Source organism: Cricetulus griseus (assembly GCF_003668045.3).
Source record: "Cricetulus griseus strain 17A/GY chromosome 1 unlocalized genomic scaffold, alternate assembly CriGri-PICRH-1.0 chr1_0, whole genome shotgun sequence".
Lineage (NCBI taxonomy): Eukaryota > Metazoa > Chordata > Mammalia > Rodentia > Cricetidae > Cricetulus > Cricetulus griseus.
This window is the reverse complement of record NW_023276806.1, coordinates 27,671,088-27,959,445: the sequence shown is the minus strand read 5'-3', so window position 1 is coordinate 27,959,445 and position 288,358 is coordinate 27,671,088. Positions and strand designations below refer to the sequence as shown.

The 288,358-nt window shown below is 44.5% G+C and overlaps 2 protein-coding genes across 7 annotated transcripts in view; one reads left to right on the top strand and one right to left on the bottom strand.

The window, feature by feature from the left end:
- The first annotated feature begins 148,915 nt into the window (after nucleotides 1–148,915).
- Nucleotides 148,916–257,706, top strand: Lef1 (lymphoid enhancer binding factor 1). Of its 6 annotated transcripts, none has more exons than XM_035451038.1 (11): nucleotides 148,916–149,122; nucleotides 151,272–151,338; nucleotides 152,651–152,784; nucleotides 223,576–223,708; nucleotides 228,379–228,469; nucleotides 230,014–230,097; nucleotides 232,168–232,290; nucleotides 233,511–233,673; nucleotides 238,956–239,063; nucleotides 243,022–243,070; nucleotides 257,627–257,706. In XM_035451038.1, the coding sequence occupies exons 1-11, from the start codon at nucleotides 148,916–148,918 to the stop codon at nucleotides 257,704–257,706; spliced, it is 1,239 nt and encodes a 412-aa protein (XP_035306929.1). The 6 variants fall into 6 exon arrangements, with proteins under 6 accessions (XP_035306929.1, XP_035306931.1, XP_035306932.1 ...); XM_035451040.1 differs by lacking the exon at nucleotides 257,627–257,706 and adding an exon at nucleotides 243,707–243,741; XM_035451043.1 differs by lacking the exons at nucleotides 148,916–149,122; nucleotides 257,627–257,706 and adding exons at nucleotides 150,250–150,258; nucleotides 243,707–243,741.
- Nucleotides 257,707–267,173: 9,467 nt separating this feature from the next.
- Nucleotides 267,174–288,358, bottom strand: part of Hadh (hydroxyacyl-CoA dehydrogenase) — a 37,487-nt gene continuing 16,302 nt past the window's right edge. The window contains exons 2-8 of the mRNA XM_027395719.2: nucleotides 288,216–288,344; nucleotides 284,057–284,214; nucleotides 281,424–281,550; nucleotides 277,273–277,362; nucleotides 276,033–276,105; nucleotides 269,168–269,284; nucleotides 267,174–267,902 (exon numbers count right to left, since the gene is read on the bottom strand). Of these exons, the coding sequence (XP_027251520.1) occupies nucleotides 267,784–267,902; nucleotides 269,168–269,284; nucleotides 276,033–276,105; nucleotides 277,273–277,362; nucleotides 281,424–281,550; nucleotides 284,057–284,214; nucleotides 288,216–288,344 (813 nt within the window). The 3' untranslated portion in view covers nucleotides 267,174–267,783. The remainder of the gene's footprint in view (nucleotides 267,903–269,167; nucleotides 269,285–276,032; nucleotides 276,106–277,272; nucleotides 277,363–281,423; nucleotides 281,551–284,056; nucleotides 284,215–288,215; nucleotides 288,345–288,358) is intronic.

Below are 288,358 nucleotides of genomic sequence, written 5' to 3'. Positions count from 1 at the left end.
TTGAAAAGGTGATTTTGCTTTTTTTTTTTTTTTTTTTTTAAGACAAGGAGAAAAGTAGCCATAGCTGTTGAAAAGAACATGATTATTATATAATGAAGGAAGTAAAGTCCCAAGGCAGCTGGAGGGTCAAGAGGCTAGAATCAATGGTACCTTTGAAGATGGACTGATTGGGAGTTATCAGAGTGGCAATTAATAACATTCCAGAATTTATGATTTCAGCTCCAGTCATGCTGCCGTAAAAGATCTCTCCATTGCACATGGGATCCATCGCACAGCTAAAGCCTAATGCATTCTCCCTTTTGCATTCCTTTCAGATTTCCTTGCATCTGTGTCATTACCTACTCCAGCCAGCATCCTCTTTCACCCTCTGGGGGGTAAGAAAGTCACATGTTCACTGAATGTCAGCTCACCCTCACTGCACTCAAATGCCATGTCCTCACTACTTAGCAATGGAAAATGTGCAAGATCTAAGTAAGATTGGTACTGACACAAGTAACAATCATCTCTTTAGTCATGATTTACAAAATCATTTATCTGTTTTTATTAGTTCCAATGCTGTTTGTTTGTTAGGGTTTTTCTGTTTTGTTTTCAGAGGAGGTCTTATTCTGTAGCCCAGCTGGTCTAGAACTCACTATATAGCCCATGCTGGCCAATGAGACAAGCCTCCTGCCTCAGCCATCCAAGTACTAGGATTTCGGGTATTGGTTACCAAACCTGGATCATATTTTATAGATGAAGAAATGACAGTCCAGGGAGGCTAAAAATACAAGTGCCCAAGCTAGTGTATCTTCAATCACATGTGACCCCATATTGGGTCTTTGTCTGACATGGTTCCTTGGCATCTCACCTGTCCCCATAATTCATCTTGTCCCTGGCTACTTCTTTTACCTTTTCCATTTGAACACTATCTCTCTTCATAGCCCTGACTGTCCTGAGACTAGGCTGGCCTCAAACTCACAGATACACCTGTCTCTGCCTCCCAAGTGCTGGAATTAAAGTCACATGTCACTGTGCCTGGCTCTGGATGACCTCTTGACCCAAACACACCCCAACCCTGCTCTTTCTGTCTGGTGTGTGGCACTCTGATGTGACACCCACCTGTTTACAAATGACACTGGGTCATTATGGAAAGCCAACAGAGCACAGAGATGCCTGAGTGGTTCTCCCGTGAAGTAGGGAAGCGTGGCCCAGAACACAGAGACTAAAGAGCCACTGTGAATGCCCTCTGCTTTCCCATCTGTCTTCTGACAGCTCTCTGGGTTTCCAGTAGAAAGGTTCACAAATTGATTTGTGAAAAGAGAAGTCCTGAGGGCTTGGACAGACCAGCGTGAGTTCACGGCAGGTAATACTCCAAGGGAGACTGGCATTTAGGAAATGGGAGTTTCATAGGCGGATAATCTCTCTTGGACCTTTGGATCAGAGGGAAGAAAAGGGCAGGAAGGAGAACAGAATTTTTATAGCTCTCTATATAAAAATCTTCTTGTAAAACCAAACTTCAAAGGGGCAGAGCATATCGCTGCTTTCCAAGGAGTCTCACTAATTATCACAGCATCTCAGCAAGCTACGCACACTAATGGAGAATTCCTCAGATGAAGAAACTGAGTAGAAAATGGCTTGATTACTGGCAAGCAGAAAAATGCAGCACGGTTGTTTCCAGCTTCCTAACATGTCAGCAACCTCCGGTAAGCTCCAAGTGCTTCCAAAAGAAAAGTCTGTTCAGACCATGCAGGATGCCAGGCACTCTGCCAGGGGCCAGGAAATAAGTCCCTGGTCCAGAGGGCTCCCCTGTCACCTGGTCACCAATGAAATTTGCAAGGGGTCTCCGCTGGCATGACATGCTAAGCCTGGAGATGTGCGGGTGAACAAAGAGAAAAGGGGTTACAGAGAGGAGCAGCCACTTGTGCCTAGTAAGATTCAAGAAGACTTGCACTCCATTGTAATCATGACATTTTGAGAGTATCTCTAGCAGAGTCCTGGATTAACACTTTGAAATATCTGCTGGTGGAAGACCAACCCTCATTCCTTGGTGCTATGCTTTCATAATCTTCCAGATTTCATTATCCACACCCACGCCCCACCAGCAAATATGACGAGCTGTGTAGTTGCAACCGTACACACCTGCTCGCTACTTGCCATGCACAATGTTAATGCTGTTCCGTGAAGTATTTCACTTAACCCTGCACAACATAGTACACCACTATAAACACTTATTCCCATTTTACAGATGAAGGTTGGCAGGACGTGTCTCTTGCATATTTGTTCACAGTGAGATCAGGTCCTGACCACTGTGGAGTGTAAGAGTGGCCCCTCTTAAATGAATGAGGGCAATGTGCTTCCCCATTTGTACATAGAGTCATTAGCAGTGATTTCTGAAGCCCTCAAATCAGTTGGTAGCTTTCATTTAAATAAATAAAATCAACATTGGCCTTTTGTGTCTTTATCACCCAAACTGCTCCACTGCACCAAATTTCGGTCCCACAAACAGAAGAATTACATTCTTGCTTGTAATTTTGTGGGCCAATAGACGAGCTGATTGGCAGTGGTGCCACCAGTTCTGAACCGTTTATCTAAACTTTAACAGTGAGTTATCCATGAAGATTAGGTAGCTTTTCTTTTAAAGCTTCATCTCAAAATATTCTTGACTGGCTGTGTTAAGCCAAAGCACCTAATTAGACATGACTTAGAGTAATGCCTTCTTTTGTCACTCAGATCTCCAACCATGGAAATCCTGAGGGTTTTACCTGCGCCACAGAAACCACACTTCCAAGGACATGCTAATCCCCATGGCTTGTAGCCTTCTGAACCCAGACAATGCACGACTCTGAGACTCGTCTCCACTGTTCCCTTAATGGAAAATTCCTGTTACCCCATTCTTCCTAGCAGAGTTAAGTAGAATCTCACAGCAGAGAGCCATTTAGAGGAGTGTTTCTCAAGCTGTGGGTCGTGACCCCCCCTTGGGGTCAACTGACCCTTTCACAAGAGTAGCATATCAGATGTTTATATTATGATTTATAACAGTAGTAAAATTGCAGTTATGAAGCAGCAATAAAAATAATTTTATGGTTGGGGTCACCACATGAGGAACTGTATTAAAGAGTTCTGCATTAGGAAGGCTGAGAATTGCTGATTTAGAGAAAAGTGACTAGTCAAAGAATTAATTCTTCAAAGAGTTAGGGTAAGTACAATTTTTACTTTGTTTCCTCTTTTCTTTCTTTTATTTGTTGTTTGTTTTTGTTTTTGTTTTTGTTTTTGAGTCAGGGTTTCTCTGTATAGCCCTGGGCTGTACTGGAAGTCACTCTGTAGACCAGACTGACCTACAGGCTCTGCCTGCCTCTGCCTCCTGAGTGCTGGAATTATATTCAGTGATCCACAGCATCTGAACCTCAAATTTTAGCTTAAATTGCTTGAGTTTGAATCTCTGCCTCTGCTCATTGAGTAATAGGGCTATTTAAATGTAATTTGTCTTGCTAAAATACAGGTGATAACTGTACAATGTTCTGAGATTTATGATTTCACAAACACCTGAACATAAATAGACAAGGCACCAATAACCATACTCAAACCCTTTTGCTCCATTTTTACAGGGGCTGACCTGCTCACCTGGGTTAGCTTGCAGCCGTGTTGCAATTATCTCCATGAGAATTCAAAGGAAAGCAGGTTGAAGACTTCAAGATCTAGAGGTAAGGACACTAGGAGAGAACCTCTCGTTCTTTTCCCTCTTCCTCCTGCCTAGAAATGGGAACAACTCCTACAATCATGCCAGTGGTATGCTGAGGAACCATTATACTGTCCTGACTCCGTGGCTAATGACATACTGCAGGGAACACATTACTAAAAATCTATACTGGCTGAGTCATTAGATGCTTTGCTATGCATACAGTAACGGTATCTGAGTTATGAACTAGTTATGAGGGTTGAGAAAGAGTTACAAGACCCGAGATCTTAGAAAGTGACAAGGTCAGATCACGGCTCTGCCTCAGCTTCATGGGGGAGGTGAGAATAGAGTTAAACAGGGCTTTGTGCTCACAGCGTGTGTACCAGTTCTGTTCTGTTCTCTTTTGTTTTCCCGAGAAACGCGTTTAAAATGAGTTATCTTTTGTGATGGGGAGAGGAAAGAAATGAGACATTTCCTTCCTGGTCAAGGACTGGCTGAGAGAACCTGAGGGCAGAAGCCGGGACTGTTTTGCATTAGCACCCTGGCTGGTTCTTTTCTGCTGGGGGAACCCGGGTATCTCAGGGCTCTGAGGCTGGTGGCTCTGAACCTTCTTTTTGACTCAGAAAATGTCCAGGCAGATTACAGAAGATGCAAGGTCAAATAGATAAGAATTGAAGAGTCAAGGAGTCAAGTCAAATCTAAGAGTCAAGTGTCTATTTAATGTCAACAACTGCCCTTCCAATCTAAGTGTTGGCCTCTGGCAGGCTGTTGAATTAACTGTCCATTCATTTCCTGGTCTATTTGCAGTTTGGCAAATTAAGAACACTCTTGGTTTAAAGTAGCAAACACTACACAAATAGTTTGATTTAGCTTTGGGGTTATATGCATGTGGCAAGTGCATATATGTGTACATATATAGGGAATGTAACATCTCCTCAAAAACACCATAAACAATTGACCTGAAGCTCTTCTTAGCTGTTCATTTTCTCTGCCTGTAATCAACTTTGCATGGGACTAGAATAAAATTAGTTGCTTCCCTTGCTAGACCCCCGGAAAACACAGGTATCCGGGGTCCCAGGCCACGAATTCAGTCACCCCAATCACCAGGTGGATTCGAGAGCTTGCTGCAAACTGCATGAAGCTTTATTGTAATTTAACGAGCTAACCCTATGTTAGCTCGGGTCTTTCACCCACCCGCCATGGTGGATGGCTCGCAAAAGACAGCTCCTAGGGTCTCCCGAGAGATCTTACAGGACAGCATAAGGGGAGTGTCTAGAGGTACGCACAGGCTCAGGATTGGTGTGCCTCCAGGCTTAGAGGGCTTGCCCTGTGTTGATTGGTCAACTGTTTGTTATGGCCCATAGGCCCTCCCAGGGTGGTTGCTATGTTTTGTGCGTCATTGCTGTGCGCTTGTCCGTAAAGCACACCCAGGGTCATAAAGCATAGCGCCACCAGCTAACTTCTGATTGGTTCTTTGTCACGAGGCAGGCATCTGACTTTCTAGTGTCTAGGACAAGGTCATAGAAGCACGTGTTCGGCCGTTATGGCTGCCAAAAGGGAAGCTGGTCCCTTCACCCTGCTAGCATATCTGTGAGAGTCACTTCTGGGCCTCACCCTCCCTGGGGAGCAGAAAGGGGATGGGATAGGTAGGGTGCCGGGGAGGGGCACAGGAGGAGAGGGAGAGGGAACTGGGATTAACATGTAAAACAAGCTTTTTTTGGGGGGGGGTTTCAAGACAGTTTCTCTGTATAGCTTTGGAGCCTATCCTGGCACTTGCTCTGGAGACCAGGCTGGCCTCGAACTCACAGAGATCCACCTCCCGAGGGCTGGGATTAAAGGCGTGCGCCACCAACGGCCGGCTACAAGCTTGTTTTTAATTTAAATAAAAACGGACAAAAAGAAAGAAAGGAAGGAAGGAAGGAAGGAAGGAAGGAAGGAAGGAAGGAAGGAAGTCACTTCTGGGCTAATATTTTAGTAACACAACTTCCAATATCTCTCAAGGCTTCACATTTGGAAAGTATGAAATGCTCCACTCTGATTGTGACATAAGTGGTGATGGAGATTGGGAATTATCCGTCTACTTCTCTCTGCCTCGCACCTTCTGTACATGTGCCCTGTTGTAAAAGGCAGGTCAGCTAAGGGACCGACTGTCTTTGATGAACCGTTTTCTGCTTGGCTGTTTCCTTTCCGAACTTTTAGTGGCCTCTGAAGAACAGTGTTTAAGGACTCCAGGAGCCTGTTGGTTTCTTAACCTCTTGACTCAAATTGAGCATCTCATTTTCTCCAGGCAAGTTCTGTCACCTACAACAGGGTATACCAAGATCCCAGAAGGGTATAGAAAGAGTAATTAACATGAAGAGGAAAACCACCCCACAATCAATAGCTATGAATAATAAAACAGCAGGAATACCCCATATGTCCTCTCCCAGAAACACAAACAAGTTGGGTCAGGGAGCATTCTTTTTATAGACTCTCGTTTCTACAAATCCTCTCTTGACCACCCAGGATTTCCTCACATCAAAATCAGACAACTTCTAATGAAGATAGATGGACATCCCTAAAGATCTAGTGGTTAGACATATTGATGTATCTGTGATATATATCTATATACAGACAAGTACAACATATACACAGAGCACACACACATATGTATATTTAGTGAAACATTTTTTAAAGCATGAAATATTGGAAATTGTCTAGAAGCCTACCAACAAGAGAATTGAAAAATAAACTCATGCAAGGGTTATGCATATTGCAGCAAAACTTTATGTCTTTTGTTACAAAAATGTATGAACGAACAATGCTAATGGTAGACCTCTGTGTTCAATATAATACCATTTATATAAAAGCCAAGAGATACAGAGTTCAAGTGTTTTGTGTATGGATACAGACAGACTTTGCTGCGGCAATGTATGGGTTTAAATAGCATGCCTGGGTGTAACTAAAGACCAAGTTTAGGGTAGTGGCCATCTCTAAGCACAGCTGGGATGTAAGCATGGGCTCCAGGAAAAGGTACCCAATGGCTCAAACGTCTGTTGACCACAAGAAGATCTGAATAAACCTGGTAAAGGACAGCTGGTCATACCTTTCAGAGCATTGTAGAGATTTGTATTGATTTCTGGACTTCTCTCATGTCTAAAGCATAGGACGTTCTTAAATGTTCTTTGTGTGTGTGGGGGGGGTGCTGGATATTAGATCAAGGGCTCTAAGCACAACAGGCAAGCTCTGTACCATTGAGCTATGGCAGAAGCCTTTTTTTGAAATTTTATTATCACACAGAGTTTCACTGAGTTCCTCAGTATGCTCTTGATCTCACTCTGTTGCCCAGACAGAACTTGGACTCATAATCCTCCTGCCTCAGCCTCTTGAATTGCTGAATAGCTATGCTACAAGACCTAGCTCCCAAATGGCTCCTTAATGGGTGAGTATGTCTAGATGTCATTACTCCATATCCTCCAGGGGGTGCTGACCATTGCTTTCCCAGATAGCACATCTGTGAATAAGACAGCATGAGACGAAGTCCCAGCGACCCTTGTCATGCAGCTGACTACAGCACACAGCAAGGTTCCATACCAAGCGCTTACTACAGGCTACACCGGAAACTTACTGTACTCTTTCAAGTATTTCCAAGGAGAAAATATTATTTTGAGTCCCATTTTATAGATGAGGAAATTGAGTTGTTGAGAGCAATCAGGCCAAGGTCCCTTGGTAAGTTGAAGATGCCAAGAATTGAACCAGTTTCTCTTGCACTCTATTCTATACAGTTTTCTTATGACTGGTGCCCACAGTCTTCACAAAGAGTGATTTTCAGAATGTTTTAGTTCAAACGGTCACGGGTGTTCAAACACTATAGAATGTGTGGAATCACCCACTACACAGCAGCTCTCTGACCCTGGCTTTGGCTCTCCAGGGAAGCATTCCTGCCTGCCCAGCCTAGCTCAGTTGCCCTGCGTGCTCAGGACAACAGCCTGGGGACCTTGAAAGCTGTGCTGCCAATGAGACCTTGACTCTGGAGTCAGGTCAGCTGAGGCCTCTCATCAAGACAGCCCAGGAAGTGGGGACATTCATTCACAGTTTAGATCTATTCAACAGCAGGCCCAAAACAGAGATGTTGCAAATCCCATCAAAATCTCCTCCATTATGTGACACACTTTGTTAGAACAGCATAAGGGGTTCGCCTCTGCTGGACCAAATCAAGTTGGTCTATGTGGAGTATCACATTTTACATTCAAATCCCTGTTAAACCCTCTGCTTAGGCTCGTGGTTAACAGTATTTTTATATCTGTCTTCAGAGATGACAGGCAGCCCAGCTCTCCAGCAAGCCCAGAGGCCTCTGCGCTGCCGCTGCTTGTAGAGTCAGGCTCTATACATGAAAGACAGCAATCCCACCGCCCCAGTGTCTTCTGATTAGCCCAGAGAAAAGCTGAATGACAAACATCTTTCCAATCTGCCTGGCCCATGCAGGGAAATGGGGCAATCTGGCCTGAAAAGGGATTTAGACTTTTGTTGTGTGAGAAGGAGGGGGGATGGAGAAAAAAAAGCTGATTTAAATCCACCCACAATGCATTCCCTCTTGGTGATCTCTGCGATAAGAAACAGCCTGGCTGGGGTTCAGCCCCTGCCAGTCAGCAAATCTTCCCTCTCCCGCCTCACCAATGGGCAGTCTTGGCCCTCAGGCTAAGTCAAATACTACTGAGATGGCTGCACTGGGTTGTTCAGCACGCTTGCTCTTTTAGCTTGAGTCTTACGATGTGTTTATTGATGAATTAAAACGAGCCTGCAACCGGTTTTTCAATAGACTTCTAGGCTGAAATAAACCTCTGTAGTAGGTTATCAGCTATCTGCTTAGCTGCCCAGATGCTTACTCTAATCATACTACTGAGTATTAGTGTCAAAATAGTAAGAGATAATTCATAAAATGATCGAGAGGCTCATGTAGCAAAAACTAAGTACAAATTGTGAAGAGTTTGTCAGAGACATTTCCCTAAAACTGTATGTCTATGTCTTCTCTCCCAATAGAGAGAAGAGCCGGACTGATATGAAATTACACACAGTTGTCATAGTGATTCTTTTAACTGTACAAGTCAACAAAATATTTACTACATTTTATCACATAATTATATGTTCAGGTGGGAGGGTGGGAAGGTTTGGTGTGTGTGTGTGTGTGTGTGTGTGTGTGTGTGTGTGTGTGTGTATTTTAATAATCCAAAACCACATGTGTGGATAGCGTTTATTCTGGTTCCAAGCAAGCCGTCTTTTTTCTTTCTCACTGCATACATTTGAGAGTGGCCACTATTGTGCTGTTACAATAAAGGGTCAGGACCCACAAAAGCCCTTTTCCTAAAGGTAGTTATGAGGCCAGTGTTCCCGGTAAGATGGCCGCCAGCCTCACCCTGGGGGCACCTGGGCCTATCCAGGAGTGTCTTGCTCTGCTGGCTTCAGTACAGTGCTCCTTCAAATGCAATTATCGGGACAAGTCTTCAGCGACCTCTTGTTGCTGCTGTATTTGGGAAAACAGCATTCAGATGCAGATCGGCCTGAGTCCCAGCAACCCATTCAGCCCTATGTGTGCCAGTGCGTGCGCACACGCATTTGTGAATACACATCACCCATGTATTTGCACTTATTTAAGTGCTCCCTAGAGCACTTAGAACCCCACCGTAAGAAGTCCAAATGAGGAGAAACGCTGATATTTTTCCCAGGCAACTTTGTCAATTGCTTTTGTGCTCTTATAAATATTTCATAGCAAATATTTAACATGATTCTTTCACCAGTTGGATCCGCTTTGAAATGCTTCTCAAAGTGAATTCTCCACTAACAATAGCTTGATGCAGCTTTTTTTTTTTTCTTCTCTTAAGCACAGGGTCTGCTGCCATAGCAGCACGAATAGGGTTTTTTGTTTTTTTTTTTTTTTTTTTTAATGGAAAAGAAAAGATACTTTGCATTAATTCAGTAGTCTAGGAAGGTGGGGGCGGGGAAAGGCGCAGCACATGCGCACCTCAGATCAATGGGAGCCACAGTTTACCTTGCCCTCCCCTCCCCCCAGCGCGCCTGCGATTATCACGCAGCCGACATTAGAACCGTAATGGGAAGTGACACGTTTATGTAAATGATCCACAAGCGGATTTTGCTCTTGTAAAACAGAGCAGTTACTTTGGGCTTTCTAATTATTTCATGCCTTGTGGTTCTCTCTGGTGGGGCAGAGCGACTCTTCTTGAAAAGTGGTCTGTGATTGACAGACTTCTGTCCCCCTGGAGCTCATTAGGGCTCCGGCTTTCAAAGATGGGAAATAACCCTAGCAGGCACCAAAAAAGAAAAAAGAAAGAAAATAAGAAGGGGGAGTAAAGAATTCACTCTAGCATCAACAACACTGCAGTAGATTCATTTGTTCATATTTATGTTTTGTTGGAGAATGATGTTGCCAGGAAAGGGCACTATTGCCTTCTTGGTCCAACCAGGCTCTAGTTAGGTGTTTTTGATTTCTAAAACCCATGTATAGAGCACCAGGTACAGTGTAAAACGGAAAGGGTACAAAACGCTGCTAGGATTTTCCACCATGAAAATTGCACCGGCCTCTAGTCCCCATTGTCACCCTGAAGACATAGCGTGACCCATTCCTTAGTCAAATCAGCAGAGAATCAATGAAAGGAGCAAATAAATGGAATGATTGATTAGGACCCTGGTGCGAAGATGTCTGGGATGGGGGTGAAACTGAAAACATGCTTCTCAATTGATGCCTGGAAGACTTTAACACTCATTGATTGTCTGCTTCCTATTGATGGATTGGAAAATGTAGATGGCCGCTGTCCATAAACCTCCAACTAGCCTGGGGCAGAAGAGAAAGAGCAGGAGCTACTGTGGGCATCTTAGGATGTTTTCCAAAAGTGTACGGGTTGAAGACTTGGCCTCCGGGGTGATGCTTTTTGGAAGAACTGGGACCTTTAGGATAAGGGCTCTAATGGAGGACCCTAGGACACATGAAACATTGGGCTGAAAGTCAGCATGCAACCCTAACCCTTCCTCTTCCTCTTCCTCTTCCTCTTCACTTCCTAAATGTAAGGGGGGCATTTTCCTCTGAGGTGTGCACTCCCCTGAGCTTTCACCACAGGCCCAAAGCAATGGGTCCAACCAATCATGTACTTAAACATCAAAAACAGGCCAAAGTAAAGCCTTCATCCTTGTGGGACTCTGAAGTTACATTACACAGTGAGAAGCTTAGTGAAATAGCAGTTGACACAGGGTCTCTAATGAGTGAGGCTGGAGGTGAGGAGGCCACTCGAAGCCTGCTCAAAGGCCATGGGGCCAGAGTCTCAGCCACTCCACTGACATGTATAAAACTGGAGCCTTCTTAGTTTCTACACCTGACTTGACTCTCAGAACACACAGCGCTGCATAGTAAGAGAAACAAGCTCACCTTCTCCTTAGGGTCCATTCATGTTCTTCAGCAGTAAGTGTGTCCTTAAGACTGGCTTTATCTGTCTTCTTTTGGATAAATATTTAGTCAGGTTCTGTGGAATAACTAAGTCCTCAAGGCCAGCCCACCTAGATCGATCCTAACCGATTTTAAGAGCATGCACAGCAAATACTTTCCTGAAAGCCAACCTGGGTCTGCATGAGGGCCTTGACAACAGCAGCTGAGCCACAGCAAGAGATGACAGATCAAGGAAAAGAGGCCATGTCTCATCAGCAGATGCCAGCACAACAGATTCCCCCCACCCCTTGTGCTGGGTGAGGGTATATAAGGCTTGCCCCTTCCTTAATAAACCGAGCTTGTTGCTCTGACCTGCTCCCAGAGTCTGTGCCATTGAGTCCATGTCTATTTACGCCCCCCACACCCTGTCAAGGGAGACCCGTGCCAACCTGTAACAAGGTTCAGTGGCTTTCTCTTCTCAAAGTCCCTGCAGCCCATGCTGGCTTGCCTAGGAAGGCATCTGATAGTACTGTGGGGTCTTTGGCATGACTTGAAGGACAGACTGGTTCAAGGTCCATGTGGGGTTATGTCTGCTCCACCTCCACTGTCAAGCAGCTGTCATTGTGATCTCATCATCATGGACACAAGTTCACTTTCCTTGAACCCATGAAGCCAAATTAGAACTTAGGGAGATTGTTTACTCAAAATTAGACTGTGTTAAACTTGAGGTGACTAGGAAACTTTCACTTTGGGGGTCTTTTTTCTTTGACACAGAGCTTCACACTGTATCCAAAGCTGGTCTGAAGCTCACTATGTATCCTGGGCTGGCCTTTAACTCATAGCAACCCTCCTGCCTCAGCCTTCTGACTAAGATACTTAATTTTTTTAAGGCAGAATATACTGGCGCATGTCCTTAATCCTAGCACTGAGGAGGCAGAGGCAGAGGCAGGCAGATCTCTGTGAGTTCAAGGCCAGCTTGGTCTACAGAGCCAGTTCCAGGACCACCAGAGCTACAAAGTCAGACCCCGCCTGAAAAAACAAACAAACAAACAAAAAATGTATTACCATTTGTATGTTTGTAAGTGTGTAGGCACACATGCCATGCCACACACATGTGTGTTACAGGACAACTTATGAAAGCTGGTGCTGTTCTCTCCTCCCCCCTTGTGGGTCCTGACTCAGGTGGTCAGACTTGGTGGCAAAGATCTTTACCTGACAAGCCATCTCATTGGCCATAAGACACTTTTCATTTTATATTGCAACTTTTTTTTTTTTTTACCACTACATACATACCTTTATATTCTGCCTCCTGTCATGACCAATACATCTTGGGTCTCCAAACCCTGGTTAGGGTCAGTGAGGGAATGAAGACAAGACAGACACAGGCTATTCAGTAAAGCTGAGATCAGGGGGCTCTCTAACCACTACCCACAACCTGGAACTAGAACCTCAGTGCAGGGAAGGGGTTAGGCATGCTTGGTAGGCGGTCTCTGCAGGTAGTGGTCTCGGGCTGTGAACATCCAAGGAAAGAAGCTGCAGTCACTAATGTTTGCACACATTGATCAATCATTTAATACTCAGACTCTGAAGAAAAGCTTTTTCATTTCTCTGGAACCTGGGCTATATGGGTAATGTCTTTTCCAGTTGTCCCATAGGTCCTAGGTCCTGGTTGTCATTGACACAGCCATGCCCACACATTCAATAGGTCTCAGACTCGGGACAAATGGATAACTGAGGTGCCTATCTAATATATCAAAGTGGACTTGGCCCCCAGGTCCTCCCAGCATCCCTCAGTCCCTACTTTTTACAGGGTATGGCTGGCATACCCTACCCCCTACCCAGGACTTCTCTAGCACAGGGATCTAGGCTACCTTCCCCTAGCTGCCTTTCTCTAAATAATCCTGCCATTTTGGCTATGCCAGTCTCTTGGCCCAGGCTGCCCCTCATGGATGGCAGTTTCTCTCCCCTTTCCCCTCCTGCCTTTCCTCACATGTTCCAACTCAGTCTGGTCATGGTCACTCTGGACTCTCCCAGATGTTTCTGCCTCTGACTATGCTTTCTCTCGGATGTACAATAAACCTTCTCCTCTGCCATAGCTAGGAGCAGTCACATTCTTTTCCATTCAACATTCACCCAGGACTTCCCTCTGCTCCCTACAATGTCCCCATGTGTCATTGTCAGTGACTGATTCTAAAATAACTGTAAATGACACAAGAAAAACCATACATCCTGTTTAATTTATTAATATGGATATTAAAATCTTATATACTATTTGATTGAGGTAGTTTGAATGTAATTGGCCCCCATAATCTCATAGGGAGTGGCACTATTTGGAGGTATGGTTTTGTTGAAATGGGTATGGCCTTGTTGGAGGAAGTGTGTCACGCGGTGGTGGGCTTTGAGGTTTTCTGTGCTCAGGATACTGCCCAGTGTCTCAGTTGACTTCCTGTTGCCTGAAAGAGGTAGGACTCTCGGCTACTACTCCAGCATCATGTCAGCCTGCACACTGCCAAGTCCCACCATGTTGATAACAGACTGAACCTCTGAAACTGTAAGCAAGCCATTACGATTAAATGTTTTCATTTATAAGAGTTGCCATGGTCAAAAAAGAAGAAGAAAGAAAGAAAGAAGGAAGGAAGGAAGGAAGGAAAGAAGGAAGGAAGGAAGGAAGGAAGGAAGGAAGGAAGGAAGGAAGAAAGAAAGGAAAGAAGGAGAGTTACTATAGTCATGGTGTTTCTTCGAAGCAATAAAAATCCAAACTAAGACAATGGTCTTTGTAAATTATTAAAAAATTAAAAAACAAACCCAAGTGTGGTTCCTCTTAGCGATGTTACAGTAGTTTAATAATCTGAAAGACAATTCTAGAAAAAGAAAACAAATAAAAGAAGGCAAAAACCTATCGATGCAAAACAGTTTCATAAAGTTTATATTGATTTATGGTAAAATGATAATCATTTCAACAGCCAGGAATGAAAGCAATTTCTTTAATGGAATATAGACTTCATAGCAAAACACTAAGGTCAATGTGGTAGCTAAGGGGTAAACTTTAGAGTTAATCTTTCGAGACCTGGAATGAAACCAAGTTCCTTTCATCCTTGCTAGTGTTTAAACTGCATCGAGATGTCTTTACCAATACCAACTTAAAAAGAGAAGACAGGAAGAAAACTGATGGTGAGAAGTGATTATTTTAAGTCCACATAGTCTTTGAAAGTCCCTTCAAAATATGGACATTGGGCTGTGTAGATGACTCTGCCTTCGGCGTAAGAAGGAGGACTGTGGTGGTTTGAAAGCAAATGGCCCCCAAAGTGAGTGGCATTATTAGGAGGTGTGGCTTTGTTGGTGTAGCCTTGTTGGAGGAAGTGTGCCACTGTGGGGTAGGCTTTTAAGTCTCATATGTGCCCAAGCACATCTCAGTTCCCTTCCTCTTGCCTGTAACATGCAGAACTCTCAGCTACCTCTCCAGCATCATGTTGGCCTGCATGCTGCCATGTTCCACCATGACAATAGCAGACTGAACCTCTGAAACTGTAAACCAGTCCCAATTAAATGCTTTCCTTTATAAGAGTTGCTGTGGTCGTGGTGTCTCTTCAAAACAACAGAAACCTTAACTAAGTTAAGGACCCTTGGGGAAAAACAAACAAAGCCGGGTGTGGTAGCATGTGTCTGTATTGTTAACAATGGGGAAATAGAGGCAGCAGGACCTCTGAGGTTTGCTGGACATTCAGTCTAGCCCAGGAGATGAGCTTCCGTTTCAGTGAGAGAAGCTGTCGCAAACAATAGTGTGGAGAGGGATTGTGATGAAGACCTCATGACTTCTCTCTGTTTCTCTATTTCTGTCTCTTTCTCCCTCTGTGTGTGTGAGTCTGTCTCTCTCTGTCTCTCTCTCTCTGTGTCTGTCTGTCTCTCTCTCCCTCTCTCTCCCTCTCTCTCTGTCTCTCTGTCTCTCTCTGTCTCTCTGTCTCTCTCTGTCTGTCTGTCTGTCTGTCTGTCTGTCTCTCTCTCTCTCTCACACACACACACACACACACACACACAGAGAGAGAGAGAGAGAGAGAGAGAGAGAGAGAGAGAGAGAGATTGATTTATGGAGAATCCCCCTGACTTTGGGCTGAACTTAGTGAATCTTTTTTAACAAACAGAGTATGTTAAAGCAATGCTGAGTGGCTCAGGATATTAGGTCTAATTCTGGGATTCCGATCCTCAAAGACTAATGAAAACAAATGTCTGTTGTTTTGATCTGCTAAATTTGGAACAACTGGTTAGCAGTAATTGACAATACAAGGAAGTGACATGTACCCACTTACCAAGAAAATCTAACAGAATCAGCAAGCTGATTGAGAGAGCGTGGCTTTGGAAAGGTGGTTCTAAAGCAGGAGGCCTTACAAAAAGAAATAGTGTTTTCCTATCTCAGCAAAAAACCAACTAGAAAACAGCACTGTGCACACTGTTCATGCTTCTCTTCCAAGCCACAGGCCCATGTGCTCTGGCTCACTGTGTTATTTGCTGGGCAACAGGGTTCCATTTTGAGTTGGGCAATAAGAAAGAGCAAAATAAGGAATGTAAGGAGGGACATTATGGACCAGTCCACAAATTTAGATTCTCCGAAGACAGTTTCATTCTGAAGCCAAGAGACTGGAAGATGGGAATCTGATTATCCACTTATTTGAATAAACCTCTGGGGCATATTTATTTGCATTAATTAAAACTATTAGAAGTGAAGTTTTTTAGGAATTCATTTATTTTATTGATTAGCATTTGAATTTTTTGAGCACAATTTATTCATTTATTTAACTCATAAAGTCATGAACAATTATGATACATAATACAGTATGTTCACATTGGCATGGTTAAATTAAACCAATTAACATGTTATATCACACATATTCATCATTTTGTTTTGAGAACACTTAAAGTATACTATCTCACAACTTTTAAAATATAGCATATTGTTATCAATCATATTTATCATGCTCTCAGTAGACCTCAAGATATCACAGAGTCCATGCCTCTTGTCCAAGTGCAGTTTTATATCCTTAAACCAATAGTTTCCCTATTGTTAAAAGACCCACATTGAAGCCTAATAGTCACAATTCTGCTCTCTGTTCCCATAAGTTCATCATTTCTAGGTTACACATAAAATTGAAATTGTGTGTCATTTGTAGAAGTGAAGATTTTTATGCAGAGTTTAGAAAACATATTTTTAAAAGGATGCCAGACTGTGTGGTTATATATTTTGCTAGAATAATGCAAACAACAGTTTATTGTCTTCATGAACTAAATAGGAGGTGAAAATGTATGAACTCTTTAGATGTGGGAGAAGAGAGAGACACAAATATGAGTCAGGTCTCTGTCAATGTGGGGTAAACACTGGCCTCTGAACTCAATCTGTATCCCCCACATAGTCACATCTTGTTGCTGCCTTATTCGTTTTAAGTCTGGTGTCAATGAGACCTTGTCTCAGATAATGAGTGATTTTAAATAATGCAGACTACCAAAAACATTCAAAGATATTGTAGGCAAAGAGTGGGGGAAAGGCAAAGAAAGATGTTTCAGAGACCAAAGGCAGACAAGAACACGCAATGAAAAGATGAAGGAGAAGGAAGTCTCCATTGGAAGCGAAGGGAGGCGAGGCATGCTTTGTAGGAGTTAACCACATCTGAGGGCTCTGTGGAGGAAACATGAATGATAAAAGCATGAGGGAAACCTATTACAGGCATATGAGAGACATGCATCCCAGAGAAGAGTCGAACAAGAGCAGTCACAGTTTGTCACCCATTCCCCTGGTCTGCTGTCACCTATTCCTTGGGCCTACTGTGTCTGGTCTTACTTTACCTTCCCGGGAGTAGGTGACATTTTTTAGTGAGCCAGAGAGGTCATGTATTGTGTATATCTTCACAAAGTTTGTGAGTAGCAGAGATGCAACTGCATCTAAATCTTTCAACATCCAAAGCATAGAATCTGAGACAAAAGAAGGGAGAAGTGGACTTTTGGAAGAAGTTCAAATTAAGTGTAACTGTTGTAGCTTACCAAATGCAGGTAATGCATAGCCCCAGGTATCATCCCACGAAGCAGCTAGAAAGAGGCTTCTATGGTATAAGGAGGTAACCTGAAGGGAGGAGAGAGAAGGAGTGCTTCCTGCTGTACAGTTAGAGTCTAAGAGTTCCTTTATAGAAAGAGACTCAAACTCTAAAACTCAAAGAAGATTGTATAGGCTAGAGATGCATTCTTGCATCTTTATGTAGGATGTGTATTTCATAAGATGACGAGTAGCTTTTTCTACATGATTGTGAGGGGATTTAAATGCAAGAGAGGAAAATGCATACAAGAAGAAGACATGAGTGGACAAGAAAGTGGAGATCTTCCATCGGAGAGAGGTGTTTAAAGAGACCATGAAATTCATGGTTGGAATTCATGAAGTGTCTTGTTATAAGGTTGACTTAGAAACTCTTACACGAACTTCAACAAAAGGAACGAGAAATCAATTGTATCATTCTGAATACTGCTGGGTTTCTTACATAAAATGCTGAAGGGGGCCAGGTCAGGATGCTTGTTTTTAGATGGGGTCAGGGCAGCCAGTTTGACAAGAAGACAGCTAAATTTGAAATTATATATATATATATATATATATATATATATATATATCTCATCCGTACATCAAAAGCCATCACATATCAAAGACATCCTATATCAAAAGTATGGAAAACTACAAGTCAAACCTTTTATGTGAAAAACTGTGCTGCCTAGAATCCATCTTGTAGAAATAATAGATGATATTCATGAAGATTTTGCTTGCTAGTATGGCTGGTATTTCAACAGAGGACGAATAAAACAAAAATGAACATCCCAAAGTAACTAATTAACTGAACAATTGAAGATGATCCACCCACAAAAATGTGCATGGTGGAATGATTCATCCATTCAGAAATATCTACTGAGTGCCTTCCATATGGCCAGTTTTGTTTTAGGCTCGGAAACCACAACTGTATATTGCTGTCCTTCTGGAATTAACATTCTAGAAGACGAGAAAGATAATACATAGGTAAAAAGATTCATGCATACATATACACATATACATGTATATATGATTTGAATAGTGGTGACTGCCATGTGGAGTAACAAAGAAAGGGAAATATGACTGACTCGAGTACAAAAGTGATGGCTGTTTTATAATGACTCTCGGGGAATCCAGTGTGGTGGTCTTGGCGCCCGAAAGGCTGAGGTAGAATTGCTGTGAGTTTGAGGCAGACTCCTGTCCTGGAAGCCCAGGGACTTACCGTGTGCTCCTGCTGCACCATTCTGTGAATGTCACATGGTGTCCTCTCTCTCCCATTGTGACTGCTCGAATGCATAGACTCTGTTGTGTCCTATGGTGGCAGTGGTGAGGCTGCTTGCACCACTGCTGGAACAACTTAAGAACTCTTTCCTGGATTCTTTTAAGCCTTTAAAGCCTTTCAGGTCTTCTGCTGGGGGTGTCTGACAAGTGTTTGCGGTATGAAATCTGCTCCTTCCAGTGTCCAGGAAGGCCGTGTGCTTTCTTCTTCACGGCCATCAGCAAAGGTAAAATAGCACACCCTTATGTGGAAGGTTAAGTGGGCAGTCCCTAGTCTCACATCCCTGGATAAAACTTTCCCTAATGTGGGTGTGTCAGGATCTTTACCCTTTAGAGGGCATATATCTCAACCACAGACTCACTGCTCACTTGCCACTGACCCCGTTAGATCTTGCCAGGACAGCATTGGAATGTTGGCAGCATAACCAAGCTCCCCACGACAGAGGACAGGCAGGTTAGTCGATCCCCAGGGCAAGGTTAAAAGCACAATCTATAATTCACTCCAGAGAACCGACAACTCTTAATCCACTTTCCTGAGCGAGATGGAAAAGCAAATACCTGCTGGATCAACAGTCAGTACCACTGCCTTGCCAACCTACCTTGCCAATAAAATGTCACACCTGACAAAGTAGCTGCAGTTATGACGTGTAAACGCCAAGTTTTTGTAATCCACTGTCATCCTCTCTGTCCAGCTTTGAAGGGGCCAGATTAGCAACCCCAAGAGGGGTGATGGGAACACATTGGTACCCTCTAATCTTGAAGAGGGCTGGCAGGTGATTTGATTTCTGGTGTGTTATTTGGCCTGGAAGTGAGGAATGGTTTGCCTGGGTGGGTTCGAACTCCGTACCTTTCTGCTACAGGTGAGGATTCCCGTATGGGGACTGTGTCAAGTATCAAGTATATCTTTTCCTATTACACATTTGCGGACAAGAAGCTGACCACTTATGGAGCCAGACCGTTGGCTGTGAGGGACAAGGTCCTCCCAGTTTACTACTTGTTGTCCAGGGACCTGAGTGATGCTGCCTCAGATCTCCAGGTATTAATTCACTTCAACCCTGTGACTGGATATTTGTCTTCACTTAGTGTAGTGTCACCCAAGAAAATGGTCATAAGTCTCTTTGAGAAAGAGCTGGGGACAGTTACCATGTACATTATAATATTATAAAATTCCTCATTCCTTCGGTGAGGAATTTTTGATGCAGTTCAGTTGGTAGTGTGCTCACCTGAATGCAAGAAGCCCCAGGTTTGACCCCTGGCACCACATAAATCGAGCATGGTGGTGCATGCCTATTGTCTCAGCACCTAGAATGTGAGGGCAGAAGGACCAGAAGTTCAAAGATATTCTCAGCTGTATGGTGAGTTTGTTTGAGGCCATCTTAGGATGTATGAGATTCTATAAAACAAAAAAAGGCACTTTGTTTTTCTTTTTTTTTCTTCCCATGTGTTCCAGGCTGGCCTTGAACTCCTGAGCCTTATGCCTCCACCCTCTGAGCAGTGAGATGACAAGTAAGGCAAAAATCACCAGATCATCTGTTCTTGATTCCCTTTGATGGAACAGCAGCAATAGCAACTAGTGGCTGTCTGTGGTTTGAATGGGAATGACCCCTATATGCTCATCTATTTGAATGTTCGGTCCCCAGTTGATGGAACTGTTTGGGGCTTATCTTAGTTACTTTTCTATGGTTGTGAAGAGTCGTCATGACCAAGGCAGCTTATAGAAGGGCTTGTTGGGGCTCACAGTTGCAGAGGGTTAGAGTCCATGGCCATCATTGTGGGGAGCGTGGCAGCTGGCAGGCAGGCATGGTGCTGGAGCAGTAGCTGAGAGCTCACATCCTTATCCAGACACTAAGACTTTGAAACCATCTTGAGACTGGAAAGACTTTGGGGACTTTGAAGTTGAACTAAATGCACTTTGCATTATGATATTGCCACAAGCCTATGGGGGTCAAGAAATGGAATGTGGTGGTTTGGATGAGAATGATCCCCGTAGGCCCAGATATTGGAATGTTTGGCCCTCACTTGGTGAAACTGGCAAGATTAGGAGGTGTGGCCTTGGTTTCCAAAGCCTACACCATTTTTCCAGTTCTCTCTCTCTCTCTCTCTCTCTCTCTCTCTCTCTCTCTCTCTCTTCCTCCCTTCCTCTCCCTCTCTTTCCCTCCTTTCCCCTCTCCTCCCTCTCTCTCTCTCTCCTTTCTGCCCCCTGCTTGCTGATAAGGATTTAGGTTCTTAACTTTCCACCATGATGATGGTCGTGACTCATCCTCTGAAACTGTAAGTCCCAATGAAGTCCTCTGTACGTTGCATTGGTAATTGTTACAGCCGCCTCACAACACTGCCTCCATGCCTTCCTTGCCATGACAGCCTGTACCCTCGAACTGTGAGCCAAAATAGACCCTACCTTCAACTGTTTTGTCAGGTATTTTGTGGCAGCAAGGAGGAACGTAATTAATACAAGTCAGGGAAAGGGACCTGGCTTTCATAGATCAGCATCTTCCACCCATTGGAAGTTGGCAGCTGATGTCCCATTGGCAAGGCAAATATCTACCTTCATCCAAGACTTCCAAAGGGAACCAAAGCTTCAGGTCTGTGGCCAGCATCAGCCAGATGGACAAGTAAGTCTCCCAGCTTGAAAGAAGAAATGATCTGAGAGATACATCTTAGCATCTACTAGTTACTTTGTTAAACAAGAACACCATCAAAATAGTTTGGACCGTGTTGCCACCAAAGGCCACACTGATGCCCAGGATCTGGGGCTTCTTGGTGTCCAAGAGTTGTGTTGCTGCCAGGCCCATACAGACTTGAGTTACATGCACTGCCACCTGGTATGGGCCTGACCTGCAGTCATGTGGGGATGTCTGTGATGCTGCTGTAGCCAGGATGTGTGCTTATGTCTGAGGCTCCTGTTACCATCAAAAGTCATGTGGATACCTGGGATCTGGACCCACACCTTGGACCATGTGTGGGTTCCAGGGCCACACTGCCATTGGGCTCATGCCATTCTAAGTGACCTGCACTGCCAACTAGTACCAGGGTGATATCCAAGCCCAGGCTGCTGTCAAGGACCATATCTGGGTCCATAGTCCAACCACAGCTGGGGTCTTTATTGATGTCCATGGCCCATCGCATCACTAAGGGCCACGTGGATGTCATGGGCCTGGGCTGCCACCTAGGGCCAGATTAGTGTCTGAGGGTTGAACCACTGCTGGGTCATGCAGATCTGAGTAACCTGTGCTGCCACCAACAACCATGGTGTCATCCAGACATGGGCTGCTGCCAGGGACCATGTCTAGGTCCATGTCCCTTACGCAGCCATGATCAGTGTTGATGTTTGTGGTTCCTATTATCAAAAACAGTAAGGCTAGGGCTGCATAGAAGTGGTCCTTCCCCTCACTGGCTGTAGCACTAAGGAAAACTGGCCCTACCCATCACCAACTACAGAACTCTGGAGAGTGGGCCTTGTTCTTCCCCAGGGCAGCACAATAGAGCTGCCGCTGCTGGCCAGGGTGAAGGTGAGCCGGCCCTGAATTGGAGAGTTAGCCCATGGCCTGTCATACGGTAATGTTGGCAAGGGAGAGATACTCCCGTTGGTGCCCCACCACCACCACCTACTACAGGTGGGAAAAGCTGGTCCTGGGGTCATGAGAGTGGGTGGACTGATCCTGCCCCTCAGTAGCTGTAGCACTTGGAATAGCGGGCATGGGACCTTGCCTGGGCAGCACACTAGAGCTGACCCTGTTGCTGGGGGCACAGGTGAGCTGGGCCTGTCCCTGCCCCCTCCCTCTTATGCAGTGAGGCAGGAAGGGTAAGGGAAATAAGGCTCACCTCCCTGCCACCCACCACTTGCCATCTGCAACAGGCAGGACAGCTGGCCTTGGGGGCATGGGAATAGAAGAGATGCCCCGTCCCTCACCAAGTGCAGTCAGGAGTGTGGGCCCTGCACCTGGCCTGGGCAAAACAGTAGAGCTGGCCCTGGTGGTAGGTGAGCCAAATCTGAGGACCTAGAGCCCAAGAGCAGGAGACCTACCCTGGCTCCTTGCTGTAGGCTGCATTGGGTGAGCTAGTCAGGGCAGTGCTGGAGAGCTTGCCCAAGTGGTGACGATGAGGGAAAGCTGGCAGGCTGACCAATCCATCTACCATCAAGGCCCAGACCCAGGATTATGAGTAGCCCAACACCCACCCCATCTATGAACTGCTGGAGCATGTGAAGGAACCGGACCTGCAGATCCAAAACTCCAGGATCTCCATGACAACAAGGCAATAGGATATCCAAGAGGAGTCCCTGTGAGCGTAGCAGAAGCCAGAGGCCTTGAACCACACCAACTCATTGCAATGAACACTTACACGAAAAGATGTATGAGATGTGTGACTCACTGGGCCACAATACAGCTTCCATGCCAAGATTTTTAAATTTGTTTTTATTGCTGTTTTGTTTTAGTTTCACTTTTAAATTTTGTTATGGGGAAGGTTGACACCACAGAGGGCAGAAGCGATGGAGAGGTAAGTGGGATCAGGATACATGATGTGAAATCCACAAAGAATCAATAAAATAAAAACAAAGAAAAATCAAGTTATAAGAAGATATAGCTACATGATTGCCCTGGTAGAGTAGAAGGATCAGAGAGTGCTCAGACACTCTTCTGCCTCAGCAAGTGCAGCTACAGCATCAGCATCCCCATCAGGAAAGCACACCTGGGGCAACTGATGGGCCTTTGTTCACATGTCATTATCATGTTTGCCTTTTTGTGTGTCTATACTTTCCAACATTCCTTCAACTTATTACTTATGTAATAAATTGGTATTTTGATTTTTTCTAAGAATAAAATGGAAAATATAGGTAAGAAGTTAGAAATAAAGTGTTCTTAATTCTCATTCTTTTAGCTCTTCAATTTAAAAGATTTAAGCTCATGGCTCTCAACCTGTGAGTCTTGACCCCATTAGAGAGTCAAATGACCCTTTCACGGGGGTCAAATATCAGACATTTACACTGCAATTCATAACAAGAGCAAAATTAAAATTATGAAGTACCAATGAAAATAAATTTATAGTTTGTTGTCACAACATGAGGAGCTGTATTAAAGAGTCACAGAATTAGGAAGATTGAGAACCATTGATTTAAGCTGCAGCCTTTATTGATTTAAGTGGGGAAAATTATAAAAGTGAATGAGGAAACTAAGGTAGACTTTATAATTTAAAATATTCATACTTTTTGTTCTTTTAACATTAAAAATTATATTGCTATCTTATTGTAACTTTCGTTCAAGCACCCAAAGTCCCTTGACAAGTAATTGTTATAAATCCTATTTAACTGGTGGATCAAATAACAGGGATCCAGTCAAACTTCTAAATTGCTGGCTGAAAAGATGCCCTTAGAATCTGTTTGTAATCCATTTCCTAAGTCTGCTGCTCAGCTCTCTCTTTTTTCCAAATAAAGTTTAGGTCAAGGGCATTCAATACCCAACTCACCAGCTCTGAGATGGGCCTCTTAATTACTTGTGCTCATTAACTTTATGTGTCATTATTAGAGCAAGGAGGCGAAGAGGCAAGTGGGACAAAGGAAGGAAACAGGAAATAATAAATTAATTTCCAAAGAAGGTCAGCCCTTCTCCATTGTGTGAAGTGCTGGATGGCGGTTTGCTCCAGGGGCTTGTCTTGGCAAACACAGTTATTTTGACAGAGTTCTTAGGGATAGAGAGATGATGCGGTTAATAACCCAAAATGCTTAGGACTCAGAGCTATGTTCCAAAAGAGAGTTGAGTTTTTCCACCGGTTTATTCTGTATGTCAGCTCCATACAGAGTAAGTCAACACTGAAGCTGCTTGTAAAGAACGAAAATGAAATAGTCTACGTAGAGGGAATCTGAGAGGGAGGGAGGGAAGGAGCGAGAAGATCTACACAAGCATACTGTCTGGGTATATGGTGAACATCTGTAACCATAGCACCCAGTAGGCTGAGGCAGGAGGATCACTGTGAGTTCCAGGCCATCCTCAGCTACAGAGTGAAATAGACAAGCAAACAAACAGCAGTGCTTTTATGAGGTGGACTTGATCCTGAACATAATGCACGATGCTGAAGCTCGTTACTTGGTCTGTGTTGATGGCATTTGGCCTATGTCTTTCTTCATAGGGAAACATGCTGATACATCTAGGGGTAACGTAATAACTGCAATTTACTTTAAAGTGGTCAAGACATTAAGAAGGTTCATATAAAGAAAGAAAAGTGTTCATATATAAGCCTACCTACATGTTTATACGTACACATATCTACTATGCAAGCATACACAAAATATATATTAGCTGTCTACAGAACTAGAGTATGATACAATGCAGTTGTAGTGATTAGGGTTATCTGCCAACTTGACAGAACCCAGAATTACCATGAGGATGAACAAGCCCCCTTTAAGTAGCTTTTGCTGGAATATTTCATCCCAAAAACAGGAAAGAAACTGAGCCAGTGACACACGCTAATGACTGGTGACTGAAAACTGTACTGTTCTTTCAACTGTTATTTCCATAGACTTGTTTTTGTTTCTGCAAAATAAAAAACATAAAGAAGGGGGGAAGTAGGGGAAGAAGAAATGAACCCAAAACAGAGATGATTATTCCTGGTGAAAGTGATCTACCTACTTGCCAAAGTAGGTCTCTACAGGCTGGCATTTCCAACCGACTCTGTCAGACTCACATATTTTGAGTGATAGGTTGTGGGGATGGGGAGGGTTCCGAGCCCTCAGCCTGGACTTTGCCAAGTGGTAATTCAATCTTTTAGTTTCCACTCTTTGATAAAATTAACTGATCAGAATCATATTTAGGCCTGTGTGAAATCTTATCATTTCTTTGCTATAATTTCTTTTAATTCTGAAGGAATTACCATTGCTTGGGCTTTGGTGGCTTCTTTTAGGTACTGCCGTATGAACTGAGGTTCCAGGAGGGAAATAAGCCACGCTTACCTTAAAGACTCTACAAGGCTGACTGCCTTGAAGTTCTATTGTAGAAAGCTACAATGTTGCAGGTCCAGAGCCAAATTGTCTTGGACTATCTTTAGCTCCCTATTCCTTGCCCACCTCTGTGTCTGACCCAACATCCTTCTATTAGGTACTTCCTTTTGGAGTTTAACAGACCGTTAGCTTCCACCAACCCAAGTGGTAAGAAGGTCACCAGATAACATCTGAGGCTTATGGCAGGGAGTCTCACTCCACCCCCAGCTTTGCTGGGGCCCTCACCTGCCTGATGTTCCCACCAAGGTATCTGAAAAGTGCCGTGGTTTATATACTTCCTTTTGTTCTTTCTTGTTCACAAAAATTTTTCATGAAACTGTTACCACATTGGAATACGGAGTTGGAGGCATCCTGCTTCTATGTGCCTGGATCATAGTCACTCATTTGGCTCCAGAGTGAACCGCCTCTCATTCCCTTTGGGGTGAGAGCTATATTTTGTCATGGGCACATACAAAGAGATTTTAGAAACACTTGCAGCATTCAGTCAAATGACTGAAACTATGACCTGGCCATGGAAATTTAAGTGTTGAACTATGGAACAAATGTTCAAGACTATCTCTTATATATTTTGGTTGTGAGCCTAGCCTTTAAAAGCTGAGCCATTTTTCCAGCCTGTTCAAGACTATTTCTATGAAAATATATTTGCCTAATTTATGATGTCACAAAAATAAGTGAATAGATTGAATATATGAATTTGACATTTTCATAGGTCAAAACAGATGAATGAAGATAATTTCCTATGGCTCAATTATGTAGGTTTTTACAAATTATAAAATACAACTTTTTATACGTACACATTACAGTATGAAATTTATGAATTAACATGATCTAAAAATTCTAAATAATGGTTCATATTTGTTAGACATTAATTTCCTGAGAAGAGTTTATCCAGGTCATCACAAACCACCCAATAGTGTAAGAAGCACTTTAATTAATTTATTTGGTCAAAATAATATTTTCAGTACCCTTTCCTTTCAGCTAACCTCAACCAATGTCATCTTTTAGGGATTTCTATGATTTCTTGAATGAATCAGTCAAAATTAAAAATAAAAATAATTTAGTATAGATGTAGTGATCATTCCAGAATACTTAATGCTTAAGTTTCATTTTTTATTTACTTAACTATGGTGAGGTACCTGAGCTTGAATTTCTGCCTTGGCTCCCAAGTGACGGTATTAGGTATATGCACCACTCTGTCTGGCTTGAATAATATGTTTTATTTGTTTTAATTGTTGTTTTGAGATAGCATCTCACTCCATAGATTTTTTTCTTTTTTAAAGTGTGTGTGTGTGTGTGTGTACCATGTAGGTGCAAGGGTTTGTGGGGTGGGGGCTTCCTCTATGCAAATGTATATACTGCATGGTGATTAACTGTTGATTGTTAAAGAACTTGATGTTGACTTTGTCTTTGCAGAAACTGACAACTTAAGCTCGTGTTCTGAGCAGGAACCCAGGACAATGTATGTGTGCAGAAGAAGATTTTGTAAATGATGAGATGCAGATTAAAAACAAAAAAGTGTCAAAAGTGAGACGTTCTGCCTCAGACTCAGGACAGGACACAGACTGTGAGAATATTACACATCCAACGTCTCTGCAGAGGCAGCAGTGACTTTGTACAGAAATAGGGGCAAGTCTGGGGCAGAATATCATCACAGGCCACTGGGCAGAAGGCTAATGAATATGGTTCTTTATTCCTTAACAGTTTATTAACTGCTTAAGTGGCAGTAAGGTTGTAGGCTAAAGCTCCTGCGTTTTCTGAACACCAGAAGGTAACACAATGAAATAACTAAGTATATTTTTCAGTTAAAAAAGCAACACTGAAGGGCTGGTGAGATGGCTCAGCAGTTAAGTGCACTGCTTGCTCTTCCAGAGGATCCGGGTTCAATTCCCAGCACTCACATGGCAGCCCACAACTGTCTGTAACTCCAGTTCCAGGGGACCTGACACCTTCCTACAGACATACATGCAAACAGATCACCAATGCACATAAAAATAAGAATAAATAAATCATAAAAATAAATAGAAATGTAAAAACTCCATTTTTTTTTTAAGCAAAACCAAGTACCTGCTATTTACATAAGACAGAGAGAAACAATAGTGCTGAGTGTGGTGATACAGAGAGCCATGAGAATGGTTTTAAAATTATGCATAGTATTCCTCACCATGGACTGCTATCCCCAGTACTGGTACGGAAGCAGCTCATGCTTGGTTAAGGCTCTGCTGTCCTGGCCTTAAAGTTCACCTTCCCACCAGGGAAGACTGAAGTCTTCAAGTGCTAGGCAGCACCCTACTCCAAGCTCCAGCTCCAATTACCACCTTGAAATTCTTAGTAAATTTTAAAACAATGCTCTTTTGCTTTGAGTCTCGAAAACTATGTTGTTATTCCTAATTCCACTTTAAAACTAGTTCAAGCCTATCCTGTATGTCCATGGACCCCCCTTCTCTGGAGCCTTGGCTCTTTAAAACCCTTTCCTGACCTTTTTAGAGTGGACATAATTCCTTTAAGTAGTTTACAGAGCTCCATGTGCTGGACCTCAGCTCACCTCCCTGGATTCACCTTGGACCATTTTCTTTTTCATCCCCGTTCTAGCCTCCTTGAGTCCTTAACGCAACGCACCACTTTCCTCTGGCCTCAGGACCATTGAAAGGGTTTCCTTTTGGTGGGAATTCTCTTTCTGAATCCCGCTTCCCCAGGTCTGTCTATTCCCGCTTGTCCTTAAGTTCTGAGTTCAGACTCACTTCCATTTTGTTCTTTTTCATTTTATGTTATTTTTGGCCTTTGTAGACAGGGTTTCCCTATGCCTATGTAGACCAGCTTGGCTTGGAACTCATGGCAAACCTCTGCTTCCAGAATGCTAGGATTACAGTAGTCCTATGCCTAGCTGGCGATTTGTTTTCAATCTCCTGAGCCATCAGGCTGGCTCACCCTGGGTTACACATTCCCCCAGCACTCTTTGAGTGTTTACCAAAATTCGTAATTAAATCTTCCTAGAATTATCTGATTATACAAATATCTCCATTTTTATTGGCTTAACATTAGTGCAAAGCACTTAGCAGCCACTCAATAAACAGTGAAATTGATAGGTAAGGGTTGTGCAGGCTGTGTGAGAGCATGGGGGGGAGCGAAAGTGAGAAGGCTGGAAGGGACTAGAATGGGGTAACCCCTGACAGAGCTGGGTGCCCTACGGCTGCACTCTCCAGGTTCAGACCCCTGACACCTCCAATCGAAAATCATTTTCCAACTAAACTTTAGTACTGGGAGAAATGAACTCACAGAGCTAAATCACAATAAATTCCATTTCCTGATGGCCAACGTTGGCATCTCCATAACTGGAGCAAAGTGCAGTGTGTCCAACATTAATGTCGCTAAGGATCAGGAACACTACAGTGTGGGGGGTGCTCAATCATTCCAACCATTTGTCTAGAATCTAACCCACTGCCTCCTTTACTTCGAATCACTCTTCCATTTGGTTGTCCCTCCCTTTTGCTAGACATTTAAAACACTTTCTTACAGTTTTCTAACTGGACTGTAGCGCCTCTGATCTGTTTGCTTCCTGGCCTTTTCTTTAGCAGCCGGTTGAAAGCCACACACACTTGTCTTTGATTCCCTTTGGTGGCGATGGCTACTTTATGTACATTCTGTACTTGAGATCTTTGAAACATCCACAGGGTCAAAGTGACTGCTGTGTGTTGTTAGTGAGGGCAAGAGAAAGTCAGCCCTTCCCTGGGCTGCAGGAACCCCACCTGTCCTTCTGTTGCTGCCCCTTCCTCAATGTCTGCCCCTACTTGTTCACTTGGGTCTTGGATGCTTTTTGTTCTGATTCCAAAAATAGACGCTCTGCAGGGCCGTATGTAAGGGAAGCTGGGGCCATCTGAAAACCTCTTTTCTTCTCTAAAAGACAAAGACGCTGGAACTTTTTTTTCCTCAGATTTATTTTTATGTACATTGGTGCTTGCCTGCCTGCATGTCTGTGTGAGGTACCATATCTCCTGGAACTGGAGTTACAGACAGTTGCAAGCTGCCGTGTGGGTGCTGGGAACCGAACCCCAGCTCCTCTAGAAGAGGATTCAGTGCTGTTAGCCACTGAGCCATCTCCCCGGCCCCCAAACTGAAACTTTTCTCGGCAACTATTTAAAGATGGTTTTTACAAATGAAATTTGATGGCTTCTTCGAAGATCCACTCTTCCTAGCCTGGGCATCCATTGGCTGCTGGAGTCCTTGGGTTTTCTGCATGTGACAGGGAATGCTTTCCTTTCTTATTCCTGCCACACCCTGGTGATGTAGCTAGGAATACAGGAAATGGAAGTCACAAAATATATTATAAATCATTCTACATCAGAGGTTATCAACTGTGGATCATGATCCATTTAGGGTCACATATCAGATCTTTACATTACAATTCATAACAGTAGCAGCATTAGAGTTATGAAGTAACAAAAAAATAGTTTGTTTTTTTTTTTTTTTTGGCTGGAGGTCACCACGACATGAAGAAATGTATTAAAGGGTCTCTGCATAAGTAAGGTTAGAATACCACTGTTCTAGATATAAATGTTACATAAATGTCATTTATTATTTAAACAATAATTTAAAATAATTTCAAATGAGTTAGATCTGGATAAAGTGGTGCACTGGAGGATAATAGCTTTTTCCCAGCATTTGGAACACTCAGTCATCCACAGTACTCCCCTTCTTTCAGCTGTGTTCTTCCCATTTTTCTCCTCACTCTGCCCCTCTGGTCTTTCTCTTTTCTTTCTCTTGGGGGGTGGCTCCTCGTGTCCTCCGCTATGAAACCTGTGCTCTCTACTTCCCGGGGCTTTATTCGTTCATCAGCCTCTCCTTCCCTCCCTGCTCACTGCCTCACTCTCTTCCTTCCCATCTTCATCTTTCCTCCTTCCCCTTTTCCCATCATTGCTTTTCCTCCTTTTCCTTCCCTCTTGTCCTCTATCCCTCCCTTCCTCCCTCCCTCCCTTCCTCCTTCCTTCCTTCATTTCTTTGACAGGGTCTCATGTAACCCAGGCTGGCTTCTAACTCACTCTGTAGCAGAGAATAGCCTTGAACTTCCAATGATTTCCTTGCACACTGTCTTCTGAGTGCTGGACTTACAGCCATGAGCCAACACCACACCTGACCTCCCATCCAATTTTCAACCAGTATTTTTTGGATTTCTTCTATGTCCCAGGTGTTACTTGAGGCACTGCCAGAGATAGAGCCACTAAGATCTCCAAATCTTCCTATGGAGCTTACACATGTGTAAGAGTTACAGTGCATGCATACAAAGCACCGTGATGTCCATTGCACCAAGTGCAAGTAAACAGTGCTGTCCCGGGATCAACACCCGTGGGCTCTCCAACTGCTGGGTCATTGGAAGCACAGGTGAGTTTGTGATAGCATTGGTGTTTATATTAGTTAGGCTTTCGTTGAGCTCCATTGAGAATTTTGGTTGGACTTTAAACTACAAAGACAGAAGTTTAATTGAGGTCAACAGAAAAGCCATCAAGCTGACCATAGTGAATACAAATTGATACTAGGGTTGTGGTCTCTTGAACTGGTAAGATGTGAGCTTCTCTTGAGCCTATTGGGTGTCAGTAGGTGAGTGAGCCCAAAGGTGAGGCAAGAACAGCTCTCAGGTTCAAACCTTAGGGAGTCACTTACTCAAAAGGCTACATGAGTGAGGCAAGGTCATCACTAAAGATCAAGAGCCTCCTTAAATTCTATGCCTTGGTCTCTGGTTTTCCTCAACCCAGCTGAAGGCAACTCATCAAAGTCTGAATCTAAAGAACTTTTGTTGCCAGATGCAGTCCAAGCATGGGGGCAGGAGGATCCCAAGTTCAAGTCTAGCCAGCAATATAAAATAAGAAGAGGGAGGGAGGGAGCTAGAGGGAGGGAGAGGAATATACAGGAGAGACTGAGAGGGAGGAAACAGGGAATGAGGGAGAGGGTGTCGTGAGGGACAGATTGTATGAAACAGGCAAGCTACTGGATGAGGAGCTCAAGCTAGGCTGTCTGTCCTCTTGCCAACTTTGGTGAGCAGACCTGAGCCAGGCCGAGCACTCACGTTGCCACAGGGGTACCACACTTGGTACATGAGGATGACTTTCATCAGTTACAAACTGTCCAGCTGACTTACCTGCCTAAGAATTCAGACAGAAAATTCTGACAAGCGCACACACAGACACCAGCTTCCTTTTGTCAGCAACATCAATTTCAATCAAATCTCCACAGCACAGGGCTCTATTTCATATGAAAAGAAGTGACGTGGGAGTTCACCTGACATTATCTCACTTGCTTTTAACATTTTCTTGCCACCTTAGCCCCTCTTTTCTTCTACCCTCCTCTTACTTCTTCTCTTTGTCCTGGATGCCTTCTTTATGCTTCGGGAACCTGAAAAGCATTGAAAAGTGTCTCCCTTGTGAGTAGGTAAAAGCTGAGTCGGGGCCCGTCAGCAAGCAGACACGACCCCAAAGGGCAGCCCCTGTCATCCCATTTCCTCTCTCTTCTGTCTTTCTCTTTGTCCGGGCTGTGGTTCCTCTCGAACATTGAAAGGTTCAATTCTTGCACAGCAACTGATCTTTTTCCTGTTAGAAGACAGAAAGGCCGTTATTAATTTGTCCTCACGTTAATATACTTCATTTCCTTTCATCTTTATTACCCATCTATATCTTCCTCAGAGGTCTTGTTTACATAAAACAGAACTCTTGGATGCAGAAAGTATTTAATGAGTCTTAGCATAACCACTACAGAGTGAACACCCTGCGCTCACCCTGTATAATTATGAATCATTTGACTGTGTTTAAAAACGTCTTCAGCAAGTGGTGCCAAGCAGCTTCTTTCTAGATTTTGTTTTGTTTTGTTTTGTTTTAGTACCAGAAAGATCAGCCATAACCAAATTATGAGCCTGGTCCATAACATTCTGGCACTAACTCTAATAGAAGAAGCATAATATCTCGAATTGGTTTCAGAGTGTAGGCTTAAACCTTTGGCTCTCTCCCTCCCTCCCTGCCTCCCTCCCTCCCTCCCTCCTTGTCCCTCTGTCCTTGTCAAGCTTGTGCATGCAGGTAAAGCATTACAAAGGTAAAGGAGAATCCCGGGGCATCAAGTCTCTCAAAGGCACTCAACATCCAATTTGCTCTGAAGGATGCATCTTACAGGCTGGCCTGAGAGGCTGAGTTGTTGCCCAGTGAGTTTTTAATTCAGGTCATACCATGAACAAAAATCCAGGAAGCTGGTGGTCCCATTTCAATAACCAGTTTGAGGGCCTGGCATTAAGTGTTGACAAAATAACAAGTGTGGGAAGGGTAAATTCTGTCTTGGTGAGATGAGAATGTGTCATCATGTCTGAAATGTGACTAGGAGTTTGCTAGCTAGGTAGAGAGGCAGGACAGGACAGACAGAAGTCCCATGAAAGCAAATACACAGTATTTGTATATAGTATACTATATAGTAAACACCACTGCAGCCTGGTGGAGTTGTTTGAGGAAGATTTGACTGAACTGGAGAACGAAGGTGAAGATGAGCACTGGCGAGTGAGTAAAGGGTCTTATGCACACACAGTGAACACAGTGCTGGGTTTATGGAAGTTATCTCCCTCAGTGTTTGGGAGTCCTAAGTACAGTCCACAAGGAACTTCACTTTTCAAAGAGATGTATTTAATGCTTTCCCTAAGCAGGACACTGAACTAGGTGTCGGAATGGAAGGCAAGACTGTAGCCCCTATTCTGCAGGAGATTACAGTCTATGTAGGAAGACAGAGGTTCATGGCTTACTGCAAATGAAGACAATGAGAGACAGGGGAGGAATACAAAATGTATAAGCCAGGCAGACAGGACAGAGCAATTAATACCATCTGCAAAAACTCCAAGACTGGTTGACTGTTAGAAAATTCTATGTCCAGGGGCCAGGAAGATTGCCCAGTGGTTAGGACCACAGACTGTTCTCACAGAGGACTCAAGGTCAGTTCCCAGTATCTACATTAGGTGGTTCACAGCCAGCTATGACATCATCTCCATGGCATCACCAGATGACTCTGACCTCTATGGGCACCTGCACTCACGTAAAATTAAACATAAAAATAAGGCTTTAAATGACCGAAAGAGAAAGGCGAGAGCCCAGTGACCCAGGCAGCCTCAGTTTTTGATTTCCAACTGGCATGGTGTGAGCTTGTTCTCTCTCCCTCATTCTCCCTCCATGATGGGCTGAACCGTCTGAGACTGGGAGCCAAGTGAAATAACTTCCCTTTTAAACTGTTCCTCTCCTGCACTCTGTCCCAGGGATGAGAAAGCCAAGAATCACAGAGGAATATCATAAAACATTGACAAGCACATGCAAAGCGAAAGGAATGACCCAAACAGGATACCAGTGAGGGTTTGTGTTGAGGAAAAGGTACAGAGTTTGTTTTTGAAATAGAACATGGAGATAGAAAACATGGGATGAGTTTACAGGAGGCTGTGAATCTTATACTAAAAATTCTAGACTCTATCCAGGAGAAAATGGATTATTTTAAAATTTATTTATTTATGTATTTTTTTAGGTATGAGTGTTCTGTCTGCAGGTATGCCTGCATGCTAAAAGAGGCCATCAGATCTCATCGTAGATGGTTGTGAGCCACCATGTGCTTTCTGGGAGTTGAACTCAGAACCTCTGGAAGAGCAGCCAGTGTTCTTAACCACTGAGCCATCTATCCAGTCCTGAATTATTTTAATAATCCATTAATTAAATTATAGATTAATAAAATATTACTTAGAGCTAGATATGTTAACTCAGGTCTGTAATCTAAATCATTGGGAGGCTGAGGCGGAAAGACTCATAATTTTGAAGTCTGCCCATTCTTTTTTTTTTTTTTTTTTTGGAAGTCAGCCTATTCTATATGGATATTTCCAGGCCAATCTGTGCTACAAAGTAAGACCCTATGGAAAGCAAACAAACAAAACAACAGAAAATGCTACAGAGAAATGCTTCATCAAAGTACAGTGGAAGGAACAAGGACTGATGTATTCTGGGTTCAATGGGGAACATAGAGAGACTCATTTATCCATTTATTGATCTGCCATCCCTAGCCCGAAGGAACACAGCTTCTTTTTGAGTGGCAAAGAGGTCCTGGGACAACAATGGGTTAATTGTCCCTGGGTATGTCTCCTTTTTACTCACCTCACTGAGCGCCCAGGAGGGGTGGAGAAGCATTCATCAGAGACTTTTATAAGAAAGTAATCCTACCCTAATCAACTCAATACCAGGTACCATTAGTTAATGAAGCTGGCCAAGTTCTTTGAAGTTCAAAAGAACAATAAACACACTACAAATTGTTAGTAGCCAAATGAGGGAGAGACATCTCTGCAACACCCACACAAAAGGTCTGAGGACTCCTTGGTGGCTCTCCCCACACCTTCTCATTTACTATGAATCCTTGGGACACTGCAGCCGATGCCCTGGGCAGCTCAGCTTTCTTGAGTCTTGGACGAACTGGGAAGATAGGGTTTAGGAAACTCCCCAAGAGTCCAGGGCATAGGTGAAGGTAGGAAGCCCTGCTCCTCTTCACGGCCTCCATGTCCTCTGTGGCCACCCCTTCCTCTCCGGCACACACACAGCTTGTCTCATCCAGACCACACCCACCTCCTCTTTCTGTGCATGGAGCTGACCTTTCCCAGGCACTACCTGGAGGCTGGATCTGTAATACTCAGAGAGCCACATGGTCACTGTTACACAAGATGACCTTTGGTTACCAAGAGCCACCCCCCTTCCGGGCAGCAGAAATTATATCTCACATTTCTTTCCCATGTTTAAATTAAGAATCTAATTTATTAAATTAAATGAAATTAAAATGCTCTACCTCCTGAGAACAGAATCAGAGCATTTTATGTCTCACCGGTTTCATAAAGAGTAAGGTGGCATTGCATTCCGAATGTTTACCAGAAGGATTACCATGCCCTTTCCAGAAAGGTACCTGAACCCAGGGGACCACTTAATTCAGCTCCGTCTCCATCTGCAGGGTCCTCCCCATCCAGCTGGCCTCGTGCTTCTTCCACTAGGTAAAGTCTCACCTAGGAGATATGCCCTGACCTCGGGTACTCTCTCTCTCCTCTCTATGTGTCTAGCTCGTTAGTTAACATACATTAATTTGTTTGCTAATTAGTTGTGTGTTTACTAACCCATGCTTTACAGTATTTTCACAGAAGAGTGTGAACTTGAACATAGTCGAGAAAAAATAGTTTTCTATTCTATGGGAAATGCCTTGATATTGAAAGTGGTGGTGAACACCTTCAATTCCAGCACTTGGGAGGCAGAAGCAGGTGGATCTCTATACGTTTGAGGTCCACCTGACCTACAAAGCCAGTTCCTGGACAGGCAAGATTATTACACAGAAAAACTCGGTCTCAAAAAATGACCCACCCAGTCTATATCACTGTGAGTGTTTTCATGACTGATATTTGTTTATGATTCTTAAGTGTGATAAATGTTTAAGTGTTTGAGCTTGGGATTCAAGTGTGAGAACCCTGGAAGTAGGGCTGTGTTCTCTATTGTTTATACCCTTTTCAATGTGGCCACGCCTTTGTCTCCTCAGGCTGGGCTGTATAGGGAGGGGCAGGAGGTTGTGACTGTATTCTAGTGCCTAGAATGGCACACGTAGGGTAGCACTCCATGAAGACTTGCACAATGAATGACATTTATGGGATACTTACACAAGCTAAGTCAAAGATCGTTAATGTGTCGTGAATGGACCACGGAATTCCATCCAAGTCTGTGTTAAAGAAGAAAATGAAACAAAAAGAAACAGAAACAACTGTGATACCAGTTGGTTAGCAGCAGGGCCAGGACTAGACTCCAGATCTCTAGACTGGTTGATCACCAAATGATTTAAAATTAAAATGGGATTAGAAGCCATAAAGGTTTTTTGCGTGTTTGTAATCTCACAGTACCTGGGAGGCTGAAGGAGGAGGATGTGAGTTCAAGACCAGCCTCAACTCTGATCTATACAGTAAAACCCTTGACTCAAAGAGAAGGGCTCAGGGAAGGGGAAAGGATTAGATTAACAGATACTTCCATCCCCCCAACTTTCTATGTGAAGCTATTTCTAGCCACAAGATGTTGGTGATTGGAGGAACAGGAAACTGTCCTGGTCCCAGTGAGCTGGAAAAGGAGCCTGGGCATTCCTTTGCCTCCAAAACATCTTTAGTGTCACAGTCAGCAAACCACCAAGTGTTTCCTAGCCAGCATCATCATAGTTAATATGGTCTAGTTTTCCCAACTTCTGCTCCCTCCAGCTTCAGCCAGCACGCAGTGAGGTACTCGGTGCCTGTTAGCAGCATGCACAGGACCCCTGCATGCTCAAGCCAGATCTAAGGCCAGCACGGAGAAGAGAGATCAGTAGATAGTTCCATCCAAGCTGAGGAGCTAGAGGCAGTTAAAAGCTGCTGGGAGAGGGAGAGTCAGCTTTCTGTAAGAGTGTTGCCTTTGGCATGTTAAGTTTGCACTAATGGAAAGTCAAACATCCAAGAATACATGGATAGAACAAATTGGACTTGGTAGCTATTAAAAAAGAGCAGGGGGGACACAAAGTTGGGTGGGTTAGTGTGGTGGTTTGAATGCTAATGGTCCCCACAGGCTCATATTTTTGAATACTTGGTCCCCAGTTAATGGAACTGTTTGGTCAGGATTAGGACATGTAGCCTTGTTGGAGGAGCTGTGTCACTGGCAGTGGTCTTTGGGGTCTCAAAAGCCCACACAATCCCCAGTTAGCTCTCCACCTGTGCAATGATGGTTAAGAACTCACGCTCTGAAACTATAAGCCCCAAATAAACTCCTCCTTCGGTAAGTTGCTTTCACCGTAGTGTCTTATCACAACCATAAAAAAGCAAGTAAGACATTTTGGAGAAAGGGAACGGATTTGCAAGAAGTGGGGGAGGTGGTGAATATATCGAAATGCACTGAATGAAAGTAAAAGAATTAATATTACAAAGAAGAGGAGGAGGAGGAGGGAGAAGAAAAAGGAAGAGGAGAAAGAAAAGAGGAGGAAGAGGAAGAGAAGAGGAAGAGGAGGAAGAGAAAGAGGAAGAGGATGGGGAGGAGAGGAGGAAAAGAACTCAAATCCAAATAGTGACCCCACAGTCTTCAAAAGCATCTTAGTGGCAAGCTGGCCGTACAAAAATGCGCATGGTTTACAGTGAACCATCCAACTCAGAGATTAACAGTGTGGAAAGCAAATGTCTGTTGTTCCAAGCCACTGAGAGCGCAACTTCGTCTGTGACTCAGCGCACCCTCACCCAGCCTCTCACTGTGAGGGGGTCCCTAAAGCGGATCGCAATATGGAGTCAGGTCTAGATTATAAAGGTAGTTTACTTAGGAAAATACTACTCACACAGAGCCACCTAGCCAGGCGGCGGGGAGCAAGGGCAGAAGGGGCGCACGCATGCTCCTCCTGAACTCTTTAAACCTTTCCCACACCCAATTGGGCGTGGTCGCCGACACCTGTCTCCAGCCCCAAGCGGGGATGGCCGGCATATCCCTCCCACTACAAGTCCCCGTACCGGAAGCACACGATTCTGGGTTACTCGAGTTCAAGACATGGGGGCTCCACACCCCCTCTCTTCCTCCTCACTTAGCACAGAACCAAATCATACAACCCTCTTGTACTTCCAAACTGCATGGGTAGCTGAAGGAAGCAGTCAGAAGGAAGCCACCTTGTTTATATTTGAAACTACAGCAGCTTTCACAGAAGTTATAGACAAAGTGTCTAAACAGGAGCCTGGGTAAAATGACGCCAGAAACAATGATAAGCTGAAAAAGGGAAATTTAAAAAATAAATAAAAAAAAACGTTCGAAATTATTCATCATTTCTATGGGTGCATTGATCCTCCACCCATCATGTCCTGGATCTAAAACAAAAATACTATAAAAGTAAATTATCCTCTAAGATTACAGAAAAAAAACCTTGAACTTGAGAATGCCTGAGCTACTTCCCAAGACTCCACTGTCTTATAAATGGTAGGGCAATTTGAATATAAATACATCTGCCCCAGAACCTGGCTCTTCACCTCCCCCCCATCTCCATGAAAGAAATGAGCTATTTTCTGAGCTGTCTCAGAGAAAGAACACCTAATTCCTGAGTCACCATTATCATATGCCAACCTTACCACTAATTTGTTGGGCGTCACCTCAGCAAGATGCCTGTAGGTATTTTTTTTACTTGAAAACTGAGAGATTCTGCCAGTTACCACCCAGTTCCCCATGAGCTAGAGTGAAGGGCAGTGTGTAACACTTGAGAAGAAAGGCTGAAAAGTGTTATAAATAGTATGATTACAAGTAGCAATAATTCAGATGGAGAATGTCGGGTACAAGTTCAAACACAAACTGGATTTAAGCTTCATAAATATAAAAGAATGGAAGGCATACAGTTCTTTCCACTTTAACAGTAAACTATGTAATCTAACCTTAGGTTAGCCAGGCATCCCAATAGCGTCCTCAGAAAGGCACGGCCTGAGAGGCGGTGTACACACTCACCACCACAAACATTTTCAGTAGGTGGCTAAACTGAGACACAGCTGTAATAACTGTTAGGACAAATTATAATAGTAAGAGTTGACAGTTTATACCGAGTGTGACTTCCAAGCTCTTTATGTTAGGGCACCCTTTATAACAATCTTAGGAAGCAAGTTCTTTTAATGGTAACTAAGTAACAGTTACTGAGTCACAAAACCATAAATGGCAACACTAGAATAAAAACTAGGCAATCTCAGCTGGGCAAGGTGGTGTACACCTGTAATTCTAATGCTGCTGTGGTTAAGGAAAGACGATAGTAAGTTCAAGACCGACCTTAGCTACTTCATGAGTTCAAAACCAGCCCAGGCTAATGTAAGCCTTTCTCTCAAAAACCAAAAATCACAAAATAAAACAAGAATTTAGATACTTCCGGGAAGTATTGCTACATATTTGTGAGAGCTGAAAAAGTCTGTTTTCTTCTCCCATTGGTTTGTTCCTTCATTACCCCATTTTGTCCTTGTACCATTTCTTTTTAAGTCTCTGGCTTATCACCCAGAAGTCCAGCTGTAGGTTCATGAATGTCACAGTAAATAACATCAAAACCACCACATACACACGGTCGCTTTTTCCTCGTCAAATGCACCCATCCAGACAAGAATGTTAAGCAGGTTTTACGTCAAGCTAACCCAAGCAGGAAGCATTTTGCCCAGATGCACAGTAAACCGAGTTCTTTGTTCTCAGTGATAACGAGGTGAGTTCTTTGTAATCTCACACACTAATTCTTCACTAATTCTCATTTCATTTCTCTTACCTGAAAACTGCCCCATATTGATGTCTCCTGAATAATTTTGTTAATGTAATACCGTTTCCAGGTATTTGGGAATTGACTCTGAGAAATGAAGGTAGGAAAGTTCATGAACAGTGCCCAGGGCCAACCCATGCATTCAGGCCCACCCTAGCCAGCTAAACTATGTTGCATGCACAGCATGCGGGTGGGTGGGGTGGCCTCAGACTGCAGTGGGCCCAAATGCCAGTCCCGGTATGGGCACTTCTCAGGCACACCACCCTAAGACATGATTAGTTGCATATCACTATGAGAAAGAGAATAAATAAACACACTTGGTAGCTGTGGACCCAAATCATTAAATATCCGTGTGTTTTATATGTGCACAAATCCCTTTAAAAACATCTCTAGATTACGTATAACACCTAATACAATGTAAATGTTTTTATCAGTTATTACTATACTCTATTATCTAAAGGAAAATAACAAAACATCTATACTTATTTGTAAATGTGCAAGTCCCCCCCCAAATATTTCTAATTGTATACACAGAGAAGCCAAAGAAATTCACTTAGTGCCTACTTAACGTTCACAATATTGTGTCTTTCCATAACATTCCCATGGGTCAGCAATAACCAATTATACCATTTAATAAGCTTTTTTTTAAAAATAACTACAAAAGTGGAAACAGAGTTAGCAAGAGAAGTGTGTGACTGAGACCAGTGGTTCTCAACCCCACTGGGGTTGCATATCAGATATTTACATTATGATTCATAACAGTAGCAAAATTAAAGTTATGAAGTAGCAGTGAAAACTTTATGGTTGGGGGTCACCACAACCTGAGGAACTGCATTAAAAGCAGCAGCATTAGGAAGGTTGAGAACCACTGCCTTAGCCATCGAAAGATGGCGTATTAGTTTGGTAGAAGAAATCATTTCTTCCCCTAAATAAAAATTTTAGACATATAAATGACATCTGATTCTTCACCAAAATAAAGCATTATTCACCTTGAATATAAAGCCAATCAAAAACCCAGAAGAGTCATTCTAAGGTCCAACAAAATGAAAATACAATTCATCTGAGAAGGCAGGTGGGCTAAACAGTAAGCAGTATTTTGAAAGAGACTATTTGAAAGGAGGCAGCTTCTGTTGGAAAGAAAAATGTAGAATACTGAAAACTCAGCGCAGTGGCCAAGTCACATTCAAGCTGTGGCACATGTGTGTAACACAGTTACCTGAGAGGCTGAGGCAGGAGGATCACAAGTCCAGAGCTAGCTTGGGCTATGGAGTGAGAATTTTATTTAAAGAAAAAAAAAAGACATACGCACTATTCAAATGATATAGAAACTTTGTTGTGTATGAATGTGGTATTTGATAGGGAAATAAAAATATTTTTACAAATTGTATTCCATGATCTGAGTAGAAATTTGAGGGGAGAGATGAACTTCAGTCTCCATCTTACTCAAAATTCAAACAAGTTCCAAATCTGTTCAGAATTGAAGGAAAAAGATGGGGGTTGAGTCCAAGGCCTAACTCATGCTAGGCAAGTGCTCTGCTACTGAGTGGAAAAACCGGGGCAGGGGAGGATCTGATAAGGGAACATCAAGAGGAATAGCAACTTCATTGTTGGAGAAGGAAAATAAAATCACCTAGTAGAAGGGCAGCTCCTTTTTAAAGAAATCTTAAACTATAAACAGGAAAATGAAGAGGGAAGCAGAATGAAATCGACAGACTGTTATCCGTGCCATATCTAGAAAAATATAAAAACCCAGCTCTAATAAATTTTTGCATGATATTGAAATAATACTGAAATGTAAGAAGAGTAAGGAGATATTCAGACCTTAAAATGTGATTAGGCGCCGGGCGTTGGTGGTGCACGCCTTTAATCCCAGCACTCGGGAGGCAGAGGCAGGCGGATCTCTGTGAGTTCAAGACCAGCCTGGTCTACAAGAGCTAGTTCCAGGACAGCCTCCAAAGCCACAGAGAAACCCTGTCTCGAAAAACCAAATAAATAAATAAATAAATAAATAAATAAATAAATAAATAAAATGTGATTAGGCAAAGGAAAAAAAATCATGCACAATCCAAACAATAAGAAAGGCACACTTACAGACACCTGCTTTTTGGCAAAGGGGCCAAGGACACACACTGGAGAAAGGAGAGCATCTTTGACAATTGGTGCCGTGTAGATGAAGTTTCTGTCCCACCAGCCCCGTGCTGCAGCCACCAGGAAGAATCCAAATAAGCCAGACAAAATCCCAGCATGGAGGAGGGGAAGTGGGCACAAAGCCCCACCCCTACCCACAAGACTATTCACAAATGGGTGAGGGAAAATCTGTTGGGTTAGTTCAAGCCGACCATAGAGAAGGCCTATGTTCAGTATTAGCTGGCCAATACAAATCAGCCTCTATGTCTCTGCGGGGCTGTTCTTTTTTGCTTTTGTTTTTGTTTTAAGAGAAAGAAAGAACATGAAGTTGGGCTGGTAGGAAGTGGGGACAGGAATGAATATAAAACTATATCATAGGAAATTTTCAGAGAATAATTTTTCTACTGTAAAATTAATATTCATTTTCAACATAAGTGCTAGGTGTTGGTGAAGTTATAAGGAAGCTGTATGCATAGTGTTTCCAGTAGCTATATAGAAGAATACAAACACCTTAAGCCATAAAAATGGAATCCACCTTGGGTCTTTGTTTTTGTAGCATTAGGGATTGAACCCAAGGCTTAATTCATGCTAGGCAAGTGCTCTGCTACTGGGTCACATTCTAGGCCCACTTCCTACTTTCTGTTTTGAGCTGGGATTTCACTGACTTAATCAGGAGCTTGGGCTTAGCCTGAACTTGCAATCTTCCTGCCTCAGCCTCTGAATAAACGGTATTAGAGGCCTGAGCCACCATGCCTAGCTTTTGCCTTGTATTTTAAAATCTTTGAAGAAAGTATATGAGGACAGTAGACACAAAGGTGTTGGCAGTCATGCTATTGTTTTTAGTAAGGACTTGGGCAACTGCAAATGTCTCTCTACACATGCTTCGCCTTGGAAGGCTTGCTTGGCTCCCCAAGTACTGCTTTCTCCCCTGCAAGCCATTCAGTGTCACTCACTGTCCATCACGGCAGGTCCTTAGCCTGTGGAGAAAGGCCTGGCACATCGTAAGAAGAGTCTTAGGAATTGTATCTTAAATGGATGAATGAATCAAATGAATCCATGCTCAACAGTAGCAGACGTAAACTGGCTCTTAAAGAAAGTATAAACCCATTAACTCACTAATTATGAAAACTGTGGTGCAACTTGGAAAATGCTCCAGGACAGCTGGACACAGTGGGAAAAACAGGGGTCATGACAGCACACACATCTAGGGAATAAGCTGTAGGCACAGGGACAACCCCAGGGATGTATGTGTGTGGAACGTTCTTGTTGTTGCTGTGGCAGTCATGACATTGTGGGCATTTGGAACTTTTCCCATCTTTTAAAAGGCATACTGGCTAAACTCCTTTTATGTTTTCCAAAAAGATGTGGGGAAAACTTCATGGGGTTTAGAGGCAGAGTACTTGGGTACCAGGCCAGGCTCTGCTGTTGACTAGCTTGTGACCTCTTAGCTATGGCTAGAGCTCTTTGAACCTCAGTCTCCTCATCTATTAAATGGCAAAGATAATAGCTACCTCGCAGAGCTGTTGTGAGGGCTGTATGACCTCATGCATGTGAAAAGATTTTATAAACTATAAAGTTCTCTATTAATGCAGGATACCATTATGACTAAAGCAACTTTTGTTTCCTAAGCAAAATAACCCTTTTCATTTCCTCCAAATTGTTGTATTTAGTCCCGTCTGTGCAATGCAAAAGTAAGTGCAAAATCATTGGAACACCATACTAACTGAGCATCCTGTGATAACACTACACAAGCCTGTTGTATAGCTCTCTGAGAAAAGATGGTGTCACAGTAGGTAAGTAGAAGGGACCTCTGAGATGCTAGGAATGATGGGGAAAGAACCCAAGGATAGCCCCAGCAAATCTGTCACTAGCACTTACATGTTAATGATTTAATTTTCAAAACTGAAAAACTATGGAAGGAAAAAGGAGGGAAACATTTCCTGTCATTCCCCGCTAGCCACACAGTACTCTCCCCCACACAACTACTAGTAATTCAGTGTTTGTCTCTCCAGGAGGATTTATGCATACGTAAACAAATATAAATTATTAAACCTTTTTAACACATTGCTCAATACACCTTGGTACTACTCTTTCTTTTACATCTGTGTCTCACCCATTAATTAGATATACCTTTATTTATAAAATACATTTATAAAGGAGCCTCCAGGTTCTTTGCCATTGTTTTCTGTGCCCTCTGAGAGGGACAGTTCCTGCTGCCTTGAGCCACAACGAAGAAGTGGAGAGTTTCAAGCAACCCAGCTTCCAAATCCCAACACGTGCTCTTCTGATCAACGAGACATGCCTTTTGAAATCCTTTCCATCATTTTCTGCACTTTGGTTCAAAACCACACGGCTCAGCGGACCTAGCTCAGGCAGCCATCTTCTTAAACGTTGGTATAATTTTGTGGTTAAGACTCTGAGACCACACTGCCTGGATCTAAAAGCTGGCTCTTCCCACTTACTCTTCAAATCCTCTCCTCCTCAAAATGGGCATGATAATAGTACCCGTCTCACAGGTTTTATAAGGCTTAGTGGTTAGATCCCAATACAGTAACTCTTACGCCCAGCATCTTTCAGAGGGTACTTGGGAAGGAGTAACCAAAGCCATAAAAGTCGTGTTTATCTCAAGAAATTACATCCTAGAACAGCGATTCTCAAAGTGAAGTCTGTGGACCAATGGCATTGCCCGAGAACCTGTGAGATCTGTGACCCTCCTACTCAACCATGCAGAAGGTGGGACCTAGCAAGCTGGGTTTCAAAAAAATCTAAGAAATTCTGGTGCCCATGAGTCATCACTGTGAAACATAGAATATGGCAGAAGATGATTTTAAAGCACACTTATGTTATCAATACCTGAAAATCCCCACCCCTTTTTTTTTTTTTTTTTTTTTTTGGTGGGCACCATGAATTGGTGAGATTTTACTAATGGGAAAATATGTTCATAATACATAGATCTCAAAAATAAAATGTTTTCTTTTAAGCCACATTTCTAAGGTTTTCTTCTTAACTCTTATTTGCTATAAATTTGGTGGCATTGACAAATCCAGCAGCAGCAGGCTTCAACATTCTACTTAAAAAGAAAAATTCAAAATTGCAAAATAAATTCACTCTAGATGCAAAATAGGAATTGACCTCTATGATTTAACCATAGCCATTTTTTCTATTCATTTATTCATTCAGAAAACATTCACTGAATACTAAGCACATTTCAAAAGTATTCGAGGTGCTTGGAATTCTGAGAAGAGTAAGACAGTGGGAGAAAGATCTGCCCCACCTGTGAATCCACTACCTGATGTAGCCACAGATGATAACAATCCGGTTTATACTGCACCTGTGCTTCTAAACCAGTGTTTCTTCCTGTGTTGTTCTGGGCTTCCCTGAGTCTTTATCACTCCCCTCTCCAATCAAGAAAAGCCACAAGGCTGTCATGTGCACTGGGGATGTCAAATAGACCCAAAGGCAAGTCCAGCCCTGGGTGAGGTGTTTGAGAAGTAGCCTGGGTTGTTATCTGCTGTGATGGAGAAGATAATGCATAAGAAAGAAGGTAGCACCATCATAAAGGTCTGTGCAGCGAACCTCCAGAGACTGTTGTCTGCTTTGGGACTCTGGAAGCTACTCTCAACATTTCATGGATGACAAAATCAGGCCTTTGCCTTGCCTTTCCCCCCAGGGCCACCAATACAGCTGGGTTTTGTTTGTTTTTTGTTTGTTTTTTGTTTGTTTGTTTTTTGTACTTTCCTTCCCTACAAAGACACTGGGAATGGCCTGGCAGAGTTCAGAACCAGTGGACAGCAGCTTCTAGTTGACGAACACATCAGCAAGGGAAGAGTCCCTTGGCACCATCTGTGTTGAGGCCCAAGTGCCCTGCCCTGATCCTTTCTCCCACTGGCTTTGAGACACCTGGCTTGCTCCCAAGTGTGAAATAGCAGGACTATCTTCCTGAGTGAGAGAGCACACACTTTGCCCTTTGCTTCTTGGTGGTGTTACACAGATGTGAACAAATGGCCCTTCACCTTGCACATGCATGTCAGCCAAACTCTTGGGGTAAGCAGAGAAGATTCCCACTGCAGACTGTGCAAGAGAACACAAGAGGAGACCAAGGGGCAGCATGGTCCGGGTGCCTTGCTCCTTGTTCGGGTGGCCTCTCCATGGCTCTATCATAACAAAGGTGTGCATGTTGTTTCTAGATTACTCTTTGTTTGTTTATGTGTCGTCCCTTTTGATGACACAGTATGTTCACTGCTCTAGAGGAATCTAATGGGACCAATGGGCTCACACAATGAGCGAGAACCATCGTTTGGAATGTGTCATGCAGAAAACCTATTCCAGGCTCTAAGAAGAGGACTCCGGGACTCTACGCCTGAAAGTTACAGCTTTATTTACAGCCAGTTTCCTTCAAGAAGATTCAATATGGAAAATTTTCCCGAAGGTGTCCCTTGGAAGTAAATGAAGTTTACACCTAACTTGATTTCCTGCAGATGTTAGAATCGACATTCTCCCTGAAAAGCTGGCTCATTTATTTCCCTGATAGTTTGCCTCTTTAGTCAACTACACGAGTTCAACACACTCTGCATTTGATGTTTTCAGGTATTATCTGGATCTCTTTCTTGGCTTTCCTTTCTAAATATTTCTGTCATCTGCACAAGTTACTTTAGGTTCCATAATGCTGGTGTTAAGCTCTTACCACTGACAGAAAAGTGAATATGCTGTGTTAATTCTAAAACACACAATCACATACACACAGGCATGAGTACACACACACACCCCACATGTGCAGACACACACACACACTGCACACAAGCATGCATATGAATGCACACGAGCATATGCCCTCCCCACACATGTTCATACATGCACACACACACATACACACACATGCACACACACACACACACACACACACACACACACACACACACACACACACTTTAGACAAGTTACAAACTGGGAATTAAAACAGTGTTTCCCACAAGAAAAAAACTGTAAAACTATTGGGTTTTACCTGGCTGACTGTCATTTTAGACCACTGAGACATTTGATGAAAAGGTGGCCCACTCCCGGTCATTTTAATAAAAATATTCGGCATGTATGTGACAAAGCAGACATGGCGAGGAGGGCTGCCTGATGGATACTCCCTTTTTCCTGTTCATTTTCTTTTGAGTGGGGAGGTAGGACCAAGATGAAGATGACGAGGATAAAGGAGTGTATAGCAGAGGGAAATGGCTCTGTGGACTCCTTGGGTTGGGATGTCTGGCTTTCAGAAGCGTGACAGAATATTCTGGGAGTGTTTATGTGGGGTGGTCCAGGAGCATAGAGAAATGGGGATCGCCAGGCAGCAACCCTTGTGGCTCCAGTAAGGACTTTTGAGACTGTGGGTATAGCACCCAAGCCAACACCATTCACTGGCTCTCAGCACAGTTTTTACAACAGGTCATAAAAGAGAAAGTAAAGGGTCATTGTGAAACAGTTGGCACACATTTAACCAAGGTTAAGACAGGCTGGCACCAGGGTAAATTCACACCCATTAGAATGGGTCTCAGTAGTGATCCGGTGGTGGAGGGCACAGCTAATAAAGGACTTCAAAAGAAGAAAGAACAAATTACAAAGCGTAGATTCGTGTGTGCAGTTTATATTTCCAGCTATGGGGAAACTAGATTTTACTTGGGAAGATTAGGAAATATCACTATTAGCTCTAGCCTGGCACTCCACACACAAATGAATCTCACACGATGACTTTTGCCATGAGAAAAGTGAAAAATAAAAACACTCTGTTACCTCTATACTTTTTGACTTTCAAAAGAAATGAAATGACAGCCATTGACATCTGTGAGGAAATGGCTAATCTTCCAGATCTACGTTTATAAACATTCCTCTTGTGAAGGCAGAGTCTTCAGACCTTTTTACATGCAGAGACCCTGGTAGTGAGACCTGAGTGTCGCCATAATCACTGTGCTCACAGGTAAGAGGACTCGGTTTCTTCAGCTTTCCCATGAACTCACTCACTCTGCTCTGCATTCTCCCTCCATTCCACATTTCCTCCAAGTAAGAACAGTAGTCAGTCTGACTAAAGACCAGCACAGTTGCCACTTCCTCCCACCCTTGTTTCCTTCTCTCCAGTCTGGAAATTTTAATCTAAAACATTCTTAGATACTTTTGAATTGCTTAATGATCTGAATATAAATCAGAGTTGACAGCCAGCCCCCTCGACATCAATCTCTCCATGAAGAGCATAGAAAGTGCGCAGACCACATGAGCTCACCATGGAAAATGAGTCCTCTGCATGCAAACTAATAGCATGACAATGAGACAAGCTCTCTGCTTCATTTTGCTTCTACCCGGAGAGATTATACCGTTACACACAATGGAGAAGGAAGGGATTGCAAAGTGCTGTGGCTGAGGCACGTAGGCCAGTTGTTTTCAGTGTTTTCTTTGGTTGTGAAAAAAGTTGGATACATCAAACTCTGTGAGACTTCAGAGACGAAAGAACAGGTGTAAGGGAATTGGTGAAAGAATATGAAATGGAGCAACTGCCCTCTTTCTCACCAGAAGTTCTGTGAAGTGTGGGTATTGACACACTTATTTCTGTAATCTTTATGCACATTTCAAATGCCAAGAGAATATGGAGGGAAAAAAGAAGATATTGCAATTTGGAACTTACATGGTCTAGTATTTTGTTTTGGGGATGGCAGACTCCATTATGGTATAAACTAAAGTTGTGAATTGGTCTAATTTCACTAATGCCCCAATAATTACATCAAGCTTCTCCAAGTTATGGAATAAATATACAAACAGTGCAAACCAAAGCACTTTGGATATCAAACCAAAGCAAAGACTCGGTGTTGTTTAACTAGAGAGACAAGATGAGTAGCTGAAAGAAGGGGTGCTGTCAATCAAAACTCGAAGTCCCATTTCTTTGTTTACCCCCACATTCTTTTCAGTACCTTACCAATCAGAGTGTGGTACTCACACCGGCAAGATGAACGTCACCCAGGGAAGCACAAACTCTACCTCACTTCGGCCCCATTAAATTTGCATTTTAACAAGATTCCCCAGAGATCTGTGTGTACATTAAAGTCTGAGGAATTGCTTAATGGATCCCTTCCTGTTTTTATAAGTTAGCTATAAAATTATTTTATCCTCTTAAACTTCCTCACCAGGAAATTAAAAACATGAATTTAACAAAAAGAGCGCACTTACAACTCCCTAGCAGAGTTATCAGTGAAGTGTTCTTTCTGCCTTCGATTCAGGAGGTGGCACAGTTCATCCACAGGCCAGAGCACAGAGAGGAGAGAAGCCAGCACAACTCTGACACAGAGGCGTTCTCTCTGGGCCTTGCCTTGCCCTGTGAGTCCGCTGCTTTATTTTACACATTTTTCCTATATATTCATCTTAATTTTTAAAAAAAGAACAAAGTAATCTAAGATTACTATAATTAATTCACCAAGACGTTTCTGTCACCCAGAAATACTAGAAAGTTTGAACACTCCTGGAAAATCAAGTGTTTAGGGACACTCACTGATGATCAGTCCCTCCCCCAAACACACATACAGCTACTAACAAATTAAAAGAGGGGAGAGGGACCAAATACCCTGTTACTAAATCTTCTTGAAGCCTCTCTTGCCTGTTCAAATTAAAACAAGGAGGGGGGCACTCTGTTTTAAGTAGAATTGCAGGGCCCATCAAACAAACCTATAATTGAGTTTTTTCTTGGTATTGGACACTGGACTAAACATCCATGCATAGAATATTTCAGAGGTGGAAACATGGAAACATTCTGGGAAAGGAAGGGCAGGTATTTAAATACCTTGTTTTAAAGAATATGGGAAACCACCCGTCCAGATTGTGAATTATTTTCTCCAAGGACAAGCACTGGCACTCCCTCTTGTTAGCTCCTCAGCCTACCCCTTTCTAACAAGTACTTAGGTATTTTCAGGCGTTTTAAAGAATCATTTGGAAATGCCTCTTTTGTTTGCTTTATTTTATTTGTTCTCCTATACAAGTACTAACCAGGCCCAACCCTGCTTAGTTTCTGATACCACATAAGATCAGACCCATTTGGAGCAGTCTGGCTATAAACTTCCTTACTTTTTTTTCTGCATACCTATAATGTGTAGTAGTACTTTCAGTGAATAATCTGCATGATAAACACTGTAGATGATTCCTTCCAATAGTGCCTCTTGAACACTGGACAAGAAGTCATCCATTCCAGCATCCCCTGAAGTGCTTGTAAACACGTGTCTCAATCCGGATTCACTGCATCAGCGCACACCACACTGCGTGTGGGACATCCATCCATCTTGGAACTTACGTTCTCAGTGAGTTCCTTTTCCGAAAACGTGTAAACTACCGCCCTTACTTTATAGCTGGTTGAGTTTTGGACTCTGAGCATACTTCAGCCTGCAGAACAAACTCCAGCAAGGTGCCCAACATCTAGATTGAAAGTATGAGTGAACGTGAATGATCTCTCAGTCTCAGAGGCTCCAGACCCAGCTCAGGTCTTTTCTCCACACTGAGGCCTGAGGAAGGTGTTAAAGTCCCTCAGTGGATACCTTGATATGCTGAAAGAGGTCCCTGGGGAATCTAAATGGCAGCACCATGGCTCTCCAATCCAGATGCTCTCTGTCAATTTAAAAGGATTTCCAGAACCAACTAGCTCCCACCCCAGGGAGCAGATCAAACAGGGCAGAAAGAATGTGCATGTCAGCTGGAGGATTGTAGACACCCCTAGGCTTTGCCTGGATGTCCTTAAGCACTGAGCCTTTCTGCTAAGTACCAGGCCTCATCTGTGTTTGTGTTCCTCTGGTCACTGCTAATTATACCTAGGGTGATTTCAGAATCTGTGAGGACAAGAACTGTACTCTGTATTTTTTTTTTTTTTTTTTTTTTGGTTTTTTTTCGAGACAGGGGTGTTCCTCCTGCCTCGCCTCCTGGCCTCGAACTGCCCTGCTCTGCCTCCTGAGTGCTGGGATTAAAAGCGTGCACCACCAACGCCCTGCCCTGTGCTCTGCATTCTTAAACTCTACAATAGGAAATGGCTGGATTGAAGAGTCCCATCAGGATGTAAGTTAAACTGCTCTGGTTGAACATACCTATTTTTAAACTAGTAAATAATTTCTTTAATATAACAAATAATACAAGCAAGAAGAAATGAGGAAGTCCATTACAGGCTGAACTGCACCATAGAATGGCCATATGCTACCTGTAACTACTGTACACTTCAAATGTGCCTTTCTAAATTTAATTGTCATACAAATAAAAAATATACACCATTCAAAGATTTGGTGCAAAAATTAAAATATTTCCTTAGTAATGCAAGTTACACACTAAAATGATGAAAACTTCAGTCTCTAAATTCCTTTTATATTCTTAACATAAGTTGATTTGCCTTTCTCTGGTAGAAAGGGAATATTTATAAAAATAATAGAATCATAGAAAGTGCCCCCCCATAATCTCAACCTTCAATGTTATAAGAGAATATTGGTATGTGCTTTAAGTTAAGCTCCAAAGATGAGTTGTAGATCAACCAACAGAAGCTTTAAGCAGATGTACAGTGAGAGCCCCTTTTCTTTTCTAAGTTCTTCTTTTCTTATCAGTTCTCCATTGAAACCATCAGACTTTGGCAGGCTTTCCCACTAAGCCCTCATCTGGACACCTACATATTATGATCAATAGTCAGTAGTCTTGGGTTTCACTTAATGTGAGACTTCCTCTTTGAGGTCCTGTATTTTTATAAAAATACACAAAGAATTAAGTTTCACTTCAAAGGAGTAATAAAAAGAATGTTATGTTTGGCCCAAGAACTAAATGATTTCCATCCTCCTGAAAAGCAGGCAGCCATAGGAATACAACCAGAGGTTGCTTTTCGACCTCGATGGGTAGCCATTGGGTTTTGTTTTGTTTTGTTTTTACCCTAGAATGAGTGACTTCTGCCCTTATCAATGATTCACAACTAGCTCAAATGAGAATGAGGCAGTATTGTCTCCTCATGGCAGGACGTGAACAAGTCTGAGTTTTGACTGACATGGAGCCGCTCTCACTTGTACTTTAAACCTTTGCTTTTTGAGCTTGAAACATCAGTGAGATATGAAGTAGAGACTAATTCTGACTATCTCCAGAATGTGTCACCCCATGAACAGTTAGTATCTTGTGTTTCTTGTTCTGAAGCCTCCAGATAATTGGTTAGTGAGTTTTGAATATTCTAAAACACCCTTGTCTGATCAAGTGACAGATAAGACGAGGTAAATGGATCTATCAGATATGAGCTTTGCAGAGGATGCTTTCACAGTCAGCTTCGAGTGAAGATGTTGCTGCCTGAGCAGTCAGTACCCTGCATGAAAACAAGATGGGCCATTATTCCACATCATGGTTGCTCCAACGACAGATGTGCAATTATCCTTGAGTATCTACTTATGGAGTTCCAATAGCTTATTCTCCTTAATTTCCTGGAGGGCTAGGTGGGAAATGACAGGTAACCGATCAAAATTTCTTTATTAGAGTGATGCATGGCATGTGTCCTTTCTTCAAAGAGCATAAAATACTTTGTTTCATTCGTCTTTGGTGTAAGAAACTGCCTTAGTCATTGCTATGATTTTAAAAAAGAAAGAGACCATGACCAAAAGCAACTTGAGAAGAAAAGGGTTTATTTCATCTTACAGTTCCATATCACTGACCATCATTGAAAAAAGTCAGGGCCAAAATTCCAGGCAGGAACCTGGAGGCAGCAACTGAAACAAAGTCCACAGAGGAATGTTGCTCACCAACTTGCTCCTCATGGCTTGCCAATCCTGCTTTATTATATTCACAGACTACCCAGGGTGGCACCGCCCATAGTGGGCTGACCTCCTCACATAAATCATTAATGTGCAGGCCAATGTTATGGAGGCATTTTCTAAATTGAGGGTCCTTCCATTCCAGAGAACTGTAGCTTGTGTCAAGCTGAAACACACACACACACACACACACACACACACACACACACACACACCCCACATATATAACATACACAAACTAATCAGGACAGATGCCATTGGATAATGTCAAAAAATTTTTTTAGTACATTTAGGCATTGTAAAACTGAAATCCTTATTTTATAATTTCAGTTTTTAGTTGATATATTCAACAGTTTTCTTTCTTTTTTCTTTTTCTTTTTTTTTTTCTTTCTTATTTGGAGGCACAACCTTTATTCTTAGCACTCAGGCATGTAGATCTCTGAGTTCAAGGTCAAGCTGACTTACACAGGAAGTTCCAGACTAGCTAGGTCTACCCAGTAAGACTCTGTCTCAAAAAAATAAATAAATAAATAAATAAAAATAAAATAAATCAAAAACCACTACCCACCCACCCACCCAAACCTCCAGATAACTTCTCTTCCACTTTGGAGAATTTCATTTCTTGTAGCTCAGCTTTTGAGGGTCTCGGAAGTCATTTACATTTTTATGTCTTGTGTTCCTCCTACACAACCTTACAGTGAAGCCCAGAAAGTACTCTTGTTTCTATTCAACAGTTTCCTAATGAGACACCTGCCTCACAATACAGTTCACAAAAGAATAACTGACGAATGCTTGATTCTTCGAAGCAGCTTTCAAAGCAATGAGTTGGCCCTTGTCTTCATAAGGCAACCAGATAGTTTTATAGGTTTTGTGTGGTGTGAAATACAGTTCTGTGGCTAAGAACTCGGGGTTTAGCCATGTTCCATGAACTTCACTGTGCTTACCATTCACACTCAAACTGCTCTGTCAGGAGCCCTTTCCTGTTGTCTTCTGAAAAGTGACCCTGTAAGGTTTTGATGGTGTCCTTGTTATTTTATACCTTAAGATGTTTGGGTCTCGCCTTATATAATTCCTGACCCAAATTTGAATCTCCCCCCAAGTCTTTGTTTCTTTTAAAGAAAAATTATATTTTGAGACCATATCTAGATCCAAGGAATGTTGTTTCTTGCCCTCTCAGTGAACAGATCTAAGGAATATACACAAATACGTTTAAACTATCATACTTCCTTTCTTGAGCCAGCACTTATTATCAAGATTGATGACCAGAGTTTGAGTCCCAGACCCTACATGATAGGAAAAAAAGAACCCACTCCCCCAAGCTGCCCTCTGATTTCCACACGTACACCATAGCACGTATGTGTATCCCACAAATAAATAATGTAATAAAAATCATATTAAACTTCCTAAGCCCATGATGACATTTCTACTACAAATCTAGGATGACAATTTTAACAGGGATTATGGGACAATAAGTTTCTTTTAACCATCTCAAAATGTAGGTCATTTTCTTGTTTCATAAAGCATCGTTATGGAAAATCTAATTGTGATAAGTTTAGGTTCATGGAACTTTTCTATCTTCACAGAGACTTATCTTTTTTTTTTAATTCTTGAAACAGAAACTAGAAAATACATAGTCAGATCTTTTCAAAACTTTCAATGTAAAGAAAAGTCTAAGACATTGTTCAAGAAAAGCCTAAAGAGACCTGACAACCAAATGTAATGTGATGTCTTACATGGTGAGAGTACAAGAACATTAGATAAAAGCAAAGGACATCAGAATAAAGTGTGGAGAGCTGCATTAATAATGTTTAGAGCCAGTTATATGGCTGAGTGGGTAAAGACACTTGTCATCAACCTGTTGACATAAGTTTGATCCCCAATACCAAAGGTTGTGGAAAGAGAACAAATTGCCACAAGTTGCCCTCTGACTTCCACCTATGTGATATTGTTACACACACACACACACACACACACACACACACACACACACACACACACACACACGTAACGAATAAAAATAGGTAGTTAGTTTTTAAAAATAATTTCTTTTATAAAAGACTTATTTTCTTTTTAATTGTGTATTTATGTGCATGGGGAGGTCGGTATAGGTGCCCAAGGAGTCAAGAAAGGGACATTGGATGCCCTGGAATGAGTTATAGGCAACTGTGACACAAGCCACCTGGGTGCTGGGAAGCAAATTCAGGTCCTCTTCAAGCAGTAAGCACTCAACTGCTGAGCCATTTCTCCAACTCCCCAAAATAATAACTCCTATCTGTCCCCTGACTGAACAACTACACTGTACTAATGCCAAGAAGAAGGAAACTGAGCTTGGTATATGTGGAAACTCCGTAGTAACTTCTTGGATTTTTTTCTATACATATAAAAGTATTCTTTAAAATATTTAAGTCTCGGGCTGGAGAGATGGCTCAGCCGTTAAAGGCTAGGCTCACAACCAAAAATATAAAATATTTAAGTCTCTTTGTATTACACAGTGCTTCTTCATTAAGATTCCCTGGCTCATAACAACAAATGCTGGCACGGACATGGGGAGAGGAAAAGTCTTATTCACTGTTGTAGGAATGCAAACTAGTTCAGCCAGTACAGAAATCAGTATGGAGGTTCCTCAGAAGGCTAAAAATAGATCTACTATATCCTCTAGCAATACCACCATGGTGGTATGAATGAGAATGCCCTATAGGTTCATATCTGAATGTTCATTTCACAAGTGGTGAACTGTTTAAGAAAGACTAGGAAGAGTGGCCTTGTTAGAGGAGGGGTGTTATTGGGGGTGAGCTTTGAGGTTTCAAAAGCCCATGCTGGGGCAAGTCTCACTCCCTCTTTCTGCCTCCTGTTGTGTGGGTCAGATCTAAGTTCTCAGCTACTACTCCAAGCCTATTTGCCTGCTGCCACACTCCCCAACATGACGGTTATAGGTAGACTCGTCATCTGAAACTGCAAGCAAGTCTCCAGTTAAAGGCTTTCTTTCCTAAGTTGCCTTGATCACGGTGTCTCTTCCTAACAATAGAATAGCAGCTAAGACAGTCACTTACAGTCCTATTCCCAGGTGACTCTAGGCCTTGCTACAGAGGTACTTGCTCATCCATGTTCATTGCTGCTCTAGTCACAAAAGCCAGGGGATGGAAACAGCCTAAGGTGAGTGGATAATGGAGATATGGTCCATATACACAATGGAATATTATTTAGCTGTAACAAAAAACAGAATTCTGAAATCCACAGGTAAATGGATGGAACTGGGAATAATCGCTCTGAGTGAGACAGCCCAGATGCAGAAAGAGGAACACTGTGTTCTTGCTCACCTGTGAATAGCAATTCGGACTCGTTAGACAAGTGTGTTTAGAGTACCCAGAGAAGGCAAGAAACCAGTAGAATATTTCCAAAATATTCCCTGGCTCTGTGTTCCCCACTAATCCATTCATATCTCTCTTTTTCTTCTCTTTCCTTTGGTGTGTTTCCTTATTCAGAATACAACCTGCTCATTTTCTGTAAGAGCTATCAGTGGCTATACTGCTGTAATCATTCGAACTTTGCCATGGGCTCTCTGCATCATTGCCACCTGGGTGTACAAATTTGTGATGTCAGCAACTGTCATCAGACCAATCTGCTGTGGTTTCTTCTTCCACTCTCAAATGTGCCCAGCCTCACCACCTGTGCTGTGTGTTCTACAAAGGTGCTGACAGGGTCCAGGTTTCCTGTATTTCAGTACTCATAGGGCTACTTTGTCCCCTGATTTCCTCAAATTCATCACCCATGGACCCTTGTTATTTTTATGTCACTAGAAGTCCAATGCACTAATCTAGTTGCTCTGTTTGGTTTGTTTGACTTTTTCCTTATAGTTTAGGGTTCAAAGTTTTCTGAAGCATGTGTTTGAACACCTTTATTGAGATATAATTAATATGCTATACAACTTGCCTTCTGTGTTTTTGGAGGTAATTCATGAAGAACGAAAAATCATGGTCAACATTCAAAACTCACTCCTTCAGGCTACTGTCATTCCCAGATGGGCTAAGCCAGAATCTTTTTATGATAACAGAGTCAATAGCTAAGTTAACCCAAGACAAACTGGAATGTATGGTATATGGTAAAGATACGAGCCTGTGTTTTTAATAGCCAGGGTTTCTATATATACATACTTAATAGTTATCGGCATCATTATGATGGCATCGCTAGAAAGGCATTGGGAATTCATGCAAATGAAAATCTCATTAACTTCACATTTTGTACTTATTGCTAAACTTTTTTCCAGCTGATCATTCTTTGAGGAGTAAAAAGAAATAGAGAACTTCTGCCATTCAGTGGGTGTGGTTTCAGTTCTGCAAGGAACAAGCTCAAGAGAGCTGCTTACATCACCTATGCTTCAGTGCTATTCAGAAGGCAGAGCAGGAGAGGTGGCTCAGTGGTTAGGATTACTTCCTTCAGGAAACGGGGCCTACTCATATAAGCCTGGAAACAGCTAACTCATTAACTCAATGGATCCACCTTGCCTCCAACCTGTTCTTCCTCAAAACGCAGTGAGTCTCAAATAAGTGTATGCAGATTTTATCTCTTCCATCTGTCCATGGCATTCTTTGGGCAAAGACCTAGAAGTCAAACAAGAAGAATGGTGAGAAAATGCACATCACCCAAAAGTAGGCAATCAATATTAAATAAGGGTGCTGTGCTTCAGAATTTATTCTAAAACTGCCATTAGATCCTGTAAGAATGAAACAGCAGTTCTTTCTCCCCAAAACATTCAAAGGACAAGAGGCCACCCTCAAAATGCCACCCTAACACAAATGGACTCCCATGCACACCACTAGTCATGGTTTGTTTTCTTAAATGGGAAAAGTTTGTTTTATTGCACTGCTCCATCAAAATTATTTATCTCATTTATCACACAGTTCCTGTCTAGTGTGTGTTGCCAGAACTAACATGCATGAAAATTATGTTAATGGGCCCTGGGCTGGTTTTAATATACTTCATATAATCAAGAAACTAAACAAACAGAATGTGTTCTGAAAGGTGTTCATTCTCCCAGGAAGAACCACTTGCTCTCACAAGACACGTTTTTTGAGGAGAGTAATTGCCAAGGCTCAAACCACCAACAGTGCCCTCCCAAAAGACTTGTTTATTCAAAGAAGCAAACAGACTGAGGGGCTTGTCATTGTACCCCGCTTTCCCAAGTGCTGTAGGTTTCCATTAACCAGTTGTGGTTTCATGGAGAGAGACTGGAAAGTGATTTGGAAAAGGCTCAATGTGAAAACTAAACAAGAGAAAAACTGAGTTTCATTTTTTTGAGAAGTTTGCTTGGAAGAACTGCCCACTGCTTAAGGACACCAGTGTGTGGGTACACAGGGGTGTCGCTATGACGCCAACCCGGTGGTCCACTACAGAGCGCACTGACGTAGGGAAAAGCCGTACTATAAAGGGGCCTTTTTTGCTACTTCTGAGAAATGAGTATCTCAAGATTTACTACATGATGGGTCCACATCATCATAAATTTGCTCCACCAGCAGAACTTGTAGAAAATCTCCATTAAACTTGCCTAAGAACTAGAATTTTTAAGGAGCCCCTTTGCAATATTATTTTGAATATTTATATTTATGCTGATGTTCATAAACAACTACCAATGTAGTTTCCAGAGAGCTGCGAATTGGGTGAGGAAAAAAAGGACACCTCATTTGACATGAGCAATGTCAGAGAAAACTAATACCAGAAGAAACACTGATCTGTTTCTTCGTTTTGTTGTCAGCACTTTTGATTGTATTCGATGGACTGAGTGAATATTCAAATCTATGAATCAAACTTAGTAGCCAAAATATGCAATCACCAAAGGATCTGTACACGCAAATGTGTGACGAGCAAATGTGTGACGAGCAAATGTGTGACGACACGATTGTGTCCGTGCCGGTGGCAGAAGGAGGGCGTGGAGTGAATAGTAAATCTATCACTGAAATCTTGAACATGTATGGAATTCAGTGTAATATGGGGAATAGAATAATTGATCCTGTTCTTTAAATTAAGGTTTTTGTGAGCCCTCTTCTTTTACTCCAGAGATGTGCACACTACCTAGACCCAGTGAGAGGGAGAGCGCCATGACCATGGCTACTGAGGTATCGGTCAGCAAAGTCTTCCATATAGCAGTTCTCACTCCGGGTGATGGAATCAGGTGGTCTTCAGAGAAAACAGATGCATGGCTAGGTGACAGCTAATTATGACACCTCTGGTCCTCTTTGAAACGCCGTTTCTCCCCTTAACCAAAGCTATGATAAATGCTGACAAAAGGAACCTTAAAGGGGAAACAGTAAGTTTATCAATGATCTGCCTTCATTTATGGTAAGTTTTCTAAAAGAAGAGGAGGAGGAGGAGGAAGAGGAGGAGGAGGAGGGGGAAATCAGTTTCCACTGTGTGTCAGTGCCATGTGGTAGCTATTTGGGTAGGAGAGAAAGCATGAGGACGTGGTTCCGAAGTCATTCCTTGAGTCATCCTAAAAGTTCTTGGTATCTTCCTCCAAAAATGCCCCAACCTACTCTACCCCAGATACACAATGTTAATCATTTGAAAGGAATTACTCACATGCCTACCTTTTCAATACTGTAAAGCAGAATATAGCTAAATATGTTGCTTGTATATAGAGCTTGCTTGAATTGTAGGAATTGATTTTGTTTTGATTCTTGTATTGCAGTTCCAACTATTTAACTTTTTCTTTTTCAGTGCTGATGGTTAAAACCTAAGGTTTTGAACATGCTAAATAAGTATTGTATCCAGTGAACTGTATCCTCAGCCTATACCAATTGCTGTTGGACTATTAAAAAAAGAAGAGTCAACAATCGTCAATAGAAATCATTGGCCCTATGCAAGCCTTGCCTTGTCCCACATGCTACTGTGTTTTCTGTTACACCAGCGATGTACTCATTCAGCAAACAGCACTGTCCTGAACTATAGGCCTAATAGAAGTAGTCGTTCAAACAGTACATCCTGGAACAGGGTCAACAGCTGACACCAAAGCCCAGAAGTCACAGAATGACAAAAGCAACAAGAGCAGGATATGGTAGCCAGAAAGGGCAGACCCAGAATCTTCACTGACTCTCTGAAGATGCTTGGGTTGAGGGTCTCACAACGTTGCTAGAACAAACAGAGTACCTTTTTTTAAATTAGAAATCAAGATTTTAAAATGGGTGGACTTAAAGACACTCTGCAGGGAAGGGTTTTTTTCCTAAAAAAAATATTTTGTTGTTCTTTATTGACTTTTTAAAAAGACTTACTGATTTTTATTCTAAGTGTTTTGCCTGGAACTCTACTTCCGGGGGATCCAGTGTCCTGTTCTAGCATCCTCAGGCACCAGGCACATGTGCTGCACAGATATACATGGAGGCAGGACACTCATAGACACAAAAAATTAAAATAAATAAATCTTTTTAAAATGGCAGAACTGTTCCTAGGTGATTTATACTGTAATTCATCAAACAGGAAAATGTGAGCTACCTGGGCAAGCCAAAGGATAGCAAATCAGCTTTGGAGACTATTTATGGGCAGAGACAATAGCAAATTCTGAGCCTATTTTGATCTGTGAGTTGCTTGAGTTCCACCAGACTGATCACCCTGGGAAAACCTAGGCTATTCAACCCCAACATGCCACAGTCCGCTTCGGTACCATGGGAGGGGCCCAGGAGGAGAGAGGGGCAGGAGACCACAGAAAGCAAATGTGATGTGACGACAATGGTTTGATTTTCCGGAACAGGGTTCCTCTGTGTAGCCCTGGCTGTGCCAGAACTCGCTCAGCAGGGCTTCAGTGGGGGTGGTAAAATGGTAGCCATGCTTCATAGCATGCCCCAGAAACCCTTCTATATGCCACCCAACCTAACCCAACTCTGCAAGCAAGGTAACACCCACCAGACTCTGGAAGTGATTCTCCTCCAAGAGTCACTTCAAAGTGACAAAAGCTGCCTGTGTTAATGTTTACACCACACATAACAACTTAGACCAAACAGGAAGTGTGAAACTGGGAGCGCCAGGTGGCATTTTAAAACCACCACGCTGAAGCATAACTTACCAGAGTGAACAAGAGAAAGTAACTTTCTTTGAGCAACTGTTGTGTGCAGGCCCTGTGCTAACCATGTAGAACGCCACCCAAATGGACATAACCATTTACACAAAATCAAGTAATGGAACCAGGCAAGGAAGCTGCTAACACAAACACCTTCAGATTCCCAAACGCTGCCAACCTGACATTAAATATCATTTCAAAGTAGTGTTGGCTCAGTTTTAACTTCCAACCTTTGAGGAAGGTTGTTGGATCCCACTTAAAAGGATGACTATCCTCTGAGGGGGAAGACCACAATACCACAAGAAACAAGAAAAAAAATGTAACCATCAATTATCTTACAACATTTAACTAAAGACGGGAGAGGTTTCATAATAGTTCGGCAGCTGGCTGGAGCTGTGCTGTGGCTTTTCCCTTTATCTGTTTATTTGCTTAAGGTACATGGGTTCGTGGTTCCCACCAGCACAGTTCCCTGGGCGACTAAGAGATTTGTAACTAGCATTGTCATGTGTCTGGAGAAGTAAATGATGTCTCCTCCACTGGTCAGGATTTCTGTCTTGCTCTCCTAGTAAAATGTTTCATGGCTTTGGGAGCTTGGGCAAGTTTCTTGTCCCCTGTTTGCCCCTAAACAAAACCCATCTTCTCCTTCAGGAAGCCAGGGAGGCTGAGATGGGCAGAGCAGATTCTGGAACACTCAGAAGAGATAACAACCAAAATGGTTAAATGTTTGGGTAATGGTTTTGATAACCAAAGAAGTAGAATGTGGATAGGCCGTGCCTTAGCAGGCTCAGGGCAGGCACGTGCCCTCATTCAGAAGGGATTGGGATGCCTACGGGCTAGTTGGTGTCAAGGATCCATTACCCATGGACAGACAAGTGAAGCAACAGGACTTTAACAGGAGATGGTTATGTGAGCGTGACCCTGTGAGCCCTTATAGAATGCTGCAGAACTAGAGAGGCAAGGCTGCTAACAGCTCAGACGCAGACTCTGAAGTCAGAGCATAGGACTACCGACTGCATCACCGGCATAAACTAGTGAGAATGATGTCCACCTCATCAAATTTCGGTTAGGATCAAATTGTTGCTGTAGATTCAATTTGTTACCTGCAAAATGGTTGAAGCAGTGTGTGGTGAATAGGATCAACCTCCACAATATGCTACCACTGGGTGAGTTGTCTTACTCGTCTGTGGTTAAGGCACTGTTTTCTGAGTTAATTGTCACTGTCCCTCCTACTGAAAAGGTAGATAACCCACTGCAGTCTGCCCAGGTAGCTCACTTCATATGAACAATGCAACTACACCAGCTCTACAGAGAGAAATTTCCCCCTAAATGCAGCTTGGGGGTGTGGGGGGGAACCTCCTGTGTAGGTCAATGCTGTTCAGCTTGCCTACATATGGCCTACAGACCCTGACATCGGTCTATCAGTCAATAAACATGTGGAGGTAGTGTGTGTGTGTGTGTGTGTGTGTGTGTGTGTGTGTGTGTGTGTGTGTGTGTGTGTGTGTGTGTGTGCATCTCTGTGTGTCTCTGCCATCTGTGCCAGCCAATGAAATTAGACCCTTACAACCCTTACATCTCCTTCTTCTTCAAGGCGTCTAATGAGTTACATATTCATTGTTCTAAGAAGCACACTTGAGCAACAATACAGCTTGTGGGCAGAAAAAAGAACTGCTGGGGCTGGGCTCCGCCGATGCCATAAAAACGTGGTGATAGGATGTAACCTCAAACCCTGGGGAAGCCTTCTGAACAAAGTGGGAGTCGGCCTGCTGAAAGAGCGCAGGGACCCATCTAAGGGAGCCGCTCGCACTGCGCAGACAGATGTGGCTCAGTGGGTGTCTAAACTCTGCAGATCTTTGACATTTGCAGATTCAGCCACTTACTGTAGGGCATTGTGGAGAAGCCTCAATGGCCTGTGCTGTGTCATCATTCATACTTCTGCAGGTCTGGGACTCATGTGAGACCACAGATCTGGTGATGGGATGTGGTAGCCGGCGTAGGAAGTCCAACATGTCAAAATCGGGACCCTTATTTACTGTGCACAGTGGAAAAACTTTAGAGGATAGAATAGAAGGGGCTGCTATTAATAATTTCAACTTAAACTGAATTTGTCCTGAGAAAAAGAAAACATACAGTCCCCTAGCCAATGGCCAGGTTTAGGATCCTCTATTAGCCTTAGCCATAGTTCTAATCTATCTAATCTAATCTAATGATTTCTTGGGCTAGTGGTGTGGTTCAGTGATATTGCCAAGCATACATGAGGCCCTAAGTGGGACCTCAGCACCTAGGTGCACATCTGTGATCCCGGTACTTGGGAGATGGAGTTGGGAAGATCAGGTCACCCCCAGCTACACAGGATTTCAAGGCTAGGCTGGGCTACATGGGATTTAAAGATAGCTCATGCTATCTTTAAAAAAATAATTAAAAATAATAATGAAGTAAGACATAAGATTTTCTTTTTGTTTTGTTTTGTTTTGAAGACAATGTCATGTTATGTAGCCCTGGCTGTCCTGGAACTTTCCATGTAGACCAGCCTGGCCTTGAACTCCTGACAGAGATCCACCTGCTTTTGGCATGTGGATTAAATGCATGTGCCACCACATCTGGCCTGAGACGTGTGTTTTTAATGGTTTGGCTAACTTGTATCAAGTCTCTCTGACAAAATGGGTGTTTATAAGAAAGCCAGGAGACCCGAAAACCATCACTGACCTGTGGATTCATAAAAGTCTTTGTCTACCTTGGTGATTCTCTGAAAATTCCCCTGAATTGTCACAAAAAACAAAATCTGAAGGTTATATGTTCTGAGCCTATGTCTGTCATACAGAACCAGGGCACTTGTATAACAGAGGACCACCTTAGTCCGGCTCCAAGCAGCAGCATCAGGGGTTGCTATGATCTGGTGACTCAAATGGTCACATGGGACGCATGGTGATAGTCATTTCTTATGGTATCAGTTGGTCAGTGAAAATAGTTATTTAATTTGGAAAATGTCAGAAGCTGACTAAGACCTCTGCCTAAGAGGAAACAGAAAAACAATTCACATGTGCCACAAGCTCAGAATATGTTGGGCATTGTGCTGGACTCTTCAAATGTCCACTTTGGCTTCATCCTACAACTCCACACAGGGTATATTATCCTCATTTAGAAGCTTAGGAAATGGGCCACTTGCGTAACTCGCTCCGGAGTCATTTGTATTTTTAGCAAATGTTTTTACACAATCACGGCAGGAAGCATGCTCAAAGTTGGCAGAAGAAAAGCAACTTCCACGTCCTGCCCACCTGGGAGGTGAAGAGGGGTAGCTCTGGCCTGCTCCTGACAAACCACTTCTGTTCAATCCATCACACACACACAAACTTCTGGAGACTGACAATTAGGCTTCTCCTAATCACTGGTTGTGAGTCTGTTGCTCTGTGCAAGAGGCCTGGCGGGATGCTGAAGCAGGAATGGCATAAACAGGATAGTGGTTCACAAATATTTTACTGTCAGTAACAAGGATCGCCCCATCGCCACAACTTTGGGTAATCTCTTTCCTAATCTTTAATGAAACATCCGTGTTTAAATAATCATTAAAATGAAAAGGAAGAAATTGGCAATGAAGGATGACGTGGGGAGAGACAGAAGACAGGCTGCAGCCCAAGGACAGACTGAAGAGCATTTCGCACCACGTGCAATGACGGAGAAGTGGCGAGAACACCAGTCTGTCTAAAACTAGCCGCCATCTGTATGAGTTGCCTTCTAGATGAACTTGCTTTGGGTTAGGAGGTGAACAGACTGAGGTTTCTGCTGTAGTAATTACCTATAATTACCATTTTGGAATTTTTTACATAAAAGGAACTAGGTTATAGTTATGCAGCAATAATCCACTTATGCACAGCTTTCTGCTAATTCTGCCTATGACAGAGGACGGGAGGGGGCTGGCAAGAATCCGACCCAGTCAAAGGCTTCAGAAAACATGCTTCATGTCACTACATGACCATTAGATAAAGTGATTTGCATGTGTTGAACTTTGGAAATTTAACGATGGCAGATTTCAAGGGGGGAAAAACCAACTTGATTACCCTGGGCCATTGTGTTCTCCTGGAGAGTACTCTCAAGGGCCATAAATGACCTGGGCTGACTTTCCTGTGGACACACCTCCGCTCTGGACAAGCCCTTTGTGGAAATGGACTTCCTAGTCCTCTCAGGCCCTTGGACAGACTCTCCGTCGCCCTTCAAGATATAGCTTGAGTGTCACCTCTGACAAAATTTTGGTTTCTGGGCTGGCTCCCTCTCCATAGTTCATTGATCCCATGGTGTGAAAATTCCAGAGTGTTCTGCCTTCAAGGCTATTTCTAGTGAGTTGAAGGACCAGACACAGGAGCCCTTCTTCCTTATTCGCCAGGCAAGAAAAGGGACAGCTTGGGTGGTTTTCCTGAAATGTTAATGTTACTCCCAAACTCCAAAGTTCCAGTGGTTTTTGGTTTTGGTTTTTTTCTGTAGAACAAAACCCACACCCACTCTTAGGGGTCTCCGGAGTTCATTAGTGTCTTGCTCTGGCCACTCCTTGGGTGTCATTCTCCACCCCTCCACCATAGGCAATACACTCACAAGCCTGTACTCTACCAGGAACTTGTGAGGGTTTCCTCCTAGGCCTCTGCATCTGCTTGGCTTTCCAACCAGAATGCACTGCAGCATCCTCTGCCTACAGCTCCTAGTCATTCCACTTTTGCCTAGGCCTTGCCTTGTCGCCTTGTCGCTGCAGTGCACCCCAGGGTGAGCAAGGGCGCCTGCATCTGTTTTCTTTACTCTGGAAAGTGTCTTCTTCTGTCTCCCAGCTAGGGTGCCAACTCCTTGTGGGCGGGGGCCTTCCCTGCTATGCTCACAGCCAAACCTCAGCTCCTTTCACAGGACTGATGATGGCAATGCAGTCACCGCTGCCGCTGAGAACTGCATTTGACTACATCCCCACCCCCACCCCCACCCCCCCCAGACGGCTGTTCAGTGGATACATGACTCTTTTGTCGTCAGCTGCAGGGATAAGTCGGGACTGCACACAAAGAACAATCTAGTGACAAATGTGCATCCGTTTGCTCTGTGACTTCCCTAGTGTGGAGGCTTGTCAGTGTGCTGGAAGAACAGATGTTACCCAAATTGTCTGTGGGGCAGCCCCGCTCTGTCGGACATGTGGCCTGCTCCAGAGATAAAGGGCAGGCCTCTCACCTCACAGAAAGGATCTCGGGACCTAAGATAAATATTGAAAGCCTTTAGGATAGTGGAAGGAAGCTGGAGAATTGTGACTTTATGGATTATAAATCTCCATCCTACCCTGGCCCAAATCTGGGCCACTGTGACAAACTGTGTACCAGTCCAGACATATTTGCCTCTGGTCTCTCCAATTGCCACCTAATAATATGATTCTCACTACCTACTGTTCTGGTGGAAGCTTCACCCCGGCCCCTGACATCCATATACCCAAAGAGTCTGGGGTGTTATGATGGAAGTTCCACCCAATCCCCCTCCCCTATCTCCCTCCAAACCTTGCTGCAACTCAGAAAGCCCGCCAAATGATGACCCCCTCCCCCAGAAATCCTCACAACCACTCCCACAGTGTATTTAAACTGCCCCCCCCCCAGGCAGTAGTGGTTTTTCCAATCTCCCTTTCCCATCTCCTCTCTGGGGGCTGGAAGGCCATCCGGGAGCATTGTATCCATTAAATGTGAGCTTTTTCTAATTCGGTTGGATTTGGATTGCTGCCATTGGTGGAGAGGTTTATTGGGGTGCAGAAACTTTTTGTCTACCCTTCCTCTTCTCCTCCTCCATTTGACACCTTCTAAGGCTGTGTTTATACATCCAAAATAAAACAAATCCATCTCACAATGAATGCCACTATTTGGGGCCTTTATACTGGCCAGTGTAGAACAGAGCACACTCATTGTGGGCGTATGTAGTAACTGTTCGTCAGTGCAAAATTAGCACAACCATCCACATAGCTCCCCATGAGGAGGCCCACAGGGCTCTAACTCCTTCAGGACTCATCCAGCTTTCTCTGTATGCATAGAGCTGGCTGAGAATCTTGAATCTAGAAAATTACACTACCTGCTCTCCCTATTACCACCTGCTTCCTCTAGGATCTCAGACTTTTATTGATTCTTGGAGAATCTGGAGGAGAAATCAGAAGTATTTTTTTCTGCCTCTAGTTTAGGCCTTCTTTCTTTGTGTAAGAAGGAAGCACATGGGCTTTGGAATCGTGTGTGTTTAGCTTTGGAATCCTGTGTGTTTTCCCTCTGAGTAAACTCACTGACACGGACAAGTTAGGGAACCTCTGTGGGCCGTGTTCTCTGGTGTGTGATGTGCCTACCCCAGGTTTGTATGTGGTCGGCAAGTAGCAATTTTACCCTCACCTATGACAAGCAGAGAGGCTGCGGCTCTCAGGGAATGTTCCCACGCTGTTCCTCATGTCCCATGGCATACCTGATCCTGCCAAGTACTATGATGGGAAAACTCCTCCAGGTCTGTGATGAGGTCAGGGGACACAGGGTGTATCTCAGTGGCCCTGGGGGAAATGAAGGCTATCCTCCAGTGCAGGGGTTTGAAATGAAGTAGTCAAGCTCTGGAAGAGAAATAGCAGATTTTGCCTTTAGTGGTTGTTCCAGGTAACAACCTCAGTGTCCAATCTCTGGGATAAAAAAATCATCAGCAGGATGTTGAGAGGATTGCATAAGGCAATACAAAAGAGGGGGTATATGTAGTTCCTGGAGCAGGGTAGGTTTGTCAATAAATCTTAACCTTCACTCTGGCAGGATGGAGAGTGGGTGTTCCCAGGGGCCTTTAAATTAAACCTGACGGTTAAGGAAGTCTTTAGTTAAACCTTTTGTTGGTGACTTTGGAAGGGGATGGGCCAGAATGGCAGCGGGATATTCCTGTATATGAAAAGGGCTGGAAGGCTAGAGTGAGTGGGGGCAAAATTCCATCAAACCAATTACCTAGGAGGCCAACACAGAGGTGCCCTGGCTCAGGCACGGTATGAAGAATATGGAGATGCCACTTTCTCGGGCAATTGTGAGGATACTTTAGGATAATCACTTGAAAATACCTCTCATCTACGAAGTAATTCTTCTGCCTTCTTTGCTTTACAATGGTACGCAGAATGTTTAAGGTTTTTATTTATTAACTTCCAATATTTTTAACCTGAAATCTAAAGAGAGGCTGTTTCTTTCTATGATAAATTCTTGAATGCTATGTGTCTATTAAACTATTTTTTCCTGGTAATCCCCTTTCTTTCCTCGCCCTTTGATCCTTTCTTTCCCTGCCTCCCTGTCTCTCACACGCCTTTAATTTACATTTTGTTGCAGAATCCAGACGCAAGCCCATTATTGTAGCACCAGTGTCGAATGTCTTTTTAATATGGTCGTTTTCTATAGGAAGGAATAGAATCCTAGCAAAATGCATCCTATCACTCTCTGGTAGATGCTCTTTCCCAGATTTTTTTTTTTTTTTTATCAAAAGCTCTTTTGGTATTCTATGCAAATTATCTTGACTGTAAGGTGGGACCAGGCTCAGCTGCATCCTCAAGCTAAGACATCTCTTCAGTGTCAGAATTGTGAAAAGTCCTTGAATAAAACCCACTTCCCTCTAGAGTTATGTGTGATGTATTTTTAATATTGCTATTTTTCTTTATTGTTTCATAGAGCTGCCTTCTAATTTGTTTGTTTGTAGTTTATAATGAAATGAACCAAGGAAAAAAATTAGTAAGGGTCTATTTAAAGAGTTAAATCATTTCCCTACAGCCTCTCTAAGCGGAACTGATAGTCTTAGTCTGACTTAGAGAGCTGGGGTAGAAAGGCTGCCAACATCTGTTTTGGTCAGATCCAGATAAAAGAGACTAATTCATAGCAGGAATAACCCATGTATGGCATTCTGTATTCCATTACCCTTCTCTCTCTCTCTCTCTCTCTCTCTCTCTCTCTCTCTCTCTCTCACACACACACACACACACACACACACACTCAGACTCATACTTGCCTCTGATATAGATGGACAGACAAATTCCACCTAAATTTTCCACAGTGTAAGAAATAGAAATATTATTGATTTGTTTACCTAAGATGACATCAGAGGCACCATCTATCAACATCGCCAGTGCCACACTGCACAGTGTGTGCCTCAGAACTGATACTAAAATAATAAACAGACAAAAGTGAGAATACCCTTCTAAACGCCTGTAGAAACGTGGGTTAGGGGTGCTGGAAATGTCTGAACCACGAGAATATTGTAAAACCCTAGCCTTACCTATTAGCTTTGATCTTCTCTCCATTTAAACTTGCTCAATAACTGCAAATAATATATAAATGAGTTGAGATCCCATCTTTTCATTGTAGGCTCTCACCGGAGAACCGGGGCGCTCTCTGAATAATGGGTGAAATGAATAGACAAAAAGAAATAAGAAGGCCATGACTAGATTAAGAACATGACACCAGAAAGAGTGCTTTATATTTGGCAGGGGTGTGACCTAGTGTGTCAGGGAGGGTTCCTTGGTGGGTCGGTTGTTGCTGTGTGAAGACCATTGGTTTAGCTCCATTGTTTGACAAAGCATGCGCCAAAACATCCTCAACACCTAAGGCCTTCAACAAGATGGTTCAGCCCTGAATTACTAAAGGCAATGGCTCAGACTCAAAACCAATTTTCTTTTTTGACATAAATTTCTGTAAGATCCTGACAGGAAGAGGGTTTATAACACCCTTTCCACAGAGAGAAGACTCTCAAGTCAAAGCAGCACAGAAAGTAAGCATCACCTTATCATTTGGCAGCCTGCACCACCCAGGAGGAGCACTCTGCAAGGCTGGGGTGTGTGCTGGCTTCTCTTGAGGTCAGAATTCTGCTCTCTTACTCACATGCTAAGCACAAGCTCTTCAGACTGACTCTGCTGTGCCACTCCCCTTCTCTTCCTAACCCCCTCCCGCTGACGCTTCTTTTCCTGCCATCTTTCTCACTCTTTTTCATCGCTATTGCCTTGGAAATTAGCCCTGATGACGGTGGGGATAGGTTTCTACCTGAATATAGGAAAGTGAGTTCACCATGGGCTGAGACTATACCACGAGAACACAAAAACAGCACTCAACACATACACACCACACACTCTCATACACACACATGCACAGACTCTCTGTCTCTCTCTCTCTGTCTCTCTCTGTCTCTGTCTCTGTCTCTGTCTCTGTCTCTGTCTCTCTCTCTCTGTCTCTCTCTCTCTCTCTCTCTCTCTCTCTCTCTCTCTCTTCTCTCTCTCTCTCTCACACACACACACACACACACACACACACACACACACACACACCAAAACAAAATGCCACTTTCAATTAAGCAGAATAAAGGGACTGGGGTGATGGCTCAGTCTGCAAAATGACTTCCAGACAAGCATGAGGACCCGAGTTTAGATTCTCCAAGAAGGGCAGGACACATCTGGAGCACCACATCTGGGGGGGTGGGGCTGGAAGATAGATCTCTTGAGCCCATTGGCTAGCCAGTCCATTAGTGAGCTCCAAGATCAGTGAGAGACTGTTTCAAGAAATAAACTATTAGAGCAATTGAGGAACACACCCAAAGTCAACCTCTAGCCTCTACATATGCTCACTCATATAAATATGTGCATTAACACACACATTCACACACTGATATAAACAACAGAAAACAAAAACACAGTCACTTATGGGGCAGTGACTTGGGAAGAAGTTGCTCAGACACAGGGTGGGGCTGGCTGAAGACACTTGCTTCTGAGCAACTGTCTTGAACAACTGCAGTCTTTGACTGTCTGGACACAGGGCAAACGTTCTGTTTCTGAATTCTTTAAACATCTTAGCTTTCATTAGCCAGAGTCTAAGGAAATAGAATATTACCATTGCTCCACAAAAGATATTTGAAACTCGTCTGCCCTTCCAGTATTATGAAAAAGATGCAAATGCTAAGTGGTTCATGGAGACCACAAATAAAATTAACGAGAATCAAATATCTAAGCATACATACCTTACACAGCATACAAACAGTAGAGCAAATGTCACTGGAGGAATAATGGTCACTCCAAATTGGAATCTGAGTCCTGAAGCAGAACGGAGCCATGACAATGGGAGAAATGTTGCCATGTCCTTTGCTTTTACTGAAGCAAGAAAAACTGCTACTTCCCTTCAGAAAGATTTCAACAAGACAGAATATTCTTTTTTACTTTGCACTCCAGATAATTGAATTTCTTTTTTCATCTGCCAAAGAATGTCAGAGCTCTGATCCTTCTAAGAAATCTGGGAGTAGTAGCCTGGAATTATTTATGATTTATGACTACTGTCATAAAGGATTTGAAGCCTGGGATTCAAAGAATTGATATGACCAATATGCTAGACACTGCCCTTGACATTTTTCACTGCAGACATGTGCTTCATTTACCCTAACCATAAAAAGGAAACAAAGAGCCATAGAAGGACCGACTTAGAAGGAACCTTTAGGATGTGGAACTGTATGGTGTTTTGTAGACAACCAAAATGACCTGTCTGTGGTATTTCATCTTCATTGTCAGGTTTACAGAACTTCAAATCACCTAAGAGACTGAGATACACCTTTGGATGTGTCTACTAGAGGAGTGTTTCACAGAGGGCTGATAGAGGCAAAAGACAGACAGGGGCGGTGCAGCCCCATGGCCTGAGGATGAAGTCAAAGAAGAAGGAGACAGACGGCAGAACACCTGCATCCATCTCTCTTCACTTCTCTGCTGGGATGAGAGAAGTCACTGGAACACACTCCTACAACTCTGCCATGCCCTTCCCACCAGGGTGACATGTACATTCCAACCATGAGCCAAAATAGGTCTGTCCTCCCTCAAGCTGCTTCTTGTCTGCTATTTGGTCACGGCAATAACAACAGTAGCTGGTACACCATCTAAGACTGAGGGGTTTGTTAGCAGCAGAAATGAGGGTAGAATTAAGAACCTATTCCAAGTCCTGGCTTCCTCAAACCATCTTCCCTCTGTGTAGCTGAGAGGATACTGCTGAGGCTTAGGCCATCTGGTAAGACTAGGAATGCTTAGACATGCCCTGTGTTGTGGTTGATGTTAATGGCCACTTGTCACAAATTAGAGTCACCTTCGTAGGAATCCTACCTGAAGAACAGCCTATGGCCATAATTGATGAGGGTAGGCCTCTCCCTGACCGTGGGTGGCACCTTCAGGTAGCACTCCAGATAAAAAGGTGTACTTGCTCACTTGGTTTTCCCTCTCTATGCTGAGTCAGTTTACCTTGTTGTTGATGCTGCTGATTCATCTGCTGATACCGGAACCAGCCTTTCCAGGCTTCCAACCTAGACAAAGAGCCAGTGGCTCTCCAGGAACCTTCCAGACTTCCACACCAACAGGGACTGCTGAGGTAGTCAACCTTCTGAACTAAGCAACTTCCGGGTTCTCAACCTCTCCATTGAGATTCAGCTGTTATTATCAAGTTAACATAAACAGACTTAATACATTCACACACACACACACACACACACACACACACACACACACACACACACACACCAATCCCATCTATTCTTTTCCTCTAGAGAACATGACTAATAAGCCTTGGAATTATAAAATACAAATCTTAGTTTTCCTCCCAGGATCATACAAGCCAACATCTCAGCAACCATATTGCCAACACGTTTTTTCCTACCTTCTTTGCCACTATTTCTGGGTCCTGTGCCTAGCGGGGTCACTGATCAAAGAGGGCATTGTGGAGTCTGTGCCTTCACCTTTAGTCAAATTTTCACTATTTGCAGATGATATGATAGTCTACATAAGTGACCCGAAAAACTCTACCAGGGAACTCCTATAGCTGATAAACACCTTCATCAAAGTGGCAGGATACAAGATTAACTCAAAAAAATCAGAAGCTGGGGAAATAATAACCTTTCGTCGAATCACTGTTTTCACTTATATAAAAGCAGCAGCGAATGAATCTATTTTAAAATGATAAGTTACCAGATACTTTATAAAGAAGTTAAGCTGTACTAGTTGGCAGTATAAAGATAACTAAAGGTGCTAGGCACGTTATTGAGGAGACTATTGCCTGGCCAATTTTGGCATGCTCTAGATTGTGAGACTAGAGAGTCTGTAAGGTCTTGTGCCTGTGCCATGTATACATTTAGTACGGATGTATACATGCCTTACTGATTGAAAGCAATTGTTGACATTACTTTAAAAGGTTCTTCTATTGGATAAAAACCCGTTTGTCATTTCAAATTCAATGTCAATTTTTAAATAAGCATTTCTTCTATTGATACCATTAAAACTTAGTAACCCTTGGAGTAAATGATCAAGTTCTAGAATTATTGTCAAATTATATTCAAGAAGTTACAGTACTCTTCTTCTCTTGCTACTTTCCTGACCAGAATTCGTTTCCTTTCCTACCATTACATCATTCTTCATATCTCCTAGCAAGTCATCTCTCCCATGACTCCATGTTGGAGATGATTGCAACTGCAGGCTAGCGTTGGGCATGTCTAACCAAGAGGATTGTCTGTAGACACTGGTTTGAAGACTAGGTATCACCTAATCTAGACCAATTACAAATACTCTCAAGACTTTTCCTGGGAGCATTATGAGAAAGATGATCTCTCTACCAGTGCACCGAGACACGGGGAAGACTAGTGTTGATGATAACCATCGCTAGGGAGGAGAGCTGGACCAAGACTGAGAGCAGTATAGAAAAATGGAGAGTGAGAAATACGAAAGACAGACTCCTGAGGATGGTACCGTCTGCAGGTAATGATACCTTGTCACTCTCTAACAAATAAACCTTGCCTGAAGATAAGAGGGCGGGGTTAGACACTAGCTAACCATTGAGATCCGGAGGTCTGTACAGGCAGACAGGAAGTGATATGGTTGGGCAGAGAGGAAGTGATAAGACTTGAGGAGACAGGAGCTCAGTCTCTTTTTTGACTGGGAAGTTGAGTAAGTAAGGTGGCTGTGGTTTTGCTCCTTCGTCTTTCTGATCTCTCAGCATTTTCCCCTACATCTGACTCTGGGACTTTATTATTAAGACCTATTAAAACTCGTGTTACATCTGCACTGTGATGAAAAGGTGGACTTTGAAATTCATAAGGTTGCAGTGTCATGGGTTTCTGTCATGAACACCCAAATGAGTCTGTTTTAGAAGTTGTCCAGAGATCATAGTAATAACATATTCTCCTTGGTTATCTTTTAAGTCCCAGTGAAAGTATACAGAATGCAGCAATTTAAATCCTGCTAAATATCCCCAACATTTATATGGGGATCACCAGCTTAACTTAAATTCAAAGAACCTATTAATATTTTTTTCTGTTTCCCTTGACAGAAAAGAAGGCAATAATAAGACAAGTATTTTCTGAAAATTCTCAAGTCTTAGAAAACTATAATTCATAGTCCTTTAACTATATAGTACTTTGAACAGTGGGTGAATCCTGTCGATCATTACTGCCAAGGGATGCAGGTCCAAGTAGAGGTAATGCATCAGTATAGCCAAACATACACAAATCCACAAATGAAAACAGAACTTTCTCATGAGGCCCCTCTCTCTAAAGGGAAGCTATGAAAATAAAGAAAAATAGTTGTCAAATAATTTATCCCCTGGTATCAGGAACAATATGGAAGGGAATGGACCATCATGCTGTGGGGTTGTTATCACTTCTACCTCTTGTATTCACCATCTGTGTAATCTACCAAGTCATCTCTCCATTGAGAGGGCAGGGGGGAACCATGCTTTCTTCCTCGTGGTACTCAGTGGAGACAGTCAGGTTCCTCTGGCAAATGAGCTACAAAACTATCATTTTCATTAATATATAATTAATGTAAAGTAATGTGCTTTGCAAAAGTTCACATTTAAAAACTGATAAGATAAATATCTAGTATCCTGGGGATTTTGTTCCTGATCCTGTTACCTAGTCTAAGCGTGTTGTTAGAGGGAGGTAAGAAGTATGGGAACTCCTCTGCCACCAAACTGTATGCACCTTTGCTTGCCAGGGCCAGGCCATGTGCTAACCACCATGAGTTACACTAGTGCAGGAGGCAGTCTCTGCTCTCCACAAATGCACAAGGCAGCTGGTGATTCCTCACCAGGCACAGCATGAGTGTTAGGACAGACAGGCAAGCAAAGGGCCATCTCAGCTGCTAGCAAGAAGCAATTAGGCTCAGTTAACCTTCGTTAAAAAATGGCAGCTTAGCAATGAAAATGAGGTGGTTTTTCATGGGTGCCACAGAAGAAATTCATTATGAAAAAGTACAAAAACGGTGAAGCAAACAAGCAAAAGGCTGGAAAATAATCCATGAGTGGAGGTTTTGTGAGATTAAACATCCATACCAAAGGGTTGTATTTCATCCCCAGGTAATGGCAAATTAGTACAGACCTTTAAATACATGAACTGCAAACACAAAGCAAAAACTTAGGAAGATAACTCAAGTCCCTAAGTGAATAATTTCTTTTTTGTTAACTTGAATATAAAGTACTTGCAAATAGAAACATATCACACAGTGAATTAGCCAGAACTGAAGTCTGTGTGTTTCAACGAACTTACGCACGGTTTCTGTGTGGCTCAGAAAATAATCAGCAGAGCCAATAGACAACCACAGAATGGGAGACAACCTCCACCAGCTATGCTTCAGACAAGGAGACAATACCCAGAATCTCCAAGCAATTGCAGAAATTAAATCCCAGCAAAATAAAACTGCCAATCAATAAATGAACTAATGAATTGGATATGCAGTTAAAAAACCAGCAACTGAAGAAACATAAACAGCCAATCACTGTTTTTTAAAGGCATCAGAAAAATTCTAATTAAAACTCCATTAAGACACCACCTCACACAGTCAGAATGGCTATCATCAAGAATTCTGACAACAAATGTTGGGGAGGATGTGGGGAAGAGGATCCCTTATCCACTGCTGATGGGAGTGCAAATTAATGCAGCCACTATGGGAATCCGTTTGAAGGTTCCTGAAAATGTTTTTAAACAGAACTGCCATATGACCCAGTCATTTCGTTCTTAGACATTGTGGTAGTTTGGATGCAATTGGCCCCATAACCTCACAGAGAGTGGCACTATTAGGAGATGTGGCTTTGCTGGAGTGGGTCTAGCCTTGTTAGAGGAAGGATGTTACTGTTGTGGCAGACTTGGGGTTTCTTATGCCCAGGATACCATCCAGTGTGTCAGTCAACTTCCTGGTGCCTGCAAGATGTAGGACTCTCAGCTACATCTGCCTGCAAGCCGGCATGATAACGGATTGAACCTCTGAAATTGTAAGCAAGCCCCCTCAATTAAAATGTTCCCAAGAGTTGCCAAGGTCATGGTGTCCCTTCACAGCAATAAAAACCCTGAGACAGACACGTACCCAGGCAACTCCACACGCTACCACAGTGATATTTGTACCCCTGTGTTTATTGCCACTCTACTCACTATAGCAAGGAAATGGAAATAACCTAGTTTTCCATCAACAGATGGATGGGTAATGAAAATCTGGTACATGGGACGGAAGGCTATTTAACCCTAAAGAAAAATACAATTTACAAATGTGTAGGGCAAGGGATGATCACAGAATGTGTGTTATGTGAGGTCATATAATCTCAGAAAGAATACACAGCATATTCTCCCCTGTGCGTGGATCCTAGCTTATAGTGCATACATGTTTCTATGTGTACAGGCGATGCATAATAAGGTAAACAGGAAGGGTTTACCTACTGGCTGATGAGGAAGGACAGACTGCAGCTAAAGGCAACGGACTCAAGAGAGACTTTTAACACAGTCCCTGATTTTTCATTTCTTTGTGGCAGATGAGTGCATGGAAATGTAATTGAGAGAGAAAGGGTAAATTAAATCCAATGCAAAGCTCCCTGGCTATGGATCGGCTGCCCTGCCTGAAAATAACTACGAGAACATGTTTGGGTGGAAGAAAAAGTAGGGAGCTACTGTAATTAATTCAGATAAGGGAATGTTCGAGCCCGAATCACAGAGAAGCCAAGGGGCATGAAAACGAAGGAAAGTAGTTTAGGCTCCTCTGAATATAAATTTAAAATACTACCTTAAAAATAGTTGGATATGGGAAATAAAGAGAGCCATCAATACTTCTTTTTTAAAGAAACTTTTTTCTTACTTTTATTTATGGTGTGTGTGTGTGTGTGTGAGAGAGAGAGAGAGAGAGAGAGAGAGAGAGAGAGAGAGAGAGAGAGAGAGAGAGAGAGAGAGAGAGGAGAGAGGTCACATACATGTGCCGGTGTCTACGGAAGCCAGAAGAGAGAGTTGACTCCTTTGGAGCTGGAGTTCCTGGTTGCTGTGACACTGACATGGTTCCTGGGAGCACACTAGATGCTCTGGAAGAGCAGCAAGTGCTATAATTGCTGAGCCATCTCTCTCACCTCCCCATATTTCTTAATAGAATGCCTGGAACTTGGCAGTAGCAGTAATTAGAATATTCGCATAGAGGAACACGGTTGGGAATGAAAGGAATGGTGCAATTGTAAGTGGGAGGCGCTCGTGACATGTGCAAGGCATATTGAAACACAATCCATACTGAAAATGTCCGAGTCAGGAGAGGTTAGAGCAAATTCAAAGTCATGAGAATTCTCAAGGAGCCATAGCAGACGTGTATGGGAAGGGAAGCCAAAGTCTTTTAAAAAGCAGAGCTACGAAGCTGGAGTCCTAAATGAACCATGGAGAGCCTCTCGAAAGGAGTGGTCCTTACTGTAGAAGAAGCAACGAAGAACATCAGCCCATTCAAGGTTCATTTGCTCGCTTGCCTTTAACAAAAAAACATGTAATAAAAAATATCCCATGTGTTAGTCACTAAGGAGACCTGGCAATCTATGGGGACTCTGGCAGTGGGTCAGTATTTATCCCTTGTATATGAATGGACTTTGGGAGCCCATTCCACAAAGAGGGATACTCTCTCAGCCTAGACACACGGGGGAGGGGCAAGGCCCTCCTCCAAATGAGGTGACAGATTTGAAGATCCCCATAGAAGGCCTCACCCTCCCTGGGGAGCAGAAAGGGGATGGGATAGGGGGTCTGTGGGGGGCAGGGGAAGAGGGGAGGGAGGGACAACTTGAAATAACATGTAAAACAAGCTTCTTTATTAATTTAAATTTAAAAAAAAGAAAAATCCTGTGTGTGTGGTGTGTGTGTGTGTGTGTGTGTGAGTGTGTGTGTGTGTGTGTGTGTGTGTGTGTGTGTGTGTGTGTGTGTTTATGGGGGTTTTTATACCCTAGGACCAGGAACAATAAGCCACCAGTAAGCTGTGTATGGTGCCATGTGCCTTTAATCCAGCACTCAGGAGGCAGAGGCAAGGTTCATCTCTCAGTTTGAAGCCTGTCTGGTCTATAGAGTGAGTTCTAGAACAGTCAGAGCTACACAGAGAAACTGTGTCTCAAAAAACTACAACAACAACAACAAAAAGAAGTGAATCTTTCTACTTCAAGTTAAGCAAAAACAAAAACAAAAACTCTAGGAGTAAAACTAAATATAAAAATCAAGTTTGAGGCCTGGCGTTGTTGGCTCACGCCTTTAATCCCAGCACTCGGGAGGCAGGGCAGGCGGATCTCTGTGAGTTCGAGGCCAGCCTGGTCTCCAGAGCGAGTGCCAGGACAGGCTCCAAAGCTACACAGAGAAACCCTGCCTCGAGAAAACCAAAAAAAAAAAAAAAAATCCAGTTTGAAGAAGAGTTATTACTTACATTTCTTTGTGTGTAACTGTGAGCTGTGTTCACGTGTATGTATTTAACATACACAAATGTACACATGTACACGGATATGGGCAAGTGTCTGTCACAGGTCTATGTTTGGTTTCTCTTTCAGTTGCTCATTATGATTTCTAATGCACATGTGTGTGACATGTGAATGCATAAGCATTTGAATGTGTGCAGGCATGTGTACGTGGTGCATGTGCACATGTGTGTACATGGCTGTACAGGCCTGAGGGTGACGTTGCGAATCTTCTGCTATCGTTCTCTACTTTAGTAGCTGATGTTGAATCCCTCAGTTCCACCCAGAGCTCCCTGGTGTAGATGAGGCAGCTTGCTCCTGGTATCCTGCTACCGTGTTCCAAGAACTGTGGCTATAGGCTGGCCCGATGACTCACTGCCTGGCAACTGAGTTCTAGGCATCCTCCTGTTCCTACTCCCCAAGAGCTAGGATTCCAGGAGCCTGCTGTCATGTTCAGCTTTTTTGCATGGTGCTGAGAAGAAGAACTCAGATTTCATGCTTACATAACTCCTATTATTTAAATTTATTAAATCAAAAACCTCTAATATTATTTTTCTTTCTCTTATTTTTTTCCAAAAAAAGTGGCATTCAATATTCAGATTATTTTTGTTTTATACTTCTTTTTCACTTAAAAATAATATTTTAATCAATTTTGGTCATAGAACACTAACCTACGAATATTGATTCTATACCAGCTGTTGCTTGAGAAAGACATAATTGCTTAAACAATGTCAGGTAATTATAAATCACATCAGAAGAGTGATTTTTTTGTTTCTTGCAGTGCTCTGGGGGGAACTGAACAATAGAAGGGAACTCAACCCACGAAGAAGAAATGAGACCTCTCAGTAGATAGATGCTTCTTACTTTGATGGAGAGGATACAGGTGGAGCAGTAACAGGGAAATGTCCTCATGGTCCTTATGAGTCTCTAGGTGAGTAAGAGGTAAGGCTATGCTGTCGGGGATGGTTCCCTTGGATCTTCCATCATCAAGGGGTTGGAACTGAGGGGACAGTGGGGATTAAATCCTGGGCATCAAGGTGCAAATCCAAGAGGAGAAAGAGGAGAGATGGTTGTGCTAACAGGAGAAGCCACCCATGGTATCAAGAGCTTGTTTTTGGTTTTTTTTTTTTTTTTTTTTTTTTTTTTTTTTTTGGTCCTATTGATGTTACTTTTCCAGAAATTTCAGCCTTCAACATACCCTAAGTTGGCTATTTAGGTCTCTTTGTTGGCTCTTCTACTATAAAATCTATTCAAGTCAAAGTCAATGGGAAAGACGATGGTACTGACTCTTGCCAGTCTCCTCATGAGTGGTTCCCAGTCACAATGCAGATCTTTCAAGGGTGGCTTGGTGTTACTAAAGGTTCAAATCAGTGTAGACAACTCAAGAATTTTACAATGTCTTTCAAGTCCTTCAGAGCTGTAGCATTTCTCCCTGCCTCCCTAGGCTGATTTGTAACTGAGGGAAAATATGCTTTAAGCAAAAAGAATTAGCCCAGATCCAAGGATTACTGTCTACATGTTCTCATTTCCCAAGATAGCTACAGCTGCTACTGTCCCTGAAGGATTCCTCAAAATCATAATTGTGGTTTAACATGGGACGTCCCTACAGGATTATGTATTTGACACTTGCTCTCTCTTGGGGATGGGCCTTAAGGTGGGCCATAGCTTAGGGAAGTGGGCTACTGGGGGCGGACCCTACTTCCATCCTCTCTCTGCTTCTTGACATAGATACAATGTGACCAGTCTTGTAACACTCATGCACTATGCCTTCCTGGCCATGACAGGCTGGAACTCTCCATATAGAAGCAATAATAAACCCATCCTATCTTAAGTTACTTCTTACCATGGATTTGATCACAGCAACAAGAAACTTTCTGACCCAAAGCCCAAGGCATGTGTGAGAAACACTGTAGCTCCTCTTCCAGACTCTCAATGGCCAACACAACATTGCTTGCAGTTGCCAGTATCATAGGCTGCAACAAACCAAGCAGAATTCTGCCCAAGCTCAACCTGGACCCCACCCCGTCCCTAACAGATGGCCAAGCCAGCCAGCTGAGGGCACAGATTCACAGCAAAGTGCTCTCCTGCTCCCGCTATCCTTCCCTTCTCCTTTCTTCTTTCTTCCACACCACAAACATGATCAAAGATTAGGTATAAGATAAAATGGCCCAATTTAAGGCATAAAACTTGATGACCTTTGATATAATGTACACACACACACACACACAGGATTCTAAAACCAACACCACAATCAAGATGACTGATATTTCCTTTACCCAGAAGTGTCCCTGTCCCATTGCAACCTGCCCTGCCCTTCCCCTCCTTTCCAATCACTGATCTGCTTTCTGTCTCTGTATATTTGTTTGTATTATCTAGAATTTCACACAAATGGAGTCACCAATTCTACTCCTTGTTCTCTAGTCTTTCCGGTGTAATGGGCCAGAAAATATTCCATATCGGTTGTGTATCGGTACCTCATTCCTTTTGTCAGTGTTCTACTATCTGGATACACCACAGTTTGCTGAACTATTTACCTACTAAAGATCTCATTTGGACAATTAAAACTCCTCTGTTTGTACACAGTACTTGTGCGGAAATCCCCTCTCCTTTCTCTTGAGTAAATTCCTGGAGGAGAAAGGCAAGGTCGAATGCTAGACAGATGTGAAGCAATTGCCACACTGTTTGGATAGACTTGGCATCAGCTGACTCTTAAATGTTTGCTAGGATTTGCAATTACACTCATCTGAATTGGAACTTTTTGTTATTGGAAAAATTTTAACAAGAAATCTAGTATCCTGAGACCCACGTCTGTGGGTTGGGAATGTGGCTAGCACAGTGCTTGTCTGTCATGCACAAGGCTCTGGGTTAGATCCCCAGTGACACAACATGAATGTTTTTAAATATGTAGGACCACTAGCCAGACCTGGTGGCACAGGCCAAGAAGCCTGATTACTCAGGAGGCTGAGACAGGATTATCACAAGTTCAGCCCTTAGCTGGACTGCAAAGGATGTTAAAAGCCAGGCTGGCCAGTTTAGTGAGAGCCTGCCTTAAAATAGAAAAAACAAAGTTAAATTAAATGAAAAGGACTGAGGACATAGCTCAGTAATAGAATACCTTCCCAGCATTCACAAGTCTGTATATCCAATCCACAGTAATGTACAGAGAGACAAACAGACAGACAGATGATGCATGTACTCACTTAAGCTTTCCCAAGACTTAGTGATGTTGTATGTGGTACTTTTTCCTTATTATAGTTTTAATTAGCTAATAAAACAATATGTTTACTTATGTTTTTTTCACACTTTTATGATTTTTTTTAATTTCAGGGGTTTTCTTTGAGTTGTTCTTACTATGCTTTCAAATTCACCAGTCTTTTCTTCAGTGTTTGATCTACAATTGGCCTCATCTAGAGTTTTTTCATTGGAAGTACTTTTTAAAAATCTCTGGATAATTAGCTTTCATCATTGTATACATTTGGTATATAGTCCTACCATGATCATGTTTTCCTTTATTTGCACATATGGAGAGTATATATGATAGTCCTTTAATATTTAGTTACTATTTCTGAATTGTGTTATTTCTGGATCTATTTCTAGTGACTGATTATTGCCATTATATTATGAATTTTCTACTTTGCATGGCTATTATGTATGTGTGTGTATGAAGACCAGAGACTGACATTGGGCGTCTTCCTCAATTGTTCTCCACTTTAGTTTTTGAAACAGAGTCAGAAACCTGAATTAGTAATCCTAAATTTCTAGAAATTGCTCAGTCTGCCCAGAGTTGCAAAAGACATGAGTGAAGACATTGCTCCCAATGTTAAACTTATCTCCATTTCCATGAATTAGGATTCTGAGTATTCATCAGTGTGCACTAATTCATCTTTTTTAGACTCAAGGCCAATGATGTGGTATTTCCCCAACGTTGTGTATGTCTGCATGGGGTGCAAGGGCCCTGTAAATGCATGGATATATATTTTATATCCAGCTGTGTATCTAGATGCAGGATTAAAATAAAATTTATGAGTAAACTTTGTTTAATAGCCATAAACAGGAAATAGCTACTTGTGAATTCATAATTAGAATTCTGTTTATAAAAGTATTGTGAGGGATATCCCTTTTGTTTGGATGAGTGAGATCCTGCTGTCAGTATGAAAAAAATATATCAAGTTGTGTCTTGCTAAGGGCCCACCTTGGATGCTCCCTGCACCATGGGTGCTCCCTGAGCTTTGGGTGCTTCCTGCACCAAGCAGCTCTGGGCAGACTGAGCCATCTGTAGAGACTTAGAATTAGCAATTCAGATTTCTGACTCTGTCATGAAATATAAGGTGGGCAGCGGTTGAGGAAGACACTCATGCAGGCTCATGCAAGAATCCTGAGTACTCCCCGTGTGCTGAGGCTGCTTTACTCTCAGAGATGTTAGGTTCTTGACTGAACCAAACCCTTGCATGAGAATTGTCACCTAGTCCCTGTCCCCCTTCCTCTCACTCTGACCCTAGAGCCATGCTGGCTGCTCACCAGGCTTGACCTTTTATGAAGTTCCGGCCCACCTTGTTTCGCCTCTCACGCTTAGCGACTAACTTAGTTTATCTTCAACTGAAATTTAAGCAGCATATGCATTTTCGGGCCTGCTATAAAATAATTCATTATTCTGACTCTAAATAATAAAACCTAGTTTCTCGGTAGATGGTTGTTAGTCTTGAGTATTAAAAAGTGCGTGTGCTCTAGCTCACAATGGGAAATGGAAAAGGGGCGAAACAAGTTGTGGATTGCTCACTTTATTCAAGTTTCATCTTTAATATACATGTGTGGCAGTTTTGTCTCCGTGTGCGAACAACCTCAGCCAGCCCTGTTGAACTGATGACGTGGGTGTTGACAAGACAGCCTCTAGAACTCGCTTTCAAACAAGAAAAACCCTGCAGACTCCAACAATACTCCCCAATAGTGTCATCTACTGTACCTCTACTTTCAAATACAGGTGCCTGGACCAGCAAAGTTACCTAGCTAATTGTGTGCCTGGACAGATGCAGTATAAAGTAAGGATTTCCATAGCAGTTAAGGAGACACAGCACTGAGGGGCAGTCATGCTCACTCACCCGGTCAGAGCTCTTCTGACTGAATAAAAAGCCAGACACAAACTATTAGAATAAATAAACAAATGATAGGAAAAAAATATGTTGACTTGGTCATATTCAGTGACTAAGACAATGTTGATGACATCAGCTAACAGTCTCTCTCTCTCTCTCTCTGTCTCTCTCTCTCTGTCTCTCTCTCTCTCTCTGTGTGTGTGTGTGTGTGTGTCTGTGTGTGTGTGTGTCTGTGTGTGTGTGTGTGTGGTGCGTGTGTATGTGTGTGTGTGTGTGTGTGTGTGTGTGTGTGTGTGTGTGTGTGTGTGTGTGGTGTGTGTGTGTGTGTGTGTGTGTGTGTGTGTGTGTGTGTGTGTGGTGTGTGTGTGTGTGTGTGTGTGTGTGTGTGTGTGTGTGTGTGTGTGTGTGTGTGTGTGTGTGTGTGTGTGTGTGTGTGTGTGTGTGTGTGTGTGTGTGCGCGCGCGCGCACTTAGGAAGCCTGATGAACCCACCCATCCAGCTCACACTTTGCCCTTGCTCAGCTTTGTCCTCAAGATTCACTCAGTTGTTTGAACCAATCTGTTTTTAACAGAAGCTGAATGTAGCGACATATTTTCTGGAAACAACAATTATGTCTGATAATTAATAAGGGAGAGGTGAAACTGATTTGCTAATCTGCTTTTGATGCTACAATGTCAAGTATAGAAAATGTGATCTCAACACAGGAATGAACCCTCTGCCATGGAAGCCTATGGATTCAATGGCTTCAATAAATACATAATGAGTCGGAAAGAATAACATATACCATTCTGTATGCCTGTTGATGCATCTGAACCATAAAAACGGTTCTTACTCAGTTTGCCTCTCAAAAGCCATGGATTCATAATCCGGTTTTCAAATTGTGATTATGTCTTCAGCTGCCCATTTGTTGTGGTAAAGTAACCTGCTTTGGACCTGCATTGGCCTTGCTTAGCACGTGTAATCTACACACTATGTTTTCTTCAAGTTCTCATCCTAACAGAGTGCTTGGCTCAAGGCAGACGGGAAGTAAGTAGGCTTTAAGTTAACAGCCCCCATCTTCGGTAGCATGACTGACCGTCTAGAGTATACTGTGACTCTGCCAGTCCTTGCACGCCTGCTCACCAACTCACCAGCACATGTGGATCATATCCAGTGTGTATGTGTGCTCGTGTGTGTGTGTGTGTGTGTGTGTGTGTGTGTGTGTGTGTGTGTGTGTGTGTGTGTGATGAGCACAAAGGACGCTAATCTGAAGTGCACATCTCAGTCAGTTTTCAAGTGAATAAGCCGAGTGGATTATCAACCAGCTCAACGTGCGGAACATCTCCAGAAGATTCCCTCATGTCTTCGACCAGCTAAAGATGACTACTGTTCTGACTTTTATCAGTATGGGTTAGCCTGCTTTTAAACTTCATGCAAATAAAACACAGTTTTGAAGCTAGCTTTAATGTGTAGCAGCATAAGATTGGTTAGGTAAAACAGCCACCGTTTTATTTGCTCACAGTTCTCTGGGTTAGAATGTGTCCTGGACTCAGCCATCTGTTCTAAGGCTTTACCTGGGGTCTCTAGTGTGTCTGCAGTTGTCTGCAAACCTTGGAACTATTACACCTAATAGGGCTAGAGAAGTGTCTGGTAGTTTCTGCTGGCTCCTAGCAAGCTCAGTGTCTCCAGCTGAAGAGCCTGGACTCTGTCACTTGGAATTCATGTGGAGAGAGAGAGAGAGAGAGAGAGAGAGAGAGAGAGAGAGAGAGCACTGTGGCCTTTGAAGCCTTGCTGGAGAAATCATACAGTGTTACTTTTCCCACAGGCTGTTGTCCAGAGCACCTCCAGCAACAAGGAGTGAGTGAGCAAGCAAGAATGAGGGCTGCTGCAAAAGTGAAGCACTGGGCCGCGTGAACACCGCCACCGCGATAGTTTCCAGAAGTCTGGCTGATTTTACTCAGCCGTTCACTTTGATGCACAGTGTGTGTATCAGTAGCTTGTGCTTTTTAACTGTCGTGTAGCATCCTTCTGTATGCAAACACCATAGCCTATTATTTACCCATCCTACTGTTGATGGTCTCCTGGATTGTTCTCATTAGACTGCTATAAATAAAACAGTGATGCCTCTGTATGTCTTCCGGTAGACACGGGCTCACATGGGATAGACCCAACAGTGAAGTTATGGGACCACGATGTACACACATGTTTAGCTCCAGTTGTTTAGGAAAGTCCAAGTGGCAATTGCAAAGTGTTTTAGCCTAGAAGTTCACAGTAGCTTTCCATGTCACTATCCACCTGTCTGTCCTCTTGAGGGTTTTTTGGTTTTGTTTTTTTTTTTTTAATGTGCATTGGTGTTGGGTTCCCTGGAACTGGAGTTATAGACAGTTGTGAGCTGCCATGTGGATATTGGGAATTGAACCTGGGTCCTCTGGAAGAACAGTCAGTATTCTTAACCACTGAGCCATCTCTCCAGGCCCCTTTTGAGGTTCTTAAACACTAACTTTTCTGTCAGCTACTCCTGTTCCTCTTTTAGTGGTAAAAACCATTTTTCCTGGGGGTGGCTACCAATCTCCTTTCAGGACAAACTTGCCCAGCTACCTCAGGACTAAACTGGAGAATGACACCTTCATCACTACAGGAGTGACAGCCACTGTGTGCTTGTAATAACAGTCAATAAAGCCTATGGGCCCACTGCGTGTGCTCCTACTACGTGTGCTCAACTGCAGTTCTCCAGCCATTGTGCTCTGACTGCAAGTGCTGACTGCATGCACTCTGACTGTATGTGCTCTGACTGCATGTGCTCTTGTCCGACCCACAGGACGTCAACCTGGGCAAGAGAGTCAGGGATAGGGAATGGGGACAAGAGACCGCAGAAAGAACGACCACAAGACCAGATTCTGATCAAGTGGCAAACTTTACTTTTCTCAGGCTAGCTTATATAGTCGGCAGAGCAGGATACGGGGAGGGGCAGAATGAGTTGTTTGTGAGCCAGGTGTTAGTGTAGTCAGGATATAAGGAAGCCACAAAGAGGATGTCTGGCAGGGTAAAGACTTTATGAGTAAGAGGTCCAGGAAGGGTTGCCTAGGTGACTGAGCCTGTGGGTGGAGGACTGGGTCAAGTTGTTTCTTTTCTTGAGCTGAGGTTCTAAGGAGCTGCAATGTAAAGGTTAATATACAACTGTGTGGCCAGACAAGATTGGCCTAGGATCTCATGACAAGCCCTGAGATCTTTGGCTCCCAACATGCTCTGACTGCATGTGCTCCCCCCTAACTGCATGTGCTCTGCTTCCTGACAGTCTGGCAACTTTGTGGTCCTAGTTTTCAGGCTTTCAAGCTCCTGACCAAAGCTCCTGATGATCTGTTGGAGTGAGTCCTGTTCCCTCCTTCCTGGTCCACCACTGCCTGGCTGCCTCCAGACAGAGCTGGGAATGAGTCTGTCTCTCTCTTGTACATACTAACCCTGTAAGCTCTTGCCTTTGCTCAGCCCTCTCCACAATAAGCATAGTCCAACCCATTCTAACACATGCTTGGGGCAGGACTTAAATTTAAGGAGTACATTCTCTGTTCTTCTTAAGGCTTGGTGACCACGGGACAAAATTTGGTCTGCCTTACTGGTTGTTAAAACAATGTGCCTCTACAGACCAGAATTGATTGTTTTATTCTTAGAAGGGGTATGTACACCCAGGCATGGATACTTACATACACACAATCACACATATGTATACACACATACATATGCATACACACTCACACATATGCATACATATTCACACACACACATACGCATACACACATTCACACACACATACACACACCCAGTTAATCAATGGCCTTGTCCTTTTCAATCTGTTGTTAAATAGGCATTTTTCCAGCATCAAAGCTAATTTTTTCCAGAATCCTCTAGGCTTTTCTTAAGAAAGGGAAGTATGTAAGTTGATAAGCTATGTGTGTTGTGACTTTTTCTGTCTTTGAGGTACTTTCCAGACTGTGATTCACTGTGACACTCTGAAGGTCACCCAGGCTGAAGAGAATCCAGTGTCCTTCTCCTGACTACTGAAGAGAGCACACCGCCTGGAATCTACTGAGCTCTTAGAATATTTGCTCTCGGATGGACAGGGGACACCCCCGTGAAAACACGGTGCTACATTGAACATGGGACTTTCTTTAGGAAACCAATGTATAATGAATATGGTGACAGATCCTGGAGGTCTGAATGCTAGGCCTGGCTAACAGTAAGGGGGTGGCTTTGTCTTCTTGAAAATACAAATGATGTTATGTATCTACTATCAGTTCTGTCTGTCTATGTCTGTATGTATCATCATATCGACATACACAGTTCTGCTGTGTGATCACAGGGGAAACTCAGTGCTCAGTGCAGCGACTCACGCACAGCGAGGACTCAGTAAGTACCAGTGTGGTGCTTTAAATGAGATTTCCCTACAGGCTCATGTAGGGGACCACGACAGTTGGTGGTGCTGTTTGCGGAGGCTTAGGAGGTATGATCTTGCTGAAGGACATGTGGCCTGCGATGTGGTGAAGGTGGGGAAGCTCTGAGAGCAAAGCCTCTCTCTACTTGCAGTTCTCTCTCTCTCTCTCTCTCTCTCTCTCTCTCTCTCTCTCTCTCTCTCTCTCTCTCTCTGCTTTGTGCTGGCAGTTCAGGATGAGCACCCCCAGTTTCTGCCCTAACCACCACACTCACTGCCTGCTGCCACACAAGCTGTAAGCTCTCCCTTCCATCAGTTGCCTTGATTGTGGTATTTTAGGACACAAATAGAAAAGTCACTAATACAGTTCCCTAATGTCATTTCAACATCAGCAGTCAATATCACCATCATAGCCTTTGGCTGCCTCTCACTCTCCATGCTCACCTTTACTGAAAGATTCATCTACATGGAAATGTTGGCCCTCTGACGGTACTTCATATGCTCATACTGCTTTGCCCAATTCCATCCCTCCCCACAAAACAAATCTCCCTGGCTCTGGGATGACAAAGGAAACACACACCCTCTTTATCCTTTCTCCTCCATAGCAGCTTACCCCTGAAGATACCATTTTCTTTCTATTCCTTTCTGGCTACATCCAGTGGTCCAAGGAAAGAGACCTCAGTGTTCATATGCTTGGCCTTCTAAGATCCACATCCCAAATGCCCTCAGTCACCTGAACTTCCTTACAGTCTCTTCATAGTCATAAGGGGTGAGCAAACTCCAGCCACAAACTGAGTCCATTCTCCTGACATGTTCCATCATCTACCCACCTCTGAGACAAAGCCCTTCTCCATCTCTGTCGATGCTATGTTTCAACTTTTTCAAATTATCTCGTCTTCCCAGATATTCCAAATGCTGTTCTTACTCGTGTATTTAATAGAGATGCTACACTAATAGGTAGGGACATGAAGCCCTGCACCTGGCGGGACCAGTCATGGCAGAGGAGAAAGGGCATGGCAGCAGGCGCAGGAAGCTGGCTATGACATTTTGTCCACAGACAGGAAGCAGAGAGAAAATGAGGTGGGACAAAGCTATTATCCCTTAAATCCTACCACCAGTGGTGTACTTCTTCCAGCAAGGCTTTGCCCCCCGCAAAGGTTCCATACCTCCCCCAAACAGCACCACCAACTGGGGACCAAGTATTCAAATACAGGAACCTAGGGGGTACATTTCTCATTCAAACCGTGACACAGTTTCCAATGGTTCTTTCCTTAAATACTATCACCACTTTGTCTCCACCAAAGGCTCGGGATAGTTCTTTCAATTCCCCCCATGCCTTTTCAAATTTTCAGCCGTTTCTCCTCTTTCCAAGTACAGAAAACGGTTCCCCACTCTCCAAATGAAGCATGTCCCATGTAACTTGATGGTAGTCATCACACTCTGGTCAAGCCAGTCCATGTGACTCTACTGTCTCCTTCAGGAAGGGGTCATCGCTGTTAGCCTACGGCCACACTCCCCCTCCTTCTGGCTTAGAAGGCACTGCCTTGACCACACAGCCCCTCAAGCTGTCCCTCTCCTCCACGCCTTTCACTGAAGAGCTCTGAAAGAGATCTCCTCTTGCTGATTTCCATGTCTTCACTATATCCCTGTGCTGTGTGGCCTCGGCCTGTGGCACAAGGAAAATCACAGGACTTGAGGAGAACCACTTGAAACCAAGGTTCTAGTAGAACAGTTGGGCCTTGTCAGTAAAACTCTCACAAGGATTAAATACCACCTAATTCTCATAGTGGTGTCTTCTTGATTTCAAAAGGGCAAAAAAAAAAAAAAAATGCTCTGAATTGTTTTTCTGGAAGAGTTAAAAACACAGGATGTAAATTACAAATCATGTGGTGCCTTTTCCTCTTCTTGAAAATAAGCTAGGTTTTTGTTTTGTTTTCTTTGTTTCAGCAGAATGGCATATATGGGGCTTTATGTAATTGTCTTTACTTATAATAGGAATTTTTTTCTGTTTTGCATAAAATGAATGGTATCAGACCTGGTGGCTCATTCACTATTCTTGCATTTATTGAAGTAGTCCCAGAACCAGTTTTGAATTAACTAATTTTTTTAATACATAAATTTTTTTAGTTCAAAAAATAAGAGGAAAATATGGTTGTGTTTTTATTATCTTTAGGCTTTACTACCACCAAAGACCAAAATGCAATCCCAATGGAGAAGAATAAAGTTCAATTGCATTGTGTGTTTTCTTGAGTTTGGGGAATTTGGATGGATTGCTACTGCTGTCCATCTCTACTGTGACTCACTTTCCTTACTGTTCTGCAAGCGCTCTCTTAGAATACAATCTTGCCTTGCAAAGTATATCATTACTTCTGCCTTGATATATCTGTAATGAATGTCATCCACTAACCCCAGGCTTTCTAGTCTCATAATGCAGAATTCTTCGTAATTAGTATAACAGCTCTCAATTACAGTGGAAGAATCAACTGCACCTTCAGAAATTGTGGGTGTGGCCTCCTTGCCCACAGCCCTGTGTCTTAGGCAATTCAGGACATTGCTGATTCTGCCATTTGCTTTTCAGCTCATGCTAAGGCCGGTGACATCTGAAGCCATCTACATCGTGAGGGCTTTTCCTATTACTTTAAACAAATAAAAAGTTTTGGCATTTAATTATTTGGAGGGAAGGTATTGTTTGGACTGTGAAAATGTGTAATTCTTCTTTCATAGGTTGTATCCCACAGAGTGTGCCTCATAGGGTACATTCTCCATTAGAAGGATCTCATATTAATAACTACTCATTTTCATAATTAAGCAGGAAAGGGGTCTGAATGTTGCTCGCACATACAAAGGAAACATGAATCAGAGGACTAGGTTGTAGCAGTCAGCTCCTCTGCCAGAAGGAGATAGCCCAGGATATCTTTTCATTGTGCTGCCTGGAGAACCCAGAGTTGGGAAATCATGCTCAGCCTTGTGTTTCATGAGGAGTGTCTTCTGTTAGGACCCTTAATTCTGTTAACTGGAACCCTAATGCACCTTTCACCGATGTTTCCCGGCAAACAGAGTACAAAGCCGGGGTGAAATGCCTCCATCCATGATTAAGGCTGTAACGCGTCTCATCCTTTGTCCAGCACTGCATATTTGTGCACTGTCACTCACACACCAAAGGGAATTCTAGTTACAATGAGAAACAAGCCACGGGGGCACTACAGAAATTTCCCACAATTATTTGTTCCAAAGCAAATACATTTCCTTTGATTCTGACAAAGCCATAAAACACAGAAGTGTATTGCAAGGCTCTGTTTAACTGTGTGTTTACCAATACCCTGAAGGCTTCACTCTTTCAAACACACTTGATTACATCACGCTGTTTCATCTCTCATCGCTTGGCACGCACGCATGTTGTATCTAACGAACGTCAGCGGGAAACACAATGCACTGAATCATGAATCAGGGTTCCGTTTTATAGTCCAGTGGTGAAGAATAATCATGACTTAGCGTAAATTGGACTTCATGCCTCGATTCAGGGTTTCAAAGCAAAGAAGGGAATGTTGACTGAGCCTAGGTCCCTGAGGTAATACACACACAGATCACAGAGCATCCACCCTGTTCAGCATGTAAACAAGAGACCATGTTGTTCCTGAATATTCTGATTTTTTTTCTCTTCGCTGTAATAACAACTACTTCACTTTCACTGAATTTTGCTTTCTCTTGAAATCACAAGGTCTCCCAGATATCTGAGTCCAACTCTGCTCCTCAGAGGCACATACTTACTTCAGAGGGGCATGCTGTTTCCGTAACTGACAGCCTTCTAGGGACCTACATTTCATTAAATTATGGGTTGGGTGCCATTATAAAATGGCAATATTTGCTCGATGTCTTACTTTTCCTACCACTGTGATAAGCTCTCCTGATAAAAGCAACTTGTGCTCAGTCTGAGGGGATGCTAGCCCATCATGGTGGGGCAATCAAGATGGGGGCAGGGCCTGGAAGCAGCTCGTCACATTGCTTCTGCCATCAAGAAGAGAGATGGTTTCTGGCACCAAGCTCCACAGCTCCTTTTTAGGCAGCCCAGGACCCCAGCCTAAGGAATGGAGCCTTCTATTTGTAGGGTAGGTCCCCGCCCCCAACAACTAGCTTAATCTAGATCATTACTCACAGGCATGCCCAGAGGCTAATCTAGTCTAAACAACCCCCCCTCACCAGTGTGCTGTAGGCTTATCTCCTAGGTAACTCCAAATACCCATGTCAAGTCAGCAACCAACACTAGCCATCACGCACACAAAATCACACAGCCAAAATGTCCCAGCTAGGTGTAGTGGTGCACACCTGTCACCAAAGCTACTCTGGGGACTTGGATAGAAGGATCCCTGAGGCCAGGAGTTGGGGAATAGACTGGGCAACATAATGAGCCCACAGGTCAATCAAAGAAAAGTGGGGGTGCTGGGGAGGTGGGTCAATCAGTAAAAGGCCTGCTATGTGTGCTTGAGGGCTAAAGGTTAAAGGTCAGAGCTATAGTGGAAGACATCCAGCATCTACCTCTGGCCTTCAAATGCCTGCAAACCTAAGCATGCACACATGCACACACAGTCACGGAATATTTTGTCTTCGTGGTTACTCTTTTGTTCATCAGTAAAAACTGGGTCACCAACATATGCCAATTGTAAACTTCAGAAGAGCCACACAGGAGGACTTACTTGTTCCACATCCTCCTTTTCCTGATTTGTTCATCTCCTTACCCACTAGCACACACGAGCTTTACCGGATCAGGCCACTGACAGCTCATAAGCCACACATTCCCCCTCCCTCTTGCTCCTTCACCCTTCACAAGCCTGTCCCCTAATATCACAGATGTCTTTAGTCCCTTGTCATTTGGATGTCTCCAAACATGCCTGTGTTGAGAGAACTTTCACAGAGCCCAGAGCTAATCACCCTAAGAAAATACCCACAAGGAACCTCTTTCTGGCCTGTGTCCCTTCAACGCTTTCTCGGTGACAATCCCTACCTCCCCTGAGTCAAACCAACAGGACCAGCAGATGAAACGTAGGAATGGCAAGGTCCCAAATTCTGGCCTCTGGAGACAGTCTGTGGATTGTGTCAGTTTCTGCCACCTGCCAGCTGTGTGAGGTGACAGACCTTGGGAATCTTCCATGTGATCACAATAAGGATGCCTGCACCCAAGGCTTGTGCGGATAGCGATCAAATGACTTAAGCATATAGCACGGACCTGTCATAGAGTCAGCAAGAATAAACAATAATTAACATTATTTTTCTTATTTCCAGCTCAAGACTGCTAAGCCTTTCTGGAGAAAACTGCATATTCATGCTGCTGTGCTCCATTATAAATTTATGAGCACCATCGTCAGCTGGGCCCTCGAGTGTTTCTCATCTACTCCATTTCCGTTCTCCACACCAGCTGTTGCAAACCCTTAACCACTTTCCTCAAGAGCCCCGCCAGCTCAGTGATTCCCTGGTTCTCCGGGGTGGCCTAATCTTCTCCTTCACAGAAATAGCAGGTGCCAGAGAGGAAGCTGGGCACAGAGGAAGGCGGGCACCCACTCCTGCCCCTGTTCCTTCAGTGGGATCCATCCGTGTGCCTTCTCTGGTCCCACTTCACTTCTTTCTCTGAAAAATTATTCCCTGACCACTAGACCCCTGCCAAAATGATCTAGAAGCACTCACGGCTTGCCTGAGTACTGAGAAGAGAGGCCAGGCCTACATAGGGTGCAAACCTACCTTCTAATTAGAGGTACTCTAAAGGCGAAGTCAGGCCTGCAAGCAAATCAGAATCCAGCACTGGGATTCACGTCTCAGGACTAGCTGAGATGTACAAAGGTCTGCTAAGGTGGTGGCATCCTCTAGGGGACCCACACTTGAGCCCAAAGTTGAAGAAACAACAGTAACAATAGAAACAAACGTTGGGGAAGAGAGGCGATTGTGTAAGTAAAGGAAGTGGTATATGAAAAAGTTACAGGGATGCTGAAGAGCCAAGTGGTGAGCCTCCGATGCTCTACAGATGCAAGACATCTGTGGCCGTGGATACTTCGGGATAGAACCACTGGATCAGACACCCCGCTTGTGACACCAAGGGTCGGTAAGTACAGAGAAGCCAGTCAGACCCTCTAGGTGTGCTCCTACCCAAAGCATCTGGGACGATCCAGAAAAATCCCTAACCAGGGAGTGTCAACAGTTTGTCTCCCTGTTGCTATAATGAAACACCTACCCAAAGTGACTTGGGAAGGAGCGAGGTTATTTCAGCTCACACTTGATGCCACAGCCCATGGCTGATGTGTTGATGGGTTGTGTAAGAGAAAAGCCAGCAGTTCCTATTTCTTCTAGCCACTGACATTCTCACGGCTGGCTTAGCTGTGTTCACTCCTCCTGCCTTGTGTTTCCACTTTATTATATTTACCCACAGCTTTCTGTTTTATTAACTTGTGTCTGTATTTCAAATATTTTTAAGTGTGTGTGTGTGTGTGTGTGTGTGTGTGTGTGTGTGTGTGTGTGTCCCACTGTGCTTACGAAAGTCAGAGGATAATTTGCAGGAATCAATTCTCTCCTGACATTTAGGTTCCAGGGATTAAACTCAAGTCATCAGGCTTGGAAGTGCTTTTACCCACCCAGTTATCTTTCCAGCCTGTTACTAGTTTTTGTCTGTTTTTACTTTAACAAATGTAACTGGATTCTGGATTTCAGTCAAAAACTACTCAGAATCTGGTCGTATTTCCACACAACCATCTAGATGACATCTTCAGCAGAATTCTAACTTCCCTTCTTCCTCTGAGGACTCATTGAACTAAAAAGAATTTGTTACATTCAGACTGTTGCTTTATAGTTTGTCTCCTCTGATCTAAAAATTTGCATTAAACTTTATAACTGTTCATTAGATACCGTAAGTTTTACATTCACCATTAAGTTCTGTATATTTTGGTTTCCTCCAGAATCTTTTATTCTGATTTATTTTTCATTTGGCTGGAATACTTCCTTCAGTAATGTTTTAAAAGAAAAAAATCTATAGGCAGCGTGGTTTCTGTGTCCACACTGGTGTATTAATTTGGTTGTAAAGGGAATTCTGGAGTCATGTTACTTTTTTCCTTAAAATCTATCATTTCTTAACAGTGCTTGCCATGGAGGAAAAAAGACAAAGTCAGATTCTAATCTGATTGTCTTTCTTGGTAAGGAGTAATCTGATTTTTCTATCTTGAGTCTTGGATTACAAACTTTCAAATAATATGAGGTAAAAATTTGCTCTAAAAAATGTTAATTTCTATAACATGATTTAATTGCCTCATAAAATGTTTTTAGATGATGTACTCTACTAGATGAATACTGGCTAACTTTTACCAAAGATGTAATATGTTAGTCAATTTTCATTGTAACAAAATGCCAGAGAAACACAACTTAAAACAACTTGGTGTCAGTTTCCAAGAGCTCAACCCAAGGCCTCTTGGTTCTGTTGTTTCTGGGCTGTGGAGAGCTAGACCATTATGGTAGAGACATGGTTGAGAACATGTGACAAGATACAAAACCCTTCAAAGGCAACTTATATAACTTACTTCTTCCAACTATGTCCCATCTTCTAATTGTCTACCCTCTCCCAATGTCATCAAACTTCAACTCCCATCAATGTTAACCATGGGTGAGGTCAGAGCCCTCTGATTAAGAAGGCTTAATCTCGATCTAATTACTTCCCCCAAAGCTAAAACACAGGAGCCTCAGGAGACATTTCAAACTGGTGACAAATCTAACTACTGAGTTTTGTTTGCTTGTTTGTTTTTCTGATGAGCAACAAAACCATGAATGTAATTAATCTACAAAATTCAAAAATAGGTTAGAAGAAGAAATTATTTTCTAATGGCAATAATGTTTTTTTTTATTTTTTAAGTTTGTAAAATTAAGTGCTACAAAATAAGCTTCTTAAAAGTCCTGGAAGGCCCCAAAAGTTGAGCAAAAACCCAAGATTCCATCACATACAATTGCTACGGGAAGATTCATCAGGTACTTTACTGATACTGTGTTCTTCAGAGTTTACCAAAACCCTAAAAAGTGACGACATTGTAGCAGGCTTTCTTAGACCTCCAACCCCCAAATCATGACACAGAGACTAATTATTAATTATGAATGCTCAACCTTAGTTTATGCTTGCCCTACTAACTCCTGTATTAACCTGTTTCTCTTCATCTATGTTTTTTTTTGTTTTGTTTTTGTTTGTTTGGTTGGTTGGTTGGTTTTTCGAGACAGGGTTTCTTTGTGTAGCTTTGGAGCCTATCCTGGCACTCGCACTGTAGACCAGGCTGGCCTCGAACTCACAAAGATCCACCTGCCTCTGCTTCCCGAGTGCTGGGATTAAAGGCGTGCGCCACCAATGCCCGACTCATCTATGTTTTGTCTCGGTGCTTTTTACTTTACTTTCTTTCTTTCTTCCTTTCCTTCTTTCTTCCTTTCTTTCTTTCTTTCTTTCTTTCTTTCTTTCTTTCTTTCTTTCTTTCTTTCTGTATGTCCCTTTCTGCTTCCATGTCTGACTGGCTGGCAGCTGCCCGGGCATCTCCCTCCTTTTCTCCCTGGTTCTCTCTTCTTTCTCAAACCTCCTCCTATTTACTCTCTCTGCCTGACAGCCACACCTATCTCTCTACTGCCTAGCTATTGACCATTCAACTTTTTATTAGATCAATCAGGTGCCTTAGGCAGGCAAGGTGAAACAAATGTAACACACCTCACACATAGTTAAAGTAATATTCCACAGCATGACATGACCACTTTTAGAAGAGAGATTCTTCTCTGAGGAGTTCACCTTCACCTGAGAAGCCACCATGAGTGAACAGGAGGCAAAATTAGAGTTTGAGCCCGAGATGAGCCTTCAATTCCATTACACATCCTCTCTGCAGTATAGTGTTTGTGACGTGTCCACATCTTCAAAGGTCTAGGCTCAAAGCCATGAGGGACAGATAGGTTGATGTCACCAAGACACTACTCTGAAGCCAGGATCCAGGTAGAACCTATTTTATGGACTTATTTTCAGAAAAAGAAAGTCAGCAGTTTTCTTCTTGCTGGTAAGATTTAATTAGGCCAAGAATCCATGAATCAGAAGAAAAATGTACTAGTCCAGGTGCATTTTCTAAATTAGCATTTAGGGCAAATTGCCCAGAAATCCAATACTAATTTACCCCCAAGATCTCAGCCCAGAATTACTGTTGGAATTTTGGCAAGTAGACTTCCCTGAGGGTAACAGTCAAACTAAGGAGTCTTCTTGAACAAAAGGTGTTAATGTCTTAGGCAACAGTTCAAAGCCTGGAGTTCAAAGGTGGGAAGGGTCCCCACCCAGTCAGCACTCCTTGGCAAGTGAGGTGAGTTTGCCTATCTCCATCCCCCATGCTTCAGCCTGGTGGTGGGTTCAGTGGTGGAGTTCAGTGTGCAGTGGTAACAGTCTTCGCTTTGCAATCAAAGTTACAATGGACAGTGTTGTAATTTGGAACTGCAAATCTATTATGGAAGACTTGGGAAGCAAACCTTCTTAGAGGAGTGGTTCTCAACCTGGGGCCTGAGACCCCTTTGGGGTTGAATGACCCTTTCAGAGGAGTCACCTAAGACCCTCAGAAAACACAATTTACAATTATTTACAATTTATAACAGCAGCAAAATTACGTTTGTGAAGTAGCAATGAAAAGAATTATGGTGGGGGGGGGGGTCACCACAATATAAGGAACTGTATTAAAGGGTCACAGCATTAGAAAGGTTGAGAAAGTACTGCTCTAGGGTCAAATTTGAATTCTTTGCTGGGAACAATGGCAAGATGAGCTGAGAAGGTTAGAAATGTATTTCTACATTTCTTCCACTCTTATTCCAGAACCCAAACCCGTGAGTTCTGCTCCCATTGACCTGAGAGTTGCCACACATCAACTAGGGACATAATTATGACAGGAGCCACCTTCATAGATGAATTTTTTATTACAACTTTAAAAAAAATATTGGAGATGGAGAGATGGCTCAGGAGTTAAGAGTACTCTCTGCTTTTCCAGAGCACCAGGATTTGAGTCCCAGTACCCACACAGTGCCTTACAACCAAATGTAACTCCAGTCCCAAGGGATCTGATGCCTCCAAGGGCACCAGGCATTCATGTGGTACATAGACATCCATGCAAGCAAAACCCCATGCACATAAAATTAATAAATACATTTATTATTACTGTCTTTGTGTGCGAGAGGTGTCTCTGTGTGTGTGTGTGTGTGTGTGTGTGAATTCAGGTGTGCATTGTCACAGTATGTGTGTGGAGTCAGAGGACAGCTCTCAGGAGGCAATTCTCTCCTACCTGTTGGATCCAGGGACCAAACTCAGCTCACCAGGCATGTGTACCAAGCAACTTTATCTCATGGCCCATCTTGCCACCCTATATAGGACATTGTCTATGTGGCACGCACACAGGTTTTACAATTCACTTAACCTTCAAAACAACTCTAAGCCTATAGTATGCTATATTATTGATGAGGAAACGGAGGCGCACAGAAATCTAAGTGATTTGCCAAAGGCTAACAAGCACATATCATCAACTGCTGCTGTTTATAGTATCACAGTTGACCTATAGAGAAAATTCCCTTCATCATTTGGTTCAGTTCTGCTTGGGTTGAGCGTTTGTTGTTGAAAGAATTAACTTACTATATGACAAGTGCCCTTAAGGTTAGCCAGTGACCTTTGCAGACCCCATGGAGATTTAAAAGAAGCAAAATGGATAAAATTTAAGCATCCAGAGAGGCTAGGGTAGAATCAGTTGAGAGGACATTAAGGGGAAGCCACAACTAAAGAGTTTTGCTCCAAGTGTAGCCAATGGCAACAAGATTAAATCACACATTCTACTTAGTCCACCAAAGGTACCAAACCTGCTTACCACCCAGATCCAGGTTTTGGTGATGGCTTAGCCTGCAATCAGAAGGGATTGTTAAGGGAGGAGCTGAGAGTTAAGATCCTAGAAACTTCAGTAAACAAAAAAAAAGAACAATTTTCCCATCCATTTCCAAGTACAACCTTGGGAAATAGCTACTTATAATTTTTCAATTTGAATAAAATGTCTACTGTCAAGATATCTGGTCTATCTTAACGTCCCCTTGTTTTGTGTACTACATGGAAGAAATGCTTGTGCAAGTATGTTGATGTGTTAAATGCATGACAGAAGGATAGACTACCATTGAGACCCCCTTCATTTCTCCCCAGAGACCCTGATGGAGAAGCTCTTCCTCCATTTTGCACATCAGCAGCTCCACCCCACCCCAGGATAGGAGACTGTCTGCCAGGCTCTTGGCTAGCTATGTCCCAAAGCCCTCAAGAAGGAAGCAGCATGCATGAATACTCAACACACACACACACACACACACACACACACACAATTTTTTTATCTTAAGACCAGAAATTCTCTTGTTATCTGAGACAGAGTCTCATATATCCCAGACTGGCCCCAAATTTCCTATCTAATCAAGTATTACCTTGAAATTATGATCCTCCTACCATCATCTTTGAAGTGGTAGAATTACAGACATGATAATAACTGATTTCACAAGCTTGATCAACTGTCATTTCCGCATCCTTTTGCATGGAGACATGGCCAAAGCACTCCCCTCTGCTTCCTATGAAGTCCCCTCTGAAGTTGGATTTTTCTTTGGGCCGCCAACCAGCTCCCAAATAAAGACAGAGACTTATTATTAATTATGAATGCTCGGCCTTAGCTTAGGCTTCCCACTAGCTCTTATAACTTAATTTAACCTGTTTCTACTCCTCTACATTTTACCTTGGGGCTCTTTTACCTTTCGTCATGGAGTCTATAAGACTCTTCCACTCTTGTTCAGTGTAGGATTGAGGATGACTGTTTGCCATTGGTGGATTTCTGTGCCAAGGCATAACTTGGTGAGTTAATTTCTAGAAAAGAATGCTTGCCTTCAGATTTAATTAATTTTCACAGTTTAATAGTATCTCAGGGCATTTATTTTGCGTTTAAGATAGAGAGCACAGATTTGTATATATTATGGAAATAGACTGTAGTTCTTATTTTGATAAGGGAGTGTGGAAGCCCAAGCGGCTCAGCAGCTCTGATAAGGAGTGGTGGGACAAGCCTATGCACATACAGGGATGTTTGTTTGGTAATGTATAAGGAGGATATTAACTTTCATAATATATGTTTAATACCCTAAAGTGTGAGTGCCTAATCTAAGCCTTCTTAGTCTAACAATTTATTCTAAGGATATATGTAGTTATAAAAGGTTTCATCTAAATTGTTAAGAATTAGAAGGCCTGGGCTGAATATATGGCTCAGTGGCTAAGAGTACTGGCAGTATTTCCAAAGAACTGGGGTTCGATTCCCAGCACCTACACAGTGGCCCAAAGCATCTACAACTCCAGCTTTAGGGGTATCTAACACTGTCTGTTGACTTCTTAGGACACCAGCACACACATGATATGTTGATATATATGCAGGGAAAGCCCTCATATACATAAAATAAATACATCTAAAATGTTTTAATTTTTTAATTAGAAGGCACATAAATGTCCAATAGTAAGATATTAGTAAACTGTGGTATATTGATATAATTAAATATGATTATTGCTATTCTACATTGATTTGTGTACTTAGCACTATTCTATAGAGGTTATCCTTACATTAACTCAGTGTGTTCTCACCATAACCCTCTGAGTTAGAGCCTATCACTCTCTTTCACAAAGTGGCAGAGGAATGGGGCAAACTGACTAATGGCCCATAGGTAGTGAGACAAGGAGCCAGAGTCTCAAATGAGCATTCTAGCTCCATATCCCACACTATGAGTCTATGCTACGTTGTGCTCAAGAAGCGTGGTATCTTTTAAAGCATCCTCATGTCCATTTGCCCATATACAACACGAAGAGCAGAAGTTGGAAGTCCTAGGCCTGGGGAGATGTCTCTGTTGGGGAAGCTTGCCATCAAAGCATTAGATTCCAAACACCCATGTAAGAAGCCAGATGTAACAGCATATACTTATAACACCAGCACTGGGGAGGCAGGCTAGCTGAATCAATGAGCTCTGGGATCGATGAGAGACCATGACTCAAAAAATAAAATGGAGATCAATAGAGGAAGACAACTGAAGTAGATGTCTGGCGTCCATATGCACATCATATGAACACACACACACACACACACACACACACACACTCATATGTGAATAAGTTTGTAGATACCTGTGTGTGTGTGTGTGTGTGTGTGTGTGTGTGTGTGTATTTGGGTGTCAAAGAGAGATGTAAAGTTCCCTTGCTGAACATCAGTAATGTTCCATTTATCTTCTTACTCAGCAATATTTTTTGTTTGCTATAAGAAACATGCACTATTTTAGACAATGACAGTGCCACTACTGTCTTGATTAGAGCTAGTGTTTACTCAATGCAGAGAATGCTGAGTTGCCACACTAGCCAGGACATGCCAGAAGAACATACTCCAATAGCATAGGGAGACCTGCCAAAGTGCACAAGTTCTAGGCTTGTTAGTTGTACACCTTCCCAGTAAACCAGTAGGTCACCAGGATCTGCTGTATTCCCCGTGAGTTTTACTGGGGTTACTTCCTGTTCCCTCCCCTCCTCTTTTCTCCTCCTCCTCCTCCTTCTCTCTCTCTCTCTCTCTCTCTCTCTCTCTCTCTCTCTCTCTCTCTCTCTCTCTCTCTCTGCCTGCTGCCTGAAGATGAGGATATAAAGAAATTCTCAGCTACAGCTACAGTGTTGGGTCTATCTACTTTCCACCATGCTGATCATGGACTAACCCTCTAAAACTGTAAAACTGCCCCCAGTTAAACAATTTCTTTCGTAAGCGCTGCCTTGGTCATGGTGTCCATTCACAGCAATTGAACAGTGACTAAGGCAGTTCTTGAGCTTAAGAAATATCCCTGCAGGATGGGATGTTTCACGTCACTTCAAACATCCTGTATCTCAAGGAACTTCCCTCCAAGATGAAAGAGTTTAGTCTTGGAGGCAAGTGCTCCACACCATGGTCTCCATGAGGGGCGGAGCAGGTCACAGGACACCTTCTGTGTATGCTTTTACCTATTTTCAGACCTCAGTTTTCTCCACCCAAACAAGTCCCATGATGACCAACAACTGACCATGAATTTCAAGCATATCATCTTTTGAAGAGTCAGAAAGGAAACTAAGTAATAAACTCGTTGGGTTTGGCCCTCACAGAATGCTGTCTGTGGTGGTGCCCCGGGTCTCGAGTATGCACCAGGCATATTGAAGGTGTGTGACAAGATTGGAAACGGGGGAGGCGGCAGCTACGTGGATTCTTGGTGCAAACATTGTATGTCCTCTCCATGGTTCACACAGGATGAATAATTGGTACTCAGTTATTCAGTCTGCCAAAGGTCAAACTGGAAAGAACAGACAAGGCCCATTTCTTAACCCAGTACTCCCTCACTGACTTTACTCCCTCACCTCCATGGAATGAGTTCTGGTAAACAGAAGGAGCCGGTACAGCAGTACTGGCCTGAGAACAACAGACATGTTCTATCCACTTTCATTATACCGTTAGTATATTTGAAAGTATACGGTCAAGTCCAATTCCTTACAGCTACCCTTGTACCCCAAAGGTGATTCCACAACCCTGTGGAGTGTGGCCTTCCAAACCCCTTTCCCCAGTATGTTTTTTTGTAGGATCAATTAAAATCAAATAAGTTTTCAAGAAAACATAGACCAGCTATTAAAAACAGTCATTATTAAAATTTAAATTGGCCAGGTATATGGTGGTACATGTCTTTAATCCCAGCACTTGGGAGACAGAGGCAGGAGGATCTCTGTGTGTTTGAGGCCATCCTGGTCTACACAGTCGATCACACAAGGAGAACCTGCCTCAAAAATAACAGACACAGACACAGACAGACAGACAGACAGACAGACAGACAGACAGACACACACACACACACACACACACACACACACACACACACACCATCTTTAAATTACAGTTGGGTATACATACCAATAATTCCAGCTCTTGGGAGTCTGAAGAAGGAAGATCATGAGTTGAAGACCAGCCTTGGCTACACAGCATGACCTTGTCAAGGAAGGAAGGTAGGAAGGACAGGCAACTCTGTAAAGAACTTATGGAAAAGCAGAAGTGCCACATCCTACTTGGCTTGCCCTTGACCTGACTTGGGCTGTGAGGAAATGAAGAGAGAACAGACCCTGAAAATCTGGCATCAGGTGGGTCATGCTCATTCTGCTGCAGCAGCAGCAGCAACAGACAGAACAATTGGAACCTCAATGGTCTGGATGGGAGGTCTCTGTAGGAGAGTAGCCTCGGATTGCTGTCATCCCAGAGGAGGAAGCTGCAGTTGCTAATGTTCTGCTCACAGTCATCAACTCCTGTTTGGACTGGATGAAAGCTTGGATATTCTCATGGGTGTGAGGCATCATCCTCAACATGGCTGTGGCCACGTCAGCAGGGCGCATTCACTCAGGACTTCATCAGCGCCTTACGCATTCACTCTGAGCTTCCCTAAGTTGGCTCAGTAGGTAAAGGGGCTCGCTGATCAGGTCTGGCAACCTGAGTTCTGTGACCAGAACCCGTGTAAAAGCGGAAGGAGAGAACCAGGCCTACAAAATTGCCCTCTGACCTCCACATATGCTATGGCCTATGCTCACATGCTCATTCGACACCACCACACATATATAATTAAAATAATAATAATAATAATAAACAAAATAAGATGTTCTTATTTTTTTAAAAAAAAAGTGTTACTTTTGGAAGAGGGGAAAATATAAAAAACAATGAGTACCCAGAAATCCCACCACTTTCCCTTTAAGCCACACCTCAGTGTTGCCCGTGACTTTGAGGTTTTGTATGACTGCTGCATCTCTCTGGCGTGTGTCTCTCTGCATCTCTTCCTGACTTTACATTCTGTGATGTCTTGTGATAAATCTGCTACAGAGGGAACAGTGACACCATGGACATTAAAAACAATAACAAAACCTACAAACCGAGGCAAGGCCTCCCCTCTCCTCAAGGTTAGCCAGTAGACCTAAGTGTTTGCTAGCATACCATTGTTTTCAAATTGTTGGATTTTTTTTTTGAAGCATAAATAGATGAGCATGTTTAAAAGTCTGCTTTGTGTTTCCCTGGGTAAAAGAGAAATTGCAGTCACTGAAATGGGTAAGACACCTTTACCGTGAACTGCTTTTTAAACTGCCATTCATCTTATCACGTGTCCCTTGATAATCTCATCCTTCATTGTAAGTGAATCCTAATTCCTTTTAACTTTCCTCTTTCAGGTATGTTCTGCCTCCAGCCACTGCAGTGCCCTGCGCCTTTCAAGCATGTTTAATGGGAAAGGTGAGGGTTTTCTACAACTAATTACTTAATAGGCAACAAAGCTCAGCTCTGGCAGGGAGAGCCCCATATCCTTCCAGCGGCTGCTCGGCCATTCCTTCCCTCCGAATGTCAGAGGGAGAGCGGTATACTCTGGTACACTTCGTCTCCTTTATTCACACACCGAAAGATCAGATTTCCTTAGATTCCTTGGGAATTTCAGAAGATTAACTTTTAGATAGGAAACTTCATAGGCTTGAGCAGGCTGAGGGAGGGAGAAAAAAATGATGTCGCCCTCCAGCAGTTCCAGCGAGGGATGAAATTTTAAGTCGCATCATGTCTCACGCCCATTTCTTAGTGCAAAATAAATCACTTGAGCAGAGTGCAAGCCAATTTCTACTTTAAAAATGTTGTGTCCTAAGGCTGTCTTCTTGAACTTCAAAAGCACACTTCGTAATTACTCTACCTATCAAAGGAAACCCAACATTTCACCTCCAATCTCCTTCGGCTCTAGTTATCACTTTTAATTGTTAATAAACCACATTAATTTCAAACTGATTATTCTGTTTGGGAATTCAGTGTTTTCAAACGGAATGTCCTGAATTGTATAAATAAACTTATTTATGTAAAGGCTAAAACTGTGTAAGGTTTTTTTTTTTAATCTACTGGTCGTTTTATTTTAATTTTACTTATTTCTGTCATTCTGAACCCTAGACATTTAATGACTTACTGTAGGGGGGAGGGTGGGAGGGGTCAAGGTTGACCAGATGTCTTTCTCTCTCCCTTCTTGTTTTTTGTTTGTTTATTTGTTTTTGAGATATTGTCCTTCTCTGACTCTGAGTCAATACACAGGCTAGACTGGCTGGCCTTTGAGCTCCAGAGTCCCTACTTTTCAAACCTCACCAGTGTTAGAATTTCCAGTGCATGATACTGCCTCACTGACTTTTTATGAGGGTTCTGGGGAACTGAATTTGGCTCAATTCATGCACAGCAATCACTTTACAGACTGAGCCATCCCCCAAACTCTCATTTTTACAGGAATAGTTTTCTGAGAATGATGGGATTGACCTGGGTCTGTCCTAACACTGACACCATTGCTAAGCTGTCAGTCTTCTTGGGACTTGATAGGTTTTTGGTTTGCATTTGGTTTAGCTCAGGTGTTAAGGAAGTGGGAAGTTAACTTTTTCTTTTTCTTTTCTTTTTTTTTTTTTGTCACACTGTATGGTTCATTCAAGTCTGTTCAGAGCTTTGAAGGGTCTTTTGTTTGCAGTCTCTCTCTACTCTGGGCACTCGTTATGTCTGCTTGACAAAAGCATTCACTTGAAAACTCTATCATTCCTGGTCCAGACAATTTTCTCTCATGCTGACAAACAGAATGTTATAGAAACAGAAAAATACTTGGTTCTTTCCACTTTGGCATGGCGCTCTGAGTTGTGTTGCTGAGACACTCGGGCACCTTGCTCCAGAGCCTAAAGAGAATCTTTCTCTCCGCCCTCCCACACCTGTGTGCTAATGTACCCCGAGGGTGCTCCCTCTCCTCTGCCAGCCCCACCTGCTGCCACAGCTGGCACACCTTCCTCTACCTCCCGCCAGGAGCACCTATCACCACCACCCCTCTGAGCCTCCATTAAGTGTCTTCTGTGGTGCAGGCACTGCTCCCATATTCTAAATGTTTCTGCACTGACAATCCCCCATCACAAGCAGTTCAATGAGAACCACAGCCATTTCCACTTGACAGGAAAATCAAACTGAGGTCGGGAAAGGTTGGTTTCCAAGTTCCCTGAGCTGAAGACTAACAACGGGCCAACTCCAGGGACTGTGCACACAAGCCCTACCATACTTCCTACTGTGTCATGCTGCTTAGTCACTTACCCAACTGTCACCACCCTGGACCACTGCATTTCCAGGGCCATGTCTTATCTACTCTGGATTGCCTGGAGAGCCTGCCACAGCGACAGTAAAGTGATCGTTAATCACTTGTGGGATGAATAAACAGATTGTTCCTAGTGTTTCTATCTCAGGTCCCACGTGACTTGAGCGATGTGTCCTGCAAGAGCAGGTGGCCTATGATGGCCTCCAAGCCAAAGCCCAAAAGGCTGGTGGCCCTGGACTGTATGTGGACAAATGACTAGAGCTGTCAACTCCTGAGCTGAGTAAAGTGGCCAACATAATTGATCTTGGCAAACGGGTAAACAATGGCCAAGTAAAAACTCCCCAGAAAATAGCGGTCAGAAGGGGGTCAGGACGGCACTTGACATACCACACTTAAGAACTGAGGTTGGCTAAGCTAACAAGGTTGCTCCTGGGTTGCTAGTAAGAGAGGAAGGTTGGTACCACACAGCTTAATTCTTTAAACCCTCCACTAGCAAAATAATAAACCCCATCTTTCCCCCCAAATTATTTAAACATTCAGTACATTTATGAATATGACACAAAGGAACAAAAAGGACCTTAGAATGAGATAAGTGTGAAACCTACATCCTGAAATCTTACATTCATTCTGTTTGCTATGGATGAAGCAAAGAGCAAAGTGTGTGTATACAGTAGCGTGTGTCTCTGCAATGATGGACCAACAAAGTGATCATGTCCACAGCTAATGTTTCAATGTCCAGGTTCTGTCTCAGGGATTTCAGAAAGCTTGATTGACCTAACTTGGTAGACAGTGTGGCTAGAACTGAAGCTGAACTCTCCTGGGGGACAGGAGCCTGTTTTACAGCCCTGTTGCCTGATCAGTCTCACAATTTAGCCCCTCTCCCAAATAGATACCATAACCACCTAGGGTCAAACACTCACTTATTCCTTTAATCTACAATTAAATATAGCAAAAGTACTAGAGTTTTGTGAGATTTGAGTTTGACTTTAGAACTTGTATTTAGGGGAATTCTCAGCCATCAGCCTACATGCCAGGGAAAATTGCTGGCACATCAGCTATGCATAAATATTATATTATCTCTATCCTCCTTATAGGTCAGCACTACACACCAGCTTTCAGGGCTTTGGGGTTACAATCAGAAACTCACTTTACATTCACATTGCTTGAGTTACAGTGAAATCTCTTAGAGAGGATGGTTGGGAGGAAGGGTGTAATCCCTGGGCAGAATGGGCCCTCTACATTATTATGTAGAATAATGTCCCCACACCCATAACCCCAGTGCTGCCCCTTCCCACTATATTGGATTGGAAATATGAATCAGGGGGCTTCAGAAATGGGCACCTGAGAAATCCAAGAAGCAAGCTAAAGAGATTTCTAATAAGAAGGGAAGATTATTTACAGACAGGTAATTTCTGAGACAGTTGGGCTGTCACGGTGTGTGTGTGTGTGTGTGTGTGTGTGTGTGTGTGTGTGTGTGTGTGTGTTACTGGCTGCCATGGACTCTAGCCTCTGGCCCTTTACACCGTCTATTTTCAGCAGCCATCCCCATTAATCCCACTGCCCCCACTATCTGCCTCCAGGCTGCTTCCCACAGGAACAACCCAGAAAGGGGATGCAGACTTTGAGAAATGTGCTTCTGAACCTCCCTGACATTGTCAGCATCCACAGACGGCCCCACTGCGGGACTCGGGTCAACACCAGGAGGAAACATAATGCCATCAACTTAGATGTGGGATTAGTGTTCACCAGACACACTAAGGAACAGAAATTCCTTGGCCTCCTGCTGGCTTATTGTGTGAGGGAGAAGTCCAGCAGATGCGCTAGCAATCTTCCTTGAACAATACAATAATCTAGCACTTTCTATTTGGAGACTGAATTACCACTAATGGGATTTTGCCAGTGACACAAACATAAATGCAAGAGCCTTTTCTGACCTTCATAATGTGGCCTGTCTCTGGCTGTGATAATGCACCAAGATGCAAAAACGTAGACACTTTCCTTTAGAAAATTAATCACAATTCTAGAAGAAAGACGAAAGCCCAACATCATTTGGAGACTATATAGGTCCAGCTACTTGATTGTTAAAACATCTACAACCATTAGATTGGATTTTAAAAAAATGCTTGTGGAGGCTCAGGAAGTAAAGGAGAGAAACAAATACCTTTAAAAAGGAAAGACACTTTTTGAAACATGTTCAATTGTCTTCTTGTGGAAAACTTTGACAAAACGATCATAGCAGAGCAGACAGCTCATTTCCTGAAACAAGCTTTCATGATGTCCTATCCTTCATTTTGCAAATGGAGACATCAAGGTCCAAGAAATTAAATGAGTATCTGAAATTCACAGTAAGAGCTACAGTTCGGCCAAGAAATGGAGGAAGGCAGGCAACAGGAAATGACAAAAAGGAAGCAGTTTGAAGCAGTTTGAAGCAGTTTGCTGGAATTATGCAAATCACCTCCTGTGATTCCTGAGGAATCTCCACTGCTCTTCCCTATTGTCAGACCTCTCCTACCTATCCTGGAGAAGGTACCATTGTATAGAACAAGGGTGATGCTGTAGGAGAGGGTGAGAGGACTAGTCCTTTGAAGGCCCCCTCCCCCAGCTCTCAGTGGACCTACCCCACACTTTGAGTGGGCATAATGGTACAACACAAGAACAGTGGTGGTTTACTGTTTGTATGTAAATATGCATGCACACATCCAAGAGTTGGGACTTAAGTTTCTAAAAGCTTAAACCATAGAAAAAGATGACTGTTGATGTTTTGTTTGTGTGTTTTGAGTTCTACAATCAAATCTTTGTTAAGAACACCTTCATCCTTCTGGTTGGGGGACACAGATCAGTGGCGAGGCTGTCCACAGCACCCACCCATCCTCAGAAGAAAGTAAACCTGTTTACTTTCTTTTAAGCTGTTTACAGAGAGAGAGAGAGAGAGAGAGAGAGAGAGAGAGAGAGAGAGAGAGAGAGAATTGGAAAGATGGCAGTCAATGAAATTGAGTTGGGGGTGTTTGGTTTTGTTTTTAAGAGTCTTGGGGGGTGTTTGGTTTTGTATTTATAGAGATAGAGTGGGGGTGTTGGTTTTGGGTCCATAGGTATAGTAGCTTACACCTGTAATTCCAGCAGCCAAAGGCTGGGGTAAGAAGATTGCATGAGTTTGAGCTATGGAGTGAGACCCTGTCTTTGAAAAAAAAAAAAATCAATATTATCACTTAAGAACTAGCTGCCCATTTACTATTGTCTGGTACCTGTGGCTTGAACTAACAGTTGGTCCTTGGTGTCAATACTCAATAAGGACTGCCTCTAATGATTCTCGAGGCAGCTGAGGCCTTAAGGGGATCCCAAAGACTATCTGGATCCTAATGTATTCACTGTTGACTTATTTACAGACTTTACACCTCCCCCCATGCCAGCCCCTTTGTGATGTTTAATAATTTATAAGAAGTTTTATCATGTAAATTAAACCAGCCACCACTGCCATCCTTATCAAAGGTAGCTGCTAAACTGTGAATCTTTGCACAAAAAAAGGTGGGGGGGGAGGCGGTGGAGGGTGCTCTGAGCCTGGGTGTGTAAACCAGTATCTATTCAGCAGGATACCGTAACTGAACACAGCTGGGAAAGCAGCTCGCTGCAGCTTGAAAAAGCTACTCCATTCTCTAGCACATCTCTGGTGCAATTAACGAACCTGGTAGGCAATTAAAATTCAGGTCAGCACACAGCAACAATGGGGCGCTTTGATGTGAGGGCAGCTTTGGCCATTCTTGTGTACTCATTAAACAGGTTAATCAACTTAGTGCAGGATATAAGACAGGAGTAACCAAAAACTGTGCTTAATCACCCACTACCCCAGGAGTTTCGGCAGGAAACTCTCTCTGTCCATGTGTTTGATGCTGCAGCCACTGGTTTGGTGGTCCTGGTGGAGGTGCCATTTCTGGAACTTTGTGGTTTTTAAAGCAAGGACATGTAGATATTATGCAAATACTATCTATATTTATTAGTCATTAAAGGCTACAACATAGATGACTGTGTGTATGTCTTTTTCTCTTTCCTCCTGTGAATTTTTCCCTCTAGGTTCTGGTGACTCCAGATCAGGCTTATGCTGTCTGCTCTTTGCAGGCTTTGCAGTGAGGCAAGCCAGTGAAAATGTGACACTTTACACACAATTGATCCTGTTCTCATAATAGACTTCCATAGGTCAAAACAGCATGCCTGCCACAGTAGAAAAATCTGGACATCAAGGATTAAAGATGTGGATTTAAATCTAGCTCCCTGACCCTCTGGTCTAAAGGTTCTCATTTGGGAAGACAAAAAAAAAGTGACCTTGAGGGTGTGGCAAGGGTCTGCAAACTGCAAATGCCTGGGGTACTGGGGTCATGACACAACGTAATGGAAAGGATTCCTCCATTTAAAAAGCACTTTCCTGTTACCACCATCTAGAACACCATTAGTCAGGCCAGCTTCTTTCCCTGAAACCTTTTTTCAGTACTTGTTCATACAAACCAAGGTTTTCCTAACAGAATAACGTACTACATAAAAGGTGAGGCTAAAGAATGAAAATCTTGGGGCTGGAGAGATGACCCAGTTGTTAAGAGCACTCCCTGCTTTTCCAGAGGACCAGTTTGGTTCCCAGGACCCACTCAGAGACTTAGAAACATCTGTAACACCAGCTTTAGAGGATCCAATGCCCTCCACGGACATCCACCAGCACCTGCATACATGTGGCAGACATTCACACACACACACACACACACACACACACACACACACACACACACACACACACACACACTCACACACAGGGTGGACAAAAGAGAGAGAGCAGGGTGGAGATAAAAATAAATCTTTAAAAAGATAAATTTTTATTTACAAAGAATGAAAACCTCAATCAAGTCTGTAGTCCCTGCTACTCAGGAATCTGAAGCAGCAGAATCAATAGCAGCCCAGGAGCTCAAGACTATGACAAGATAAAGCATTTTTCACTGCTGCCTAAATCACATCGTCTATGCAACTTTAAGAGAGAGGCAGCATGAAAGGGTGTCACATATGTTCACACGCCCCTTCTTTGGGGATCATATATAACACAAAAGACCCTTTCTATGAGCAGTCAGAGGTAGCATGGGTACACTCTTGGCTAAACATTCACAGTTAGAATGGAGAGCAACCAGACTTAGCAGGCACTGACACAAGCCTGATGACCTGGTTTGATGCCCAGAATCATACAAGGAGACAACTGGCTTCTGCAAGTGGTCCTCTGACATCTACATCCACACCAAGGTGTGTATATGCCCTTATGCTGGTTGGTTTTATGTTGACTTGACACATGTCTGTTAGGCGTTTAGGAAGAGGGACTCTCAATGGAGACAATGCCTCTACCAGGTGTGGCCAGCCTGTGGTGTATTTTCTTCATTGATAATTGATGTTACTGGTGTCAGCCCTGAGCTGGTGGTCCTGCAAGCTAAGTAAGCTAGGAGGCTCAAGCCAGAAAGCAGCACCCGCCCATGGCCTCTGCTTCAGCTCCTGCCTCCAGGTTTCTGCCCTGCTTGACTTCCTGTACTGACTTCCCTCAGTGACGGACTGTTACCTGGAAGTATTAGATGAAATAAACCATTTCTTCCCCCGGTTGCTTTTTGTTCATGGTTTATCACAGCAATGGAAACCCAAATGAAGACAGCACCGGCCCCCTGCCCAGCAAACAAATAAATGTAACTTTTTAAATCTTTTCAGAAATAGAAATTAAACCAAGTAACTCTTGAATATTCATTAAGAAGGTGCACTAGATTCCTTGACCATTAAGTGCTCAGCCTTTAATAGAAAATCTAAACAGTATCTCCCTACACACACATAGAAAGAGAGACAGAGAGACAGAGACAGAGACAGAGACAGAGACAGAGACAGACAGACAGACAGACAGACAGAGAGCACAGAGGCATCATGGATGAAGGATAAGACTCAGGGGCTAAAGCAATAAATCAGTAGGTAAGAGCATTGGCTTTTGTTCCCGAAGGCTTGAGCTGCATTCTTAGTACCCACAAGGTGGCTCAGAAGCATCTGTAACTGCAGATCCAGGGGATCTGAAGCCTTCTGCCAGCAGTGGGCATGCATGTGGTACACAGATATATATGCAGGCAAAACACCCATGTGCAAAAACTAAGATTTAAAACAGATGAACAATAAGTTAGAGCCAGAGGATAGGGAGGAGGGCTGTTAAATGCCGACATGATGTGGCCGTTGTACTCATGAAACCACCCTAGCTGTGGCTATGCACACAAGGCCTCTGGAAGATCAAGCACCAAGGTGAGTCAGTGTTCTAGTAGGCAGCACTCACTGGACACAGTGGGCTGTAAGAAAATAAAATGATAAAATGAGAGAGGTCATGACGGTGGGAAGGAGACCTGTTAGAGGGAGGTCCTGTGGGTGTTGGAAGGGTTGTTTCAGGTGTGTAAGAGCAAGACACATTATATACATGTATGATTGTGTTAAAGAATAAGGGATTTTTTTTTAAGTAAACACATTTGATTCTTGGTCACAGTAGCTATGCAAGCACGGAGCTGTTGCTCTATAGAGAGGCAAGGGAGAAGCTCCTCCAAGCTTCTGGGTACAGCTGGCCCACCAACCCTTCAAAACACAGTTTTACGTGCACCTCTTTTCAAGACACCTTGTTTAGTACAGACTGTGAATTAGTGACCACCGAACTCATGGCCAACAGGAATTTGCAACTTCAGTTTACTCGGATGATTGGCTCCTGCACATTACTTTTGACATCTCTGAGTGTGAGCATACAGTTCTCTCACAGACCATGTCATTTGCATGTTATTTGTGGCTGTGTCACAAAATGTCTTTTTTTCTGTTCGGTGAGACAGACCTTCAAGTGTCCCAGGCTGTTGAAGGTGGTGCTGATTTGGCACACACAGGCCTTGGTTCTATCGATACTGGGGCTTAGGACAATATGTGTTTGATATTTAAGAAATAGTAGCTATCATTATTAGCAACCGGATAAGAATTAGAGAGCCAATGTGTCTGTTGGATTAACATGAAGACTGAATGAACCAATAAGGGACAAAACATCCAAAGGCTTTGATGCTGACCACTATTCTCCGCAGAGCTCCCCAGTTGAGCACACAGATTGCTGGGTCCTTATCTGTCTGACCTAGCTGTACAGACCCCACACTTTCTTACTCTCTTGTTTTAGAGAGCATAGCACTGTGTGTCCAGTTGACTTTGACCTAGGTTGACTAGGAAGAATACTTTTTGGTATCTGTCTTAATCATGGTTTCTATTGCTGTGAAGAGACACTATGCCCATGGCACCTCTTATAAAAGAAAGCATTTCATTAGGGCTGGCTTGCAGTTTCAAAGGTTTAGTCCATTATCATCATGGAGGGAAGCATGACAGTGTGCAGGCAGACATGGTACTGGAGAAGGAGCTCAGAGTTTTACATCTTGATCCTCAGGTAGCAGAAGACACCTGTGACCCAAACTGGGCATAACTTGAGCATATGAAGCCTCAAAGCCCATCCACACAGTGGCATACTTCCTCCAACAAGGCCACACCTCATATTAGTGCCGCTACGGGCCAAACATTCAAACACATGAATCTATGGGAGCCATTCCTATTCAAACCCCACAGTTATCCTCACACGTGGAGTAACAAATTAAGCATCTCCAATGGCTGGTGGTGCCCAAAGAACTGGTCTTCCCAGATCCTCCTGCCTTCCCTTCAGGACAGTCTCCCTGAATGCCCTGCTAAGGCTTCCCTTTGAGGTACACCCCCAAAGCCTCTTTGCCACTCTCTCCACAGTACCACACTCCAGATTCAAACTGCCTTCTCAGCTCCTGAAGCAGCAGATTCTCTGTATCTTACAAAGATACCTGTCTCCCCTCAAGGTTCCCAGGGCAATGTTCTTGGCTCTTGGCTGATGAATTCCCACTCTCCTGCTAAGTGACTGAGCTCTCTCTGCCTCCCAGGTAAGATCTTCTCTTCTCGCTTTGCTTTCCCCATAACACCCTCCACTCAGTCCACTGTCATGGTTTGTTTGTTGTTGTTGTTTTGGTTTGGATTGCTTTGGGTTTGGTTTTTTGAGACAGGGTTTTTCTGCAGCCTTGGCTGTCCTGGAACTCACTCTGTAGATCAGGCTGTCCTCGAACTCACAGAGATCTGCCTGCCTCTGCCTCCCAAGTTCTGGGATTAAAGGCGTGCGCCACCACCACCACGCAGCATAATGATTCATTTAACACCTGTCCTTCCTATAGAGTGTAAGCACCATGTGACCTCTATCATATCTATTTAGAGTATGACTGCATCCTTAGCAGCTACCACGGTGTTTCTCTCATAGCATCTCTCAAAACATACCTACTGACTGAAAGAGCAGTTATTAAACCAAAGATTAAAGTCTCAAAAGAAGTAATGCCGTTTGGATGCTGAATGATCCCCAAAAAGGCCATATGGTCCCCCTGGTGGTGCTGCTGGGACGCAAGGAGAGATTATTGGGGGGGGCATTAGGTCTTTGTGGGCACAACCTTAAATGGGACTTCCAACCCTTGCCCCCACCTCCTCCAATTTTTGCTTCCTGGCTAAGCAGGTAATTGTCACACACACTCCTACCATGATGGGTGGCCTCTTCTTAAACCCACCGTAACAGGGTCGAATGGCCACAAAATGTGGGACCTCCCAAACTGTGAGCTAAAATCACCCCTGTGTTAATTATCTGAAGCATTTGTCATTGGAAGGGGAAGCTGATTGACGTAATGACAAAACTCAAAACTAAATCTCAATCCCAAGAATCGTCCCCATTTACTAAAATGATGTGGCTTTTGGCCAGAAGGGAAGAGAGCCACAGGTAACTGCCATCCATGTGCCTCAGTTGCTCACCTGCAAATCAGGCTTTCTGGAAAGCCTGCGTGGTAGGGATGCTGTGTGTGCCAAGGGGGCTGATACAAAGAAAGCACTGGAATGGCCCCTCACAGAGCACTGCACTGCATAATACTGGGGTCTCTCACTTTGGCCATTTTTTCCTTGGTAGTGTAATACCATGCTACAACATCAGAGGTAACATGTTGAGCCAGACATGTCAGGAAAGGGCATCCTGGGCTGGAATTCCCATGCCTTGGCCTGGAGGGGCTATAGCGGGAAGGGCTGAGGCTGATACTCTGATGTTGAGGTCACGGACATGATATGGAGGAGACAGTCCTGTGGAAAGACACACAGACCATCGGTGCATTTTTCAGCCCCATCTGCAGACTGGTCAAACGAATGTTTCATCTTTATCCCCCAAGTCCCTCAGAATAACACATCAAAGAGTATGTTTGCATCCTTACAACAGATAACAGCTCTGCCACAAGCTTCAGGGTCCATACATGCTACAGATAGAATGAATTAATAATTCCACATGTTTATAAAATATGAATTAACCCAAGAAATATATAACTCCAAGTAAAATTCTTGCTTTTAAAAACTGAGAGGAGGAAAGCACTTTTAAAAATGAAAGTCTAGTAAATTTCCATTTGTATAGTGTTAGCAGGCTGGCATTTGTCACAGGGAATGACTGGTGCCTGTGTGACAGGTAGGTCCTGATATCACAGGGGCATCAGGCAATTGCAGGAGAAGGGGGTTCCGACAACTGATTTTTTAATTATATTTGCTTAGTTAGCTGTTGTTTTTTTTTTTAAACAAAAGAGAAACAAGAAATAGGATCAGTGAGAATCGTAGACAGCCTAACGCCTTTCTTTAAGCAGAGTAAATTGCTCTTGAAAACCATGGCGCATTTACCTCCATCTTTGTGTATAATATCCCATGTCTGTGTGGAAGCAGTCTCTTTGATGGTAAACAGCTCTTCTCTGGGAAACATTGCCTGATCTTGCTCCGCTGCGCTGAGTGGTTCCCTTAATAGCTGAACTGGTTTTCCTGGGGGGGAAAAAAAAAGAAGAAAGGAAAGCATCGCAGGAAATGTGTGTATTAGACTCCTTTCTCTTCCATAATGCTGTAATGGTAATTTATATTCATATTGGAAGATGTAAAGAGCCATATACTGGCTTTGCAGAGAAATGGTGAAAATGTTAAACATTGTATCTTATATGTGTATGAATCTGTCAATGAATAAATTAATAAAAAATGTAGAGGAGTACAATATCGAAAATACCACACCAAAGAAAAGACATAATCCCACCATTCTATAAGAAGTCATGTACTGATGGCTAAGCCTTCTACAACCATGACCTAAGGCACATACCCACGGCTGAGCCTTCTACACCTGTGAACCAAGGCAATGCCCACAGCTGAGCCTTCTACACCCATGTGCCTGACACTGAGACACAATAGTGTTTGCATCTGGAAGAATGTGGTGGCACGGAGATTGACTACTCATGGGCAAACTTAAGGGTTGTTTTGCTGTTGAACAGGCTTGTGAGGCTGCATGTTAGCACCCGATGTTTCCACAATTCACTGAGAGAATCGTCATCAAAACAACTGTGGAGTGCCCAGTGCTAGTTTTCTCACTGAGAATTTTCTACTTGTGACTTGAAAGAACATAACGGCTTTAAGAAAAATATCTAAACGGGGCTGGGAAGATGGGTCTGCTGTTAAAAACACTTGCTGCTCTTAAATAGGACCTGAGTTCAGTTCCTAGCACCCATAAGGCAGCTTCACAACCATCTGTTACTCCTCTTCCAGGGAATCTGACACCCTCTTGTGGCCTTCATGGGCCTTCATGGGCACCAAGCATGTATATGGTGCACATACATACATTCAGGCAAATGCTCAAACTTGCTTGCTTCGCAGATACGCAGGTGCGTGCGAGAGAGCGAGCACACGTACACACACACACACACACACACACACACACACACACACACACAAATACAGGAAGGAAAAAAGAAGAAAGGAAAAGAAAAAGATGGGGGTCTGGACAGTTTGCTCAATGGCTCAGTGGTTAAGAATACTAGCTGCTCTTGCAGAGGACTCAAGTTCAATTCCCTGCACTGATATCATGACTCACAACCTTCTGTAACTCCAATTCCGGGAATCCAGGGCCTTCTCTGGCCTCTCTAAGCATCAGGCACACAACTGTCACACACACATACAGGCAGGCAAAACACACACATGCATAAAACAAAAATGAAGTCATATTTTTAAAAGTCTGCATACCTTTCTATAGAGATATATAGTATAAGATTTCATAACCATGATAGGAAAAAGATTATAAAAAGTTGTCATCAGTATCACCCCCAGGTAAAGAAATACGTGAGCTGAGATGGAATGCTTCTCTGCGTAAAGCCAGGAACACATATTTCCATATTGTAAAATGTGTCAAGTTTTGCAGAGATAATGGTATTGACTGAAAAATGTTAATTGCAGTAAATCTCCTAGGAACACCTTGGGCTAGAGCAGCCCAAAGACTTCACCTTAGGAACCTCTCTTACTGCCCTTGCCAAATGTCCTCAGGTAGACTTAAACGTTTCCCTTTGGCAACAGAGCCTAGAAGTGGTATCCAGAAAAACCCAGTTCATGGATATTCTCTGTAAGTGCTTCCTCTAATACACACGCGCGCACACACACACACACACACACACACACACACACACACACACACACACACACACACGCTCAAGCACATGCACACATACACAAGCCTACAGACGTGAAATAGATGGGAGGATTCACCCAGAACCAAGCTTGTGAAACGCCACCCAGCCAAACATCTAGTCTGTTGGCAAATCCCACCTGAACAGATGTGCAGGCAGCTGCAGCCACCTGAGAGAAGGGAGGTAACTTTGCTGTCCTCCCTCTGGCACATCTGAGGAACCGTCTACAAATAGAAATAGTAGATAGAAACAAGTTAGAAATAGCAACGTGTGGACAGAGAAGCCAGAGCAGTGTGGGGGCTCCATGCTTGGCTAGAACCAATGCCACCCGGACTCCTTCCTAAGTCTGTCCTTTGGCAACACAACACAACACAACACAAACGCAGCCAGCCTCCAGGCTGTATTCCTAGTGCCAGGCTGTATTCTAGTGGATGGTAGCAGAAAGTTGACCTCAGAAGAGGAATCATGGGGAATGAATGGGCAGTGTCTATGTTAAGGCTTTTTGGGGAAATTTATATTGTTCTCTGGACAGCACAGAAATCATCTCCATTCTGCAGGGGATGAAATCAAAGACAGCCATGTTCAATGACTTGTCCTGGTTTGCAGAGCTGGCATCTAAGCTAGGAATAGAACCCCATTCCTTGAACCAACAGCCTATTTGTAACTGCCTATTTGTACAAAGTAGGCCAAGGTAAGTGGAATGAAAAGGAACCCTGGAACCCTGTCACTCAGAAGGCAGGAGGATCAGGAGTTTAAGGTCATCTTTAGCTATGCAGGGAGGGAGTTTAAAACTAGCCTGGGCTACATGAAATCCTGTCTCAATCCCATCACCCCCACAAAAAGAACAATTTTAAAGTTTTTGAGACAGGGTATCCCTAAATAGCCCTGGCTGGCCTGGAACTCACAATGTAGACCACAGGGATTCAAACTCACAAAGATCTTCCTGCCTCTGGAGTGCTGGGTCTAAAAGTGTGTACCACCTTAACAAATTGGCCTGCAATGGCTTCATCCTAACACTTATAAGAAACTCATCGACATCATTTGAAAGACAGTCATCTCAAAGGCATAGAAGCACGTTGATTTCACACACACACACACACACACACACACTCACACACTCACACACACACTCACACACTCACACACACTCACACTCACACACACACTCACACACACACTCACACACACACACTCACACACACACACACACTCACACACACACACACACACTCACACACACACACACACACACTCATGCACACACGCACACGCCACACACATCATTTAGGGTAAGTTAATGGAACAGGGAAAGCACAAGACGCATAGGGAGTGGTATTGACACTCTGCAATCCGATGGAGGGATTTTGCAGTTGTCGGGGCTGCTTCTGGCTGTATGGATGGGGACATGTACTTTTAACCCAGTAGCTACAAAGAGCTGTCTCTCTCTGCGTAAGCTAATGGCAGAGTAATAATACCAAAAGTGATGTGACAACCAGACGCAGTCCTGGAACAGAGAAGGACCTTGGGTGGAAACACTAATGAAACCTGGCTGATGTCTGAAAATTACTGTGCCCAGAATTAAACCTAAATTTGTGAGGTAATTTAATACATAATGCTGTTATCAAAGCAATAATCAAAAGGTGTGTTATTCAATTCTGTACTGAGGCAACTGGGATAAATCACTAAGACTGGTGTTTTACTTAACCTCCCACCAAAATAAATTTCAGATATATTATAATTTTTATAGGCAAAGTAGACAAAAATATGGAAAAATTTTTAAGTAATCTCTTTTGGAAAATTCAGCTTTCTTATGTACAATGGTAAATCTTTAAGTCACAAGATATAAGAAAACCGGTTTCGCAGCTGATCTCTGGAATCCAGTTGCAGACAGGGAGGAGTAATGAGCCAAGGGGTCAAGATCAGGCTGGAGAAACCCACAGAAATAGCTGACCTGAACATGTGGGAACTCATGGACCCCAAACTGATAGCTGGGAAACCAGCATAGGACTGTTCCAGACCCCCTGAACCAGGATGTCAGTTTGGAGGTTTGTGTAATCTTTGGAGCCTCTGGTAGTGGATCAGTATTTATCCCTAATACACGAATGAACTTTGGGAACCCACTCCACATAAAGGAATACTCTCTCAGCATAGACACATGGGGGAGGTTCTAGACCTTGCTCCAAAAGATATGACAGACTCTGAAGATCCCCTATGGAAGGTCTCACCTTCCCCAGGGAACAGAAAGGGGATGGGACCGGAGTTGGTGGGGGTCAGGGGAGGAGGGGAGGGAGGGAGAACTGGAATTGACTTGTAAAACAAGCTTGTTTCTAATTTAAATTTAAAAAAGGAAAAAAAAAGAAAACCAGTTTCTTTATGGAAAAAATCTAAACAAAGCAAATACAAACAGCAAGCTGGTAAGCATACTTAAGATTATAACTCATGAAAAAATAGCATTTTTAATATAGAAAGAGCTTGGACAGATCAATAAGGAAAACAATAGTAATCCAAATTTTATTAATTTTTGTTTGTTTGATTTTCAAGACAGGGTTTCTGTGTGTAGCCCTGGCTGTCCTGGAACTCACTCTGTAGACCAGGCTGGCCTCAAACTCACAGAGATCCACCTGCCTCTGCCCCCCCTCCCCAAGCCGGGATTAAAGGCATGTGTACCACGCCCAGTTAGTAATCCAATTTTCAAAACAGGTAAAGAACCTAAACAAGTTACAGAATAGGAAAGCAAGGGGCATTTTACATTTACACAAAGATGCACATTCTTACTTATAAAACAATCCAATAAAAACTTTTAGGTGATGTTTCTTACTGACAAAGATTTTTACTTTTGATATATTGTGCTATCAAGAATATAAAGAAACAAGCCCATTAAGGATGGTAGAACATTATTGTCATCTGTGTGGAAGACAATTTATCAATGTAATTTCAATCCAAAACATACATGCTCCTCCCGTCTGACCTAGTAGTCTAAATTATTATTCACCCTTCAAGCAGATCCTCACAATCATAAAATCACACAAACAGAATATTAATTGCCACCTTCTTGGGGAGAGCAAAATAGTAAAAATTATCATAATGTCTATCAAGAAGGTAGGTGAAACAAACTAGGGAACACTGCTGCAAACACACAAAACAAAGTCTCCACTCCACAGTAACCGGGAGTGGAAGCCTCCAGACTGCATCAAAATAAGAAGACAGTGTGGGCAGGGACTCAACTAATAAGAAAGCTGCTGCTCTTGCAGAGGACCTGAGTTTGGGTCTCAGCCCCCATGTCAAATGGTTCACTGCCTGGAATGCCAGCTCCAGGGTATCCCGTGCTCTTTTCTGAGCTTTCTTCTGACTTCCGAAGGTCCTTGCATGAACATACACATAAATATAAAAAATGTTAAAGATAAGAGGGTGAATGAATGTCACCATTTGGTATATATCTGTGTCTGTCTCTGTGAGGTGTGTGGTGTGTGGTGTGTGTGTGTGTGTGTGTGTGTGTGTGTGTGTGTGTGTGTGTGTGTGTTTATGTGTGTGTGTGTGTGTGTGTGTGTTTATGTGTGTCTATGTGTGTGTGGTATGTGTGGTGCCTATGTGTGTCTTGTGTTTGTGTGTGTCTATGTGTGCGGTGTGTCTTGTCTGTGTGTGGTGTGTGTGTGTGTGTGTGTGTGTGTGTGTGTGTATAACTGGATACAAATCTGTGTATGGGACCCTTCCTGGGGAGAAAGGTACTGAATAAGACGTAGTGATGGTATCTGTAAATTTTCCCATTGGGTCTTATTTATATAGAGAAACAAACATTAATTTCATTTGAAACGGTGAAAATAAACAAAGTTAATTTTAAGGAACTCGATCAAAAGCCCTGTAACTACCCAAATTTATTTCTGAAATTAAAAAAAAAAAAAAAAAAAAAGGTGAAAAGGAATAGAGGAGCCACCTGGGTCCGTAGGCCCTCCACTGTGATCCTGAGCAGTCTCCTCCTGCCTGCTAGGAAAACAATGTGTTAAAGCCTCAAAGCCTCCAGCTCTGTTGTTAAGGTAATTGTGTTTACTGTTTTCCAAACAAAGTAATTTGAATCAGAAAAGTAAATGTGCTTGGTCTTCTTCAGGTTCTTTGATGTCATCTTCCTCCTCATTGGAGTGCTGTGCAGCCCTGGCTGCTCTGGGCTGGACACACAGATTCTATAAGCACGACCATAGCTACACCATTCTGCATGAGGTAATGATGTAAACCGAAGAAGGCATAAGGAAAATCAAACTGGAAATGAAATGGTGGACCCTAGAAAACACAAGCTGTGTTGTTTCGTCTTCCCTTTGAACCCATCTGTGTAGGTGATGACTTGGAGCAAAGTTTCAGTTTTTAGTGTGGGTGAAATCTTTCCCCGAAAATAACATCTGATCTCAGCAATTGGTATGGCTGAGACCTGAGAACTGGGCTCTGACTCTGCTAAGCCTATCAGATGATACCCCCCCCTTCGCCGCTCCCCCCACCCTCCCACCTCCCCACCCCCCCCTTCGCAGCCCCACCGTGACCCTTGCTCAACCTCATATCAGCTCTAAATGTGATGCTAGGATTTTAGGTTCCTAAGACTCTGAAGCCAGTAACTGCTTAGTCATCCAGCCAGATCTACAGGAAAAGGGCTGCGTCAGATGGACTCTGAGCCATTCTAAGGAAGCCCTCCAGAGAGCGGGTCACCTATCATCTCCACTGGCCCCCAACCGCCCAGTCACTTCTTTCTCAGTGATGTTACCTACAGCTAACTCCCTTTCCACCCCCACCTCCCGCCCCTTCAAACTCTCCTTTCCCCCTATTTTCTTGTAATGACAAATTTGGGTGTGGAGATTGTTTTAAGAAGAAAAGAAAACTAGAAAAAAAAGATTAAAAAGAAATTTCCTAAATTAGCCCTTGCTCATTTAATATGTATCCAAAGTCTATGCTTCCCTAATGGTGTCTAAACCCTTGGTAGCTTTCTCTCTCTCTCTCTCTCTCTCTCTCTCTCTCTCTCTCTCTCTCTCTCTCTCTCCTCCCATTACTGTGTGTACTTGTTATAAAAACATTCCTTTAGACTTTAGAAATTCTAAATAAAACAAGAACAAAAGAGTACTCCTTTTTAACTCTCCACCCAAATGTTACTATTGTAAATCAAGGTAGCCCAAGTAAATCAGCCACTGGCATTTAAATGCTTGCTGTCCCAAATATTTATTCCTTCCCACTCCCCCAAATTTGTTTTATATAAAACAATGATCATAAAAACAATAAATATTCATTCTTTGTCTACTAAAATTTTTAGATCAAAGCACTGTGTGGCCCAAACCCTGAACAGGATTTGGCAACAGGAAGCCGTCCACTTCCCCACAGCAACCTGACCAAATTTGGTTTCCACTTATCTGGATGCACTGGCAGTGCTGGGCGGAGACATAATAGTGGGTCAACACTGCGCTTGTACGCAGCACACTTCACAATGGGCAGCTCGTTCACCCCTCGGGTGGCAGGTGTGCTAAAATCGGTCACATCTGGCATCCGGCAGACCTGCATTCAAATCGAGGTGCTGTCGCTGCACTTAGGTAGCTACAATTCAATTTAGACTTGAGCATGAATAAGAAGTGTCCACTTAACAGGATTTCAAGGATGGTGAGATGAGCTATACCCCTACAGGCATACTTGGTCCCCAGCCAATGGTGCTATTTGGGGAGGTTCTGGGACAGTAAGGCTGTGGGGCCTCGCTGCAAATAGACTGTCAGAGGAAGGGGTGTATTGGGGTCATATCATGACAATCTCCTCTTCCACACGTTCCTACCTCCGTATTCTGGTTTACCGTATTCTGGTTTACCAGGTATTGCAGGATATTTGATCACAACGTGTGAAGATGTATCTGTGTTTTACCTCACCTGCCTAAGGCACCTTCTGATTGGTTTAATAAAGAGCTGAATGGCCAATAGCTAGGCGGGAGAGGATAGGCGGGACTTCCAGGCAGAGACAGGAACTCTGGTTAGAATCTGAGATGCAGGGGATTTGCCAGCCAGACATAGAGGAAATTAGATGTACAATATTGAGAGGAGATAACAAGCCATGTAACAGAATGTACATTAATATAAACAAGTTAATTTAAGATATAAGAACTCACAGAACTGCTACTGTGCACTGACCCTTGTTCCCCAGCAAGAGGTAAGTAGACCCTTCCTTTCCCCACCACTTTGCTACTTCCTTACCATCGTGCAGACTGTCCCAGACAACACACACACACACACACACACACACACACACAGAGAGAGAGAGAGAGAGAGAGAGAGAGAGAGAGAGAGAGAGAGAGCACACTCCCAGTCTTAGACCACTGTTGGCTGGTGAGACAGATTCCTATGACATTCATACTTTTGTTCTGGCCTGGGCTCTCTGTTTCCCTGAGCCACGAGGTATCCCCACCCAGAGCCTTAGCCCTTCTCTTAGCCTTGGTTAGTAAGACTATTATTGCCCCTGAGGACATGATGCTGACTAATTAACTTAGCAGGCAACTTCAAAATGACTCCAAATAAGACCATCAAGATGGTGTGTGTGGCACCAAGTCAGACAACCTGTGTCAATCCTCAAGACCCATACGGTGGAAGACAGAACCTACTCCCTCAAATTGTCCTTTGACCTCCAAATGTGCAATACACACAATAAATAAATAAATGTGTACAAACTTGTAAATGGCTACCAACATTCCTTCCCAGGGTTGATTATGCAAGAGCTAATACATACTGTTGGCCTTGTAAACTCATGCATGACCCTAGGAGCCCTTGTATTTTTTTATAGAGTAAAACATAGAGAAAAGATGGAGGGCCATTTGTGGTTAGGGTAAGTACTTTTTTAGGGAACTATATCCTACTATTTTTTTCCAGAGGCAGATATTGATTGATAGGCCACACACCATAATTGTGGCAAGTGCTAAGAAAGGGATAACTATCTCACAGCCCTGCCTTCAGAAACATCATGAGGTACAAGTTCTAAATCCCAGCTAGGTCACAGGCATCTTCATGATCCCTGCCCCACCTCTGCACCCCACTTTCCATTCTGTGAGATGGAGTTACCGTACATATTGTTACCAGGATTCCAAATGACACTTCATACCCAATGTAAGTAATACATTTGGGATTCTGTTTTATTTTGTGTTTTGAGTGCTTAGTGGTATTCACGGTCTGCACATTTAAGAGACCCTGGGACATGAGAAAAAGAAACGAACATGGAAAGGATCATGTAAGCCTGAGGATAAACTTCTCCTGAGGGTAAAGTTCTAGAGTACCAGGGACAGGAACTCATGGCCAGTCCTCTCTGCATGGGCAGGAGATGACACACACTGAACTGCAAACATTGCCCAAACATGAGACAAGTGCATTCCAGATGGAGGGAGAGGGGCACAGGCAAGTGAGTGCAGCATTCCCTACCAGCCTGGACCACCAACAGGAGAAGCAGCTGCAGAAGAAACAGACGGAGCATCTAAGCCATTTGGGGTGATGTCATTGAATACATCATTTCCTCTCTGACCAAAAAGCTTTAAAATGTATTTGATTTGATTTGATTTTACAGATGGTGTGTGTGTGTGTGTGTGTGTGTGTGTGTGTGTGTGTGTGTGTGTGTGTACTACATGTGTGCCTGATGCCCAAGAAGGCCAGAAGAGGACATTAGATCCCCTGAGACTGGAGCTACAGATGGTTGTCTGCCACCATATGGTGCTGGGAATCCAACCCCAGTTCTCTAGAAGAGCAGACAGTGCTCTTAACCTCTGAGCCATCTTCCCAGCCTTGAGCAACATGTTCTTAAAATACACTGTCTAATTTGAATTAACAAAAAACAACTGTGCATATTTACAGGGCACTATGTGACATTTTGATACATGCCCTATAATCATAACCTCTATCTTCAATGGTAACAACAGCATATATTCATTAGAAAATTGGGTAGTACAGATGGAGGGTGAATAAAAAGCAAACCTCCCTGCTCCATCCCTTCAAACTATCAGTTTAATGTTCATGTTTTTTAACATTTATTTATTCATGTATTTCATGTATATGATGCTCTGTCTTCATGTACACCAGAAAAAAGAATCTGATCCCATTACGGATGGTTGTGAGCCACCATGTGGTTACTGGGAATTGAACTCAGGACCTCTGGAAGAGCAGTCAAGTGCTCTTAACCACTGAGCCATCTCTCTAGCACCCAATGTTCATGTTTCTTAACGCTTCGATGAGTGGTGTTTGGAATAAGATAGTGATGTGATCAGATTTTTGTATTAAAAACCATCACTTTGGGGGCTGGAGAGATGACTCAGAGGTTAAGAGCACCGGCTGCTCTTCCAGAGGTCCTGAGTTCAATTCCTAGCAACCACATGGTGGCTCACAACTGTCTGTTATGAGATCTGGTGCCCTCTTCTGGTGTGCAGATATACATGGAAACAGAATGCTGTATACATAATAAATAAATAAAATCTTTAAAAAACAAAAAAACATCACTTTGGCTAACAGGCAGAGGATGACTAAAGGCCGACAGCCTCCCTGGGTGACGAAAGTGAATCCTTCAGACAGGAGTCCACTGAGGACCCGAGGCCTTTCCTCTTCAGTTCTGATGATGGGGGAGGGAATCAAGGAATCAAGGGGGTGGGAAGAGTGTATGTGCTAAAGGATGAGAAGGAATGCTTTGAAATGCTGCTCTCTGGACATGACGGTATGACTGCTATGCTCACGACTTCATCGTGGCTGTGGGTACTTGCACAAAATCTACCCAGTCAAAATTCCAACATGACGGGGGAGGGATGTAGGAGGCCAAGCTCCTAACTGAGGAGAGGCGAGGCCCAGCAGTTAATGGCTGCTGAAGGGAGAAGAGCCGCTTTTCTCTGGGGGGCGCAGCCACTGGCAGATTCCCTGTGCTCTACTAGATGGCCCCACACGCATATGCGCACTGGAAACACTGTATTCAGTCATGGAAACATAAATGGTTTCTGTTTTTTAAAAAAGGGACTATGGCGGGGCGTTGGTGGTGCACGTCTTTAATCCCAGCACTCGGGAGGCAGAGGCAGGCAGATCTCTGTGAGTTTGAGGCCAGCCTGGTCTCCAGAGCGAGTGCCAGAATAGGCTCCAAAGCTACACAGAGAAACCCTGTCTCTGGGGAAAAAGGGGGGGGCTATGAAATTGAGAGGAGGACGTGGGGTGAAGAGAAAGATGGAGAGGAGTTGGGAGGTAGATACATAGTGATTTTTTGTTTATAATCTAACAAAACTTGCCTGAAGATCAGAGTGCAGAGCTAAGCCACTAGTAAGCCACACACCTAAGAGCTAAGCCACTAGTTAGCCTTACACACACTAAGTCACTAGTTAGCCACACACTGAAACCACTAGTTAGCCATAGAGAACACATGGTTAGTTTCAGCACTCGGGAGACAGAGGCAGATGAATCTCTATGAGTTCAAGTCCACCCTGGGCTACATCAGAGTGAGTCAGTCTAAAAGAGAAACAGAGCTCACACCTTTGATCTCAACACTTGGGATGACAAGCCTTTAATCCCAGTACTAGGGAGGAATATAAGGCAGGAGCTCAGTGGAGTCTGAGGACAGGATCGCCCCTTCAGTCTGAGCTTTGGTAAAGGTGAGAACCCCCTAGTGGCTGGCCGCTTTGCTTTTCTGATCTTCAGCTTGAACCCCAATATCTGTCTCTGGGCTTTTATTATCCGTGCTGCATAGATATAGTCAAGAACATTGCACACATGTCTGCAATATTGTACTAAAACGATGATACGAGTTGAGCTTATGTTCATGACATCAGATACAGAAGAGTACCACAAGTTTATGGGAGGGAAAGATGAACATAATTTTGGGCACGGACTGGATTTTCTGAATCTGGAGCTGAGGAGAGAAATGTTACTTAAAGAAGTAGATATAGAGAGAAGTGAGAAGGGCTAAGATAGCTTCCTGGGGAAGGAATAGGGCTGGACAAGACCAGCCAGGCACAGAGAAGGCGCAGGAGGGAAAACATCTTAGACACTGCGCTCATAACAGCGAATCTTACTCAAGGAAACAGGCTTTGCTGGGGGTGGTGATCAAACAGAGCGCTGCCCTGAATGAGTTCCATGTGTCATCCGTTATATATTGTGTATATTATTATGCAAAACAGGAAGGCGGCATACAATGCTAACATAATTATTGCAGACTGCTAGGGTTATGGGTGACTGCTATTTTCCCCTTTTCCTAGAAAATAGTGGGGTAATGGAGGAAGAAAGTGCACTATTTCAAGAGGAAACAGCGGAAGGCAGACAAAACATTAAATTCAGCATGCCCAAGACTTTAAATTCATAAGAGAAATAGCAGCTTCATGAGGATGTGGCATAAAATATTAATACAGCTACTGCTATTCCTGCTCATATTTGGAAAAGGCACCACATGGTGTGGACTCCCCCCGCGCCCCCTCCCACCCCAAGTACCTGGGATCCAGCAGTGGCCAGCTCAGAATGCAATGGCCACATGTTCTCTAAATGTAAACCATTGATTCAGTGATTTTGGCCAAACCTTTCGACACCAGCTCTGCTATTTAACAAATGTTTTGTTTATGTCAACTCGGTTTTTTAAGGACTATATTACATAGAAAATTATAATAAAAGCAAAGTCACTAAGTAAATATAGTGAAGAAAAGGGAACTGTAATTCTAGCAAGATGGCCCCAACAGCTCAAGGATTCTTAGCTGGGGGTTGGGTGCAGCTGGTCTGGTGAACTGGGGTATGAACAATCAGTAGGAGTGGTTTAAAGATTCACGGGTACTGCTTACGTAGGATCTCCCCAGACCTCAAGTCTGAGACAAGAACTCTGGTGCTGGGACTTTACTTAGTAAAAGTAATAAAGGAGCTGGGGGAAGAGGTGGGGAAAGGCAAGATGGTTGACATGTTAGGGAGCCTCTTATCCTTCTGGACAACAAGTGTGATTGCTGTAGAGACCTAGAGACTCATGGAGCCAATATCAAACACAGCTCAGAGTCAGCAGACACAGAGGGCCAGCAAGCAAGGGGTTTACTGAACAACTGCTGTTAGCCATAAGCTGGAGGTTCATCTCTGGAACATTGACTACTTAGCACTCCTGGGCTCCCTTGCATCAGCAAAGCGGGCCTCAGAAGCAAGAGCCAGCAGCCACTCACAGACTTAACAAGGGTGGAGAAATGTGGGCCAGGGCTCCAGTACAGGCTTAACTCTAGGGCTAAACCGAGACACAGAGACATAAGGAAATGGCTTTCTCGTTATTCAAGTCAAAGGAATTTATTGCTAGGTCTGTAAACCTCTCAAAAGCATCTTCCGTCCTACACGAGCTAAGGGTCCCTGACCCCAGAACCGTGCAGACATTGGGAGGCCCGAAGCAGCCTCAGCAGACACAGGCTGCGCTGATGGGCCTGGCTTACTTCAGCCACACCAGGCTCCTGGAAGGCAAACCTTTTACGATATCAGTAAGGAATGGACCCATCAAGCTAGTGTGTGACAAATGTCTGTGATCCCAGCCCTGGACGGCTAAAGTGAGGGGATTTTGCTTTGAAAGTTTGAAGACAGCTATGGACTACATAGCAAGTTCAAGGCCAGGCTGTGGGCTTAGGAGACTCATCATAAATGCTTTCTCAAGAGTGTTTCTTTTTGTTGTTGTTGCTGTTGTTGTTGTTGGTGGTGGTGGTGGTGGTGGTGGTGGTGGTGGTGTGTGTGTGTGTGTGTGTGTGTGTGTGTGTGTGTGTGTGTGTGTAGAGTCATTCTGTAATTACAGTGTGCCATCTACCTTTTCTTTTTCTTTTCCAGGTCCTGGATGAGCAGAGTGTCCCAAGATCCATCTCTCTCTGTTTCCAAGCACTGGGATTACACGAGCATGTCACCCTGATTGGCTTGTCTTTCTTTTACTTTTTTAAACCTGTGCTCTGGGGGGTTGAACTGGGGTTTTTATGTTTGCAAGGCAAGCACTTTACGAACTGAGCCACCTCTCCAGCCCTCAACAGAGTTTCTAAAAGATCCTACTCTATGGAAGCAAGTCATTAAGTTAAAGTTTATTGTTGACAACACAGACAAGTGACAATATAATTGCACTTTATTTATTATTATTATCATTATTATTCACTAACGTGTGTGCTGATGTGAGTGCATAAATAAGGGTACCCCTGCGACAATTCTCTCCTTCCACTGTGGGATCTGGGAATCCAACTTAGATACCAGGATTGCTTGCTCGGCCAGCCCTTTTACCACTGAGCCATCTTGTCTGCTTAAGTGCTCCTGCTCATATCCCTTAAGAAAACTTTTTAGGATTTGAAAACTTCTTTATGTTTGTCTGTGTGTCTGTGTGCCAAAAGAGGCCTTTGGGGTTCACAGGCAGCTGTGAGTCACACAATGTGGGTGCTGGGAACCAGAATTAGGTCCTTTGGAAGAGCAGCAGCCACTCTTAACCGCTGAGCCATCTCTCCAGCACCCCAGCTGCATTTCTTAAAGTTTCTGAGATATAATACAATCACAACATCGCTCCCTTCCCTCCTCCTGCCAGTCCACCTGTATACCCCTCCTTGCTCTCTTTCAAACTTGTGACCTCTTTTTTACTCATTGTTATTGCATGCATACACGTGTATATACATACATATTCCTAAACATGACCTGCTCAGTCTGTATAATGTTGCTTGTATGTATATGTTTTCAGGGCTGACCATTTGGCATGGGTTAACCAATTGGTGTGCTCTTCCCTGGGGAAGACTATTCTCCTGCTCTCAGCGTTCCTTCCTTGCCCATAGCAATGGCACTTTTTAAAAAAGAATCTCTACTCTCCTAAAAGGACCATCAAGTCCCTCCTAGTAACAGCATCCCAGGTGCATTTAGAGCGATTTTGTTGTTGCTGTTGGATACACCCATTTTAGGGATCACAGGGCGCGACCGCATAGGCACCCTATGTTAACTATATATACAGCTGAAGGCGAGGATGTAATGATATCACCAGACCCAAGATAAACGATAAATGGGTGTTTATTAGGGACAATTACACAGAAAAATACAAAGAACCACTGGAGCGTTTCCCAGCTCTTCCTACCGGATCCAGTGACCTAACAGAAGGAAAGCCACCCCTCAAGCTCCTCTCTTTCTGCTTCCAGCAGCCTGAAGCCACACCAAAAGGGGTGTGGCCACCGTTTCAGTTCCACAGACCAAATGCCTACATACACGTTTTTTGTAGATTCCTTTCATTCAACAGACATTTATTGGACTCTATTTACATATCAGGAGCTGTTGTGGGTACCTGAATCTACAGTTACCAAGGAAGGAGCAAAAATCTCCAGAGAACTGCATCTAGAGGGTGAGGCAGTCAATAAACACGTTAATAATATATATGGAGTGTCTGCTAGTGGTAAGTATTGGAATTCAAGCAGGGACAGAGGACAAGAAGTCCCAGTGACTTAGTGGTGGGGGTGATGGTGGGGGGTGGTGTTACTTTCAAAAAGTATGGACAGAGAAGGCCTTACTGGGAGAAGGAGGCAAAGGATTAAGCCCAGTGAAGGTCTCAGAAAAGATGGAGGCTGGAGAGACGGTTCAGCGGTTAAGGGCATTGACTGCTCTCCTAGAGGACACCGGTTCAGTTCCCAGCACCCACATGGCAGCTCATCAGTGTCTGTAACTCTGAGATCTGGCACCCTCCCACAGACATGCATGCAGCAGGCAGAACACCAAGGGATGTAAAACAAGAATACATAAACTATTTTTAAAAATGGATGTGGAAAGAGTGGAGATCGGATGCAGGCGTATTCCTGAGTGGGGGATGTAACAAACCAGCTCACTTGGCTGGGCAGAGGAATGAAGAGTGTAGACCACACAGAGTCTTGCAAACCACTGGAAAACAGTAAACTTCTAGAGAGCTCTGATTGGAGGCAACCCTGAGCTGATTTAGGTTTGAAGCAGTCCTCAGCAGCTTTTCAAAGTGGGGTAGGTGGAAACTGGGAAAGCAGTGACGTGGCTGATTGTAAAAGCCAGAAGGAAGCAGATGGGAGCTTGTGCTGGCTCACAGGAAAGTAGCTGTTCCATCTTGCAGGTGAAATATTTGTTGATGGATTGTAATTGGGGAGTGAAAGACATGGAAAGGTTTCTTGCCTGGCCAAATGGGAAACAGACCTCCCTTTTTTTGAGATAGGGAAGACTGTGCATAAGCAGCCTGGCCTGAGGAGGAGATGAGAAACTGAATTTGGACTGGAAGAGGTTTGTTTTCTTGAGACAAGGTCTTGCAATACATCCCAGGCTGGCCTGGAATTCGCCATACTCCTGCCTCTGCAATTTAGGAGCTACGATTACAAGTTTGTGTCCTACTATCTGGTTTAGAGTTTGGATTTTGAATATGTGAAGTTTTGGTTTTTCGAGACAGGGTTTCTCTGTAGCCATGGTTGTCCTGGAACTCGCTCTGCAGACTAGGCCGGCCTCAAACTCACAGAGATCCACCTCCCTCTGCCCTCAAGGTCTGGGATTACAGACGTGCACTACCACACCCAGCTTGGCTCTACTTTTTTAAAAACTGGACTTTGGATGCAACTGTCACTAATTTTCAGTTGTTGCTCGTTTGGGTGTAAGAGGCACTGAAGATTGAACGCCCTGCTTGTGCATGCTCTATCATGGAGCTACAACCCCAGCCTTCTGCTTTGCTCCTAACATGAGTGAAATACTATCTACATCCTACAGCATGTGTAGCGCTTGATAGCCTGTGTGTCTGGTCCACATGGTAAGTAAATGACTTGGGGTGAGTATATGAAAGTCTCTCCTCTCTCTGTGTCTATAGAGCACCAGAAACAAGGAAGGCAGCGTAAAAAGAGACCATAGGAAGAAGGTGAGGAGCCTGAACTAGCACTAAGCCACCTGAGTGATGCCATTGAGTCTATTTGAATCCTGTATCCACAGAACCGAGAACTGTGAAGTCAAGTCTCTTTGTCAGTGCTCACAGTGGGGCTGGCAGCGTAATTACTAAGTCATGGCACAATGTAAATTGAGTTACCAAAATGAAAGGAGAAATTGCCCCTCTTTCCTTTTAAATTAAATCTTGTGTCATGTTCCCAGTCAGATTTGAATACAACCCTGGGTTTTTAAGTATATAAATTAGTTGTAATGTTTGCAGTGCAACTTTTATTTGATTACAGATTTCTCTTTCATCTTGAACCGGAAGAAGCTATACGGAAATACAGCACCAGCCATCCCCTGATTAATGGGAGTGAGGGCAGAGTGTTCCTCACAGCCTCGTGGTCCCAAGCTACAGTGAAATTCTTATTTCTTATTTTCTTTCTTCTCCCTCTTCTTTAATAATAATAAATAAATAAAGGAGAAGGAACAGAAGTTATGGCTGAAGCAGAGTTACTTTCATGAAATGTTTTTTTCCACGGTGCTGGAAACCCTAAGATAACAGCCTTGTATTCAAATATGAGAGGCAGAAAATGTAATTTCCTTGAAGCCTGAAGTGAAACAGAATAGAGGGTTATTCTTTTTTTTTTAAGATCATCCACACTAAGTGAAATATTCACAGTAACTAATACACAATGTCCTCTTGATTTTTGGCATTTTTCCAAGTTTAGTAACCAATGAATAAAATATAGCAGTGATGTCCACTCCAAGTCTGCTGCTGCTGCTAGAAGAAGGGATGCAGCCAATCACTGAGCCTCACTTCTGGGTGGAAAGCAGATACCCATCTTGGTTTACAAGGACAGAAACAACAGAAAATATTTGGTCACATAACTTTTCTCTCCTGCTCCATTTCTAAGATTATCATAGGACATACCGATCATCTCTGTCCAATTGGTCGTTGCATGAATTCAGTCATTTTCATCCCAACTTTCCTCTGCCTTATTGCTGCTCTCCCTAGAAATGGGAATAGCTGTGCAACAGTGCATCTCACTTGGGCGAATTGGGGGGTGGGAACCAATTTGCCTCTTTGGGCACCAAATCACCCTTCCCATCAGTTCTAATTCCCTCCATTTTCAGGGACCAAACTATGGAAAATCTCACAGCACAGCAGTGGAAACAGCTTATCAAGTGATTTCACACCTAGCATGCTGCAGGGCCCACAGAGAAGCCGGGCTGTTGAAAGTCAGGGAGCAAGGCTCACAGCGTCAGCTCTGAAGGCCACACCTGGAGTAGTAACTCCTCACTGCTGGTTATCGCTGTTTTTATTTCCCCACACAGCACACAGTGAGACTCTGAACTCAAGAGAGTAACCCGGAAAATTAGTTAATATTTTTGACTTTCCAGTTGTTTGGAACTAGAGGATTGGTGGAAGGAAGTGGAGGAAGTGGTGGGGGTGGGGGGCAGACTTAAGATATTTCATAACAGGGCAGGATCAAGACTACACCTCAGCTGTATTATTTTTTCACATTTATTAAAAAATTCAGAAAATGCTCTTTATTCCCAATGAGTGCAGTTTTGTGCTGCAGCCAAAAGACTTTTGCTGCTGCTGTGTTTGATGGCTATATGTGTGGACTAAAGCAGAGGACAGGCAAGTCTAGGTTGTTGTAGCATACAGTAGTCTACACTACTGCCCCTGGTTTGCAACCACCCGAGTCCCATATTTCTGTTTCGGAGATGCAATTACATCTGGAAATCACCTCATCACTTGCTCCCGGAGCCTCCTTCCCCAAATGCCCATGCCTGGAACATCCAAGACCTAACTGCTCAGTACCGTGGGCCCACTGACAGTTTTTCATCTATTATACTAGAAACACTTTGTAGTACATAGTTTCTCGATGAATTTACTGGGCTGGTGTTTCAACACTTCAGCTGCCATGCCAATAACCTGATTTCCATTTCTATCTTAACTATAAATTATGGGACTAGCACACTTTTAGAAAGGCAGACTTTACTCCAACAAGATGTTCAGATGACGATGAGAAATTACAGAATTAAAGGAACCTACACAAAACAGCCAGAGGTTGGCATCAGGAATGTCTTCCTTAATCACTTCTCCATTTTAATCATGAAACAGGGTTTCTCACAGAGTGGAACATGGAGCTCACTGACAGACTAGGTTGCCTGGGCCAGCAAGCCCCAAGGATCTTCCCATCCCGACCTGATTTATCACTGGTGTTAAGAGACAGGAGCCACCATGACTATATATCTAGAAATCCTGAGACAGGATTTCTCTTTATAGTCCTGCCTGAACTGGAACTAGCTCTGAAGACCAGACTGTCCACCACCTGGCTCAATTCTTATGAAAGAATCTGTAGGTTATTTTAATGTTTTATTTATGGTCTATGGTAATTTGAATGAGAATGTCCCCCATAGGCTCATGTATTTGAATACTTGGTCCCCAGTTGGTGGTGCTGTTTGGGGATGGTTAGGAGGTATGGCCTTGCTGGGGGAAGTGTGCCATTTAGAATGGGCTTTGAATTCTTTTTTTTTTTTTTTTCAAGACAGGGTTTCTCTGTATAACAGCCCTGGCTGTCCTGGAAGTTGCTTTGTAGACCAGGCTGGTCTTGAACTCAGAGACCCATCTGCCTCTGCCTCCAGTGCTGGACTTAAAGTCGTGTGCCACCACTGCCCGGCTCCTTTTAAGTCGCTTATAAAGTAACAGTAAGGGATGAGACACATATAGCTCTCTACTGTAAAGGCACAACAGGGACCAACAACTCTGCTCCCTTCTCCTCTTCCCTGCCCCTCTTCTTCTTCAACTTTCCCTGGCGTGGTCTCAAACTAGCCTGCGCTGGCCTCCAAGTCCCCATCCTGCCTCCTCCATCTCCCTGTGCTTTGGTTCTATCTCCACACCACCAGGCCTGGCATACCAGCTTCTTTATCTGGGTCCTCCAGAGACAGCCCTACTTTCTTTTGTTCACCTCCACTGCTTATTTTACAGAGTTCACACCTCTGAAATGGGGGATAAAGTGGAGAATATGAGTTTCAGGCCCATAAAGCATTGGCCTAATCCCAAGGACAATGGTTTATGAAGGTCATCCTGTGAGAACTCCAGGCACAGGCCAGGGGGGATTTACTACCTTCCCCACACATCCCAAGACTCAGATGAGGACGTGTAGCTGAATATGAACTCTGTAGAGGGAACGGATAACGCTCATGTTATAGATTTCCTGAGAAAACATTGATCCCAGGGGATTCAGAGAGCTGTGAGTTTGGCAGTTTCACAGGGCAGAGAAAACTATCCTAGAATATATAATACAGAACATCTTCAGGGCCTATGTTGCCTCACATTCAATGGCAAATTCATTATTTAGAGTGTGGAAGAAACACTCAGACAATCCAACAACACACTGAACCACAAATACCACTGCTCATCTTCTGTGGGTACAGCCCTGCTATCACACTTTTAAATGATTGTTACAAAAGCTGGGCATGGTGGTGCATACCTTTGGGTGCATCCCATTGGGAGGCTAACATAGGAAGATCAGGAGCTCAAGGCCAGCTGGGGTTACATAGTGACACCATCTCAAAACAAAAGCAGAACCAAAAACACCCATAAAAGATTATTACAATTTTGAGCTATTCACAAAAACTTACTTTGCCTTCTAAAGAAATAGAATTATAGGTGGAAATATCTTGTGTCTATATTGAATTCAAAGACTTGTTATCTTATTATTCCCTGTCTCAGTTAGGGTTTCTATTGCTGTGACCAAACACTATGACCAAAAAACAAGTTGGGGAGGGAAGGGTTTATCTGGCTTACACTTCCAGGTCATAGTCCACTGTTGGAAGAAGTCAGGTCAGAAACTCTAGCAGGGCAGGATACTGAAGGCAGGAGCTGATGCAGAGGCCATAGAGGAGTGCTGCCTATTGGCTTGCTTCCCATGGCTTGCTCAGCCTGCTTTTTTATAGAACCCAGGACCACCAGCCCAGGGATGGCACCAACCACCATGGGCTGGGCCCTTCTCCATTGATCACTAATTGGGAAAATGACTTTTAGGTGCATCTCATGGAGGCATTTCCTCAACTGAGGCTCCTTCCTCTCTGATGATTCTAGCTTGTGTCAAGTGGACACACAAAACCAGCCAGTACACTCCCTAATCAGTACGATGTATCAGCTATTTGCACAATCTAGAGATATTTGAAGTACATGGGAGCAACCAAGTTGACTTCCTTCCAGGATGCAAGGATGGTTCGATATGCTCAAAGCAAAAAATGTTCAAGACAACACAAATATAGATCTGGGGACAGAAATCATAAGATCCTCTGAATAGATGCAAAATAGGCCTTTGGCAAAGTTCAACATCCCTTTATGATAAAAGACCTAAAGCAGGTAAGGAAAGAAGAGACATGCCCCAACATGATAAAGAGTATACATGGCAGATCTCTGGCCAGTATTATGCCATGTAAGGAAAGCTAGAAAGTAATCCCTCTAAAATCAGGAAGGAGACAAAGGTGTTCACAGCCTCCCTCATTTAAAATGGTGCCTGGAATCTTAGCCACATCAATAAGGAAAGAGAAGACAATAAGAGAGAAATGGTAAGAAACCTAATTATTCAGACTGCAGACCACCCCGTTCTGTTCTTAGAAGACTGTCAAGATCCAACCAGGAAGAGATGTGCTGAGCCCTTTCCACAGAGGAGCAGAATACAAAGCCAATATGTAAAAATGAGCAGCTCTTCTAAATACTCACAAGCATACTGAGAAAGAAGCATGAAAGCAATCCCATTCAAAACAACAACACAGCTACCTAGGAACAAATCTAACAAAGAAGGCTTAAAAAAAAAAACTCAAATATTTGCAAAACCTTAAAGACAGGAGAAAGAAACTGAAGTTGACACTAGATGATGGCAAGACCTCCCTCCCTTTTGTGGATTAGCAGGTTAATATCATATGTGGGAGGGTGATGGCTGTGTCACTGAAAGTAATCGATAGATTCAGTGTAATCCCTACCAACATCCCAGAGACATCGTTCACAGAAACAGAAAAATAATTGTAAAATTGATGTGGAAGCACAAAAGACCCCAAACACCAAAGCAGTAGTGGCAGAAAGAGCAGTACTGAAGGCATCGTAACACCTGACTCTGAAATTATACCACAGGGGCCACAGTATCAAACTCCATAGTGCTCGCACTGTAAAAGACACACAGACCAATGACGCAGAAGACCTATGAAAAATCTCATACAGCTACAGTCCCTAATTTCTTTACAAAGGTGCCACCTAGAGAGAAGACATTCTCTTGAGTAACTGGTGCTAGGAAAGTGGATATTCACATGCAGGCAAATCAAACTACATCCATATTTCTCATGCCAAAAAACCAACTCAAAATAGATCACAGCCATAATCCAAATGCTGAAACTGTTGGAGGAAAACAGAGAATACACTTCAAGATTTAGACATGGACCAGGCAGAGGTAGCACATGCCTTTAATCCTAGCTCTTGGAGGTAGAGGCAGACTGATCTCTGTGTGTTCAAGGCCAGCCTGGTCTACAAATTGAGTTCCATGACAGCCAAGGGGGGTTACACAGAGGGACTCTGTCTTGAGAAACTATAAAAGACTTAGGCATGGTCAAGAACTTTTGGGAAAGTAGACAAGCGTCTTGGGAACTAAAAGCAAGACTTGAGAAATGGTATTGCATGAAATTAGGTCGCTTCCACAGAGCAAAGGACAATCAAGAGAGAAGAGACAGTCTACAGAAGGAAGGGAATCTTTGCCAGATATACATCTCAGAGACGATTAATATCTAGAATATCCAGAGAACATGAATGAAAAAAAATGAAACAAATAGATCCTAAATCATCCAATCAGGATATAGGAACAGAACAGACAGCTCTCAAAAGATAAGGTACAGATGGAAAACTTTTTTTATATATTAAATTAAATTTATATATTAAATTAAATTTATATATTATAAATTAAATATAAAAAATATATTTTTTATATTTAGATTGAACTTTTTTTATATTTAGATGGAAAATAAATATAAAAAAAATTCAACATCTTTAGCCATCAGGAAAATGCAAATCAAAATACACCTAGTCTTTATCTCACTCCAGACAGAATGGATCTTTAGGAAAAAAACAAAAACAAAAACAAACAAACAAAACCACAGAAACAAATGCTGGCCAAGATGAGGGGACGGTGGGGAAGGAGCAGGATGAACACTTAAATACTGCTGGCAGGTAATGAAATAGTTCAACATCTTTGGAAATCAGTATGGTGGACCCTACTAGGATTACACTCAAAGGAATGTACATCAGTATACTACAGGGACACCTCTGGATCCATGTCTACTGGCACTGCTCCCAATAGACAAGTTACAGATCAGCCTAGGTATCCACCAATGACTGGATAAAGAAAACACAGCACACAAAAACAATGTGGGTTTATTTTGCCATCAATAAAGGTTATGTCATTTGCAAGAAAATGGATAGAACTAGACACACGCATATTAAATAAAGCAAGCCAGACTTCAGAAGACAAATACCATATGCTTTCAAATACTGAACCTAGAGAAGTAGATTATCTGTCGAGAGGAAGGAAAGCAGCAGGAGAAGGGAGTACAGAAAAGGGTAATGAGGATGCATATATTAAAAGTCTGTGATAGTCCTCAGAGAATACGCCATGATGAAGCACATCACTTTGTACAATGAATATCTGATAACAGATTTTTTTAAAATAAAGTAATATTGGAGGGTGTGTCAGTTATGTGTAAACACAGAAAGCAGCATTTTATGTGAACATCCTTGTACTTTAAGGTCCTTGGTGGCTACAGAATCAGTCCCTCTTGGCAACAGAGGGGTAGCTAAATTTGGGATATTTAAGTAAATTGTATTGTTAAAATTAATTTAATGAGCTGCTTTCTATTTTTTTTTTAGTTTAAAATTACATATGAAACTTTCGTTGTATTTCCATTTGTGGTAAGGATCAAGTTACTAACAAGTGCATGCTGGGTAATTTTATACTGCCTTTCTAGTTTATTTTCAGTGCTGTTGAAGACAAGGCAAAGTGCCCACCTCATGAGACACATGTTCCAAGGGGAGCGAAATCTAGTGAGTACGAAAAGGATACCAAGCTGGGGGACGGCGGGGGGGGGGAGCGGAGGGATAAAGCCCATCAAAGAATATAAAGTAGTCAGAATTGCAATCTGGGCAAAGGCAGAGTTGGTGGGGCTATTTTCAGACAAGTTCTGAGAAGATGCTCTCTGAGCAGGAGGCTGAATGAAGCTGGGGAGTAAGGCCTGGAAGTATCTACCCAGCTTCGAGTTCTGTACAGAGGCTACAGGAACAGGACCAAGGAGTTGGACACGTGCTCACACCTTGACACACATGGAGAGACAGGCATGGAAGCCATCAGAGTGAAAGCTGAAGACTTGTGGGGTACGTATCTACTACAGGTGCAAAAGGTTGACTTTGCCATGGGAGCAGAAATTTATTCAAGGTCAATTACCGGCTCCTGTAATGCAAAGTAAGGCAGTCTAAAAGCTTCCCTGAGAAACTGAAGAACAAAGACCATGTATCTGTTCAAGTCAAGCCCCAAAATAACATTTAGGAGTCTGGAGAGCGATCAGAACTGGCAGTCAAAATGCACTGCCTAACTTGATAGGAGAGTAACTAATCTCTCCGCCTCGATTTCTGCCAATTCAACCTAAGGGAACTGGGCTTGAGATCTGGAATTGGCAGAGTGGGACTACAGGACCTTTTAAGTCAAATTCAGATAAGGCAATTAGACTTATTCTGCCAAATAAGTGTTTACTCGAGCCAGATGACAATGCTGTAGTCTAAACTATTTGTATTGGCACCTTCATTCAGCCTTGGGAATTCTCCCCCCTAATTGAATATTCTGAGTTTAAGTGTAGCTGCGCAATCGAGACACCGTTAAGAACTAGAAATATCCACCCACCCCACATACACATTGATAAAGATAATCTCATCTGTTTTATGGACAGAAATACTTTGAAAATGAAAGTCTTCTCCAGGTCAAATGTTTAGGTAGGCTGACTCTCTCCTTTGAGAAATAAATGAAAATTTGGAACAGTTATCCAGTTTCTAATGAAAACAAGGGCAAATTAGGTATAAGTAATTCCCCCCTCCCCTCCTTCCCAAAAGTCATGTCATTGAAAACAGAAGGCTCCATCCCAGGCATCCAGGTTAGTTTATTGACTTTGATGAGGCCCACACTGAAAATCTGTTCAATACAGGGCCGTGCCTGTGGAGATATGTTTTCCAGGCATTGGATGGAGAGCCTGTCACTCAGGCACTTTCCCAGAACACTGCACTGTATAGCTCAGACACATCAAAGGCAGGCTGCAGTCCCTGTAGGTGAAATTCCTATCAGTGTGTGCTGGGAGGAACTGGGTGGACAATGAGACTAATGACCTTGTTCTGCATTAATCTCCCTACGGTTCAGTTGGTGCCACTGCTGCCCTTAGGCAGGAAGGCTGTGGCTTTGGCTTCTAGCTTCAAACCGGGGATTAGGGGCTTGCCCAATGCTGACAGAGCCCTGGAAGCCCTGGAATACAAACCAAGGCTGCCCGTCTTGGGAGGCACATTTACCAGAATTCAGGAGCCCCTCCCCCATGACCAGGTCCACTGAAGAATCAGGTTTACAGCAGGAAGTAAATCCCTTAGCTATTCTATCTTCTTCAGAGTTTCTTTTCTTAAAGGGAGACCCAGTTTTGTTGCTGTTGTTTTCAGTATTTCCAGGGCCTCCCCACTGCCCACTCAAACAAGATAGAGACAGAGTCCTCAGTGCTTCGCTGGTTTTCCTCCTCTGGCCAAGACTAAAGTTTTAAAGAGTTGGTGTCTAAGGCCAGGCAGGGATGGCACGTCTTTAATCCCAGAATAAGAGGCAGGGGAATCTCTGCTAGCTCGATGCCAGCCTGGTCTACAGAGCGAGTTCCAGGGTAGTCAATGCTACACAAAGAAGCCCTGTCTTGAAAAACAACAAACGAACAAAAACAACAACAAAAAACAGAAAATGGGGGCTGGAAAGATGGCTCAGCAATTAAGAGCACTGACTGCTCTTTCCAGAGGACCTGGGTTCAATTCCCAGCACCCACACAGCAGTTCACTTCTGTCTGTAACTTGAGTTCCAGGGGATCTATACCCTCACACCAGCATACATGTGCAGACTAAACACCAATGTACACAAAATAAATTATAAAAAGTTTGCATTTGTAAAGAAATATAAGAATAGCCAAGCAGTGGTGGTGCACACCTTTAGTCCCAGCATTCAGAGGCAGATCTCTGTGAGTTCAATTCCAGCCTGGGCTACAGAGTGAATCCCAGGACAGCAAAGGCTACACAGAGAAGCCTGTCTCAAAAAAAAAAAAAAAAAAAAAAAAAAAAAAAAAAAAAAGTCAAAAAAGAGAAGGGGAAAGGAAGGAAGGGGAGGGGAGGGGAAGAGAAGGGAAAGGTAGAAGGGAAAAAAGGAAAAAGGGTGCCGTTGACCAGTTATCTGGATTGGCACCCACTTCTAACCTGTGACTTTTATGGAAAGGTAGATTATATAAATAGAAGTTGCCTCCTAAGTGTCAATCAACCCAAATTGCTGTGGTGTCCCTTCACATGGGGAAGCTGGGTGTTACTGTTAGTAGAAGGTAGCTGAAAGCTGAGTATCTCAGGATTCTGTTTCCTTTGCCCTGGAAGTCCCCCTTCAGGGCAAAGGAAAGAGCAGCACCCACACTCCCATCCCGACTACACTGTCACCAATCGGTAACTTTGAAGAGTTTATGCTGAGACACAGTCCAAAAAATTGCTTCTATTTGGTGGGGCGACTTTTGTTGGTTAATATCTCACAAGAACTAACTGCCCTAAGTGCTACACTTGCTCCTGTCATTTCACACCAAGTTAGTCCCCTCCTTCACTGCACTGTGAACTTGGGACGCTGCGGCCTGTGATATGGTATTCTAAAACACAGATGCTGGGGAGAGTCACACTGCTTCTCAGAACACCTCTTGCATACCTTCCAGTACCTCCTCCCACCACTGTGTCAGAATTTTTCTGTTCTTCCAAGTACTTTCCCCATGGATTCATTATTCCCATAGTCACGCTTGCCTCCTCTGTGGTAATAGTTCCCAGGGCTCTATTCATTTTGGTTTTGCAATTAACAGATTTTCCCCCCTTAAAGAAGCATCTTGCATCCTGGTCTAATAGCTTACATTTTTTTGCACAGCTCTTTGCAGAGAAAATGAGGCGTTTAAGAGGTCAGATGCCCTACCTACCTTCACCCCCTGCTGAGCCTGTCTTGGACCTGGGATGACTGCTTCTGCATCACACTGTTAGGAAAATGTCTCCGCACAGACATTCAAGCAGTGTGTCAGAGATGACAACTTACAGGCTTTTCACCGTAGACAGAAACGTTTCTGTGGAGTCTCGTGTTTGAAACATGTGAGTAGACCCACCAACCGGACCATTTCAAACCACAGAGACCTACTGGGAAAGCGATTAAGAATGCTATTAACATCAGTTTTCCAAAATCTAATCTCAGGGGAAGAAACAGGCGGTGCACCGTGACCATGTGTAGAGGGGTTAAAAAGCAGGATGCACAAACTGTACGTGTTGTGTCAGCGGTCTCTCTCAAAAAAATGTGGCCACAGAAGAAAGTGTGAAGCATGCTGGAAGAAGACAATATTTATGGCTGAAGAAATTTGGCCTCACATAACGGTAATTATGAACAAGATATTTTCCCTAATAAAATTACTGCAAAACAAAATCTGGAGAATCTAAGTGCTTCCCTATGTTGTCTTTATTTTATCCCATGTGCTCTAGTGATTTCGAGAAGGGGGGAAAAAAAGGAGCAAAAGGGAGCAGAGAGAAAGAGCGCTGTAGCGAGATGGCCTCTGCAGAGGGTTGGTTTTGCTTTAGAAACTGGAATGTGTCCAGGCTTGATTTTTATTTTCAATTCACATTTCAGATCCAGCTCCCCAAACTCTTTGATCTTTCTCCCTGTCTCCTTACCCGGAAGAGAACCCTTGGCCTTCTCAGCTGGGAGCTGGGAGCACACGTGGAAAGACTGGCTGGGATCCATATTCTTGCCAAATTTAGTCACACAAAGGGGCCTGAGAGGGAAAAAAGAAAGGATGAAAGCCGCAGCCGCCACGACTTCAAAGGCCGCGCCGCCGCGCCGGGCCCTGCGCAGGCGCCGCCCTCCGCCGATATAAGGCGAGCCCCGCGCACGCGGGCGGCCCTTCTGCGCGCGTCCGGCTCCAGGGCGCACGGAGGGGGCAGAGGGACCGAGAGAGGGGCCGAAGGGGCGTGCTTCCCAGAAAGCCCGTGCCCACGCCACATTAAGGCGAGAGAGAAAAGTTTTGGGAAATGAAAGAAAAGAATGTGATGTTTGAGCCCCCCAGACTAGCGGTTCCCCGGCTGGCACGTGTATTCCAGAACCGAAGTCCATGTGCAGCATCCCTCCTCTCCCCATGCCACGCGCTCTTGGCGTGGGGATCTCGAGTTCCTGGTGCAGAGCTGAACCTCTGCACCCCCTTTGACTCACTCTGTTGCCTTGCGACCACCCCCCTACCCCCCCCCGTCCCCTCCTCCGTCTCTCCTCAGCCACCCTTCCGCGCCGCTGTCCCGGCGCTGGGGCTGGCACTCCAGCCCGGAGTTGTCATCTCACGAAGCAGAGTGGATGGGGCTCCCTCCACCCTAAGAGGGGGGCGCACAGGGCTGACCGCGGGAGGCCTCGTCGAGCTACAGAAGCCAACGGGCGGACGCGGGCCGCGCAGAAACCGGGCGTCTCTGGGCGCCGGATTGGAGAAGGAGGTTGTCACGGTCCCACGAGTTCCCTGGCCCTGGAGGAAGGGGCTTTGGGTTTGTTTGTCTCAGGCGGAAGAGCCCCTGGGACACAAACTGCCACTTCCCTTGTCCCCCTTCCCCGTGACGTCGGTTAAACTGAAGGTGCCCACAGATTGAGCCTCCTGCCGAAGCTGGGGTGGGAAACCGGAGTCTCGGTTCCGCCCCTGGAATCGCATGAATTCGTTTTTCTAGTCCCTTCTCGCCTGTCTCTCAGAGCATCCTCTTCCGTAGGCCCCGCCACCTCCTTCCTTTGGGATCCCACCTAGGTTGCAGCTGGCAGAGAGTCTAGGCCACACAAAGGGAAGACCCGGAGCCTGGGCTGGGGTTAGGACCTAGGGGGCGGGGAGGACTGTGCGGGGGCACTGCGCTTTCTCATCCCTGTAATTAAGGACTCTGGACCGTCTGCAGCGGGACTCCTCTTGGCTGCAAAACGCTAAGGGGGGGGGGGCTTCTGGTGTGTGTTATTTCTCCTATCTATCCCGCCCCCCCTCCCGGCGCACTGGGCTACGCTCACCTCGGGGCAGTTCGGCCAACTCTGCTCCCCGAAGCCTGGATTCTGGCTGGGGTTAGGCGCCTCACCCCCTCTACACGCCCCTTCTCCATCCCCACTCAGAGGCACAGCACCGGCGACAGCGCCTTATGCCAAAGGAAGTGTTGGTATAAAACAAGTTCGCTCCCAAAACTAAACCCAAAGCCACCAGGAGGGGAAAAAACCAACAGCAAGGCAGCCAGCCCCCAGCAATTGTTTCACGGTCGGAATTAAATCACATCAAAACGCCCCCTGAAACCCACATCCTGAAGGGGAGTAAACCTACTACAGCCAACCTCCAGTGGTTCGCTAGAGTTCACACGAACAACCTGCCTCTGCATCCCAGGAAAGGGGGCGGCGGGGCTGCTGCTGCACCGCACCCATCACATCCCAGATCTGGGATCCCACTCGCCTGACCCCAAGAAGCGAAGAAGCCGCTGCTTATGCTAATAACAGCCCCACAGGAATTAGGATAGACTGCTAGGCGGCTGGAATGCCTTTGCCAGGAAGGCGAAGTCCAGAGACACCACTTCCTGGGGTTACTTCGCCCCTCCTTTATCTCCTTGCTTTTCTCTCTTAAAGACTTGACCAAGGCAAAGTCACCTTCCTTTACCGACCACGCTTTAAAACATGTGAACACATGGTTTTAAGAGTGGCCTTAGTTAAGATTTGCAACACTGCTAAAGACAACAAGCACACCGGGGAGACCACTCACCGCCACGCGTATAGAGCGAGGCCATTAGGTGATTTCGTTAGAACCAATGTTTCCAAGGAGGGTTACAGCAAGGTACCAAACGCAGCCACCTATCCCAGTTTTTTTTGTAAACCGTTCTCACTAGGTGTTGAGCCAAAATTTCCCATCTTCTTGAGCTCCTAATCTCCGGGACACCTGGAGCTGAGCTCTATATGACTCACAGAGTCCAGATAATTAACGCGAAGGAGAAAATGGGAATTCGAATTAGTTGCAACACTTAAACAGGGAAGATGTAGAGTCTTCATTTAATCTCCTCTTGGCTTTCAAAAAATACCCTCTGGCCATTCTTCTTGCCCCCTCCCCCTCTGGGTTTGATGAAAAGGACCGATCTACTCCGGCTGCTTTGATGAAACTGCATCTTCCAGGGTTCTTTTGCTCAGTCCAATTGGCGCACTCAGAGGAGGAATTCTGACTTTGTTAAATTTTATGTAGCAGGAGCTGTAGATGTCTAAAACTGTGTCCCCCTCTCCTCGTTTACCACACTAACAGCAATGGAGGTTGCATGCCATCACTATAAAAAATGGATCCATTTCCAACCCTCATTACTATTCTCCCTGACACCCTGAAGTAAAATGCCATTTTTGGTTTTCTTATATGTAAGGCATAGCTTTATCGATTATTTAGTTTTAAAAAAAGTTTTCGTTTTTCTGGCTTCTTTCACCAGCCTCTTAATTGTTCCCAAATCTATCAGTTTACATACGACAGACTGGGACATATTACCTATTAATTACTTATTACCCATGGGACCAACTGAATTGATATAATATAGATATATAGCTTTAAAAACTATTTCCTAGCAAGCTCCCAGACTGGTAGTTATCAGAAAGCAAAGCTTTAAATGCTTAGTTAACTGTTAAAGTCTACAATGTCCAATAGCCCACAATTTCAGCTTTAAAAGAGATCTTTGCTTGAGCGGTCTTATGTAATGGCACTAACATATACTTCTGTGTTCTATTTTCAACTCAAGGAAGATGGAGATACAGTTCTTCCCGTCTCCTGTTTACTGTTCCCAGGTTTTACAGATGGCTACCGCATTGGTGTAATCATTTTGCCCGAATATTTGACTGAGGGGAGGGGTTGAGAACTAAAGGACAAAATGTAATGTTTCCCAACTTAAGACTCACTTACACAGTAACTTTCACAAAGCGTCTCCCTCAAAAGTCCTATCCTTTTGCAAAATGCATCAAAGAGACCGTGGAAAGTGGGGAATTTTTGAGGTTGGATTCGGATTTACATCGTCAAGGGTCCCTTTCAGCGTTGTTGTCCAGGATGTCAGCAATCGCGCAGTCATGTCTCCCTTTTCTAGATCCTTCTTTCCCCTCGTTTTGGGATGTATTTTCATTTTCTGCGAGGTCTCTTACACACTGAGTCTTGCTTAGCCGAAAACCCACGTCCATCCGGTGGTAAGGACACAATGAAAGCGATAGTGTTTTAAAAGCGATAATTAAGGTCCAGTCTTCAGTCGCTCCCTTCTTCCTGGTCCTTTCGCCCTGGCAAGCCTGGAGATTGTATTTTCCCTTGTCTCCGAAGAGCGTATGATATTATACACACACTACACAGCCACAACTCTTTTTTTTTGTGCTTGTTGCGTCTCTTCTCTGGCTAGGTGAGCAATGAGTTGCATTTTCTCCTTTTCCTTCTCCTAGTCCCTAATTCTCGCCTCATTCCCTCTGTCAGAGCATCTATCAACGTGGTGTCGACCACAGCGCCGGCGGCTTTCTCTTTCATCTTCCTCCCCTTGCCTGAGTGAGGGGGCTAGAGTGGGCGGCGGAAAGGAGGTGGGAGAGAGGCTGGCTAAGGGCATGAGTCGGGGTGGGGGGGCAAGAGAAAGAAGAGATGCTTAGATGATGAAGTTAAGCCACTCAGGTAGAGTTTCTTGTCAATTTCACCTGGGCAACAGCGTGCTTTGGGTGGGTTACAAGCAGCACCCGGTCCTTCTCCAGGTTGCATTTTTCTTTTCTCTCTAGGCATGCACCCGAGTACGCGCGCGCGCGCACACACACACACACACACACGCACCCACCCCCACTGCGCCCCCAAAACTATGACTAGTCCTCTAGGTGCTGGGAAATGTACTAGAGCTGGGGAAGAACCTGGATCTCCTCCTCCTCCTTCTCCTCCCCCTCCTCCTAGCCGACTCCCTCCTCCCCACCCCTCCAGCCAGCAGCCAAGGAGAGCAGGAGGCGGGGGAGGGGCGGGGGAGGAGAAGCGACGCAAGTGAATAGCTTTGCAGCGCCGGCTAGGCGCGGCGAGGAGAAGCGGTGGGAAGGCGCAACCGCTCACCTGCTGGCCAGCGCGCACCAGAGGGACCCGGCTGCGCTCCTGTGGGCCCTGGCATCCGGACTCACCCGGAGCCTTGCAAGCGACCCCGCTGCGGGTATTCCCCGCCTGGCGGCCTGGAGGAGCCGAGGGGCCACCGGCAGCTCTTTGCTTTGACAGAGGGGAGGCGGGGAAAGAGGCGAGTAACAACGCCAGCGAGCCAGGCAGAAACTCGAGCCGGGAACAAAGAGGGATCGGGCTCGTGTGTGTGCGTGTGAGAGTGGTGTGTGTGTGTGTGTGTGCGTGTGCGTGTGTGTGTGTGTCGGCCCAAGCTGAGGGCTGGAACATTTGGGCCCGAGGCTCCTGCTGTGACTCCCCAAGACTCCGCCGTGCCAGCCACTGTCGATTCCCAGGGCTCATCAGCACAAACTTTATTCTTGGCAAACTTCTCTTTTTCTCCCCTCCTCCTCCGTCCCCCCTCCCCCCAGCAGATTAAATGCTCCTCCAGAAGGAAAACCGAAGCGAAAGGGAAGGAAAGAAGCTCCAACACGGACGTCTGCAGCCCGGGTGGCTCTTTATTGTTTACCCATCAGGAAGTGGACTTTTCGGTATTTTCTGATTCTCCTCGCACCTCTGCTGGGGCAAACGGAGCCTTTTGGCCCAGCTCTCAGCTTCTCGAAAAAAACAACTCCGTAATCGGCATCCGAGGAATCCACGGTGGAGAAGTTTTGCACGGTGACGCGTCACGGGACCCTCCTCTGCACTTTGGAAAGTCGTGCCCCCTCCGGAACCCGTGTTCTCGGCGCACAGACCCCAGCAAGGCGGCGTGGCCACCCGGCCTTGGCAGCCTAGCCTAGCGCACGCGGATCGCCGCAGACGCTCTCAGAGGCGCCGGCGACTGCCGCCCTCGCAGTCTGGTGCCCTTAGCCCCGGGGCCGGGCGCCCGCGTCCTTCTAAGTGGGAAAGCGTTGCAATCACAGCCGCTCCTGCTGCGGGCCCCTCGCTTTCCCACCCCGCTTCCATTCATAGTCCTCCCACACTCGGTCTTCCAACTCTCACCCACCCCACCCACCCACCCATCGACCCCCTCTTCCTGCCGTCGCTGAGTGCTCCCGCAGCGGAGCGGGAGATTACAGAGCCGCAGGGATGCCCCAACTCTCTGGAGGAGGCGGCGGAGGGGACCCGGAACTCTGCGCCACCGATGAGATGATCCCCTTCAAGGATGAGGGTGATCCCCAGAAGGAGAAGATCTTTGCCGAGATCAGTCACCCCGAGGAGGAGGGTGACTTAGCCGACATCAAGTCATCCTTGGTTAACGAGTCCGAAATCATCCCAGCCAGCAACGGGCATGAGGTGAGTGGCCGCTATCCCGAGAGGCGTGACGGGTTCAGGGGACGCAGGGAGGAAGCAAGCCGAGCGCGCGGCCACTTTGGCCGCTGCGCCCAGGTCCCTCGCGGGCTGGGCGGGGAATAACGGCCCTGGTCCACGGTGCGCACGTGTGTGAGCGGCGGGCAGGGAAATGTATTCCAAGTGGGTCTGTGGCTAAACGGCGGTGGCTGGGCAGGAAACGTTGGCCTTTACCCGACCTTGTTTCGTCCTCCGACGTTTCGGCGGGGCTGAGGGACGCCACGCATTTAAAAGCAGGGATGTCTAAACACAACTGCGAAGTTCGTCCTGGGGTAGAACACAAAGTGCATCCGCTAGCTCTCTTGGTACAGTGTGCAAAAGTGCGTTAAACCACCGAGGCTCCAAGGAGCGGAGCCTCAGGCGGGAGGAAGAAGAGGCGGGCGTGGGCCGGCCAGGAGGGGCCGTCCCAACCGCCAAGGAGTAGGGCGCGCGCCCCAACTGTGGGGGCGTTGCGGGGCCGGGTCCCCACAGCCGGCGAGGCTGCTGCGGGGAGCCGTGGGCGAGCCGACCCGAGCCACCCAACAGCATAGCCACCGCAGTCCTTCCGCCCGCAACCCCGGCACTTAAAGTGGAAAGAAAGGCGTTTATTTGGGGTTAGGCAGGCCTTGGATCTCTGCAGAAGAAAGGCGAGCTCGGCAGCAGCGGAAGCCGGGCCGCGGCTGGGGAGGAGGGACACGCTTTATCAGATCTCGGGGCCAGCTGCAGGCGACGGCGCTGGTAACCCGAGTAGAGTAAATAGAGCCACGTGGGTGCCGGCTCGAGAGAGAGCAGAGAGCCGGGCCGCGCGCGAGCATCGGATGGGCGTAGATCCCCCCAAGCCCACACCTCAGTGGCCGCTCTGGCCCAGCAGCTGGGGAAGCCTGTCTAGTGGGGACATCCACTAGAAAAGTTGATAGCCAAATGATGCCCCCAACGTTTTTTCCTCCCGGAGAGACTTGGAGAGTATACCGCTTTCCTTAAATGGCAGCCTTCTGCCCCCACCCCAAAGGAAGGGTGGTTTCGGGGGCGGGGACATTTTGGGTTTAAAGAGTACCTTTAAGAACACCTCAGAGTTACCTACCTTCTCTGTCCCGATGGCAGGGGTGAGTACGCATTTGAGAAGGCTGCGGGGGGGGGGGGGCGCCATAAGGGGGCTCTGTGTCCCAAAGTCCAGCAAAAAGTAGGGGAGGGTGGCTTGGGTGCAGTCAATGAGGTTAAAAAAAAAGTCTCTGTGTGCCCGAAGGATGAGGTCGCCTGGAGGACACAGGTTCAAAGAATCAAATACTTCCTAAACTCGAGGACTTGGTACGGTAGAGTGGCCTCCAATAGAGTAGTCCACAGATTTCCAGCCACCTCACGTTTCCAGGGTTTGCTAGTCCGAGGAGAACAGCAGTGCTTTGGAAACCGAGAACTACTGGGGTTGGGAGTTTGAACTGTCCATCTTCCGCTGTGGAAGTGAAGCAAGGAGACCCACTGACTGATACCACTGATTTGCACGTGGTTGAGTCGGGTCGGTGGCGCTTACCAAAACTGATATTAACTGGGCTACCTTTTAGATGTCTGTAACCCGACTCTCAATTTTCCCTCCCTTTAACCACAGACCAGTTCGACTCTGATAGCCTCATAGCATTCAGACTTTTAAGTTGTAAGTGAACGCAGTTCCGGCCAGGACTGCTCTTGGGCAATTTCCCTAAGACCTCAGCAAAGTGGGTTGTTTTGTTTACGTTTCCAGACCTCATTTTCAGTTACAATATCCTGGTGGCATTTAATCAAATCCTGTCAGTGTGAACCAAAGCCAAAGAGGCTGATACATCCTAGAAGTTGGGTTGTTAGAGCAGGACAGGTCATCCCCAAATTCGCTTTTCTTTTCTTTCTTTCTTTCTTTGCTACCATTTTTACCCTTTGATCTGGAGTACTTAAAAATCACTCAGAAATACACTTTGAAAAGAAGCTTTCCTGTACTCAATCAAGCCTAGCCTGTCCTTAATTTTTAACCAAACGGGCAGATGGAGTTTTACCTAAATGTCTTTCTTTGAATTATCAGCAGACACACTGAAACTGTTAGAAACTCTAAGATGCTCTTCTTTCTTTTGGGGGTGGCTACCCATACCTTTAGGTGGTCAGACAAGCACAGCCCTCTCAGGAGTCCTACCACGACAAGGCCAGAGAACACCCTGATGATGGTAAGAAGCTGGATTTCTCTTTCTCCCCGCTTTATCAGAGGACATGTGCAATTTGAGAATCTGCTTGTGGTGCTTGCATCTGAGTTCAGTAGGCTGGGACCAGATAATGCAAGACTGTGCCCACCTCTGTCCCATTTCAACATAATAGAAAGCCCAGAAAGAAAGCCCAGAAACTCAGTCTCTCTCTCATTGTGTATACCACATGGTTTAGAACCAGTCCCTGAATGAATCTGGGCCTTTGGGTTTCCACTGGCTTCCGGATTCTCAGAGAAGAAGGGTTGTTTCTGAGCAGTATTTTTCAGCAGTAATAATTTAGAATTCTTCATTTGCAAAATTGCTGTGTATAGTTTCTCAGTACAGAGGAGAAGGAAGGCAGTGTGTGGACAGATGATTGATCAGGGCTCAGTAAAACTGAGCCTAGCTTCTAAAATATCAACAAATATTAGAAGCTACAACTATCAGATGATAGACAATTCCCCCATTGCTGATTCTTGACAATACTTTAAAAAAACATTCACACACAAACCTTCCTTGCTCATTCTAAATTTAATCAGATCACCATAGGGTTCAGTTGTCATTCAGTTGGCATTTCTGGTCTCCTTCAATTACTTAACAATTGGCCTGTCTAGAATGGAATGTTTGTACATTCAGTGTGTCGACCTAGGGGCAGGGAGAGAGCTGTATATCAGCCTTCCTTCTTGGCAACAAGTAGTTATACAGATTAAAAGGCAAGGAACATTTCTTTGTCAGACTGACGTAAGTTTAGCCATGAAATTAGCTCTTCCAAAGGTTAATTCACTACAAATTTGGATTTTAGCCATACACTAGATCCAGTTTTCTCCTTTAGAATTTGGTAAAAATCCAGAAGTACAGGTGGAATTGTCGAGTTTGTCTAAAAGAAGGAGACTTCAAATGTAGAAATGTGTATGTGTTGTGGGGTAGAGGACCTCACACATTAACAGTTCAATTTTAAGTTTGTGTGTGTTCCCTTGTGTTTCTGTATTTCTCAGTCCAGTTTGTTAGCATTAGAACAAATTAAGTTGGATGAATAACATTTATTTTTGTAAAAACATCAGTCAGTAGTGTAAGTAAATTGAACCACATATTTTTTAAACATCTGGTTTGCTGTTAAGCCATTGGAGAGCATAAATATTGTCAATCTAAAGTAGAACATAATAACCCAGTTTTATATTTTATAATATTTTATGTAAACTCTGGCTTGTCTTAGAAGCAAGAGATTTTCTGATGATAATAGTTTGATATAAAAGGAAAGTCTGTGCATCTTTGTTTTTTTTTTTTTTTTATTCTCCAGGAAAGCATCCAGATGGAGGCCTGTACAACAAGGGGCCCTCCTATTCCAGTTATTCTGGCTACATAATGATGCCAAATATGAATAGTGACCCATACATGTCAAATGGATCTCTTTCTCCACCCATCCCGAGGACAGTGAGTAACATGCTGATGTTGAAAATTATTTTCAGACGTGCAAATTAATTTGTGTTTCAACAGAATGCCTATTTCTTCAAACACACTGGCAATGCCTTCATTTTATGTGACTGTTCATCACTTGGTAAGAGCTGTATAAGGAATGGCAGCCTGAGAACAGAGCTGTCTTTATGTCTCCCGTTTGGATTCTTAAATTTAGGCTAACGTGCTGAGGCAAATGAGTAGAGGGTCACGTATTATGAAACCAAATGGAGCCAAGTCAACAAGTCTATGGTTTTCATAAGTGCTGTGTTTCCATGCTGCTGATGGGAGGGAAGTGGATTGAATCTTTCAGTTAACTAAGGGCCAGGTAGCTTTCAAAGCCCTAATCTGCTTAGAGGCTCATTTGGACCTAGATATTCCAGACTGTTATTTTGGCTTCTGAAAATTACTTGTTTTATTATATTAGCTATTGTTTATAAGGAAGGCAGATGAGCCATTTTCACTTCATTGTCAGTTGGGAAAATCTCATCTGAAGACCATGTAGTGAAAGTTGTTGCTATTTTTAATCAGTTAAGACTTGAAGTTGTAAAAAAAAAAAAAAAATGTAGTGTCATACAAGTACACTATGCTGGTGTGTTCAATATTACAAAGGATTTCACGTTTGTTGTTTGGTGCTATTTCCCTTGCGTGTGGGGGCTGTGGGGGGTGGAGACTGTGCCTATGTCTCCAGAAAACATCTCAATGGTAGCTTCTAGAGGACGTGAACACGATTGTACTGGTGAATATACTGAACATACTGGAGCTTCTTAGGAAGCTGCAGAGGGCGGTCATCTCAACCTGTTCCCAGCCCCATTCCTTCACCACTCAAGTCCAGTGGTAAAGTCTCAGTAACTTCTTGGGGGCAAATCTACAGTCTCAGTGGGACTCAAAGCATCTCCAAACTGAGAAGTCAGCAACACTTGGGGGAAGGGGTGTCACTGATGCCTTAGTGACAGAATCTGAGAGCAGGGGGTTCACTGAAGAAGCAGAGAGGAAGTGGCTGGTAACCAACCTGAGTGCTTGTGGCCATCTTAATGGCCTAAGCCCTCAGTGCTTAAAGTGATAGCTCTGTGGATGGAGTCTGTGGGCCTTGTGATTTCAGACTTAACGTGATCGTTTTTTTTTCTACAAATTTCAGACGGCTCTCTAAACTAAAAACCGTAGGGAATACGGTTTTTCTCGTTTTTATAACGCAGTTGAAATGGAGCTTGTTGGGATCAAACCTTGGAGATTTTGTGACGTTCGTGTTACAAGGAATGATCCCATTATTTTAAGGCATTTCAAATATTGATGATATTTAATGTCTGTGTATTGTGTAGGATCTTCTACCTAAAATGTGAATGAACTAATAAAGCAATAGTCCATTATTTAGAAATTACCCCCAACATATACTTAAATGCTTCTGGGTTTTAAAACTTACAGAAGACTTGTTGAGCCAGAAAGACAAACATACCTGATTTTCTAAAACAGTTTTTTTCGTTTTTTTTTTTTTTTTTTTTTTTAATGGGACATTTTGGTTAAGGAACGGTTGAAAATTTGGTGGAAAAGCTAAAAGGTCAACAAATAACCTTTTCATATCAAGTTAGAGCTTTGGTAATAGAAATTCACTTCCAAAACTGTTTGTTCTACCCATGTGTACAGTTGCACCGATTTGTGGTTTATTCATGGAGCGAAGGACTGCTTCTCTCCCCAGACAAGAAATTTGGGAAAATTGGTGTAATAAACCTCCTGGTATTTATGCAAAACTCTTACAAATATTGACAATTATCCTTTTCCCTTTAAGCTAGTATTCTGTCTTAGGTCTCTGTAGCCTTTTCTCTGATTTTTCCAATGTACTCTTTTGGTGTGTGTGTATATCTGCACATGTGTGCATGCCTGCCTACTTGCCTTATATTCCAGCACCATTTTGAAATGTCCATAGGCTGGAAGATACTTACTGTTACGTGTGTATTCAAATGTTGAGACCCATGAATCAGCCATTCATTGCTTAGGGAGGATTTGTGGGCTGAGTAAATGTCACTAGGTGTAGATGGTGTTCAGAGAACCGTTATTCTATTTTCTGGTGCCTCTGCTGAGTCCTCTTGCATGTTAAAATGCACTCACGTTAGGTATGTTTTATTGAGAGACCCTGCAGTTTGCACAATTCCAGAAGCCTTTCAGTTTTAACCACAAGGCAATGTCAATTTTTTTAGAGTCCAACTGAAGTGAGTTACAATCTTTGGTTTGTAATACCTAACAGCTGTTTGTAGTGTTCTTGAGATCAAAAACACTTTAACCGGAAGGCAGTCTCTCTTCGTCGCCCTAACCACACTTTTGCTCTCTTCCTCCTTCCTTCTGCCCCCAGTGGGATTGTTTGTGTCACTGACATCAGCAATGGTAGACTTTCTTAGAGGGTGTCAGGAGCTGGTGACCATTTGCATTTGGTCATTAGGGTTGGGGCTTCCCTGTGAGTTGGATTTGCATCACAAACAAATCCTAGTTTATTGCATCTGCTAGCCTGTGAGAACTGGAGAGGACCATCTGTGGGTGAGAGAGCCATCGACTGGACCCCTCTCCTTTCTGTGTCTAACTGCAGCCCTGAGAATTCCAGCTGTGGCCAAGTGGCACACACAGGGACGCCTCTTCTGAAATCTCATCATAACCATATGCGGTTGCTCCTGTTTTAAGCCGGGCCAGGCATCATGGTGCCTATTCAGGAGAACTGCCTTCACCCATCCAATTTTTCTCCTGCAAGGTCGTTTCAGTTGGGACCTCCTTCTGAGACTGCAACTTTAAAGGGAGTGTATCTACATCAGACATCTATGAATGAGTCTCTCCTGCAATTTTCGATGCAAAGTTTTAGTTCAGGTAAATTGAGCAATCAGGGAGAAGGCAGCCATGACAACTGCTTGGTGTCAGTGCGGGCTCCTCAAGCACAGGTGATGAGAAAATGTGCAAGCCTGTTAATATTTCAGAGGCAGGACCCCCAGAGAGTTTAGTAAAAGCATATTTCTTTCGCTGAAGCTTATTTTGTGAAAATAAGGCCAATGTTGAAATATTAAAGCAACAAGAAGAAACAGTTCTTAGTGTTCTAAGCTCGGTGGTAGAGCTGGGTGTCCAAGCCTAGTGTAGAGGGATCCTGAGCTGAGCTTCTTTAACATATGAAAGTTCCCTGTTGGGATAAGATTAGCCTGTGGCCATTCATCTTGAGAATCAAACTTCCATTTGTCCCCCCTGTAGCCCAAATGGTTAACACCTTTCCAGAGAAGCCTGCCATTTCTCTTCTGATGCCTGCGGAGGGAGTGGCACCAGAGAGCCAGGAAGCTGCTGCCCATAGCCCCTGAACACAGTAGCTCTGAATCCTGAGAACTTGGAACTTTGTGGTTCTTTGTGATCATCCTGAGAGACACAGGCAGGGAAAGAGAAGGTGTTTATTCTTTTCAGCTGCGTTTTTAACCTTATTCTTAACGTGGACTTCCCGCGGACATGTTATGACCATGCATGTTTAGTTATTTAGAATGGTTTGATTCTGTTGGATGACTCTTCCTTCGTCCACATTTGTCCTTCAGACCATTGTCTGTGTCTGTTCTATCTCCCACCCCTGATTTTGTATGGGTTTACAAACAACCAAGATTTGATTTTTGTCAGTGTTCACATATGGGACAAAGGACTTTAGGTGGATTTGGCTAACCTTGAAGCCCCTGAATGCTGCTATACTGATGTTGGATGGCTTTGAGACAAACAGGGAAGAGTGACTGTGGCTTGTGCCTCATTAGAAGCCTTTAAAGGAGGAGACTCCTTGTACTGCAAGGGGCTGCCTGATTGACTTCCTGATGAATTAATTTTAGTTTTCTGATTCCAGCCGTTTAATTTCTCTCAGCTAAGTAAGCTGGCTTTTCCCTCTTTACCCTCAAGCACAGGGTGTATTTTCAAAGTGAATTCTATGCAATATTCCTATGTGGCTGTCAGGAGAAGGTGTGGGAAAATTCCTCTTCAGAGTCTCTTGTTATTCTGTCTGATCCCTCCTCACTACACTGCTACCAAGTCGAGAAAGACTCATAATTGAGAAGAATTTGGAGCGATTACCTTTGTTCCCCCAGATAGCCCAGGTCTCTAATGATGTTGATTACTCTGGGATCCCAGGGAGCCATCCTGGAGCCCTTTAGTAGCCAACCCTGCATTTACAGTTTATGTCTTTTCAAATGACCCTGGGAGCTTTGTTTGTCTGTTTATTCAGAAAGTCATGAGAACAACCCAAGATATTGTAATTTCTATAACACAAGATCACTAAATCAAAGTGGGAACAAATCATTTGTTGTTGTTGTTGTTGTTTGCTTGGTCTTGATTTTTTTGAGACACAGTGTTGCTACATAGGGCCTCGAACTCACAGAAATACAAGGGCTTCTGCTTCCCAAGTGCTGGGATTAAAGGCATAACAGGCAAGCTGAATCCTACTGTTTGAAACTGATCATACATCACAGGCCTGAATCCAGCTTTACTCTCCTCACCGTCTTTACTCCAGCCACACACTTTGGAATGACTAGCAGAGCTAGAGTTTCACAAGTAAGCCCACCTGGCCCACCATGGAGCCTCGCAAGCATGTCAGCTGTGGAGTTTTTAAAGGTGAATTTGTTAATTCTGGAGGCAGGCCCATTTGGATTTATGAGGTTAACATTTTTTTTTGAGCAATCAGAGCACTCCCATTTTTCCCCCCTGACTCCTTGGTTCTTCATTTACATATCATGGATAAGATGGGGATTTTATGGATCATTTTCCCTTTGATTTTGGAGAAAGGCTTGGAGTTTAAAAATAAAACATTCCAGTGTTGTCTGTGGCGGCAGAAAAAGCATGTGTGCATTATTTCCAGGTACAGGGAGCACTTGGCAGCTGCCATAGCACGGGCGTTGCTGGCATAGGACTGAAGGTTGGTTTTTGAAAAGGAGGCATATGTTTTAAAGCAGTGCTCTTTATAAGCAACTGTGACAAGCTGGTCCAGGCATACACTCACTTAGGGAAAGCTGAGGATGTAGCTGGTTTGTCACAGTGTCTGCCTGCTAGGAAACGAAGCCCTGGGTTTGGCCCTCAGCACCATACAAAGAACATGTGGTGGTACTCACACATTTGTAAACCCGGGACTTGGGAGATGGAGGCAGGAGGATCAGAAATTCAAGCTAATCCTCAGCTACTTAGTGAGTTCTGGGACAGCCTGGCCTACAAGAAATCCCATATCAAAGGGGTGGGGGCAAGGACAACAGGTAGTAGCCATGGACTTTATTGAAATAACTGTTAAAAATATACTTTCAGGGAGCTGGAGAGATAGATGGCTCAGAGGTTAAGAGCAATGGCTGCTCTTCCAGAGGTCCTGAGTTCAATTCCCAGCAACCACATGATGGCTCACAACCATCTATAATGAGATCTGGTGCCCTCTTCTAGCATGCAGGGAATGCAGGCCAAACACTGTATACATAATACATAAGTTATATATATATATATATATATATATATATATATATACAAATTTGGTGGCACACATCAGTAGTCATAGCTGCTTGGAAAGCTGAAGCAGGGAGATTGAAATTTCTGCGTTCAAAGCCAGCCTGAGCCAGCATAGCAAGGGTCTGTATGTACGTGTGTGTGTGTGTGTGTGTGTGTGTGTGTGTGTGTGTGTGTGTGTATAAATACATAAACTCATGGTTGTCTTTTAAATACTGCAACTTAAAATTTTTAATTTTATTCATGGATATGTGGTCTATTTGGTGCATACCAATGAATACTGTATGCTATGTTTGTGTTATTGCTCTGAGATCACCAATAGAGTCTAACCTCAGTTCGGAGGGTGGAGCCCACATTTGGCTGACCAAAGTGGACCATAGAGTTTTCCTGGTGGACTTGGGGAGATAGAAGGACACTCAGAGGAGAAAAAGGTGGAGCCAAGAGGTTGTGCAGGCTTTTCTCTCTGGGAAGTGGGCAGAGAGAGGTGTTTGTGTCTTCACTGTAGCCCCACTGATGCTCAGGGTTATTCCCTAACATTTACTCCTGGGTTTTATTATTTTTTTTAATGAAATCGAAATAGGCATATGTGTAGAGGTCAGAGGACAACTTTGGAAGTTGTTCTCTCCTTCCACTGTGCCCAGGGTTAGAATTGAGGTCATCAGGCTTATACAGGCAAGTGCCTTTACCTGATGAGCCATCTCACAATGGTCCTGATTTGATTTTTTTAAAGTGAAATCACAATTTAGTAATTGTGACCTTTCCTTATAACCCCGTAAATTAAAGATGTAAATGATCTAATCTCTAAAACTTGGAGCCCCAAAATCCAAAAATAATTAAAGCCCAACAGTGATGATGGGGAAAAAATACCGGTGAAGAAGCAGGGCTCTTCATCAAGAGGGCTGTGCAGCAAGTAGGGACTGCTAACTCAGAAACACCCAGCTGCTTGTGTTTCCCACTTAGGAGAGGTGATAGTGAGGAGCTAAGTCTCTAGAGAAGGCATTTATGTGCTGTGTCAACTCTAGGTCAGTTCACCAAAATCATGAACTTGCCTGTGTGTATCATTCCAAAGCTCTCTAGGGAATGAGTATGTGTGGGAAGTTCTCCATGGCAGCCCAGAGTAGGAAGAATTTAGGTTGCCTCTCTCACTTCCCCAGTTAGAGGAAGAGAAGAAGGTCTGGATATAGAATATTTTCATTTTTCCAACTGTCTATACATAATGAATCTTTCAAAACTCTATTATTGATCATTGTGACTTCTTATGCTCACCAATCAATAATCCTATATGACATCTGATGGCAGTTTTGCAGAAACCACATTTTGATCTTCATCAGAGTAATTCACTACTAAGATGATAAAAAGTTTACTTTATTAAAGATGATTAACCAGGTCTGGGGGCAAAGGCCTATAATCCCTGCTGCTCAGGAGGTTGAGACAGAAAGATTGCAAGTTTCAGGATGGTCTGGAAGATTTTGTAAGATTCTGTCTTGAAGAGAAGGGAAAAGAGGGCTGGACATAAGCTCCATGGTAGATGCTTGCACAGCATGAGACTCTGGACTCAGTACCCAGTAGGCAATATGAGTGGATGAATGAGCCTGTTGTTACTCAACACTGAGAAACATGGGACAGAGAGGCAGACGTAGGGAGGCTCTGTGACATGAGAAGAGGAGTGAGTGCCTCTGGGGAAGCTTCACTTGAAAAAAAAAATATATTACCAGCCTCTAACATTCACCTACCTACAAATTTTAAATCTGATCCAATTTAATTTTTAGAAATTTCAATCCTGATAAACCTTTAAAGATTAATTTTTGTCTTATGTGTAGGGTGTTTGTGTGTGTGTGTGTGTGTGTGTGTGTGTGTGTGTGTGTGTGAGAGAGAGAGAGAGAGAGAGAGAGAGAGAGAGAGAGAGAGAGAGCAGGAAGGCAGGTATGTACGTGTGAGAGACCAGAGGCATCAGACCCCCTGGAACATGGTTTTGAGCCACCATGCTAGGAGCAGAACTTGGGTCCTCTAAAAACAGTAATGACTCAGCCATTTCTCTATCCCTTAATCTGATAGTTTTGTCATAAACGCCTTCAACAATGATGGTAGTTGTTCCCTTGGTCGTGAGTTCATCAGGGATTGAGATAGGTATATCAGTCTAGAACAGAAGGAATGTCCACCAGTCATCAGTTCCCCACTCCTCGCCAGACCAATAAAGCACCAACAGGAACTGTATACATTCTTGTCTATTTTTATATTTCTAATATGCTCGCTTTCTCTATCAAATCAAATTCCTTATGAAATACAAGACCTGAAAGTATCTACTAAATAACGTTGTCTTTTAGTGTTTCATTTTTATCTGATTTGTTGCAAAGGGCCATTAGACCTCTGTGCTTGAACAAAAGTCAGTATCTCATGGTATGCTCTGTTTCCAGGTAATATCTGCAGATAGCTCATTGGAAGAAGCAAAAGGAATGGGGCCGGAGCCTCAGGAGATCTCTTGTCTCTTACATAGGTCCTAGACACCCAGGGCAAGTGCAGGTGGTAGAAATGGGGCTTTTCCCCCACAAGTGCACAGAAGCCACCCCCGAATGTCCTTTATTATCATGTCACTAATGCCTTGCAATGTGTTTCTACTTTCTCCTGGCTAGAAAGGACCAGGCTTTCACTAGCGACTGGGGCATTTTTAGATATTAGAAATTCTGTATAATCTTCATAGATACATGTGGCTAGGGTGGCTTCTAAGCCAGTGTGTGCCATAATTTGGTTACACTGTTCGGTGACATTGAGAACATGACTTTGAGTTTTTTAGGGCAGTGTTGGTGGAGGAAGGTGCAGGGTTAGATGCCAGATGACCTGAGGCCTACTTCGAAGTCTGTTGCCCTCTTCTGGAAGTTTTCCCCTTCCCCAGCCTTTGTTTTCTCATTTACAAAATGGGACCTTTCTTGTGCAGCTGGCCTGCCTTGCTGTGCCAATGTGGCATTCTGGTGGCACAAAGCCTGTGAAGGTGCGGCTTCCTAGCCATGATGGTAGAATAGGAGTCTAAAATGGTGTGAACCGGTCGGTCCCTGGATTCCCTCTTGGTAGGACTCCTGCAGCTGTGACTAGTGTGTGGCTGGACCATGAAGCTGTGGAGAAAGGAGGACACATGGCTCTTCTTGTACCATGATGCTAGTCGGATCCTGGACCCTGGTTCATGAAAGCCTCCCCCTAACCTTTGGGAAGTATTCACATGACCACGTTTTTTAGGGGCTTAGCAGCATCCTTGTCTTTTTGTGGTGTTTTTCTTGAGCTCCCTTTGTCTGCTGGGTATTAGGAGAGCTTTCTTCTCTCACCTTTCATACCTGCCCTCTCCCCTGAGGAAGTGAGATATGTAGAGGAATAGCTTCCAAATTCTCCCTAAAATCTCGTATCCTCTCAGCATTTGATAGGAAGTTATCAGAGAACCTATGCTCTTTACATGGCATAGGAGAATATTGGGGTCAGAAGAGGTTCTCCTCCTTAACCATTTAGGTTCTGGATTTCTTCCTTCCTTTGTGAAATTACATGGAGAGGAGCTTGAGACCTTGGGGATGTGAGGACAAAGGGCTGGTTACATTTTTCCCATAACATTTTCTTCTGGCTTGAATCTATCTGTCATGGCACCAAAGTAGATCAGGTCTGAGGGACATGTCAGCTGGGCACTAAGGGGAAAAAAAATCAGTCTGTGGAAAGTTCTAGTCTCTATAATGTCTCCTGCGATAAGGTGCTTTGTAGATGCCCTCCAATCATTTGGATCAAGGAAAAGACATGAGATGAGATGAGGTTTTGGCTTGATGTTGCACAGAGCAAAGGCAACGGCCCGAGTTCCACCCAGTACTGACAAAAAAGGAAAGGAAAGAAACAGACACTGTAATATAGTCTTATTTCAAATATATTAGACTTTAAATTTATATAATTAAAGTGAGACAAAAAACCAAAAGTGTTAAAAGCAAAGAAATGTTTACTACTTACTAATATTGAGCAAATGAGCCAGCCTGCCCACCCACAGGGTTAAGAGAATCAACTCTCTTGAATATCGCTCAGTGTGGTTTTTTTTGTTCTTTTTTATGAATATGCTAAAATTCTTAGGTTAATAGTCAGTATCACTGTTTCTTAGTTTGAAATGGAAATGGGAAAACAAAGTATTAAAAAAATACTACCTTGTACTTTAGTTTAATGTTCACATGAAACTGGTGTGTAGGCTAAAATCACTGTGTTAGCCTGCTAGTGGTACATGCCTTTGATCCCAGCACTCTGGAGGCAGAGGCAGGAGGATCTATCTCTGAGTTCAAGGCCAGCCAGCCTGGTCTACAGAGTGAGTTCCAGAACAGGCTTCAAAATTACACAGAGAATCCCTGTCTTGAAAAACAAAAACAAACAAATAAAATCACTGTGTTAAAGTCAAGCTTGTCCTAAGGATGGCAGGAACCTATCCCCAAGTTACTAGATCGTAGTCTGAAGTACGGACTTGTTTATTATCATTAAAAATAGTCTCATATGCCTCGATGAATAGAAAAAAGTTATTGAATCAACCATAATATTGATAAACATGTAAAGCAGGCAAGCTACTTGATTTGGTTAGAAATTTCTTTATAAAACCCTTACCTATTTTTATGAAGATAAAAATATTTTAACTACAAAGGGTTGCTCAGCAGCCTTTGAGACTTCTTTCTTGTGTGTGTGTGTGTGTGTGTGTGCGTGCGGTGTGTGTATTTTGCACTTGTATTAAAGCATTGGCTTGGGCTCCATGTCAGGCCTGTGGCCTACAAACTTGAGGTCTCATCACTCAGCCCTAGTCAAGCCCAGGTGGAGGGTGCTGAAGTTCTGTTTAACTGCAACCAGACTGTATTGGGTTTTCTTTGAGTGCCTTGCCCTGTTGATCCCAGAGGGAAACCTACACTGTTCAGCATCATTTGGAAAGCTTCCCAACAATCTGGAGCAGTTGCTTGCAGGTCTCACCCCACCTCCTCACTTCTCCTGCAGCGCCTACCCCTGTCTGGGTTCTTGGGGCTTAGTGTCCCTTAGTGTCCCATTCATCATCTTGTCCACACTTAAGGCGGCAGGGTAGAAGATGCCACTCCCATGAAGCATTTTGACAATTTCTCCTCCAACTAAGAGTGGCCTTGCTCTCCTGTACATTTCTACAAGATTTTATGATTTTCTATACATTTTAAAAATAGATTTATTTTTTAAAGTTGTATGCATGCTTGAATGTCTGTGCATGGGTATGTGCAAGTGTTTGTGTGTGCATTGGTACCTAAAGAGGCCAGAGGTGTTAGAACCTCCTAGAGGCTATTGTGAGCCACTCAACATGGGTGCTGGGAACTGAATTCAGGTCCTCTGCAAATGCAATAAGGGCTCTTAACCGCTCCAGCCCCTGTGTATATGTTTTTGTATGAGTTGGGTATCTCCATATGGATTTCTTACCATCGATTCCATTGAGGATACGAATAGAGTTTTCATCTTCTGTTACCCACAAATTTTTATACTGCAAATCAGTGTTACAGCTCCTTCACCAGATGTTTAATGAAACAAGTTAGGAATTTTCAAACTTAAGGAGCAAAAGGTGGCAATGCCCGATACCAGTCCATATGGAAATGAAAACTCTTAAAAATGTATGGCTTTGTGCTGAATCCCAAAGCTAAGATTGGGTTCAGAAATTTTCATCCATTAGACAGTGTTTGTGAGCTTGATGTGAAGCCATCAGTTTCAAGTATCTGGTCTATGTCAGAACTTTTCTATATTCCATGACCATAAATGAGGTCATTTCGTACTCAAGGCAACTCAGTGCTGGCCCTAACAGACACCCCCGACCCTCACCCCCATACAGTGGATGAGGGAACTGAGACACAGTAGGTGAAAAAAGTGGAGAAACCGAAGATCGTATGAAGAAGATCTGGTCACACAGCTGGCCCGTAGACGGAACGATGCACGGGACCTAGGTCCTGACTGTCGCTGCAGGCTGCTTTCTGCAGCTTTAGCCTGGCTTACCGTCACCCAGAAGATGCTGGAGTTTTCAGTCAGTGGACTTATCACTCAAAGTGATTCATAGAGAGGTGTGTGGTGACAAATGAGATCCCGTGTGAAAGTGTGAACTCTTCCACGTTGTCTTTGGTGGTGAGAGCTGTTACCTGAGAGTGGGCAGTAGAGGGAAGGAGTTGGAAGATGTTGGGCAGTGTTTTGGAGTGCTCCAGCTTGAAGACCAAGGGGGGGGGGGCGTTAAATAAATGGTGGCCTTAGAAGGAAGAGTCGGTTTTGAGACACATAGCCATGAGTTTTGCTTAGGCATTTTTCTATGTCTTCATTTTTATGTCAAGCAAACAAAACACTGAGATCTAGGCCCAAGTCTTCATGTCATGAAGCATCCTTTTGTTCCATCCTTAAAAATAAGCCAGTGATATCGCACAAAATCACTTGACCTTACCTTGACCAGAATCTTCTGTGTGATCATGAGAAATAAACATGCTGCCCACGGATGAAGAGAGAAGTGGTATTAGTAAAAAGTGCATATACTAGGTAATGCATGTACTCCTCACTACACAACTACGGAGGACATACTGGTACTCTGTGTTTCCTATGGAGAATCTGTGGCAAGGAGGAGGCAATTTCTTCTTGGGAGAGAAAAGAGAAATAAACTTGGTTGTTTATTGAGCCAAAGTTCAGCAACTGGTAAAGCTTGGAATCAGGCACAGGTGTGTCTCTGATGCAAGACATAGGACTCAATCCATAAGCTAACACTCCACACAAAAGGGCCCTGAGAGGAATGCCCACAACCAGTAAACTACTTTGAGGATGGGAATGACTGCTATGCTTTAGAATAATGGCAATAACTAGGCTTCAGGATGGCTTAAGTAGTAGGTGCTAAGGACATTTGAAAATGATCGGCTGATTCATTCAACACGTAACTGTGTCATTGCTCAATATGGTTTAGAAAATTCCCAGGAAATATTTATTGCTTAAGGGCATCACACATAATTACTTTTCCATATGCTTTAAAGGGAACCCGTAAGGGCCTCAGTGCCGTGTCCCTGTCCCCCCCACTCCCTCCCCGTTATTCTCTACTAGTACGGAGTAGATTAATCAAATAGCTGTGTGCCCAGAGATTTTGTGGTGCTTGGACACTGGCAAGGTAACGTATATCCTCTATAGGAGCCAGGCATTTACACACAAAACTCTTCCAAAGGGTGTTCTTTGTATGACACATGGTTCTGTTGCAGGATGGGCGTCACTTTTAGCAGTTAGTTCTGATGTTGCTGGTGGCATCGTTAAGGTAAATAAGAGAAATTCGTTTAATAGTTATGGGAATCACAGTCATTCCTGGGGTGTTGGCAACAGTGGGTTTTCTTTCAAAAGTGAAGAAAACTTTTTAGGGAAGTATTTATTAGGATCTGTCTTTTCTCTCCCAAGAAGAAATTGCCTCCTCCCTCTCTTTTCTCCCTCCTCCACTCTTCCTCCCTTCTCTCCCTCTTCTCCCCTCCCCCTCTTTCTTCTTATTTGTCATATATATATATGAATATATATGTAATATAAATGTAAGTCGGGGGGAAACCCATGAAAGAACAGAAAAATAAAGGAAAAAGTACCTAGATTTCTGTCATTCTGACGTAACAGTTTCAGTTATGTCTACCTGTGTCTTAGTAGATGCTCATAAACTCATAAAATTATTCTCTGGTAATTGTTTTGCTTTCACCAAAAATTCTCTGCTTATTTTTCTATGTGAGTAAATGTAAAAGTATATCTTCAGCTCTAGATGCCAGATGACACCTCGCCATGAATTTTTTGATCTTCAAGTTTGGCTGCTAAGGGATTTGTTTTAACTAACGCCTCAATGAGGCCAGGTTAAAATAAATTTAGTGCCTATTTTTGTCCCATGTTGGATGCTGTCTCCTATTTTTCTTGATTTAGTAACTATTAATTTAAATGAATTACTGGTTTTGTTTGTTTGTTTTTGTTTTCATTTTAAGACAGGGACTCGTTATGTGCATAACCCAGCCTGTCCCAGACTTATAATCCTCCTGCCTTAGCTTCTGGAGATACTGGGATCATAGGCATAGGCTGCCATATCTGCTTCCCTTAATAAATGCTTCAAAACTACTACTTTACACAAAAATGTACTTTTCTGTTTCTTTACTGTTGCCCAGACAAGGGCCCTGTAAGTTATTATGAAGATAGCTAAGGTCCCTAACAAGAGAAAACACTTCCGACCATTCGTTTGGGACTATGTACATTTTATCTCAGGACAGTAGGGCTATGAAAGTTCCTTTGACCTTGGTAGGTTGGAACAGCAACTAGAAACCCATCTTGATTCCAATTCACTAATAAGAAGAAGATTCCCATTGTTACAGTGATGTCTGAACCAACCCAACGGTTTAGGGTTAGGCAGGTTTCCTGGCCCGAGTGAAGACAGACACCAAAGATACCCTTATTTGTCACCCCAGGACATTCACTGATGGTGCTTTTTTTGGACAGTGGGATGAGCCCTATCGTGGACATCCTGAAGGCTCATAGTTTAGCACAGAGCAGACAGGAGCTACTCCTCATCACAGATGGACCTAAAGAGGCAGCAGGGAACAGAGACAGCTGTGGTCCCAGAACGTGGCAGCCTGTTCCCACAGGCTCTTAGGACTGTAGTTCTCTGTGCATGGGACTGGAGAGATAGCTCAACAGTTACAAGCATTGTTGCTCTTCCAAAGTGCCTGGGTTGGATTCCCAGCACCTACAAGGTACCTCACAAACACTTAACTCTACTTCTAAAATATCCAGTTTCCTTTTCTGGCCTCTGGGCACCAGGTGTACCTGTGGCACACAGAGACGCATACAGGCAAAGCACCCATACACATAAAATAGTTGTTTTTTTTTTTTTTTTTTTTTAAAAAAAAGGACATGTATTTAAGTAACCTACGATGATTTAAGAAAATAATTTGGAGGTATTTAATGGAGCCTTTGAGTAAGTTTATTGCTGCAAGTTAACTGGGACCCCCTCCTGGTTTCTTTTTGGTGCCCCGTTGCTGTCTTGCTCATGCCTCTTTCAGAAATCTTTTCATGTAAGAGCTTTTCTGTGTGTATTCTTTAACCACAATTCAAGTTGTGGTGTCTAACCTGACAACAGTTAGAGCTGGGCATTCAGAACCGCAGGAGGGAAAACAAGTATCAATTCCTTATATTGTGACGGGTCTGGGGACATCTTAATTGCCTGATCCCAAACCAGTTCAAGCCACTTGGCATATATAAGCTGTTTGTTTGCATTTCTTGCTCAGCAATATTTGACTAAAATGTTTGATATCCTAAAGATAAATTGAATATTTGATATCCTGAAGATAGTTAGAAATATAGGAAGGAATGGCGTCTTTAAAAATGGTATAACTTAGTTACTGTTGATTAAAAAAAAAAAACCACAAAAAAACTTGGTCAGCAACTGTGGCAAGAAGTCATAATGCTTCTGGGAAGAAAGTGTCGGCCTTGGTCTGTGAACTAGAGTCTGAAGTCTTCCATTCTGTTTAGTGAATAACATGAAGGTGGAATGCAGAGATGGACTGACAGCCAAGAGCACTTGCTGCTCTTGCAAAGGACCTGGTTTAGTTCCTGGCACCACATGGCAGATTACAACTCTTGATGACTATGGTTCTAGGGGACCTGATGTCCTCTTCTGGCCCCCAAGGGCACCAGGCATGCACAAGGTACACAGGCATGCATGCAGGCAAAACACTCACAAAATGAAAAATTAATAAAATTGAAAAAATAAAAACAACATGAAGCTAACAGCAAAGTCAATTAATGTAAGTTTAAATTAATTAGACCTGATGAGGGACTTATATATCCAGTTGTAGTAATTAAGGATTCTGCATTTCAAGAGTAAGTTTTCTCTGATAACCCATCTGGGGACTTGGGAACAGCAGATGTCCGTGGAGTGCTGGAGAAACTGTGTCTTTCAAGTTGCTGTCGAGGAGATGGGTCATTTCAGGCATATATGGGCTGTTTGTTTTCATTCTTATTTTAATAGTCCTTAAATGAACTTGGTGACGGCTATGCAGTATGAAAATTGAAAATGCATGGTTGCTTGAGAAAGTCCTTTCAAAGGCTCTGTAAAGTCTTTAGAGTTCTGCTAGCTCATGGTGGAAGAGAAAGACCTGTGTAGAGTTGGGCTGGATACCTGGTTCCCTTTGTGTCTTGACCCAGTGCTTTCTTTGAGCTATTTTCTTAGCTGGAAGGGGTCACAGCAAGGAGCTGTTACATGGACTAAGAGAGACACAGTCAAGCCCACATGCTTTCTTGTTTAAAAGTCTCCTGGCCTGTTAGGTACCTGACATTTGAACCAACACATGGAAGGAAACCCATCTTTTCTTTTTCTCCACCTCACATTATTCCATCAGTACTTTGAGAGATGGAGGTTTTCTGTGCTGTAGAGTGGAAACCAAAAGTCTTCTGGGAGGAGTATGGCATGGGCTACAGACCACCTGCATCACTGACAGTCTTCGGAGAGAAACGCAGTCAACCACGCCAGGCAAGGCACCTGCGTCTAACTTGATTCTGTCTAACTGCTCAGTGGAAAGGCCCACTGTACACCCTTCCTGTACATTCCCTCCGGAAGTGCTGGAGCTCCTGCCCCTTGCTTCATTTTCTTGAGAAAACACTTTGGTGTTTTGTTGTCACCGGTATCTCCACCACAGGAGTGAGCCACACAGTAGCCTTCCTCTTGGAGAACAGATCTGGAAGAATTTTCCCTTGTGGCTTTTTTTTTTTTTTTCCCCATCAGAAGAGGAAGAATTTCTTTCCTTAGGTGGTTTGATCAGTAGTTTTTTTGTTTGTTTTGTATTAGCTTTACTTTTGCTGAATTGTTCACATAACAAAGGTTTCACTCCTGTGAAGTACACAATTATTGGGGTTTAGTGTATTCAGGGTTTCAAAGTCATCACCACAGTCAGCTAGACAACATTCTCCTCACCTCAGAAAAGCAACCTGTGCCCTTCAGCACTCCCCACCACCCCCGTTTTGCTTCTCTCAGCCCCCGCCCCAGGCCTGAGTTCTGATCGAAAGACTGGGCTGCTCAGGACATTTCACAAATAGAATCATATACACACATAGAATTCAGGTCTTTTGTGATTTTCTTCCTTTCTTCCTTCATTTCTTTTTTCTTCTTTTCCTCCAAAACCAGAGCCTTGCTATATAGTCTGGGCTGGTTTTAAACTTTGAATCTTCCTGCCTCAACCTCCCAAGCACCAAGATTCTAGGCTGTGACTGACACTGGTCACTTGGCATTTTGTATTGAGGCTGGTGTTGTTCTAATGGCCAGCACTTTCTTTCCCATCTGGCTTCTCAGGGCTGCCCCTCGCTCCTGAAGGTGGGGTGTTGTGAGAGACAGAGATATGCTTTAGTGTGCCATGAGGAAAGCGCGGTTAGATTGTGCAGGGAGAAAAGAAAGCCAAAGCTAGCTGCTATTTCAGATGCCTAATCTGTGGTGGGAATATTTTTGATGGCAGATCTTTTATCAGTTTTAAAAATTGGATACTGTATTCTTATTTATGATGAATGTACCTTGGCTGCATAATTATCTTTTAACTCAGATTATAGTATACACTTATGGCTGTATTAGTGATGGAAGGTGAAAATTCCTATTTCCTGTAAACTCGATCATTGCCCTTTTTTTTTTTTTTTGCCTCCTTATTAAGTCTCATTATTTCAGTGTGATTGCAAACTGTTAGAGAGTTGATATCTGAAGGACTGCCAGCTCTGCCTCTTTCTCAATGTTTTGTTTGTGCTGTTAATGTCACCTGGGTCCTCTGGGACAAAGCAAAGGCAGGGGAGGGGGTAATCTACATGTTACATGTTTGATAAAGCTTACGTTTTTTCATATGGAAAACTGGAATTGTAGCGTTTTCTTCCTGTGTCTCAATGGACAGTGCAGTGCTGTCTTCACATCACCCCAGGTGGGTGGCCAGAGAACTGTGCTAATACTTGTCCAAGTGACACACCTCTGGCACTCTTGAAGCTCTGTATTTCAGGTGAAGGGACTTTTTATTGAGTCCACAAATCATAGTCTTCAGAAGACTGCTCTTTCTTCTTCTGGTTAGGTCAGCAGCTCAGCCTGCTCAGTGTTTTTTGTTTTGTTTTTTAAGATTGTCGGGGGTCACGTGGGTTGTTTCCAGCTGGCTGGCTGTGGGCAATGGCTGCTCCATGTTGGTGAAGTCCAGCTGAATTCCATCATTTGAGATTCTGCTTCACAGTGACCTTAGGGTGTCTTCAGTTCGCCCTTCCCATGGCCCTGCCCTCCAGCAGCTGTGTGGGAACTCTGCTGCCCGCCTTTCCTCTGGGTTAGGTATCAGCTAGGGTGCTTCTCATTTAAAACCAGAGACCTCTGCTTTGTGCAGGTGACAGCCCTGAGTAAGAGCCAGTCCTCAGGTTTTCACAAGCTTCCTGAGGAACTGGGAGCTAGCTACGTATTCTCTATGCCATCATAGCCCTGTTTTAGAGCCCAGACATACATAATTTTTATTAGTGTTCATTACACATATAAAACAGTGTCTCATTATGACCTTGTCATACATGTATATAATATACTTCAAACACACTCACCCCATCACTCTCTCAGACCCTCCATATATTTCGTCTTTCATTTTCATGTCTTTCAGAAGAACATCTATATTCCATATGTAAGAGAAACTGCTCTATTTGTCTTTCAAAGTCTGGTTTATTTCCTTTACTAAGATGATCTCCGGTCTCAAATGGTTTTCCTGCAAATGGTGCAATTTCATTCTTTATGACTGGGTAATACTCCTTTGTGTGTATATGCCATATTTTTCTTCAGCCATTGATATTGCCTCTCTGAATGCCACAATGCAGCCGTTGTGAATCACTTTCCCAACATGGTTGTGCACCCTGAGCTCTGCCTTTGATTCCTTTGGGAATATGCCCAGACGTGGCATGGCTGGATTATATGTGATCCTGTTTTTAGTTTTTCAATGTTGGACCTAGTCTTGTGTGTCCTGATGGCAGAAGCTAGTCCCCAGGGGTATCTGCCTAGACAAGCAGCTTGTCCCTTGCCCTGGAGCAGGTAGGAAGGCAGGAGGAAATCTCCACTAGACAGAAAGACTGTTTCCATAACAGCGGTGTGTGAGCAGCTTTGTTCTTCACTGAAGAAACAGCCAAGGGAAATGGGACTTCAGTTGTTTCAAGAATTTAGGTTGGAAGAATTACTTCAGAGGGTGGGACTAATAATAAGCATTGGTGTGGCTTATGAAAGGCAAGCACAGAACCTGATTATCTAAAGGTTTGAAGACTCAATGTTTGTCTGAAACGATTGGAATGGCTCACCTGAACGGACACCAGGCTTGAGATGTATCTGCTGTGGGTGCCCTCACCCCTGCCTTCTCACCTCTCACCTTCGTGAGCAGTTCTCTGACCCTCCAAGTCCTTGAAGAGATTATATTCCTTCCTGAGGGTGAGAATAAGTAGGCCAGCATAGAGGTTATGCTATGTAACGAGTCTCCTTGCGTTATTACAGAACTGTCACCCCATTCTCAACTATGGCCATTTCTGCTGAGGGGTGGTCTTAGGAATGTGTGGTGCCCACAGCCACTGTGTGCTTTCACTTCGTCTCTGCCTAGCTCAGTGGTATCTCGAGATTGGTAGCTGAGCAAATGGTGCTGCCTTCTGCCACACGGTTAGGTGACAAAAGTCCTAAATGCAGATTTCCTTGAGGTGAGCCCCAAGAGTGTTAAGTGCACAGGAAGGAATTGAGGGAAAGCCAAATGCTCGTGTGTAGGCAGCCAGATCGTGACTTCTCTGGTGTTGATGAGAAGCTGGGGTGACTACTGGGTATTCTGCTTGGTACTTTGCTGCATGAGGCTCATAAAAGAATCATTAAACGGGTGATTTTTTTTTTTCTTGGCTGACAACCTGAAGTTAGATTGGGGTCCTGGGTTGCTGAAAGTCTAATAAGATTATGAGAAATACAACCTAGAGAAAAACAGTTAAGAACACTGAGTCTTACTTCCAGCTTTTTTGGCTGATGATAAATGAAGAAATGATGTCATTTTTGCAACGGAAAGGTATCTAGACTTTGATATACTCTGATTCTTGCTGAATTTTGCTTTTACAACTTCCAGTCCATGCAGGTCATCCCTTTCCTTTAGAATTTAGAGTCTAAAGCAAAACAAAATACAAGTGCCCAGTGAGATTATAACCTAGTAAACGGAGGTAAGCAGGCTGTTTCACACCAAGCATTCACACCAGCTCAGCACAATTTCGGGCAAAGTTGTCAAGGAAAATTTACAGTTGGTTACCTTACAGGCAGGTCTGTTGCTTCAGCACCCTACCACACAAAGGCAGCTTTTGTCCACCAGTTACGTGGTGTGTCAGAACTAAGAGGTTTTGTGCAGAATGAAAAGGGGCACTTATTGCAGCCATTTCCTCAATGTCAGTAAGTTTTAGAACTCCGTAAACTTGGCAAAGTTCAAATACGAATGGTCCATTGGCTGCTGTCTACATGCACAGTGTTAAGAGAGGACTTATTGAATGAGAAACATTTAATTTTCTTCATAGAAAAGTCTTGTCGTTTCCTTACATCTGAAGTCTCTGATTAGGGTAGGTATTTCCCAAAGCATCAATTTAAATGTTGGAGTTGCAGTATCAATAGGTTGTCTTGTGATTGGTCAACGTAAGACTCCATGGGTTTCTGGGTTTTGTGTATGTGTGCTCTTTTTGTGGGGGTGGGGGTGGGGACTTTTTTTTAAGAGGAGAAAAAAAACATGTAGCTGCGAGAGTAGGGATGGGGGAATCTGAGAGGATCCTGTTAAGGGAGAGGAGAGAATACGAACAAAATATATTGTATGAAATTCTCAAAAACTAAAGACATAAAGAAGGATGTCTTACTAGAGAGTGGCAATTTGGGAATATATAAACAGTACTACATATAACACTAGAAATAAAGTGTTTGGCCTGCTTATCTATTTAAATGTAATAATGGGTTAATCATGGAATATACTTATTTATAATAGGGTCCACAATGCCTTTAAAAGTAAGAATCACTTTTTTCTATTTTAAGAGAGAGTGGAATATTAGTGTTCGTCCCTGTGATCTTAAGAGGTTCCCATGCCATACTCAGCTTCCAGTTGCAATGGGTAGGTGTGATGGTAGCAGACTGATTAGCATCTGTGCATCTGGAGCCAGGGACAACTTTCTACTTGGTTCCTCCTCCCATTAATCAGGAATCATGCATGGGTTTGCAATTTCCCAGAGAAGCCCCTGCCTGATGGATTCAGAATGCAGATCTCAACTATGCTTCCTTGATTGAAAAAGGAACAGGTTGGGGGGGGGCAGGTCCCAAGCAGCTTGGGGGAGGAGGACTCCACCTTACATCGGTGTCTGAAGAGTCTTCAACCCCAGTGCATGTTAGGCTCCCTTCCCAAATTGGAATCACTTACCCCATCATTTTCATTTTGCCCTTTTGGCTTGAAAAAGTGTGTGTTTAACCATCAGTTCATTTTGTGTGGTCTGAGTTATAAAATGCCCCCGCTGGTTTTTCCATATGAAAAACATGGTTTTCATTTGTGGAAACTTATATAATTTTTTTTCTTGGTCTCTCTTTTGTGCTGCTTTAAATTAAAAGCAAATGTATTTCCCTCCCCTTCATTCTGGCTTCCCCACCCCCCACCTTTGCATGTTCCAATTACAGAGTTGTGAAAACAAGTCATCTTTGGGCTTTTGTTACTTTAAGACAGCTATCGGTGATGTCAGAGTCAATACTAAAAGCATTAAGAATGCTGGCAGAATGCAATGCAGCTGCAGGCCAACATGATGCTGGAAATGGGGTTGAGAGCATAAAGGCTTTCCATATTCCCAGGGCGCACAACTGCTCGCGGCCTTGGCTTTGATCTCTTCAAAGGCTGCTGCCTCCTCCTAGATGGAGAGACTTGGCTGCCACTCGCTTACATTGAAAAAAGGCAGAGGTCTCTATTCAGGCAGAAATCAATCACTGTGCAGAAACAATTATGTGTAATTCAACCATCATGAAAACAGGACGAGATTACGGGTTTGTTACCTGAGTGACTGTGTGGGGATGGGGCGCAGAGAACACTGGAGTCCTGCTGACATGCCACATCTCGATGACAATTATAGACAGACGAATGATGTGGCGGGCGGGGGAGGCACGATGACAAATGCTGGTCACGCTGTCCAGCAGAGCAGAAAATGAGGTTACAATTGGGAGATAATGTTTGCATATGTAACCGTATTTCAGCATGCTGAACAACTTCAGGGAACAGACCCCTAAAAACTCCCGAGAATGTCTCTCAATCTCTCTCTCTCTCTCTCTCTCTCTCTCTCTCTCTCTCTCTGTGTGTGTGTGTGTGTGTGTGTGTGTGTGTGTGACTTTATCAAAATAATCGAAATAATTTAGGATCATACCAGATGAGAAGAAAGGAACTTTAACTTCAGGTTGTTACATTTGCTGATTTGGAGTGTGCTGTGCTGACAGGAGACTCTGAAAGCACAATTTCTAACCTAGTATGTGGGTCTGTCTTTAGACATTTGGTCCTAGAATTTACATTTTGCTTTGAATCTGCTAACCTGTCTCACAGACACGTTCCGTCTGCTCATCGGGCGCGAGCCCTTTGGGAAAGTGGTTTTTGTCAGTTGTATCATCTCCCCTTGTTTTCAAGTGCTGTTTTTATAAAACAACCTTCTGAAAAGCCCCTAAATTTCCTTCCATTGTAAAGTAGAAAGCCAGCCTTGGAAATAACATTTGCCTTCAGTAGAGGTGCATTTAATCTCACAGGCCTGGCACGCAAAGCAGTCGAGGTATTTATTTTTATTTTAGCTTGTTCTTGACACCTAACAAAGGCGTGGGAGTCACCTCACTCACACTTTGCTGGCTAGCTGACGGGGCTGCCGGGGTGGGGGAGGGAGCAGGCAGCACAAAATCAGATGAAAACCTAGATGGCTGATTATAAACCTCGGCGTTGCTGCTGCGCAGTTTGATACCCAGGCCCTGGCTTTACCTTTTATGCTGCCCCAGCTTAGACATCAGAGGCGTGAGAGCTGCTTTGAGTTACAGATCTTCAAACAATAAGTCAAAACAACAACAAAAAAGAGAAGTCAATCCCCTCGGGTCCCTGGGTGCAGTTATGGAAAGATAAAAGAGAAAAGTAAAGTTGTGCTAAAGCAGATACAAGAGCAAAGGAGTAGCTACGCCAGGGAAACATGGAGGACAAGTCAGAGTCGGAGTGGGCCCCTTGTGAGCCAACATCAATGGGTTTTTATCTTATCACAAAGTTTGAGGGTTGGTTGCCAGTTGCCTTCAAACTGGATCCAGTCCCGTCCCAGGCTGCCTGAAGCGGTGGCTTCAGTAAAGTTGCTTTCCCTGTCTTAAATATAACCAACTCAGAATCAGATTGCATTTGACCCAATGTATAAAGCTTGCCACCGACTTCAGCAGCAAATTAGAGGTTTTGATAATCCCTTGGTATTTTGAATATAAACTGGGAGTAGTACGAGTGTGTGTGTGTGTGTGTGTGTGTGTGTGTGTGTGTGTGTGTGTGTGTGTATTGAAAGCTGAGGTTTACTTGAAAAGTTGGGCAAATCTCAGTAGTGTGTGTTCTTTCTGTGGCCATCTTTCTAATACTGGAAAGCCTCAGGCCTTCTTTCGGGGGTAAGACATCTGTGTTTGCCCTGTTTCTTGTGGCTAATATCAGATATAGCTGGAAAGTAACCATCTGAAGCACTTTGGCCAGCATTTTGATAAGGCCCATATTTTGAGTATAGTCTTCTAAAATATGGCAGCCATTTACCGAATAGCTTCTTAGCTAAGATACAATGATGCACTTTTATTTTGTTGTTGTTGTTTTGCCTCCCTAAGGGGTCACAGTTGGTCCCCAGGCTTCACTCTCCTCAGTGAAGATCAGTGATCTGAGTTACCATGGGCATGAGAGGGGCGGGGCTCTGGCCCCATTTCCATCACTTCAGCTACTGTCCAGCCCACCCCCTGTGAGCTGAGGGAAGCAGTGGCATGTCCCAGCCCTTTGGGCCTTGGGTCTCAGGTTTTACGGGACAAAAGGAAGTCATCTTGGCACTGCCGAGCTAAAGGCTGCTATTTAAGGAACTGTGCTCTATATATAACCATAGTTAGTCATTTGAGTAAAGCCATCATAACTTTCATTTGCATAGCTCAGATGATTCACTCTTTTGAAAACTAAAAAAACTCAAGTGGAAAACAACCACACTGTCTGCTGCAACTTTTATTTCCTACTGTGGAGTTAATGAGCAGAAAAGTGACAGCGCCATTTCCATACATCTCCAGATTTTTTTTTAAAAAAACAACAACAAAATAAAAGTGCATTAGCGAATGTACTTTACAGTAAACATTGAAGCTTAGCTTAGCCGAATGTTCCCTGGGCCTGGAGAGAAGAGGTGCAATTACTTCTGGTTTTTCCAAATGAAGCTATGAGAGGGCAATCCCAGGCTGTATTTTTAGGTCTTTGTCCTCTGACTCTCCTTCAGGCTGGCTTCAGCCAGCATTTCCACGCCAGTCTCTGTGCCATTTCCTATCCTTAATCCCTTCTTGTTATCCTTCCAGGCTGCTTACAGGATGTTGTTGTAAGTGGCTTCGTGTTGACATGCTAGGAAGGAAGTGAGGCAAGGTGGTGTCTGGTGCATAGGTGCTGGGGTGCAGCAAGCTCCCTTCTGCCCTTGCTTGGAAACACCTCCAGATTCCTCACATTCTCAGCCCTGGATATTCAGTGACAAGAATGGCCAGCTTCCATGATCTCCAGAGGGGTCCTGAACCGCCTGCAGTGACTGCTAACTAGAACTCAAGGTGCAACACCCAACTCCTTGTTTCAACCAAATTGCTGTACTTAAGCCCCCTGAAATGTGCAGGATAAGTGCACTGTCGTACGTTCTCACCTGTGTGTGTGGGGTGTGTGTGTGTGTGTGTGTGATTTCACATATAGATGCAGCATTTAAAGCTGATGACCCAGACTGACAACACTCAAATCCCAGCTCTACTCCTAAGCAGCCTCTGAAGCTTACATAAATGATCTCTACTCCTGTTCCCTTGTCTGTATAATGGGAGTAGTAGTAGTAGCTACCTACAGACTAGTTAAGGTGTAGATTGAGGTGAGGAAACTGCAAACATTCTTGGTACTTAGATCTTAGCAAGTACTATCCTTGTTGGAAAATACAAGCCTATTTGCCATGCAATTAAGTGTTTTGACTTGTGTTATGCGTCTATTTTTTTGTAATTTTATAACTTATATGTATGTGTGTTTGCCCACTTGTCATTATGTGCACCATGTGTTTGCAGCACCTCTGGGGACCAGAAGAGGGAGTTGGTTGGGCCTGTGGAACTAGAGTTACTGGTGTTTGGGGGCCACTCAGGATGGGTGCTGGGAGCTAAACCAGGGTCCTCTGCAAGAGCATTAAGCGCTCTGAACCAATGAGGTATCATACTTTCTTGAAATATATTATCATGCATGCTTGATATTTGAATTTCCACATTTGACCTGTTCCCAGAGTAGAGTCCAGGGTGAGGTGGCAGATGTGGGGTCCAGCATGTGCCATCCAAGCCTGTACTTCTATTGAAGAAGAAAGATCAGATTTTGGTTTTGTGTTTGTAGGGGTTGCATGGTCATGGGAGACAATGTGGACCCCAGAATGGGTTAAACCCTTAAGATTCACTAATTTAGATTTAGGGAAGCAAAGCCACCTCTTTTATTTTCTTTTAGCCCTTTTACTACACCAAGGGAGAATTAGCTGTCTATTTCAGGGGGAAATGGTTTTAACATCACAGAAGTATTATATTGCTGTGTGTTATGTGTAGTGGGATACATTCTATAAGACAAAGGTTTTTTTTTTTTTTTTTTTTTTTTTTTTTTTTTTTGCAGAGTCTATGCACCTTTGTTTGACTACATTTGCAACAGTTAAAAGGAAAGCTGTCTTCAGATTTCTAAATCACAGATAAAATATGAGCTTAGGGTCTAAAGCAGATATACCCTAGTCTGGGAGCTGGCAGATAATACAAGCCAAAGGGAGGTCAGTAGATTTTCATGGTCCTCTGAGATGAAACCGTGTCCTGGACCTCAAGCTTAATGTAAGTGGCATCCCCTCCTTGCCTGTGAAGGGCTCCCAGCTGCAGTGGAGGGCTCCCCTCACACCCCAGCAGCTGCAGTGGAGGGCTCCCCTCACACCCCAGCAGCTGCAGTGGAGGCTCCCCTCACACCCCACCAGCTCCTGTGGAGGGCTCCCCTAACATCCCAGCAGCTCCGCCCTGTGGGTCAGCTTCGGGTCTGCTAGGAGCTGTAGCGATTTCCTCAGGAACCTCACAGTTGTCATCACTTTTCCTTTTTCTTTTTTTCCTTTTGCCATAACAGACTCCAAATTCAAACTCTTGCAGTGTAAACATAGCCTGGTGATATTTAAGCTACTATTTGGACCTTCTGTTTTAACGAGAAATCAGCTTTGATGATGTGTGTATTGTTAAAAAAAAATAGTAACTGTTCTGAAGAATTTTTTCTTTCCCTTTTTAGCTGCAAATTTTGTCCTATTTGGAGAATGGTTGCTTGTTATTTAGGGGAGGGGCACCAGCACGGAGTTAATCAGTGTTGAAGTCAACTTTGCAGTTTTTAAAATCAATAAGAGACAGTTTTTCCATCAAAATGAGCTTAATGTAAATTAAGCATCTTTGTTCTTAGCAAAGGTTGGACCAGAAAAACTCATCATTTTAAAGGGAGATTCAGAGTATTCATTGACAACGGTTTGTTTTTTTTTTTCAGTGACTCTATACCTCTATGATGACTTCAGAGAAATAACTGAAAATTAATTTCCCTTTTCTCTTGCATGTTTGAAGTTACATTATTTTTAAAATTCTACAAACATAGAACGGTTGTTAATAAAATTTTATAATAAATTGATTAAAAAAGTAATCACAAATACTGATTGAAAGGCTCAGGCATTATGCTGGCCTGCCCCTGTTACCTGGTGGAATCCACTCAGGCAATACCCTGGTCAGCCCAAGGTTCCATGGGAAAGAAGTCTGCACGCAGGTGCAGAGGACCCTTTAAAAGATAGGCCCCTGCACCTCTCTTTCTCTCTCTCTGCCCCTTTACGCTCGCGCTCTCTCTCTCTCTCTCCACACTGATGTTTTCTAAACAAAACAAAAATCTCAATTTATGAGGGCAAATGATCCTAGATTTTTTTTTTATTATTCATGAACTCTAAGAATTAAGTTTGTTTCTATACACAACATGCAAACCACAACACTGGGCTTATATTCTTACTGCAGTCCTCGAAGAGGCTGACTTCTGGCATTGAATCCGGTGTATTTCAGAGTAGGCAGGGCATTCAAATCTGGAGTTGTTGCACTCCAGCAAAGGACCCAAGGCTGTCTTATGGAAAGGAAATTTCAAGAGATAGATGCTGTTTCCTTAGAAACATTTGAGCTGGCATCGTGCTGTGCAGAACATACTTTTCTTTTTTTCCCAAAACAAAACAAAACTTTGATATTTTAGAATACCTTCTTGAATAGCCAGTGGGACTTAATTTTAAAGGTTTGGGAGACTATTCAGTAGAAGGGCAAAGTAGAAATTAGTCAGAAAAATTAGATATAAAAACCCCAGTATCAAGTAGAAATTTAACAAATGAGGTTTCTTTGGGAGATACAACTGTTGGCTTCTGTATCAGAAAAAAATGAACCGTGATTCATAACTTAAAACTTTTAATATGACAATCTCAAAATTCTGCATTTAAATGTGGAGTCTTCCCCTGTCTTTCTCATTTGCCAGGCTTTAGCTTTCTTTTCCTACTTGAAATTCAACCTCCAAAGGATTTGCTTCCTTCCACACCGCACCCTGACCTTGCTTGGATCATTTGTGTTCATTTGACCAGTTTGGCCATTTCATGAACGATTTCCTTTAGACTGAGTAAAAAGAAGTCAGCTTCGAGGATTTTTAATTACACTGTTTGATGTACTGTTCCCATCTGGGCTGGGTTCAGGAAGAGAGTGGAGCCAAAATGTACAGGTTCCTTGGAGCCAGCCCACAGGGGAGGGGAAGGAGAGCAGAGAAGGATCAACCATCCAAGAATCCAAGCAGGTCAGCCCCTGAAGGACTGAAGGAGAGGATAATTAACCTACACTAGATGGCTGGAGGCCTGCAAGCGTCCACTTGCCTCAGAGCTTCCCTCCTGCTGGCAGTCCATTGAAGTGTCGCTCAGCTGGCTAACTTGAGCCTCCCCCTCCCCCTTCCCCAAGTTCCTTCCCAACTGGTCCAGTCTCTCCACAGGGTGGGGGTTGTTGCCTACAGGCCCCTGCTCAGGCCTGCAAGACAGACACAATCTAGCCTAACATCCTACGTGCTAGGCAGCATTTTGCCCCAGCGAAGGAAGCTGACTCTCTGCCCCCAGAGCCCAGGCTGGGAGCAGTCTGCTTGTTTTGGAGCCATCCTGAAAACACTCAAGAGTCCCTCTCCTTGTGAGTTGAAGGCTGTTGTCCTTTGCTGTTTGGCCAGAACAAGCCTAGGTCTTTAAGCCCTGACACCCCAATCCCTTCGCTCCTCTGCCAGCCTTCTTATCGCCTCCTCTGTTTTGGCTCACTGTGGCCACCCTGAGCACTTGAGGGCAGGCGTAGAGTGTCCTTCACCTGGAATTTAGAGTTGATGATGTCGCAGCCTTTAGAATCTTAGTGGTCTCCAGACAACTGGGCAACTACAGAAGGCTTCTCTTCTTCAGCATTTGAACACATCACCCCGCAAAGTGTCACAGTGGCCCCCCCCTCCCTCCATGTCACTTGGCCATTCTTAGCCATTTTGTGCCTTTTCACATCAGGTGATCAGTGTCAGTCATTCCCCTCCTCTTGTCACGTGGGGCAGCTATGCCCTCTGCAGCCATCGATTAGAGTGTATGTAGCAGCAAGGCTAATGGGACAATTAAGTAGATAGTCCTCATTCAGCTTCAGAATCCTGGGTCTGCCTTTGGCTTTCGGTATGACTTTGCCCAGGCTCCAGTTTTCTCCTGTGAAGAATGACGTCACCATCTTCTTCGTAGAACAGTGAGTGTAAAGATGAGACACATGTATGTAAATCATCAAGCTGCCTAGCACATTATAGTAGCCAACTACTGTCTCTTGCTTTCCCTATTTTGTAATAACATAAAGTGATTTATGCACATGTCTAGATGTATTAAAATAAGTATATGTCCATCAGCGTCACGGGGGCTTCTCTCTTCTAAATGGAAGGCTAGCTCTTTTGATGGCTCCCCTATCCACTGTACATTGGAACTTTAAAGACACTAAGCTGATTTGGAGCCTACCAACACTTTCCATTTATGACTTCAGTCCTGTGATTATATTGGCATGGGAAAGTTAGAATGGAAGTCTGATGAGCTTCCATTCAAAAGCACGTCTTACTTGGTGTGGGTCTCTTTCGAATGCGGTCTTTGAGAGCCTGGAAGCTGCATGGGAAGCTCCATCTTGGGTCTTCTGAGAACTCTGTAGGTTGAGGATTGGAAATGGTGTTTTACTAATCTGCCCAGGTCATCCTGATGCAGCCTGATTTAGTAAGCGTTGTGGATTGCTCTCCATGAAGAAACCTGGAAGAAAGTTTGAGACACGGGTCTAAGTTACTGTATGTCCACTGGGTGGATGGGTGGTCACAGTAAGCAGCACTCAGAATATAGGAGAATGAAAAAGGAGAACGTAAAGTTGGTCCAAGGAGGAGGGGCTTTGGGGAAATATGCGCTTTGAGCCGTGGGTATGGATTGGATTGGAGGGATCAGACATAGAAGAATGACATCCCTGGTACAGTGCTAGATCCTATCAGCCAGGTGACTCCATTTCACATGATGTGGATACACAGTCCCTTCTCCTGGACCCAAGAACCTTTCCCGATTTCTCCTTGCTATGGGCAGATGCCTGTAGCACAAACTAATTGGTATTAATAATAAAATCCCAGAGACAGATATTGGGGTTCAAGCTGAAGATCAGAAAAGCAAAGCGGCCAGCCCCTAGAGAGTTCTCTCCTCTACCATTGCTCAGACAGAAGGGGCGATCCACCAAACCTCAGACTGCACTGAGCTCCTGTCTAATCCCACCTTATATTCCTCTCTAATGCTGTTATTAAAGGCGAGGGATCCCAAGTGCTGGGATCACCTTTGTGTGAGCTCTGTTTCTCTCTTAGAATGGATAAGTTTTGTGTAGCTCAGGATGGCCTTGACTAACAGAACTCTGTCTGCATCTGTCTCGGGGATCCTGGGATTAAAGGTGTGTGCCACCACTCCATGGCCTCTATGGCTAACCAGTGTGGCTAGCTTTGCACTCTGATCTTCAGGCAAGCTGTATTTGTTAGATCATAGACAAAATATCACCACAGGTGCCTTAGTCTAGACCCTTTTGCTTTAAATTCTTTTTTTTTTTTTTTTTTTTTGGCTTTTCGAGACAGGGTTTCTCTGTGTAGCTTTGGAGCCTATCCTGGCACTCACTCTGGAGACCAGGCTGGCCTTGAACTCTGAGATCCGCCTGCCTCTGCCTCCTGAGTGCTGGGATTAAAGGCGTTCGCCACCAACGCCCGGCTGCTTTAAATTCTTAAGTGTCCACCTCATTGTCTGATGAGGTCATGATGCAGATACACAGTAAGAACCTTGAACTCGTGTTTGAAATTTCTTTCCAGTTCATCTAAACCCAAGCCCTGTTTCAGTGCATTCGCTAAACAAGCCCCCCCCCCCACACACACACTTTTTTAAAAAAATCTTTTATGCTGGCAGAGTGTCATCAACTTCTGACCCTCCTGCCTCCACACTCTTTGTACAGGGAATGCAGACATAGACTACCAGGCCTGGTTTTCTAATGTGCTGAGCAAAGAACCCAAGGCTTTGTGTATGCCACACAAGCACTCTCCTAGCCTTGATACATTCCTAGTTCCTCTTGTATGGTTTGTAAACACTGGTTTATATGAAAGCTACCTCTGAATTTCTTACTGGAACTTTTTATTTTTCATTCTAGCCTGCTTATTAATGAGTCTGTTTTATATTGTAATAAAACAACAGAAAGGCATGATTCCATTGAGGATTTTAACCTATTAGAACTTTTCAAATTTTATATTCCCCAAGAGCCCGAGCATCATAGATAATCTCGATAGTCTTCAATTAGCCAGTGTTTTCTTCACCTGTTACAAAGGTTAACAACGGCTTAGTTTTTAGCAACCTTCTGTTTAGACCATATGAGCAATCTGTGGAGATTGGTTTTGGTAGTTTAATGTTTGATGGTTGACCTGAGAGTTTGATGTTTCTGAATGTCTTTTCTGCAGCCAGAATTGTGTCTAGGGATACATGGTGGGACAATTTTCTGGTGATTTTGGTTTCTCTGTGTAGCCTTGGCTGTCCTGGAACTTGCCCTATAGACCAGACTGGCCTCAAACTCTCAGAGATCCACCTGACCCTGCCTCCCAAGTGCTGGAAGCAAAGGCGTGCACCACCACCGCCCAGCTTCTGGCGATTTCTTGAAGGCATCCTGTAGGTTTTTTGAGTGGTGTATATGAAAATATGTCTATAAAGCAGCTCACACTCAGTTCAATATTGATTAAGATAGACAGACTTACTCTGTTTTATATTGTTCTAACAGAGACTTTAATTTTCACTCTTCCCTGACTTAAGAAAACCTTAAGCCTCAAGTTCTAGGGGAGAATCCAGGGACTTGTTTTCACTTAGCCAACTGATGGGGAAGTCTTGTTGCAACACTCTGCCAAGGTCTGGTAGCATGATTATGGTCTGATTACACTCCATGCTGTGGGACCATCGAACACCATACAAAAGCTTCTTTAGACTTGATATCAAAGTTATTCAGCCAGGTAGTGGTCAGCCATCTCTCCTCTCTCTCTCTCTGCCCCCCTCTCTCTCTCTCTCTCTCTCTCTCTCTCTCTCTCTCTCTCTCTCTCTCTCTCTCTGTGTGTGTGTGTGTGTGTGTGTGTCCGTCCTTTGAGCAGGTCCTCCGATTAAGCTATACCCGCTGGCTGGCAAGCCCTACAAATCTTCCTGTCACAGCCTTGTCAGTGCTGAATTACTAGCATGTACCAGCCCTTTCCTCTTTTATAAGCTTGATAATTCTGACCTGTGCTTCTAAATGTCCCCATTAGAAGGGAGAAATTCAGTGAGTTATGTTAGCTCATTCTGAAATTCAAAGAGAAGTATTATGAAGTAATGTTTCTGAGATGTGATCATCAGAACTGAGGATGTTATTGAAGAAAAAGAATGAAAACTGGACTGCTGTTCATTCTATAAGCAGCTACCCATAATACGGCCAAAGAGGGTCTCATATCTTTTTTTTTTTAATAGATATCAGTTGGCATTTGCACTTCAGATACACTAGGTAAATTGTTCAAAGAACACGAAGTATGATTAATGCAATTACCCGCTAGTGAGTCTACTGATGTGTTGCATCCCTGCTCATCTAGCCAGCTTTTGCTAACAGATACCATAAGCATATTCTCATGTTACCAAACAATTACCGTGACAGGGTCTGACCTTGGTAGTTAGGAGTATTTTGTTGTTGGAAATTTAAAGTAAAGGAAACAGCCTCGGGATGTTTGTTTGTCTGTTGTTTTGGTAAGTGGAGTGTCCCGGGTAGGTGTGTGTTTTCTGTTGAGAAATTTCTTAGAATTAAAAACAATTGATGTTGACCTGGAGTTGTCTCCTCCTTTTCTATCACTACTGTGATTTCTATTTTTAAAACCTTTTGTTAGGGCAAAGCAGGCAAAATCCATGCAATCCATAGGTAGTAACTGCTCTTTACTATCGATGGTAAGACTTCCAGGTCCAGAGAAGCTATGGTGTAGTGATTTGTTTCCTCCCAAAATTACAATTTTCTTTGGGATTAACGTTTTCTCCGAGCACTAGAGGTAACTGGACACTGCTTCTTGGGAGTGGAAAGGGTCTGTGATTTCTGCCTCCTGGTTACTTGCTGGGCTGGCACCCAAATTTTATCCAGACTAGGCACTAGGCTAACTGCTACGTTTTACAGTAGAAATCTCTGGAACTAACCAGAGGTATCATCAGAAAGAAGGGTGAAGGAGACCACCTCTCTATGTGTTTGCTCCATCTTCTTGCGCAGTAGACTGTGTGAAGAAGCTGGGAGGGGGGAGGGAGGGAGAGAAGAAGGGAGGAGGAGAGTCAGAAGGAAGGGCCTGGTTCAGCATTTCACATTAGGGAAAGACAGAGTGAAGCTGGCACCCGGTGGGCATTTATTTGGCCCTATTTTCTGAAGCAAAATGGTCTGTGACTTGGGAGATACTCTTTTATTTTATGTCACAATGCTCATCTGATTGCTATAAAATTAGTCATTCATACTCGTCCTCCCCATTCTCTTAAACTGATCACTCTTCGAGGGGTGTTGGTGGCGCACGCCTTTAATCCCAGTGTTCAGGAGGCAGAGGCAGGCGGATCTCTGTGAGTTCGAGGCCAGCCTGGTCTCCAGAGCGAGTGCCAGGATAGGCTACAAAGCTGCACAGAGAAACCCTGTCTGGAAACCCCTCCCCCCCAAAAAAAAACTGACCATACTTCATCGTTCGTACTTGTCTAGTCTTGGCCAATAAGCATCAATTCTACATAATTTGTGATCTTTTTACTATATTAGGATTATAATAGTTAGCAGGATAACAATGGCTGTGTTTTCAATAGATATGGTGGTTGCATTTCAACCCTGTCACTTTGCCTCTGTGGTATTGACTACACAAGACACTGCCTCTGAGTTACATCCCAGAAGTTCATATTATAATCCATCAGTTTAGGTCCTGGTTAGCAACTGAGAGGAAAAGGTTTTGATTACTGAGGTTGACACAACTGGCTAATATACTTCCTGACATTACTACATGTACCTATGTTAGCTCTTTTTCATTATTATTTTTTTAAAATTTGGAGTTGGCTTCTGATTTTCCCATGTATATAAAATACTTACAATTTGTGAAAATTGGCCTCTTAAGTCCTTAGAGGAAACAGAGGCACATATCTGAGCATAATCAAGGCCACTGGACTCACAGTAGGACCATATACTGGAACAAAAAATAACAGTAGCCGCTTCATCCCCATCAGTCTGAGAGCTATGTGTTCTTGACTGAAAAACACGGATCTTCCTCGTGAAGTTTGGTGGGGGGAAAAAAATTGAGTGTTAATAACAGTTATAGCTAGTACCTTTTTGAATTTAGACTTTTAAATAGTCTCTGATACATTTCAGATTATCTCATACATAGATTACAGTCACCATCTTTAGTAGGTTATGTTATTAACTTAAGTCCACAGTTAAAATGTGGTCTCTTAACTCCTGATGGTAGTGAGACTATGCAGCCAGACACTGCACTTAACACTATATATTGTGGGTTCCCAAATTTTACTAATAAACCATTAATAAACTGTCGATAAAATTGGCACAGCCCCGATGATCTTCCATAACAATCTGCCAGCTTATACAATGAGCTCTAAAGCAGTTAAATGTGTGAGCATGCTACGTGCAAAGGCAGAAAATTGGGCGGGGCGGGGGAGATAGCATATGAAGAAACACATTTCAAACAACTGTTACTCTATCACTTGTCAGTGATAATGATATTTTGTTGGCCGAATTATATTGAACTGATAACTGCAATGAATACCAATAAATTCAGTGCATTAGCACAGAGAAATAGTCCTTAGTCTCTGTTGATGCGTTAATGTTCTCAGTCAGAAGAAACTAAATCTTCTGTGTAGACAACTCGCATCAGATTTGACAGGTCAAGGACGTCATCTCCACAGCTTAGTGCCGTCTTTTAGTCATTCAAGTATGTTGGACAAATCAGGCTTATCTAGAAGCTGTGTCTGGAGACGGAAGCTGTAGGCCTCGTTGTGGGCTTGACTGTGAACCAAACTGCTTGCAGATAAAAGAATGTCAAATCTACAAAACTCTGATATGTAAAATTGTCTTCAAAAGTATTTGGGGGCAAAAAGCAGACCAAAAAATGATGTGAGATTGTGTGTGTGTGTGTGTGTGTCCTTTATCAGTCTCACTGAGAGTGATTTTTATTGATTTTCACTAAGATAAAGTATCTGAATGAGGGGTGACACTGTAGACTTTGCTGATGTGTTATATATATGTGGTTCTTAGTCCGTTGTCCTCATGTATGTGAATATCAGGAAGTAAAAGTCTCTGCCTTGGAGGGTTCTTAGCATACATTGAAGAGAACATCAATTACCTCAGAGATCACAGTGCTAATACTAGATGGTTTTGCTGATGGAAGAGAGTTTTCTTCAATTTTTTTAAAACTACACAATCCATTTTAGTGTGTGGTGTAAGTGTGGGTCATACGTGTGTGTGCTCATTTGCTTGTGTACGTGTGTGCCCCTGCACATGTATGGAATCCAGAAGACAACTTTTTTCCCAACATACACAATTTGAGTGCTCCGGGGCTTGCTAGAAAGTAAAGGACACTAAGAGACCAGTGAACAAGTAAAGTGGGAACCCAGTGGTGAAACCAGACCACTGATGCTGGTGTTCGCTGAATGTAATGAGCCAAGCTTCACTTTGCGTCTTGCATAGTCCAGGAATGGAGTGGATGCTTAACAGGAAAAATGAGAAATGAACTCTGGCAGAAATGCGGGATCCCCAAGCCTGTGAGCGCAGCCACCATTAGGTAGGGATGAACTAGATAAACATGCTTTGCCAATGAAAGACAATGGGCAGGCATCTGTACTCCCTTGAAAGGGAAGAATGTGTTCCTGAGAGTCGTAACTACAACTGAGGCTCGGTGAGATTCACTCTCAGAGTTCATACATATACTAAGGCACAATGGAAGAGTTCAACCTGGGACTTGACTATACAGAGTATCCAGTTTGATGGTTGCTAGCACATGGAAAAAAGCAATGGCAAGTTCTTGTTAGAAGCACTTACTTTCAGTGGAGGCCTCAGAGTACCTGCTGATAAACTGATCTGAAGTAGACACTCATACTAAAGACACGGTAAAAAAAAACACAGCACACACGAGTCACAACTGGCACAGTAGGCTGGGTCAGACACCAAAGTCTTAATTCAGGGTTATGTCTCAAAATGGAAGGGATCACATTCATGGAACAACAGAGACACAGATCCCAGGTGAAATTTAAATGACTACACACTAGATAGTGTAGCTTTTTAAAAACGGCCATCTAATTTTGAAAAAAAGGATCCATTCTATAGAAGAAAATCTTAAAACTAAAATGGGTAGGTATAGTAGCAGACTAGACTTGGGTGAACTCACTAAATAGAATAGAGACTGGAAGATCATAGCCTAAAGGGAGGCAAAAGGGAAAATTATGAAAACAGAACTATGGAAAGTATTAGCAAGCAGCACAAACAATCGCAATAGAACCACAAAATATCATACCAAGGAAAATGTGGTTCTGAGATGCTAATAGAGAACAAGAGCCTCTAAGTGACAGAACCCCAAGGAAGTACAGAGACATCTACTTTCTAGTAAGGAATTTTAACTTTACTAGTAACTGGTAAGTCACCAAGCCCTCCCTCCCTCCCTCCCTTCCCCTCCCTCCCTCCCTCCCTCCCGAAACGTTATCGATGAAATGAGTATGTCAACATGAGTGTGCCTACGTATTATACAACATATATACGTTATATAGATTGCTGTACGCCAACAGTTCAGAACATAAAACACTGGGCTGCAAGTCATGTGTTAACAAATGCCAAAGAACATGTAATGTTACATATCAAATGTAACGAACGATATTCTCTGATTACGCAATCATGGATTTAGGAGAAAGCAACCAGAGAACCCTATTCTCAACAAAGAAAACTCTGACGAGGGTCCAAAAAGTCAAAGAAAACATTCAAGCCTGAATGATAATAATACATTTATGAATTGGAACCAGTGGTAACCAAGGGAGAATCCCAGGGAAATTTGCAGTCTTCTATGTTTCAATGGCAAACAAGAATAGCTGAAGAGTGCAAATCTGGTGGAGTAAAGGGAACAGTTGAGGCCACAGGAGTGAATGCAGCTCACTGCAGCAGCCTTTCTCCTGGTAGTTACTGGTCCATACTCATAGCCATACTGGAGGTTTTCGAGATCTTGGCCAGAAAATGTTATCCATGTTCATGGAACAGGTGGCCCAGAAGGAAGAGAAAGGACAGAAAAGCTCTGCCCAGAGCCTATAATGCAATCGTCTCATGCATTGAGATCTCTGTCCTTTTTTTCAAGAGGGGGAAAACCCTAACAAAGCCAAGTGTTTATTCTTTCCCTTTTGTGTGGTGTGTGGGTGGGTGGGTGTTGTTGTGTGTGGTGTGGTGTTTGTATTTCTGAAGTGTGTGTATGTGGTGTGTATATGAGGTGTTTGTGTGTGTGTGTGTGGTGTGTATGTAGTGTGTGTGTGGTATGTGTGTGGTATATTTGTGTGCTGTGTGTGTCTGTGTGGTGTTTTTGTGTGTATTTGTGTGGTGTATGTCTGTTGCTAGGGATCAAATCCAGAGCCTCTGTACTAGGCAAGTGCTCTTAGCAGTGAGACTGTCCCTCAGGCCTCAGCCTGACCAGCATGAGCAGGTTCACTCTGGGACACACACACTCTGGGATCCCCTGAGACAGTTTGAGAGGGTCCATGAGATCAAAGCTAGCATCACAATAATCGGTTGTCATCTTTTCCCTTCCATCTTCAGGGTTGACATTTTGTACTGGTGTTAGAAAGCAACGAAGCCAGGCGGTGCTGGCGAACAGAAGGTTCGCCTTTGATCCCAGCACTGGAGAGGCAGAGGCAGGGAATCTCTGTGAGCTTGAGGCCAGCCTGCTCTACACAGTGAATTCCAGGATAGCCAGGGCAATAGAGAAATAGTGTCTTCAAAACAAAATGGCAGGGACCCCCCCCCCCCCCCCCGGACTGTGAAGATGCTAGTGGATACTTGTGAATTCTTTATCACTATGGACCCCCAGCTTTCAAAACAAAGTTAGTGTCACTTAACAAAGCAGTGAAACTTCCAGGCCCCTGAATACAAGTCCTTGTATTGTCTTGGTGATGAAATGGTAAACATTCCTACTGTTGCAGGTAGGAAAGAGCCACCATTGTTTCAGGGAATTTTTTGTAAAGCAATTGACAGGTCAACTATGGGTATTCCGTTGTTTGGTAGACTTTCTTATCTAAACTAAATGAAAGGAGCCTGTTGCTTTAAAGGCTACAATTACCACCAAGAGTAAAATCTGGCTACAGAGCACAAATTTAGAAAGTGACTTCTAACACAAAGACTCGGATTTTCTCTGTACTGTGAAGACTCAGATTTTCTCTGTACTGTGTGGCTCTGTGGCCTGACATTTGGGCCCCTGTCCTGTGTGGGGGGAGCTGCCTGCTGCTAGGCAAGACTTCAATCACACCCTTCCTCTTGGCCGCTAGACCTCAGAATCCTACAAAACACAGTTACAGAGGTTAGAGTAAGACAGAGAAAAATCATCTTACCACATATTCTTACACTCCAAAAAGGAAGAAAAAGAAACCACTAATAATATTAAGCCTCTTTAAAGTAAACTTTACATAGATAACATTCTTGAAAGGCAAAGCCGGTCAAGCAATTCCCCACTGTAAATGTTTGTGGTCCCCACCTTTGGTGTGAGTTACTGGAGTATCACTGATCAGAAAGCCCGCGTCGTGGCTCCCTGGCTCCTTCACAAAGCTATATGGCTGTCATGATTTTGCAGAAAATCTGTGTATGAAAAAAAATAATTACAGATTTTTGCTTCAAGCTCAAGAAGGGATGAGACAGAACAACAGACAGGTGAAACATAACCCAGAAAACAGGTCTGGTGGGTGGTTGAGCTTTGCAGTGTCTCATTAGAGAAAATGAGTCAAGATTGATCTAATTAAGTACACAGATTGAGCGCATCCTACTTGCAGAGCAGGTGGCCATGGCCTTTGCTTGCCTGTCCCAGCTGTTTGCTTAAACTGTTCGCATGAGTCACTCTGAGAAGGAGCCTTTAAAAAATAAGTAAACAAACTACTTGAAATCTTCACCATCTACCTGCTAATCACCCAGAAGAAGCAGTGTAATTATACACACCCGGAGGGCTTCCCCCTCCCAATCCCGGCCTCTGCAGACCTGAAGTGGCCTCCCAGGGCTGGTCACTTAACCGGATGAGTGTGTTGTCTTTGTGCTAGTTGGTTCAGCTGTGGGCACTGGCCATGGCAGTTCCCTTTCAGTTGGCACCCTGGCTGTTCCCGGATCCCCTGCCCAAGAAGACTGATTGAAAGGCTGGTTGGAGTTGAGAATTCCAATGCCACTCTTGAGCAGATTAAAACAAAACAAAACTGGAGAGCTGTGAAATGACTAGAGCAGAAAGCATGGGTTCCTTGCCACCTGTACCAGCAGGAAAGCCCATAGAGTTTATCTTGGAAAGCTGGTCTTTGGTGGAGCACGCCTTTAATCCCAGCACTCAGGAGGCAGAGGCAGGCGGATCTCTGTGAGTTCCAGGCCAGCCTGGTCTACAGCACAAGTGCCAGGATAGGCTCCAAAGCTCACAGAGAAACCTTGTCTAGAAAAACAAAAATAAATAATCATTTGTTCTTATACTTGATCAGAGCATGGGCTTCAATGAGAGTCAGATTGGGTCTGATTCCTTCTTCTCACTAACCTCCGGGTCTGAGGCAACCTGTTTCATTTTTTGCAGGGCTCATTACTTCCTGCCTTGTGAAAACAGGGAGAGGGCAGTAATGGCCCTATCACCAGGTTGTCAGTAGGATTAGACATTTGTTGCTCAGTGGGTGCTTGGCTCATTGTACCCCAAATGGCAGTAATTGTAGGTCTTATCACCCACTAATATGAAGTTGTGTTTCCCAAGTGCTGATTAGGTCTTGATGTCTTCCCAAGCCTTGGTTCCCTGATCTCTAAAATGGGGAGTTGGTAGGCAGGCGAGCGCTACATTTTTTTTTTTTTTTTTTTTTGTCTTCCCTGCTGTCCTTTTCTGGTAAGACTGAGTCAACCTCCCAGGACCTTGTGTGGCTACCTAGAGGAGTGTCCTTCACAGGACTGTGGTCCCCTCCCAGCTTTTCCTCCTCTTGTCTGAACAGCTTCCCCCCACCAGTTACCGCTCTGCAGGAGGTTGCTACATCAAAGCCCTGAGAAGGGTCAGGCCTTCCTGGAGTTCTCCGAGTGACCCTGGGCTGGCTGCTCAAATTGCCCCTCCCTCACCTCGATCTTGGCTAGCAGCTCCTGCTCTGAGGGAAAGGCACTGGGGCAGAGCTGGGCTGGGGAGAAACTTGAGCAGGGGGGATCTGCTTGGGGTCTCCTTCAAAAGCTCTGCTATGCTTTTGTTTTCTTTGGGGATTTACAAAGGATGGAAAGCAGACAGTCCGATCATATTGTAAAGATGATAAAAAGCAGTACATCTTACAGCCTGTCAAACAATGCAACCATCAAAAATAGATAGTGAAATACATAGTCAAATCACAACACCAGATCACAAAATAGTACTGCAGTGTTTTGTTTTGTTTTTGCAGTCAAGTCTTGCCGGGGGTTCTTCAGCCTCAGTCTCTCAGGTAGCTGAGATTACAAGCGTACAAATGCACACCCCACCCAGCCTCACAATTTTGTTTTGTTTTGTTATTTTGATTGCATGCATGAAGTTATGACAAAGAAAGGTGTTTATCTTTATTGAAGCTGTTTTTCCTCAGTGCAGTGCCAAGATATTTTTTTTTGTTTTTTTTTTTTGTTGTTTTTTTGTTTTTGTAATTTGGGTTTCAATGTGTCCTACATGGGTTAAGAAGAAACAGCTGAATTTTCATTTTTAAAGAAAGAAACCAAATTGTCTCAGGTGGAAATTTTCACTTCTTCAGAGAAAAGAGGATGCGGGCCTGTGAGTTGTGCAGGGGTGTTTCGAACTGAGGGCACCTGTGCACACAGGCTCGTACCTTGGGGGTTTGTGGGCTTGGAGCTGTGGTATGTAGCCCCTCCCTTCCCTTGTGAAGCCCTGCAGGCTCTGTGTTCAGGTTCATGATCTATTTGGCTCTGTGTGGTGAGGCGTTGTCCTCACTTCAGAAACTGAGCCACAGTGGAGGTGATCATAGCTCAGGGCAACACAACCTGCAAGAAGCAAAGCCGAGGGCTCAGACCCAGGAGAATCTGACCCCAGAGTTTACATTGCTTCCCCACAGACCCACCATGCACACCGAGCTGATTCTAGTAACTAACAGTAGGAAGTTTTCAAGTTAGATTTTTCTTTGAAAGATTTATTTATTTGATGTGCACCAGTGTTTTGCCTGTATGTATTCTGTGTGAGGGTGTCTGGTCCCCTGGAACTGGAGTTACAGATGGTTGCAAGCGTTCATGTGGGTGCTGGGAATTGAACCCGCGTCCTCTGGAAGAGCAGCCAGCCAGTGCTCTCAACCACTGAGCCATCTCCAGACCCAGATTTTTTTTTTTTTTTAATGTACAGCCAGGGTGGCGATTAATCGGGGTACCAAGCTCAAATATGTTTATGAGCTGACACCAGCCTCTTTGGACACTTTTTTACTTATTCTGTGTTCTGTCAGCTGAGTCTCTTTCCTGGGTCCCCCGACCTCTTACTCCTCAGGTCCCAATCCAGTCCCCACAGCTAACTCTGCTGCTGGGTTCTCTCTCTACTTTTCATTAAGGGAAAGACAAAACTTCAGATTGCTTTTAACTTACATGCTGCCTTTTACTCTTTGTCTTGTGAATGGGACTGAAAAAAAAAAAGAGTTTGGGGTCCACGGCTAATCTTTTACAGCTGAAAATAGAATAAATGAACTTTCAGCTTGGATCTTTGTTTTTTACTCTGCTTGTCTGAGCCTGGTGACATTCAGGTGTGGAGAGCCTCCTGCTGACCAACCGCTTGCCCTTACCCCAGACTCTGCCCTGCACTGCCATCAAACTCGAAGCCACCTTGCTAGACCCATCCTTTGCTTTGAAAGAGTACCAGAAAATTGCTTGGAGAGGGGGTGGGCTGGTATTTTGACAGCCCTGGAAGCCATCTTGGGTCTGGGGTGCTTGTGATGTGCAGCAAAACAGGATGTTTGGGGTGGGCCTGCCTTCAGCCTGTGGGGCTGTGGCAGGATGGATGCCCGACTCTGTTCCTCACTTCCCTCACCTTCACACCAATTCGTTCTCTTTGTGTATGGGCTTGTCACTCTGGGACCTGTGTGGCTTTTCTCCTGGACATATGCTCGATAGCCACACCTCTAGCCACCTCCACGTGGGTCCCATCTATCTCTGTCAAAACATCGAAGTGCAGATTTCCCTGTTTTGAAAAGTTAGCGAGGCCCAGGCTGAAGCCCACTTTATACTTTTCATTGTATGCCAGCATCTTTCTTGCTGGTCCTGTGTTCCTCCCCAGCATCTTTCTTCCCTCTCCAGTCTTATTACTCAAGAATAAAGAACAGTCTGGGTTGAGTCTATGTGCAAGCTGAGGAAGTCGGATAATCATCCTTTGCAGCCACCCTCTCCCCTCCTCCTCCTCCCCTCCGTCATCTCCTGTCTTCCCAAAGGGTGTATGAAGACTTCAGTGGCCTGCTGGCTTGCTGGGTGCTAGTTGACTGAGCCATTTGAACAGTCTGTGGCTGCTCTCAAATACCACCCTGTGGCTATCAAGATATTTATTAAATGCAACCCTTAGGAAGTTACACAGCTTTAGACACGTGCATGGGGAGAAACAGGGGAATTGAAAGCAGAGGTGGGACATCTCATCCACCTGGACACATCTCAGAAGGAATTTTCTTGTTGGCTCTTACTGGGCTCTGTTAAGGTCACTGTCACTTTTGGTTCTCAAGTTCTGTTGGATCCTTTGAGAGTGGGGAGGGGAGTTGATTATCTCTTAGATTCTGTGGTGCTTCAAGAAGGTTACTGTTTCTAATCTGACCTAGTTCCTTAGGCCACTTTCCTTCACGAAGAACCATTGTCTTCTCATGAACTTAATCACCTTTCAAATTCATCGAAAGGTTATATAAATTGCTACCCAGAGTCTGAACAAATCTCAAAGATGCTACGGCGGTGATAGGACCCACCCAAGTTGGCAATAATACAAAAGATGGTTCTTGCTTGCTTCACCATTGCCGTGAAAAAACACTGACAAAAACCAGCTTGGAGAGGAAAGGGTTTATTATAAATCACCAGTAGAGTCCATTACTGAGGGGAGCCAGGAGCTCAAGGAAGAAACCAAAGCAGAAATCATGGAGGAACTCTGCTTGCTGGCTTGCTCTCCATAGTTTGCTCAGCCTGCTTTCTTACACAACCCAGAACCACTACCTGCCTAGGGGTGGCAGCAGCCACAGTGGGCTGGGCTCTCCCACACCAATCATTAATCAAGAAAATGCCCTCACAAACACACCCACAACCACTCTGCTGGAGGCAGTTCCTTCACTGAGATTTCCTCTTCCCAGGTGACAATAAAAACTAAGGAGTACAGATAGCCATGCCATTACTGAGCACTGACTAAGGGGTGTGAATGTTGTGAATATTTATTTTTGCATTTATTGTTCTATTTACTCCATCATTTATTTAGAAACAATGTCTCACTGCCGAGCTCTGGCTGACCTGAAACTCAGGATGATGACCAGGTTGGCCTTGAACTCACAGAGTCTCCTGCTCTGTCCCGTGTCTGCTCCCAAGTGCCAGGATTAAAGGTGTGAGCCACTAAAGCCGGTTCATGAGTTTATTACTGTAATAACATAGACACCATCGTCTCCATTTACAGTTGAAGAAGCAGAGTTAAGCAAATAGACAGGGGTTCCAAAGGAAGCCAGTCACACAGCCACTGCAAAAGCCCTGCTGGGGAAGAGGGCAAGGAAGGAGCCTGGGTGACAGTCACCAAAGGAGAGAAGTGTTTTCAGGAGGGTGAAGAAATAGTGCTTTGTGTTGGTCATTTAGGTAACAAAAGTTCCATCTCAAAGACAAGTGTGCCCTTGGGGGCAAACGAATGCCTGCAGTATAGGGTGCTTAAAAGAGATTCCAACTTCAGAAGAATGAGAACAAAATCTCGGGACACAGCCCCATTAGAAAGTGAAAGTGGGCAGGTGTAGGACGTTGCTGCTGAGTGGCTTCTTTCCTTGCACTAGGAACAACAACACACACGAATGCAAACAGTGCTCAGGTATTATTTGGCAGTTGTCAATTTTCTACCTGGACAACTTTAGCCAGCAGAGCCACAGTATCCCCCAAGCCCCCTCCTCAGCCCACCCCCCACTGCCGCCCAAATGGGGACTGCTGGACCTTGCTGAGGAAGGAAGCTTTGGAATGGAAGAACCCTTTTGGTGGGAACCCTCATTACTTTCCCTTTCACACCCCTCCCCCTCCAGCCTTTAAAAGTGATAATTGCTTGAAAGCTGGTGGAAAGTAATTTGTATTGGTAAAGCTCCGGTGACTCTCAGAGGAGTAGTGTTGTCCACTGGTGGCTTCTGTTTAATTATGGGGGTGTGAGGACTGTGGCAGCTGGCCCCCCAAACAAGCCAAGAGCCTGGGACTTGATGAGGGGAAAATGACTTCTCTGGTTTTGTAAGTAACAACAGGAAGCCATGGTTGGAAGCTCAGAGAAACCTGAATGCTTGAGCTTTGCCTGCTAGATAAAAGTGTGTATCAGCCCAGCACAGTTGGGGCATCTGGCGCCTGCTGGCCCTGGTTTTGGCATTCCACATACCTTTGCTTTGAGCGGGACACAGCACCATCTGCAGCAGTGTCGGGGAGGTTTGTGCCTATTACCATGCCCTCCACACAGTCCTCTGGGTCGCCCCAGTTCTCCCTCCTGTTTTCCAACTGAGGGAAAATGATGACGGACGATGGAGCGACTTGCCGGAGCCCTCTGCTTCAAAGTGGCATCGATGACACTCAGACTGCTGGTAGAGTGGTGGTGGAGTCCATGTGACCTGTCTTGGGAGACAAGATACCCCTCTAGAGTTTCAGAAGCGTTTCTAGATGGTGCAGCCCTTGAGAAATCACCACTTTTTGTCTGTTGACAGTGGAGACAGGTGGAGTCCGAAGAGTTGCCCAGGGCTCCAATGCCAAGGCCTCATGAATGGTCTTACTGGGAGCACATCTTTCCTCCTCTTATTAATTGGTTCTTCCACACAGGTGCTCATGCAGGTGCACCTACAGGCTGCTTAGATGGAGATAAACAGATTTAACAAGTTGCCCCTCTGTCTGCCAAGTGCCTCTGTTAACAAGACAGAATGCCCAGATAGAAATGTCATGATTTTAGACATCCAAGTTCACATGCTGAAGTTGGGGCCCGGAGAGGCCTACTGAATTCCACAGCTGGTCTGGTTCTCATCCTGTATTCTTGGTTGCAGATAGAAAATGAAAAAAAAACATCCCAGTCAACCCTAATCATGTGTAAGATTTCACTGCAGATTCTTTTTAATGTAATTAAGAGGGTTAATAGTTGCAGGAGTGGAAGATAGGGAGAAACCTGAAGTGTGTATGGCAGTATGGCAGCGGGGGGGGGAGGGGGGGAGACACATTTGCTTGGTTTTGGTTTATCCTAAGCCAAGGTGGGTGTTCTTACAAGCAAGGGACCTGAGAAGGTTGGCCTTTGTGTTGGTGTTGCTTGTCATCCTGTCTGCGGCACGGGAAAGCTCTGTCAGGTGGGCCAGGACATCTGCCTTGCAGCCCAGGCCTTCCTCTTGAGTGTGCTTGATCCTGATGCAATGCCCGGCTCCTAGGCTGTTTTCATACCACTCATTAGACTCACAGAGAAGAGGAACAGGAGTCTATCTCATGCTTCCATTGGGGTAGGAGAAGCCGAGTCCAGAAAAATGTCCTTAGTGCTGAGGCTTTTAACCAGGGTCAGGTTGCAAGGAGGAACGGGTTCATGGCAGATGAGTCAAGCCTAGAAGAATCTGAGAGCAAGAGGCACCGTGACAAACTGATTCCAGATAAGGTGGCATGCTATGCTCGGTCCTGTCATTCCTTGCGAAGCTCCCGGTGGCCAACATGGATACTCTGGGCAATGCTCAGGCCATCAGCACACCCGCAGAGCCTGTGTGGACGTCAGATGCCCTTGCTGCCATGCTCCCTCCAAAGCCAGGGTGGGTGGCTGCATCTGGAGGTGGGAGCCACCTTCTCTCTTGATGTGAAGATGTGTCCCCTCCCCACTTCCTCCCTTCCCTTCTCAGGTGCCTGTCGGTGTCTCACCGGCTCTAACTGTCATGTCTGTCTCTGCGTTGCTTCCTGGGTGCCACTTCAAGAAGCTTCAGGTGGCAGGTGTGTCCCTACAGTTAGGTGCCCACATTGGTTTCCGTCTCAGTCAAGGACACAGTGGCAGGAGAAGGCAGCAGGGTGGGGGATGAGGGGAGCAGGATGGTTGGTGTTACTGCTTGTCCCTGAACCTAAGGTACCTCTTAGTTGTGTGTGGTGGCACTTGTCTGTAATCTCAGCGGGCTGAGGGGGAACCATTGCAAGTTCAAGACCAGCTGGTGCTACGTAGGCAGACCTCTCTTAAAACACATACATGCATAGCCCTGCCCATGTGCACCTGTGGGTGTGAACAGGTTCTCTTCGCTATGATAATAGTATAACCAAGATCAAATAAGAAGGGTCCTTTTCTAACATGGCAGCCTATATAGGACAACAGTGTTGTTTGTCTTTTTTAATAAAAATCCTCGATTACAGTAATAACACATCAATTGGAGGTGTCAAGCTTTGCCTATAACCTAACAGGCGGAGCACTTCAGTGCATTTCTTTCTAGGCCTTTTCCTCTTTGTCCCCTTTATCTGGAAAGTGATTTTCCCTACAGCCAAGTCTGATAAAGCTGTATGGTCTGCTAGAAAGCTGGAAACTCTCCCCATGTGCATAACCACAACGTTATTTGCTATAGAGGTCACTGCCCAGGCATGGACCTGCCTTCCTGTGGAGCTCAGATGATGGCAGCCACAACAGCAGCCATGGGGTTGCCAGAGGTGCAGCAGGATCCCACCCAGGTCAGTGGGCTCTTGGGAAGGGAAAGGCTTCCCCCACCTTCTAGTCAGGCTCAGGTGATCAGCCAGCTCTTGGGTTCTGAGAACATTCCTGTTTGGCTGGACTGCCATCTCCCCTGCTATGGAGCCCCTCTCTCAGTGCTCACAGAGGACAAAAAGGAACAAGTAAACATGTGAACACCCCTCCTTTAAAAAAATGTTTGAACTGAGCTGTAGGGCTCTGCACCCCGGTAAGGCTCTACCACTGAGATACACCCACACACCTTTGAGATAGAGTTTGGCTGGGCTGTCCAGGTCAACCTTGAATTTGTGATCCTTCCGCCTCAGCCTCCTGAATCTCTGGGATTGCAGGTCTGCAGTACCAGGCCTGGCCACTCTCATGTGATCTTACACGTTTTTGTTTGTTTGTTTGTTTGTTTTTTTAATTTTATGTTTTTAGTATGTATACAGTATTCTGTACTGCATGTGTCTCTTCATGCCAGAAGAAGGCACCAGATCTCATTACAGATGGTTGTGAGCCACCATGTGGTTGCTGGGAATTGAACTTAGGACCTTTGGAACAACAGCCAGTGCTCTTAACCTCTGAGCCACCTCTCCAGCCCCACATTTTTTTAAACCAGCTCCCCTGGGGTTTCCATGCCTCACCTGCCTTTCTGCAACTGATCTTTGAAATGTTTCTAAGACAGACAGCATTATGGAGGCTTGGGGTGGCTGGGAGGGCATCTGGCTGTTGTTTCTGCTACTTGGCAGCCTAGTGACTCGTGCAAGTCACTTTGTTCATTTGGTTGCAGGCGGCACTGATGAAAAATCCGATGCTCAGTACATGAATGTTGACTGGCACTGGTGCCTGGTTCCCTCTTCTCCCTTGCATTCTGCCAGCCCCTGTGGGTCCTTAAGCAGCCTCGCCACTCCCCAGCCTTCTCTGTACCCGCAACAGCGCTCATGCTTGTGTGCATTCCCGCACTTACCGCCTTTTCCTGCCTGGACACTTGTTTCCTGGCTACCAGCTTTAGCTTCCCACATTCCAGATTGTTTTATTTGCAAATATATATATATATATATATATATATATATATATATAATATATATATATATATCCTCCCTCTCCAAGTGGAGACTCAGTTCTTGGGAATGGTGGTGAAGCTGTGCCCATCTTCATCCCTTCTTTACTTCCGTGGCACAGCCCTTTAACTCGGAAGCTGTTTGATTCAACGTTTATCCAGTTGGATAGAACTGAGCTGTGTTGACGGGAGTGGGCTCACAGTAACAGCAGAATCGAGCAGTAGCGTGGAGTCCCAGCTGCAGCACTGGATTCCAGCTGTGGACTCGGCTACTGGGCTCATGTGAGCATCCCTAGAGTGCTCTTTGGTTGATGGAAGGGAAGCTGCAGCTCTCTTAAGCCCTGGAATTCCCCCATCAACAGGCTGCCTTACACTTCTTCCATCTGAAGTGGCAGTGTGGGCCCTTTCATAGTCCCAAGATCATAGGTAACTTCGTATATCCTGACAGACAGCAAAGGAGGGCCTTGAGAGATGGCAGATCAGATTCCATCTTAGCCATGGTTCAGTCAGAACTTGCCAGAGCCTAGAAAAATGAACTCTGAAGACTTTAACTCTCATCCACCTCCAAGAAGATGGAAAACATGATTTGAAACAGTTTTGAAGTGAATTTTGAATCTATTAGGGAAAGTGTAAATAGTCAGGATAATTTATTTAAAATTCCTAAAGAGCAACTTTTTTGATTTTTCTAGACAGTGTTTCTCTGTGTGACCCTGGCTGTCCTGGAACTCTCTCTGTAGACCAGGCTGGCCTTGATCTGCCTGCCTCTGCCTCCCAAGGCCTAGGACCAAAGAGGTGTGCCACCACCACCCAGCTAAATTTTATTTTGTTGTTTGTGTGTAGCGGTGGGGGAGGTGTGTTCAGCTGGTATGTGTGAAGGTCTGAGAACAAGTTGTAAGAGTCAGTTCTCTATTCTCTCCCTCCCTCTGCTATGTGGAGCTAAGGGATCAAACTCAGGTCACAGAGCTTGGCTGCAAGTGTCTTTACCCATTGAACTATCTTCGCCATCCCCAAGAGCACCTTTGAAACCTTTGATTCTAAGTCTGCAGTTGTCTTAGAGGATGAATACTGGCATCACTGTGGAGTCTGGGCTCCTTACCACTTAAAAAGTTCTCTTTTATACTAAGTGTGGGGAAGGGAAATGGTGGCTCTAAGCCCTGAGTTGGTTGTGTGTGGTTTCAGGGTACTGATGAAGGCTGCATGCACCTGGCCCATGAGTATGACCTTCCTGTAGCCTGGCTATTAGAATCTGTAAGCCACGCCCCCTTCAACTCCCATTGTGTGTACTCCTCTGTCCACCTGGCAGCTGAGGACAAGGACTGTGCTAGGTCCCAGGAGAGGTGCGACATGCTGTACTGCAGTGGACAGGAAGGTGTCTGAGGTGACACTCTCTCCTTTGCCTTCCCAATTGTCCATGTTGCCGACCAGACGGTTGGGCTGGAGCAAGGAGCAGGAGCAAGGGGAGCAAGGAGCTTTTATGCCATCTCTGAGACATAGGCCAGGAAGAAAGAATGGGAGAAGAACTTCTAGACATGTCATCTCTATAGTAATGTGTGGGCTGTCGTGCCCCGACACACGGTATACCATCTGTGGGATGTGTTTGGTTCTATGTAATTCCAATTGCAGCCTACTCAGATTCCCTTGTTATCAAAACTTGGACAATTACAAGGTTCAGATAGTCAATACGTATACATAATCTTGGATTTCTGCCTACAAATACGAGAAAACAAGCCATCTTTTTAGTTCAAGTCCATTTTTATCCTTTCGGTTTTTTTAAGATTTAGCTCTAATTTATATAAACGTAAATCCACTTAAAGTTTACAATTCATCGCGGTGCCATTACAGTGTGTATAGTTAAGCATTTGTCAAAACGGTCTAATTCCAGAGCGTTTTCATCAGCCAGCCCCAGTCTCTCCCTCTTCTCAGGAAGTAGTAGCCTTTCATCATTTTTCCATAGATTTGGTAATTCTCTACATTTTTATAAAGGAACTTGTACAATATGTGCCTTTTAAAAAAATCTAGTCTATTTCACTTAACATGTTTCAGGTTCATCAACTGCATGTCAGTACTTAGTTATTTTTTATGGGTGAATAATATTCCTTTGCGTGTCTGTCTCACAGTTTGCTTATGTGTCAGTCTGTGGGCCTTTGGGCTGGTTTCCGCTTTTTGACTGTCATATGTAGTGCTGTATATGAATATACATATTCACTTGTGTGAAGAAAATGCTTTTAGCTCTCTTGTAATGGAATTGTTTATCCTTAGGAATAAATTTATTCTTAGGAATAGAATTGTTGGGTAATGTAATTCATGTTTAACTTTTTGAGGAACTGTGAAACAGTTTTCTGTCTGTTTTGGATATTTTAAAAGCGTTAAACATGAGCCAATTAAAAATAAAGTGAGGGGGAGATTGAACCGGCACATTTGCTTGATGAAAGCACAATTAACTGAGCCATTAGCAGAAGGAGAAATAAGTTAAACAGGAGAACCTTTACCCTTGGCTTATGGCGTGTTCACATTTCAAGACTGAGACTGGATTTAAATGTGGGGTAAAGGCATCCCCACAGGTTCCTTCGAAGACCCATTCCGATCCTGGAGACATAAAGGTTGAAGTATTTTAAAGACTAAGGGTTACAAAGTTGACTGGCAACCTTGAGCACTGCTCCTGTTGAAAGCCTGAAGCAGGTCATTCTTAGCGTGAACTGGACAATTCAGGGAAGGCATAAAGTTCCTTCCTTAATGGTGCAGCTTCATTTGATGGGCAGGAATTTTCTAAACAGAACAACCCTTCTTGATGTTCACTGGCGAGCTTGGCTCGAGCATGGGACTTGTGAGTGATTTATGGAATGGTGACCCTGGTGGTTAGTGTGTTCAGATGACCCTGTGTGACCATTTCTAGGGCATAAACACAGATGGTAGTGGCACGTCAGAGGATGGAAGGTGCTGTTGATTTCTGTTTGTGCCTCTGAGGACCTGTGTCCCTGCAGCTGTCCTAGAGAGACCCTTGTGCTTGAGAGGGGCTGCTGCCCCTGGATGACAGGCCCGCAGGCTGTGTCATGGTTTGGTGAAACAGAAACAGGGTTAGTCTAGCCCTGTGCTTCCTGTGGGATTTTGGATTTGGAGCTTTCTTCTCTGAGACACGGAGCTACTAACACCTTCTTTACCAAGAGATTGTGAAATCCAAAGGAGACCGTATTGGTGACTTTTCCTGGAGAGATGTGAACAACTACCTTTTTACCACAGACAGGGAACCAATGATGGGCCGAAGAAATGATTCCCCTACAAAGTACAACTTGCCAAACCAGAGTGTATTGGGGCTACTTCTGGGAGTGTGGGTGAGAGGTCGTTTATAAGATCATCAGTGACACAAAGACAACGACATCACCAAAAGTGACCCCAACATGGCTGAGGCTCACAAAGGAGGCATCCCTGCTCCCCGAGACCCTCTGCACAGTTCAGAGGCAGCAAAGAGGATGGGAGTCTCAGTTCTGTAAACAATGGTTTACATAAAATTGGGAAGGTAGGGGCCTATGAGTCTTGTAATCTCAGGGATTTCGGAGATTTGTAAGTTGTCTATTTTCAGAGTCTTAGTGTTCCCTCTGGGATGGAATGTTTCCTTATGAGAAAACTGCTTTGTAACTGGGGTATGCCTCTCTCTGAAGTGCTGTCCATCTGGAGGTGTTGTGGTTCCTTTCTAGTTTTTGGCCCACGTTTTTGTGCAGTCTTTCCGTGGGATGGCTATTTTGTTGACTGTAGTTTTTGATTTCTGAGACAGGATCTCCCTCTTAACCCTTGAAAATGAAGGACTCAAATAAGACCCCCAGACTAGATTTCCAGAATGTGGTGGGGACTCTTTCTCTACAGTTACTTCTGGAAGCCCCAAGTCGTGGAGTTTGTAACCTGTACCTCAGCTCATCTGTCTGAACCCTAAAGAGTACCAGTTCCCAGCCCCTCTCCTGGGTCTGGGCAGTGTAGTTCCCCTGAGCCACAGACCTGTCAACTGGGTTTGTGGGAGGCTAGGTTCATGGCGGGTCTATTTAGATTCAAGGTACAGGGGTCCTGTCTGAGGTGTGGCCCTTGGTGGAATTCTGGCAGGGTGTAGGTCCCATGCCTCCTCCCCTCAGTCTCTAGGATAAACATAACCTCACTGGTTTCTCTACTGGAAGAAATTGGGTCTTTCGTTTTAATGAAAATGGAAGTAATTTAATGACAATTGAAACATCCCTCCCAATGTCTTATATTGTTCTGTAAATTCCGTTAGGCTTCTTTAGATTACCAGTACTTACTACCATCAAGGCATGGCCCACTTGGTGGCACTGATCTCTTAAAAGTAGTTTTTGATAGTCCCAGTTTTGAAGTCATTCCTCACCAAAAGCATGTTGTCTTCCTTTTGGGATCACTTCTGGGCGTGAAACAAACTTCAGGGTATTAGAGGACTGGAACTCGCAGCTTTTCAGTTGATGATCTTGGGTCAGCATGCTGCAGAGCAGCTGCCTTTCTGGTCTCTCTGGCAGTCTCTAGCCAGTGTCAGCCTCTGTGCCTGTGGCCTGGGCAGCTGCTCTGATGTACTGTCTCCAGGTTTAAAGTCCTGTCCATCAGCTCAGAACCAAGTGAAATCTTCTGTTTTGTTTTTGTTTGTTTGTTTGTTTTGTTGTTTGTTTTTGTTTTTCCAGACAGGGTTTCTCTCTGTAGCGTTGGAGCCTGTTGTGGAACTTGCTCTGCAGACCAGACTGGCCTGGAACTCACAGAGATCCACTTGCCTCAGCCTCCTGAGTGCTAAAGGCGTGTGCCACCACCACCTTGCCAGTTTTGCATTTTTAAAAATTTATTTATTATGTATACAGTGTTCTGTGTGCATGTATGCGTGCAGGCCCAAAGAAGGCACCAGATGTCATTACAGATGGTTGTGAGTCACCATGTGGTTTCTGGGAATTGAACTCAGGACCTCTGGAAGAGCAGCCACTGCTCTTAACCTCTGAGCCATCTCTCCAGTTCTCAGTTTTGCATTTTTATGTAAAACTAATTTCCTTTTCTTCATATGAGCATATACATGTGTGTTTACGTACATATGAGTGCATGTGTGTGTAGACATGCTGTGGAGGCCAGAGGTTGATGTCAAGTGTCTCTCTCCGTTGTTCTCCACCTTGCATTTTGAGAGAAGGTCTCTCACTGACCTGGAACTCACTGATGTAACCAGGCTGGCTGGCCAATGAGCCAACCCTTCTGTCTGCATCCCTTCAGCATGACAGATACCAGCTTTCTTCATGTGTGCAATTACCATGTGTACAATTCAACATGCATGCTATGTATTGCTCTTGGGTCTCTCCTAATACCATGGTAAGCACTTTACCAACTGATCATCTCCAAAGCTCTAGCTCTAACCCTTATTTCTATGGATGTCTTTAAAGTGTGTGTGTGTGTGTGTGTGTGTGTGTGTTGTGCTCTCTCTCTCGCGCGCGCGCATTATTGAGCCTGGAGAGCAGGCTTAGCTGTTACTCGGTGGCTAAGAGGCTGGTCACTCTTCCTGAAGAATCCAGGATCTGTTTCAGTACCCATGTGGCATGTCACAATTGTCTGTAACTCAAGTTCAAGGGTATATGACACCCACTTCCCGTCTCTGTGGGCACCAGGCACCCATGTGGTACACAAATACACATGCAGACAAAATACCATGTGTGTGCAGCCATTCATATGTGTATGGTGAGTGGGAGCACATATATGTATGTATGATGGTGTGTAGGAGTTACATACATGTGTGCAGTGGTGGTGTGTGTGGAGGAGAGGAGGGCACGTACTTGGTACAGCATGCTCATGGAGGTCAAAGGGCAGCCTTCAGGAGTCAATCCTTCATCCCCCATGGTTCTGGATGTCTGCTTTGGATAGTTAGACTGGTACAGCACAGGCTTTTCAACTGCAGAGCTGTCTTCCTGGCCCTCTAACGTAAATAAAGTGCTTTTCACTGTTGGGTCTACGCCGCTCTCATTGTATTGCATTGGGAGCGTCTACCTGTCCCATAGCTCAGGCCCGGCACAGTTAGGCCCAGCAGCAAGGGCAGGCTGGCAGAGGAAAGAGTGACCTAGACCACATCCCCTGCAGCTGAGAGTGGGAATCCCAGGTCTTGGCAAATGACCATTTTCATGATTCTCTGTTCTTGAATAGTTTAGACAAAGGTCAGGATTTTGTTCCCTTTGTCACAAGAGACATAAGTAGAGACATAGTGTTACTATGTCTGTAGTACTAGTTACTAGTACTGTAGTGAGGGATTTAGTGTTTACCAACAGATGAGCTCCTGGGAAGGGCATTTTGCATGTTCTCCAATTCCTAGAGTGCAGATAATCCTGCTGTGACCATCCTACACAATAACAGGCTCTTAAAATCATGGAAGTCCAGCAGTCAGTTCTCTTACACTAGAACAAGCCGCCAGTATCTCCAGAACACTACTGTACATGTGTAGATTGCCCTGAAGAAAGGTCCACCAACCGACTGACCAGTCCTTCAGGGTTGCTCTGAGTTATTCCCATAGGCACCTAAAAATGATGGAAACTCAAAGGGGCCAAGAAAGGACATTTCCTACCAACACTCAATGACACAAGATGGAGCTTGACTTTGAAGTGTGGCCTTTTCTACTAGCACAGTTAGTAGCTATTATCATCTTTGCTGCTATTGTTTTTTTGTGTGTAGAAAATAGAAAGATTCTGTTTCCTGAAAACATATAAATGAAATATATAGAGAAAAAATATAAAACTATATGGAAAATATGTAAATAGAATGGTAAGTCCTTTAAAAGGTGTATATATAATACATATGTTTGTATATATATCATTTATATATATTTTTTGAGGACCGTGTTTCGTTTGACTTACATGACCATTTAAAATGACTCAGAATATGCAGAATTATGTGGACGCCCAGGGTTGGAATCTGCTTTGTCTGTCTTTAAGTTTTCAGCCTCAATTTCTAACTCATTTCAGGAATTTGTTTTTTAAATCCAAAACCAAAGGTGCTTTTCCCTTGACTCATAAGCACACCCTGAAAGTAGTGATGTCACAGCATGCTGGGTTTTCTTCCCAGGTAGAGTGGGTGGTGAGAATGGGAAGGCGCCCCCAGCAGTTCCCGGAAGCATACTTCATCCCAGCTGAGAACGCTCCACAGCTCACCGTTCATTCTCGGGGACCACTCAGAACGATAGGAGGCTGGCTCTGGGAAGTTTATTTTCTTCCTAATACACAGTGAACATTATATAGCCTTGTGCTACTTGTTACATAATTAACTTTACTTTTTCTAAACTGGCCCTTAAATGACGACTTGGAACCCAAGCTTAGATTGGCATTGTCCGTGCTTCCCCTTCTCCCCGCCGGCTCCCACAGCCAGGCCATTCCTCACTTTTTAAATTTTGTAGATGTTTCTTTTGTCGCTTTTTTGTTGTCGTTGTTTGTTTGTTTATTTTGAGACAAGAATCATGCTGCGTAGCCCAGCTTGACCTCAGATTCACAGACCTTCCTCCTCAGCCTCCAGGTGTTTGGGTCACAGGCGTGGGATGCCATGTCCTGCTGATTTTCAGTTCTTTATCCATAATTTTCCTTTTCCATAGAAGAGGAAAACAGTTACACAATGACTTTAAATGTTATTAATTACTTTATCTTATGCCTATGAGCGCTTTGCCTGCATGTATGTGTGTGTGCCGTGCGCATACACTGCCCACAGAGGCCAGGAGAGGGCCGAGGTAATCTGGAACCGAAGTTTTACGTGGTTGTCAGCGGCCGCATGGGTGCTGAGAAGCGGATCCTGGTCCTCTGTAAGAGCAGCAAGTGCTCTTAACCACAGCGACAGCTCTCAAGCCCCTGCGTAATCATTTATTGTTATCATTTTTTTTTTATGTATTCTTCTCTCATGTAATACATCGTGACTGCAGTTTCCTCCCCTCCTTTCCTCCCGGCCCCTCCCCCCACCTCCCCTCTTCCTCTTAGCGACTCCTCCTCCATTTCCCTTCAGAAATCAACCAGACATGGCTTAGCAAGTTACAATGAGACCGTGCACATCCCCTCACGTTAAGATTGGGTGAGGCAAACCAGTAGGAGAAAGGGGATCTCAAAGGCAGGCAAAGAAGCCAAAAAAACCAGAAACACCCCCCACTCCCGCTGTTAGGGCTCCCACAGGAACACCAAGCTACACAGCCATGACATAATTGGAGCTCATTGGAGGCAAAGGGGGCATTCTTCCTCATACATACTTAGACCCTAGGGGAACTATCTCATGGAAAGAAAATGCAAGTTACGAATGCACAGTGTATTTGCAATCTTTAGTTGTCCCGTAGTCACACCAAAAGAGTAGCAACAAAGAAGTAAGAACTGATTTTTTTTTTTTTTTTTTTTAATTTTTGAGACAGGGTTTCACTGTGGCTTTGGAGCCTATGCTGGCATCGCTCTGTAGAGATCCGCCTGCCTCTGCCTCCCGAGTGCTGGGATTAAAGGTGTGCGCCACCAACGCCCGGCTGTAAGAACTGATTTTAGTGATGATTTTATTTAATTTAATTCAGTATACTAAAAAGTGAAGCTGAGTGCACCACGGCTCAGTGACTTGTTTGGCATAGGTGTCTCTGCGTTTAATATCAGCACTACCAGCCCCCAAAAGATTCATTTTTAAAGAAAAGGAAAAAAAAATGTAACCTCAACGCTGTTTGAAAACTGGTGTGCATTTTACACAAACGGACCCTCTCGAGTTTGACTGGCCTCAGGTCTCAAGCCCCAGCCTTAACAGTAGCTCAGGTCTGTTAGGAGTGCCTCCATGCTGGTCTTCCAAGGTCAGCAGCACATTTGAGTGTTCATAGAAAATGTCTTACATTTCCCTGTGTTAGCTCATAGATACCCGGTTTGTTTTTGTGCTAGGCCTTCTAATGGAAATAATCTGTGTGGCTTTTTTTCCTTTTGATTGCCAAAAGGTTCTTCAACTCCTCTGTAAAAAGCAAGGACACCCACAAGACTCCCCCTCGACTCTTTCCCCATGTGAGCACCTAGTTAGGAGCAGGGATGCCTTGAAACATGGAGCATTTAGCACAGTCACGGAGGTTCCCTGGCACAGTCTTACAGGAGCATTGCACGTGTCACCGGCTCACACCTGACTTTACGGACAAAAGCCAATTAAAGTAAAGCAAGTGCCTTTTATAGTCACTTCAAGTGGGAAGGGCCCCTTTCGCTATGACATAATTAGGTGTCAGTCTGCTGGCTTCGCCCCTGTGGAATTTTGCACCACGCATCTGCAATCCAGCTGGCTGACTGTGGGATTTCTCTGACCTTGACCGTGAGTAAGCTCCAGCTGGCCGCCCCATCCCAGGGCATCTATAGTTCTCTCTCAGGCTTGGAACATTCTTTCCTTCCCTGTGGATATCCCGAATGCCTTGCAGTGTCTTCCACCTTCTAAAAGGGAAACACAGGGAAGAGGACACTGGACTCTTCCCTGGGTCAGCCGTCCTTGGATGGTAGAGGGAGAGTTTGTTTTAAACCTGCCACAGGAAAACTGGCAGGATCTACTCAGTACTGATGGCTGATGAGCTTGAGAGAACTTGCCAGAATTTGCTGCAACCGTGCCCCCTCAACCCCAGAGCAGTGCCCTTCAGGCCTGGCATCCCGCCCTTCCCTGTTGCCCAACGTGGTTATGAGGTATGATCAGCGGATTTCGAGGGAAAATACAGCCTTTGCTCAAAGAGCTCTGTTTGGAACCCGGAGGAGCTCTCGATCCAGATCTTTCCCCCAATCTATCTCAATTAGTTTGTCTTGCTATTTCCCCCTGGCCTGCTGTATTAGTTATTCTCTTTTGCTATGACAAAACACTATAACCAATATCAACTTGGAGAGGAAAGGACTTATTTGGCTTACATGTTACAGTCTGTCACTGTAGAAAGCCAGGTAACGACAGGAGAGACAGGGGAGGCTTGCTCAGCTTGCTTTCATATACTAGCCAGGACTACTGGCTGGGGTGACTCTGCCCACAGTGACTGTGCCTTCCCACAGGCCAGTCTGATAAAGGCAATTCCTCAACTGTGATGCTAGTTTGTGTCACATTGACAAAACCTGACCAGTGCTCCTACAAATACTGTTGTCACCAAACTGAACTAAATTTGAATACGCCAGTGCCAGTTAGTTACTATGCCATGAAGAGCTAAGCATTTCTCTCTTAATCAAGGGACCGTGGTGCATCCTGTCCCCTGCCCACTCCTAATCACACTGTGCCCCCATTCCAATCCACAGATCTGTGGTTTCCAGTGTTCATGGCCCAGGACGTGCTGTGAACATTTGACATCTTTCTGTGTTCTGAACTTCCACGGTAGACAGGTCTCTATATACAGGTCCCTATCACAGGTCCCTGTCCCTCTTCCAGCTGCTGCTCCTGTTGACCTTGCCTCCTGTGATGCTAGCCAGCCTTGCACCTGTGATGCTTCCTCTCCTTTCTGGCCTCGGAATTAGCCACTATGTTACTTTACATAGAATGCTTTGCCTGTAGCACAGTAAACCTCAGGTCTGCTTTGGTTTGTCTTTGGCTGTTTATCCTGACTGAGGTTGGTTCCCCTCTTTTCCCTTCAGGAAAAACAGTGGTACGCTCAGAGCACTAGTGGTGTGTCTAAGGCTGTGAGATCAGTCCGGTGATGGATGTCACAATGTCACACATTAAACGTCACTCTCATGCCTACCCTGGTCTTCCCTCTGTTACTAGACAGTCTCTTTGTTTTACAGACTCCAGTTACTGAGAACAGGGGGTCCCTTTGGGGCTCCCAGTGTTGAGTGTCTCCCCTTTGAGATCTCAACTTTCCCCAGTGACCCGTTCATCAGAGTGGACTAGAGCAGATGTGATCTCAGCAAAGCTTAGTCCCTCTGAGCCTTGGTTTCCTTCTCTGTGAGCAGATGGGCAGAAGCATGTTCGGGTTTGTAGAGGTGATAAAAGACCGGGGTGAATGGGCTCCCACTTTGTATTGGTTGGGGGGCTGTGGGAGGCTTTGTAATAGAGATTGGGACAGTTTGTTGAGAAAAAAAAAATCAATAAAGGCACAGCCAAGAGTGGAAGTGAGCTGGTGAGCTGGGAAGACAGACATTCACAGGAACGCCTTCCCTTGTGAGCTCTGGGTCCTTTCTAGGTTGTTTGCATAGCCTGTCTTCTCCAGAGTTAGTGTCACGGGCTTTTCTCACACGTGCTCTGTTGTCTGTAGCCTAGTCGAGGAGGGGTTTCCAGTCTTTCTCTGTCAACTGACTTCTCTCCTGTGTTGACCGTGATGCCCCTCTCTGCACATCACTGCACTCCTGCCTCGAACCCCCTCTCCCCCGAGACCCTAACTCACAGAAATCCTTTGGGGGAGCTGAAGGTCAGCTTTCGTGATGGTGACAGCACACTCCCTTCCTGAGAGGGACCACAAGACCCTTTCCCTACTGTGTTGGTTAGAGAGAAGTCTTCAGCTTCCAGTTGACTGTAATGGGATTTGGCAGCACCATGAGGAGTCTGGTTTGAAATCTTTACATGTCCTTAAAGACAGAAATTTTACGGAGTTGAAAATACAAAGTCTAAGCAAGAGGAACATGGTTATAGCAAGCAAAAGTCCAAAAGGAAAAGAGCTAGGAAAGCCATGGCCAAGCTTGGTCCAGGAAAGCCAGCCTTGGGTAACTTGTAGCTTAGACTGCTGTGTCATTATTGTTGTATAGTAAGACTGGAGCAAGATACAATAAAGAACAATTTTAAGGCAGAATCCAATGGTAGAATTAGGAGTGTAAGGTTGTGCCCACTGAACACGATACTCCCTAAGGAAAAGTAGGGAAAATTTAACCCTCCTCTTGTCTCACTCATTCAGCAGGCTTTGAACTTCCCACCTCTCTTGAAGCATGCTTCTGTGTCTTCTTTCCAGGCACCCCAAAGAGTCAGATCAGTTCAGCTAAAGCTTAAGCTCTGACACAGCCATTTCTAAAAGGCAGCCAGTTGCCCCGTTACTGACTGTTAATGTTGAAAGCAAGCCAAAGCACTGTTAGAATTTACCTCGATATTCTTCAAAGGAAGGTTTGTTGTTGTTGTCGTTGTTGTTGACTTTCAACTCTCCTTGATGAGTGGGTGTGTGTGCACGAATGTACATATGTGACTATGCCCTCCTCATCCCATGTCCCTTCAGCTCTGACTTTGCAGTTCATGTGACAGGCCTCCTCCACCACAGCTCTGCCTGATTTCCCAGATTGGGGGGGGAGGAAGGAAGGGCACGCACATCCTACCGCTTGTTCCTTTTTTTCCTCAAGTACATACAAACGGCTCTGGTGAGGACAGGCAGCACACACTGGATGCGTGAACAAAGGAACACAAAAGCTAGGTGACCTAGTAACATTATAATCAGAATAATCACAGCTCCAAATGGTGTGTCATGACACTTCACTTTTGTTTGCAAAGGATGATACTAGGGGCAAATAGGAAGCTATGTTTCCTCTGTGGTGTGCGCGCGTGTGTGTGTGTGTGTGTGTGTGTGTGTGTGTGTGTGTGTATGCATGCATCTCCCTTGATTGCTCTTCACTTTATGTATTGAGATATCTGGCTTGCTAGCTGGCCTGCTCCCAGGATCCTGTTGTTTTCTTCTGCTTGCTGGATGACAGGTGGGCCACCACACCTACCAGAACTGACATGCTTACTTGTAATGGGATCCAAACTATAGTCCCCATGTGTGAGCAGCAGGTGCTTTGCCTACCGAGCCTGCTTTTTATTAGTTTTGGTGTGACTGCCCTTTCCTTCATCCTCCTCTACCCGACACCAGAAAACAAATTACTGGAGGGGCCTGGGAGAGTCACATGAGCCCTTTAGAAAAAGCATGAAGGTTTCTCTGCTGGTCACAGAAGAGGGAGTGAAGAGACTGAAAAACCTGAATGATTTTGACACACCATTGCTGGCTTTATGATGGCGAGGACCACTTGTCAAGAAATGTGGGTGTTTCCCCCACAAACATCCAGTAAAGAAATGGGAACATTGACAGGGAATTGAATTCTGCTATCAACAGAACTTGGCCAGGCCTATACCAAAAGTTGGCTTTGTCTTACACTGAGCAGAGAACCTGATCAAAGTGACCCAAAGCCCTGCCCCTTGGAAACTGCAGATATAGCATGGTGGTATAATTTTTCATGCCACAACAGAAAGACAATACAGACAGAAATCCCCATTTGTAATATAAAGGTATGAATGAATTCTTCCTTAAAGGGAGTTGACTTGACAGTGTTGAAAGCCTGTTCAGACAATCACATGACAAATAGATATTCACCGTCTTGGACTTGCCAGAACTTGAGTTAAATGTCAGGGGGAAATCACTTAGTTACAACTCTTTCTAGTGAGAGAAAATAGTTACACAGACACATAGCAACAGTACAAGGTAGTAAAGGCATACAGTGTAGTTTCCATATTCAAAACCATCCCAAATATGTAAGCCATGAAATAATTGCTTCCTGAAGTCACCTGAATAATGCCTTTCACCCAGCTGGTTGGTGTCACCTGCACACAACAATTAGTCACGTGCTGTTACTTCATCTCAGATGTCAATTCCCAAAGCGTGCTCTAAACTTAAAAAGCAGTTCTCAGAGCAGCAGAAAACTTTGTCTTTATTACTGTGTGGGCATTTACACTGCTGGTACAAAAGCAAAGTTGGCTAAAACAGCTGGTGATTGCATGTGTAGTGGCTGCATTCTACACTGTGTTGCCAGAAAGGTCAAATGCCACTGATATCCTTAACAAGCCAGTTAAAACCATCACCTTTATTAACCTTTGACGTCCAAGTATATAATTGAAAGGCAGACACCAGCATGTGGTGTCTGACATATTCTCGTACAGTGAGTAGGAGGCACCTGCCATGCAGTGTGAAAACAATTGATATATTTTATTGCCAGTGATTAAGAAAAATATTAAGCTTTCAAACAAAAACTAGAATTTTGAAAATTGATGCACACTACTATGAGAGTGGTATCTCTCCTCAGTCTCGAAGCTTTCACATTGGGATCAGGAATGAATGTGGTTTTCACACTGTTGTAACAAGCTTTCCTTGGGGCCACCAACCAGCTCCCAAACCATGACACAGAGAATGATTAGTCATGAGTGCTCGGCCTTATCTTATGCTCATTTCTTGCTAGCTCTTGTAACTTATTTTAACCTGTTTTTCTTCATCTACATTTTGCCTTGGGGCTTTTTACCTTTCTTTCATTCTGTACATCTTACTCCATGTCTTGACTGGTTGATGGATGCCTGGCTGGCTGGCCCTAGGCACCTCCCTCTCCTTCTCCGTCATTCTCTTCTCTCTCCCCCCCCCCATCTCTCTGCTCACCAGACCTGCCTATCCCTCTACTGCCTAGCCATTGGCTGCCTAGCTTTTTATTAGAACCATCGGGTGCCTTGAGCAGTCAAGATGAAACAGCAACACATCTTTACATAATTAAACAAATACTACATAAACAAATGTAACACATCTTAATATAGTTAAAGTAATGTTATACAACACTATGCAAAGAAATGTGTTGGCCCAGTGAACTTTTCTAATGTTTTCACTTTCCAAATGACCATTGCACCATATTAGTTCATGGTGTGTGTAGGAGGAGGAAGCTGCATTGCCACAGGTTGTGACGTACCTTGTGACTAACCACAAAGAAAGTCTCTGCCACCTGTCAGGTTTTGATCTAGTATCAGAGAAGAAGATCTGCAATTGTCTGAAACTTCTAGAATAATCTCCAGTGCAACAGTGTATCTGTGAAGTTAGACTGAAATATGACATGCCACAGTGGAGATTTGAATGCAAAAACCCAGGATGAAAATCCAGGTCTCCTTTAAGCAGACACTAAAGAGAGGGGGAAATGTAGTTCTCATTTTGATTTAAAAATGGTTTTTAAATAAATTTTGCCATCTTAAGATGTGTTAAATGTTTTTAGATTTTTATTATAATTTTGGATTTGATGAATGTTTCTTGATAAATCTGAATAAACAAAGGTTCATCAGCATCTTGAGGCTTTTAAGACTGTAAAGGTTATCTGAGATTTAAATCATTTGAAACTGCCTCTAAGTGAAGCATAGATGGGATCTACAGTGTTACCTGCTGCTGCTAGAGAAATAAAACAAGTGCAGCAACCAGCTCTGTGATCCTGCATGCAGCAGTGACCAGCTGTGTGCGCCTGCATGCAGCAGTGAGCAGCTGTGTGAGCCTGCATGCAGCAGTGAGCAGCTGTGTGTGCTTGCATGCAGCAGTGAGTAGCTGTGTGTGCCTGCATGCAGCAGTGAGCAGCTGTGTATGCCTGTATGCAGCAGTGACTAGCTATGCCTGCATGTAGCAGTGATCCGCTTTGTGTGCCTGCATGCAGCAGTGAGCAGCTGTGTGTGCCTGCATGTAGCAGTGACCAGCTGTGTGAGCCTGCATGCAGCAGTGACCAGCTGTGTGTGCCTGCATTCAGCAGTGACCAGCTGTGTGTGCCTGCATGCAGCAGCAGTGACCAGATTTGTGTGCCCGAATACAGCAGCAGTGAGCAGCTGTGTGTGCCTGCATGCAGCAGCAGTGACCAGATGTGTGTGCCTGAATACAGCAGCAGTGACCAGCTGTGTGTGCCTGCATGCAGCAGTGACCAGCTGTGTGTGCCTGAATACAGCAGCAGTGACCAGTTGTGTGTGCCTGCATGCAGCAGCAGTGACCAGCTGTGTGAGCTTGCATGCAGCAGTGACCAGCTGTGTGTGCCTGTATGCAGCAGTGACCAGATGTGTGTGCCTACAGGCATCAGCAATGAGCAGCTGTGTGTGCCTGCATGCATCAGTGAGCAGCTGTGTGTGCCTGCATGCAGCAGTGACCAGCTGTGTGAGCCTGCATGCAGTAGTGACCAGCTGTGTGTGCCTGCATGCAGCAGTGACCAGCTGTGTGTGCCTGCATGCAGCAGCAGTGACCAGCTGTGTGTGCCTGCATGCAGCAGCAGTGACCAGCTGTGTTTTTCTACATTCAGCAGTGACCAGCTCTGTGTGTACCCACATGCAGCAGTGACCAGCTGTGTGAGCCTGCATGCAGCAGTGAGATCCAGACCAGAACGGTAGGATTGTTTCAGGTTGCAGGCACAGGGTGTCATTGGTCTTAAAGGATGGGGAAGGTACTTCAACAAGCAGGAACCAGAGGAAAATTCTTGAAACTTAGGCACAAATTGAAAGTTTTTTGGAGCAGGAAAGGAGAGTCTTTTGTGGTAATTCACCTGGAAGAAAAAGAAAAGCATAGGGCCAGGCAGGGTGCCTCAGAGATGTGTGGCTTGAAGTTGGGAGCGGATACAATCCTTTTCAGACCCTCTTTTGTACCCACGCCACAGAGCATTTACTGAACAGATGGGGCAGGACCTGAGCTCATCGCTTTACTTGTATTGCTTGTTAATCCTCAATGTAACCCTGTGAGCTAGTATCCACCGGTTTTGCAAATGAGGAAACAGATTCTGGGACACTAAGCGGATTACCAGGTATAGGAGCTGACTTGCACTTGCACGCCAGAATTTGAACTCTGCCCCAGTGCCTATATGTCCGAATATTAAACTGCATTGACACTGGTGGCTGACATGTGATAACCAAAGGACTCCAGGGCTTCCTTGTTTTGATTCTTTAGTATGCAAGCTTTAGACTTTGGAGTCACACAGATTAGGGCTCAAATTCTAACTTGCAACTAACTTTCAGTGTAATCTTACATAAATTGTCTTAGAACTTCAGTATTCTTTGTGAAACGCAATCTTAGCCTCCAGTATGAGGTTGGCTTGTGATCAAGAAATAGACCATGTGCCGTCACTAACTAATGGCTTGGAGAATCATGGGTACGCCTTGCTTTTTTTTTTTTTTTTTTTCCTTTGTCTTAAAGCAGCTAGTCTACTAGTCTGCTGGAGACCTGCTGGTAGCACCAGCCTTCTCCAAGCCATTTGTCACTGCTGGGATGTTTCTCACCTGGCTGGTAGCGTGGAACAGATGTGGGGGAAGGAACTGAAAACCCGTCTGGGGTGCTAAGACCAAGGGTTTTGGTATCAAACCAACTCCAGCACAGCTCATCTGTCCACTAATTATTACTTAGCTCTGTGTTCAAAAGGACTCGGCCCCTTCATCTGTAAACTCGTGGTAATGATAGCCACTTGGGTGGAGACGTGCCGGAGCACATCCGAAAGCATTCGTGTAGGGACAGGCACTCTGGGGCACCCAGGCCATATTCATTGCTTCCTGTCAGAAAAGGCCTCTGTGTCTTGATGGTTAAGGTCTCTAGACTAACCCCTTTGCTCCAGACCTGGGTGTGAGTCTGGTGAGAGTCTGGGGCTCCCTCCTCACCTGGAAGAGGTTGCTATCTCACAACAGTGATGTTCTCAGATGTGAAAGCCACACCGGGCCTGAGCCCAATGCTCTGCTGTGGAGAATGGTCGAGAGTGTTTCAGGCAGAACTCTATCTAGTTGATGAGGAACTCAGTGCACCCTGGTCATAGGTTAATTCATCCCTCTGTGAGAAGGCTGGGACTGTGGTTCTCAGAAGAGAGGGAAAGACACAAATGAGGTCACACGGCTGCATTTCGGGAGCACCAGACTTCAAAAGTAAAATCCCACAGTGAGGGTTGAGGCCAGGTGCCATTTCTCTCCTTGGTCAGTTGGTGATGTACTTATTCCAGTTATCCCCATGTTCCAGTTATAATTGAGAATGCCACTGATAACATTCACAGGCTGTTGTAATGGCACGCGCTGGCTTTGCACACGGTGAGATCCCAAGCTGACATCTGGACATAGACTGCCAGGTCAAACGGCCGCTCACCCAGTTCTCGCACTTCCCAGCAGGCCCAGGGCCTCAGCTGGGAGGGAGGTGAACCACATGGTCAGGTGCCAGCCAGTGGTGAGTGGGTCATTTCTGGGAACCTGGCTTCGGAGATGGCTCTCAGATCCCTAAGTGGCACCCACTTCATATCCACAGGAGGTGTGGGTTTTATTGGCTGTGATGCCAGAGCGGTTCCTACCTGCAGGGTCCCGCCTGGGCGGCGGCCAGCCAGCCTGCCTTGGGAGATTTTCCAGCTGTGGAGAGAAAGGTGGCTGTTGAGTCTCTGCTGCCCTGACCACCTCTGCTGAGGTGCCTCTTTGTCTGAGGCGATTCCTGGACCCAGGACAGAGACCACAGAGTCATCACATAGATGTCACACACCGTCAGCTATGACCAGGATGGTCAGCTCAGAGTCCAAGGCCACGGAATATGCTGGAAATATACTTGGCTTCCAGAGCCAGGCTCTGTGCACGTTGCCACACCAGCTCCATGCCCTCAGGAGAGTTCTTGAGTGTCTCCATGTAGTTCCCTAATCTCACTGTAAGAGGGCGATAATCTTGCCTGCCTCAGAAGGACTTGCAGACCAAGTGCTGGTGGACAGTAAGTACTCAATTAGTATTAGTTGCCACTACTGTTATGTTCAGCATGGTGGAATAGCCCAGTGGTGAGCCTTCCAAGCTTGGGAAATGCTGCCTGCCAATTTCCTCAACAGCCATGTCTGAGCCCCCGGAATAAGCAGGACAGCTGTTGTGCAGCTTTGTCCCCCTCTTTGCTTTCTGTCAGTCTTCTAGTACCTGCTCCCCCCTCCCTCTATCTCCATTACTTTTCCTTGGCTCCCTCACTAGTTGCATTTAGAATCAGTTTTTGGTCTCACTCTGCCCCTTCCTGCCTTGGGGGCTTAAGGAGGTTACTGAATGTCTCCAAGCAATAGTTTGGGGTGACTAAGCGAGCGCCTCCAGCGTCTCTCAGAAAGATGAAGTGATTATGCGTCCCAGCCATCAGGGATAATGAAGTTAGGAACACATATTGGGAATATCTGCTGCTTCTACTGGGAAGAAAGATCTACCTAACCGTGGCCGTGGGTGAAGAAGAAGCAAACGCCACCCTTGCTCTCTCTCTCAGCGGTGGACTGGAGAAAGCTGGGTTGCATGGAGTGAAGTACTGTGTGCACAGTGCTCAACAAAGAGAGAGGGCAAAACCATCATTTGTTTTCCCTGCAGCTTGGAGCCTGTGTATGGGGCAGCCCCCAGGCCCAGAGCAGAGGGATGTGCTGGGCTGTACCAGTACTGCCCATGGTCCTGGTTTCACTGCCTACCCCTGCCTTAGTGACCTCTGCTTCTATTCCCCGTCTTTTAAGAGGCCAGGACTGTAATTGTTCTTTAGGTTTCTCGAAACTTTACCGTGAGGTGGAGGCACGGGACTAGACCCATGCTGCCTCCAGCATTGTCCAGTCCATATCACTTGCTGCTTGCGTTTCAGATCTAGGTCTTTTTTGTGTTTTGAATGTAGTGTCCATCTCCAGAACGCGCTCCCCACAATGCTGGCTGTCCCCACCTCCAAGTCCCGAGATGATAAGTTGTGTGATAGTAGAGGCCGTATCTGTGTTATCAGAGCCATAATGGTGCTTGGGAAATCTTCAGACACTTAATAAGTGGACACACCTGCACCCACACATGTCACTGCCTGCAAAGTTGCTGTGAGATTGACTTAGGTAGTGGTTTTATCATTTTTCCCAGAAAATGTACCGTGCCACTTGGAGATGAGAAGAGCAGAATCCAGAACTGTTGTGTTTGTTTTCTGTCTTAGGATTTAACCACAGTGGCAGGGCCCAGGTTCTGACTGTTTTTGTTCATCATGTCACAAACTGAGGACTGAGGACAACAGGCCATAGGAGCATTGTGGCTGTTTGTTCATTGTGTTACAAATTCAGGCCATAGGAGCACTGCAGCAGGCAGCTTCTGTGTAGCTTGAATCCACGTTGCTTCATTTACACACATCGTGGAAATGGTCTTCAGGAGGCCTTAGAATTCTGCTCACACATACTGTTGAGATTTCGTGTGACTTTTATTTTTGGCCACAAAAAAAACGGACATAATCCACGCTGCCTTTAACACACCTACTAGGGCTGCTTGCACTATCCATCTTGCAAAATATAAGACAAGGCCAGAGCTTAAATTAAAATCCTTAGCCTCTTATCTCCTTCCCACAGGAAAGCAAATCTGTGTTGAAAACCGTAAAATTAAGAGGAGAGCAAGGATAGCATAATTTAGCAAAAATTCATGGCACCAGAGTCTGAGCCGTATGGCTGGAGGGACAGGTCAGACATTAAGGAACGCTGCCTGCCAATGCGAGCTCCTAAGGGTGGTGCTCTGGAGACAAGAAAGGCATGCAAAACAGAGAGATCCTTCCAGAAGATCTCTGCAGTGCTGTCGATAACAACCCTAAGAAAATATCTTTTTTGATTACTTGGCAATTACACTTTTGAGACTTTCAATATAGGAGTTGGAGTAGTTATTCTAAACTAGGGTCGAAATGTATCAGTTTTCAAATTTGGGAAGCAAGAGGGTTGTTTTTTGTTGTTGTTGTTGTTGTTTTGTTATTCTACTTTAAAAAATAATGTGTGGTTTTGTCTCTACCCAGCCCTCTTCCCTAGCCCTGAATCCCCTGTATTTCAGAGGCCCCTCTTGCATATTTAGTAAATGACATCATTAACACTTGAAAAGCATTAAAGTATTTTTTAAGCCTTTTGCACACTTAGATGCATAGATGTTTGTGTTAATATATGTAGCAGAAAATTGTGAGGCTTTGATAAATGCCGAGGGCTAGATGAGCCATGCAAAGGTTCCCATTAGAGAGGACCTGATAATTATCAAGCAGAAGCATAATTGCCCAACAATCTACAAGGATACTTTTTCCTTTTTTTTTTTTTTTTTTTTCTGGCTTGTTATAGTAAGCACTGTAGAAATCCTATCATTGTCCCAAGAAAGCGTTACCGTCTGCCTTTACTGTTCCCAGCCCATGGTTCTCTTTTGGGTGATTGGTTGTAATGATGGGTGTAAGGAGCACTAAGTGTCACCAGGATGATTGCTCCTAATTTCCCTGAGGGTGACCTTCTTGTTGAATCAGACCCTTCTGGTGCTTTCTTGGTAAAAAGCACCGAATTCCAAGTGAGTGTGTACCATAGTTGCAGCCCCATTCGATGTATTGTAGAGTCTGTTAGCCATCGAGACAGGGCCATACATTTGAACAGTTCATGTCAGGACACACCTCAGTCCACTTCCTCCATTTCTGTTTAAAATGATTTATTTACCTCTTGAGAAACTCATTCCACAATCATCTTAGCCTGGCCTAGCACAGTAAAATGTCACTAATTCAAACTAATTACGGGGAAGGCAAGCCTGAACTGGTGAGCTTGCTCGCTGTGCTGTGTTCCTCTGAAATCTGAGTTGCTCGTGCACGTTTGTAAACGTGCATCCTTCTGAGGATGCTTTAACGAGTAGATGGTGGAAATCAGAGCCACCTTTTATGTGTGTATAAGTGTGTTGCATTCCGTTTCTTTGGGGGGATGGGGAGGTTTCTTTCTATTTTCATTGTTATTATTTGTGAATAAAATTGTATGCATTTACCACATCTAACAGGGTTTGAAGTGGAATGGTTAAATCCAGTTAGTTAACATATGAATCACTTTATGAAGGTCAATGTTCACTTACCATGTTTTCAAAAAGACAGTATATTAGGGATGGGACATGGTGGTACATACCACTAAGCCTGGCACTCGGGAGCCTGATGCAAGAGAATCTAAATAGTCTGTCCCTCCTTCCCTCTCATCCTCTGTCCTTCCCTTCTTCCTCTCTGTCCTCTATCTGTCCTCTCCCTCCACAGAGGCACACACATGCACATAAGCAAATACATTATATTGTCACTAGCTAGTTTCTTTTAAAATGGTTGTTTCTTTTAAGTTGAGCCTGTTTCAAGTCGTTACCCTTACTGATTTATTTAGTCAGCACTTTCTAGAATACAGAAAACCTTTTATTTGTTTGTTTGTTTGAGAAGCATCGTACTATATAGTCCTGGCTGGCCTGGAAGTTGCTGTGTACACCAGACTGACTTGAACTCACAAGAGAACTACCAGCCTCTGCCTCCCAAAGCCTGGGACAAAAGACATGTGCTACCTCACCTGGCTTGGGTGGAAGGACACCTTTTAACTTTGCCACAGTCAAAACCATCACAGATTATAAATAAATGCCATGCAAATCTGGATCTTTTTTTTTTTTTTGAGAATGCAGTTACATACTTTTGGGCTTCCAAATTCAATAAAATATGATTGTAAGTTTGACATGGTGATGTAAGCTACCTGAGAGCCTGAGACAGGAGGATTGTCATGAGTTGAGGCCCAGCCAGGGTAACTTTCTGAAGACCTGTCTCAGATTTTAGATAGCTATTGGCCAACATGTGCAAAGCGTTAGCAGATCCCCAGTACAAAAGAACAAAGTTTCCTTGAAACACACACAAACACACACACACACACACACACACACACACCCTTGCCTCCACAGATACACACCGGGTCAATGTCAGGAGTCTTCTACCAATCCGTCTCATCTTGGAGACATGGTGCTCATCATTTTGGCTGGACTCTCTGGCTAGCAAGCCCTAGGATCTGGCTGTCTCCTTTCCCCCAGTGCCAGGACTGCAGGCATGCTCCAGCACACCAAGGTTTTTATGGTGAACCAGACTCAGCAAGCAACTTTGTCCACTGAGCCATCTCCCCAGCTCTTGTTTGTTTTTAAAATGAGGTCTTCTCTTTAGTCCAGGCTAGCCTCCAACACTCATTCCTTCCCTCAACTTCTTGAGTGCTGGGGTTACAGGCATGACCCATAGTGCCCTACCGAAGAATGTTAAAATGTGCGATGTTAGCAATTGAAAGTGTTCTTTCAGACTCCTATTTTTGTGTTGTGAAATTAAACACAAGATTGGGAATTCTTGTGGAAGCCAGAGGAGCAGGAGACAACTGAGTAGCAGCAAAAGCAAATGATCACATCTGACAAAGCGACAAGACGTGCAAAAATTGTCGGAGCATCGTATCGAAAGATGTGCTAAGGCATTACGGACTTGTAAATCATAAATCTGTGCCGACCAAGTTGTTTCAGTTGCCAATATTTGATCGCTAATTTGTTCAAAGGGCAGGTTTTTTTTTTTTTTTTAATTGAATGTCTTCTACAGCTAAGCCATATGTAAAGAGCTTATAGGTCACGACTTTGACCTAGCAGCTGTTTATCAAACAGAAAGGAGGGAATGAGAAAGAAGTACAAACATGTGTGTCCAGCGGTTCGGGTCATGTGACACACAGTGGCCAGATATCCTCTGCAGGCCACTGGTGAAGTCACCATCAGCTTCTTTGAGGGGTATTCTTGTGCTTGAGTATTTGTCGTAGAAATGCTGGCAACCGGTCAGGACTACATGCTTTTGTGTTCTCTTAACGATGACTGCCTACTGGTCCTGTGTGACTTTTTTTCTTCTTGGGGACAGGAGACAAGAGGCAGGAGGCCATATTAACGATTGGCCTTGTGGTTACTTTGCAGTCAAATAAAGTGCCGGTGGTGCAGCCATCTCACGCCGTCCACCCTCTCACCCCCCTCATCACTTACAGCGACGAGCACTTTTCTCCAGGATCACACCCGTCACACATCCCATCCGATGTCAACTCCAAGCAAGGTAAGCATCTCCGGCCTGCCCAGGTCTCTTGAGCCGAGTCCTGGTATTCCAGGTATGCAGGTGTCTTTGCCCCATGTGAGTCAAAAATGCACTCGAAGATGCATACAGTTGGTTGTCAGTTCTTCAGAAGTCCATAAAAATTGTTGTCGCTTTAATTTTTTCACAAAAAAAACCCCAAAATGACCAAGAGCAAAAACAACAAAACAGAAGAAAAGTGTAAAAGTGTTCCAAGTGGCAGATATGAAAAAGACTTTGATCTGCAATGCAAACCAGTAGGTTGTACAAACAGACTTAAAGCTCTGTTCTCTGCCATTTGTTCACTAATATTTACAGGGGATATTTTTCAAGCCCCACTCCCCATGCCCACTGAATAGATGTGAACCCCAAACTTAATCAGTTTTCTCTATCGCTAACCTTTCTCTCCAACTGTGGCCATAGCTCTTGTTGTTGGAGAAGGAACAGCATAGCTAGCAAAGATTTCTCTTTCCTACGTCACAGGTAGGAAAGTGGTTTTATCCCAGATCTTAGAAATCGAAACGTGATTTCTTTCTCCTCCATATGAAGTCCAGAACAGAACTTTTCCACTGAAAACTGCATTGATTCCTGTTGGGATACCTTATTCCCCAGCATAACTGCTTGTGCCCTCGGGGTCAGCTTTAAATGACACCGGGCTTATTGGACCACAGGCACTGCTATGCTGGGACAGTAGACCCCTTGATATGATGACTCAGACAGCTACTATGTGAATAAGGGGAGTAGTGCACACAGTGTGGACGTGGGGGTCTAGGGATGGTGTACATATCCTAGGCAGGGAACAAGGAGCCAAAGCTCTCATCATGCACTCAGTATAAAATCATTCATTTCTGGACTTTCCTATTGATATTTTAGACCTCAGCTAGCCATGGAGAACTAAAACTATGAAAAAAAGAAACCCTAGCTTGGGGTAGTGTGGGGGTGGTGACTACCATGTAAGATGTTGGTGGCTTTCAGTTTTTTATTTAATTAGTTAAATAAAAAGAGGGGGTTACACATACTAGGCAAACACTCCAACACTGAGCTACACCTCCAGCCACTGTTCATAGTTAGTTCTATATATTTTATTTGCTATATATGTTATATAATATAAATACATATTATTATTTTAAGTACAGAAGGTGTGAAGTGAGATTTTGTTGTTGTTGTTGTTGTTGTTTGCCTCCAGGGTTATTCTTTTCGGCCTCTGGAGATTTCTTCATTCCATTTCATTCCTATTATACTGCCCTCTTTTATGTTGCATCACCAGCTCAGATATTATAAAGTACAAAACCATCTCTGTTTAGACTCAAGACAGCATAATTTCAGTCTCACTTCTCTGTATTAATGATGAAGCTCCACTTGCTCTTCATTTGCAGAAAAACTCATTTTTATGAAGTCTGAATAAAATTCAAAATGCTTGGTTTTTGCCTGTGACGAATGGAGGGTCTGGGCAAGAGGTGGTGATTCTCTTACCCTGCGGTGTCCCACCCTCTCAGCAAGTCTGTCTGTCTGTCTGTCTGTCTGTCTGTCTGTCTGTCTGTCTGTCTTGCCCTGCCCTGCACATGCAACCTTGGGATTCAGCAGGGCTTTGGAGATCCCAAAACTGAAGGCCCTATAAAACACAAGAAAGCCCAGAGTGCAGAGGCCAAAGCATGCCCCTGCTTGCATTTCACCCTCCCACCTGCAGTGGTCACCCTCCGTGGAAGGTATGAGAAGAGTGGCCTCCGGAACCCATTTGTTCTTTTTTGCTATTTACCACTTAGTGGTCAATCACTAGAGATCTCAGACCCTTAGCGGTTTAAATCGAACACTTAGCTGAACACTTGCTGTGGGCCTTGGACCTGAGTGGAACTCAAGTGTCCTTGTGTAGACAAGGTAAGAATGTTGGCCTGGCAACTGGGCACGTAGCTTGATGACAGCACGTTTGCCTAACCTGTGAGATCCTAGGGATTTGTTTTTCTCTTCTGTTTGTTGTTAGTGCTGGGCATGAAGGAAAAACAAAGACACAAAGCCAGTATGATGTTTTCCATTGTGTGTCTGAGTATCTCTGGGCTGTCTCGGGCGAGCCATCATGGACACTGTGTCGTGTAGCTCCGGATCACAATGCAGGTCTGAGCTGGGGTACGCATCTGCAGACTGTGCTGACATGAGTGAGGAAAGACTGGAGATTTAGAAGTCTCAGTTATCAAAAAAAAATTTACCAAATGTATGTCAGTTTCGCTTAATTTTATGATGAAAACATGTTTTCTGAGTCCTGATTGAGCATTTTGAGACAGTCACTGTTTAAAAAAAAAAAAAAAAAACATATTTGAGCTGGGTGGTGGTCGCGCACACCTTTAATCCTGGCACTTGGGAGGCAGAGGCAGATGGATCTCTATGAGTTTGAGGCCAGCCTGGTCTACAGAGCAAGTTCCAGGATGGCTAGGGCTGTTGCACAGAGAAACCCTGTCTTGAAAAACAAAAAACCAAAACAAAACAGAAAAACCAACACATTATTTTTGAGTGGTTTTTCTCTGAAAAATTCTAGGACAGGTCAGTTTTGAACAACAGTTTATAATCTTCTGATTATATTCATGACCCCCCCCCCAGCCCATTGCTTGCCTGTCTGCTGCTCTTCTCCATTGCGTTGTATGACCCTAGTTTATTTTAACACTTCTCCAGACATGTTTAGAGAAGGGACTAGTGGTGTGAGCACCTAGTTCTCTGCTTTATCTAGTCTTTGTTTTCCTTTGTAAAATTTGTGATTATTATAGTGTATTCCATACACACTTTCTAGTTGTTTTAACATGGGTATCCTGGTTTTAATTGCATGTTTGTCCTGGGCTTCATGTACTTCCTTGTCATGTACCTCAGGGGATATGTAAACTATGGTTTGAAGGTGCTCGTTTACATAATAGCGAGTTTATATAATGCCATTTGCACACTTGGCCCTCCAAACCTGAACTAACTCCTTCTATTGCTTTATGCTTTTGCTTTCTTCGGTGTGTATTGTCTAGCTCAGCTAGAGACCAGAGTCACTATGTCAATGTCCCCATAGGCTAGTCGGCTTCATCTGGGGTGGTGGGTTAGCGGTGGCGGAGGGGATAATGGTACTATGTCCATACAGTAGCCCTATGCAGAAATACCCAGAAAATAGAAACTGTCTTTGGAAACCATTCTCATTTAAAAGTAGTAGAATTCACATTTCTAATATTCACAACTAGACCAAAGACAGTTGGTCTGGCTGTCTTTGCAGTGGGCAGTAGTTTGTTTTTAACTTGAACCTCCCAGAAGATCCTGGGAGATTTGAGGATTTGGGGATCTTAGCAAGCAACAAGTTGAAAAACTTGCCAAAGGTCCCAGGGCATGAACTCAAGACTACCCCTTTGAGAAAGAAGGAAGACATGCTAGGGAACAAATTTGGGGAGCCCCTGGGATGGAATCAATGGAAATTAGTGTGTCCAGAAAAATTGGGGGCGGGAATTAAAGAGATATGAAGTGACTCTGAAAACAGTAAATGTACATTGACCTGAGGTGAGGGCCCTATTGAGTGCAACATGCAGACCAGTCTCCTCTCTGCTGTTGGGGAAGGAACTGAGAGGTGCTTTGTCCTAAACACACCATCAGTATCAGTCCACATTGAAGGTAGCACGTGATTAGGTCTCACATGCTCAGGCCCACGGGCATGTTGTGTAGTAAAATCCCATACTATTGAAAGAGCCCCGCCCTCAATGTGCTCATCTGTTTCCACGTATTAACCAATGCGTTCACAGTCACTGGCTGGTGAGTTCTGGTGAGTACTTATGCCCTATATGGAAATGGTCTTCTGAAACTGTGGACAGCTACATGAAGTAAGTTACCTAGAGCTTTTCAGAAACGCCTCTCCCAGTACATTGCAGTTCATAATCTATGATTGTATTTTTGCCTTGTCGGTTTTGTTTCCCCCTCTACCTAAGGTAAGGTCTAAAAAGGGATGCCATCCGGGACTAGGATTAGGTGGGTTTCCCAGTCACAGGGCACTCAGCTCCCAGGAGAGCTCAAGCATGAGAAACAATCTGGTGGCATTCCCCTTTGCTGGAGAATACAACTAATCCAGAACAGTGTGACCTTGGACCCAGAGGACTAGAGATGATGAGGAGCTTACAGGCAGCTGAAATGGCAGCACAGAACAAATGAATCATATCAAGTGTGACCACTTCGAGGCTGCAGAAGAGTCCTAATTAATCTCTGTTCCTCTGAGGCATCTCATTTCCCAAATCTATGTGTTCATAAGGGAACCAGTGAAAACGGCAATTTACCTAATCTCTGAGCCCCATGGCAGGCCACCTTCTTAGGAAGGGCTGTCATTTTTCCGTTCCACACAAAAACACTGGCCTACCATTTTCCTCAAGTGGAACAACAAGGGCAGACTAGATCGTCAGAAGACTGCCCAGGTGACTCTCTTCTTGGCAGTCTCTTCATTCCAGCATGGATTTCTTCAGCTACAACCGGCTGTCTAAAGACCCTGTTTCGCCAGGCATTGGAATCTGAAGAAAGACTCACTTCCATCCACCGGATCTGATGGGCACTTCCTATACCAGAATTACTAAATGGCACGAAGCCCTTTACTGCCTTTCTCTCGAGCTCTTCCGAGTGATTGTCCCCGATTGTAAACACCATACCTTTCCTTTTAACAGGCATGTCCAGACACCCTCCAGCTCCGGAAATCCCCACCTTTTACCCCCTGTCTCCGGGTGCTGTTGGGCAGATCACCCCACCCCTCGGCTGGTAAGAGCATTCCCACAACCTTGGGTTGGGTGTTGGAACACGTGTCCTTCCACTTTCCGTTCATGGACATGAGCTCTGTAGCAAAGTGCTATCTTTATTTCATTTCAATTTGAAAGGTTAAGGGAAAACAAAAAAACAAAAAAACAAAAAACAAAGCAGAGGGACTTTGAAATGGATTGACCCCCCCTCTGCTAATTTGTGGAGAGAATGACTGCACAGCATTTTCTTTGAAGCTTGTAGTTTTATGGATTCGGTTTGTGGCTTTGGGCATTTGCTGTGCCAGTATGAAGCTTGAGGCTCAGCGGCTTCTCTCTTCCCGTGTCTCCTTAACAACTCATAGTTTTGAACAGAGGACTTAGACTCGTTGGATGTCTACTTTTGCTTCTAAGTGAGGCAAATGTCACAGAGCTAAAGACAAATTAATGGAACACTAGCATCCCTCAAACATTAATAAGCAAGCACCCAGGCTCACTCAGGGGAGTGAGGAAGGACTTGGGAGCTTGGGATCCCTTTAGATTTCAATGCTAATGTTTCCCTTTGTGATGGTTATTTCCAGAAACATGCCAAATGCCGCTGCCCATTCATTTTTTTTTAAATTATGAAGATAAAGGAAATACATGATGAGAAGAATAATGATTTTTGCAGAGTGTGGCTGTTGTCACACAGCTCTCTTCCAGCCCAGAGTCAGTTCCTCCTTCCCTCCTCAATTGTCCCACTTGAAATGGCGCTGCCGCTGAGCAGACAGCTCTCCCTGCTGTCCCCACAGCCCCCATGGCATCACCCCATCGGCACACCCAGACATTCTGACGTTTTCTCCAGGAAGTCCAGGGCTCCCACTCCCTCTCCTTTTAACGTTAAGTCTCTGTCCATTCGTTTATTTAATTTTGTGTATCCATCCAGCCCTAGCTCAGTTTTTCTGGCTGAACTCAGCCACTCAGGAGCAGTATGCCTACGCCATCACTGGCAGCTGGAAATAAAGACAAGGGAAAGAAAAAGTGGGACTTGAGAGAAGAGAGGAGAGGAAGGGACCTCTCAGGGAGAAGAAAAGTAACTGCAGTGAATCAGGCTTTGATTTCTTCATTCCAGTGGGGGTATATAGTTGGAGGGGGGGTCTCTGAAATGTGTATTTTTATGTAAATAGAAGAGTTGTGCCCTTTCTTTTTCTAAATTCTCAAAAAGGTTTGGATAAAGAATTGGTTAAGCTGCTTCTCTGAAGGCACAGTTTACTATTCTGTGGTTTGCATTATACTCAATAAGCATCTTTAAGTACTACTTTGCATTAAAGGTGTTGGGTGAGGGAAAGGGATAAAAGAAGGCACCGATGGGCTGGCTTGTGTTCAGAGCTGAGGGAGGGGGGTTTCTTCAAGGCCCCCGGTGAGTTGATGGCTGACACATGGGAGGGTGAGGAAGGAAACCAGTCACATGTAAAAATGCTGGGGGCCTGCTGCCTTCCAATACCCATCTCTGTCCTGTCACCAAACTCTTACTGCTAGCTGGTAACTCGTGTTGTGTCATTGATGGGTTCCTCTCTTCTGTGACCTCAGGCAAGGTCAGCCTGTATATCCCATCACGGGTGGATTCAGGCAACCCTACCCATCCTCACTGTCAGGCGACACTTCCATGTCCAGGTAGGTGGAGGTGGAACGGCCAGGCTGCTCCCCTGCTCGCATTGTGCGCACCCCGCCCTGCTTGCCTCTGGGCTGGCTGGCTGGGAGCGCATAACCCAGCCCCTGCGTGCGTCTGTGCAGTGTGCCTGGCTCCCACACTAGGTGTCACAGTGACTCCAAGGCACCCGCCACACTAGGAAACATTGCAACTCCAGAATTCACTGCCACCTGCCTGTGGGATGACAACTATCCCCAGAGTCTGGTTTAGATCATGCTGGCAGGGCGGGGGGGGGGGGGTGCAGGTGGACTGGGAGAGGGCAATGAAAGGAGTTGGGTCAGAGTTCTACAATGGCTTCCTTTGTGGAGACTTAAGTCATTTTAATGCGGCAGTACTTGAAAATACCCCGTAGCCCAGATCCTTCCTCAACTGGCCCTCGGCTTTTGGGGGGAGATCGGACAGTCTGCACAAGCTGCCCAGCTATGATGGCAGGATGTACATCCTAGTGTGTGAATCAGGCCCTGTGTGGACATGTTTCTGCAAGTGAAGCCCGCTGGGGCTGCTCTGTGTGGTGCTTCTGCTTCTGGAAGGGATTCCGTCTGTGCCCTGTGCTTGACGTCCGTGGTGTACACACAGCCTGTGCTGTGGCATCTATGTGTCCCATGTGGCTTTCTTGAGGAAGCTAGTGTCCCAGTGCTGAGCTAGTGAGCTAGTAACTGGATGTGAATCTGTCTTTTTATTTTTATTTTTTTAAATGTGGGTTTGATGTTTACAGTTTATGTGGCAAATTTCAACTTCAACATATATATATATATTCATTCAGTGAAATACAACTCTAGATGGCTAGACTTCATTTGTTTAAACTGAAGACAAAGGTTTCCTCACAGGGAGATAACCAGCATCTAAGCATCATGTATCCTTACATTTAGCAGGACATCATTACTTAGTCAATATTTGTATTGTTATCTCCTTAATAATTAAGAAGTTTGAGCCAGGCATTGTTGGCACAAGCCTTTAATCCCCGCACTGGGGAGGCAGAGGCAGGTGGATTTCTGTGAGTTGGAGGCCAGCCTGGTTTACAGAGCGAGTGCCAGGACAGGTTCCAAAGTTACACGGAGAAACCCTGTCTCTAGAAAAATAAAATAAAATCATTAAGAAGTTTGTTTCTGAAGTACTAAACCCCTAACAGATAGATATTCTTTTCTCCTTTCCCAATGAGGGCTCAGTTGTGCAGGCTTTGGGAAAGACCAAAGACTTTTCCTTTCGAAATTTAAGCTTTTACTCTAAAGCTGATCAGAAGGAAAAAAATTCTAAGGCATATCCAAATTTACTCAGTGTTGCTGAGATATGTCAGCAAACATCTGGAATATTATTTTTTTTTCTAGCAGGGAAGATCCCTTCTTTTGCAATGGCTTGTGATGGGCAGGATAATGTTTTGAATACTATATATTCTTGCCCAGGAGAAAGGCATTAGCAGATGGAGGTTCTGCCTGGATGCAGAATCCTGTCCTTCCTTGTAGCTTAAGCCTTGCCCTTAGCTCCTGAACCAGCTCTTCCCTCAGGCCCTGCCTCCCAAACTTCACTGCAGTGTAGAAGGTCATTTTGGATGATTGCTAAGACTTATAAATGAGGGGCCGAGGACTCTTCCTGTCCCATCTGTCTCTCAGTTCTTCCCTTCTGAGGTAAATGCAACAGTCAGCAATATAAGCATACTCTTCCTGTGCGATTTGAAATGCCATATCTTTGGTTGAATCTTTAATAAAGTGTCATGTTTCCAGTAATTTCTCTTATTGGAATTTCTGTTGGAAAGTTGTTTGCAGGAAAATGGATTCAACTTCCCCTTATCTTGTGGCTGCTGCCCTCCCGAGGAAGAATGCCAGTTTGGAAAACTCCAGGGAATAATTATATTTTCTAGTTGAATACAGAAAGAAAACAAACAAGACAATTGTTTCCCCAGTCTATAGTTAGCACTCAGGTGTATATCCACATACATCTTCACTTGTAGCCAATGGCAGTTAGTGAGTGCTCTTCTAATTCTGCCTAGGTTTGCTCATAACAGCAGCAGTGCATAGTGTTTTCCTTTCTTTGTATAGGTTTTCCCATCATATGATTCCCGGCCCTCCTGGCCCCCACACAACCGGCATCCCTCATCCAGCTATTGTAACGCCTCAGGTCAAACAGGAGCACCCCCACACTGACAGCGACCTAATGCACGTGTAAGTAGACCCCGCCCCCTCTTCTGTTGTGAGATTCCATGTAGCTCAGCCTGGAAGGCTCTGAGAACAGGGGCTTGATTCTGAGACTGGAAAGGACTATCCGAGTAACAGTTGATGGACACTCACCAGGATGGAGCCCTGGTCTAGATGTAGAGGGATTGTGATCTGTAGACCACTTACCACCCCAGACTTTCCTTTAATGAAGGACAGAGTGGTGCTCGGTGCACATCATTCTGGAAATGCAATTGCCCAGGTTGGAATTCAAGAAAAAGTGGTCATCGAAATCAACACAGAATTCAAGAAAAGGTGGTCATCGACATCAACACAGAATTCAAGAAAAAGTGGTCATCGACATCAGATTCCCTATTGGGCCAGCATTGGCTCAAACTTGTAGAGCCAGGCTATATTACCTTGTTATGGAGGAATTAGAAACTCTGCCTCTTAAGTCTGTGGATGACAAGGGCAAGGCAAGCAATGTATAACAGCCCATAAAGATCTTGAAAATATATTCAAATGAAATTAATTTGGTGAGAAGGGTCAAAATCTCACTGGGGCTAGGGAGCCAGGTCAGTTGTAAGGAGCTTGTCTTGCATGAGTGAGGACTTGAGTTTGAACCCTAGTATCCTTGTAAAAAAGCCAGGTGTAGTGGCACATGTCTGTAACCCCTGCACCAAGGAGGCAGAGACAAGAGGAACCCTGGGGCCAGTGTGGTCCCTAGGCCAGTGAAACACCCTTTCTAAACAAGCAAACAACCAAGATGGATGTCAACTGAGAATCAACACCCAAGGTTGTCCTCTGATATACTGTCAATCACACACACACACACACACACCCCACGCACGTGTGCTTGGTGGGAGGGGCTGGGGGAAAGTGCTTGCTTTTCTCAGTGTCCTTTAATCCCCATCCCCCAAAGTAAACATCCATTGCAGTAGAAAGGGAATGCTTACCTGTAGTTTGTGTGCAGCTTCTTTGGAGGTGACCAAGGGCCTCAGCTTTGGGGCTCTAGTTGGAGCTTTCTCAGAGTGAAGGAGATTTAATTCAGGGTCATTGTGTAAACGAAGAACCCTGTGGTTTGATTGTTTGCAACTTGGGTTTTCATCAGAGGAGCCACACGCTGTTGTTGGTGTCCCAGGGGCTGGGAAGGGTCATCCTCACATTGAATTTGGCAGTGTGAACAGATGTTCTCTCCCGTCTCTTCCCTAACCACCGCCACCTTTCAGGAAGCCCCAGCATGAACAGAGAAAGGAGCAGGAGCCAAAAAGACCTCACATTAAGAAGCCTCTGAACGCTTTCATGTTATACATGAAGGAAATGAGGGCAAATGTCGTAGCCGAGTGCACGCTAAAGGAGAGCGCAGCTATCAACCAGATCCTGGGCAGAAGGGTAAGGAACGGGATGCGGGAACGGTTATGGCAACCATGGCACGGCTTCATTAAAGTGTGCTGAGACTAGTTACACGTCAGGTGGTGTGTGTGTGTGTGTGTGTGTGTGTGTGTGTGTGTGTGTGTGTGTGTGCGTGCACACATGCGCAATTTTGTTTCTGGGAAGTAGGGCACAAGGTACACTGATCGGTGTGTTATAAACCATTTTGACTATGCCTGGGACATAGGAAACTTCCAGGAACTGATAACTGCTTTTGCCACCACTCTGTATGTCAAGTATCTTTATTTGTCTGTGATGATGCTTGGTAACAGTTGCTGAACAAAACAGCCACATCCCTTGCTTTCTTGGAGTATGGTGTTTTGTGGCCAGATATAGATATTAGCAAAAAAAAAAAAAAAAAAAAGAAGAAAAGAAGAAGAAGAAGAAGAAGAAGAAGAAGAAGAAGAAGAAGAAGAAGAAGAAGAAGAAGAAGAAGAAGAAGAAGAAACTAAACTTGGTAGTAAATACAGTGGTTGTGATTAGCAGGAATATGCAAGAGAATCACAGAGGCCAGCAAAGGCCCTTCTGAGGACATTGAACTTACGATGAGACCTGAGGGACATAGCCCTTAGGGGATAGATGTCCCCAACTGGAGTAGTGTGGGGAGAGGGGTGAGGATTGGCAGCCAGTCTCCACAGAAGGAGCTATAGTAGGGCTTCTGGGAGACCAGCCCAGAGGAGAGAGGAAGCCTCACCTTCCCAAACAGAAGCAGAGCTGTAGGGACTGGAGAAGTCATGGTTGTTGTTGTGGTGGTTGTTGCTGTTTTTTAAGACAGGGTTTCTTTGTGTAGCTTTGGAGCCTGTCCTAGAACTTGCAGAGATTCGCCTGCCTCTGCCTCCTGAGTTCTGGAATTCATTCTCCCATTAAAGCCCACAAGTGCTGTTTCTGGGTTGTTCTTTTCCCTTGCATCCCTCCATTAGTCCATGCTGTTACAGTTCCTCACCCCTTGTCATATAGGGAGACGCTAGACTATAACCAGGGTTTGGGAACTCTTAAAATTCCTTCTCCGACAGCTTTCCGAAAGACTAGCCATTCCTTCCAACCGCTTTCCCACAGGATGGAAGAGGTCTTAGCCAGGTATCTGCAGAGCAGTAGGGCAAACTCAAGTTCATCCAATTCAAAAGTTACCTTTTTGCTGACACTGCATTACAATTTATTAGGAATGCTTCATTTTTATGTACCAGTCCCCCCTGTGTGTGCTCTGTTTAGTTTATGCCCCTGTATATGTGTTTTTGACTTTTTTGTTGTTGTTTTGTTTTGTTTTAAGTTCAAACAAGGTAAGGAGGCTCTAGCCACCTCTGGGAAGCATAGAGAGGATTGTGTGTTAGCTGCCATTGATGACACAGTAATGTTCTCCCTACTCAATCCATTAAACATTCATAAAGGCATTTAGGAGGCCGGCAGCCAACACAGAACACAGAAGCAGGCCTTGAGTTATGGACTCCCAGTGGAGAGCCTCAACCCGTTGCTAGTTCCAATCTGTGAGACACAGAGCACTCGAAGCCTGGGCACAGTGGCAGATTATACTCTGTGGTGTTCTGTGTGCAATGCCCTATCTCCCTATGGATTCTTAAACACTTAATAATGATAATTACAGTGATTCCCAAGCCAGATCTCAGCGCAGGAGTGATCCCACCAGCTTCGAAGGGCTCTACCTTAAAAGCCTGAAGGCTGGTGACCACTTTCTCCAGCAGAGGCAAAGAGGGATTGAAGTTTTGGGTTTTTTGTTTTTGTTTTTGTTTCTTGTTTTTTTAATTCCAGCTCACATACCTCTCTTAGCTTTTTCCTTTTTTTTTTTTTTTTTTTTTTTTTGCCTTTGAGTCAGATGTCCCCTGGCCCCGCAGCAGGAATTATTTTCCTGCTCAAGAGGGTGAGGATATGATCTTTGAGGTATGCTTCCTCCTTTTAATGCACATTTCCAACAATTGCTACTTTCTCGGCTCCCTGAACGGTCCCCAGACCCAAGCATGTGTGTCTTAGGGATGGTTCTCATTTGGGGTCTCTCTCTGTCTTTGATTTGGACACCTGTTTCTATTTATAGGCCTCTGGATCTTTGATTAGGATCAGGTTTTCTGCCCTTTGAGCACTCCCTCTGGTGGGGCCTCGCTTCTCGGCTCTTTTAAAGTTCTGGCTTTAAAAATCATGAAGTTTTACACTGGCGTGATTACACTGCTTGAAAGTGGATCTTAAATCCACCCCGGAACATTTTATCTTTTGATTTTTTTTTAAAATTCATCTGTACTGTCTCTAAAATAGAAATGCCCATTCCTATGGATGAATCAAAGTTTTCTTAATATGTATCATAAATATCAATGGCCCAAATCTTATTTAAAATAAACTGACTTGCCCCGCTGTTGTTTGGAGTCTGCTTACTACACATTTGCTACAACCTGATTGTTGGAATATCTTAGCAGTTTCTTAAAATTAAACAAATGTTTCCCCCTATGACTTGGCAGTTTTTGATAATACATGAATTTTTTAAAAAAAATGTATATTTTTCAGTAATCAACAAGGTAGGAAAATGTTTTCTTAGTTGTGTTTCAGAAACACCTGTAAAGAAGGCTGTCGCTCTAGTTTCCTAAAGTTTTATTTTTCCTAAATGCAAGACTGTTGTGAGACCTACTACTGCACTCGTCCAATCGGTGACCTTTGGTTCTTGACCATGTGTTCATTCTCTGAGGGTTAGGAGCCCTCAGGGAAAATCTTCTCTTACTGTTTTGCCATGAACAACAAACACCTGGTAGTTTGGGGAGAACATCCAACTTTGATGTGCATTTTTGGGAGTTAATTTTAACTCACTATTCTAGATTTTTCTCAGGTTACAAAGCTCCCAATCATGCCAATATCCTCCTGTCACGAAGGTGATGTAGGGCACAAGACATTTCCAATGAGTAGAGAGACAGACTTAAAAGTGGCAGACTGTTTTTTTTTTTTTTTTCTTCAGACTTTTTGTCTTTTGACATTTTTTTTCTCTTCGCCCAGATTACTGACATTTTTCCTTTTGGTAGTCACTTTTTAAAAAATTTATTTTTATTTTTTAAATCTTTTGTGCATTGGTGTTTTGCCAGATCCCTTGGAAATGGATTTAGACAGTTGTGAGCTGCCATGTGGGTGCTGGGAATTGAACCAGGATCCTCCATCTCTCCATCCACGGCAGTCATGTTTTTTTTTTTTTTTTATCATGAGTTAATAAATATCAATGATCAATGTCTTGTTATGCATACTTACATTCACGTATATACATGTATGGTGTCCAGTTTGTTGAGGCTTCCTGTGGTTGGTTGAATCACTGGATGAAAACACAGTGGCTTTCTGGACAGAGTAGCCACTGTCCATACATGTCTCCTCCTCTGGTTCTGTTTGTCCTGTTTTGTTTATTCTACTAGTACAAAGAACTGTCTTTCCTTAACTTCTTTTGTTAAGACTCTTCTGCCACCTTCCCCCTTGTTGTTGCTCTTGTTTTGTGACAAAGGTATATTACGATGGGCCAGCAAGATAGTTTAGCAGGTTTTAAAGGTGTTTGGTACCAGGACTGATGACCCGAGTTTGATCCCTGAGACCCAGCCACATGTTGGAAGAAGAGAATCAATTCACATAAATTATCCTTAAATTGCTATATGTGTGCTGTGGTACATGTGCCCGTACACACACACACACACACACACACACACACACACACACACACCAATAAATAAAATAAAAGCATATCACCTGATTTGCCTTTATGCTCACACCAAGTCACCTGTGTGTCGTGCTTTTTTAACTTTACATTCTGCACTTCTAGTGCCATTTAAAAAATAAAAAATAACCATCTGCCCAATCCACCACAGAGGGCCGACCCTAAAGGGGATTTCAAAATGCTTGGAAGTGGCTGCCCGGCCTGTGGGCTCCGCTGTGGCTGCCCTGCTGGCATGGGGGGAAGGTGCCAGGAGTCCTGTGAGATGGCTCCCTTGTTGTCCTGTCAGATTAGAGCAGCAGGCATCCCCGCTTTCCTTAGGAAAAAAAACCGCTGATGAGCCAAACCTTCAAGTCCAAGGCCATCAGCTCCTCTCCTCTTTCTCCTCCCCACCCCCCAACCAACCACACCTTCTTTTTCCTCTTTTTCCTTTTTAATTCATTTCGGGGGGAGGAGGAGGGGGGAGGAACAAAAGCCAGAAACAAATAAAAGCAAGGTAAATGAAATGAATTGGAATCAATGCACTAGACTGCCTAGTACAAAACTGGAGGAGGCAGAGGCTCCCAGCTACCTAAGTGACATTTTCAAGGAGGGCCCCTTCCTCCTCTAGCAGCTACATCACTTAGTGAAATCATCTCACAGTTAGGGGTCACCCCCACTTCTCCATGGAAGGTTTTTCTGGCAGGTCCTGGTACTGAACAAGTGGGGGGAAGTACTAGAAAACTATCTGCCGGGAACCCAGACAAGTGGTTCACAAATAAGTGAACAAGAAAGTATGCGTGTAAAGTCTTCAAGACCCCAGGTGGATACCTTGCCTTCAGAATCACAGAATTTTGTTGCTTATCAGTTACATTGAGGTGGGGGGTGGGGGATGGGGGACGGCCTCAAAGATTGCCAGCGAGTGTATGTTCTGTGTCAGAAACCCCAGTCTCATAGATGACAAGCAAGTTTAGACATTGTTTCTTGCTCTCCACTGGACAGATGCTAACCACAGTCAGAAGTGTGTGGTGTGAGTAGCGTTATCAGTATTCTGGAGCTGTAGGCTGTGTGAGTGTGAGGCGACGGAGATGGGTGACTTCTAATGTCTTGCCGGATGGTATCACATGACTCGGGGTCCAGACTTCAGATGGCCTAGTTGGGAGAGCACCTGGGTGGGAAAGGGGTGTGTTTGTCCTAAAAGGCATGTGGAAATTACCACATTCAGCATAAATAAATGCTGCTTAGGCTCAGTTACTGGTGTAAGCTCCAGATGAAGAAAGAGGGAAAAGTTGGGTATTGGGGTTCTTTCTAATTTACATTGGCAGAGGGAACGGGTGGATGACAGTCTTTTTGCTGTAAGGGCTTTGATGTGTTGCATGTGATACAGGACCCCATGGCAGAGAGACTGAAATGTGAGTTTTACTCCAGCCACCGGCCTCCGTCCGAGGAGGGTTCCTGTAGTACCAGGGCTGCTTCCCTCTAGAAGTGAAATGCTTATGTCAAATCCATACATCAGAGTTTGAAACATAGCGGGACGGTTGCTGCCTCACTTACCTTTTCTCTCTTCCCTTTTCCTTTTTGGTTTTAGTGGCACGCCCTCTCCCGGGAAGAGCAGGCCAAATATTATGAATTAGCACGGAAAGAAAGACAGCTACATATGCAGCTTTATCCAGGCTGGTCAGCAAGAGACAATTATGTAAGCCTTTTCTTGATCCCCATGGCTTTCCACCCCCACCCCCTCCCACCCCCCCCCCTGCCTTGCTCTCCCTGGCTCTCAAGGGAATGTCTGGAGGATGCATGGTGTTGGCACTGTTTCTTGTTTTGGGAAATTAACGAACTGTGTAATAAAGATTTCATGAGTACGTTGGGTTCTGAAAACTTTAAGCTTTTATTTTGTTGCTGTGAGTACTAATTTATTTGTAAAATAAAGCTCCTTTAAAGATCAAAACATAAAACCCCTTATCATTAAAATACCAGAAAAACATGTAAAACAAATTTAAAAAACCCTATAATTTCACCACATAAAGGCAAGATTAGTGATAACTATATTCCCTTCTAGTATGTTTTCTGTGTATCTTTAGTTTCACATATAGGTAAAAATACTATTATGGCATGTTTCCTGTTCTTATATAAAAATTCATTTTGTGTGTGTCTGTGTGTGTGTGTGTGTGTGTGTGTGTGTGTGTGTGTGTGTGAAATTGTGTTTATGTCCATATTCCATTAAGTGAGTGTCTCAGTTTCCTGGTTTTTCCTGGTTTTATATTTTTCTTTTCCTTTTCTCCTTTCAGATTCCCATGATACCCCCTGCTGTGGAAATGTGCATAGTAGGGTGTTTTTTTCTGTACACAGCACCATTATTTCCAAAGGCTAGATTCACAGCAGCAGGGTTTCAAGGAAGAAGTTATAAACATTTTAAAGTTCTTGACACATGTCAGATTTCTTTCCAGGTGATGATATTTTACAAATCTGACACCATATTTTGGTGACTATTTGACACAAGATTAGAACTAATTTTTTTTTTTAAATCTCACATTAATGTACCCTGGCATCTTATATGTACTTTGAATAAAGATGGAGCAGGGATTATCATGTTCTAGGTTTTTTATTATATCAAAATTATACGAAAATCTGTAATTTTGTTGTCAAGAACCACCTCACCTGTACTGCCAGCTCTCTTATCGCTATGTAGCCTGAACATCTTACTGACATCGTCTTGCTGTAGTAAGACTATTACATAGATAACATATCATGAATGATATATTTGAAATTTTGTCATTTTATAGAAAGTAACAATTTTGATGGTTGAGATTCTTAAATAGTAGAATGTTTTGAAAATCATTTTAAGCTCAGCTCAGGCAGCTGCAGTAGAATCCCATAGCCTAGGTGGCTTATAAAAACAATATTTATTGCTAGATGTTCTGGAGGCTTAGATACCGGAGACCAAGGGCACACTTGGCTGTGTTCTCACAGGCCGCCCCTACCCCAAGGACGAGTCCTGTTCATAGCATCGGTCCGTGCCGCAGTCGGCACCTCCCAGAGGTTCTGCCTTATTCCATCACATTCTGGGGTGTCGGGAGGTGTTAAGATTTCAGTGTGGGAATTTGAGGGGACACGTTAGTCTCTGGCAGGAGACCAGCAGCAGGAATGCCTTTCAGGTCAGGCTTCACATAGAGGAAGCGTCCCTCCAACCACCGCACCTGCCAAGCCGCGAATCAGTGTGCAGTGTAATGATGGCCTTTGCTGTGGAAGCTGCAGTTGCCATGGAGACCGTGACAACAGTGTGTGTCTGAGGTCACATGTCCATATCAGACACTGCAGCATTTGAGCACATCTGTGTCTTTCTAGGAATTCTACAATATGCTCCACAGATAATGCTGTTCAGAATTTGGAGCGTGCATGTCAGAAATGACTTTGACACAGGAAATAAGATCCTGTGGGCAGCTGCTTGGAAGCAACGGCACAGTCATGGCCGACGTTGTTGTTTTGGTTGTTTTAACAACTACCGCACGCTGATTGTAGGGGATGTTTCACGTTTCTACGGTTACTTTCCATCCTCACAGCTGTCCAATGGCATCAGTCAGCATCATTACTCTGCCTCTCAGGGCTGGTGAGGTCGGCGAGGTTAGGTAATTTGTCCACAGCGATGGGGTAGGTAGCTGAGCTGCAATTTATACCCGCATCGGCTTGACTTGAGGATCTTCATAGCTTCCCTCCTGAGGACTAGCTCTGTGGCTACTGGCCTCTGTCCCCTGATCAGTAATTAGCATCCGTGCCTACAGAGCCTTGGCTGTGCCCTTTAAGGGGGACAGTATGTGTCCTCTTCTCGACCTATCCTGCATGCCCTTTGGCTGTGGCTTTCCTGGGAGGTGACCACTGACCTTTACCCTCTGACCCCATATAAGAGCTTGGCAGAGCTGGAGGTTTGCACATACCTGCATTGCTTGCTGAATGTCTTGAAAATTTCAGTTCTGGTCTTCAAGTGATAGGTTTTAGTATTTAGAAAGATGGAAAGGATATTTGCATGTGTTCCCTTTCTCCTGCATCTTACAGCTTCCTTTGCCCCGCCCCCCACAAAAAGAGTAGTTTTGAAGAAAGCTAGTGGACTATGATTTCATCTTTAAAGATTTTACTCTCCATGACTGTAAAAGAAAATTGTTTTCCCGTGCCTTGCCTGAATGAAGGGAAAACCCAGCTTCGATGATATTACTTTTTTTAACCATCCCATCGATGGCTAAGGGAAAGCAGAGTCTTGTGAGAGCACCCTCGAAAACAATATTCCCAGCAGGGGTTTAGCATCAGGAGCAGGATGTCAGAGGCCAGGATGTTCTGGGCCTCTGGGATCATTAAACCTACATCTGGGTTTAGCGTTAAAACGGCCCACACAGTGGAATCACTGATTTTTTTACAATTGAAGTTTACTTCCATAATTTGGGCTAATGAATGAAGTTTTTGTGAATCAACAGTACATAGATTTTTTTTTTTTTTTTGAGTGAGGTTATCCTGTCTCCCAGGATCAAATAGTTTGTGGGATCTCCCACCTCACTGATTTATAGCTAAATTAACAAATGAAGGGTAGCAGCAGTGACTCTCATTGTACTACACACTGGCTGGCTGCAAGGTGGAGGGTGGGAAGAGGCTGAGGGCGGAGCCTATAGCACTGCTGGCAAATAGATGGGCAGTGGCCCTGAGCTCAGGGTCATGGGGGAATCTGCTCAGCAGGAGAGCCCCAGGTGTGTCTAAGGAAGAGGGAGGGGGCACGGGACAGAGAAAGTACTTGCAAGAGATGACACTTGAGACCCACGCAGGTGGGAGCAGGAGAGGAAAGTGCAGAGGGTTCCAACAGGAAATAGCCTCACTCATCGGAACATCCCAAACTGCAGGAACTAGGTTTGCCTGAAGGATAGTGATGCCTGCAGCAAGTATGTGTCCTTCCTTCCCTGGAACACCTTCAGTCAGATAAAAGATGATGTTCTTTTTGATCTGGGCTGTTCCCTTAGTGTTTAGGAAGAGTGTCAGTCAACTTCATAAAACTTATGTACTTCTGAGGTACATAAGTACACGGTGGACGTTCGTTAGTCGGCTGACAATACCTGTTACAGGTGAGCCACTTAGGATTCGTGGAAGAGGGCTGTGGCTGTAGCCTATTGAAGTGCAAGTAGTTTCGAAGAGAAATGAAAACTTTAAGCTGCTTAAAATGTGACCAGATTTTTGAGTTTGTCCTTGAGCTGTGTTTGAAACGTATTTAAAATGGCTCCTGTATCGGTGCCACATGTGTCTGAAGAGGGAGAGGTCTCCGCTTCCCGGGCTCCCCTTCCTCCTCTCCCTCTCCCTGGTTACAGCATGCTTCTGCCGCAGGGATCTGGACACTCTGTGGACACTGTGGACATAAAATATTGTGTAGTGCATTTCACGTCATTCACAGACTCAACGCGGGCACCACCTGAGACATGCTCTGACCACGGCAGTCGGGAGGGAAGGGTAGCCAAGGAAGCAGGAATACAGGAATCCCACACGTGCACGCGCAGCCGTACTGAAAGTCGGTCACTCTGGGTGGCTCGCTGGCCGGCCACCTTCTGACTGTGCTTTTCGTACAGTGTACACCTGCATGCCTCCCCTCCACACTCTGTCTTGACGCTGTGCCTCTGTTCCTCCAGGGCAAGAAGAAGAAGAGGAAGAGAGAGAAACTACAGGAATCCACTTCAGGTAGGTACCACGTGGCTTGCTCTTGTTACTTCTGCTTCTGCCAGACTCCTTGTAAATAGTCTGCCTCTTCCTGTGACTGTCACATGTGATCCCTTCTCTCAACTTTCTCTCCTGAAATTCCTTAACATTTCAAAAAGACTTTTCTTTTAAATGTGAAGGTTCCTGTAAAACAAACAAACAAACAAACAAACAAACAAACAAACAAACACATCCTTTCCCGTCCCCGTGCCCCAGAGTCATAGTTAGGAGCTGTGGTTGATATTTTTTTTTTCTCCTTCTGATGTCTGTGTCCTCTTTGCTTCTGCTTCTGCTCTGTTTGCATAGTCCTTAAAGATGTGACTTTTATGATGACAGTACAACATTGCAACCCTGTATTCCCTTGAGAGTCTTTCATGAGTTTTGGGTTCCTAATACTAAACGCCACAACGGCGGGGCTTGCACTGATTGCAGGAGTCAGTGAGGTCCCACGTTGGCTCCTTTTTCCTCCTACCATGTGCTGCACAAACAGAAATGGCTGCTATGAGAACCATAGAAAGCAAAGCGAACAGGTCCACGTGATATTGTAGCTACTACTACGTATTTGGAATGTACAGAAACCTCTCCATAAAAATTTGTTAAAGGCACAATTTTCTGCAGGTACAGGTCCCAGAATGACAGCTGCCTACATCTGAAACATGGTAAGATCACCTCTCTGGTCCTATTGCTGATTTAGCTCTAACAAGAGGCTTTTGCTTGTGGATCGTCCCGCTCTTCACCAGTCCCGCTCAGCATTGTCCCTGAGAGAGGAAAACGCCACCAGAATCAGACTAGCACTGTTGAAGTGCCCCTGGTTTTTATCCCAGCTGTGTGTTTGCGATACAGTGTGCTCTCACCTCCGCTAAACCTTTTATCCTGCTTACTTCTGTATTCTCTTGCCTTTAGGGTTTTCTTCTCAGCTATTTCTTACCAACCAGTGGAAAATCTGCCCTTAAAAAAAAAATAGGAAGCAGCATGTCACCCTCCTCATCCAACAGGGATGGGTCTGAGGAAAGTCACTGTAACCCCTCAGTCCTGTTACATGGTAAAGACTCAGTTGGAACGACATGTGGGCACTCTATTTGTAGCGAGAAAGATTCATGTGCTTTGTTTTGTTTTGTTTTTTCTATTTTAAAATATCACACGAGCACTTGGGTGATTGATTTATTTCTTCTGTTGTGCGTTTTTCTACTGTTAGCCAGTGCCCTAGGATTTGTTAAGTAAAACTGCATTCACTTATTTTTATGGTAAGTCTTTAATTTCTGGCCGCACGACCCAGGGAAGCTGGCCTCGTCACTGAAGGCTGGGTCTTAAGTTTGAGTTGACGGGGTGTAGCTGTTCTCCACAAGGTGTTGCCTTTGTTTCCTTGGTGTTCTTTCCCTAGAACCAGTGTAGTTAGTCCCTGGTCCTGTTGGACTGCCTTTGGGTCCTCTTTACCACCTTGCCTTTCAAGACTGCCCAGCCCCTGTTCCTTAGTATACTGCTAATGTGGTAGCCTCTGGGGAATTGTCATGGCCACAGACTTTCCTTCCACCGGTCATCCCTGTTGCTCTCAGAGGGGTTTTCCAAAACACAAATGGATGATGTCACTTCTCTACTCAAAACCAGCTAGCTCTTGTTGCCTGAAGGCCACAGTCCCGTCACCCAAGGAAGATCTGCCACTGCCCCATCCTCGTGCCAGTGTCTCGGATCATTTGCCCGAAGTTTCTCCTCACTTCCAGACTGTAGAATGAGGTGAAATCCCCACAGCCATTTCTCAGTTCTGAGAGCACTCTGACAAGTACACTTAAAAGCTAATGAAGCCCAGTCAGTGCCCGAGCCGGGAGGTGACAGGGACTCCTCCTCCAGGCCTCCTCTAGTGCACTCAGGGACACGTCACGTGTCTCTTAAAACTCAATACAGTTAACTACACATTAGTAGGCTTCGCACTGACGCTCCAGTACACACACACACCTAGCTTGGTCATATGCACCCTCCCCACCACTCAATCCCACCTCCCCCCCATCTCAACCCCCCTTCCTGGGTCTCCTCACCTTTCTTGTTTCCTAGTAGTTCCTTTGAATTTTCAGGGTCTTCTTTCCTTTTCTTGAAAAAAAGATTTTTTTTTTAAAGTTAACTCTTTGGGTTAGTACACAAAATAATGAATTTTGTTATGGAATAGCCTTTTTAAATTGTTTTATTTTTATTTTTAATTTAGCTTACAGAGATTCAAGTTTCCACTTGGAATTTTAATATTTCTTTTTGCTTGACGCACGGCCACCCCCATCCCTGTTGGGCCTTTCTGCAGACCTGTGTCAGTGTGCTGTGTTCTGACTTGCCGCCCGCCTTCCTCCACACTGCCTCTCCGTGTCTCTCCTCCCCTCTGCTAGCCCTCTTCCTCCCCAGTTAGTCTTCCTTCTCCACTTTCATGCTGTTGAAAACTTCTAGCTTCCACATTGAGAGAAAACACATTGGCTTACCTCGGTCTAGATTATTCCACTTTTCTAATGACTTACTCTATGTTCAAATGACTGAATTTCGTTATCCTTTATAGCTAAATAGTACTCCACTGTGTATGTCTGTCTAACACATTTTCTTTACCTCGTTAATTTGTTGCCAAACTCCTGGGCTGGTTCTGTCACTCGGCTGGGCTATTGTGAACAGCCCCTCTGGAATCATAGGTGAATGGGCATCTCTGTTGTACACTGACTTTGGGTGTATACCCAGGAGCCAGATTATACTGTTGGTCTACTTTTAGTGTTTTGGGGAAACCACCATATATTAATTTCCACATGGTTTTACTGACTTACATTCCCACCAACAATATGCAAGAGTTCCTATCCGACATGGCTGTGCTGTGACTAGTATGTGTTTACCAGTGTAGTTGTAATTTGCATTTCCCTGATAGCTAAAGATGTTGACCGTTTTCTCAAAAGTATCTGTTTGGGTGATTTACCCCCATGTAGCGATTGTATTACTGTGTTTGTTTGTTATGTTTTTGAGGGTTTTGTTTGCTTTGAAGTCACTTAAAATGTTTAACTGTGGTGGTGGCACACGCCTTTAATACCAGCACTTGGGAGGCGGAGGCAGAGGCAGGCCGATCGCTGTGAATTCAAGGTCAGCCTGGTCTACAAAGCTACACAGAGAAACCTTGACCTGAAAAATAAAAATAAAAATTAACTGTGAAGAGGGTTGTGTACATGAGTGCAGTGCCTGTGGAGACCAGAAAAGGGCTCTGAATCCCCTTGAGCCAGAGTTACAGGCAGCTGGGAGCCCCTGATGTGGGTGCTGGGAGCCGAACTCAGATCCTCTAGCCGTGTGCATGCTTAGCCAACTGCCCCCAGAGGTTTTGTTTGTTCTTGATATATTGCGGATGTTAGCCCCTGTCAGGTTCGTAGTTGGAAAGCTTTTCTCCTGTCCTGAAGGAAGGCTCTTTAGTCAAAGCCTTTTAATCCAATGAGATACCTTATGTAGTTCTTTTCTTTCTACTGGAGTTCTGTTCCCAAAATTGGTCCTTGCGCCAGTGTCTGGAAGCGTTTACTTTTTCCCTTAATAGTTTTTGAGTTTCAGCTCTTACATTTAGATTTTCGATCCGAGTAAAGTAAGACACGGGGGTCTAGTTTCAACCTTCTTGAGGAGGGTATTCAGTGTTCCCTCCTATCTCTTCAAGTAGTTGTGGTTTCCTCAGTATATACCTAAGGAATCTTTGTCAAGAACCAGTTGTCTGTGGATTCGTGGGTTGTTTCTGTCCTCCCTTCCATTCCATTGGTCCATGATGACACTAACTTTGTGTCATTAAAGAAACTCCTACTAAAGAGAAAGACCTTTTGAGCTCACACCCCTGAATATCCGGCTCAAATGCTAAAAGTCTCTCCAGACACTTGTGTTTCCACTCCTCAGATTGCTTGGATTGTGTTTGGGGGCAGGTATCCCACGTGGCATTTGAAGCCCCATGTAGGAAGGGAGGAGGAGGAGGAGGAGGAAGATCCACCACAGTGAGATATGTATGGAAATTCCACATGCAAATTGATTCTGGGTTGTTGCTGACCCGCTCTCAGGAGCAGAGCACACTTTGTCCAGCTGGAAATGGCATCAGTAAGAGCCATTCTTGTGGGCTCTTTTGAACAAGCCACGTGGCATCCTTTCCCGGTTTTGTGGGAAAGCTGAGAGCCCAGGGCCTTGGGAGGTGAGACTGCACCCACCCTGCTGTGTCTGCTGGTAGGCCAGTGTCAGAGACACTCATGGTTTATTCACCCAGCAAGCCCCCAGGGTGGGTGACTCCTGCCGGGTAAGCGCCGCCTTGGGGAGGGGCTACTTGCTAACTGGGATCCTTTCCCTTCCTGCAGGAGTTTCCAGTTTGAGGGGCTGTAGGCAGAAGATGGGTAAATATAAAATGATATGATAGGAGCTGCGAGTTACATACAGCACGTTACATAGCACTAAAGAGTATGTGAAATAAATAGGTGAATCTGAGTAGGAAAGGGATCGTATCCTGGGTGGCTGGCATTTGGGCTGTGGATTGACTGCGGAGTTCCTAGATTCCACAGCACAGTGATGGCTTCGCCAGGAGTTTGTAGGGCTTCGGTGTGGGTTTGATTTGGAAACTGCAACACCTCAGCAGCTTGTAAGGGGCCAGAGATCATTAGTGAAGATTCGAAAGAGAGTAAGCAAAGAACTGGAAGTTTTGAAGCATCAGGAAAATTGATCACTTGAATTTATTAATTAAAAACCAACTCTATAAACAAGATTATTAATATTTATTGTAGTACAGCAAACCCCAGAGACAAAATTATACAGAGATATGGTTTCAGTGTAGTGCCTCTGATTATATGGTATCCACAAACTAATTTAAAAGGAGAAGCAGGATACTTTAAGAAGGTAGAGAGCTCCTCTGGCTAAAGGCACAGAACTGCACCTGGAGACACAGAGGCACACACACAACCCCCTCACACCCACCCCTACCCACCGCATCCCCACTTTGGCTTTGGCATAATCTTTATCTCAGAGGCTTGCTAACTAAATGAAGAAGTCTGTTTATCACTAAGTAAAACCTTCAGCCTCCTGCCTTGGGGCCAGGAGCTGTGTGGGAGAGGTAATTGCAAGTGCTATACAGGCTACAGGAGTTAATTGTGCAGGCCTTGGATTTACGTTGGGGGAAAAAAAAAACCTGTTTCTGGCTTCTGTTTGATGCTGGCATTTGAAAGGCTCGAGGCTCCTGGGTCCTGTGATTCCTCCCACAGGACCTCCCATCTGCAGAGCAAGAACTGAGATGTAGGGACAGCAAGAATCCAGAACCCCGAGGGTCGGGGGAGCCTGTAATGCCGCCCCAGTTCCAGCCCTGTCCTCTGGGAGTTGGGAAGTGGTCAAACATCCTCTGTGGTCTTTGAAAGACGTTTATTTCCTATATAATTTGAATCTCACCCTGGCACATTTGAGCCGGTTCCCTAATCGTTGTTCGTAATTCTACCCCATAAGTGTACTTGAACCAACCTCATTACATGCCCCGGATTCTAGGTGTCTGCCACTGGGTTGGCGTCGAATTAGAAAACCAAGCCAGGCATGCATATATATATATATAATATATATATATATATATATATATATATATATATATAACGTATACAGTATTCAGCCTCCATGTATGTTTGGATGCCAGAAGAGGGCATCAGATCTCATTATAGATGACTGTGAGCCACCATGTGGTTGCTGGAATTGAACTCTGGACCTTGGGAAGAGCAGGTGTACTTCTCACCTCTCTCTGAGCCATCTCTCCAGTCTACTGGGCTTTTTTTTTGAAATGATGAAATTAAAGGGAAGTTGGAGGCAGCTGGAGAAATCCTAACACTTGTCCAGAGTCTCAAAGTAAAAATGAAGGCGCCTGCCTGTACCTAGAAAGAGAAAACATCACCTGCTCGCCCCTTCTTCCTTTTGTAATACGCAGGAAGCACTAGATTGGAATTGTTACAAGCAGAAGGTAGTTAGTGGGAGTTGAAGACTTGGGGAAGGAGCCCCTCTCTCCAGAGATGAGTGGCTTTCAGGTTAGAGGGGCCAGGGGTCCCAGGCAGTGAGTGTCTCAGTTCCTGGCTGTGCAGTGTCCACCCAGCTGGAGTTAGGTCTCCCAAGCAGACAGTTGCTCTGCGCTCAGCACCGCCCCCTAGGGGAGGCTTCCCTCTGCCTCCCTTCACGATGCAGTGTCTAGTTCCTAGGCAGGAGGCTGCTGGCTGCATCTGTCTTGCCTCAGATTCCTGGCTTACTTGTTTGAAGCTGGAGAGCTTGGTGTCCTGAAAGGGCTCTTCCACAGCTTCTGTCCCTGGCTTGTCCATTCTGAAGGAATGGCCTACCTACATCTTCCCTCCTCTTGGTGAGCTGTTTGTCTACAAATGACTGCCATGCCTGCCACAGATGAGGAAAAACCTCGATAAGGAATCTGTAAGAGCACTCTGAACTGTAATGTTCCTTAGAAAGTTCAGACCTCTGACAGGGAGGGTGAGGCTTGGCCACACTATTTTAACGTAGAGATGGTTACATAATGACAACTTGGCTAAAGCAGCTGCCATGTAAACTATAAGTCTTTAAATTATGACTCCTGAGTCCAGGATTCCTGTGGTCATTGTTTTGGCTACTTAGTGTTGCTGTGATGAAACATTTAGACCAAGGCATACAGAAGGAAGAGTTTATTTGGGCTCTGGTTCCACCATGGCAGGGACACATGGCAGCAAGCAGTAGGCGTAGTGGCAGGAGCTTGAAGAAGCTGAAGGCTCACATTTTGAACCACAACAGGAAGCAGAGAGAGTGAACTAGAACTGGCAAACTCTCTAAGCCCGCCTCCAGTGACGCACTTCCTCCAACAGCGCCACACCTTCTAAGCCTCCCCAAACAGCCCCACTAACTGGGGACTGAACGTTCAAATGCCCGAGACTATGGAAGACTTCTCATTTAAACCACACAGTCATCCACATGATACAGTATGCTCTGCACACTGACAGGCACAGTTAGAACCCAGAGTCTTTGCAGCCACAGCTGTGGGTTAAGACAGCTGTAGATTAAAGACTCTGGGGGTGAGTCTTCAGAACGTTCCAAAGAAGCACAACTGTGCTGGCTTTGTGAGAATGGCGTCAGGTAGGACTGCCCTACTGTAGGCCTCTCCAGCACTCGAGGGAGCATCGGTGCTCCTTCTCACTTGTGCGGTTAAACCTGCAATACTTGTGTCTATAGCAGGCATGTTGCAAATCATTTTTTTCTTGCCATATTATCCCCTACACAATACAGAAAACAACCATTTCATGGCACTTGCGTTGCTTTAGGTATTAGACGAAATCTAGAGCTGGCTTAAAGCACATTATATGCAGATATGTGCCAGTTCACATCTGACCGGAAAGCATCCTTACCAACAAGGGTCAACTGTACAGGAACAGCCTGTATTCGGCTTACAGGACCATCTTGTGGAACCAAAAACCATCATACTGTTGGGCCAGAGAAGCAGGAATAGGAAAATAGAGCTCAAATGATGACCAGGTCCACTGATGAGATGACACTACAACTTAGCTGATGGCTCAGTGGTTAAGAGCACTGGCTATTCTTCCAGAGGACCTGAGATCAAATCCCAGAACCAACACAGTTCATAGCCATCTACAACTCCAGTCCCCAGGTAGCCAAAGCCCCTTTCTTTTCTTGCCTCCAAGGTACCAGGCACATGCGTTGTACACACACATGCATGCATGCAAAGCACCCATGTACAAGAAATAAATTTGAAAATATTTAACTGGGAGTGAAGAGGTGCACAAGAGGCATACTTAAACCCCCTTGAGATAACATAACATCTAGAATAGTTCCGAAACCTATGATAGGCAATTACAGCTATCTACTAAAATAACTTCTATAATAAGAAGGCACTGTTTTAGACAAATTTTATTAGGATCTGTTTCTCAGTGAGGTACCTAGAACTTTGGGAAGTGTCACCTTCTGAGCAATAGAGCTTTCAGAAACCCAGAGCTCTGTCTGTTTAAATATCAGAACTTGGAAGTGGGTATGTGTGTGGTACCCTGGGTAGAACCTTGTACATGGTAGGTATCCTGGTTGGTTTTTTTGTCAACTTGACACAGGCTGGAGATACCTGAGAAAAGGGAATCACAACCGAGAAAATGCTTCCCTAAGAGTAGCTGCTAGGCAAGCTTGTGGAGCGGTTTCCTAGTTAGCGATGGTGTGGGAGGCCCTGCACGTGGTGCGTGGTGCCTGAGCAAGCTGCACTTGGGAAGTGTAGGATGAAATAAACCCTTCACCCCCCATGCTGCTTTTGGTGTTTTATCACAACAACAGAAACTCCAAGGACAGGCTCTACCACTGTCAATACCCACCGCTCCAAACATGGACTTTTTTTATAAAGGATTTAAGGGGGCCGGAGAGGGGACTCAGCAATTAAGAGCACTGGATGCTCACCCAAAGGATCTGGGTTCGATATTCAGCACCCACATATAGCAGCTCACAGCTCACCTGTAACCCCAGGTCCAGGGGATCCAGCACCCTCTTCTGGCCTCTGCCGGACACCAGGAACATGGGTGATGTGGAGACATCATGTAGGCAAACACCTATACACATAAAATAGATTTTTAAAAAAAGGCTTTAAGTATAATTCTGCCTTCAACATGGTGCTCTGAAATTTATTTCTTAGTACTTCATGCACACTCTGCAGTGTGTACCATATTTATATGCTACAATGTATGTGTGGTATATTGGCATTAAATATGTGGTAGTTTGGCATTACTGTAAATGACTCCAAGTAATATAGGAAAAAATTTAAACTGCTGTCTCTATTTTTTTTTTTTTTTTGTAACTTTCTTTGCAATGTCGAACGATTCCCCTCTACCAGGACTGTATGGCTTCTGTCATGCTGTGGGGATTGGAACATAAAAAATTAAAAAAGAATTTTATTTGAATAATAAAAGTCGAAAGTAAAGGGCCTATTAGACTTAGAGGTACATGGGTGCTGTGCAGAAAAGTAAAATATGTTGGGTTTGTGCGTGAATTCCATGGCACCACTGTGGCTCCGTATGTCGTTCTAATCCCTCCACTGTCCTCCAGGCCTGAAGCCGCGTTTTCACTGATCTCCTGCTCAGGCACCTGGAGCTTTAGCAGGGAGACTTCATTCCTTCATGCACCATGTGACAGAAAAGTCCAAAGCAAGATTTGGTTTTAATTCAGCTCTAGCTTGCTACTCGCCAAGCTCTTCAGCGTACACTGCATGCCTGAGACTTCTGCCTTTCAGACTTGCTCTGCTCCCGCTGTTTTAGAAGACGTTCTGTACCCAGGAATTCCCTTGTTTGCTCTTTATTTTCTACCAGAAATCCCATAAGTGGTATCACCTGGCTTCCTTCGTGCTTCGTCTTGGTTCTCTGTTGGTCAGCCTGTGGCTCCTCGACCCTCCCATTCTCAGCCTTATGGGGAGTGGAGGAACCCTGGGTTGTTGCCCTACCACAGTGCCTGCTGAGTGGAGTTCACCCATGCACTTTAAATCCCAGGGCAGTATCTGAGGCTTATTCTCCCTTTGAGAACATCAGACACCAGTAACTCCCTTGTTTTCTCCCTTCATCCCTCCACACACTGGGAGGAAGGGCAGGTTGCCACCTGCTTCTTATAGATGAGGAACCAGGGCTTGGCACACTGCAATGACTTCCTGGGTAAAACAAGGTCATGCCTTCGGAGACTGGGTTGCGGCCTGACTGAGGACTGTCCTCAGGGTCTTATCCCACATGTACTGTCACTTCCCTGTCTTCCAGGTACTTGTAAAGATTTCACAAGGCAGCATCAAAGCAAAGGGCCCCTGATCTGAAAAGAAAAACACAAGGATCTGCTGCCTCGATTTATAAGACATTAACCTCTGCCCTCCCTCCGTGAACTTGTGTCAAGATGAGAGAAATGTGGACTAGGTACAGCATTTTAGAAGTGGGGCTTCCAGTCCTCAGAAATAAAATGGGCCTTTGATGTTCTCTTAATTCAGAGCCTTTCTCTAGAACAGCAGCTCTCAACTTGTGGGGTTGGGACCCCTTGGGGGTTGAATGACCCTTTCACCAGGGTTGCATATCAGATATTTCCATTATGATTCATGACAGTAGAGAATTAAAGTTGTATAGTAGCAATGAAAATAACTGCATGGTTGCAGGACACCACCACGTGTGGAAGTGTGTTAAAGGGCCGTGTCGCAGCACAAGGAAGGTTGAGAACCACTGCCGTAAAGCAAACCGCAAATGTGTGTAGGTCCTAGCAGTCACTGCGGCAGCAGCCTCCCCACAGGACATGCATCCTCACAGGCCAGGCTGATATGTATTGTGTAGATCTAAGACAGAAACTCCCCTGCAGTCATTGCCAATGGGTCCCAGGCCTGCCTCAAGTCACCTTGATACCATCAAAGTTTAACTTGACAGGTTGCAGTACCTGGTGAGTAAGGCAAGGAGAAAGCTGCACACTGGGCCTCTGCCTTGATCTAATCTGAGTCCAAAGCCAGGGCTCCAGACCCCTTCCTGACCCCCCACCCCCACCCCCAGCTCTATGGTTAGTGATGGTCCCGTCCTGAATGTGGAGGAACTAAGGGCTGATTCAGGTGCAGAAACAAAACTCAGTGTCAAGCTCCCTGACCACACCTTTCCATTTTTCCTTTTCCCAAACCCCGGGTTGTCTCACTGCCAAGGAAACACAGCCAGGCTTCATAGATTAGGACGGACTCTCAGAAGGGATCAGAGTGTCATTGTTGCTTTATGATCTTGGGTCTCTTTACTGGTTTGCTTTCAAACAGCGTGGCATCTTGGGTTGGGCAAAGCTACGATTTAGAGCACATTGCCAGGATAAAGGGGCTGTTGCCTAGTGATGGACACACAGAAGGTAGGAAGGGTAAAGAAAGTGAATGATAGTTTAGTTGCAAAGTATGATGGTAAAGGTGTTGAGAGCACAGAAGTGTTTTTTTTTTCCCCCACTGTGGGTTGGGTGATGTCAGGCAAGCTCATCACCTCCCTTTGTCATGATTTCCCCCTCTACAAATAAGTGAGAACACACAGTACTGTCCTGGTGGTATGAAACTGTGTAAAGTTTGACCCAGGGACAGGCTTCTGGCAGGCATAGTCACCTAGGAGTCAATAAGACGATGACCCGGTAGAAGCAGAACGCTTGGGAAAATGGCCCAGCTGCCATTACGGGGGTCACCTCTGGCCAGTCATGTTGTAATCTGCCTTAGTCTCCTCTGCAGAAAGACAGGGCTAGACCGCTCCACCATGCTTGCTTCCTGCCCTGGAACCCTGCATAGCCACCCTCCACATACATCAAATTGTGCAACGCAGGAGTTCACGCCCTGCCCTAACAGGCAGAGAACGGAAGGCTGCTGGCATGAGGGGTGTGGTATGTTGGCACAAGACAATTCTTGCACTTAAAACCTCTTTTCACCTCTCACAAAACTAATCTCTAATACTGTCTCCCCAAGGATGATGTCATAACTGGAGACACATCCAGGCCCCTACTTCCTGCTGGTGGCATTTGGGCTGAAGTGGTTGTTGGTGGGGAATGTGGGGAGCGGGGAGAGTCCTGTGCTTTTGGTTGCTAACTGGTTCTGAGCGTGCTGTAAAGGGTAGGAGAGTTTGCATTTTGTACCTGGAGACCTGCCTTGTTAGCCCTGCCTTGGCATGTATAGCTGCCAAGCTCAGGTGTCAGGGGCTTCCCCCATCAAACGATAGCTGGGACAAGGGGCTGGGCTGCCCAAGCTTCCAGGCCTTTAATAGAATTCTGCATTTGTTTCCCTCTCAGTTTTGTGCCAAGGCCAGAGGCCCAGTGTCTCAGGGTCATTGAAGTTCACCTGCCAGGAATCTTCAGCTTTGCTCTTTCCTAAGCCAGAAAAGGGGTCTCTGTTCCAAACCTGAGTGGAGGGGTGTTATGTTGGATTGGAGACAGTTCCAGAAAAGCATAGTGCTCGGGGTATGAGGGGCAGGGCACTGGCCTGAACATCTGTAAGAGAGACTTGCTGGCTCCCTTTGAAGCTGAGGCTTGGTAATTGCTGCTTTGATTGCCAGGGAAGGCTTCAGTGGGTGGAGCCCTGTCCTTTGCCAGCAAGCAGCCCCGCCCCACTGCAGACAGTGGCGAGGCTTCCATCTCTGGAGCTCGGTGCCAGTTGTTTCTTCAAAAAAAATCTTGAATTGACCCATTTTATATATGTAAGACATCACACCACAGAACCCATTTCACCCATGGGGTGTAAGAGCCCGTCTGCCCTGGGGCCCAAGTATTTTAACAGGGTGGCCAAGGACAATCAAGGAGCCTCCTTGCCACTTTAAATGACAGTTCCCCAACAGGAATGCAACCTGGGGTGGTAGGCTGCCAGGCAGGGGACTTCTCTAAAGATGGCCAACTTGTCAGGGGAAGTTGCAAGGCAACAGAATGGTGAGATAAAGGCAGCCAAACCCTGAGTATGTAGGAAAGAATGACTGTGAGGAGACGGGGAGAGTGTGCCCAGGTAAGTTATGTCTTGCCCGTGAGGAAAATGATGTTCTAGGCAGCCATGCTTGTCTTGACTATTAATTATTGCTGAGCCCAACTCAAGAAGGGAAGAACGGGGGGCTTGTTGTCAGACATGCAGAGAAGGGGATGGAGACATAACGAGGCCACAGTTGTTTTTATTGCATGGTTTAGAGTTCCTTGCACCTGGAGCTGGGGACAGACACCAGCAGAGAGACATTCCCAGCTCCCTAAGACCAGTCAGGTCTAAATCCCAGCAGACTGGCTTGGGCCAGCAGTGTAGGACTTCAAGGCCATATGTTCTTAAGAAACAATATTTTCAACCAGGTGGTGGTGGTGCATGCCTTCATTTAATCCCAGCACTTGGGAAGCAGGTTGATCTCTGAGTTTGAGGCCAACTCTGTCTACAAAGCAAGTTCCAGGACAGCTAGGACTGTTATAATAGAGAAACCCTGTCTTGAAAAAGAAAAGAAAGAATGAATGAAAGTAAGAAAGACTTTCCTGTCAGACTGAGAGGAAAGCTGCCCAGGAACAAGAGCTTGGAGCAAGCCTTTAAACAGCCTTCATTCAGAAACAAAAAGTAAACAGAGGGTGTGCAGGGCTCATGCCCACCCAAGACTTATTTAGTCTGTTCCTCTCTCATTGGACTTGCCTTTCGTAGCTCTTTGACCCTCCCTGTGAAGGACTGATGTGTTGCTTGGTTCCTGACAAAGACTTGCAACTGAACAGGATGTCCTGCTAAATTAGGAAAGGTTAGCTTTGCAGAGTAAGAATTTTAAATCTTTGGATACTTCACGGTTAACTTGTTACGATGCTTTGTTCCCATTTTCTTGGTTTGTTTTGTTTCTCAGTAGCTACTCGGGGATAGAGTTGCTTCACAGTTTGGATCAGGTGTTTGTGGGGACAGCTGTGGTGGGAACTGTGGTCCTCCACTCACAGGTGCACTGTCCTCCACTCACAGGTGCGCTGTCCTCCACGCACAGAGGCTGCTCCCAGCCTCCTCAGCACAGCTTGTGGGCAGGTGCCCTCTTGTGCTCGGAACTGCAGTGCTGTGGCAGGCACTTGGCCACTCAAGCTGCTTTAACTCTTCAGATGGTTGCAGCTTTGTTTCTGCCGTCTGATTGTTCTGACTCCTTCCTTTCCTCTTCAGTGGGAGTGTGAAGAGCCCACCGTGTAGAATTAACCTTTTGGGGGAACGGTCTACTTGTAAGGGGGATAGACCAATCAGAAGCGCAGAGGACTGGGTTCATCTGAGGCTGTCACCGACTCCAGATGGGACACAGGGCTCCTGCACCGCTGCCTCAAGTTCATAGTTATGGAGACCAGGGAAGGGGTGAAGGAGAGCCTTTGCTCTCCCCTATCTCCTTGTTCCGGTGTTTCATTTTAACCTTTAATCACTTTGTAAAATCTCAGGTCCTTAAAACTTTGGGAATTAGGGGTTCTTCATTTTTGAAGAAGTTGTTTTTAATTCCGTGCAGAGTACTCATTCTAGGCTAACATTAAATGTCTTCATGGTTGTGGAGGGAATCATCTTGAGAACGTAAGTGAAAGTGGAGGCGTTTCCACCCCTTGCCCTGTGAGAATGCACAGCACATCCTGGGCGTGCTAGGCTTGTCCTGTGGGAGTTAGCAGCATGCTGGCTGTTTGGAATGTTCTAGAACTGTATAGAATCCTGCAGTGGCTCCCGGAAGTGAACTAAAGCCAGCTAATACTTAGCATGACAGGCCATTGCCTGGCCTGGCTCTTGCTCACCTCTCCAATTCATGCCTAGTCCATTCCTCCTATGGATGTTGTTTTCAGACATGGTGTTTTGTCTGTCTAACCAAGACCCAGCACTTTAAATACATGCCATATCATAGCTCTGCACATGCATATACAGAGCCAAGTTTTATATACCTACCCTGGGATGTACTTGGACTTCTTTTGGCTAGTATCCATTTTAGCCAACGTGAACTTGAGAAAATGGATCATTTAAATGTACAGGTCAGACATTGCTGCCTGTAATAGAAGGTACAGTCTCTAGAGGCCTGTGGCCAGTTCATATTAATAGCATTTCGTTTGTTCCTTCTTGAGGTGGCAAAAGAAGCTCATTCCCAACGTGCAAAGCCAAGGCGGCGACCCCAGGTCCTCTTCTGGAGATGGAAGCTTGTTGAAAACCCAGACTGTCTCCACAGCTTGCCCGGCTGACCCCAAGGAGCTCTGACAGCCTCTTTACCCTGAGGTCACTGCTAGAGATGCTGACCCACAGAGACAGTCACTGCCGGCCCTCCCTTCCTGTCTCCTGCAAGCGCCAACTTCCAAAAGCAAGCTGAAAACCGGTTGTTTCTGAAAAAGAAAAAAAAAAAAAAAAAAAAAAAAGCCCAAGAGAATGCTAGCAGGCCCTGCCCACTGAGCAGCATTGCTTCTGGTCTCTGTGTGCACTCCCCTTCTGTGCAGACCTATCACCCTTCAGCAAGGATAGTACCTTGTCACGTGCAACCCGAGCCAGCAACCGGACCGGAGCAGGCGTCAGCATCCTGGCGTGAGAATTGTGGAGGACTCCTCCCGTTTCTGTCTTCATTTTCCTATCTTCTTCATGTTTTTATTTAACAGTACAAAAGGATCAAGCTTGTGTTTGCTTCTCTTTTTTTTAACTCAAATTTTTAAATTTCCTTTTTTAAAAAAGAATTTATTTTCCTTGTATATTTTACTAGCTCTGAGCTTTTAAATGAAATTCATAGGTCTGGAAGAGTTTGGAATAAAAACAAGATGAGGAGAAGCCTTCCATTTTCCTGAGCGATCTTGTCCAGCAGGTGTGTTCTCCCATGACACACAGTGGCCTCTGTCCTGTGAAGTGTCTGATAGAGCTAAACAATTAGCCAAACCCACTCTCGTTGTTAGCGATTGGCAGCCCATCTCACTTAATTTTCTGATTTTTTTTTCTTTTTAATAATGACAAACTTTAACGTACACTTTGAGCAAACCCATTTGCAGTGGATTTTCGTTTCTTTCCTTTCACTCTTGTAAAAAGCCCAGCACTTGAACTGTTATTCCTTTAAATGTTCTGTATTTGTATCTGTTTTTATTAGCCAATTAGTGGGAATTTATGCCAGTTGTTAAAATGAGCGTTGATGTACCTGTTATTTTTAAACAGCGAGGCACAGCCTTTGCCCCAAACTGTCATCTTAACGTTTGTCATTCCAGTTTGAGTTGCCGTGCTGAGCATTTTTTAAAAGAAGCTTTGTAATAAAACATTTTTTTAAAAGTGTCATTTTATTAAGAATAAAGTTGCTGATAATTGAGAGTTAGTGATGAACTGAACCAGTGGGGCACAGGATTAGCCCACATCAGACAGGTGTAGTGGGCTGATCCTGCCTCCATGCCTGAAGACCCCATCGTCAGCACAGAGACTGGAGTGAGGCTCACAGCCAGGGCTCTTGCCTCCCCTCTTCAGAGCTCATGGGATTTCAACCTGAGCTCCACAAATCCTGGGACCCATCCATCCTCTCAGAGTCTAAATTTTCTCGGTGTTTAGTGATAGCCCATAATTTCCCCATAACCCTTGTTCTATTAGTACGTGTTGCTGTGTTATTGCTGTCTGCCTTAGCAGGCGCTCCATACATTACAGTGGTGCTCTGTCATGACCTTTCACCTTTTGAGTTTTCTTGGGATACCCTGGTGTCACTGGCTAACAAACCCCTCCCTGAAATTCTAGTTCTTTCCTTCTCAAGGGTGGGTACAGCTGGGGAACAGCTGGTTTCCATGCTTGCAACAACCCTCCACGTACTGCGCTTGAAGACTGCCATTAAATCACCCCTCAGATTTCTCTTCCCCAGGCTAAGTAATCCCAATTCCTCGAGGCTTTCATCACCAGCCCTTTAATCATTTTCATTACTATCCTCTGGAACCTTTCCAATTCCTCTTCATTTAATACTAAACTTGAACCAGGAAAAAACGTATTATGTTCCAGGGGTCCCACTTGTTAGAAAGGATTCCTACCCAACCCTTCGTCCAGGGATCATCTCCTTAACACACATGGTTCAAGGCACTCCCTCTGACACTGCCACCATGATATCTGAGGAGTTAGCTAGAATTTCAAACATGGTAGACTACTTTTCTGGGGGAGGAGGATGGAATCTCATCCATGTCCGCAAAATAACATGTTCATCAAGGATACAGTTAGCAGGGCAAGGCTCATTCCCAGCCATCCTGCCAAACTGCTTCCTGGAGGCATTTGACGTAGTGAAGGGGAATCAGGCATTCCCCTGCTCCAAGACAGAGAGATCAAAACGGGTGCCTGTGCCTCGAAAGACCCTTCTGGCCACTTCTGTTTGATCATGAAGTAATGTGGCTCCCTGGCCTGCAGCTAGCACAAAACTCAGCCTTTCTTGGAGCCTCACCTTGCCTGAGGTCACAGTTGGCACACTCATCCTTCCAAAGGGGTGTTTTCCTCCTGTTTTGGTTCGTTTGGTTGTTAGGGTAACAGGCAATACCTGTCCAGTTGGGAGGGTCCTTCTAACTGTTTCATGTCTATGACTAGCCTAATGCAATTATTTTCTCCTGTTACTGAACAACAGTAACAAGATGCTTGTGTGGCTTTCCTTTTTAAAGGGGAAGGAATAAGATGAGATGATCCCAACAGGAGGGGGAAATTTAAATTTCACAGCACATAGCAATACTGTAACATGCTTCTTCCCAGGAAGAGACTTTGTACAAAACAGCTAATATGAATTAATGAGTGATGGTTAAATTTGGGACCACCAGTGGACACCAACATTCCAGACACCAGGGAGTTTTAAAAGCTGCCCAGTCAGCCTCTACATGTGAACTTGTAGGAACTGTGAGTAGCTGTGAGTACCAGAAAAACAGCACTCTAACTTTCTATCGCGTTTGATGAAGATGTCATTGGCTTTCTCGGGTATCATTCAAGAAGCTGCTATTTTAAACTTATGCCCAATGGAAAAACTGACTGATACCCCTCCCCAGTAGCTAAGAAATAGTTCAGGAGTGGACTTCCCCTTCAATTATAATTCATTAGAAAATACATTTTGGTCCATTGTATATTAAAAAAAAAAAAAGCCCCGTCTCTATAGCCTGTGGCCATAAAACACTGGTGTGCAGTCATATTCAGGAAAGTGTTAATGGGGGCTGTTTTGAACTCAAGATTAGTAAGGGACTTAGACAGGACAGGAGGGAGTGTTGGTATATTATTCACCCACACTGGTGTGTGTGTTTATTAAATCTCAACAGCTTCTGTCTCTCATCTAAAAATTTATTTTGAATGTGTGAGCTTGGGGGTGTATGTACCACAAAACCTCGTGGAGGCCAGAGGACAACTTGTAAATGCTTTTGCCTTCCATCATGTGGACCCTGGGGGTTGAACTCGTCACCAGCTTTGGTACCCTTACCCGCTGAGCTATCTTGAGGGCCCTAGCAGATGTTTTAGGCAGGATCTTACTATGTACCCCCAAGCTGGCTCAAACTCATGATCCTTCTGCCTCCACCTCCCCAACGCTGAGGTTACAGATGAAACATTTTGCTGAATCTAGCTTGAGATGTTAATAGCTAAATGAATTTAACTCCGTATTAGACGTGTGGGAGAAACTGGCAGAAAACACATGGGCCAGATGGACATAAGAAAAGTACACGTGCATAGCAGATGTGGCCACATGTCATCTTGAGTGTCTCTTTGCAGTCACAGCAACATTAGAGAAGTGGTCATATTTTCTACTTTGGTAACAGAATCTGAAGTCAGTGGCAGTGCTGCTTTATATTTTATGCTATGTGGTTTTCTCCATGAAAGAAGTATATAAGGCAACTGAAATAAAGCCCCACAAACTGGCCTAGTTATTGTTGTCACAGGCCTTTTAGATTTTTATTATTTTATGAGTTTTTTTTAATATGAGTGTAAGCATTTTGCCTGCATGTATGTATGTGTGCACCGTGTGTGTGTGCCTGGAGTCCTCAAAAGTCAGAGCAGGGAATCAGAGCTCCTGGAACTGGAGTTACAGATGGCTGTGAGCCACCATGTCAGTGTTGGGAGCCAACACTAGGTCCTCTGCTAGAGCAGCAAGTACTTGGGCATCTCACCGTCTCTCCAGCACCATGGGCTTTCCCTGCATTCACGCTTTCTCTGTTTAAAAAGACTTCCTTCTTAGTTAGGGTTTCTATTGCTGTGAAGAGACACCATGAACACAGCAACTCTTATAAAGGGAAACATTTAATCCAGGTGGCAGTTTGCAGTTTTAGAGGTTCAGTCCATTATCATCATGGTGGGACATGGCGGCTTGCAGGTCAGCAACAGGAAGTGAACTGTCTCACTGGACATGGCTTGAGCATGTACGAGACCTCAAAGCCTGCCTCCACAGAGACACACTTCATCCAACAAAGTTAGATACCCCAACAGGGCCACACCTACTCGTAGTGCCACTCCCTTTGGGGGGCATTTTCTTTCTAACCACCACAGGTTCCCAGGTCTGATTTGCCCAACTTGTATACCATAGGACAAGATCTATGTGGAGTTCATCTGGGGAGCTTACCAAGGTCCAGAGGTAACTTGTGAATGATCTCATTTTTCTTGACACTTGCTGGCATCTGGCACACATAGGCTGTCCTTGCTGACTTCCTTCTGTTCCAGGTATAGCTGGAGCTGTCTGTTGCTCAGTTGCTAGCCTAGAGCATTCACACTTATTAGATAGCCCTTGCAAAAGCCACTTTGCTCTTACTCTCCATGAGACACTTGGCAGCTGCGACTATACTTAAATATTTATACTTAAAATATTTTTAATTAAGCATGAACGTGTGCGGATTTGTACCCATGTATGCAATGCCCAGTGGAGCCTAGGAGGTGGCGTCTCCTGGAGCTGGAGTTACAGGCAGTTGGGAATGGCCGGACATGGGTGCTGGGAACCAGAATGGGTCCACTGCAGGACTACATGCTCTTAAACCACTAAGCCATCTCTCCAGCCCCTCCCTTTTAACCTCAAGCTTTCTCACAGTGACTCTTTGAATCCATATTCTCATTCCATCTCTCTCTTCTTCCCTTCCCTCCTTCTCTTCCTCCCCTTCATAGAATAGCATCTCAGATTGGATGATGGTGTCTTCAGCCAGTAGAGGTTCGGGATGTCAGGTGTTACAGAAACCATGTGGTACAGAGAGTCTCAGGAGAGGAGGAAGCGGCTAATCGCAGATCACACCAGTGAGCAGTGTTGTTCCCCTCAGGCCTCCACATTTGGAATTCTTTTGATTTTAATACAGGGGTTGCCAAGCATTGCTCTTCCAGCAAAGCCACCCCCAGCACAAGTGTGCCCACCCAAGACTTAAGGGGCACACAAGCCAGGGGTCCTGGTACACTCCCAGCAACTCAGGAGGTAAAGGCAGGAAGACCGCCAGAAGTTCAGGGCTAGCCTTATCTACATAGTAGGATTGCGGCCAGCCAGGGCTACACAGGAAGATCTTTTCTCAGAAACAAGTAAATCAAAAATTGAATAATGCCTGTTCACCTGAGAACAGGCATGGCTTTGGTAGGATGTTCCAGTATGGGTACCCACAGAATGAGGTTGAGACATCTTATCAAGACCTGGAGACAGCATCTAGACCCCACAGTCTCCGAGGACCCGAAAGGCCTGCACCACCACCCTGACCTTAAAGGCTCATGTATTCCTTCCATACATGGGCCTGTTTCAAGCAGTTTCAGTGTCAAATCCCCCTAAAAGATGAGCCAGTTAGCACAGACATTCAGGGCAATCCTCAGTCCACCCTTGCTGAGTGGGGACTCACACCCTTATAACACCACAAAAACTTTAGCAGCTCATCCAGTTATTTGAAAATACACTATAGGAGTCGGGGGTGGGGTGGGGTGGGGGGTGGAGACATCACTTGGTGTTAAGAGCAATGGCTTTTCTTGCAAAAGACCCAAGTTTGATTCTGAGCACCGACATGGTGGCTCACAACCATCTGTAAATCCAGATGCAAGGGTATGACGCTCTCTTCCTGCCTCTGCAGGCACAACACACAAGCAGTGCAGAGATACATGCAGGCAAAACACCCAAACACATAAAATACTTTGAAAAAAATGTTTTTCTTTTGTTTTCCGATACAGGGTTTCTCTGTTTAGCTTTGCAAAATGTCCTGGAACTCCCTCTGTAGACCACCAGGCTGGTCTCGAGCTGGAAGAGATCCAAGCATCTCTGTCTCCCGAGTGCTGGGATTAAAGGTGTGAGCACCACCGACAGGCTACATTGAAAATTTTTTAAAGAACTAAAACCTCAGCATGTACTACCCACAACACAACAGTTCATGTACTACCTCGTTTCCATTCTGTGGAGAAAGGCCCTGACTTTCCTCTGGGGTCTTAAATCATCTGGTCTACTGCTTATATAGAAAATGTCAGTTACTTAAACGACAGTCACTCATCCAGGACACCAGAGTTTGCCACATTGCTGATCCACCACCTCTCAGAAGACTTGGAAAGTCCCTCCCTGGTAGCCATGGGAGTGCGATGCAAGCCAGTAGCTGACACCCAGGCCTGTCCCCAGGCTGCTGCTCATTTCTCTAAGTATACAGTTCTCAGGGCTCCCTCTCCTGCTAGCCTCTCTGCACTCCACAAGACATTCGGTACCCTTCAGCTCGAGATCCGCTCATCATCATCATCCCCAAGGACATGTTCCAACACTGGCCATCTTACCTGAAATATCTATCCAGACAAGAACCTTTTACTCAGGCAAAGAAAGAAAGGGGCTGGGTGGGGCCAGAGAGATGGCTCAGTGGGTTAAGAACACTAACTGGTCTTCGAGAGGTCCCGAGTTCAATTCCCAGCAACCATATGACTCACAACCATCTGTAATGAAATCATCTGTAATGAAATCTGGTGCCCTCTTCTGACCTGCAGGGTTACATTCAGACAAAACACTGTACACATAGTAAATAAATAAATGTAGGAAGGAAGGAAGGAAGGAAGGAAAGGGGAGGGAGGGAGGGAGGGAGGGGCTGGAGACCACAACCCAGCTGGCTCCTTCCAAAGCCCACAGCATGAAGAGAGCTGACAATCCCACAGAAGCTACAACTGGTGGGTGGAAACACAACCCAACATTAGTGCCATCAACTACGTTTTGTGTTCAGTGGGTTAAACCTTGTTTTGTCACCTCAACAAGGTAGCAAAGAAAAAATTAACAAAACATCTGGGGTGGGGAACCTGTGATTATGAAACTTTGAGACCAATTGAAAAAAAATAGAACAAAACCAAATGGATTCTTTCAAAGTGTGGTTTTGAGAGTGTGGTGTCGAGGGCTGAAGGTATAGTTGAGTTGACAGACTGCCTGCCTGATACACAGCATGCCCTGGGTTTGATCCCCAGCACTCAAAAGGTGGAGGCAGTAGGATCAGTTGTTGAAAGTTATCCTGGGCTCCATAGCAAGTTTGAGACCAGCCTGGGACACGTGAGGCTCTGTCTCCAGGTGTGTGTGGTGGGGGAGAGCATAGCAATGATCCCATTGTCCAAGTATTTTTAGATTACTATTTACGTTGTTAACAAGAAAATTAGTCCCATGGAATTATTGCCATACCTCAGATTTTTTTAATACTTAGGTTGAAATGTTAAGGGGATTAAAGTTAAGGTGGGTTAAGACAAAAGTCACGTGTATGAACCACTTAACACACCAGACGGGAAAGCACAACCATAGTGTGCTGTTGTGTAAGCCATTGCTCACACACTGGTTTTACTGTCTCCAGTGACGTGCCGCCCAATCTCCAATGCATTTCTGAAAGCTGGCATTAGCCAAACTTAGCTACCTGGAAGAATCCAGTGACAAATCCCTCTATAACATGCACTGAGTGGCTCTGGAGGGCGTAGGGTCTGGCTATGTGGCCCAGATTGATCTCAAACTCACAGTCCTCCTGCCTCGACCCCACCCTTGAATGACACCAGCAATTCTCAGTGTCAGCAGCTGCTTCCATGTGACCCTCGTGCTACATCAGTCACCAGTTCCCTAGAAACAGGTTTCAAACTTGGTGTCAGCAAGTTAAGCAATGTTTTTCCTTTAGTTACTGTTATCACAATGAATCTTATGGACATTAAAGGGCCATAGGTTTTGTTCTGTAACATGTTTTCAAAATAATCAAAAATCTCCTTTGAAATTTTCACTTATAGCAGAAGAATTCATGACATAAGAAGTGGTGGGGGGACTGTTTTGTTATTGTTGTTTTTTTCTTATTGTTTTACTTAAACCCTGGTATTGACTTTCAATGCTATAAAAGGCTCATGCTGCCATTAGGAGGCAACTTCAGAAGTTGAGGACTAGGCTTGCCCGCCCCCCCCCAAGGGTGACCAAAATCTAGGTAAGAAAGCACAAGGGAGGGGCATCTTACTAAGGTTTGATTATCAGGCAGATTGCAGAAGCCCTGACTATGGGACCTTCCTTCCCACCTGGGATCACAGAGCCATGGAAGGGGACAGGAGACCACTCCCCAAGTGCCAAGTGGAAGAAGGGAAGGTTCCAGAATCTGCCCTGTGCAGTCCCCAGAACATAATGCATGGCAAAGATATGATGCAATGACAAAGGAGTTCAGAGGCTGGGCCTTCTGAACATCTGGCAAGATCAAAGTCCATTTAGAAATGCCATCCAGAAACAGTGTTGTGTCCCTCCCCACCCTGGGAGCCGACGGTTATACCACCGAGTTCTCTCTCTTTCCTGAAACTTAGTGGTTAAGAAAGAGCGAGGCCATTTTCAGGATGAGTGCCCACATCCTCTGTAGACTCTGGTTAGAGGGTGACAAACTGAAGTCTGTGGGCCAGGGGTCACAGCGAAGGTCAAGAGCTAGCTTGAGAATAAGCAGGTTATGAGGCCACAGATGGCCTAGAAAGGGGGGGGGGTGTGAATGAGAGGAGCACAGGAGCCTCCCTCTTGGGAACCAAACAATATATAAGAAAAGCATCAACCAGGTTCTACATGCGTTGGTATGCATAAATGCATACATGTGTGCACTTTCTCACTTTGTGACACATTTAGAACATTTTAAATGAATAAATTCCCTCTTATCTATCATGAACTGGGAAAAAAAAAAAAACTAAGTCAAAAATATCCTGATGCACTATGACCTGAGATAACAAGCACCTCCAGCTGTTTTGGGGAATGTACTGTCTGAAAATTTACATTTGGGATTTCCAGGTTTATTCTTTTTCATTTGTCACCTAAAATCTAGATCTAATCCAGAATCTGCTACTAAATAGCTGATGACCTTAGACACATCACCCAAGTTCCCTGCTAATGAAGCCACCAGACCTCAGGGCTTCTGATGTCTTTCCAGCCCGCACTCTATCATGGAAGACACTCTGTCAACCCCATGACTAAAAGACTCTTCTGTTATTTTACTTTGTTGGCAAAGAAGAAACAGATGTTCTTAAAAACCACCCTTCTTACCCTTATTTCTATTTTACTACTAAGAAACATGGAAGGGCCAGACATGGGCCAGATTCATACAAATACCCTCCACCACTCCCTCACTTCAGTACAGTCAGACATCAAAGAATATGGGCCTGTTTTTATAATTACTTAAGCATTTTATGATTTTATGTTATGTAAATTTATTTATGTTCCAATTTTTACAGAGTAAAAGATTGCATTTTAGTAGAGTCAATTCATAGGCACTTGGTATCACTGATTTCTCATGGAAAAAAAAAAAAAGAGAATTGGACAGTGATGGTTAAGATTTGAATGGCCACAAAGATGGGCCTTTCCCCAGAAACCAAGCTCACAGGTACTCAACCACCACTCCAGGAGCCCTGTCCTGATGAGAAGTAAACAAAGGCAGAGCCTTTTCTGATGTAGCCCAGAATGTAGGCTAAGGCTTGAGGCTGCAGGCTGCAAATGTTCCCAGGTAGGCAAGGCCTCAGATGCTGGTTGCTGCCCTTAGATGCACCTGTAGGCACGATGGTTCCTACCCCCAGGGTTCAATACCAAGCAACATGGCATACTCATTTCTAAGTAATGCTTTTATAAAAACCAACAAGGTTCAGGAAAAAAAGATGCTTGCCCTAAGGCACAGAAAAACACACAGAAGCGAACAGACAAAAGCAGAGAATCAGATCTCAGTGGAGGAATCTTATTACTGCAACTAGTCAAATGATTACTTCAGACAGACTTGCAAAGGAGGGCCCACTGAGCAGACTGCAGCAAGCCTTGCAAGCACCACCCAGGGTGCGCTCATCCTTGTCCCATGGCTGGCTGGGATATTCCCCATAGACTCTTGAAGCATCACTTGTATTTGTAAAATCCTTCTCCTGTCTTCTTGCCCAACTTCTTCTGGGCCACCAGATTATTCATGGAAGGACTGGGCTGAAAGAGGGGGTTCTCTGGGTCCATTTCATGCCACCCTGTTGAGAGGAAGGACAAGGATTTGCTTTGGTTTGGCCTTTTCAGGGCATGCCTGGGGCACAGGACCCATGCACGCTGCCATGACAGAGACATAAGGCCAGCTCTGCTGGTGCAGCCAACACTGACCCTAAAGCATGCATGCCATCACTTGCCTGAGCTGCTAGAAGCCTAGCTCCATTTCAGGGCACCTTGCTACCCAGGATTTCCTGCAAACCATGCCCAAGAGCACAAATAGAATCTCCCATTAACAGCTGAATTCCCAAATGGGACCGTTAGCTTTCCAGTGCCATGTTAAATCCTGGATTGCTCCCACTGGTATTTTGTATGTCAACTAAAACCCTTCTCCCCAATATTTAAGGGTTTGATGATATGCTGGAGTACTATAACTACATTTGACTTCAGAAGTTCATCCAGCTTAATAATTATTTTTATGCTGTCTCCAAAACCACTCCCCTTTAAAAAACACCACCACCACCAACAACAACAAAAAGTCTGAATAGCTTGATTTCAATGGAGGTAACACAAATCAGATCATAATACCATGACAGCATACACTGACAATGTCCTGACTCTGATTTTGCACTGTGGTTGTTTGAGATACACCTGTTGGGGGTAACTGAATGACGGACGGGCCCGTATAGAGTTATACTAGATACACCTATGATCTATAATTATATCCATATGAAAGGTTACAGACAGTTGCCCTGCTAAGCAACAATAGGCCATCTCCCTCCTGCTGCCATCTGGGTGGATCTCTAGCTTGCTGCTGTGGCTGGACCTGCTTTGTTCCCCCAAAGGCTGAGGATTCCCAGGGTAGCAGTGTGGAAAATGGTGGAACTTTCTTCAAGAGGTGGGCCTTGAAAAGGCACTTACAGGACTCTACCCACACAAGTGGACTTACAATTTTCTCAGGAGTGGGTCAAATCTAGTGACAATTACAAACAAGGGCCACTCCAGAGCCACATCTGCACACAGCTGTTTTGCTTTTGGCCTCTGCCACAACATGGCAAAGCCAGGAGTATCTTGTCATTTGGAGCATCTCCAGCTATCAAAAACAAGAGCCACACAACTTTTTTTTTTTTTTTCCTTTATAGAGTATCCTACCTCAGGCATGTGGTTATAGTAACACAAAAATGGATTCAGTAAGGCAGGACTTTAAAAGTCTTAAGATTCCTTGTAATTTTTCTTAATTGACATTACAATGTAGAGTTCTAAGAGATCGATTCAACCCAGTTTTTAAAAAGAAAGAGGTTTTAATTCTTACCATCCAAGATGAACTTTGTAGTATCCAGCCCAACGTAGTCAAGAAGCTCAAATGGACCCATCGGGTACCCAGCTCCCAACTTCATGGCAGTATCAATATCCTCTTTAGATGCATCGCCTGCAAAGGAAAGGGCAGCCCTGCGTCACTACCAACTTTCTCCAACTCCCCCCCCCCCATGCCTGGGTCAGTTCTAGAATCACTACAATGTATAGACACATGCACATTCAGAAAATGTATAGAAGCCCATGTTCCTGGAGTGGGTAAGATTTTTTGTCTCAGGTCACATGCCACATAGGTCAAAGCTTCTCAAACCAACTGCCCCAGATGAGGAGACCTCTAGACCCTGTTCATGGAGGGAACAGTCCAGCCCTGGGAACACTGTCCCCCTAACAGCATGGGATTTCCCAAGTCCAGAGCCATTCATAAAAAATGTCATTTGATACTAGAGTTTTATTTTGTAAATATGCTTCACATATATATACACATGCAAGTACACACTTGTATACACATATGCATACACACATACAAATACACATGCACACACATAAATTCAAACATACAAACTTGCACATGCACACATGCTTAGGTTTCTGTTTATGTATTACAAGTGTGTGTGTTTTTTTTAAACTTTCTTCATTTTACAAAGGAGCATTCTGCTGGGGCTGCGTTCAGGTAGTCGAGGCACCCACTTAAAGAAAGCCCTAACAGCTAGGACCACAATGCACCATTTGTTCTGCACTCCTGAGAACGGTTTTCAAAACCAGGCTAAGCTGGTAGCAGTGTTTAGGCACTTATCTACAATGCCAAACTCCTTCCTGTTACTCTAAGAGATACAACAGCTCTCCAGGGAGTCTCTGAATCTGGAATTAGTCTTGTGTCTAGAGTTCACTGGCCTGTCCTTGAGTATGGGCTTGATTAAATAACTTCAGGTAAGGTGGAACCACTGTGCTGTGTTGAGTACCTGAGGTTGAAGGTTGGGGCTTTTCCTTTAGACTTCTCTGTAACAATAAATCTTCCCGCCACACCGCCCAAGCCCAGCCTGTTAGGACCCCCAAAAGAACACACAGAGACTTATAGGGTATAATGCTGTTGGTCAATGATCACGATTTCTTACCTGCCAGCTCAATCTTAATTATCAATCATAATCATAAGACTTATCTTATGGAGGACACCAGCGGTGAGAGTCCTGTCTTCCTGGGCTCACATGTTGGCTCCAGAGCAGAAAGCAGGAGGAAGAGGAAGGAGCAAGAGGATGATTTCCTTCTTGTCCCTGTTTATATCCTGAGTCTGTCTGCTATTTCACTTCCTGCCTGGATCTCTTTACTACATTTCCCAGAATCCTCTTTGACTCCTAGTCCCACCTATCTTGCTTTCCTATTGGCCAACAGTACTTTATTTATCAACCAATAAGACAAACATATACACAGAAGGACCTCCCCATCACTTCTCCCTATACTGTCCTGGCGATGGGCCACAAGATGCCTTTATGGAGAGCAACCATGCACTCTGCCTCCAGAATCAGAGATGGGAACCACCTGTATTACATGACTATCTATCTAGAATTTTGCTTCAAAGCATAAAGTAGTGGTCAATAATACCAGAGCTAAATGAAGTGCTAAAACGGTGTATTCCATACCTAGAAATGTCAGATGCCTCAACTGGGACCCTCTTCCTCAACAATAAATCCTTCCAAGTCCACATTTTGCAAAAACACATAAAGCACTAAAATAATGGCAGAGGATGTCAGTGCAACCTAAGATGATCACAATACCGGGCACGGTGGCACATGCCTGAAATCCCAGCAGCTGGGAGGGTGAAGGAAGAGAATAGTGAGTTCCAGGCCAGCCTGGACCAGTAAGTGGGACCCTAAAAACACACAGAGAGACATACATAGACACACACACACACACACACACACACACACACACACACACACACACACACGGGGGGGGGGAGGAGGGGAGAGAGAGGGAGAGAGAGAGAGAGAGAGAGACATGCAAAAGAGCCACTATTTTCTTTGGGTGATATTAAGTATTTAGTATAAAACTTATAATAACTAGTGCAATCCTAGTAGTAGTACTAGTATAATCATAGCTAGGATTAGAGGGGCTGCTGGAGAGTTGACTCAATCTGACACCTTCGCCTGACCTCTGTGGGCACCAGGCACACACGGGGTGCACAGACATACATGCAGGCAAAACACTCAAACACTTAAAAAAAAAATCTTTAGAATTAGAGGGATCTGGGAAATCACACTTTGAATTTCATGTAGTAAGAAAGCAAAAATAGTCACACGCATATGAATCTCATCAGGTGGTCTCATGTAGCCCATCCTCCCTCCCGGTCCCATGGCAGGGTGGAGAGTCAAACCCAGGGTCTCAAGCATTGCTAAGCAACCGTTCTACCAGAGAGCTCTATCCTCAGCCCTGCTTTACTCCATATTGGTATCTATTAGCTACTGGGCACTAGACGCTTGAGACAACAGCAAAGCTAGGCAGTGGTGACTTAATGGGAGGAAGAGAAGGAGCCGATTCAACACTGCAGCATCCTAACCAGCTCCGCAGCCACTGCCCCAGGTTCTGAAGGACGAAGAGAATCAAAAGAGAGCTAGAACAGTACCAAAGCAGACTACAGCGTGTGCGCAGAGGACACCAGGTGGCCCATGAAGCTGGGCTCTGACTCCATGGCTCACACACACATTGTTCAGGATGTGGACACCGAGGCATCCATGATGCTACAGATGCCAGAGGTAACACCCTGACAGGCTCCTGCCCCAGGACCCCTTCATCCATGCTGTGCGCTGGGCCAATAAGCCTTCGGAGACCTTCAAGCCTCAGCCACTTCCTTCCTCCAGGCTTCTGTTCAGGTGGTGCCAATCAGAGTCTTCCCTGCAGTGCATGAAATAGGAGCTGCTAGGACTGGAAGCCAGGGCACTCCGCACCGCTGCGTGTCTCCACAGTTGTCAGTCAGAGCCTTATCAAAGGCTCACTGATACAGGCAGTGTCCCCTCAAAAGTATCTAGCTTAACCTAAAGCCATTTAGTCAAATCCAAGTCAAAGACTATGGGCCCTAAAGGCAAGGCTATAATTCCCAATTCAAACTCTCACTTGGTTATTACTGTGTTTCCAAAATTACTAGAAGAACAAAACACTGTAAAAACAACAACAACAAAAAAAAAAACAAAAACAAAAAACAATCAGTAAGCATCTGCAAAGTTAGCAGCACTCTAAAAACTATTCTGTCTTAAGTAAATCAGTAAACAGGCAAAGAGAAAAAGACAGAAAAGCAGCATATACAATATGTTCCAGTGCTGGACACTACAAGAGTTTAGGAATTACCGAATGAGAACCTGATGTTCCCTTAACATACACAGATAGATGCACACACACACACACACACACACCCCACATAAAGCTCTGCTTCACTTTTTCTAGTTCCCCCCCCAATACAGGGCCCTTAACTCAGGATAATGAAGAGGCACGTCCTCGGAGAACCCCGCCAAACCTGGATGGCTGGAGGCTGCTGGCACAGCTGAGTTGGTCTCTGGCTCTCTAGCACCACCTGCCGGCCAGTCTCAACATTACCAGCTGAAGCTCCTATTCCAAGACCCAGACAGACAGGCACTACTTTGTCCACTGACGGCTGAATCCTCACCCTTTTTCTTGAAGGAGCTGTGAGGGGCATGAGATGAGGACTCTGACCCCCAGGAAGGAGGACAGCTGGAGAAGTCAGATGTGTCACACCACATGGAAAGGTGGCAAATGGCCCAAAGAGAGCCAAAGCTAAGAGCAAAGACAGATTATGACCAGCCTGGAGCTCAGGGACACCAGGTAGTGCTGTGTGAGAAAGACGGAATGCGGTATATGGAGATGATGGCAGAGTCCGAGGGTGAGGTGGAAGACTTTCCAGTCACGGCAGTATACAAGTTACCCGAGAACCGCTGTGCTTGAGCCATGGTGAGGTAGGGAGTGTGGTGTTGGAGACTTTGTGACTGAATAGGACACTCTACAGTGACTAGAGGGCAAGCTCGTGACATCCCCAGGCTGTTACAGCACAACCCTATTAAGAGGAGCTAATCCCGTCCTCTTGCCACCCTCTTGGAGCTGAGTGAGCACGTGACAGGGACAGCAGGTTCCCAAGTCTGCGTCCCTATGACCCTCAGAGTGGGGACACTACACCCATCCAGCCTCCACCAGTCTGAAGGAATGAAACAATGGACAGCACACAGCTGTGACTGACCTACCGCAGGAGGCTGTCAGAGGTCAGAGGTCAGAGGTCAGAAATACAGTGAGCCTCCATGAGATTCTTTCTACACAGGTGTGAGAAGTGTGGTGGGCACTCAGGGCACATTGGCAGCTACTCAGCTCTCTGAAGCCTTGACTAAACAGTCTCCCACTCATCCTTCTATAAGCTCTCCCATTAAAACAGCTTTTACCAGCACACACACACACACACACACACTCACACAAACGGTGCATCAATAGCATGGGACAGAAAAATTCTCCCCAAAGGAGAGCACAGGCCGAGGCTAGGCCCCCACAGCGTGCATGGACAGAAATTGGGAACAGTGTCTCCCCCACTTCCTTGGCAATTTAACACTTTTTCTGCAAGCAGAGTTGAGAAGACAGGCCTAAGAAATACATGTAGTAAACAGGGTAGCTGCCTGGCTGAGTCTCATTATAGTGGCCTGGCAGAAGGAGATAGGGCTGGGAGAGAAAGGGAACAGTGATGACAGGGAGGCATCAAAGCTGACAAATGGGAGGACCTAGAGTCTTCCATGGAAACCCAGAAATGTGGATAAAGACCAGGGTCTGGGCATGCATCTAAGCACACACTGGTGTTGGCTAGGCGAATGGTAAAAGGGGCACCAGAAGAGAGAGGCCTGGAATCCAGACCACAGCATGAAACGTTGCAAACCTGAACTGACATGACACTCAGCAACTTCGAGGCGGACAGATATTCTGTCACAGGATCCAGCTACAAAGAGAGAGGTCACAGGACCAGCAATGACGGGGCACCCAGAGAAACACCAAGAGCAAACCAAAAGCATGCCCTGGGGCCAGGTTCTGCCTTTCCTGGTACAACACAGAAGTGGCTAGCAATTAGCAATGACGAGGGACAACAAAGTGAAGAAAGCAGTTTTCAACTTAGCATCAGATACTTGGCACATGGGAGTGGTATCAAAGGACAGCCAGTTTCAGAGAGAGAGAGAGAGAGAGAGAGAGAGGAGAGAGGAGGAGAGAGAGAGAGAGAAAGCACTATGAAAAGGTGCTACATTCTGAAATATTGTATTTATTGCAGAAAAAAAAACATGAATGTCTTTCAAGGTAGGCCAAAATGCCACATACTTTCTTTGAGGTGTAATTAGGCACATTTGTTGAGGATAAACATAGAATTGTTGGTTTGATCTTGGAGTAAAAGTAGGCAAGTGCTTCCATAAAGCATGAGGCAAGTTTAATATTTAAACGCTTTGTTTGGGAAATAGCATTCTTGAGAGTATTTGTAAATGAAGTCACTCAAATAAACAAACATACTTGTATTTTAACCTGTCCCTACAGCTTGTTGGCATGGAGAAGAGACATCACAGACATCACACACTCTCCTTCTCAAAAATGGGAAGAAGTCAGGCATGGGGGGGTGTGTCCATCCTAACCATAGACCACGTCATGAGACTTATGTTTCTACAGCAGACAAAGTCATTCTTTGTCAACTAGAAGAGGACAGGTGATGGCTCAGCAGGTAAAAAGTGCTTGCCACGGTGCTAGGCATGGTGGCGCGTGCCTTAAATCCCAGCACTTGGGAGGCAGATGCAAGCGGATCTCTGTGAGTTTGGGGCCAGCCTGGTCTACAAAGAGAGTTCCAGGATAGCCAAGGCTGTTACACAGAGAAAGCCATTTCAAAAAAACCACACACACACACACACACACACACACACACACACACACACACAATGTGCTTGCCATGTAAACCTGGAGACCTGAGTTTGATCCCCAGAATCTGTATAAAGATAGGAGAGCTGATGCCACAAAGTTGTCTTCTAGCCTCCACACATATACCATGACATGATATGAAGGAGTACACACCACACACACACACACACACACACACTTTTTTTTAAGAGAAGGGGACATTTTAGATCACTCATGAGGTGTAGAGCAGCGCTTCATGAGTTTTTCCAGTAAGGACAATGTCTCTACCATGCACCAATCCTGTCATTCATTTCCCATCTCCCATCACACAGTCACAGGTTTTCTAAATTAAAGAACTTCAAACAACTTCTAGTCTGGTTATTTTTCCATTACTATCTTTTTGAAAGCAGTAAACTATTATTTGTAAAATTTAGTGTGCGTACATTAGTGCATGTGTATAACATGCATCCTGCAAGCTTGTATATGAGTGTGTGTGCATATGTATGTATTGTCTGAGTGTATGTAACATGCATGATGCATGCATGTGTGTACAGGCTGAGAAGAAGACTGGAGCTGGAGTTACAGGTGGGCGTGAGCGGCCCAACACGGATGCTGGGAAATGAGCTTGGGCCCTCTGGAAGAGCAGTCCACACTCTTAACAGCTGGGTCATCTCTCCATTCTCCTCCCAAGTAGTAAACATTTAACTAAAAGCGGTGCTCCAGTATCTAGATCTGCACCATCGATGCCAATGGTTGCAGCCTGGACTGTCACAGACTCCCACAGGGAGGTCTGTGACCCTGGGAACCCAGTGACAAAGGTACTAGGGTCAAGGCAAAGCTGAGTCTAGTTCAGCAGAACAAGAAAGCAGAAATGCCCTTGCCAGACTCAGCATAGCCCAAGCCTTCCTGCACACAGACTGAGACCTGAGAGCCTTAGCCTGGCCTGGGGCAGGTACCTCGCTCGTGTAGCCTGATGGCCTCTATGAGATATGGCACCAAGAGACGGTTCACGATAAATCCAGGAGTGTCCTGTTGCAGGGGAGAGGAGACAAGTGACCTCATTAACCTCGACATTCTATTTGTATAGACCACTCCTTTCCCCGGACTGCGCTGCCCACCCCGTGTCATTCACATTTTCAAAATGTGCTGTGAAGTTCCTTACTCTAGATCATACAGCAACATTCCCTCTTCTGCCCCCAACTCCCTCTAAGAAATCACCCCATTCTTAAACACTCCTCCTCTGTGTGTCTCAGCGCTAACCAGACTGCACCCTACACAAACTGTGTGGAGGTCAGGTTTGCTTTCTGACAGGAAAAACTGCACATGCCACCGAGGAATTCCTCCTTGCTGCCCCTCTGCCAGGCTAGTCTCCTGTCTCAGCACCCGGTAACTCTGCAGCATTCTTTCCAACATCCTCTGTTTTCCACTGGGGCTTTATGTCCACCAGACTGGACTTGACGCACAGGCTTACAATTCCCCGGGAACAGAAGTGGTTGAAACTGACGGGACCACAGAAACCTTTTATAAACACAGCTGCTCATCAACAGGCTCCCGAGTCTTCTGTTTAACTGAAGTCCAGGCTCCCCTCAGACTACACATATGGGGGCATGGGGCATAGGGCTTGGCTTAGAGGTCAGGTTTCTTGGCCTACAAACTAAAATAGAGACACAGCCTGGTCCTTCTTCCAGGACATGGAGAGGCCTGCTGTCAACAGAGCCCATGGCTCTCACTGTGTGTTAGCAGTGTTCTCTGAGCAGCACGCCTGCATAAAGTCACCTCTCTCCCAGGCTACACACACTGCCCCCAGGGGTTCATGTGTTGGAAGTCTGGTGTCCAGGAAAATGGAATAGAACTTCTGAGAGATGGACCCCAGAGATAGATACTTAGATGGCTGAAGGCTTAAGTCTCAGAAGGGACCACTCCCTTCCCGGATGGAGTTCTTCTCAGTGACCTGACCTGACCTGAGCATCTCTGACTTGATAAACAAAGATGTGTTCCTTCCTCCTGAATGTTCTCTGGCCACAGTGACTCCACTTAGCCACGAGGTCTTCCCTAGTGCTCAACTGATACTGGCATCATGCCCTCAAAGCTCTAGAACTGCAACCTGAATAACACTCCCCGCTTCTTCATAGTTCCCTGCCATGGGTATTTTACTATGGTAACAGAAAACAGACAAAAACATTACCCACACTTTACCTTGCAAGATACAGGGTGCTTTCCTAAGGTTTTACAAAAGTCGACCAGGGACTCGAACGTCTTCTGGCTAGTCATCGGTGTTTTAATGATCTGGAAATACAAAGCAGGGAATTATGACTGGGAAGGACAGAGAAGCAGCGGAATAGTTCTACTACAAAATGGTAGACCAGTTCAAGGAAACTGAACCAAAGGCTCTGTCTACACAGGTGACAAAAAAAAATCTTTTATTTTAGTGCAGTAAGCATACCCAAATGTCCATGCATGACACTGGAGTCTGCAGAATGCACAAACCTGGGGCTAAGAGTCAAGTGTGAGTTGCTGGGTGGGGTAATGGAGTCTTTCAGGCATTTCGAGCCAGGTGTCGGTGAGTCAAATCCCAGCTGCACTGTTTTACTGAACTCATTGACACAGGACACTGGGTATGTTTGTTGAAATTGACGTGACATAAAAACCACTCTGTCCCCATCAAGGAGCTGTAAGAAATTCAGACTGGGGCAAAGTGGCAAGCATGGTGCCTAGTAGAAAAGTGAGCCCAGGAAACACCAGCTCTGCTTCCTGTCATTGTTAATGGCTATAGGGTGGAAACTGGTGCGGACTGCGGGCTTGGGTGGGGTGGGGTGGTAGCTGTTCTTAAGGTTCTCTGCATGGAACCCACCTCTGCCACAGATGAGGTATGATGTACCTGTCACAGTCATCTGGAGTCCCGGATGAGCAACCATCTCACTGTGCTACCCGCTCTCACACAGATGGCCCGGTTCATAGGCCCCTGCAGTTCAAGGGGGTTCATCGGAGAGGGGTACTTTCATTTTAACCAGTAGGACCCCCAAAGGGCTGCCAGACCTTCTGATCTTCCCTTCAGTGCACACAGGGCACAGCTACTACCCTACTGGAATCCAGAAGAGGTGGCACCAAGCACAAAGCCTCAAATTATAGCTCTCGGAGTCACTTGTGGGGAAATCAACTTGGTTAAATGGAGAACCCAGGGCGAATGACACACACCACATATGTACACAGATATTTTAAACGGCAGTTAAGAACTTCAGCTAGAGTCATAATGAGGAGGCTTAGCTTCTACAGTAGACCTTGCAGGTGTCTCCATCCCTTCTGGGAAATAGGGATCAAGATACTGGAAGAAGGCGACCTGGTTAAATGAGCTAGGTCTGTGTGGGGATGAAAGGAGCCACGTGAAAAGCATAGGAGAACCCATGCGGCAGCAAGTAGCGGGGTAGAACACTGCAAGGGGCAAAGGAGAAACCTCACTGCAGCAGGCGGTGGGTTGCAACACTCCAGGGAGCATAAGAGAGCCCACACTGAGGCAGAAGCAGGGTATAACACAGGAAGCAAAGGGGAACCCAGGCTGCAGCGGGTAGCAGGGAAGAACACTTCAGGGACCAGAAGAGAAGCCACACTGCAGCAGCAGCAGAGTATAACAGCACAGGAAGCACAGGAGAACCCATGCAGCAGTAACAGCAGGTGGTGGTGGTGGAGAACCCTACGCTGCAGGAGTAGCAGGTGTAACGCTGCAGGAAACAGGAGATGGAAACAGAAACAAGCACCAAGAGATGGAGATGAAGACAGAACGGGCCAGAAACCCCTGTCAACAGTCATCTTCAAACTATTCAAAGGGAGCCTGAAGAGGCCTGTGTCAGATCCACAAACAACTAAGACAAAGGCTGCCAGACAGCCTTGGATCTTCAGGGTAAGCTGCTGGCTTGAAGGAGTCAGTGGCTGAGGGCTGGGAGCTTTGTAAACAGGAAGGATGCGTGGTCATTTCATTAACAAGTGGCAACATGTGACTGGTAATATAAAGCCCCAACATAAGTCCTGCCCCAAGGGAACGGAAGGCCTCCTTGGCACACTACTGTCCCCTTGGCTCACCACTGCCCTGTTTTGTGTGCTCACCAACAGCTCACAAAAATCCTAGCCTGGAGGGGAATGGGCAGGAAGTCCCACCCCTAGCTGAGGAAGTAGTGACAACAGCTAGGAGCTGGGGAGTTGTCTTTCTTTAAGGGTGTGGCCTCTGCTAAGTCAATTATGCTCCAATGGGAAGGCACACACCCAAGAGTAAAGTACTTGATGGCTTTATTTACAAAACAAAAAACAAAACAAAACAAAAAGACACAAAATTTGGAGGACAGGGAAGGGGAGCTAGGCCTGGAAGGAGTTGTGGGGTGTTGGGCAGAGGTGAATATAATCAAAATACATCATATGAAATTCTCAGTGAACCAATAAAATAAAAAAAAAAACTATACTCAATATAATGGAACACTTTCATAGAATACTTTCTAGAAAATGTTAATAGTTGCTAAGCATTATAATATACTACCTCTCTCAAGAAGCTGCAGAGGGGAAGATTCTTGTCCTTTACAGTAACTTTACAGAATATGTACTATCTGCAGACGGAAAACCCACAAAACCTAGAAACTACAGTCAATCGGCAAGTGTTGAAATGAACACCCCCACCCTTTGCTGCTTTCTGCAGAAGGAAGGGCAAACTGCATCTTCTGCTGTAAAGAGTATTTGCCCCGCCCATGACCTCGGGCCAGCCGGATAGGGGCGGTGCTTCTTTTCTGCTGACTTGACCTCTTGAAAGGGAGGGATGGTCGCACTCCCTAGTGTGGTGGTCGGAGATGGACTGCTGGATCCAGGTTGGGCGCCAATGTAGGCGAATCCACAAGAGCTGGTACAGGGGTAATTAGGATTTATTAGAATATACTCACCAATGCACAATGAGGTAGATACCCGCAGTGGTCTTCCGTTCACCCCTGGGGGTGAAAGGATCCAGCAGTTTGATCTCCCACCACCTTTTAAGAGGTCACATCTACAGACAAGAAACACGGCACCCATCTCCCAGACAGCCCGAGATCATGGGCGGGGCAAATACCCACTATATTCTTCTTCTTCCCATGACTCCCCACGCGGCCTCTTCACTGCTCACTTCCTTTTCTAGAATTTAATTCTTTATTTGTATGTGTTTGGGTGCTTTCTCTGCATATATGCCTGTGCACCAGGTGCATGTCTGGTGCCCACAGAGGTCAGAGATGGTGTTGGATCCCCTGGGACTGGAATTGCAGACAGCTATGAGCTGCCAAGTGAGTGCCGGGAATCGAACCCAGGACCTTTGGAAGAGCAGCCAGTACTCCTAACTGCTGAGCTATCTCTCCAGCACAAAGCTTACTTCTTTAATACCAGCCTAGACAAACGGAAGAACAATTTCAACGGGACAGGAAAGTTCCCGCTGCAGGAAGATTGGACCTGCCACTTGAGGGGGGGAAAGGTGGACGTGAAGAAGCCAGAACTGATAAGACATGCTTATGTAGGGGAGACAAGGCAAAGGGCTGTGCGAGAAGGCAGCCATGAACAACTCCCAGAGAGGCCCCAGCCAGTGTCTGGAGGTTTGCTGGCTCCACACTACAGCGTCCCCCACACTTCGCACGGCAATAACTCCACAACCTCAGACCAAAAGCTGCTTTAATAGCAGTCGCTCCCAGAGACCCTGTAATTAGCCCCTTTAAAGGGCAAGCTGCCACATTTCAAGGGCAAATTGTCTATGGTGACTCCATCTCCCTCGGCTGAGTTTCCCAGCAAGTGAGCACCTGCAGACCAAACAGATAAACCCGACCTGGCCCTTCCCTCTACCTGTCGCCTGCCTTTGAGGTCAGTAGGCTCATGGCTGCAGGAAGCTCCCTTTTAATAGCTCTAATCACAGCACAAAAGCGTTCCTCACCCGGGACAATACTGAATGGGACCAGAATTCCCACCAGGGGTGGCACGCACCACATCGGACAAGACCTGCAACTCCAGCATGGAACAAGCTGACCTCAGCAAGACAGCATGAAGGTTATAGGTCTCAACTCCCTCATCGCTTGTGCCAGTGACTCCTAGTGTCCGTCCCTCCATCTGACTCCCCTGTTCAGTTGACCCAGGCGCATAAACAAAGTAGAGGCGCCTTCCAAGATAGTAGGCATTTTTTTTTTCTTTCTTTGGTCCTGAAGAGGACAAATTAGGACAACAGAAATCCAAAGGGGTGACCTTCCGGTTCCGGTTAACTTTCATACAACCTAATGCCTGGCGGGAGGGCTGCTGTGACCCAGAAGGTAGGACTGCAAAAGCTAGAGAGCAAAAGCACAGAGGTCCAGGCGCCTACTGACCTCCACAAGCTTCATCATGGGGACTGGGTTGAAAAAGTGGAGGCCGGCAAATCGGTCTTGTCGGGTGGTGGAATTGGCTATGCTTGTGATCTGCAGAGAAGAGGTGTTGCTGGCAAAGACTGTATGTCTGTGGAGAGAAAAACGGTGGAGAACCAGAGTGAATCAGAGTGAATCCCACATGTGCCCGAGGTCAAATCCCTGGCTACATCACCCAGGGCACCAACCAGCTAAACACTGCAGAGCTGCTGGGCCACCCCACTGAGGGGCCAATCAAAAGGCATGTCTTCACAGTGAAAGTAGGGGGTCACATTTTTATTAGATCCCTGCATTTTAAAAGCTGGATGGTGGAGGCGCATGCATGCCTGTGATCCAGCACGCAGGGGGCAGAGGCAGGTGGAGTTCCAGGACAGCTAGGGCTATGCAGAGAAACCCTGTCTCAAAAAACAAAATAACAATAACAACAACAAAATCCCTGCATTTAAATTAAGTTACCAGGCCCATAGTCATCAGGCTTTTCGGAATTTGTAGAAACTAAAGTTCTCTTGTCCCACATGTATTAATTTGGGAGAAGGGGAAGCAGTTAGTGGGGAGACCTACCCAACCTAACACAATGAAGGGATCAGACTCATGAAAAATGGAAGGATGGACCAGACACTTAGACCAGACCATAATAACTGTAAACAAACAATCCTCAGAGAAAATCGGCTGAGCACACAGGACAGGACAGTCCCCCTCTAGTGAAAACCCTTAACTTCGTCATTAGACAACTGAAAACACTGCTTTGAACATGCTCAAAGGGAAGTTTAATCACACAGAGAACGTGGGAAAGGGGGGTGGGATTGCGTTCACACATGACCCATGTTCACAGTACTGTGCTTACAGGCCAGCCTGAAAAAGCACTAGTTATTTCATATGTATGGAGTCTTAACTTACAAACTCCATACTGCCTTGTGACTAAATCCAATTCTTCTTCCTTCTCAAAATTTAACTTGTTAAAAACCAGAATAAAGAGGGGTTGCCAAGGGCACCAGGGGCAAAGCCTAGCTAGACGGCTAGGCTTTCCTGCAGCGCCACCTTGTGGATAACTAACAGAGCAGCAGGATGCCCTTTAGCCCAGTTGGATCTGGTCTTAGTACCCAAGGACAGTGGTCCAGATTCTCTCGGGGTTCCTGATTACCTAAAGGCAAGGATACAGTCTGTCCAAATTCAGAGGCAGGCAAGAAGGGAGCAGATGGGAAGAAAAGAAATCAGTACTTTGGAAAAGAGAGAAGGGAAAGGTGAAAGGAGACATCGGCCTGGGGAGTAATCCTAGTACGTGGCTGGCTGAGGCCAGAGGACTGTGAGGTAGAGGCATCATCTTGGACTTGAGAAGACTGTCTTTGGTGAGTGTGGGCGGATGGCTGCAGTGGGCAGGCCAGTGAGGAATGAAGATTGCCAAGGTCTCAGGTCAGGAGCATCGGCTTCCAAGGCATTAGCAGACCTACCTTTCTCAACCTCCCTGGCAGGCTATTTAAAACCCAAGCTAGCACTGGGAAGGTCTCTGAGATTTGCTACCTCAAGACCCTTAAATCACAGGTTGTAAACTGTAGGACATCCCAAGGTCCGAGGAGGAAGGAAGTGGCGACCTGTTCCCATCCTCTCATTTCCCTCCACTGACACTAGGGGGCAGCTGGGCCTTTCACCGCCAAGGAGCAACCTTGCATGACGGCCAAACTGCCTACGGAGAACAGAGAAGGGCAGCTGTTTGTAGACCAGCGGGGTTTGATTGCCTTGCCGGGCTCAAAGTGTCCTCTTTGCCACATGTTTCTGAAGAGCTAAATGCACATGACCAGCAGAGTGCTGCACAGAAAAAGACAGAACCAGGAGCCCGCAGCCACCAAGTCATACAGATGGAATTTTACAGCCCAGCAAGCCGATACACAAGTGTTTCTCTTTAGCCACAGGTGACCAATGTTTCCCTAAGAGTTACTTTTGCATATAGCCTCACTCTATCGTTCAGGACTGACAAAGGAGGGAGAAGTGTGGCCAAGTAGGTCATAGGCCAAACACCACCAATTAATTGGTCGGCTGTCATTGCCAAGAGCTAAGAGTCAAACATAACTGGAGACCCTAGATTGTGACCCTAGAGCGCCGTCACCTATGCACAATCTTACTGATACCAGAGGCCACCACAAGCCTGGAAATTCCCCCATGACCCGAACGTGGCCGGTCACATGAAGATTCAGTGTTCACCTAATGCCCCCAAGAGGGTTGTAACTAAACCAGATAAAACTGGAAACATAGGCATGCTGAAGACTGCACAAAGGCACTTTGCCTTCAACTAAACCGTTCTGTCTGGCGCACTCCAGACTCCTGCAGGCATTAAGGGATTTGCCTCTATATCATCTATTCTCAAGCACACAAAGGTCTGTGCCCCCTAGTGGCGGCAGGAAACACTCAGGCATGACACTGGACAGATAATTCCATTTAACCACTGGCAACTATACCCCTCCTGTAGACAAGGATGGGAAGAGGGAACCCAGCAGTTCTTGGAAGGTGTTGGAAGGCAGGGACGTGGGTGTGCTGTCAGAGTGGGAGGCTCAAGAGCCACACAAGGGGCTTTCAGAACCCAAGCAGCAAGTTCAGTCACATACTCTGCAGCAAACTTGTCCAGCCGCTGGAAAAGCTCATTCTTCACCTTGAGATTCTCCACGATGGCCTCCACCACCAAGTCTGTGCTATGCACCACGGATGCTGCGTCAGTGCTGGTAGAGAGGCAGCTCAGGGTCTTCGCCACAAACTCATCACCCGCCTGTGCAGACAACAAGAAGAGAGCATTCACTGGGGCCTGCAGGCAAGGGGACAGGTCCTGCTGCTGAGGTAGAAGGAGGGAGGAAGGCGAGAGACCAACACAGCAGACCCCACAGAAGTCACTTGGAACTCTGAGATAGCAAGCTCCCAACCTCCCTGCGGAGGGACAGAGCATCCATGTGCTTTCAGACACCATGACAAGAGTCGGCCTGTGGACAAACCCAACTGACACAGAAAGTAAATATAGAAGTAGTGACTGCTTAAAGAATGTAGAATCTGTTCAAAATCATGAGACATGGGAGCATTACACACCCAAATATAACGATGCCACTGAATTAAAAAGTACTTAAAGTGGGAGACCAGGGAGACAGGTTGAATAGGATCAAAACGTACTGCGTCTGTGTACGGCAAGGCCATAACATAATGTAGACAGCATCATACGTGCCAATAAAACATTAAATCATTAAAATGATGAATTTTATGTTGTATATATAACACATACCACAAAAACCTGTAGGGCAATTGTTGGGGCACGGAGGTCCTTGTGCTCACAGAGAAGCACTAGGAGAACCAGGAGTGTTTATCATGCAGGGAAGGGTGTCTCCTCAACGGACAAGATAAAAAGCAAACCCTGCATTCTATCCAAAAGGCTGCGAGTGGGTTTTGTTAATGCTGGTGACCTTTTTGCTATCTGTGAGACAGATCTTATCTACCTTTTACTATAGAGGCAGTCCTCACCCTAATTCCCCAGAATGCTTATTCCAGATTCTTCCCTCCCTAGACCATTATTCATCAGGAGGGGAGAGATGTCTCACGTACTTTACAGCCTTCTGACCTCTATGCTATGGGTCACAGACCACAACAGATCCTAGGCCTTTGAGCTATAGAGCCCGCCCTCTTGTCACATGGAGGTTGTAAAGGAGCTTCCATATAGTCACACCTTAAGCTTTGGCATGCTCCTGGAATGGGCCTGACGGCTGCTTGGAAACCTTTCCCCAAACTGTACTGTGTTTTGGATATGCTGACAGACTGGTATTCGAGTCCCTCAAGTCTGATCCTGGTTGACAAGTTAATCTGCATTGTATTTTCATTCTTATCTCTTCAGTGGTTCCCAGTCCTGCCTGGAGACCTGCAGGGACACCCACAGGCAATTCCATGCGCTACTGTAGATGCCTCAATTTAAAAAAAAACAGCAAAAATCGCTTGGCGTCGGTGGTGCACGCCTTTAATCCCAGCACTCGGGAGGCAGAGGCAGGTGGTTCTCTGTGAGTTCGAGGCCAGCCTGGTCTCCAGAGCAAGTGCCAGGATAGGCTCCAAAGCTACACAGAGAAACCCTGTCTCGAAAAACCAAACCAAACCAAAACAAAACAAAACAACAAAAAAAAAACCAGCAAAATTCATCCAGTCAACAGATAGGTTAATAAACAACAGTTTTCAAAAGACACACAAATTGCCAATACTTTTTTTTGTTGTTTTTTTGTTTTTTTTTTTGTTTGTTTGTTTTTCAAGACAGGGTTTCTCTGTGTAGCTTTGGAGGCCGTCCTGGCACTCACTCTGGAGACCAAGCTGGCCTTGAACTCACAGAGATCCGCCTGCCTCTGCCTCCCGAGTGCTGGGATTTAAGGCACGCACCACCAACGCCCAGATCCAATACATGTTTTTTAAAACTATTTCAAGAGTCTGTCTTATCCCAGTTAGAATGGCCATGATTAAGAAAACAATTGACAGCAAATGTTGGCAAAGGTGTGGGAAAGGAGGCACTGTTATATATTGTTGGAAGACAGTGTGGAGGCGCCTCACAAATGCTGACTAGAGAACTACAATGAAAGACTCTGTGTCAGCACATCACAGAGATCCTTGCATGTCCATTGTTGCTGCATTTGTGACAGGAGCTACGAAATTCAACCAGCCTAGATGCTCGTCAGCAGATGAAGGGCTAAAGGAAAATGTGGTACATCCATACACAATGGGATGGTACTCGGCCATAAAGAAAAATGCAATCACAACACTTGAAGGCAAATGGGTGCAGCTGGAGATCATTATGTTACGTGAAATGAACCAGACTCAGACAAACAAATCCCATGTTCTCTCTCCTATGTGAACTCAAGATACTCGTATGTGTGTGTATGTGACGAAAGTAGAAAGGGCACCGAGGGATAGGTAGAGAGACCTTAGGGGAGGCGGAAGGAGGAAAAGAGTAATGGTATCAAAGCAGGAAGGCACGCTTTGGGAGCAGATAGGAAACCAGAAAGTGGGAGTGTGTGGGAGAAACGGTACATGAAAATGCCACAACGAAATCCTTGACTTTGTTTGCTAACTATGATGATTATCTGGCCGACTTAACAACGGGACCTAGGTTACTTAGGAGGCAAGCCTCCGGGCATGCCTGTGAGGGACTACCTAGACGAGGTTCACTGAGCCCACACTCCTGGGTGTCCATGGGCTAGGGTCCCTGATAAATAAAATAAGAAAGCAAGCCAAGTATGAGCTTTTATGGCTCTCTGCTTCTTGACTGTGGACCAGTGTGACCATCTAGCCTCCTGTCCTGCCTTCTCTATCTGCTGCTATGTCTTCTCCACCATCATGAACTACTGTGAGGGAAAACAGTATGTTTTAAGTTGAAATTACAGTGCTTGAGAGAGCCAGAAAACAAAAGTGACGCTGACCTGTAAGCCTCACTTGCCCAAGGACAGACAGATAACTTCCCGGAATGCTGCTGGCTATCGTTCATGTAAGATAATGAGCCATGTGTTTTTGCTTTAGACAAGGTTGGTTGCCGCAAACTACACAGGATGTGCTTGATCACACATAGGAGGGAGCTAGGCAGCCAGGAAGTATGTCAGGTTATACGCTTGCCCCTGATTGGATGAAGGCAGGAAGTACACAGCCTTGTGGGTTTTGCCTTTATAAGCTCCTGACTAACATAATTTGGCACCATACTCTGGCAGTCCTGGGTAGTATCCATGGTTCTAGCCAGTATTTAATAAAGCTTGCTTCAAATTTGGCTCAAAAATTGTAGTAGTCTTATTCTTGCATAATAAACACTTCCTTTTTTGCATCATTTATTCAGTTATTTTATTACAGCATCAAGAACAGTAACTAATGTGTTTAGGTTTAAAAATAACTAAAAATAAATTTAAATAAAAAAGGGCAAATATGCTACCAGGACTCCATCTGAATATGGAGAGACATTCCAGTCAAGCTTGAAGAAAATCTTAAGCAACTTTTAATGAGGTGATAACAGAAACAAAAATCCAGTTGGCTGACTTGTGAAGTATTTCTAATTAATGTCAATGCTCAGAGAAAGTGCTGGATGGAAATGCAAGTTGCAACAAGAAAAACCAGCAAGCAAAAGCCCCCATCTCTCATGGTCTTCTGTTTTTACTGCTCAGGCAAATGAGGACAATTGGTCTTCCAATTCCCTAGTATCTGAGTAGGGAAAAGATAGTGCCCAAGCCATCAAAAGCATCTGTTTAATTACAATGCTTTTTATAACATTCAGGTTTTACCTTACAAACCCCACAAGAAACTTCCTGTTTCATTCTGTTCTCTCTTTTTGGCAAAATAAATGCTCCTCCATTTGTGATCCTGTGACTTACACGGAGCTCAACAGCCGCACAAACCTCCTCCCGACGTTAGCGCAGTGGTTCTCACTCTTCCCATTGCTGTGACCCTTTAATACAGTTCCTCTTGTTGTGGTGGCCTCGGACTATTGTTTTCATTGTTATTTCATTACTGTAACTTTGCTACTGTTGTGAACTGTAATGCAAATATGTGTTTTCTAATGGTCTTGGGTGACCCCTGCAAAAAGGTCATGGAACTCCCCTCAGGGGGTCATGACCCACAGATTGCATTAAAGCCTCCCCCAACAGCAAAATGATTGACTCCTTCTGATTTCTAATCAGTCCCAATTTCCATTTAGTGGCATGCTACATAGGTCTAAACAGTCATGAGTTTTACACAAGGTGCAGCATCAGAGCCTGAAGGACACTTAGAACTTACCTTAGGGTTTTCTGTGAACTTCTTCTTTGCCATCCTCCTCAGGCTGTCCTCAATTCCCTTCTTGGATTTTGCCAGGATGTCCTCTGTTTGGTCCACCAATACTACCGTATGGCCAGTTGCTGCAGCCACCTAATGAAAAAAAA

Coding starts and splice junctions, on each gene's coding strand:
- Lef1 (XM_035451038.1), top strand. CDS start 148,916: ATGCCCCAACTCTCTGGAGGAGGCGGCGGAGGGGACCCGGAACTCTGC. Junction 151,339..152,650: donor CAGAGAACACCCTGATGATG/GTAAGAAGCTGG, acceptor TTTATTCTCCAG/GAAAGCATCCAGATGGAGGC. Junction 223,709..228,378: donor CGATGTCAACTCCAAGCAAG/GTAAGCATCTCC, acceptor TCCTTTTAACAG/GCATGTCCAGACACCCTCCA.